General features: G+C 43.4%; 1 protein-coding gene across 4 annotated transcripts; it reads right to left on the bottom strand.

Annotated features, from left to right (window-relative positions):
• Positions 1 to 49,775: 49,775 nt before the first annotated feature.
• PCDH19 (protocadherin 19) lies at positions 49,776 to 286,311 on the bottom strand. Of its 4 annotated transcripts, none has more exons than XM_073642197.1 (5): positions 283,131 to 286,311; positions 275,931 to 276,045; positions 174,768 to 174,826; positions 136,621 to 136,793; positions 49,776 to 55,067 (listed from the first exon to the last, which is right to left on the bottom strand). In XM_073642197.1, exons 1-5 carry the CDS (start codon positions 285,281 to 285,283, stop codon positions 54,478 to 54,480), a joined length of 3,090 nt encoding a protein of 1,029 aa, XP_073498298.1. In that variant the 5' UTR covers positions 285,284 to 286,311; the 3' UTR covers positions 49,776 to 54,477. The 4 variants fall into 4 exon arrangements, with proteins under 4 accessions (XP_073498298.1, XP_073498299.1, XP_073498297.1 ...); XM_073642198.1 differs by having other exon boundaries at positions 136,621 to 136,790; XM_073642196.1 differs by having other exon boundaries at positions 136,621 to 136,790; positions 275,718 to 276,045; positions 283,131 to 286,307.
• Positions 286,312 to 288,358: the final 2,047 nt, after the last annotated feature.

Here is a 288,358-nt window from a genome sequence, read left to right as displayed (position 1 = left end):
TGACAAACAAACAAATTCTTCCCTTATCACTCCTAAACACTTTTTGCATAATAATTTGGAACGCGGTGTACATGTGCTTTTCCACAAAACACCAGTGGTTCACGTAGTGAATCTTACAGTTCTAACTTGCCAACCGTGGTCTGTATGGAGTTGTTCAATAAAGGGCCCAAAATTAAGATAACATAGATGGGAGAGGTCTCTATGAATAGGAATTCCTAAGTATTTGATACCCTGTGAGGGCCAGGCAAAGGGAAAGTTGGACTGGATGGAATCCTATATGGATTTAGGGAGGGAGACATCGAGGGCCTCAGACTTCGCTGCATTGATTTTAAAATTTGACCATGTAACAAAGAGATCTATTTCAGCCATAACAGCATGGATGGATATATGTGATTGAGTGATATATACTAGGACATCATCAGCAAATAGAGAGCACTTGTACTCGGTGCCTCCCACCTCAATCCACCTAATATTGGGGTTATGGCGAATTGATGAGAGTAGGTGCTCCGTCACTAGGATGTATAAGAGAGGGGACAGAGGACATCCCTGCCTTGTCCCATTGGTGATTATGAAAGGTGATGAAAATGTTCTGACGCACCCCCTGGGCCTTGGGACACCCGGAGCCGGACCCTTTTTGGTGGATGCTGGTGGTTGTAGTCTCCGTGGCGGCGACCCGGTTCCATGGCTCAGGGCGGTCAAACCAGTGGCGGAACTATTTATGTGGTTTTCATGTTTAAATGTCCGACTACGCCACCCGTGGATTGCGGTCAGAGTGAACCGCCGCTACAGGGCAGACCGCTGAGGCTGGTGTTGTGGGTGCAGCAGAGCGTAGCATAACTCCCCACGGGAGGAGTATAGCCTCAGGGCAGTGTATGCGGAGGATGGGGGTGATGGTGCAGGGCAGCAGCAGTAACGACACGGAGTCAGTGATGCAGTCCAGGGCCTTTACTCACAGTTCTTATTATCCAGACCACGTCTGCAGGTAACGGCTGCCCACGTCGTACTGTGCTCACCAGGTGAGGGGCTCAGACAACTCCCAGATAACTTTGGAGCGCTTCACAGGACCCCCTTTGTGTGTCCTTTGTCTGGCCTTTCTTACCAACCCTTCTGTCCGGCTGCCTCGGGCCTCCTCTTGGTAAACTTGGCGCCAGTTTCCCTGACCCTATGTGGTGCCTTCCTAGCGGGTGTAGCGAGGGGCTGCGCCACATAAAATGTCACAGCCTCCTGTTTCTAGCTGAGGGTCGTTTCCTGCCTCCACTAGTTTCGGGGACCGGTCTCCCCCTTTGGCCTGACCCCTCCACGCAGGTGGATTCGGGCGTGCGGTGGCGACTCGCCCGTCTGCACCCCTGGGATCCCTTCATTCCTCGTTCCTGGAGCCTTCTCCGCTCCTCTTCCTTCCTTCTCCCTCTTCCAGGCCTGGGCCTCTGTTACTAGGCCCGCCTCCGGAGCAGAGCTCATGCAGAGCCCCTGCTCCCTGCCACTTCTGCTCAGACTTCTCTGCACTGAACTAAGATGGTGCCCACCTTTTATACTCCCTTCTCAATGCACCCAGGAACTGCTTCCTCCCTGCTCCTGCACTACAGGGTTCCCCTTCCTCAGTGTTCCCTCCCCCCACTCCAGCCAGGGACAGGGACTGTCGTGCCCATCTCAGGGGCATATTGGTCGCCCTGCCCCACGGCAATGTGGTGTAATGCATGCAGGTGTCGGGTCCTGATCCACACTCCATCCTTACCTGAGAGTGAGATATCACACCTCTGGGTGAGGTGTAATACCTCTGTAGCAACCGAGCCCTCAGGGTGCTACAGTTCCATTTATCTTCAGCCTAGGTGACGTATTGCGATACAGGGCCGTGATTTTGGCTATAAAAGGGTCCCCTAGACCCCTACCCCAAGCTTTTTAAGAGAATCATATATGGCGTGCCAGGAGACTCTATGGAATGCTTTCTCAGCATCCAACGAGAGTATCTAATTACAAATTTTTAACTGCATCTAGCCCAGGAAATACTTTGTGCCTAGTAGCAGTGTCTGCTAGTCAGCGGATTATCCCGGCTGTTAAGCAAGCTACACCACCTGTAGTTTAGACACTTAATTTTTTCAAAGGAAATGCTTCGGGACCATGGGATACTCAGTGAAGAGCATCAGGAGGCACCCCAAGGCATAGGGGCTGGGACTGGCAGTAGGATGCCTTGCGGTGGACAGCCGAGCTCGATCCTTATAAAAGCTTTTTAACTGCAGCAGCTTTAGTGGACGCTACTGGAGCTGGAATTACGCGGCTGCTGGCATGAGACTTGCCCTCCAATAGATCCTTGTAAATGGATTTAAAGTGTATTCATTCAAATTAGAGAGACAATTTAAATTAAAAAGCTTAGAGCTGCCTCCACCACAGAGGGGCTCTCTCGACCCACCAGCGGACAGGCACCAGTATTGGGAGAGGGGGGCTGGCCGTCAGGGTTCACCGCGGCTCTGGCACAAACCCGGCGACACGGAGGTGGCACGGGCAGGAGCGGACTGGCCGTCTCGGCTTCTCACTTTTTGGATTTCAGAAGGGCATGACATGCCTATATCTGTGTCTCCCCCTCCTTTTACTCCTCCACTTCTTTTCTTTTCGCATGACTATATGTACTTGTCACTTTTCCATGTGTTAGTTGTGTCTTCTGAGCAGTTTGTCAGCTTTTGGACACCTTTGAAGGTGTTTTCTATGTGTTTCTATGTGTTTTTGTTTGCCTGCCATTGGTTTTAACGGTGTTCGAAGGTGTTCAACGAACCGAACTCGAACACTACGGGGGTGGCTCAACACTAGTTGTGATGTCAGAAGCCAAAAACCCTGAGACAAAGTGAAGAAAGGAAAAGACGAAATCACACGATGGGGAAAGGCCGAGGCCGCATGGTGCAGAGGACTGGAAGGCGGCGGTGACCGGAGAGCTGATCCATCTCTATAAAATTAATCAAAAAACTGAAGTAAAGAAAATATACAAAAATGAAGATATTTTATGATATAAATGAATGTCATAGATGGTAAAGAGGGGGTTAAAAGAGAGGATTGGTTCATTCATCTCCATTAGATACAGAAACAATATCTCTCCTTGTGTGGCCAAAGCAAACTGTCATATTATTAATTATTTTTAACCCATGAAAATAGAACGCGATTAGATGATAATATATTTACTGTGAGGTTTTGTGAATTCCTAACGTCCCTGCTCGACACATTATCATATCAGCTGCAGAAAATTTCCATATCATAATTGTATCTATAATCAAATGTAATACTGTCATCCTGATATCAGATTAAGGTGTAAATTAGTCTTTTATTTTTAAGTTATGCAACTTTATAAATTGCTCATATGGATGAGAAACACGCACAGACATAGATGTTTTGTCAGAAAGCAACGACGCGGATACGAAGGGGATTGTTTGTGATTGCAGGAAGCTGAAAAGAGAGAAAAAAATAATTTACAAACTTAAACTAATCTATTAATAAATTGGCATTCTTTAGTATTAGTTAGTTTAGTAGTATTCTTTAGAGGAATCATACATCTTATATAATCAAATGAAAATATTCTGCCTATAAAGAAAAATCAAATTAGTATAATACTGCACCTATGTACAAGAATATAACTACTATAATACTGCACCTATGTACAAGAATATAACTACTATAATACTGCCCCCTATGTACATGAATATAACTACTATAATACTGCCCCTATGTACAAGAATATAACTACTATAATACTGCCCCCTATGTACAAGAAAATAACTACTATAATACTGCTGCTATGTACAAGAATATAACTACTATAATACTGCTGCTATGTACAAGAATATAACTACTATAATACTGCCGCCTATGTACAAGAATATAACCACTATAATACTGCTCCTATGTACAAGAATATAACTACTATAATACTGCCCCTATATACAAGAATATAACTACTATAATACTGCTCCTATGTACAAGAATATCACTACTATAATACTGCCCCCTATATACAAGAATATAACTACTATAATACTGCCCCCTATGTACAAGAATATAACTACTATAATACTTCTCCCTATATACAAGAATATCACTACTATAATACTGCCCCCTATGTACAAGAATATAACTGCTGTAATACTGCCCCCTTATGTACAAGAATATAACTACTATAATACTGCTTCCTATGTACAAGAATATAACTACTATAATACTGCTTCTATGTACAATAATATATCTACTATAATTCTGCTCCCTATGTACAAGAATATAACTCCTAGAATACTAACCCTATGTACAAGAATATAACTACTATAATACTGCTCCTATGTACAAGAATATAACCACTATAATACTGCTCCTATGTACAAGAATATAACTACTATAATACTGCTCCTATGTACAAGAATATAACTACTATAATACTGCTCCCTATGTACAAGAATATAACTACTATAATACTGCTCCCTATGTACAAGAATATAACTACTAAAATACTGCTCCTATGTACAAGAATATAACTACTATAATACTGCTACTATATACAAGAATATAACTACTATAATACTGCTCCTATGTACAAGAATATAACTACTATAATACTGCCCCTATGTATAAGAATATAACTACTATAATACTGCCCCTATGTACAAAAATATAACTACTATAATACTGCTCCTATGTACAAGAATATAACTGCTATAATACTGCTCCTATGTACAAGAATATAACTACTATAATACTGCTCCTATGTACAAGAATATAACTACTATAATACTGCTCTTATCTACAAGAATATAACTACTATAATACTGCTCCTATGTACAAGAATATAAGTACTATAATACTGCTCCCTATGTACAAGAATATAACTACTATAATACTGCTCCCTATGTACAAGAATATAACTACTATAATACTGCTCCTATGTACAAGAATATAACTACTATAATACTGCTCCTATGTACAAGAATATAACTAATATAATACTGCTACTATATACAAGAATATAACTACTATAATACTGCTCCTATGTACAAGAATATAACTACTATAATACTGCCCCTATCTATAAGAATATAACTACTATAATACTGCCCCTATGTACAAAAATATAACTACTATAATACTGCTCCTATGTACAAGAATAAAACTACTATAATACTGCTCCCTATGTACAAGAATATAACTACTATAATACTGCTCCTATGTACAAGAATATAACTACTATAATACTGCTCCTATGTACAAGAATATAACTACTATAATATTGCCCCTATGTATAAGAATATAACTACTATAATGCTCCCCCTATGTACAAAAATATAACTACTATAATACTGCTCCTATGTACAAGAATATAACTACTATAATACTGCTCCCTATGTACAAGAATATAACTACTATAATACTGCTCCTATGTACAAAAATATAACTACTATAATACTGCTCCTATGTACAAGAATATAACTACTATAATACTGCTCCTATGTACAAGAATATAACTACTATAATCCTGCCCCCTATGTACAAGAATATAACTACTATAATACTGCCCCTATATACAAGAATATAACTACTATAATACTGTCCACTATGTACAAGAATATAACTACTATAATACTGCCCCTATATACAAGAATATAACTACTATAATACTGCTCCTATGTACAAGAATATAACGACTATAATACTGCTCCCTATGTACAAGAATATAACTACTATAATACTGCTCCTATGTACAAGAATATAACTACTATAATACTGCTACTATATGCAAGAATATAACTACTATAATACTGCTCCTATGTACAAGAATATAACTACTATAATACTGCTACTATATGCAAGAATATAACTACTATAATACTGCTCCTATGTACAAGAATATAACTACTATAATACTGCTCCTATGTACAAGAATATAACTTCTATAATACTGCCCCTATCTATAAGAATATAACTACTATAATACTGCCCCTATGTACAAAAATATAACTACTATAATACTGCTCCTATGTACAAGAATGTAACTACTATAATACTGCTCCTATGTACAAGAATATAACTACTATAATACTGCCCCTATGTACAAAAATATAACTACTATAATACTGCTCCTATGTACAAGAATATAACTACTATAATACTGCTCCTATGTACAAGAATATAACTACTATAATACTGCCCCCTATGTATAAGAATATAACTACTATAATACTGCTCCTATGTACAAGAATATAACTACTATAATACTGCCCCCTATGTACAAGAATATAACTACTATAATACCGCACCTATGTACAAGAATATAACTACTATAATACTGCCCCCTATGTACAAGAATATAACTAATATAATACTGCCCCTATGTACAAGAATATAACTACTATAATACTGCCCCCTACGTACAAGAATATAACTACTATAATACTGCTCCTATGTACAAGAATATAACTACTATAATACTGCTCCTATGTACAAGAATATAACTACTATAATACTGCTCCTATGTACAAGAATATAACTACAATAATACTGCTCCTATGTACAACAATATAACTATTATAATACTGTCCCTATGTACAAGAATGTAACTATTATAATACTGTCCCTATGTACAAGAATGTAACTATTATAATACTGCCCCCTATGTACAAGAATATAACTACTATAATACTGCCCCTATGTACAAGAATATAACTACTATAATACTGCCCCCTAAATACAAGAATATAACTACTATAATACTGCTCCTATGTACAAGAATATAACTACTATAATACAGCTCCTATGTACAGGAATATAACTACAATAATACTGCTCCTATGTACAAGAATATAACTATTATAATACTGTCCCTGTGTACAAGAATGTAACTATTATAATACTGCCCCTATGTACAAGAATATAACTACTATAATACTGCCCCTATGTATAAGAATATAACTACTATAATACTGCCCCTATGTACAAAAATATAACTACTATAATACTGCTCCTATGTACAAGAATATAACTGCTATAATACTGCTCCTATGTACAAGAATATAACTACTATAATACTGCTCCTATGTACAAGAATATAACTACTATAATACTGCTCTTATCTACAAGAATATAACTACTATAATACTGCTCCTATGTACAAGAATATAAGTACTATAATACTGCTCCCTATGTACAAGAATATAACTACTATAATACTGCTCCTATGTACAAGAATATAACTACTATAATACTGCTCCTATGTACAAGAATATAACTAATATAATACTGCTACTATATACAAGAATATAACTACTATAATACTGCTCCTATGTACAAGAATATAACTACTATAATACTGCCCCTATGTATAAGAATATAACTACTATAATACTGCCCCTATGTACAAAAATATAACTACTATAATACTGCTCCTATGTACAAGAATAAAACTACTATAATACTGCTCCCTATGTACAAGAATATAACTACTATAATACTGCTCCTATGTACAAGAATATAACTACTATAATACTGCTCCTATGTACAAGAATATAACTACTATAATACTGCCCCTATGTATAAGAATATAACTACTATAATGCTGCCCCTATGTACAAAAATATAACTACTATAATACTGCTCCTATGTACAAGAATATAACTACTATAATACTGCTCCCTATGTACAAGAATATAACTACTATAATACTGCTCCTATGTACAAAAATATAACTACTATAATACTGCTCCTATGTACAAGAATATAACTACTATAATACTGCTCCTATGTACAAGAATATAACTACTATAATCCTGCCCCCTATGTACAAGAATATAACTACTATAATACTGCCCCTATATACAAGAATATAACTACTATAATACTGTCCACTATGTACAAGAATATAACTACTATAATACTGCCCCTATATACAAGAATATAACTACTATAATACTGCTCCTATGTACAAGAATATAACGACTATAATACTGCTCCCTATGTACAAGAATATAACTACTATAATACTGCTCCTATGTACAAGAATATAACTACTATAATACTGCTACTATATGCAAGAATATAACTACTATAATACTGCTCCTATGTACAAGAATATAACTACTATAATACTGCTACTATATGCAAGAATATAACTACTATAATACTGCTCCTATGTACAAGAATATAACTACTATAATACTGCTCCTATGTACAAGAATATAACTTCTATAATACTGCCCCTATCTATAAGAATATAACTACTATAATACTGCCCCTATGTACAAAAATATAACTACTATAATACTGCTCCTATGTACAAGAATGTAACTACTATAATACTGCTCCTATGTACAAGAATATAACTACTATAATACTGCCCCTATGTACAAAAATATAACTACTATAATACTGCTCCTATGTACAAGAATATGACTACTATAATACTGCTCCTATGTACAAGAATATAACTACTATAATACTGTCCCCTATGTATAAGAATATAACTACTATAATACTGCTCCTATGTACAAGAATATAACTACTATAATACTGCCCCCTATGTACAAGAATATAACTACTATAATACTGCCCCCTATGTACAAGAATATAACTACTATAATACTGCCCCCTATGTACAAGAATATAACTACTATAATACCGCACCTATGTACAAGAATATAACTACTATAATACTGCCCCCTATGTACAAGAATATAACTAATATAATACTGCCCCTATGTACAAGAATATAACTACTATAATACTGCCCCCTACGTACAAGAATATAACTACTATAATACTGCTCCTATGTACAAGAATATAACTACTATAATACTGCTCCTATGTACAAGAATATAACTACTATAATACTGCTCCTATGTACAAGAATATAACTACAATAATACTGCTCCTATGTACAACAATATAACTATTATAATACTGTCCCTATGTACAAGAATGTAACTATTATAATACTGTCCCTATGTACAAGAATGTAACTATTATAATACTGCCCCATATGTACAAGAATATAACTACTATAATACTGCCCCTATGTACAAGAATATAACTACTATAATACTGCCCCCTAAATACAAGAATATAACTACTATAATACTGCTCCTATGTACAAGAATATAACTACTATAATACTGCTCCTATGTACAAGAATATAACCACTATAATACTGCTCCTATGTACAAGAATATAACTACTATAATACAGCTCCTATGTACAGGAATATAACTACAATAATACTGCTCCTATGTACAAGAATATAACTATTATAATACTGTCCCTGTGTACAAGAATGTGTGACACCCCAGGGGTCTGGTTGCCACAGTGATAGAGATATTACGTCTGAGAGCAGGTGGGAGGTCCTTTGGTCAGGGATCCTGTGCATGCCACACCTCCTGCCCAGTCTTGGGAGGGGAAGGACTTCCCCTATATAAACCCGGGGCTGAGGCAGGGTTAGTGAGAAAGAAGACAGAACAAGAGTAGAGAAGAGAAGCAGCATAGCAAGAAACATCAGGAGCTCTGTGGGGAGCAGTGTTACAACGAGTCAGGGGCTGGCAGCTGCAGAGCTCGCCCTGACTGAGAAGATTTCTAACCGGACCCGGAGTCCGAGGCTGTGGGGACTAACTCCTACCCAGCAGCAGAAACCGTCCGGCAGAGGATTTCAGGTCCTCTGGCCCAGAAGCCCGAAGGCACGGTCACACGCGTGGGACCAGCACCGCCATCGTGGAGCGGAAGCCATTAGAAGGCCCCGAGTCACCGGCCATACGGGTGAGCACCACACGGTACACTCAGGGACGTGGGCTACTTATTCCCGCCTCTAGCAAGGTAGCCAGAAGAGTACAGTTAGTTGGGAAGGCCTACAACTCCGCCTGGCCAGGGGAAATCCCATCTGCTCAAGGACTGACCAGGCCCCTATCACTAGCCAGTACTCCGGGAGGGTCTTTCTTTGTCACCAGTAAAGACCCTGAACTACACCGCACCGTCTCTGAGTGGTTCCTGCTACCCCCATCATCCACGTCGGCTGCCCTGAGGCCATACCCCTCCCGTTGGGGGTTATACCATCCACGCTGCACCATCCTTCCACCGGCCTCAGCGGTCTGCCCTGCAGCGGCAGCTCCATAGCTGCATTCAACGGGTGGCGTAGTCACCAACCATCTACTGCTAGTACATCGCCGCTCAGTTTGACTCCCTGGGCACGGACCGGGTCGCCGCCACGAGACTACAACCCTCAAGAGATCCGGCTCCGGGTAAGCTCCCGCATGCGCATCGCAGCGTGACACAGGCCCAGGGGCGCGTCAACTTTGGCGTAGTCGGCAGGATTTCGTGCCCGCAACCACCGGGTACTGCGTGCCTGAAAAGCAAAGACTGTTCAAACTTACCAGTGGTGAAGATTCCCGCTATCCGTGGAGGTTTCCCGCCATCCGGCGCCATCTTCTACCTTCTTCCCGCCATCCGCGAAGTTTTCCCGCCATCCGGCGCCATCTTCGACCTTCTTCCCGCCATCCGTGGAGTTTTCCCGCCATTGGACGCCATCTTGAGGACGCCGCGCGGGAAGAAGAGGGGCGTGGACTCCGAAAGCGCGCGAGAACTGAAGCCCCGCCTCACGTCCGGACGTTGCGTAAGGTCCTGGAAGGAGCCCAGCAGACGCCGACGTCACCGGAGCGCGACGGAAGGTCCTCAACCCTGACGATCCACTGCGGAGCCGCGGCCTACGGAACAGGATCATCGCAAGGTAGGCCACGGTCCACTAGGGGGGAGGAAGATGTCGGATACGGAGGAGAGCTTCACTGCCTCAACCCCCGCCAGCGCCACCGCTGCTGCAGTTATGCCCTTCACCATGCCCTATATCCCGGGAGCAGCTTGGCTACCCCAGTACTCAGGGGAGTCACATACCCTGCATGACTTTAGAGAAAAGCTGGATAGCCTCTTCCAGGTGTACCCCCTCACAGAAGAGCAAAAAGTGAGCATCCTGGTGGCCCAACTAACTGGGGCAGCCAAAAGGGAAGTAAAATCCTGGCCACCTGGGAGGAAGACTGTCGCAGGGATACTAACCCGGCTGAAGGACACCTTTGATACCCGCACCTCAGCTGAGATTAAGCTTAGATTCTACGGGTGCAAGCAGCGAGCGCATGAGAGTATAAGGGACTATGCACTAAACCTACAAGAGGCCCTGAGGGCCATAAAGCAGACCGACCCTGATGGGGTGGGAAACGAGGACAGGCTGTTGACTGAACAATTTATAGAGGGTTTATATTGCAATGTCCACCGAACCCAGTTGCGGGCAATGGCCTTACAGGATCCCCATCTGGACTTTGCACAGTTCAAGGACAGAGCCATCCGGGTGCTCCGAGAACCGGCACCGGGTGGCGTTGTGACCCACAGGCGCCCAGCTATCACTTACCACCAGGAGGCGGCGCCCTTGTCGGCAGGGCCTGTGGGAGCTGATGCGCAGGCTTTGGACAATGACCCGGCTCCAGACCTACGCCATCAGGTCCAAGAGCTAGCTAAGAGCGTTGCTGCGCTAACCCGAACTGTGCAGTCTTTACAGGTTTCCACCCCAGGGAAGATCCAGCTGGCATCCGGACCAGAGGACATCCCGTGGCGTCGACCAAGGAGGACCCCACCGGCCAGAGGAAGACCCAGTGACCGATACAGCGAGGACGGACGACCCATCTGCCGCCGCTGCAATCAACCCGGACATATGGAAAGGTACTGTTCTTTAAACGGGCACAACCTGGGGTAGAGGGCCAACCCCCAGGAAAAAGATCACCAGGCCCATCGAACTGGCGCGACAGATATGTGGGAGGACGTCCAGTCTTGCCTGTGGTACTGGATGGCATTCCCATGAGTGCCCTACTGGACACCGGGTCACAGGTCACCACCATCCCGTACGTGCTCTTTAAGCAGTACTGGAATGACTCGGATATTACCCGCTACCCTGACGACGACTTGAGTATCATCGCCAGCAATGGCCAGCCCGTGCCACAGATCGGATTTAAAGAGGTGACCATCAAAATCGGTAGAGTCGAACTGGCAGCACAGGGACTGATCATTGTAGATATTGACAAACATGAGAGTCACCCAAAAATAACTCTAGGAACTAATGTAATTGAAAATTGTCTTGCAGAGGTGATTTTCCTTTTACAGCAGGTTGCCAAGAACGCCAGCTCCGGCGAGCAGCGGGTGCTCCAGAAAGAGATCCGGGCACTGATGCGACGGCAACAGGTGGAACTCTCCGGCGGTGAGATTGGTAGCGTAAGAATGTGTGACCCTTTTCCTATTGCCATGCCCCCAAAAAGTGAAATGATGATTTGGTGCCGGGCAGCTATTGGTCTGAGAGGTAGAGATTACCAGGCAATGGTAGAACCAGTTTACTCAGACAGTAGGCCCACCATTTTGACAGCACGGGGGGTGGTCAATGTACGCCATGGGAGGGTGCCCGTTCGCATAATCAATATCGGGGAGAGGGAAGTGTACCTGCCACGCTAGCCAAATTATATACCATTAACCAAAATGCTATACAATCTGTGGAACCCTTGCCTCCATCTCACCCGGAGGAAGGTAACGGCTCTAAGAAAACAAAGGAGGACTGGTGTCAGCAACTACATTTGGGTACTGACTCCACTCCCTCACATCAGAAACAGGGAGTCTATCGGGTGGTTCAAGAGTACGAGAGAGTGTTTAGTAAACACCCGTTAGACTTCGGGCGAGTCAAGGGGGTAGAACACCACATGCCCACGGGAGACCATCCTCCCATAAAAGAGAGGTATCGACCCGTACCCCCTGCACACTACCAACACGCCAAGGGGATGCTTAGAGACATGAAGGAGGCTGGGGTGATCAGGGATAGCTGTAGCCCCTGGGCAGCTCCACTAGTCTTAGTCCGAAAGAAAGACAACACCATGAGGATGTGTGTAGATTACCGGAAAATCAATCGTATCACACACAAGGATGCGTACCCCTTACCAAGGATAGAGGAGTCATTGGCTGCTTTAAGATCTGCTAACTTCTTCTCTACCTTGGATCTCACTAGCGGGTACTGGCAGGTTCCTGTAGCAGAGGCGGACCGGGAGAAGACCGCATTCACCACCCCGATGGGACTTAGCGAGTTCACCTGCATGCCGTTCGGACTCTGCAACGCACCGGGAACCTTCCAACGACTAATGGAGTGTTGTCTGGGCCACAGAAACTTCGAGACGGTCCTGTTGTACCTGGACGATGTCATCGTATATTCCAAGACGTATGAGGACCACCTGAAACACCTGGCGGAAGTGTTCGAAGCTCTGGCAAGTTACGGCCTAAAAGTGAAACCCTCCAAGTGTCACCTCCTGAAACCAAAGGTGCAGTACCTGGGACACGTGGTGAGCGCTGACGGAGTGGCTCCCGACCCTGATAAGATCACCGCAATTAAGGAATGGCCAAGCCCCTCCAGCGTAAAAGAAGTGCGGCAGTTCCTCGGGTTGGTAGGCTACTACCGAAGGTTTATTCCCGGTTTCACCAAAAAGGCAGCACCTATGCAGGACCTCCTGATAGGCCAGTCCCGGAAGGCCAAGAACCAGAAGCCGCCCTTCAAATGGGAGGAGCTGGAAGAAGAGTCCTTCCGCCAGCTGAAGATGGCCCTCACGGGGGACGAAATCCTGGCGTACCCGGATTATAGCCAGCCCTTTATCCTCTACACCGACGCCAGTAACATCGGGCTAGGAGCCGTACTGTCCCAGATCCAGCAGGGGAAGGAACGAGTAATCGCCTACGCCAGCCGAAAACTGCGACCCACCGAAAGGAACCCCGAGAATTACAGCTCATTTAAGTTAGAGTTCCTGGCCGTAGTATGGGCAGTCACCGAGCGCTTTAAGCATTACCTCGCTTCTTCCCGGTTCACCGTGTACACGGATAACAACCCGTTGACACACCTGGACACGGCAAGACTCGGTGCCCTGGAGCAGAGGTGGATGGCCCGTCTGTCCAACTACGAGTTCACAATCAAATACCGGGCAGGACGCTCCAATACCAACGCGGACGCCCTGTCCAGGATGCCCAACCTGCCGGACGGAGGAGAAGATCCGGAGGGACTGGAAGAAGTTGAACTCCCTGCGTTCCACCGTCATGGGACTATCCAGTATTCCCACCGGTAAGGAGTAAGCAGGCTGCTACGTTGAACCCCTTACCCCACTACAACTGGGCGGAAACGCAAGACAGCGACCCTGCCGTCCGACTGGTGAAGGAGATGCTGACTCGGCCGGAGGCTCGCCTTGAACCAGACGCTCCGGAGGAAGCCAAACAACTATGGGCAGAGAAGAGTCGACTGTTCCTTTACAAAGGGAAGTTGTGCCGCAGAATGGTTAACTCCCGGACGCATGAATTACTCTGGCAAGTAGTGGTGCCACGAAGAGACGCAGCCATGGTGATGGAGGCATACCACGACGGAGCTGGACACTACGGGTGGAAGAAGCTGGAGTTCCTGCTGCGCGAGCGGTTCCACTGGGTAGGCATGAGGGGAACCATCGAGAAGTGGTGCAGAGACTGTGGCCCGTGCAACCTGAGAAGGAAGGACCGTGCCAGCCAGAAGACTCCCCTGCAGTCCATCGTCACCCGGCAACCGTTGGAACTGGTAGCCTTGGATCATGTAAAACTGACCCCAAGCAGAAGTGGCTACGTCTACGCGTTAACCATCGTGGATCATTACTCCCGGTTTCTGGTTGTCGTCCCCGTCAAGGACTTAACGGCTCAAACAGCAGCTAGAGCCTTCCAGCAGCACTTTTGCCGTCCACACGGGTACCCGGACCAAGTGCTGACGGACCAGGGACCTGCCTTTGAAGCGGAGGTCTTCCAGGAATTCTGCAATCTGTATGGCTGCCGGAAGATAAGGACGACACCCTACCATCCGCAAACTAATGGACTTTGTGAGAAAATGAACCAGGTGGTAATGGATCTTCTAAAAACGTTGCCCCTGGAAGAACGCAGTCTGTGGCCTGAGAAGTTGCCCGATCTGGTGGACCTATACAACCACATCCCGGTAGGTTCCACCAACTGTACCCCGGCTTACCTAATGAGGGCAAGACCTGGTAAGTTACCTGTTGACCTGGAAATGGGAGTCCTGACACCCGAGGACACTTCACCAGAAACAGACTGGGACACAGAGAGGCAGCAGCAGTACCGGAGAGTACAGGAGAGCGTGGAGCGAAGTCTCTGTCAGGCTAGGGAAAGACAAGAGAAAACTTACAACCAGTATGCTCCCGCTGTTCCCCTGGTACCCGGAGAGCAGGTCTTGAAGAGGAAGAGACGGCTCCACAAGTTGGACGACCAGTGGGAGAAGGACCCGTACACCGTACTGCCCTCCAGCCACGAAAACCCGAAGGTCTGTACCATCAGTAAAGACGGAGGGGAAACCACAGCCATTGTATCCCGGGACCACCTGAAGAAGTGTCCCGAACAACTGAGGAACCCTGAAGAGGAACAAGAAGACCATCGACCCGTAGAGAAAAGGGAAGATATGGTTAGTACCGTGCTCGGGGACTTCCCTCGGTCTTGGACTCAAGTCAATGGTGCAGTTGTGGTACCCGTACTCACCTTCCTCCAACCATCATCCCAAGAACCTACGGAGCAACCGGTAGAGCTGGAAGAACAGCCGGTCCAGGAGGCAGAAGACTCTACACAAGCAGACCCGGAAAATCAACCCTCTGCTTATAGTGAGCCTGCCATACCCCTAGTGAGCCAGAGGGCCCATAGACAGCTGCCCAGTTTACCCTTGACAGCTCCTACACCCTGTAGTTCAGGGCCAGACAGTCAGCTCCGTAGGTCCACTAGGGCCACTAGAGGCCAGCTACCCGCACGTTGGAGGATCTAAATGTTTAAGCTATCTTATAATGTTTACTTGTTTATAGTTGCTTGTGTATAATTTTGTGTTTCTAGTTCTTTTTAGGAGTCCTTGGTGGATTCACCGGGAATCCTTGTACATAGTGGGAGCGTAACCCAGGATGGACTAAAGACTGTTAAGGACTCGGGGCAGGACAGGCCCCTACCTGGTTACGTCTCACTGTTTTGGTGAAATGGACACCTTGCTTTTCAAAACTGCACCCGGTTGCGGACACGCCGTAACCATCTTATGTGTTTTTCTTATTGTATTGTTATTGTTATACCTTGTTATGTTTTTCTAAAAAAAAAAAAAAAAAAATATATGTTTAGTCCCGGAGTACTAAATTTCACTAGGGGGGAATGTGACACCCCAGGGGTCTGGTTGCCACAGTGATAGAGATATTACGTCTGAGAGCAGGTGGGAGGTCCTTTGGTCAGGGATCCTGTGCATGCCACACCTCCTGCCCAGTCTTGGGAGGGGAAGGACTTCCCCTATATAAACCCGGGGCTGAGGCAGGGTTAGTGAGAAAGAAGACAGAACAAGAGTAGAGAAGAGAAGCAGCATAGCAAGAAACATCAGGAGCTCTGTGGGGAGCAGTGTTACAACGAGTCAGGGGCTGGCAGCTGCAGAGCTCGCCCTGACTGAGAAGATTTCTAACCGGACCCGGAGTCCGAGGCTGTGGGGACTAACTCCTACCCAGCAGCAGAAACCGTCCGGCAGAGGATTTCAGGTCCTCTGGCCCAGAAGCCCGAAGGCACGGTCACACGCGTGGGACCAGCACCGCCATCATGGAGCGGAAGCCATTAGAAGGCCCCGAGTCACCGGCCATACGGGTGAGCACCACACGGTACACTCAGGGACGTGGGCTACTTATTCCCGCCTCTAGCAAGGTAGCCAGAAGAGTACAGTTAGTTGGGAAGGCCTACAACTCCGCCTGGCCAGGGGAAATCCCATCTGCTCAAGGACTGACCAGGCCCCTATCACTAGCCAGTACTCCGGGAGGGTCTTTCTTTGTCACCAGTAAAGACCCTGAACTACACCGCACCGTCTCTGAGTGGTTCCTGCTACCCCCATCATCCACGTCGGCTGCCCTGAGGCCATACCCCTCCCGTTGGGGGTTATACCATCCACGCTGCACCATCCTTCCACCGGCCTCAGCGGTCTGCCCTGCAGCGGCAGCTCCATAGCTGCATTCAACGGGTGGCGTAGTCACCAACCATCTACTGCTAGTACATCGCCGCTCAGTTTGACTCCCTGGGCACGGACCGGGTCGCCGCCACGAGACTACAACCCTCAAGAGATCCGGCTCCGGGTAAGCTCCCGCATGCGCATCGCAGCGCGACACAGGCCCAGGGGCGCGTCAAATGTAACTATTATAATACTGCCCCTATGTACAAGAATATAACTACTATAATACTGCCCCCTACGTACAAGAATATAACTACTATAATACTGCTCCTATGTACAAGAATATAACTACTATAATACTGCTCCTATGTACAAGAATATAACTACTATAATACTGCTCCTATGTACAAGAATATAACTACTATAATACTGCCTCCTATGTACAAGAATATAACTATTATAATACTGTCCCTATGTACAAGAATGTAACTACTATAATACTGTCCCCTATATACAACAATATAACTACTATAATACTGCCTCCTATGTACAAGAATATAACTATTATAATACTGCCTCCTATGTACAAGAATATAACTACAATAATACTGCCCCCTATGTACAAGAATATAACTACTATAATACTGCTCCTATATACAAGAATATAACTACTATAATACTTCTCCTATATACAAGAATATAACTACTATAATACTGCTCCTATGTAAAGGAATATAACTACTATAATACTGCCTCCTATGTACAAGAATATAACTATTATAATACTGCCCCCTATGTACAAGAATATAACTACTATAATACTGCTCCCTATGTACAAGAACATAATTACTATAATACTGCTCCCTATGTACAAGAATATAACTACTATAATACTGCTCCTATGTACAAGAATATAACTACTATAATACTGCTCCTATATACAAGAATATAACTACTATAATACTGCTCCTATATTCAAGAATATAACTACTATAATACTGCTCCTATGTAAAGGAATATAACTACTATAATACTGCCTCCTATGTACAAGAATATAACTATTATAATACTGCCCCCTATGTACAAGAAAATAACTACTATAATACTGCTCCTATATACAAGAATATAACTACTATAATACTGCCCCCATGTACAAGAACATAATTACTATAATACTGCTCCCTATGTACAAAAATATAACTACTATAATACTGCTCCTATGTACAAGAATATAACTACTATAATACTGCCCCTATGTACAAGAATATAACTACTATAATACTGCTCCTATGTACAAGAATATAACTACTATGATACTGCCCCTATGTACAAGAATATAACTACTATAATACTGCTCCTATGTACAAGAATATAATTATTATAATACTGTTCCTATGTACAAGAATATAACTACTATAATAAAGACCCCTATGTACAAGAATATAACTACTATAATACTGCCCCCATGTACAAGAACATAATTACTATAATACTGCTCCTATATACAAGAATATAACTACTATAATACTGCCCCTATGTACAAGTATATAACTACTATAATACTGTACCCTATGTACAAGAACATACTTACTATAATACTGCTCCTATGTACAAGAATATAACTACTATAATACTGCTCCTATGTACAAGAATATAACTACTATAATACTGCTCCCATGTAAAAGAATATAACTACTATGATACTGCCCCTATGTACAAGAATATAACTACTATAATACTGTCCACTGAGTACAAGAATATAACTACTATAATACTGCTCCTATGTACAAGAATATAACTACTATAATACTGACCCCTATGTACAAGAATATAACTACTATAATACTGCCCCTATGTACAAGAATATAACTGCTATAATACTGCCCCCTATGTACCAGAATATAATTATTATAATACTGCTCCTATGTACAAGAATATAATTATTATAATACTGTTCCTATGTACAAGAATATAACTACTATAATACTGTCCCTATGTACAAGAGTATAACTACTATAATACTGCCCCCTATGTACAAGAATATAACTACTATAATACTGCTCCCTATGTACAAGAACATAATTACTATAATACTGCTCCCTATGTACAAGAATATAACTACTATAATACTGCTCCTATGTACAAGAATATAACTACTATAATACTGCCCCTATGTACAAGAATATAACTACTATAATACTGCACCCTATGTACAAGAACATACTTACTATAATACTGCTCCTATGTACAAGAATATAACTACTATAATACTGCTCCTATGTACAAGAATATAACTACTATGATACTGCCCCTATGTACAAGAATATAACTACTATAATACTGCTCCTATGTACAAGAATATAATTATTATAATACTGTTCCTATGTACAAGAATATAACTACTATAATAAAGACCCCTATGTACAAGAATATAACTACTATAATACTGCCCCCATGTACAAGAACATAATTACTATAATACTGCTCCTATATACAAGAATATAACTACTATAATAGTGCCCCTATGTACAAGAATATAACTACTATAATACTGCACCCTATGTACAAGAACATACTTACTATAATACTGCTCCTATGTACAAGAATATAACTACTATAATACTGCTCCTATGTACAAGAATATAACTACTATAATACTGCTCCCATGTAAAAGAATATAACTACTATGATACTGCCCCTATGTACAAGAATATAACTACTATAATACTGTCCACTGAGTACAAGAATATAACTACTATAATACTGCTCCTATGTACAAGAATATAACTACTATGATACTGCTCCTATGTACAAGAATATAACTACTATAATACTGACCCCTATGTACAAGAATATAACTACTATAATACTGCCCCTATGTACAAGAATATAACTGCTATAATACTGCCCCCTATGTACCAGAATATAATTATTATAATACTGCTCCTATGTACAAGAATATAATTATTATAATACTGTTCCTATGTACAAGAATATAACTACTATAATACTGTCCCTATGTACAAGAGTATAACTACTATAATACTGACCCCTATGTACAAGAATATAACTACTATAATACTGCTCCTATGTACAAGAATGTAATTAATATAATACTGCTCCTATGAACAAGAATATAACTACTATAATACTGCTCCTATGTACAAGAATATAACTACTATAATACTGCTCCTATGTACAAGAATATAACTACTATAATACTGTTCCTATGTACAAGAATATAACTACTATAATACTGACCCCTATGTACAAGAATATAACTACTATAATACTGCCCCCTATGTAGTAGAATATAACTACTATAATACTGCTCCTATGTACAAGAATATAACTACTATAATACTGCTCCTATGTACAAGAATATAACTACTATAATACTGCCCCCTATGTACAAGAATATAACTACTATAATACTGCTCCTATGTACAAGAATATAACTACTATAATACTGCTCCTATGTAAAAGAATAAAACTACAATAATACTGCCCCCTATGTACAAGAATATAACTACTATAATACTGCCCCCTATGTACAAGAATATAACTACTATAATACTGCCCCCTATGTAGTAGAATATAACTACTATAATACTGCTCCTATGTACAAGAACATAATTACTATAATACTGCTCCCTATGTACAAGAATATAACTACTATAATACTGCTCCCTATGTAGTAGAATATAACTACTATAATACTGCTCCTATGTACAAGAATATAACTACTATAATACTGCTCCTATGTACAAGAATATAACTACTATAATACTGCTCCTATGTACAAGAATATAACTACTATAATACTGCCCCCTATATACAAGAATATAACTACTATAATACTCCTCCTATGTACAAGAATATAACTACTATAATACTGCCCCCATGTACAAGAATATAACTACTATAATACTGTTCCTATGTACAAGAATATAACTACTATAATACTGACCCCTATGTTCAAGAATATAACTACTATAATACTGCCCCCTATGTACAAGAATATAATTATTATAATACTGCTCCTATGTACAAGAATATAACTACTATAATACTGCTCCTATGTACAAGAATATAACTACTATAATACTGCCCCCTATGTACAAGAATATAACTACTATAATACTGCTCCTATGTACAAGAATATAACTACTATAATGCTGCTCCTATGTAAAAGAATAAAACTACAATAATACTGCCCCCTATGTACAAGAATATAACTACTATAATACTGCTCCCTATGTACAAGAACATAATTACTATAATACTGCTCCCTATGTACAAGAATATAACTACTATAATACTGCTCCCTATGTAGTAGTATATAACTACTATAATACTGTTCCTATGTACAACAATATAACTACTATAATACTGCCCCCATGTACAAGAACATAATTACTATAATACTGCTCCCTATGTACAAGAATATAACTACTATAATACTGCACCCTATGTACAAGAACATAATTACTATAATACTGCTCCCTATGTACAAGAATATAGCTACTATAATACTGCTCCCTATGTACAAGAATATAACTACTATAATACTGCCCCCTATGTACAAGAATAAAACTACTATAATACTGCTCCTATGTACAAGAATATAACCGCTATAATACTGCCCCCATGTACAAGAACATAATTACTATAATACTGCTCCCTATGTACTAGAATATAACTACTATAATACTGCACCCTATGTACAAGAATATAACTACTATAATACTGCCCCTATGCACAAGAATATAACTACTATAATACTGCCCCCTATGTACAAGAATATAACTACTATAATGCTGCTCCTATGTACAAGAATATAACTACTATAATACTGCTCCTATGTACAAGAATATAACTACTATAATACTGATCCTATGTACAAGAATATAACTACTATAATACTGCTCCTATGTACAAGAATATTACTACTATAATACTGATCCTGTGAACAAGAATATAACTACTATAATACTGCTCCTATATAGAAGAAAATAACTACTATAATACTGCCCCCTATGTACAAGAATATAACTACTATAATACTGCTCCTATGTACAAGAATATAACTACTATAATACTGATCCTATGTACAAGAATATAACTACTATAATACTGATCCTGTGTACAAGAATATAACTACTATAATACTGCCCCCTATGTCCAAGAATATAACTACTATAATACTACTCCTATGTACAAGAATATAACTCCTATAATACTGCCCCCTATGTACAAGAATATAACTATTATAATACTGCTCCTATGTACAAGAATATAACTACTATAATACTGCCCCCTATGTACAAGAATATAACTACTATAATACTGCTCCCTATGTACAAGAACATAATTACTATAACACTGCTCCCTATGTACAAGAATATAACTACTATAATACTGCTCCCTATGTACAAGAATATAACTACTATAATACTGCCCCCTATGTACAAGAATATAACTACTATAATACTGCTCCTATGTACAAGAATATAACTACTATAATACTGCCCCCATGTACAAGAACATAATTACTATGATACTGCTCCCTATGTACAAGAATATAACTACTATAATACTGCACCCTATGTACAAGAACATACTTACTATAATACTGCTCCTATGTACAAGAATATAACTACTATAATACTGCTCCTATGTACAAGAATATAACTACTATAATACTGCTTCTATGTACAAGAATATAACTACTATGATACTGCCCCTATCTACAAGAATATAACTACTATAATACTGTCCACTGAGTACAAGAATATAACTACTATAATACTGCTCCTATGTACAAGAATATAATTATTATAATACTGTTCCTATGTACAAGAATATAACTACTATAATACTGACCCCTATGTACAAGACTATAACTACAATAATACTGCCCCCATGTACAAGAACATAATTACTATAATACTGCTCCCTATGTACAAGAATATAACTACTATAATACTGCTCCTATGTACAAGAATATAACTACTATAATACTGCTCCTATGTACAAAAATATAACTACTATGACACTGCCCCTATGTACAAGAATATAACTACTATAATACTGTCCACTGAGTACAAGAATATAACTACTATAATACTGCTCCTATGTACAAGAATATAACTACTATAATACTGCTCCTATTTACAAGAATATAACTACTATAATACTGACCTCTATGTGCAAAAATATAACTACTATAATACTGCTCCTATGTACAAGAATATAATTATTATAATACTGTTCATATGTACAAGAATATAACTACTATAATTCTGTCCCTATGTACAAGAATATAACTACTATAATACTGACCCCTATGTACAAGAATATAACTACTATGATACAGCCCCTATGTACAAGAATATAACTACTATAATACTGTCCACTGAGTACAAGAATATAACTACTATAATACTGCACCCTATGTACAAGAACATACTTACTATAATACTGCTCCTATGTACAAGAATATAACTACTATAATACTGCTCCTATGTACAAGAATATAACTACTATAATACTGCTCCTATGTACAAGAATATAACTACTATGATACTGCCCCTATGTACAAGAATATAACTACTATAATACTGTCCACTGAGTACAAGAATATAACTACTATAATACTGCTCCTATGTACAAGAATATAATTATTATAATACTGTTCCTATGTACAAGAATATAACTACTATAATACTGACCCCTATGTACAAGAATATAACTACTATTTTACTGCCCCCATGTACAAGAACATAGTTACTATAATACTGCTCCCTATGTACAAGAATATAACTACTATAATACTGACCCCTATGTACAAGAATATAACTACTATTTTACTGCCCCCATGTACAAGAACATAGTTACTATAATACTGCTCCTATGTACAAGAATATAACTACTATAATACTGCTCCTATGTACAAGAATATAACTACTATAATACTGCTCCTATGTACAAGAATATAACTACTATGATACTGCCCCTATGTACAAGAATATAGCTACTCTAATACTGTCCACTGAGTACAAGAATATAACTACTATAATACTGCTCCTATGTACAAGAATATAATTATTATAATACTGTTCCTATGTACAAGAATATAACTACTATAATACTGACCCCTATGTACAAGAATATAACTACTATTTTACTGCCCCCATGTACAAGAAAATACTTACTATAATACTGCTCCTATGTACAAGAATATAACTACTATAATACTGCTCCTATGTACAAGAATATAACTACTATAATACTGCTCCTATGTACAAGAATATAACTACTATGATACTGCCCCTATGTACAAGAATATACTATAATAATGTCCACTGAGTACAAGAATATAACTATTATAACACTGCTCCTATGTACAAGAATATAACTACTATAATACTGCTCCTATGTACAAGAATATAACTACTATAATGCTGACCCCTATGTACAAGAATATAACTACTATAATACTGCTCCTATGTACAAGAATATAATTATTATAATACTGTTGATATGTTGAAGAATATAACTACTATAATACTGTCCCTATGTACAAGAATATAACTACTATAATACTGACCCCTATGTACAAGAATATAACTACTATAATACTGCTCCTATGTACATGAATATAATTATTATAATACTGCTCCTATGTACAAGAATATAACTACTATAATACTGCTCCTATGTACAAGAATATAACTACTATAATACTGCTCCTATGTACAAGAATATAACTACTATAATACTGTTCCTATGTACAAGAATATAACTACTATAATACTGCCCCCTATGTACAAGAATATAACTTCTATAATACTGCCCCCTATGTACAAGAATATAATTATTATAATACTGTTCCTATGTACAAGAATATAACTACTATAATACTGACCCCTATGTACAAGAATATAACTACTATTTTACTGCCCCCATGTACAAGAAAATACTTACTATAATACTGCTCCTATGTACAAGAATATAACTACTATAATACTGCTCCTATGTACAAGAATATAACTACTATGATACTGCCCCTATGTACAAGAATATACTATAATAATGTCCACTGAGTACAAGAATATAACTATTATAATACTGCTCCTATGTACAAGAATATAACTACTATAATACTGCTCCTATGTACAAGAATATAACTACTATAATGCTGACCCCTATGTACAAGAATATAACTACTATAATACTGCTCCTATGTACAAGAATATAATTATTATAATACTGTTCATATGTTGAAGAATATAACTACTATAATACTGTCCCTATGTACAAGAATATAACTACTATAATACTGACCCCTATGTACAAGAATATAACTACTATAATACTGCTCCTATGTACATGAATATAATTATTATAATACTGCTCCTATGTACAAGAATATAACTACTATAATACTGCTCCTATGTACAAGAATATAACTACTATAATACTGCTCCTATGTACAAGAATATAACTACTATAATACTGTTCCTATGTACAAGAATATAACTACTATAATACTGCCCCCTATGTACAAGAATATAACTACTATAATTCTGCCCCCTATGTACAAGAATATAATTATTATAATACTGCTCCTATGTACAACAATATAACTACTATAATACTGCTCCTATGTACAAGAATATAACTACTATAATACTGCCCCCTATGTACAAGAATATAACTACTATAATACTGCCCCCTATGTACAAAAATATAACTACTATAATACTGCCCCCTATGTACAAGAATATAACTACTATAATACTGCCCCCTATGTACAAGAATATAACTACTATAATACTGCTCCTATGTACAAGAATATAACTACTATAATACTGCTCCTATGTAAAAGAATAAAACTACAATAATACTGCCCCCTGTGTACAAGAATATAACTACTATAATACTGCTCCCTATGTACAAGAGCATAATTACTATAATACTGCTCCCTATGTACAAGCATATAACTACTATAATACTGCTCCCTATGTAGTAGAATATAACTACTATAATACTGCTCCTATGTACAAGAATATAGCTACTATAATACTGATCCCTATGTACAAGAATATAACTACTATAATACTGCCCCCTATGTACAAGAATAAAACTACTATAATACTGCTCCTATGTACAAGAATATAACCACTATAATACTGCCCCCATGTACAAGAACATAATTACTATAATACTGCTCCCTATGTACTAGAATATAACTACTATAATACTGCACCCTATGTACAAGAATATAACTACTATAATAATGCCCCTATGCACAAGAATATAACTACTATAATACTGCCCCCTATGTACAAGAATATAACTACTATAATACTGCTCCTATGTACAAGAATATAACTACTATAATACTGCTCCTATGTACAAGAATATAACTACTATAATACTGATCCTATGTACAAGAATATAACTACTATAATACTGCTCCTATGTACAAGAATATAACTACTATAATACTGCTCCTATGTACAAGAATATAACTACTATAATACTGATCCTGTGTACAAGAATATAACTACTATAATACTGCTCCTATGTACAAGAATATAACTACTATAATACTGCTCCTATGTACAAGAATATAACTACTATAATACTGACCCCTATGTACAAGAATATAACTACTATAATACTACTCCTATGTACAAGAATATAACTACTATAATACTGCCCCCTATATACAGGAATATAGCTATTATAATACTGCTCCTATGTACAAGAATATAACTACTATAATACTGACCCCTATGTACAAGAATATAACTACTATAATACTACTCCTATGTACAAGAATATAACTACTATAATACTGCCCCCTATATACAGGAATATAGCTATTATAATACTGCTCCTATGTACAAGAATATAACTACTATAATACTGCTCCTATGTACAAGAATATAACTACTATAATACTGATCCTGTGTACAAGAATATAACTACTATAATACTGACCCCTATGTACAAGAATATAACTACTATAATACTACTCCTATGTACAAGAATATAACTACTATAATACTGCCCCCTATATACAAGAATATAACTATTATAATACTGTTCCTATGTACAAGAATATAACTACTATAATACTGCCCCCTATGTACAAGAATATAACTACTATAATACTGCTCCTATGTACAAGAATATAACTACTATAATACTACTCCTATGTACAAGAATATAACTACTATAATACTTCCACCTATGTACAAGAATATAACTACTATAATACTGCTCCTATATACAAGAATATAACTACTATAATACTGTCCCCTATGTACAAGAATATAACTACTATAATACTGCCCCCTATGTACAAGAATATAACTACTATAATACTACTCCTATGTACAAGAATATAACTACTATAATACTGACCCCTATGTACAAGAATATAACTACTATAATACTACTCCTATGTACAAGAATATAACTACTATAATACTGCCCCCTATTTACAAGAATATAACTATTATAATACTGCTCCTATGTACAAGAATATAACTACTATAATACTGCCCCCTATGTACAAGAATATAACTACTATAATACTGCTCCTATATACAAGAATATAACTACAATAATACTATCCCCTATGTACAAGAATATAACTACTATAATACTGCTCCTATGTACAAGAATATAACTACTATAATACTGCTCCTATGTACAAGAATATAACTACTATGATACTGCCCCTATGTACAAGAATATAACTACTATAATACTGTCCACTGAGTACAAGAATATAACTACTATAATACTGCTCCTATGTACAAGAATATAATTATTATAATACTGTTCCTATGTACAAGAATATAACTACTATAATACTGACCCCTATGTACAAGAATATAACTACTATTTTACTGCCCCCATGTACAAGAACATAGTTACTATAATACTGCTCCCTATGTACAAGAATATAACTACTATAATACTGACCCCTATGTACAAGAATATAACTACTATTTTACTGCCCCCATGTACAAGAACATAGTTACTATAATACTGCTCCTATGTACAAGAATATAACTACTATAATACTGCTCCTATGTACAAGAATATAACTACTATAATACTGCTCCTATGTACAATAATATAACTACTATGATACTGCCCCTATGTACAAGAATATAGCTACTCTAATACTGTCCACTGAGTACAAGAATATAACTACTATAATACTGCTCCTATGTACAAGAATATAATTATTATAATACTGTTCCTATGTACAAGAATATAACTACTATAATACTGACCCCTATGTACAAGAATATAACTACTATTTTACTGCCCCCATGTACAAGAAAATACTTACTATAATACTGCTCCTATGTACAAGAATATAACTACTATAATACTGCTCCTATGTACAAGAATATAACTACTATAATACTGCTCCTATGTACAAGAATATAACTACTATGACACTGCCCCTATGTACAAGAATATACTATAATAATGTCCACTGAGTACAAGAATATAACTATTATAACACTGCTCCTATGTACAAGAATATAACTACTATAATACTGCTCCTATGTACAAGAATATAACTACTATAATGCTGACCCCTATGTACAAGAATATAACTACTATAATACTGCTCCTATGTACAAGAATATAATTATTATAATACTGTTGATATGTTGAAGAATATAACTACTATAATACTGTCCCTATGTACAAGAATATAACTACTATAATACTGACCCCTATGTACAAGAATATAACTACTATAATACTGCTCCTATGTACATGAATATAATTATTATAATACTGCTCCTATGTACAAGAATATAACTACTATAATACTGCTCCTATGTACAAGAATATAACTACTATAATACTGCTCCTATGTACAAGAATATAACTACTATAATACTGTTCCTATGTACAAGAATATAACTACTATAATACTGCCCCCTATGTACAAGAATATAACTTCTATAATACTGCCCCCTATGTACAAGAATATAATTATTATAATACTGCTCCTATGTACAAGAATATAACTACTATAATACTGCTCCTATGTACAAGAATATAACTACTATAATACTGCCCCCTATGTACAAGAATATAACTACTATAATACTGCCCCCTATGTACAAAAATATAACTACTATAATACTGCCCCCTATGTACAAGAATATAACTACTATAATACTGCCCCCTATGTACAAGAATATAACTACTATAATACTGCTCCTATGTACAAGAATATAACTACTATAATACTGCTCCTATGTAAAAGAATAAAACTACAATAATACTGCCCCCTGTGTACAAGAATATAACTACTATAATACTGCTCCCTATGTACAAGAGCATAATTACTATAATACTGCTCCCTATGTACAAGCATATAACTACTATAATACTGCTCCCTATGTAGTAGAATATAACTACTATAATACTGCTCCTATGTACAAGAATATAGCTACTATAATACTGATCCCTATGTACAAGAATATAACTACTATAATACTGCCCCCTATGTACAAGAATAAAACTACTATAATACTGCTCCTATGTACAAGAATATAACCACTATAATACTGCCCCCATGTACAAGAACATAATTACTATAATACTGCTCCCTATGTACTAGAATATAACTACTATAATACTGCACCCTATGTACAAGAATATAACTACTATAATAATGCCCCTATGCACAAGAATATAACTACTATAATACTGCCCCCTATGTACAAGAATATAACTACTATAATACTGCTCCTATGTACAAGAATATAACTACTATAATACTGCTCCTATGTACAAGAATATAACTACTATAATACTGATCCTATGTACAAGAATATAACTACTATAATACTGCTCCTATGTACAAGAATATAACTACTATAATACTGCTCCTATGTACAAGAATATAACTACTATAATACTGATCCTGTGTACAAGAATATAACTACTATAATACTGCTCCTATGTACAAGAATATAACAACTATAATACTGCTCCTATGTACAAGAATATAACTTCTATAATACTGACCCCTATGTACAAGAATATAACTACTATAATACTACTCCTATGTACAAGAATATAACTACTATAATACTGCCCCCTATATACAGGAATATAGCTATTATAATACTGCTCCTATGTACAAGAATATAACTACTATAATACTGCTCCTATGTACAAGAATATAACTACTATAATACTGATCCTGTGTACAAGAATATAACTACTATAATACTGACCCCTATGTACAAGAATATAACTACTATAATACTACTCCTATGTACAAGAATATAACTACTATAATACTGCCCCCTATATACAAGAATATAACTATTATAATACTGTTCCTATGTACAAGAATATAACTACTATAATACTGCCCCCTATGTACAAGAATATAACTACTATAATACTGCTCCTATGTACAAGAATATAACTACTATAATACTACTCCTATGTACAAGAATATAACTACTATAATACTTCCACCTATGTACAAGAATATAACTACTATAATACTGCTCCTATATACAAGAATATAACTACTATAATACTGTCCCCTATGTACAAGAATATAACTACTATAATACTGCCCCCTATGTACAAGAATATAACTACTATAATACTACTCCTATGTACAAGAATATAACTACTATAATACTGACCCCTATGTACAAGAATATAACTACTATAATACTACTCCTATGTACAAGAATATAACTACTATAATACTGCCCCCTATTTACAAGAATATAACTATTATAATACTGCTCCTATGTACAAGAATATAACTACTATAATACTGCCCCCTATGTACAAGAATATAACTACTATAATACTGCTCCTATATACAAGAATATAACTACAATAATACTATCCCCTATGTACAAGAATATAACTACTATAATACTGCTCCCTATGCACAAGAACATAATTACTATAATACTGCTCCCTATGTACAAGAATATAACTACTATAATACTGCTCCCTATGTAGTAGAATATAACTACGATAATACTGCCCCCATGTACAAGAACATAATTACTATAATACTGCTCATTATGTACAAGAATATAACTACTATAATACTGCACCCTATGTACAAGATCATAATTACTATAATACTGCTCCCTATGTACAAGAATATAACTACTATAATACGGCTCCTATGTACAAGAATATAACTACTATAATACTGCCCCCTATGTACAAGAATATAACTACTATAATACTGCTCCCTATGTACAAGAACATAATTACTATAATACTGCTCCCTATGTACAAGAATATAACTACTATAATACTGCTCCCTATGTACAAGAATATAACTACTATAATACTGCCCCCTATGTACAAGAATATAACTACTATAATACTGCTCCTATGTACAAGAATATAACTACTATAATACTGCCCCCATGTACAAGAACATAATTACTATAATACTGCTCCCTATGTACAAGAATATAACTACTATAATACTGCACCCTATGTACAAGAACATACTTACTATAATACTGCTCCTATGTACAAGAATATAACTACTATAATACTGCTCCTATGTACAAGAATATAACTACTATAATACTGCTTCTATGTACAAGAATATAACTACTATGATACTGCCCCTATCTACAAGAATATAACTACTATAATACTGTCCACTGAGTACAAGAATATAACTACTATAATACTGCTCCTATGTACAAGAATATAATTATTATAATACTGTTCCTATGTACAAGAATATAACTACTATAATACTGACCCCTATGTACAAGAATATAACTACAATAATACTGCCCCCATGTACAAGAACATAATTACTATAATACTGCTCCCTATGTACAAGAATATAACTACTATAATACTGACCCCTATGTACAAGAATATAACTACAATAATACTGCCCCCATGTACAAGAACATAATTACTATAATACTGCTCCCTATGTACAAGAATATAACTACTATAATACTGCTCCTATGTACAAGAATATAACTACTATAATACTGCTCCTATGTACAAGAATATAACTACTATGACACTGCCCCTATGTACAAGAATATAACTACTATAATACTGTCCACTGAGTACAAGAATATAACTACTATAATACTGCTCCTATGTACAAGAATATAACTACTATAATACTGCTCCTATGTACAAGAATATAACTACTATAATACTGACCTCTATGTACAAGAATATAACTACTATAATACTGCTTCTATGTACAAGAATATAATTATTATAACACTGTTCATATGTACAAGAATATAACTACTATAATTCTGTCCCTATGTACAAGAATATAACTACTATAATACTGACCCCTATGTACAAGAATATAACTACTATGATACAGCCCCTATGTACAAGAATATAACTACTATAATACTGTCCACTGAGTACAAGAATATAACTACTATAATACTGCACCCTATGTACAAGAACATACTTACTATAATACTGCTCCTATGTACAAGAATATAACTACTATAATACTGCTCCTATGTACAAGAATATAACTACTATAATACTGCTCCTATGTACAAGAATATAACTACTATGATACTGCCCCTATGTACAAGAATATAACTACTATAATACTGTCCACTGAGTACAAGAATATAACTACTATAATACTGCTCCTATGTACAAGAATATAATTATTATAATACTGTTCCTATGTACAAGAATATAACTATTATAATACTGACCCCTATGTACAAGAATATAACTACTATTTTACTGCCCCCATGTACAAGAACATAGTTACTATAATACTGCTCCCTATGTACAAGAATATAACTACTATAATACTGACCCCTATGTACAAGAATATAACTACTATTTTACTGCCCCCATGTACAAGAACGTACTTACTATAATACTGCTCCTATGTACAAGAATATAACTACTATAATACTGCTCCTATGTACAAGAATATAACTACTATAATACTGCTCCTATGTACAAGAATATAACTACTATGATACTGCCCCTATGTACAAGAATATAACTACTATAATACTGTCCACTGAGTACAAGAATATAACTACTATAATACTGCTCCTCTGTACAAGAATATAATTATTATAATACTGTTCCTATGTACAAGAATATAACTACTATAATACTGACCCCTATGTACAAGAATATAACTACTATTTTACTGCCCCCATGTACAAGAAAATACTTACTATAATACTGCTCCTATGTACAAGAATATAACTACTATAATACTGCTCCTATGTACAAGAATATAACTACTATGATACTGCCCCTATGTACAAGAATATACTATAATAATGTCCACTGAGTACAAGAATATAACTATTATAATACTGCTCCTATGTACAAGAATATAACTACTATAATACTGCTCCTATGTACAAGAATATAACTACTATAATGCTGACCCCTATGTACAAGAATATAACTACTATAATACTGCTCCTATGTACAAGAATATAATTATTATAATACTGTTCATATGTTGAAGAATATAACTACTATAATACTGTCCCTATGTACAAGAATATAACTACTATAATACTGACCCCTATGTACAAGAATATAACTACTATAATACTGCTCCTATGTACATGAATATAATTATTATAATACTGCTCCTATGTACAAGAATATAACTACTATAATACTGCTCCTATGTACAAGAATATAACTACTATAATACTGCTCCTATGTACAAGAATATAACTACTATAATACTGTTCCTATGTACAAGAATATAACTACTATAATACTGCCCCCTATGTACAAGAATATAACTACTATAATTCTGCCCCCTATGTACAAGAATATAATTATTATAATACTGCTCCTATGTACAACAATATAACTACTATAATACTGCTCCTATGTACAAGAATATAACTACTATAATACTGCCCCCTATGTACAAGAATATAACTACTATAATACTGCCCCCTATGTACAAAAATATAACTACTATAATACTGCCCCCTATGTACAAGAATATAACTACTATAATACTGCCCCCTATGTACAAGAATATAACTACTATAATACTGCTCCTATGTACAAGAATATAACTACTATAATACTGCTCCTATGTAAAAGAATAAAACTACAATAATACTGCCCCCTGTGTACAAGAATATAACTACTATAATACTGCTCCCTATGTACAAGAGCATAATTACTATAATACTGCTCCCTATGTACAAGCATATAACTACTATAATACTGCTCCCTATGTAGTAGAATATAACTACTATAATACTGCTCCTATGTACAAGAATATAGCTACTATAATACTGATCCCTATGTACAAGAATATAACTACTATAATACTGCCCCCTATGTACAAGAATAAAACTACTATAATACTGCTCCTATGTACAAGAATATAACCACTATAATACTGCCCCCATGTACAAGAACATAATTACTATAATACTGCTCCCTATGTACTAGAATATAACTACTATAATACTGCTCCTATGTACAAGAATATAACTACTATAATAATGCCCCTATGCACAAGAATATAACTACTATAATACTGCCCCCTATGTACAAGAATATAACTACTATAATACTGCTCCTATGTACAAGAATATAACTACTATAATACTGCTCCTATGTACAAGAATATAACTACTATAATACTGATCCTATGTACAAGAATATAACTACTATAATACTGCTCCTATGTACAAGAATATAACTACTATAATACTGCTCCTATGTACAAGAATATAACTACTATAATACTGATCCTGTGTACAAGAATATAACTACTATAATACTGACCCCTATGTACAAGAATATAACTACTATAATACTACTCCTATGTACAAGAATATAACTACTATAATACTGCCCCCTATATACAAGAATATAACTATTATAATACTGCTCCTATGTACAAGAATATAACTACTATAATACTGCTCCTATGTACAAGAATATAACTACTATAATACTGATCCTGTGTACAAGAATATAACTACTATAATACTGACCCCTATGTACAAGAATGTAACTACTATAATACTACTCCTATGTACAAGAATATAACTACTATAATATTGCCCCCTATATACAAGAATATAACTATTATAATACTGCTCCTATGTACAAGAATATAACTACTATAATACTGCCCCCTATGTACAAGAATATAACTACTATAATACTGCTCCTATGTACAAGAATATAACTACTATAATACTACTCCCATGTACAAGAATATAACTACTATAATACTTCCACCTATGTACAAGAATATAACTACTATAATACTGCTCCTATATACAAGAATATAACTACTATAATACTGTCCCCTATGTACAAGAATATAACTACTATAATACTGCCCCCTATGTACAAGAATATAACTACTATAATACTACTCCTATGTACAAGAATATAACTACTATAATACTGACCCCTATGTACAAGAATATAACTACTATAATACTACTCCTATGTACAAGAATATAACTACTATAATACTGCCCCCTATTTACAAGAATATAACTATTATAATACTGCTCCTATGTACAAGAATATAACTACTATAATACTGCCCCCTATGTACAAGAATATAACTACTATAATACTGCTCCTATATACAAGAATATAACTACAATAATACTATCCCCTATGTACAAGAATATAACTACTATAATACTGCTCCCTATGTACAAGAACATAATTACTATAATACTGCTCCCTATGTACAAGAATATAACTACTATAATACTGCTCCCTATGTAGTAGAATATAACTACTATAATACTGCCCCCATGTACAAGAACATAATTACTATAATACTGCTCATTATGTACAAGAATATAACTACTATAATACTGCACCCTATGTACAAGATCATAATTACTATAATACTGCTCCCTATGTACAAGAATATAACTACTATAATACTGCCCCTATGTACAAGAATATAACTACTATAATACTGCTCCTATGTACAAGAATGTAACTACAATAATACTGCCCCCTATGTACAAGAATATAACTACTATAATACTGCCCCCTATGTACAAGAATATAACTACTATAATACTGCCCCCTATGTACAAGAATATAACTACTATAATACTGCTCCTATGTACAAGAATGTAACTACAATAATACTGCCCCCTATGTAGAAGAATATAACTACTATAATACTGCTCCCTATGTACAAGAATATAACTACTATAATACTGCCCCCTATGTACAAGAATATAACTACTATAATACTGCCCACTATGTACAAGAATATAACTACTATAATACTGCTCCTATGTACAAGAATATAACTACTATAATACTGCTCCCTATGTACAAGAATATAACTACTATAATACTGCCCCCTATGTACAAGAATATAACTACTATAATACTGCTCCTATGTACAAGAATATAACTACTATAATACTGCCCGCTATGTACAAGACTATAACTACTATAATACTGCCTCCTATGTACAAGAATATGAGTCTGACTTCTATACCAGGAAAGATCTTTGAACAAATTATTAAACAACATGTATGTAAGTACATGGATAAGAATGAAGTGATTAACCAGAGTCAGCATGGGTTTGTAACTAACAAGTCATGTCAGACTAACTTAATTTCCTTCTATGACAGAATCACTGACTGGGTGGATCAGGGAAATGCTGTAGATATAGTATATCTTGACTTCAGCAAAGCATTTGACAAAGTATCTCACACCATCCTTATTGAAAAAATGACCAAGTATGCAATGGACCAGGCAACTGTTAGGTGGATTCATAACTGGCTTAGTGATCGGACTCAAAGGGTGGTTGTAAATGGCTTCACATCCAGGTGGATGAATGTCTCAAGTGGGGTACCACAGGGCTCCGTCCTGGGACCTGTATTGTTCAACATCTTTATCAATGATTTAGATGAAGGAATTGAGGGTAAACTGATTAAATTTGCTGATGACACAAAGCTAGGAGGGATAGCTAATACTAGAGAAGAGAGAGAGAGGATTCAAAAAGACCTAAATAAACTGGAGCAGTGGGCAGCAACCAACAGAATGGTTTTTAACAGGGAAAAATGCAAAGTACTACATCTGGGCAATAAAAATGAAAAAAGCATATACAGAATGGGAGGAATAGAGCTAAGCAACAGTACATGTGAAAAAGACTTAGGTATACTAATAGATCATAGACTGAACATGAGTCAACAGTGTGATGCAGCAGCAAAAAAGGCAAATACAATTCTGGGATGTATTAACAGAAGCATACAGTCTAGATCACGTGAAGTCATTATCGGTCTTTACTCCTCTTTGGTCAGACCTCATCTGGAATACTGTGTACAGCTTTGGGCACCACATTTTAAAAAAGACATAGACAAACTGGAGCAAGTTCAGAGAAGAGCGACCAGAATGGTGACTGGTCTGCAAACCATGTCCTATGAGGAACGGTTACAGGATCTGGGAATGTTTAGCTTGCAAAAAAGAAGACTGAGAGGAGACTTAATAGCTGTCTACAAATATGTCAAGGGCTGTCACATTGTAGAAGGATAATCTTTATTCTCATTTGCACAAGGAAAGACTAGAAGCAATGGGATGAAACTAAATGGGAGGAGACACAGATTAGATATTAGAAAAAACTTTTTGACAGTTAGGGTGATTAATGAGTGGAACAGGCGGCCACGAGAGGTGGTGAGTTCCCCTTCAATGGACGTCTTCAAACAGAGGCTGGACAGACATCTGTCTGAGATGATCTAGTGAATCCTGCTTTGAGCAGGGGGTTGGACCAGATGACCCAGGAGGTCCCTTCCAACTCTACCATTCTATGATTCTATATAACTACTATAATACTGCTCTCTATGTACAAGAATATAACTACTATAATACTACACCCTATGTACAAGAATATAACTACTATAATACTGCCCCTATGTACAAGAATATAACTACTATAATACTGCTCCTATGTACAGGAATATAACTACTATAATACTGCACCCTATGTACAAGTATATAACTACTATAATACTGCTCCTATGTACAAGAATATAACTACTATAATACTGCCCCCTATGTACAAGAATATAACTACTATAATACTGCCCCCTATGTACAAGAATATAACTACTATAATACTGCTCCTATGTACAAGAATGTAACTACAATAATACTGCCCCCTATGTACAAGAATATAACTACTATAATACTGCTCCCTATGTACAAGAATATAACTACTATAATACTGCTCCCTATGTACAAGAATATAACTACTATAATACTGCTCCTATGTACAAGAATATAACTACTATAATACTGCTCCTATGTACAAGAATATAACTACAATACTGCACCTATGTACAAGAATATAACTACTATAATACTGCTCCCTATGTACAAGAATGTAACTACTATAATACTGCTCCTATGTACAAGAATATAACTATTATAATACTGCCCCCTATGTACAAGAATATAACTACTATAATACTGCTCCTTATGTACAAGAATTTAACTACAGTAATACTGCCGCTATGTACAAGAATATAACTACTATAATACTGCTGCTATGTACAAGAATATAACTATTATAATACTGCCCCCTATGTACAAGAATATAACTACTATAATACTGCTCCTATGTACAAGAATATAACTACTATAATAATGCTCCTATGTACAAGAATATAACTACTATAATACTGCTGCTATGTACAAGAATATAACTATTATAATACTGCCCCCTATGTACAAGAATATAACTACTATAATACTGCTCCTATGTACAAGAATATAACTACTATAATAATGCTCCTATGTACAAGAATATAACTACTATAATACTGCTCCCTATGTACAAGAATATAACTACTATAATACTGCTCCCTATGTACAAGAATTTAACTACTGTAATACTAACCACTAGGTATAGGAATTATCGTAATTATTCTAATATAATAGATTTGAACCAGTTTTTTTTGTACAGTTAAGATTATTTTTGAAAATGCATTTGTCCTTGATTTGTTTGGGTGAGAAGATTATTATTATACTAGATGGTGGCCCAATTCTAACGCATCGGGTATTCTAGAATATGTATGCGGCCGACCGGGCGCAATCAGCAGAGCGTTGTTTAAATTTGGCGGCAAAATCGCTGATTGGTCGCGGCCGGCAACCGCGACCAATCAGCAAAACGGTGTTTAAATTTGGCGGCAATATCGGTGATTGGTCGCCGGCGGCCGCGACCAATCAGCAGAGCGTATTTTAAATTTGGCGCCAATCTCGCTGATTGGTCGGGGCCGCGACCAATCAGCAGAGCGTTGTTTAAATTTGGCGCCAATCTCGCTGATTGGTCGCGGCCGGCCGGTGGGTGCGACCAATCAGCAGAGCGTTGTTTAAATTTAGCGCCAATCTCGCTGATTGGTCGCAGTCGGCCGGCGGCCGCAACCAATCAGCAGAGTGTTGTTTAAATTTGGCGCCAATCTCGCTGATTGGTCGCGGCAGTCCTTGATCTTTTTATTTCTACTATCTGCTTTGTTAATGATGAGTGATGAGTGAGCATGCTCGCTACTGCTCGGAGCTCGGCGAGTATTTCTAGGTTGCTCGGTGGGAGCTCGGGTCCCCTCCCTGCATGTTTAGTGCTCTTTATAGAGCCAATGAACATGCAGGGATTGCCTGCCACTCATTGTAATGCCGTAGCCATGTTGGTTGTGGCATTACAGTGATTGGCTGGCCGCACAGCGTCATCAGGTCTATATCAGACCTGGCGCAGCCATGCTCGTCACAGTCACTGCGGATCAGACAGTGTAGGGAGAGGTTCCGCTGCGTCAGGGAGAGATTTATTTGTGTATTAGGTAGTGTAGGGAGAAAAACCGCACATCTAATATACAGTATATAATCATCTTATCCCGTCTGTCTGTCTGTCTGTCTTTCTGTCTGTCTGTCTGTCCTGGAAATCCCGCGTCGCTCATTGGTCCGGCAGCGGCCAATCAGCGCCGCGGGATTTCTGAAAAAAGATGGCGACCGTTAGCGGCTCATCTGCGGGACGGAGCTCAGCAGCGATGCAGCCGGGAGATGAGCGGCGCGAGGCACTCATCTCCCGGCCGGTACCAGCAGAAGGACCTCGACCGCCGGACCCATCTGCGGGACGGAGATGCAGCCGGGAGATGAGCGGCGCGAGGCGCACATCTCCCGGCCGGTAGCAGCGGAAGGACCGCCGGCGTCGCTGACCTCCATGCAGAAGGGAGGACCGGGGAGCGGCGCTGCGGGTCGGGATACTTCTGCTGCGAGCGCCCGCTCACGTCCCGGGTTCTCGCAGCGGAAGTACCCGCACAGGCAGCGCCGCTCCCCGGTCCTCACCAAGACGATTCGATGATTGGTCGCGGTCTTCGGACCCGACAAATCACTGATCTTACCGCAAAAGTTAAACACCGCTGTGCTGATTGGTCGCGGACGCTGCCCGCGACCAATCACCGATTTGGGCGCAACATTTAAATATCGGCCGCGACCAATCACCGATCTTGGCTCCACATTTAAACACCGCTGTGCTGATTGGTCGCCGACGCCGGGCGCGACCAATCACCGATTTTGGCGCCACATTTAAATAGCGTCCGCGACCAATCAGCACAGCGGTGTTTAAATGTGGAGCCAAGATCGGTGATTGGTCGCGGCCGATATTTAAATGTGGCGCCCAAATCGGTGATTGGTCGCGGGCAGCGTCAGCACAGTAGTGTTTAACTTTTGCGGCAAGATCAGTGATTGGTCGCGGGCCAAGACCGCGACCAATCACCGATTTGTGTGGCACATTTAAATAGCGGCCGCGACCAATTGGATGTCAGCGCCGCTCCCCAGTCCTCCCTTCACACCCTAGGCGCATGGATGTCAGCGGCGCTGCCTGTGCTGATACTTCCGCTGCGAGAACCCGGGACATGAGCGGGCGCTCGCAGCAGAAGTATCCCGACCCGCAGCGCCGCTCCCCGGTCTTCCCTTCACACCCTAGCCGCTGATGTCCCCACAGTATCCGCATGGTGTTACAAAGGTCCGGACATTTGTGTTAAAAATCGCTGATTGGTCGCTGGCGCTGCCCGCGACCAATCACCGATTTGGCCGCCACATTTAAATATCGGCCGCGACCAATCACCGATCTTGGCGCCACATTTAAACACCGCTGTACTGATTGGTCGTGGACACTATTTAAATGTGGTGCCAAAATCAGTGATTGGTCACGGCCGATATTTAAATTTGGCACCCAAATCGGTGATTGGTCGCGGGCAGCGCCAGCGACCAATCAGCGATTTTTAACACAAATGTCTGGACCTTTGAAACACCATGCGGATACTGTGGGGACATCAGCGGCTAGCGTGTCAAGGGAGGACCGGGGAGTGGCGCTGCGGGTCGGGATACTTCTGCTGCGAGCGCCCGCTCATGTCCCGGCTTCTCGCAGCGGAAGTATCCGCACAGGCAGCGGCGCTCCCCGGTCCTCACCAATACAATTCCGCTCCCCGGTCCTCACCAATACGATTCGCTGATTGGTCGCGCTCTCTGCCCGCGACCAATCACTGATCTTGCCGCAACAGTTAAACACTACTGTGCTGATTGGTCGCGGACGCTGCCCGCGACCAATCACCGATTTGGGCGCCAAATTTAAATATCGGCCGCGACCAATCACCGAGCTTGGCTCCACATTTAAACACCGCTGTACTGATTGGTCGTGGACACTATTTAAATGTGGCGCCAAAATCAGTGATTGGTCACGGCCGATATTTAAATTTGGCGCCCAAATCGGTGATTGGTCGCGGGCAGCGCCCGCGACCAATCAGCGAATTTTAACACAAATGTCTGGACCTTTGTAACACCATGCGGATACTGTGGGGACATCAGCGGCTAGCGTGTCAAGGGAGGACCGGGGAGTGGCGCTGCGGGTCGGGATACTTCTGCTGCGAGCAGTCGCCCATGTCCCGGCTTCTCGCAGCGGAAGTATCCGCACAGGCAGCGGCGCTCCCCGGTCCTCACCAATACAATTCCGCTCCCCGGTCCTCACCAATACGATTCGCTGATTGGTCGCGCTCTCCGCCCGCGACCAATCAGTGATCTTGGCGCTAAAGTTAAACACCGCTCTGCTGATTGGTCGCGGCCGCTGCCTGCGACTAATCACCGATTTGGACGCCACATTTAAATAGCGGCCGCGGCCAATCACCGATCTTGCCGCCACATTTAAACACTGCTGTGCTGATTGGTCGCGGACGCCAGCCGCAACCAATCAGCGTGCTTGGCGCCAAATTTTAACACCGCATTGCTGATTGGTCGCGGTTGTCGGCCTCGACCAATCAGCGATTTTGGCGCCAAATGTAAACACCGCTCTGCTGCTTGCGCCCGGTCGGCCGCATACCTATTCTAGAATACCCGATGCGTTAGAATCGGGCCACCATCTAGTTACACATATCCATCTTAACAAACAGTCCTTCTGAGGACTAACTAATCCATCTGCAGAGATATCAGGCAGGCAGGGTATATAGGCAGGTGACGCGCCCCCTGGGCCGTGGTGTCCCGGTGCCGGGCCGGTAGATGCTGGGGGTTGTAGTCACAGTGGCGGTGACCCGGTCCATGACCCAGGGCGGTCAATCCAAGGGAAATTATATGTATAGGTTTTATTAAAGAGTCCGACTATGCCACCTGTGGAATGCGGCTAAAGGGGGGGGGGCGCCGCGGCGGAACAGTTCTCTGAAGCTGGTGGTATTGCAGCAAGGATGTTATGACTCCCCACAGGAAGAGTTAGCTCCAGGGCAGGGTGTAGATGTTGGTGGTTGTGCTGGGCGTTGTAGTGCAGGGAGTGTTAGCGTAGCAAGAAACAAAGAGACAAGGAAGTGCAGTCCCAGGGTCTTTACTCACGGTTATTGCAGTCCAAGTTACAGAGCTCAGTATAACTGCCCACGTCGTGCTGCATTTACTCAGTGAGGGGTTCAGTCCACCCCCAGGTAGCTCCGGAGTACATAGCCGGACCCCCTTCTGTGTCTTCTCTTTGGCTGTCTCCCTGAACCTCATACCAAGTGTCTCAGTCCGGTACCTGCAGACCTTGGCGGGTGACGTTTGTTCCATACCCTGGGTCCTATATAGCTACCTTCCTGGTGAGACTGGTATGGACTGTTGGCTACAGGACATGAAATACTGCAGCCTCCAGTTTCTAGTTAAGACGTACAGTCTTCTGCTAGTTGAGGGACCGGTTCCCTTTATGCAGCCTGACCCCTCCACCTCCCGGTAGATGCGGGCATACGGGTGGCCTTCTAAACGGTCCGTACCCATAGGGTCCCTTCCTGGAGCCATCCTGCTCCCTCTCCTCTCATCTCTCCTTCTTGGGCCTCACTGTACAGGCCCGCCTCTGGAGCAGAGCTCCTGCAAAGCCTCTGCTCCTGTCACTACTCCTCCTCTGACTGAACACACTGATCTAAGATAGTGTCTCTACTTATATCTTCCTTCTATGTGCTCCCCTTAACTACGTCCTCCACCCACACCCACTACATGGTCCCCCCCCCCCCCACTCCAGCCAGGGAAGCGGCTCAGCAATTACGTGGGAGGCATCTTGCCCCTCCAGCTGGTCTGGAGTGGTGTGTTGGATGCAGGTGTTAGGGTCCTGAGTTGTACTCCTTCCTTACCTGAGAGTGAGATACCACACCTCTGGGTGAGATGCAGTACCTCTGAGGCGATAGAACCCTCAGGGGCGCCACACAGGCAGGCATGGTATATAGGCAGGCAGGCGGTGTATATAGCACAAGAGGCTCCATTCCAGTTCTGCCTTCTGCTGCTGTTAGATATTTCTAGAAATAGGCCCAGGTCTCAGGGGCCAGTTTTAATTTTTTTTGCATCTTAATCCTCATAATTTGCTTAAAAAGCAATCCAGAGAACACCGTTTTTCGGCGCTATTTGCTTGTTGGCACTGCAGAATACAGCCAGGTCCTTTCCATATTACAGCGCTTGAAATCCAGCTATTTAAAACTGTGTTTTCTCCGTCACACGGATCACATATAAGTTCGCTCCAAACTCAGTCATTTGTAGTGAGCGTGGAAGATACTGTCCTCCATTTAAAATGGGCAAGGCACATGGCAAGGAACGGAGAACTGGACGTGATGGTGATGGTGCATGCAGAGGCCGAGGACAAGGCCATGCACAAGCCGAAATTGTGCCACAACAAACACCCACATCTTCTCGCCTGACCTTCCTGTCCCAATTCCTAGGGGACCGCAGCACACCACTATTGAACCCAGAGCAGTGTCAAAAGGTTGTTGGTTGGATAGCGGATAATGCTTCCAGTCACTTAGCCGCCACCACCACCACCACCCTGTCTTCCACACGGTCAAGTCTCAGTAGCCGTGAGTGTGGACCGCATATTCCTCACCCTGATCCTCCTTCCTCCCACCATGCCGAGTGCCCAGAGACAATTGATCCTTCACTTGGACACTCTGAAGAGCTGTTCACTTTTCCATTTATAGATTCGGGCCTCTCGCCCGGTCCACTTGAAACGGGGTAAGAGGAGATCGCGTGTAGCGATGCCCAAATATTTGAGCAGCCACGGTCACACGAAGGCGACGGTGGGAAAATGTCACAAGAGGTGGACGATGATGACACACAATTGCCAGAAAGTCAGGAGGAGGACCAGGGTGCGGAAGTGGAAGACGAGGTGGTGGATGATATAGTAACTGACCCAAGCTGGCAGGAGGACATACAGAGCGAGGACAGCAGCACACAGGGGGAAGGAGGCAGAGCATCCCAACAGGCAGGAAGAAGCAGTGTGGTGGCCGCAGACAGAAGGCAGGCAACCGTTCCCCGTAACACCAACACGAAGGAAGTTGCCAGTACAACTGTTAGGTCTTTCCGAGTCTGGTTGTTTTTTAAAGACTCTGCCAATAACCCCAAAAAGGCCATTTACACCACCTGCGAGGCCAGCATCAGCAGGGGTGACAACACGACCAGTCTGACCACCACCAGCATGATCAGGCACATGGCAGCAAAGCACCCGACTTTGTGGGCCGAACCCAATTGTCCAGATACAGTGTCTGCGGGTGGCACCATTGCTTCTTCCGCTGTTGTGCATGCAAGCCAATCCCCTGTCCATGGTGCATGCGAAGATGCCACCTGCCCTGCACCTGTCGTTGCACACTCTCAAGTAGCAGTATCAGGAAGCACGTCCATGTCCTTGTTCCATGAAAAGACATGGAAACAGAACATAACATGTCGCCAATACGGATAGTGTCCTCGTCTTTGCTGAATCCAGGTCCCAGTGTTTTCAGCTCCAGTCTCTGTAACCCACAACACTAAGCCGTTTACATTTGTGTTTTTTTTCACAAGTCTTTTTATACAGAACAATAATATCAAATCCTAGAATGGATTAGATCTGTATGTAGCTATGGGAGAATAAATGATAATAACAATAATTATTAACTGGAGATGTGTGTAGAAATAGATATTGAAATTGAAGCACAAACTGCACAATATAATTATAGGAGTACGACAACAACTTGCTGATTATTATACTTTCTGTGTCTTTATTAGCTACAGAATGTTTATTATATTTTATTACATTTTTTTATCTACTTCTAATTTTTTACATTTTTTTCATCCTGCAGAAAAATAAGGACACCTCGACACGATGTTTACTGGCTACATTGATTGGACTGTTACTTTAAAGGGAACCTGACAGCGGATTCGCGCTGCCCGACCATGATTTCAACCAGACATGTTTGACATTGAAACTTAAATGCCGCCTGGGACCAAGTTGTGCGGGAGACGATTAGGAAAAGAGATTCATTTTTATGTTAGTGTCTCCTGTTGAAATTGGGATATTTTCAGCTAAATTTCACCACTGCAAGAACCGTACTCTAATTAAGGGCTGGAGCACATCGCTGTTGTGACTTACCCTACTTCAATTTTGTGATGTTAAATTTTCTGATTTGTTTCAGGTCACAGACATCACCCTCCTTGACAAGCTTCTTCTGCTTTAGAAAAGTTAGCAAAGCAGGATGGACGGGCCGGGCCGGGACTGGAGGAAAAATAACAGAAGTTGCGGAATGTTTCCATATTTATGGATTTTGAAAACATTTTGCGAGACTGAAAATATATACTTTTTTTTTCAGAATTCTGTTGAACACTGGTATCATCTCTAATTAAGAGAGGAATTATTTATTTCCAGTCCCACCGTTTATGCCATGTTGTCATGCTGGGCTCATTTTATGAAGAGACCTGTAGCAACTTTCATCCCGTCGAAAAAGACTGATGATGCAACCCAATGGAAAGAATGAAAAGTTCTAGGGCAACCATCAGACATTTGTGGCACCTGACAATGTATAAATTATGGAGAGTGGTTAGGAGGTAGACGTCTAGCCGTCCGCGATGCTATATGGACACGGTAGTGCCCCGCTGATAGTTGTCGTCTTTATTTTTACTTTTTGGGTCAGTACCGAACCATTTCTCAAACCAAAACTTTCAGTGTCTAAATTATGTTACAATACTAATAATAATAACAAAACAATACTAAAAGCTCCTTCTGTTCGTGGGGTGGAAACGTTGTAACCTCGGAGCAGCTCCGGCAAACATCTGATTGCATTGAGATACTTTATGGTTCCTTTGAGAATATTGCAGGAAAGGTTGTCTCCAGCCGGATGAGTAATTTGATTTAATCCAAACAATCAGATTTTGTTTGCCATAAATCCATATTTATTTTTGCCGGCCCTGTAAACAAGAGCACGCGGCGGTGGAAGTAATTTACTCGCTTATTCGGTGTACTCCCTAGTGCCACTTGGAATTGACAAAATTATCTCTTGTAGATTCAGCGAGAAACAAACGCTTTAACGTTTGTTGTTAAGGAAATGTCTAGAAGGTTGTGGAAGGATGGAACGTCGTATTAATTTATGCTGGATTTGCAGTTCTGATAACAGAGTAGTTGTGGTTTGTGCATTCACGTATCGGCCGCTGTGATCCCGGAGGGTCAGGAATAGAGACAAGGAAAAAATGCCGGCGATTTCCATTAATGGAGCTCTGCGTGATTAGAAAAGAGCATCGGCTATTTCTTTCTAATTCTGACCATGAGCCTTTCTTTGAAAGCCACTGAGCTGCAATACCAGAGACATCCAGTGGATGAGGGTGGAGCTGTTTCACGCGAGAATGCATCGAAATAAAGTCTGTAATCCCAACAGTATAGAACATAACCTGGAGCCAAGGAGCTTGCTGCACAGATCGTCTGCTCCGGGGATCCAGGGCTTCACCACTAATGAAACGTCACTGAAATTGCTCAGATGGGCTTTCTGATTCCATTCTCCCCACCCAATATGGCACCATCGTGGACAGATGCAGGATATGCACTGGATGGCTCTCGTACAGGTCCTCTTAACTCCTTCCTACCTGCTAGAGGCTGGTAACAATTACCAGTGTGAGAAGGTGAAAGGGGCAGTCATGGGAGTTGTCCTCACACCAATCCTCTCCATTGTAAAGGCCCGGATAGGAGGTCCGATCCAGGTCATTTTGCACTGAGATGGTGCAGTTGCCACTGTGGTTGGGCGCAGGGGTAGGATTACCTTTGTAACCAAATTGGTAAGGTCAGAGACAGGACATCAGAGACAGGAGGTCAGAGACAGAACAATAGAGACAGGACATCAGAGACAAGACGTTAGCGAAAGGACGTCAGACACAGGACGTCAGAGACAGGACGTAGGAGACAGGACATCAGAGACAGGAGGTCAGAGACAGGATATCAGTGTCACGCAGTGTAGACAAAGTGCAACATGGAGGGATGAGGGGAATGGAGCCCAGACACTAAGGAAAAAGGGAGTGGAGACCTCCTATGCTGATCTGATATCACCCTGTCTTCCCTACCGTCCCTATATTGGGTTCTCACCAATCTCCGATGAGGAACCTAAAATCCTGTTTCTCCCTAGAGCTAGGCCCTGGCTAGGGAAGGGGGGATGAGCGCCAGTCAATCCCCACTAACAACTAAAGACAGCACGGGGAGATGGACACAGGGGAAGTAACTTAGCTTGAGCCGACTTCAGAGAGATTACACGCATGGCCTCTTAGCACCAGAGAGGAAGTAACCAGACTGCAACAGCTCCAAGCCTTCACAGGGGGTCATGTGAATATCACCGGAACCTCCCTATAGCAAACAGGAAGTATTTAAACACCCAGACCTGGGTGTCAATTAGCCGGAGAGAGGTAGCCGCTGGGTCCTAGAGTAAGACAGATTCAAGAAGGTGTCTGTAATGCAAAACAAAGAGATCTCCTGCAACCAACTGCAGGGAAACTGTCTGTCACATCTGACATACCCGTGACAATCAGAGACAGGAGGTCAGAGACAGGAGGTCAGACACAGGATATCAGAGACAGGACATCAGAGATAAGAAAACAGAGACAGGACGTCAGAGACAGGACATCAGAGACAAGTCATCAGAGACAGGAGGTCAGAGACAGAACATCAGAGACAGGACATCAGACACAGGATGGAGTAGCACATCAGATCCCAGTAGGACGACTCTCCTGAAACCTTCCTCCCCAGCGGAGTCTCACCAGTCACAGTCGGATCAGCGGCTCTGCACAGTCCCGGGATCACTGCTCCACAGTAATGAAGCACAGTACAGCCAGCGCCCTCCTAGGGGTATTTACACTGCGTTATCCAGAGTCACCCCCAATCCTCTCCTACAAGGGGGATTAAACATATGAGCGGTCAGGGGGGCAATGAAGACCCCTCCATGGTCGCATTACAGGTTCGCTGGCTCCAGCCTCTATACTCCACTAACCAGCAGCTCCGGTCACCCTCACCAATGTCATATCTGCAGATTTCTTGGTGCCAGGATTGGGGCACACGGCTGACAGATAAATGGGGCATTGTGGGGTAATGTATAGGGCACCGACTACCTGGGTCGATATTAGGACACGACAACTTACCCTAAAGCTGTAATTCCAGGTACAGACACCACAATGATGAGAATGCTGAACGATCCAGAGGACCTGGTGGTGACTGGAGCAGCACGGCCCCTTCTGTCGGCTGATCGGGGGGTCCCAAGCTTCGGAATGATTGATACGCCATCAGTTTTGTATTCCTAGACACCATTAGAGGTCTTGGTGGTGCTGGTGTCGGGTATTCTCAATTCATCCAATTCACTTTACCTTGGCAAGACCCCGGACAGCCACTATTAGGTATACAGGAGCGATGTGAACCGCGAAGGGCTCCATGGGTGAAGTGGCCCCTGTACACGGGGGGCGCGTCACACTCCCACTGATTGATGGCCTTTCCCAAGGAAACCGCCTTTAAAGGGTTGTCTCATCTTCTTGATAGGAGCAATCTGCTCTCCTGCCTTCTGGGAGGGCAGCGCTCACCTGATGATTGAGAATTTGGACCGGCAGCAGATTGGCCCAAACCGTGCAATCTCTGAAGCGGCAGCAGCAGAGGCGGCTTTACGTCTGTAGCGTCAGAGGAGCGGGATGGCAGTGGAGCCGGCTAAATCCAAAGTTCCCACCAGCTTCAGAGCAATGCATAGGAGACTGACCACCACTGACAGACGCAGAAGTGGCCGGTATCACAGGTAACATCAAAATTAATAATCCCTTTGTTCTTGAGAAGGAAGAGGATTTTTAATAACATGTAAAATGCAAATTTGCTTGTTTTTCCAAGTACTTTTCAATTTTACCAATTTAATATAATGTAAAAAAAAATAACCCTTTAAGTTTCAGGTGGACCGAAACCTATAGAAAGTAATGTTACAATAGCTACAGAAAAAAACATTTTTTAATTAATTAAAATAAAAAATATCAGTGACTGTTGTGAAATGCGCAGTAAATCAATGATGATGATTAGCCAAGGAAGCGGCATCTATTCCTGCATGGAGCGAGACGGAAATTATGGAGATGAATCTACGAATGTTTTCCATCTGACAGATACATTTTCATGAAAGCATTGAGCAATTTATTAACATTCCGATATTAGAAATGGTTTACACCATCAATCATTGCAATTTCTATGTAAACAGTCGGCGGCATGAAAGATTAGGATTGATTTCCACATAAACTGGATAAGGCTCGGGTGTTCCAGATTTAAATGATTTTCCCCATAAATTGATAGTAAAGATAAAGAACTTTGTAACATTAATTCATCTGAGAAATATGTGTCTTTCTGTCTTTCTCCAATTATCTGCTACTGATCATTTAGTGAGGGAACAGTTTCTGCTCATTATAGTCTATGGAGTGAGAGAGGGGAGTAGGAGGGATACACAGGCCGACAGACAAACAGAAATGCCGCTGCGACTTTCTTGTGTTTAATTGTCTCACTCCAGAGCTGGAATCACAACTATACTGTTCAGCACTGCTGTATAATTACCTCCATGCAGCTGCCCATTCTAGTAAGTGTTTATCTCACCCCAGTGATGAATTCACAGCTGCACTACTCAGCACTGCTACACACTGACATCTATGCGACACTCATTTCAGTGGTGAATTCACAGCTACACTGCTTAGTATTGTGTATAATGTCCTCCACATGGCTGTAGTGGTGCTGCTGTTCTCTCTCACACACATGCTGGATTCCCAGTTACACTGATTACTACTGCTGTATAATGTGCTCTATGCAGATGCTTCCTGGTATTTTATCTCATCTCAGGGCTGGATTTACATTTGCACTGCTCAGTACTGCTGTATAATGCCCTTCAGGCCGCTGCTGCTTTCTAGTGTTTTGTATCATCCCAGTTCTGGATGCACAGCTGCACTGCTCAGTACTGCTGTATAATGCCCTCCAGGCCTCTACTGCTTTCTAGAGTTTTGTCTCATCACGATGCTGGATTCATAGCTGCACTGCTCAGTACTGCTGTATAATGCCCTCCAGGCCGCTGCTGCTTTCTAGAGTTTTGTCTCATCACGATGCTGGATTCATAGCTGCACTGCTCAGTACTGCTGTATAATGTCCTCCAGGCCACTGCTGCTTTCTAGAGTTTTGTCTCATCACGATGCTGGATTCATAGCTGCACTGCTCAGTACTGCTGTATAATGTCCTCCAGGCCGCTGCTGCTTTCTAGAGTTTTGTCTCATCACGATGCTGGATGCACAGCTGCACTGCTCAGTACTGCTGTATAATGTCCTCCAGGCCGCTGCTGCTTTCTAGAGTTTTGTCTCATCACGATGCTGGATTTACAGCTGCACTGCTCAGTACTGCTGTATAATGCCCTCCAGGCCGCTGCTGCTTTCTAGTGTTTTGTATCATCCCAGTTCTGGATTCACAGCTGCACTGCTCAGTACTCCTGTATAATGCCCTTCAGGCCGCTGCTACTTTCTAGTGTTTTGTATCATCCCAGTTCTGGATGCACAGCTGCACTGCCCAGTACTGCTGTATAATGTCCTCCAGGCCACTGCTGCTTTCTAGAGTTTTGTCTCATCACGATGCTGGATTCATAGCTGCACTGCTCAGTACTGCTGTATAATGTCCTGCAGGTCGCTGCTGTTTCTAGTGTTTTGTCTCATCACGATGCTGGATTTACAGCTGCACTGCTCAGTACTGCTGTATAATGTCCTGCAGGGAGACATCAGAGCAGCTTGTCTGCACCCACTAGCTCAGAGTCAACAGAAAATGAGAGAATTGGACTGCAGAAGGGAAAACTGATGAAAATGGCATAAAAAGTGATATAGTGGCCAGAAGTAGTGTTATTCCTCATGTACACACAGGACTGATTATTCTGATCAGTCACCTGAAATGACAGGTTGACTTTAAAGTCCATTTCTGTCACCTCTCTTCCATACTGGATCTGTATAGGACTCCTGTCCATGTCAGTAAGAGCCGCGTACAGCTGTGTAAGACCTGGCAATGGAAAGACTTTTACATCCCTGCGTGTACGGAAATGGCACTGACTCGGGGATGGATGCTTGTTTCCTAGTCCATGGCTACACACCGCCCTCGCCACAGCCCGTCTTCGCTGCTAGCTGCCATATATATTTTTATGCCCTGGTATAATAAATCATTGTGCGCCCTCCTGACCTATAATGGTTCTTCTACACTATTAGAGGCACAATTAAAAGCGCTTGCTGATTTTGTCCCGTAAACAGCGCCACTCATCCTAGTGGCCATGTGTGGTATTGCAGCTCTACTAAATTGCAATAAAAAGGCAAAATGATGCAGCATTTATTCCCCACCCCATGGAAAAGAGCGGTTCTGTATCTGGAGGAAAGAAGCCATATTCTTCTAGGCTCATGAAAAAATTTTAGCGCACCAAGATTGCCTAAACTTAATCTAGTTTTTTTACTTGCTCTTGGTCGTTTTTAATACATTTTAAAGTTTTATGACAACAAACCATAAATGTAAAAGTGCTTGTACATAGTGAATGTGAATTCATTTTTAAGAAGAACAACCTATTACTTGTATGCCATGCTGGTCCAGAAGAAGGCTACCCAGTGGTGGTCAAGTGTGCACCAGGGTTGACGCGGGCATGCTTGCTTAGGGGCGACTTCCCCATCACCCACAACAGTATCCAAAAGATCAACATGGTTTAAGAAACAGAAATGTGGAGCGGATTTTGGGGCAGAGAAGCAGAAAACGAGCAACGTTTCAACATTGGGTTCAGTCTACGGAAAACCTTGCGCCAAAAAGTTACTGTTGTTATACTTTTGTGCTCCAGAATAAAGCTCTGGACGCCCACTTTGCACCTTACACCTTTGATTTTCCTCTCAATAGCTCAGCGCTCCCAGGTTCAGTTCGAGGACCCTTCTCCTCATCCAAACCCCCAGGTCAAGGTGCAGTGGCCTTTTTTGCTCGTCCCGGCATCCAGCAGCCGAGTCCATGTCCAGAACGACAACCTCGGCTAAGGAACAGACCCGGCACTGCAGATGTTTGCCCACGGCCCTAACTTGAGACTATAGAACAAAGAAAACTCAAAATGACATAAAAATAACATAAAAATAATTCTATTCTGGAAAAAAAAAACTAAATATAAAATAATCAGTGATATTTGCTACATTTCTACCAAAGACAACAAGGAAGGGTCACGTAACACTGTAGCTCCAAGCATGGCCATCACGCCATTTTTGAAATTAAAAACTTTTTAATTTTTTCATCTTATTTTTTCACTTCCTGTCAGTGAATTATAATGTTTTTTTGTTTTTTTTTTGTCGTAACATCTTGTAAGACTATTTTACAAACAGAATATCATGTAAACCCTTTCTATATTATACAATTGTCAAAAAAAAAAAAACAGATATCAGAACAGTTGAGAAATATTTCTTTCTTGGGAGCACGCTGAAAAAAATAGATGAAGAAGAGTTGACATAGAAAATATAAATTGACTTCATAATGAAAAAAAAAAAAAATAAAAGTGCGAGAATATAAAAAAAAAACAATAAAAGTGCGAGAATATAAAAAAAACAATAAAAGTGCGAGAATATAAAAAAAACAAAAACTTCTGAATTGGAGAGTATGGACTTGAATCTGGAAAATAAAAATGAGCAACAAAAAAAAGTCATTGAGAAAGTCTCCATGAATGTAAAAATGTATAGTCACAAAATCTCACATTATTTTTGATAAATAGCATTTTAAATTACGAAACTAAGTCATAAACTTACACGTGAATTATTATTTAAAAAAAAAAAAAGGTAAAAAAAAAATTGGCTTTAAAATAATTTGAAAAAAAAAAAGTTTAGCGTAAAATGTAAAAAAAAATAAAAAAAAAAATCCCAGATTTTAGTGAATAGAATATAATAAATAAATAGAGATTACAAATTACATTTTTTAATTTTCTTCCATTTTTACTTGAATGCCTTTTGCCATCACTGGACAAAAAAAAATGTTAAATATCAAATACAGTAATAGTACAGATAGCATGTAACAGCAAAAGGGCTTGTAACGCCGCAGGGGTGTCCGGGGCAACAACGCAACCGAGAGGACCATGGTTATCTGTCCCCCCATCAACGGTGGCATGGCCCATCCACAACTATGCTACAAAATTATCAGCCAGGGCAGATTTTTTGGAAATTGGTTCCTGAAAGTTGATTATTTTTTTTTTTTTCTAATTTTTTTTTTTCCATTCTGTACAAATAAGCTAATTTATATTATAATTTTGATATATATGTTTATAAAAATATATAAATTCAAAATACTTAATACATACATAATACTTTGTACATTGATGGCAATAATAACTGGTTCCGTGTTTTTTTGGGAGCAAGAAGAGAGGAGAAGAAAGAAATGAAAGGTTCGGGTCTTCCGGCTGCCTGCGTGGATGGATCACCCCTGCCACATATTGAGAGTTTGGGATTGTCACATAACGATAGCCTTTATTTATAAACAATACATTTAGGGAAGCTTTAAATACAGCAGTTTGTGAACCATTGGTAAGTAAGCCGTTAAAAACCAACTGGCATTTTTTTTTTTTTTTTTTTTTTTTGAAGTCATTCTTTTGTTGGATGGACTTTTTTTTCCCATACAGTAGGCTTGGGGCTTAGAGAACAATGTCTTTTAGTCTCTTTACAGCCATTGAGTCTTTTTCTCGACATTCTTGGAGTAAAGGGTTGATCTCATGCAATACATTTTCACTGTCTGCCCCCCGGGGCTCTGCTTCTGAAGGTCGGGAAGGACCATTGCTTACGAACTGCTCCATGTCACGGCTTCCAGTGCAATGCATGATGTTGTACGTTGCGGTGGGTTTGGCGGGCAGAGGACTCTTTAAATGCAGAGGAGAAGTGATGGGGCTGACGGCCTCACAGCCGTTCCCTGCTTCGCGGATGGCACCGTTTACCTTCGGGCTGCAGATGGGCAGCTCCACTGTCCTTTTCCCTTTCAAGGTAGAAGACCTGTCATCAGCAGTATGCTCATTTCCATCTTTGCCAAAAGTTGCAAAAGTTCTTTTAGTGTTGCAGTCCTCGAAAGCTTCAGTGTCCACGTTGGTGGCCTCTATAGACAAAGCGATTACATTTCTTCCATGCTCTGGGGACTTGGCTCGATTTGGGATGGGGACACGGGGCATCCAACATCTATCGGAGTGGCCGAGGATCCGACACTCTTCTCTGCAGTGGAAACCTTCACTCTGATCTGAACGAAAGAGAAGAAAGAAAAAAAAAGGATTAAAACAAAGAAATGGGAAATCAGTATTTGATTTGGCGCGTCGTGTAATAAGCTGTAATTACCATTAGAGAAAAGCTGCATCGTGCGCCTCATATTTACAACCATAATTACCTGCTATAATTTGTATCCTTATTATATTTGCTTAAATGTGTCTTATTAATAATATGTGCAAAGTACAACAGCTCTGTGGAGAAAATGCATCGATCCGATGTGCAGCCAGAAGACATCGCTCCCGCTCTGGTGACAGGAGTAATCAGCATGGCCACCAATCAGACAAGAGCTTAAAGCACTATCAGCGCCATCACTGTGTGAACTGCGTCCTATGAATCTGAGCAATCGGAGAACGAATAACTTGTCAATGGCTCAGAGATGGAAACGACGCACCAGCTGGATATTCATTGCGCCTCGGTGGAGCGCGGAGGAAACCAGACTCTAGGAACTAGCGTCTATCAGTCCATGGGAGCAGGGTGGGACCACCAAAGAAGATGAAATGCCCACCATCCAAATATAAACATCAAGATAGACCTTATGGGCCCTGCTGTGGGGTCCTCTTGCTCTTTAGTGGTCTGGTCTAACAATGCACAGCCGTAGTTAGCACCCACTGTGGCGGTACAGGGCTCACGGGGTAAGATGCCCCCTGCAGGTGTAGCACAATGCACAGCCGTAGTTAGCATCCACTGTGGCGGTACGGGGCTCACGGGGTAAGGTGCCCCCTGCAGGTGTAGGACAATGCACAGCCGTAGTTAGCACCCACTGTGGCGGTACGGGGCTCACGGGGTAAGGTGCCCCCTGCAGGTGTAGGACAATGCACAGCCGTAGTTAGCACCCACTGTGGCGGTACGGGGCTCACGGGGTAAGGTGCCCCCTGCAGGTGTAGGACAATGCACAGCCGTAGTTAGCACCCACTGTGGCGGTACGGGGCTCACGGGGTAAGGTGCCCCCTGCAGGTGTAGGACAATGCACAGCCGTAGTTAGCACCCACTGTGGCGGTACGGGGCTCACGGGGTAAGGTGCCCCCTGCAGGTGTAGGACAATGCACAGCCGTAGTTAGCACCCACTGTGGCGGTACGGGGCTCACGGGGTAAGGTGCCCCCTGCAGGTGTAGGACAATGCACAGCCGTAGTTAGCACCCACTGTGGCGGTACGGGGCTCAAGGGTAAGGTGCCCCCTGCAGGTGTAGGACAATGCACAGCTGTAGTTAGCACCCACTGTGGCGGTACGGGGCTCAAGGGTAAGGTGCCCCCTGCAGGTGTAGGACAATGCACAGCCGTAGTTAGCACCCACTGTGGCGGTACGGGGCTCACGGGGTAAGGTGCCCCCTGCAGGTGTAGGACAATGCACAGCCGTAGTTAGCACCCACTGTGGCGGTACGGGGCTTAAGGGGTAAGGTGCCCCCTGCAGGTGTAGGACAATGCACAGCGTAGTTAGCACCCACTGTGGCGGTACAGTGCTCACGGGGTAAGGTGCCCCCTGCAGGTGTAGGACAATGCACAGCTGTAGTTAGCACCCACTGTGGCGGTACGGGGCTCACGGGGTAAGATGCCCCCTGCAGGTGTAGGACAATGCACAGCCGTAGTTAGCACCCACTGTGGCGGTACGGGGCTCACGGGGTAAGGTGCCCCCTGCAGGTGTAGGACAATGCACAGCCGTAGTTAGCACCCACTGTGGCGGTACGGGGCTCACGGGGTAAGGTGCCCCCTGCAGGTGTAGGACAATGCACAGCCGTAGTTAGCACCCACTGTGGCGGTACGGGGCTCACGGGGTAAGGTGCCCCCTGCAGGTGTAGGACAATGCACAGCCGTAGTTAGCACCCACTGTGGCGGTACGGGGCTCACGGGGTAAGGTGCCCCCTGCAGGTGTAGGACAATGCACAGCCGTAGTTAGCACCCACTGTGGCGGTACGGGGCTCACGGGGTAAGATGCCCCCTGCGGGTGTAGGACAATGCACAGCCGCAGTTAGCACCCACTGTGGCGGTACGGGGCTCAAGGGTAAGGTGCCCCCTGCAGGTGTAGGACAATGCACAGCCGTAGTTAGCACCCACTGTGGCGGTACGGGGCTCACGGGGTAAGGTGCCCCCTGCAGGTGTAGGACAATGCACAGCTGTAGTTAGCACCCACTGTGGCGGTACGGGGCTCAAGGGTAAGATGCCCCCTGCAGGTGTAGGACAATGCACAGCTGTAGTTAGCACCCACTGTGGCGGTACGGGGCTCAAGGGTAAGGTGCCCCCTGCAGGTGTAGGACAATGCACAGCTGTAGTTAGCACCCACTGTGGCGGTACGGGGCTCACGGGGTAAGGTCAGTAATTATTTCGGCAGACAGGAGAAGAATTTGTCCTTCGTTACATTTTCCGTTACTTTTTAATCCACTTCTGCGCCAGAAACTGCAAAAACAACTTAATAAAGTGCAAAGTACTAATAAGTGTCAGTGCAGGTGATGGACAGAGATGGAGCCACAGGTCTGGTCATAACTAGAAGTCCCCAAAGAGCAGATCGTGTACAAGGGGTCAGACATACCACGGGTTTTCATTCTTCTTAGAAAATTGATATTTTATAAGGTAAAACCACTGGACATTGACGAGCTCCATGCTGAAGAATTTCACAACATTTCCCAACGTTTCCCTTGAGCTCCTTTCACCCCATTTCCTAGTAACTTCTGCTGTATTTTGCCCTCAGACCTCACTGGCTCGTTTATACGCATGACATGTGGTGCGGGGAGCCATCACTGCGCTGCGGGGAGCCATCACTGCGCTACGTCTGCTGCATATTTAATGGGATTGTCCTGGACATAGATATTGATCACGATAAGTAATCAATATCAGATTGGTGGGGGGCCGGCAGCTGGCCCCCCTGCTGATCAGCTATTTGCAGCTCTGGCAGCAATCAGACATATATAGTGTACATAGTGGAACAGCACAGCGCCCCTCACTGTGTAGTGGCCGTTCTCGGTACTGCAGCACAACACCCATTCACTTCAATAACATCTGACCGGTGATGATGCCTGGAGTCAGACCCCACAATCCTGATGATGACCCCTCCCCAGGCTCTCAGTATCAAAGTCTTATGATAAATTCCTTATTGTTCTGCGTTAATGATCTGCGGCAAAAGTTGTTAAACAGTAAGTGACATTATTATTATTATTATTATTATTATTAAGTGTTGTTTCAAATGTTTTTGTTTTCATCAATCAACAGTGCACGTGAAAATAAGAATCCTCCGCCTCTACGTCCTCCACCTCTGACTCTACGTCCTCCACCTCTGACTCTACGTCCTCCACCTCTGACTCTACGTCCTCCACCTCTGCCTCTACATCCTCCACCTCTGACTCTACATCCTCCACCTCTACGTCCTCCACCTCTGCCTCTACGTCCTCCACCTCTGACTCTACATCCTCCACCTCTACGTCCTCCACCTCTGCCTCTACGTCCTCCACCTCTGCCTCTACGTCCTCCACCTCTGCCTCTACGTCCTCCACCTCTGCCTCTACGTCCTCCACCTCTGCCTCTACGTCCTCCACCTCTGCCTCTACGTCCTCCACCTCTGCCTCTACGTCCTCCAGCTCTACGTCCTCCACCTCTACGTCCTCCACCTCTACGTCCTCCACCTCTACGTCCTCCACCTCTACGTCCTCCACCTCTGCCTCTACGTCCTCCACCTCTGACTCTACGCCCTCCACCTCTGACTCTACGCCCTCCACCTCTGACTCTACGCCCTCCACCTCTGACTCTACGCCCTCCACCTCTGACTCTACGCCCTCCAGCTCTACGTCCTCCAGCTCTACCTTTACGTTCTCCAGCTCTACCTTTACGTTCTCCAGCTCTACGTCCTTCACCTCTGACTCTACGTCCTCCAGCTCTACCTTTACGTTCTCCAGCTCTACGTCCTTCACCTCTGACTCTACGTCCTCCACCTCTGACTCTACGCCCTCCAGCTCTACGTCCTCCAGCTCTACCTTTACGTTCTCCAGCTCTACGTCCTCCACCTCTGACTCTACGTCCTCCAGCTCTACCTTTACGTTCTCCAGCTCTACGTCCTTCACCTCTGACTCTACGTCCTCCACCTCTGACTCTACGCCCTCCAGCTCAACGTCCTCCAGCTCTACCTTTACGTTCTCCAGCTCTACCTTTACGTTCTCCAGCTCTACGTCCTCCACCTCTGACTCTATGTCCTCCACCTCTGACTCTACGTCCTCCACCTCTGACTCTACGTCCTTCACCTCTGACTCTACGTCCTCCACCTCTGACTCTACGTCCTTCACCTCTGACTCTACGTCCTCCACCTCTGACTCTACGCCCTCCAGCTCTACCTTTACGTTCTCCAGCTCTACCTTTACGTTCTCCAGCTCTACGTCCTCCACCTCTGACTACGTCCTCCAGCTCTACCTTTACGTTCTCCAGCTCTACGTCCTCCACCTCTGACTCTACGTCCTCCACCTCTGACTCTACGTCCTCCACCTCTGACTCTACGTCCTCCACCTCTGCCCCTAGCTGCCTCCTCCTCCTCCCACATCTCCTCTCCATAGAATGTTACAAGCACTAACTGCCCTTTCTCAGTAATGGGATCATCTGTCTTTACTGGATACAGATTTTACGCATGAACTGACAGTGATCGATCTGTCCTGGAGCCGAAGGAAGCAGATCGCATTGATAAGATCTGCTACAAAGTTTCTTATTTTCACGTGCCCTAATGATTTATGAAATAAAAATGACTCATTAAATCCAATAAACAATATTCTGATATTGGACTTTTTGGCTTTAGAGAAATGTAAATAAGCTCGGACTGGTCGAAATTGAGGAGATATTTGCAAAAAGGCGACATAAGGCGGCGACCGGCTGTTTTGTACTTTTCTATAATCCTTCGGTAAATATAAGAAATAATACAACAGCCCCGATGGGCAGCACGGCGTCCTCAGCCTCATCCCTACACATCTACAGAAGAAATAAGGGGAACATATAGAGCGCAGACCCAACAGAGACCCCCGGGGACCAGCATGGGCGAAGGGTTAGTAATGCTTCATAATGGGGAGGTCTGAGAACAGAGAGGAGTTTACTCCACAGAAGCCGCAAATATAGAAATTACTAACAATCTCCTCTGTCAATGCCGCACTAAGAAAAGTTTCATTGTTACACTTTTATATTTATTATTTTATATAAAATATTTACAGAAAAATAAAAAATGATTAAAAAAAAAAAGTTAAATGATGAAAAAAAATAAACAAAATGTAGAAAAAGAAACTTAGTGTCGAAGCAACAGAAGAATTTAATTTACTAATTTATAATCACGGGTGTAAAAATCCGCAGCAGGTAGACGATAGCAATTACTGGACCATCACGTTCTACCTTCCATAGAAAATAACCGAGAGCAGAGAAGAAGATCCCAGGTTTAGCGGAGGCCGGACGGCGCTTCTCGCTTTACGTCTCCTAACAAGACAGATTTATACATAGCACTTCCAGCATTGATTCAGACAAGGAAGTTGAGCCATGACTTCAAACAAACAGACAGCTGCTTCAATCTTATTAAGCCTCTTGAATATGACGTACGGCTTCTTGCCGCTGTACAGTAAGACTATAAATACTCCGGAGCCAGAAAGCGGCACTTAAAGGAGATAGGAAAACATCAGCCCAGCACGTTGTTATGGGGGAGCAGGTGCAGGAAGGCTTCGTAATGGCGCCTACCTGATGGAAGAGTCTTCCCAGGACTAGATGTGGCCGGCGTACTGCTCACATCGTGCCATATTGCCCAGAACTAGTGTTGAGCGAGTATGTTCTGTCTGAGTATGCTCGGGCCGAGCTCCGAGTATTTACAGCTGCTCGGTGATGTGGTTGAATCGCTCCCGTGTGCATGATTTGCAACAGTTTGACAGTTTTATTACATGTGAGGATTGTCTATTTCTTACACATTCCTCACATGTAATAAAGCTGTCAAACAGTCACAAATCACGGGAGCGATTCAACCACATCACCGAGCAGCTGTAAATACTCGGAGCTCGGCCCGAGCATACTCGGACAGAACATACTCGCTCAACACTACCCATAACCCATAATATGCCGATGTGCTTGAGCCAAAACCATCACACATCACCATCTAGGTAGCACAATGATCAAATCACTCCACCGTGGCCGATGTCTTTTTTTTAAGTCAATTTTACTTTTTTTTTGTCCCGTTGCTGTTTTTTTACACCAAATTCTTCAAAATGGCGAGGGTGGGTGCGAACCCAAAAATTACTCTTTATTTTTGTCTTTTATTCTTTTAGAGCACAAAGTTGCATGCTCCATTAAAAAAAAAACCTCTATCAATTCTAATGTGACTGGATGGGGAGACACGGCCCTTCGCACAACACTTTTGTTGCAAACATCTGGAATGCAAAAAAAACCAAAACCAACATCAACAATGATGAACAGAGGAAAAAAAAACAGATAAAGAGGTAGGCTGCAAAATAAGCACGACTTAAAGAAAAAGAATTTGGCACAAAATAAAAATAAGCCTTAAAATAATGAAAAATTAGACAATTAATAAATGCAAAAGCAATAATGAATCGGGCCCAAAAGCTTTTGCACAACCGAATGCACAAACCACTACAGAGAAATATATTAATGGAATTTATTAGACTTTTCTTTTACCATTTTTTTTTAATCCTTTTTAGATTTAAGAACCTTTGGGATGTATTTATCACCCACTGCTGTGAAAAAGTGAAAAATGTTATTTTTTTCCTATTAATTTTGAAAAAAATTCAGTGGGGCTGCAGAAAACTGGCGTACTTCATAGATAAATCTTATGGCTGAGCGAGATTTAATTTTCTGTCGCACGGACAGCCCAAAGAGGCACCAAACGTGTTCCTCTTTATAATCTTGGTGCTCGGTACTCCAGTACTCCTTTTATACTGGCTCCATCATTACACTTTTCTATTACAGCTTTTGTTGAGCTATGATAGCGTAATATCGTCAGAAATAAATCAGCAATAGTTACAAATTAAACAGTAACAAAACGCACAGGTATAGGGGAGATTGCTAGTTTTGTCTTTATTTCTCTTTGTATCCTCTTTCCCAATGTGGGTTTTTTCTCGGAGTGATCCCACTTTCTTCCCAGCCTCGGCGTGTTTGCACAGCTTGCTGATTATACTAGAAAAACTGCTTTAGAAAAAGATTTCAGAATCAGCTTTGTGTTCGGTCTGAAAGGGGATTATAGAAAAGAAAACAAGGCAGACATAATTAGTATGTCCAAAATAAAAGGAGAGAGAAGTGGAGGAAAAAAAATAAACCTCCCCGCACCTTCTCCAGCAATTTCCTTGAAATAATATTACAATTTTTATGTTTCTTCTTCGGTTCAAAGTGGAAATCACGTTAAGAATTCATAAGCGAAGATTCCAGCCATTATTACTTGTTACTCGCTTTCCTACTCTCTGAAGTAATAGAATAATGGATAAGAAAAATCAGATTAATGAAGAAAAGGAAAATGAACACTTTCCTTCCTATCGGTCTCACATTCTTATTGTGACCGCCATCCTCTGACAACCATCAATCCCCGGCCAGGGACGTCATTCAGGTATTTCTGGCTCTAATCTTGTGGATTGTACTGAGCAATATTTTATAGTCAATATGATCCACAAAATTGGAGCCGCATTAAATTAGGAGCTTTAATAATTTGTCAGAAATACTTATCAGAGTAAATTGTATCATTCCACATTAGTACAGTCACCGATATGTGTATATCCTAAGTTATGGTCTTTAAGGGGGGGGGTGGATCTGCCATAAATGAATGTAGACCCCCAATAACTGTCACAACTGGGGTGAATAGGGATCAGGGCTCATTTGGTAAAATTGGACATTTTATTATATTGTATTAAAATAGCAAGTATCGGACACGTCGTCTTCTGCATCATTTCTGGCCGTTTGCAGCAGCTCGTATGTGACCTTACAGCCGGGATCTCAGCTGTATCCACAGGATGACCAGGAGTGAAGTTGACTTCTAAGATTCGACACAAAACCCTGAGTCACGAGGTCAACAGAAATCATGCACAGTGGCCCCCCCTGTAGGAAGAAAAGCTGAGTGACATGGCAGTCTCACCCCACAACAGGTATAATAGTCAGACAAACCTGTGCACAAGCTCCTACAGAAACAAATGCATCAAGTCTTGTAACGACTTATCTTCCCAGGGTTCTCCACTTAAGACATTCACTACTTGCTAGAATCATGCCTTGTAGAACCACAATGATCACTTGTGATCTGTGGGGAGCCCTCGGCAGTAAGTCTTTAATTTCCCTGCAGTGCCTCCGCAGGAGGGGTGAGGAATTACACCGTATTCATTCACATCAATGGACTATGTGAGTAACGCAGCAGAGGATGGATCCTCCAGAGAAGACGACGCTCTTTGTAGCTGCTCTCCACCTCCTGGGCCAAGAGATGAGGATCCTGAGCAGATCCGGCGCTCGGCTTCCTAATCCTTCACACACATATGTTTCTAATCCGACAACCTCTGTAATGTGAATATTCTACCAAGACACCGGAGAATTCCTTCTGCAATTAAACATTTAAATTCAATTTTCAATTAAGAGAACCATTTTTTTGCTTCACCCCCAGCCGGATACAGATCTTTTTGAAGCACTGCCAGCGTTCTGTTTCATCGGAGTCTTCTAAATCTATTTTTTCCTCTTTCTACCACACATGAGGCAAACTAATAAAAATTCACAGCACACCGTTCACTGCACCAAAAAAGAAAAAAATACGAGCGGCTTAAGCTTGCAGGGAATTGGTGATGTATATATAAAAAAAAGCACTTTGGACTGAAAGCCCAGATACTCATCAGCTTCAAATCTACGTCTCAAATGTCTGATCATTTGCTGTGATAAAGGAGCCGGAGCTGTGACAGATCTGGGAGACACGAGTATAAATGTCTGTGCTTGTAGAATGTGCTCTGGTCACGCCGAGGTCCGCAGATCCCCGGACTGGAGAATCTCTGCATCCTCCCAGACAGCAGGGACCGGACGCTTCTCTCACCGTCCGTCGGCTTTATATTTCATGTACAGTCCTGTAGGTTAGTCCTGACGGAGGTGGAAGCTTCTGTGCACGACACTGATGTGGGCATTATATGGGGCACGAGTTAGGTCTGATGAACCTGCCAACCTATCAACTATCTTGTGTGTATGAGCGTCACAATCTGATGTGAGGTAAGAAGGATTGGGCATGTCGAATTTGAACATGCTTGATCCTTTGTTCTCATGGTGGATAGACATTACCACAGGAGTCTGGCACCAGCTTGTCCCCTCTCTGCAGTCACAACACATGCATGCTCAGCTAAGATGTGTGTGCAGGTGAATAGTAAGATTGGGAGGAATAGAAGGAAGGTGCTTGAGCAACAGTAAAACTACATCAGCCCAATTTCTTATTTAGGGCACTTATTGGATAGCCTGGCAATGCTGGGATGGTGGGCATACTTTACCCATTGTATACTCCACCCTTGAGTGAATCCCATTCTGCTCCACACAACCCAAAAAGCAAAGGCTACCCTACGTCCAATAGTCCCAGCTCCTGGTCATGTGCCCAGTTTCACTGTCGCGGACTCCAGCCCTGAACTACCAAGCTCCTGCTGGCATCACAGGGGCATTTGGGGGCCAGTCAGTGTTACGTGCCCGCTAGCTCACTGCTATTAAGTTTAATACATTCTGATTGCTCTTGTAAACACTTAAAGGGTTGTGACGATTATGGTGCCACATCCATGAGCTGACCACTCTGCTCTACCTAGCCGGCTGCTCTTCCTGGCCGGCCGCTCTTCCTGGCCAGCTGCTCTACCTGGCCGGCCACTCTTCCTAGCCGGCCGCTCTTCCTGGCCGGCCGCTCTACCTGGTCGGCTGCCAGGCCGTGACGATTATGGTGCCACATCCATGAGCTGACCACTCTTCATAGCCAGGCGATCTTCCTGGCCAGCCAATCTTCCTAGCCGGCCGCTCTACCTTGGCCGGCCGCTCTATCTGGCCGCCCGCTCTTCTTAGCCAGCCGCTTTTCCTGGCCGACCAATCTTCCTAGCCGGCCGCTCTACCTAGCCGGCCGCTCTACCTAGCCGGCCGCTCTACCTAGCCGGCCGCTCTACCTAGCCGGCCGCTCTACCTAGCCGGCCGCTCTTCCTAGCCGGCCGCTCTTCCTAGCCGGCCGCTCTACCTAGCCGGCCGCTCTAACTAGTTGGCCGTCTACCTAGCCGGCCGCTCTACCTAGCCGGCAGCTCTTCCTAGCCGGCCGCTCTTCCTAGCCGGCCGCTCTTCCTAGCCGGCCGCTCTTCCTAGTTGGCCGCTCTACCTAGTTGGCCGTCTACCTAGCCGGCCGCCCTGCGCTGTTACCTATGGTGTCAGGAGACGAGGTGCATTTGCATGTTTTCTGTACACATGTTTTGCATCAAACTCTTTAAAAAAAAAAATACAGCTTTGAGGTCAGAGCGAGTGAAACCAGTACATTATCCCGCACAGGGCTCCCTTCATTACTGGCAGACTTGGGATATTGGAACGCCTATGCAGATACCGTTCCCTGGAGCTTGGGTGGATAAATTTCTGCAGAAAATAAGAAAAAAAAAATGCAGCAAACTCCCTTCACTTCACTGCATGGATATTAGTTTCCATTTAATGGCAGCCTGATGATTGCATATTTATGCTTTATAGGTATCATTCAGAGAGAGAGGGGAAGAGAAGCTCTCGAGATTGTCACTGTTGATTTCATGCCTTTTCCAGACATCATCCCTCAAATCTATTCTTACAATTATGTCTTTTTTTTTTTCCTTTTTCTGCTACATTTTGCATTCCAGCAAAGTCGTTAGAGATCTCAGTAAACTGTGCTGTGACTTAAACTGGGTTGGAAGGCGGAATTTATTTTGGTCTGCACAGAGGAGTATAAAGCAGCGAGGAGAAGGCTTCCTGGGCTTTGTGTTTCTCCAGTCTGGTGTGGAAATGGCATTAGGATTCTGCAGACGCACCGGACTCTTTTAGCCAAATAGGTTACTGTTCACATAATTGAGGTTAGCTTAGCTCACATTTAATCACTCCCCTCTATGGAGACCAGAAAAGTGACACGCACACCGAAAATGACACCCAGTAACCCAGTAACCCAGCGTGGGCGTCATGCCATAAGAATAGGCTAAAATGTCAGCGTTGTAGACGCTTTGTTCACAAGGACAAACTTGGTTTAGGTCAAATGAAGATCAATACCGGCTTCTTGTGTATTTTTCTACCTTGACACATTTTTTCACAATTTTTTTTTCGTTTAAGGTCAGCTCCGATAAAAAACTAACATCCGCCGCTATGCAAAACAATGGTCATGGTTGATCTCCACCGCAGACGTGATTTATTGCAGACAGTACAATAACCATTAACTAAATATGATCTTTGTACAAAAATATATATTTATTGGCGCCCATTGATTTTCTTTTCTCCCCGCTTAATCACGGGGCTATTTTTAGTGTTATAGCCTCAGGAAATAGTGAGGAATGGATTATATTATGGCTTAAAGTGAAATATCATTAGGACTCTCCAAGAGAGATTTGCCTTCTTATCATACGAAACCCCGAGGACAATTGTGGAACGAAGAGTTCAGTGGGGACAAAACACTTAGTTTCAATGTAAATCTAGGGGTAGACGACATATGTGGGCATCAGGGCAGTGCCCAAGGGGACTTAACAGAAATGGGCCCAAAGAACAATAATCAGAGGCCGCAATGCAAATGCAGGTTTCATCTTTCCGTAGAGCTGGATTCACAGTTATACTGCTCAGTATTGCGGTTTAACATCCTTAATATTGCTCTGCTCTCTGATAAGAGTTTTATCTTCACAGCTAATCTGCTCAGTACTGCTGTTTACCATTCCCAACGCAGCTACTGATTTCTAGAATTGTTTTATGTCACCCACTGCTGCGCTGCTCAGTACTTCTGTATAATATCCTCCTTCCTGCTGCTTCAAGTAACTGTTTTGTCCCACCCCAGAGCAGGATTCACAGCTACACTTCTCAGTACTGATATAAAATGTCCTCCATGCTGCTGCTGCTGCTGCTTTCTGGTGAGTGTTTTATCTCACCTGAGAGCTGAACTCACACTACTCAGTACTTCTTTATCCATTTCTGTAAAACATCCCCCTTCCTAATGCTCATAGTAAGTGTTATATCCCATTTCAAAACTGGATTCACAGCTACACTGCTCAAGACAGCTGTATAATGTCATTCAACCTGCTGCTACTTCTGAACGTGTATTACATAGACGGGAGAGCTGGAACCTCTCATGTCTCTGTGCACACATGAGGACAGTAAGATCATAATGGCTGAGCAAATTTTCAATGAGATTAGGGGAAAAAACACAGACAGGCCCATCTAAAAGCATTGAATCCTATGAAGAAAGGAAGCTTCTTTCTCCACTTATGAGCCACTTCTAATAATTCTCCACATCCTAAACTCATCATCGACTTGAAATTCCACAATTAAAATAACTCAATGAGCAATCAGATTACAGCTGCTGATTGAAATCCAGGAATCGGAGAAAGGGAGAACGAATGAGGAGCAAAGTGAGAAAAAGAGACAGGTAAACACACAAAGTGCTGCAGATTTCTAGTATGTGTTTTATCTCACCCTATTGGTGGAATCGCAGGTACACTGTTCAGTGCTGCCATATAGTGTAATATATGCTGATGCTTTCTTGTAACTGTTTATCTCAGTCCATAGCTGAATTCACAGCTATACTGCTTAGTACTCCTGTAAAATGTCTTCCATGCTGATGTTTCTAGTAAATGTTTATCTCACCACAAATCTGGATTCCCAGCAGCACTGCTCAGTACTGCTGCATAATGTCCTACATGCTGATGCTTTCTCTAAGAGTTTAATTCACAACAAAGCCTGGATTCACAGCTTCAATGTTTAATACTGCAATATAATGTCTTCCATGCTGATGTTTTCTTGTAAGTATTGTATCTCACACCAGTTCTGGATTCACAGGCACCGTGCTCAGTAATGTTACAGAACGCCCTCCATGCTACTGCTTGTGAACATACGCTACCTAGAGACCATAGAGCAGCAATCCTTCCTGTCTGTGTATGAGAGACATCACGGTAGCTATGCTAATTGATGGCAGCCAAGAATCAAAAGCTGTAAAAACTCCACAATACTCTTCTAAAAGTGGGTTTTCTAACATATTGATTGAGTCACGAAACTGCCCCCAATAATCCATCAGTTCCATTTAATCAATAAAGTCAGGCTGTTCTCCCAATCATTCACCAAGAACAGTTTCTAACAAGACAACTGAAAAAAAAGCAACAAAATCCTCCCAATTCTTTTCTAGGATTTCATTCGGCAATAAAGAAATTAAAAATATCACAGAAAATCTGAAATGTTTCAAAGTTTTATTTCCTTTCCTCATTATGACCCAAAAGAGTCTCATTCCAGACAAATTAAAAGTAAATTCATTGCCCTGGAGGAATATTGCTAAAATATCTTTGTTCTGGGCTTGAAATCTTTCCCCAAACATTAAGCGACGGAATGTGGTGGATGTGGATGTGATACATTCATCTCTTTGTAAATCAGGATTCAGAAAAAAAAAGAAGAAGGCGCCATACGAAGAAATAAAATGCAAATATGTCACCAGGGTGCAGGCCGAACATTTGTAATGGAATTTATGAATAATAAGCAGCAAACTACAAGTATCAAACATTTACTCTGAATATCCGGCTCCGCGTGACACAAAAAGACTCATCTGTGTGAACCGTGTCATTGTGTTTGATGTTCACGGCGAGATACGACATATTATCCCCCCTCCTCCGGATGAAGATAATTACTATTAGTACTGGTAGTAGTATTAATCATTTCATATAGATAAGAATAAATAACTTATTTACAATGTAAAATATACAATGCAAATCACTAATTACCAAATGGTGTATTGTATCAGATGGAAAGAAAGAATTGCTGGAAATGAGAGATAGATAGGTAATAAATAGATAGATAGATAGATAGATAGATAGATAGATGATAGATAGATAGATGATAGATAGATGATAGATAATAGATAGATAATAGATAGATGATAGATAGATGATAGATAGATGATAGATAGATGATAGATAGATGATAGATAATAGATAGATGATAGATAATAGATAGATGATAGATAGATAATAGATAGATAATAGATGATAGATAGATAGATGATAGATAATAGATAGATAATAGATAGATGATAGATAATAGATGATAGATAATAGATTATAGATAATAGATAGATAATAGATAGATAATAGATAGATAGATGATAGATAATAGATAGATAATAGATAGATGATAGATAGATAATAGATAGATAATAGATAGATGATAGATAGATAATAGATAGATAATAGATAGATGATAGATAGATAATAGATAGATGATAGATAGATAATAGATAGATAATAGATAGATGATAGATAATAGATAGATGATAGATAGATAATAGATAGATGATAGATAGATAATAGATAGATAATAGATGATAGATAATAGATAGATGATATATAGATAATAGATAATAAATAGATAATAGATAGATAATAGATAGATAATAGATGATAGATAGATGATAGATAATAGATAGATAATAGATAGATAATAGATAATAGATGATAGATAATAGATAGATGATAGATAGATAATAGATAGATGATAGATAATAGATAGATAGATAATAGATAGATAATAGATAGATAATAGATAGATAATAGATAGATGATAGATAATAGATAGATAATAGATGATAGATAATAGATAGATGATAGATAATAGATAGATAATAGATAGATAATAGATAGATAATAGATAGATGATAGATAATAGATAATAGATAGATAACAGTTAGATGAAAGACAGATAGACCAATAAACTTTTGTGACTTTCATTTTCTCTATTAATCATGAGTTCTTCTTCTGGGCCATTAATGATGAATATTTTATCCGGCAGCCTGGACTTCTGCTATTTCTTGCCGGGTCAGTCGGCGGCCGGACACGGGTGTCTCGGTTTTATGGATAATATCTGCAGTAGTGGTTTTTTGGCGTTCGGTAATGCAGTAATCATTTCTAGAGGACGGTGCCAGTAAAAGTACTGGACAGGCAGAAACTATTTGATTTATTCAGCAGGACGTCGCCAAAAAATGACATTTTCATTTCATCAATACTAGTTCTAAAAATTATTTGGATTTTTTAACATCGCAGTAAAAAAAAAAGAGGCCGCACGCACTTACCAAACCGGGAGCAACGTCCCCAGACCTTATATCTGTACACACAATATACACAGGACGCTGTATACAGTGACGATCTGCAGAATGGGCACCAGCACGGTGCACTACACGTAACAGAGCTCCTTATACAAAGCTTATCTGTCTACATCTGTAATACTGAGCAAGCACTTCCTCATGGAGGATAGGAGAGTGAGTGGAGAATAGGAGAGTGAGTGGAGGATAGTGTAAGTGGAGAATAAGAGTGTGAGTGGAGAATAGGAGAGTGAGTGGAGGATAGTGTAAGTGGAGAATAAGAGTGTGAGTGGAGAATAGGAGAGTGAGTGGAGAATAGGAGTGTGAGTGGAGGATAGGGGTGTGAGTGGAGGATAGTGTGAGTGGAGGATAGTGTGAGTGGAGAATAGGAGCGTGAGTGGAGGATAGGGGCGTGAGTGGAGGATAGGAGCGTGAGTGGAGGATAGTGTAAGTGGAGAATAAGAGTGTGAGTGGAGAATAGGAGAGTGAGTGGAGAATAGGAGCGTGAGTGGAGAATAGGAGTGTGAGTGGAGGATAGGAGTATGAGTGGAGAATAGGAGAGTGAGTGGAGAATAGGAGTGTGAGTGGAGAATAGGAGAGTGAGTGGAGGATAGGAGAGTGAGTGGACAATAGGAGAGTGAGTGGACAATAGGAGAGTGAGTGGACAATAGGAAAGTGAGTGGAGAATAGGAGTGTGAGTGGAGAATAGGAGTGTGAGTGGAGGATAGGAGTATGAGTGGAGAATAGGAGAGTGAGTGGAGAATAGGAGCGTGAGTGGAGAATAGGAGAGTGAGTGGAGAATAGGAAAGTGAGTGGAGAATAGGCGTGTGAGTGGATGAAATATGATTTACATCTGTTAACCAATTGTAGTGGGGTGTAAAAGGTTTCGTATAAAAGGAGCCTAGAGGAGAAAGCGGATATAGTGCGGCATCTGGTGCCGGAGGTGTCGGTGTGCACCCACCTCTAGCGCTAGGCCATGTAAAGCTTTTAGCTAAATTCCGATTTTGAATATTTTTGTGTTTTTTTATGTTTTATTTATAAAAGTAAATACATTGGAGAGAATGAAGTTGTGTATGTATTTTCATTTTCTAAGTGTTCCACAATTGACAGAGGGACGTGACAAGTCCGACTATGGGGTAGAAGGAACACTCTCGTTCTTCGCACAGTCCTTCCTTGTAGAAGGAATACTCTTGTTCTTCGCACAGTCCTTCCTTGTAGAAGGAATACTCTCGTTCTTCGCACAGTCCTTCCTTGTAGAAGGAACACTCTCGTTCTTCGCACAGTCCTTTCTTGTAGAAGGAACACTCTCGTTCTTCGCACAGTCCTTTCTTGTAGAAGGAACACTCTCGTTCTTCGCACAGTCCTTTCTTGTAGAAGGAACACTCTCGTTCTTCGCACAGTCCTTCCTTGTAGAAGGAACACTCTCGTTCTTCACTCAGCCCTTCCTTGTAGAAGGAATACTCTCGTTCTTCGCTCAGCCCTTCCTTGTAGAAGGAACACTCTCGTTCTTCGCACAGTCCTTCCTTGTAGAAGGAATACTCTTGTTCTTCGCACAGTCCTTCCTTGTAGAAGGAATACTCTCGTTCTTCGCACAGTCCTTCCTTGTAGAAGGAATACTCTCGTTCTTCGCACAGTCCTTCCTTGTAGAAGGAACACTCTCGTTCTTCGCACAGTCCTTTCTTGTAGAAGGAACACTCTCGTTCTTCGCACAGTCCTTCCTTGTAGAAGGAACACTCTCGTTCTTCGCTCAGCCCTTCCTTGTAGAAGGAATACTCTCGTTCTTCGCTCAGCCCTTCCTTGTAGAAGGAACACTCTCGTTCTTCGCACAGTCCTTCCTTGTAGAAGGAATACTCTTGTTCTTCGCACAGTCCTTCCTTGTAGAAGGAATACTCTCGTTCTTCGCACAGTCCTTCCTTGTAGAAGGAATACTCTCGTTCTTCGCACAGTCCTTCCTTGTAGAAGGAACACTCTCGTTCTTCGCACAGTCCTTCCTTGTAGAAGGAACACTCTCGTTCTTCGCACAGTCCTTCCTTGTAGAAGGAACACTCTCGTTCTTCGCTCAGCCCTTCCTTGTAGAAGGAATACTCTCGTTCTTCGCACAGTCCTTCCTTGTAGAAGTAACACTCTCGTTCTTCGCTCAGCCCTTCCTTGTAGAAGGAATACTCTTGTTCTTCGCACAGTCCTTCCTTGTAGAAGGAACACTCTTGTTCTTCGCACAGTCCTTCCTTGTAGAAGAGATACTCTCGTTCTTCGCACAGTCCTTCCTTGAAGAAGGAATACTCTCGTTCTTCGCACAGTCCTTCCTTGTAGGCAAAATACTCTCGTTCTTTGCTCAGCCCTTCCTTGTAGACGGAATACTGTCGTTCTTCGCTCAGCCCTTTCTTGTAGAAGGAACACTCTCGTTCTTCGCTCAGCCCTTCGTCGTAGAAGGAACACTCTCGTTCTTCGCTCAGCCCTTCCTTGTAGAAGGAACACTCTCGTTCTTTGCTCAGCCCTTCCTTGTAGAAGGAATACTCTCGTTCTTCGCTCAGCCCTTCCTTGTAGAAGGAATACTCTCGTTCTTCGCTCCGCCCTTCCTTGTAGAAGGAATACTCTGGTTCTTCGCTTAGCCCTTCCTTGTAGAAGGAACACTCTGGTTCTTCGCTCAGCCCTTCCTTGTAGAAGGAACACTCTCGTTCTTCGCACAGTCCTTCCTTGTAGAAGGAATACTCTTGTTCTTCGCTCAGCCCTTCCTTGTAGAAAGAATACTCTCGTTCTTCGCTCAGCCCTTCCTTGTAGAAGGAGCACTCTCGTTCTTCGCTCAGCCCTTTCTTGTAGAAGGAACACTCTCGTTCTTCGCTCAGCCCTTCCTTGTAGAAGGAATGCTCTCGTTCTTCGCTCAGCCCTTCCTTGTAGAAGGAGCACTCTCGTTCTTCGCTCAGCCCTTTCTTGTAGAAGGAACACTCTCGCTCTTCGCTCAGCCCTTCCTTGTAGAAGGAACACTCTCGTTCTTCGCTCAGCCCTTCCTTGTAGACGGAATACTGTCGTTCTTCGCTCAGCCCTTTCTTGTAGAAGGAACACTCTCGTTCTTCGCTCAGCCCTTCGTCGTAGAAGGAACACTCTCGTTCTTCGCTCAGCCCTTCCTTGTAGAAGGAACACTCTCGTTCTTCGCTCAGCCCTTCCTTGTAGACGGAATACTGTCGTTCTTCGCTCAGCCCTGTCTTGTAGAAGGAACACTCTCGTTCTTTGCTCAGCCCTTCCTTTACTCTCATTCTTCTCTCAGCCCTTCCTTGTAGAAGGAACACTCTCGTTCTTCGCTCAGCCCTTCCTTTACTCTCATTCTTCTCTCAGCCCTTCCTTGTAGAAGGAATACTCTCGTTCTTCGCTCAGCCCTTTCTTTACTCTCATTCTTCGCTCAACCCTTCCTTGTAGAAGGAACACTCTCGTTCTTCGCTCAGCCCTTCCTTGTAGAAGGAACACTCTCGTTCTTCGCTCAGCCCTTCCTTGTAGACGGAATACTGTCGTTCTTCGCTCAGCCCTTTCTTGTAGAAGGAACACTCTCGTTCTTCGCTCAGCCCTTCGTCGTAGAAGGAACACTCTCGTTCTTCGCTCAGCCCTTCCTTGTAGAAGGAACACTCTCGTTCTTCGCTCAGCCCTTCCTTGTAGACGGAATACTGTCGTTCTTCGCTCAGCCCTGTCTTGTAGAAGGAACACTCTCGTTCTTTGCTCAGCCCTTCCTTTACTCTCATTCTTCTCTCAGCCCTTCCTTGTAGAAGGAACACTCTCGTTCTTCGCTCAGCCCTTCCTTTACTCTCATTCTTCTCTCAGCCCTTCCTTGTAGAAGGAATACTCTCGTTCTTCGCTCAGCCCTTCCTTTACTCTCATTCTTCGCTCAACCCTTCCTTGTAGAAGGAACACTCTCGTTCTTCGCTCAGCCCTTCCTTGTAGAAGGAACACTCTCGTTCTTCGCTCAGCCCTTCCTTGTAGAAGGAACACTCTCGTTCTTCGCTCAGCCCTTCCTTGTAGAAGGAACACTCTCGTTCTTCGCTCAGCCCTTCCTTGTAGAAGGAACACTCTCGTTCTTCGCTCAGCCCTTCCTTGTAGAAGGAACACTCTCGTTCTTCGCTCAGCCCTTCCTTGTAGAAGGAACACTCTCGTTCTTCGCTCAGCCCTTCCTTGTAGAAGGAACACTCTCGTTCTTCGCTCAGCCCTTCCTTGTAGAAGGAGCACTCTCGTTCTTCGCTCAGCCCTTTCTTGTAGAAGGAACACTCTCGTTCTTCGCTCAGCCCTTCCTTGTAGAAGGAATGCTCTCGTTCTTCGCACAGTCCTTCCTTGTAGAAGGAATACTCTTGTTCTTCGCTCAGCCCTTCCTTGTAGAAGGAACACTCTCGTTCTTCGCACAGTCCTTCCTTGTAGAAGGAATACTCTTGTTCTTCGCTCAGCCCTTCCTTGTAGAAGGAATACTCTCGTTCTTCGCTCAGCCCTTCCTTGTAGAAGGAGCACTCTCGTTCTTCGCTCAGCCCTTTCTTTACTCTCATTCTTCGCTCAACCCTTCCTTGTAGAAGGAACACTCTCGTTCTTCGCTCAGCCCTTTCTTGTAGAAGGAACACTCTCGTTCTTCGCTCAGCCCTTCCTTGTAGAAGGAACACTCTCGTTCTTCGCTCAGCCCTTCCTTGTAGACGGAATACTGTCGTTCTTCGCTCAGCCCTGTCTTGTAGAAGGAACACTCTCGTTCTTTGCTCAGCCCTTCCTTTACTCTCATTCTTCTCTCAGCCCTTCCTTGTAGAAGGAACACTCTCGTTCTTCGCTCAGCCCTTCCTTTACTCTCATTCTTCTCTCAGCCCTTCCTTGTAGAAGGAATACTCTCGTTCTTCGCTCAGCCCTTCCTTTACTCTCATTCTTCGCTCAACCCTTCCTTGTAGAAGGAACACTCTCGTTCTTCGCTCAGCCCTTTCTTGTAGAAGGAACACTCTCGTTCTTCGCTCAGCCCTTCCTTGTAGAAGGAACACTCTCGTTCTTCGCTCAGCCCTTCCTTGTAGACGGAATACTGTCGTTCTTCGCTCAGCCCTTTCTTGTAGAAGGAACACTCTCGTTCTTCGCTCAGCCCTTCGTCGTAGAAGGAACACTCTCGTTCTTCGCTCAGCCCTTCCTTGTAGAAGGAACACTCTCGTTCTTCGCTCAGCCCTTCCTTGTAGACGGAATACTGTCGTTCTTCGCTCAGCCCTGTCTTGTAGAAGGAACACTCTCGTTCTTTGCTCAGCCCTTCCTTTACTCTCATTCTTCTCTCAGCCCTTCCTTGTAGAAGGAACACTCTCGTTCTTCGCTCAGCCCTTCCTTTACTCTCATTCTTCTCTCAGCCCTTCCTTGTAGAAGGAATACTCTCGTTCTTCGCTCAGCCCTTCCTTTACTCTCATTCTTCGCTCAACCCTTCCTTGTAGAAGGAACACTCTCGTTCTTCGCTCAGCCCTTCCTTGTAGAAGGAACACTCTCGTTCTTCGCTCAGCCCTTCCTTGTAGACTGAATACTGTCGTTCTTCGCTCAGCCCTTTCTTGTAGAAGGAACACTCTCGTTCTTCGCTCAGCCCTTCGTCGTAGAAGGAACACTCTCGTTCTTCGCTCAGCCCTTCCTTGTAGAAGGAACACTCTCGTTCTTCGCTCAGCCCTTCCTTGTAGACGGAATACTGTCGTTCTTCGCTCAGCCCTGTCTTGTAGAAGGAACACTCTCGTTCTTTGCTCAGCCCTTCCTTTACTCTCATTCTTCTCTCAGCCCTTCCTTGTAGAAGGAACACTCTCGTTCTTCGCTCAGCCCTTCCTTTACTCTCATTCTTCTCTCAGCCCTTCCTTGTAGAAGGAATACTCTCGTTCTTCGCTCAGCCCTTCCTTTACTCTCATTCTTCGCTCAACCCTTCCTTGTAGAAGGAACACTCTCGTTCTTCGCTCAGCCCTTCCTTGTAGAAGGAACACTCTCGTTCTTCGCTCAGCCCTTCCTTGTAGAAGGAACACTCTCGTTCTTCGCTCAGCCCTTCCTTGTAGAAGGAACACTCTCGTTCTTCGCTCAGCCCTTCCTTGTAGAAGGAACACTCTCGTTCTTCGCTCAGCCCTTCCTTGTAGAAGGAACACTCTCGTTCTTCGCTCAGCCCTTCCTTGTAGAAGGAACACTCTCGTTCTTCGCTCAGCCCTTCCTTGTAAGCACAGTTGGGAAGGGGGCCAGGACGTCAGGACGGACACTTTATCCTGGTGGGTACTAATCTCTGATGTCATTTGTAGCCAGTTTTACTAATGAGCTCTTTTCTGGCCAAAGTCTATCCACAAGAGCTGTCTATTCCGCGTCACAAGAACTTGCTTTCAGTTTGGTGGCATCGTCCCAGCTGCTTACTGATCCCAATAGCTTAAGTGCACAAAATGGCGCTTGACATGTAAGACAAATGGATCGCCATCTGCTCATTTTTCAAAATCATGTAAGAATTATGACAAAGGCGACACCTCCTTAAATTTACCTACTGACAAATGCATTTCCCGCGAGGTTCTCCTGGAAGAGCGTCTGAAGGAATTCTGATAAGTCATTTGCAGCCCGGAGGCTTATTACGGCTTGTTGTTATGTCACGGCATCATTACTTTTGGATCTGTCTATACACAATTGTCACTTGTTAACCCTTTGTGTGTGTTTCTTCCTTTTTTTTCCAAAAGGGCTGACTAATCTTTTATTGGCAATGGATGGAAGGTTCCCTTTATAGGTGAATCTACAAGATTACTGTAGTTTTCTCCATATTTCCATTTACGACATCTATTTTGCAGAAAGACCACATCCTTCCTTCTGTCCTTAGAAAACTGGTATCCACTCAGGGTAATTTTGCCAACATTGCGGTGCACTGGGTTTATGGGCATCATCACATATGTTTTTGGGGTTGAGGGGGGTGTCAGAGTAAATATTCATTGGATGGTTGACATTTTTCCAACCCATCACCATTGTTGACCCCGAAACCTTAAAGTGGCACTAAAGGTGTCCAACTGTGATCTCTACTCCAGACAAGCTACAGTGATCCCACCTGCCATGTATGTGAGGAGGTCTCTGATTTAGAGGGGCTTTCCAGTATAGAAATCTCATTTTAAACTCTCTGAAATTATGTGTTAATACAGGGAGGTCTTTGGTTTTGGATCTTCATCTCTCGTCCAGAATGGAGATCGGTTACAAAGAATGTCTCTTGTTATGGAGAACCTGTCCTGTCCTGCATTACACAGTGCTCTGTAATACTTCATCTGTCCTGTGGGGGGCGCTGCAGTGAAAAAGAATACTGATGTCCATATTTTGCAATCTAATTACTGGGGGTCCCGGAAAGAGGACAATGCGATCAGCTAATTGCAAAGTGACAGAAATTTCTTTAATGTGAAGGGCTGAAGGATTACCGAATTGTTTTATGTTGATTTGTAAAAAAAAAACCAAATAATAACAATAAATATCTATTGTTAGAACTAAGGATTACCGCTGGCAAAAAAACCCTGGAAACCTCTTTTTGGCTTTGCTTAAATATTTATCATTCTTTATTATTTTTATAAATTTTTTTTACATTGTGATAAATTCTATATTTTTGTATTTTATTTTCATTTCAGCTTTGTAGATTCTAATTGTTCTTTTGGTCTGAGATTACATAATCCCCCTTTGTAAATCATAACTGATTATGATTTTGTTAAACGGGTGCTGAGGACGGCATGAATGAACTACATGGAGTAAACAGCTGGGAGATAATGTGACCCGTGGGAATTGTTGGGAGATATGACTGGATATGATAAATGTAGTTAATTTTGGAAGACGTCTCCTGAATATGTATATCCAGGCTTTGATTACAGTGAAGGCATTAAGTGAAATTCATTAAGCGCCATTCGCCCCGTTCCCAATCCTTCCGTTAACCTTCGTGTCTGGGAGGAGATAACGAAATAAAGAAATCGTTTCTAATTGTCTATCCTATGGCAAGGTATGCCAGGTGTGGTAGATACTGACGAGCAACTATATGGCAAGGCATGCCAGGTGTGGTAGATACAGACGAGTAACTATATGGCAAGGTATGCCAGGTGTGGTAGATACTGATGAGTAACTATGTGGCAAGGTATGCCAGGTGTGGTAGATACTGATGAGTAACTATGTGGCAAGGTATGCCAGGTGTGGTAGATACTGATGAGTAACTATGTGGCAAGGTATGCCAGGTGTGGTAGATACTGATGAGTAACTATGTAGCAAGGCATGCCAGGTGTGGTAGATACTGACGAGCAACTATATGGCAAGGCATGCCAGGTGTGGTAGATACAGACGAGTAACTATATGGCAAGGTATGCCAGGTGTGGTAGATACTGATGAGTAACTATGTGGCAAGGTATGCCAGGTGTGGTAGATACTGATGAGTAACTATGTGGCAAGGTATGCCAGGTGTGGTAGATACTGATGAGTAACTATGTGGCAAGGTATGCCAGGTGTGGTAGATACTGATGAGTAACTATGTGGCAAGGCATGCCAGGTGTGGTAGATACTGACGAGCAACTATATGGCAAGGCATGCCAGGTGTGGTAGATACTGACGAGTAACTATATGGCAAGGCATGCCAGGTGTGGTAGATACTGACGAGTAACTATATGGCAAGGCATGCCAGGTGTGGTAGATACTGATGAGTAACTATATGGCAAGGCATGCCAGGTGTGGTAGATACTGACGAGTAACTATATGGCAAGGTATGCCAGGTGTGGTAGATACTGATGAGTAACTATATGGCAAGGCATGCCAGGTGTGGTAGATACTGACGAGCAACTATATGGCAAGGTATGCCAGGTGTGGTAGATACTGACGAGTAACTATATGGCAAGGTATGCCAGGTGTGGTAGATACTGACGAGTAACTATATGGCAAGGCATGCCAGGTGTGGTAGATACTGACGAGTAACTATATGGCAAGGTATGCCAGGTGTGGTAGATACTGACGAGTAACTATATGGCAAGGTATGCCAGGTGTGGTAGATACTGACGAGTAACTATATGGCAAGGCATGCCAGGTGTGGTAGATACTGACGAGTAACTATATGGCAAGGCATGTCAGGTGTGGTAGATACTGACGAGCAACTATATGGCAAGGCATGCCAGGTGTGGTAGATACTGATGAGTAACTATGTGGCAAGGTATGCCAGGTGTGGTAGATACTGATGAGTAACTATGTGGCAAGGTATGCCAGGTGTGGTAGATACTGACGAGTAACTATATGGCAAGGCATGCCAGGTGTGGTAGATACTGACGAGTAACTATATGGCAAGGCATGCCAGGTGTGGTAGATACTGACGAGCAACTATATGGCAAGGTATGCCAGGTGTGGTAGATACTGACGAGTAACTAGACAATATCTTAACTGCTGCAAAAAAATAACATTGTTTGAACCGTCCTTGCAAACAAATAGTTAAAAAATAAAATGACAGATTATTACAAAACCGTTCTGAAAGCTGGAGAGATTGTATTAAACAATGAAGGCTTAAAAACACAATCAGCTGCGGAAGCTCCGCGCTTCCCATGGAAAGAATCAAGAGTGTTTGCTGTGTAATCCATATAAACGGGAACTATTTGCAGAAATCCCGTGTTTTTAGAGTATTTAATTATCAGAAACATGACTTGCTCAGATCAGAGGGCAAATACATCCCAAACATGAGATTTAAGGCATTAATGAAGCTCGCTTCTCGCTCGCGCTGCTTTTGACCTTGTCCCAAGCGAAACTCACTGATCTCCTAGATTTCATTCAGCAAAGCTAAAATAATACAGATGAGACTGCTGCAATCATTACTCTTAGACCACGTTCACACAGTCAGTATTTTACATCAGTATTTTGTAAGTCTAAACCAGGAGGGGAACAATCAGAGAAAAAGTAGAATAGAAACATTTTAGCTTACAAATACTGATGTAAAATACTGACAGAATACTGAATGTGTGAACATGGCTTTAGATTTATTCTTGTTAATAATCAATTATTATTGCCCTTGATACCTCGTCACCTTATTTATTCTATGATTTCATCATCTGCTATACAGCATTATCTAAACAGTAGTCCCGGAATGAAAATCTGGACAACACCTCTGGAGATTAAGGGTATTTAGTGAAGATGCAAGTTATGAACTAAACTCTGGTACCTGAATACAGAACTAAGATTAATTTTTAAACCTGATTATATCCCTATACAATAAGGGAATTTAGTTCATATGCCATTTTATATTAACGACGCAACATTGGGAAAAGAACTAAACATGTATATTCTGAAACCAGCCCTGGGCATTAGGGGTATTTAGTGAACATGTGGCGATTAAATATTGTTATGGTCACTGAAAATAGAATTGTCCTGAACCTTAAAATATTATTCTACGCTGGGACTAGGACTAAGCATCTAAAATCTGACAGCACCCCAGAAGATTAAGAATAGTGAATGGTGGAGGACAGATCCAAAGAATTGTCCACACTAAACCCAAGGATACAGTCAGTATACGGAATATTACGTTTCAGTTCAGACTCCCAGGTTTTTTCAGTATACGGAATAGTGTTGTATATGATTGTGAAAGCTAACCCCATCCTTGGAGATTAAGGGTACTTGGTGAACATAGAAATGTTTTATACACCAGATTTTGAGAACAGGACTGAGCATCGTCCCCAGAAACAAGGAGCAGTTAACAGCAAACCTGGACACAGCGTCACTGTACGGCCTGCGCATCACCATTATTGGGGCAGATAATAGGCCATGATATAGCATAGGATATAGGATACAAGGACTATGCAACAAGAATGAAACTGCACACACATAGTTACATAGTTTATAAGGCCGAAAAAAGAAAAGAGTCCATCCAGTTCAGCCTATTTCTTGTGCACTGCAGCTATTCCGCAGTGTTGATCCAGGGGAAGGCAAAAAAAACCCCATGCGTTATAGGCCAATCTACATCATTGAGGAAAAATTCACTTCTCGACTCCAATCTGGCTGTCAGATTAAATTCCTGGTTAAATCACACAAACCTGCCGCCTGCCTTGTATATTAGGAGGACAGACTGAGAATCACCTAAACACTTGTCCTAAGTCATGGAGATAAGTGAAGTTGTGTGAGGTCAGTATGGAGACCGAGTCCTGAGAACGGAGCTGGTTTCTGTCCCAACAAAGCTCCTTCTCCAACCTCGTCCAGATATTGTCAGGACGGCTTCTTCCAAGAATCTCCAGGAACATAAAAGAACCACAAGTAATAGCCAAGGAGCAGAACAAGCGGGGAGAGTGCCGAGCGGAGGGCAGATCATCACAAGCCTTAAAAAATACTTGTGTTTTCTTCAGAGCAACCTAATTGCTTTATTTATCATCTCTCACAACCAGTAATGTCTGTAACCGATAAATTATCTAAAACTGATCCAGCTGTGCCGAGCCACCGCAAATTCACATCAACGAAGGGGAGACGGACGAGCGGCCGTTTAACAAAAGCTCACAATCATTTCTAAGATTTTTTTCGGCTTTGATATTATTTAGATCTTACACATTTCATGTAAACTTTATGTCTCCACAATAAAATCCGGAACCGTTCTGCAACTTACAAGATCCAAGAATTGGTGTTATGGATATTCTGCAAACGCATCTAAGCAAATGGAGGAATGACGCGAGTGAGGAAAGACAGGCGAGAGCTTGAAGGTTAGTGCGGGAGAGCAGGGGATGTCTGCAGATGATCTGGGAACCGTGGTGCAAATGAGGCATTTTGTTGAGACAGATTGCAAGTGACACTGGTAGCTCTGAGGACACATTTAAATGCTGAAGAGCAGACAGAAATATGAAAACCAAATTACATACAGTCCAGCGCTATATATATGCACTGACATTAATACGGTTACAACCAATGCGCGGCTGTGTGGATAGATTTTCTCTGGGCTATTTAGATACTTAAGCAATTTTCAGAGCTCATATCTTGGAACCTCCAAAGCTTTTACCTCCGTACAATGCCCGGCACCCTGAAGGCTTCACAATTTCTTAGTCTCTTATTTTTCTCAAGGTTTTGTTTCACAGTATACTCCGCTCACCACAAGGACATGGCAACCAAAAGAGATCCCAATAAAACATCTAATTATGTAAAACTAAGAAGGCATTACAATATTCATGTATCCATACCTTTGCTAGCCCTAAAGAAAAACTAAAACGGCTACGATCTCACTGAAGAACCAATGTAAAGGACATATTAATATTCATGCTATCCAAGTGTAAAGGACATATTGATACTCATGCTATAGCAACTCCATTTTGTCTGCTTGCTTTAAAATCATGTTATTATCACTCCTTGCATAACATACATTCTTTCCTTCTTTTCTCATGCAACTTTCCCACACTAACCTTTTCTCACAAGAACATTCTGTGAGACTCTCTGCTCCTGTTATCTAGCTGGTCTGAGCCGGGATGTGTATAAACTTGTAAATTTCCACCATGCACCGAACTTAGGATAATATGACCATATGTGTATTTCCGTAATAATTGTACTAACATTGGTTTAAGCCGGTAGTATGGCCGTAGATGATTGGCTATTGATATACTCAAAACAATATAAAATGCTAAGTAGAAATAAACGAGATTAGAGATTCTCTGAATCCTCCCATACAGAGCATTGCCTCCGTTTGGTTTTCTTTTTGGATTGCGCAATCAACATAATAATTTGACACTCACTTGGTCAACCGTGAAGGGACGTTGGTGCCCTCCCTCAACACCAATACTCAACTGAAGGCATCAAATCTTATCGAAACCTCCTCCAGACCAGGTCAAGTGACCTTCTAGTAAAGTCATTGGTGCCAGTGCTTTCGTTCCTCATCTCCATGCCCCTTTCTTTGCAGCTCAGCCATTCATTACTATGTTTGCATTACACCATCACTTAATTGTTGATATCTCAAGGGTTCTCTCTTCCATTAGAGTTGAATGAATCGATTTGCAGGACCCTGGTCTACCGGCCTTGTCAGTAGTCCATAGCTGCTGCTTGGGAGCCCTACAGACTTCCTCCGAGCTGCCGGCATCCCTCTTCAGATTGGTAGGTCTGGCACAATCTCATGCGTGGTCACACCACAATGATAAAGAAAGTCGTAATGAACCTACAAACTAGAAAAGAAGCAAAAAGGATTCCAGCAGGTAGGACGAGGTCGTGTCCAGGAGCCATGGACTACTGAGTGGCCTGGGACTCGATTCACTCATCTCTATTTTCAAGATCTCCCCATGCAGTCAGTCCTTCTCTACGGCCCCTGCTCATGGTGGCACGTCTTACCTCTGAGCCTGAGGAAGGACATTGAGCCTGAATCACTAACGCCTGGTGCATGTTCCATACTGATGTCACAGCTCCGTGTTGTTTGCCATCATGAAGCCCCCTACAAACACTTTATTCCTGTTTTTACATTTCTTATTACATTCAGAATTATTTTTACAGAAATTACGCAATGTCGTTTTACTACAGATAAGAGAAGAAAAGAACGTGGTGCATCTGGTACCAATAGAGCAATACGTCCGGCTAACCACCACCGTGGAACATTGGGCTTTCCATCATCTAGATCGCACGTCAAATGGAGAATTTTAGGCACAAAAATTTACATAAAATGACTTTTCTTAGAAGCCACAAAGCAGAAAAGTGAATGTTCAGGTGACTGCGAACTAATGAAGGTCCGTCGCCCCTACAGAGGCCTGTTACTTTACATTAGAGGTCTCGGTCCTAAGCCTCCCGAGGTTGAGCACAGCTAGGACGCCACGCTTGCCCTGAAGGTCATGGTCGTTCATTATTATTGCGGTTTACATGCTGTGACTACAAGCAGGAGATTCTTATACATGTCAGGCCCTGATGAGACTGGACCTGGTCATTGGCACCATTCTGGGTCTGAAGCATCGTCACCGCTGGGTGTACGCTCCACAGAAGGTGATGTTCTGTACAATTGCTGATCCTGTTTTTCTCAGAAAGTTCTGAAGATACAGGTTGTCCTTGAGTTGAAATTCTGACTAAATAACTTTTCTATGCGAACTCGTATTCTGTAACCTTTGAATTAATGATGGTAATAACTGGCTCCTCCGCTGGTTTATGACAGCTGTCAGTTGGATGAGGTGCAGGATATTGCCGGGCTGCACACCGCTATTCTGTCTCTAGCTGCAAAACATTATTAACTTTCAAGTACCATTATAAAGATACATCCAGCTGCCACCGTGCTCGACTTGTGGATATATTATTTACAGGACATGTTTTTATTTTCTACCAGAGAGGTGAACGACTTTGTGAAGAATGTGAAGAGACATCATCCTCACCATCAATGAAATAAACAGCATTTAAAGCAGGAACATAAAGACTCTTTCAATGGAAATCCATTTTCAACATCGGTCAGCCATGTTCATCTCATTGGGGTCCAACATGTGATAATTAAAATGAAGCACTAATATAATTGGGGGGAGCGTCGACATCCTGAAACCCTATGAGATGCTGCAGTCCACAGAGCTTGGGTGGCCATGACAATCTAGAACATGGTCTACTCTGGTCAAACCCAGGGAGCAGTAGGCACAGAATCCTTGCTCCTCCGAGGGTCCAAGTTTCTGCACCCAATGGTGGCATCAATTCCTAAATAACATCCTAGATGTCCAGTACTGGCCCGATGGAAATCACAGCTGGATGGATTGAACGTTAACGGCAAATTTGGGTTAGAAATGAAACCTCTGCTCCTGTCCCGGGTCCTCCTGAGCGCCCCACATCCAGTGTTACAGAATGCTCTCTACAAATGTAACCATTTTTTTTTATACATTCTGAAACAGGTCTTCGTCCAAGCCAGACGTCAGGCTCCACTATCTTATATTATTTCTGTTTCCACCGAAAAGTGGAAAAGACAAATACAACGACTATTAGGAATGAAAGCGAAAAATATCTGCGCTGATACAATTCCATTCTCCACTTTTCAGTCCATTCATCAGGGGACCCTCGAGGGGTCATCACTAGGGAAAGTTATGTGCAGATTGGAGGTCTTCTGTAAGTGTCCAGCACTAGGACATCTCTAGGGGGGGGGGGGGGGGAGACATCCATGATATATTTTTAACTTGTATTGTTTCATTTTCCATTGTAAGGCATTTGTGAGTACACAGCCGGAAACCATGAGAACAGTGGTCATCGTATTACTGTACAAACTGATAGATAAGATTGGAATGGCACTGCGGAGGACAAGACGGATGAATCATACCTTAGGGGTGTACGCTGCGAAGGAACATTAATCACATGTGGCCTGAATAGCTGAGACTTAACTGAGATTCTATTAGGCAGAGAGAAGTCTCCAGAAAGGCCCGAATTGATTGATGCCAATTACCAGTAGAAAGTTGTAATTGAACAAAAGAAAATCAAGAGGTCATGGACGAAAAGAAGAGAAGAACAGGAACTTCACCGGGATCTAAAATAACAATGTCTGGGCAAGAAACAAAAGGATTCAGGTCGCTGGAGATTGCCATTACACAACAGAGAAATGAAAATTCAACAGTTCAGGAGTCGAGAATGGCAAAAAAAAAAAATATATCGACTGCTAAGAAATCCCAGCTTCAAAGTCTTCATCACTGAATACAGTGTAAAGGCAGAATCCAAAAAATACAACGAGAAGCGGCGCTCAAATAGGATCATGATGAGTTGGAGATCTGAACACCGGAGATGGGAGAAAACTTTGAAATTCTAATTCGCAAACTTTGGTGTATTTTTCCCCCAAAATTTTATTTGTTTTGAATCGATTCAGTGTGAATCACAGGCATCCAGAAAACATATGTGTAACACTCTGGGGCCTCCTAGGACTGTATCCAACTACCTTTAGGCTATGTGCCCACGTTGCATTTATGAAGCAGAAAATTTCTGCTGCATAAATGCAAGTTCTCTCCCGGAAAAACGCATGCGGAATTCCGCACGCGTTTATCGCGCATTTTTCGCGCGTTTATCACGCATTTTCCACATGCGGAATTGCCTTGCGCTTTTTATGCATTGGACAAAGGCAATTCCGCTTGCGGAAACACAAAATTAAATGACATGCTGCGGATTTTTGAACGCGGCATAAACGCTGCGGAAAAATCCGCAGCATGTGCATAGAACTTGCGGAATCCCATTGGGGACCATGGGGTGCGGATATACATGCGTTTTTCAAGCGTTTACGCTGCGGAAATTCCGCAGCATATACGCTTGAAAAATGCTACGTGGGCACACAGCCTTAATGCAATGACAACCTTAGTGATGTCCAAGTGACCTCATTACATAAGGATAGGAGCTGTTTATCATTGTGGTGCTGTCACACACTATTTGTAATGTTTCTTCAGTATTCTATGACTGTCTCTTCTGGCTCAAATTTGCAGAATCCAACAAATTCTGAACATAATGGACATAAATTGAATTCACATTGAATCGATTGGTTCATATCTACCCAATACCATCCATAGGGGCCTTGTTCACCTTATTTAGGTATATAAAGCTGGAGGCACAATACTTCTCTGGATGCGCTTAGTATTGAGAAGCAGCAGTTCATCAGCAGGAGAAGCCCCGGACTCCGCACCGACAAACTCCACATCCAAAGAATGGCAAAAAGAAAATATTAGAGAATAGCACCGAGGGCCTCCTGTGAGATATTGACTTCTATTGGACGGCGCGTGTCCGGAGCAAACGTTCATTCCAGAAAAGCCTAATCCAGTAAATATGCATCACGGAGCAACCTCGGAACGTTTCTCTTCAACTTTGTGTTTTGCCATTTTTTGGATCTGGATCTATAAGAGTCATTTACATGTAGTCTGAGGCCACATGATGTAAAATCTTGTTGACGCCGCATCATTTTCCAAAGTTGTAACAAAAATGTTGCTTTTTGAGTCGATTCTATAAAACTCTCAGCAAAACGACAGCGGTTTTGCTACAATTCCACAACATGTAGAAGTGTTAAAGTAGCAGCAAAGTGGATGAGATTTTGCTACTAATTGACACAAGGTTGAAATATGAAATCTGCGGCTCGTCAATTGTTTTAGTGCATTCGTCACTTTGCAGTGATGAAATTCATAGCAAATCAGCAACAAAATCTGCAGGTAAAACAGCAGGATCATGCAGGGATTCACATGAGGGAGAATCTGCGCTGATTATTTCCATCCACATAAGTACATGTGAGTGCAGCGGACCGGGCAGGAGAGCCGAGGATGAAGACGGCAGGAGAGCGGAGGGTGAAGAGGTCAGGAGAGGCAAGGGTGAAGAGGGCAGGAGAGTCGAGGATGAAGAGGGCAGGAGAGTCAAGGGTGAAGAGGGCAGGAGAGCCGAGGATGAAGAGGAGAGCTGAGGATGAGGACGGCAGGGGGGCGGAGGGTGAAGAGGGCAGGAGAGCCGAGGGTGATGAGGGAAGGAGAATTGAGGATGAAGAGGGCAGGAGAGTCGAGGATGAAGAGGGGAGGAGAGTCGAGGATGAAGAGGGCAGGAGAGCCGAGGATGAAGAGGGAAGGAGAGCCGAGGATGAAGAGGGAAGGAGAGCCGAGGATGAAGAGGGAAGGAGAGCCGAGGATGAAAAGGACAGGAGAGCCGAGGATGAAGAGGGCAGGAGAGCCGAGGGTGAAGAGGACAGGAGAGCCGAGGATGAAGAGGACAGGAGAGCATAGGATGAAGAGGGCAAGAGAGCGGAGGATGAAGAGGGCAGGAGAGCCGAGGATGAAGAGGGCATGAGAGTCGAGGATGAAGAGGGCAGGAGAGGCGAGGATGAAGAGGGCAGGAGAGGCGAGGATGAAGAGGGCAGGAGAGGCGAGGATGAAGAGGGCAGGAGAGGCGAGGATGAAGAGGGCAGGATAGGCGAGGATAAAGAGGGCAGGAGAGGCGAGGATGAAGAGGGCAGGAGAGGCGAGGATGAAGAGGGCAGGAGAGGCGAGGATGAAGAGGGCAGGAGAGGCGAGGATGAAGAGGGAAGGAGAGCCGAGGATGAAGAGGGAAGGAGAGCCGAGGGTGAAAAGGGCAAGAGAGCCGAGGGTGAAAAGGGCAGGGGAACCGAGGATGAAGAGGGCTGGAGAGCCGAGGATGAAGAGGACAGGAGAGCCGAGGATGAAGAGGACAGGAGAGCCGTGGATGAAGAGGGCAGGAGAGCCGAGGATGAAGAGGACAGGAGAGCCGTGGATGAAGAGGGCAGGAGAGCCGAGGATGAAGAGGGCAGGAGAGCCGAGGATGAAGAGGGAAGGAGCGCCGAGGATGAAGAGGGAAGGAGCGCCGAGGATGAAGAGGGCAGGAGAGGCGAAGATGAAGAGGGCAGGAGAGGCGAGGATGAAGAGGGCAGGAGAGGTGAGGATGAAGAGGGAAGGAGAGCCGAGGATGAAGAGGGAAGGAGAGCCGAGGATGAAGAGGGCAAGAGAGCCGAGGGTGAAAAGGGCAGGGGAACCGAGGATGAAGAGGGCTGGAGAGCCGAGGATGAAGAGGGCAGGAGAGCCGAGGATGAAGAGGACAGGAGAGCCGTGGATGAAGAGGGCAGGAGAGCCGAGGATGAAGAGGGCAGGAGAGCCGAGGATGAAGAGGGCAGGAGAGCCGAGGATGAAGAGGACAGGAGAGCCGTGGATGAAGAGGGCAGGAGAGCCGAGGATGAAGAGGGAAGGAGCGCCGAGGATGAAGAGGGCAGGAGAGCAGAGGGTGAAGAGGGCATGAGAGCCGAGGATGAAGAGGGCAGGAGAGCTGAGGATGAAGAGGGCAGGAGAGCTGAGGATGAAGAGGGAAGGAGCGCCGAGGATGAGGCGACGTGTTGGTATCTGGCATCTGTCTGACCGGCTGGCTCCATTCAGGGCGCCTTCATATTAAAGGGTTTGTTCACTCCTCGATAACTCCAGCACAATCCTATCATGACCCCACAGAAAGTAAAAACATTATATACTCATCTCCCACCGCGGCGCCGATCCAACGATATAGGCGCTGTTATTCCCGGTAGGTCACTTGACATTGCTGTGTCATGTGACCGCTGCACACATTCAATGGCCGCTGATCGGCTGCAGCTCATTAATGTTACATCAGAGTGGATGAAATACTAAAGGCTGCAGCGATCACATGTCACAACACTATCACGTCATCCGCCGGGAATAGCAGAGCTGACATTGCTGGGACAGCACCGCTGTGTTTTCTGTGGGGTTGTTCAGAAGTGGACAAACCCTTTAACCCCTTGATATAAAGAGCGTCTCTTGCTCTGGAGGATCCAGCACATCTGCGCTTTACGCAGACAGCCCATTGATGGATATATGGTGTAATGCACCATTTGCCCAGAGGTGGCGCTGCAGGAAAACTAAACAGTTGCTGTAAATGAATCCACAAGACCCAGCTTATTGCAGAGATAATTTATGGTCAAGGGATGTTCACGTTGGAGGACCCTTTAAGGAGAGTTTTGGCATGGTCCTGGCTATGGAGCCCATGTTTTCTCACTTATCACCTCTGATAAGGGGCTTCGGAGCGGCCACCATGACATAATGTCATCCCTCTTGTGTAACGCATGGAATAATCCTGATTATAAACCTTTGGCTTGTCCTCCGCCATCCTGCTGCCAATCCGGGGGTCTCCCATTCTTGCTGCCTGGGGTCCGGTCTCCCCAATGTGACACTGTCTGTACAGTATGAGCCTCGGCGCTCGCTCCCGCTGTTCCCGGCCACTTTCCTACTGTATTATTCTCAGCAGCAGATCCCGAGCGCTGTGAAAATCTCACTATGTCACTGAATCTGTTAATTCTGTCGCCGGCTCCGGCTATAAATAGACAATGAGATAAGTAGAGAAATGGATAATGCCTTATCAGGACACAGGCACCACTACAAATATGCAGGCCTCGCTCAGCCTCTCGCTGACGCTGAGGCAACAGGTTGCCTCTGGAGAATCCCATCCACGGGGAATAAAGCAAGAATCGGAAACATTTATTTCCGAAATTGATAGATAAATATTTTCCAGCTCTGACGATGCCGCCGCCGCCCCATCCATCCTCAGCCCTTAAGTAAGACGAATTCTGATGCAAAACGCGTTAGTTCTCCATTTGCCTCAGGAATTAATAGTCGCGGCTTTTAAAGAATTCACCCTTGAAATCCTCCCACCATCACTCGCAGATCTGAGACATTGTTGTCGTTCTATAGTGACTCACAAAGTAGTAACTACACTGACCGGGGCAAGGAAGGACGGCGAATCACGGGGCAAGTGCAGCACCCGGAATATGGCTCACAGTCATTATTCTTCTACAATGAGTCACTTACTGCAGACGATCAACTGAGCATCGAACAGAGGGAACATCCAGCTCATAAGTGCATCATGGGCAGCCGAGCAGCCGACCACAGGCAGCCAATCACAGGCAGCCGACCAAGGACAGCAGAGCACAGGCAGCCGACCACAGGCAGCCAACCACAGGCAACAGACCACAGGCAGCCGACCACAGGCAGCCGACCACAGGCAGCCGACCACGGGCAGCCAACCACGGGCAGCCGACCACGGGCAGCCAACCACGGGCAGCCAACCACAGTCAGCCGACCACAGTCAGCCGACCACAGTCAGCTGACCACGGGCAGTAGAGCACAGGCAGCCGACCACAGGCAGCCGACCACGGGCAGCCGACCACAGGCAGCCGACCACAGGCAGCCGACCACGGGCAACAGACCATAGGCAGCCAACCACAGGCAGCCGATCACGGGCAACAGACCATGGGCAGCCAACCACGGGCAACAGACCATGGGCAGCCGACCACGGGCAACAGACCATGGGCAGCCAACCATGGGCAGCAAACCACAGGCAGCCAACCACAGGCAGCCAACCACAGGCAGCTGACCACGGGAAGCCGACCAAGGGCAGCCGACCAAGGGCAGCAGAGCAGGGGCAGCAGAGCAGAGGCAGCCAACCACAGGCAGCTGACCACAGGCAGCCGACCAAGGGCAGCAGAGCAAGGGCAGCCAACCACAGGCAGCTGACCACAGGCAGCCAACCACAGGCAGCCAACCACAAGCAGCCGGTCACAGACAGTCAACCACAGGCAGCCAACCACAGGCAGCCAACCACAAGCAGCCGACCACGGGCAGCCGGTCACAGACAGTCAACCACAGGCAGCCAAGCACAATAGAGATATGTGCTGGGAAACGTCACAGCAGCACCGGCTCTGCCAGTAAAGCGAACCGGCTCCGCATCCCCTCACTGCACAACGCCTGTCTAGAGACCGAATGCCAACATGGCCTAACAAAGGTGCTCCAGCCAAACCAATCACATCCCATCCACTCAACCAAACCCAACTAATCCAGAGTCTACAGTTGGCCGTCAGCTAAAGAAGCCATGACGCTCCCCATTCACCAGTGCACATAACGGGGCCCAGAGGTAGAGACAGACGCTCTCACCTTCCTACGTAACATAAATGCTGATTATTTTTTCTGCTGCATTTAACAGTTCAAGCGCAGTGGATGTGACTTCCTGTAAACTCTGGTCACTGTGCGCTCAATTATGCATTTCTGGTGCATTTTTTTGGGGTACACTCCTTCCCTATAGACTTCTATGGGAAGCCTAAAAAAATGCATGAGAGAGTTGGTGCAGATGGACAATATGGCAGTATGAAGGGTCCAGCGAGGACCTGAGCACACGTGGTACGACTCCCACTCTGCCGGCTGAGAGTTATCCTCCCAGGGTGCAGTGCCGCTCAGTCCCCAGGTGGGGGTGCAGGCGGGGGGCAGGGCGCGTCCAAGAGTCCGAGATTTCTGCACGACAAATCCCTGTCAGCCTCAGATCACACGAGACGCACGGACAATGCCGACGTTTTGGAGGCATTTCTTACTAATTATCGTCACTTTTGAGGCCGGTGGATAAAATTAGAATTTTTCTCCTCATTTTGTTCTTGTTCGCACAGAAAGTGACTTTCTGCTACAATTAAGAAAAATGAAAGCTCGTCCTGGAGACTGGAGATTTCCTGACGCTGTACAATGAAGGTCTTTGGTTCTGAGCCTCGGGGTCTTATTCTCCCCATCAGGGCAAAGTACAAGACGACAGTCCTGACAACAGACATGAACCCTGCGCCGCTGGCAGTGCGGGTGGCGGCGGCGGAGAGGAGATCACAGGGGACATTTAGTGCAAAAAGTGATCTGCTGCTCGGCCTTGAAGAACATCGCGTCCTCTGCAAAAGAAAGGGATCGTCGGGATTTAGCTCCGGACGATCAGAGGGAAAAAGTATTAATAGAGCTGGACGCCGACCAAGGAATTAACTACGACAGATAAATGGCAGCACTTGTAAAATCAATTTGAGGATTGATAGTTATTAACCCTGCAGCACTAATGCCAGAGTCAGAAATGGAAGACGGATCAAGAGAAAGCGCAGAATGCAGACTGGAAATGGAGGAAACTTTCAGAAAGTTTCTTAAAAAGTTATTTTGTGACCCTCCCGGGTGTGCAATGAATGGTATTGGCTTCCCACAGTAATCGGTACAGCAGTCCATCTAACTGAGCTGCGTGTAAACTAATATTCATCCAGAGCAATCTGCTTCATGCATAGAATCCTAGAAGACCAACAAATACTGACAACAGGACAGAATGAGCAGGAGGAATAGACGGCTGACCGGTAGATCCGGGGAGATCCTCTATGCAGAAAATGCCTAATTACAGGGATCCCCAACCTGTGGCTCGAGGGCCCCTGATGTGTGACCCGTGGACCCCTGATGTGTGGCTCGAGGACCCCTGATGTGTGGCTCGAGGGCCCATGATGTGTGGCTCGAGGGCCCATGATGTGTGGCTCGAGGGCCCATGATGTGTGGCTCGAGGGCCCATGATGTGTGGCTCGAGGGCCCATGATGTGTGGCTCGCGGATGCCTAATGTGAGGTTCGCGGACCCCTGATGTGTGGCTCGAGGGCCCATGATGTGTGGCTCGCGGACCCCTGATGTGCGGCTCGCGGATGCCTAATGTGAGGTTCCAGGACCCCTGATGTGTGGCTCGAGGGCCCATGATGTGTGGCTCGAGGGCCCATGATGTGCGGCTCGAGGGCCCATGATGTGTGGCTCGAGGGCCCATGATGTGTGGTTCGCGGACCCCTGATGTGTGGCTCGAGGGCCCATGATGTGCGGCTGGCGGACCCATGATGTGCGGCTGGCGGACCCATGATGTGCGGCTCGAGGGCCCATGATGTGTGGCTCGAGGGCCCATGATGTGTGGCTCGAGGGCCCATGATGTGCGGCTTGCGGACCCCTAATGTGTGGTTCGCGGACCCCTGATGTGTGGCTCGAAGGCCCATGATGTGTGGCTTGAGGGCCCATGATGTGTGGCTCGAGGGCCCATGATGTGTGGCTCGAGGGCCCATGATGTGTGGCTCGAGGGCCCATGATGTGTGGCTCGATGGCACATCATGTGTGGCTCGATGGCACATGATGTGTGGCTCGATGGCCCATGATGTGTGGCTCGAGGGCCCATGATGTGTGGCTCGAGGGCCCCTGATGTGCGGTTCGCGGACCCCTGATGTGCGGCTCGCGGATGCCTAATGTGAGGTTCGAGGGACCATGATGTGTGGCTCGATGGCACATGATGTGTAGCTCGAGGGCCCATGATGTGTGGCTCGAGGGCCCATGATGTGTGGCTCGAGGGCCCATGATGTGTGGCTCGAGGGCCCATGATGTGTGAAGACCAGGTCTCCAGGTGGGGACGTTTGTGAGCGGTCGTCACAGAACAGCAGATCTGGATGTGCAGATATCGGCCCCGGGGCTGGAGAGATAAATGAGCGCCAAGATGGAGATATGATGACACCGCCAGATAGAGGGTGCGTGAGGCTGGATGTGACAGCGTGGGGGAGTGCCTGATGCAGGAATACCCAGTGGGGGGACGGTGCGGACCCCTGGCTGTACTTATACTGCCGCAGTGTTATTTCCGTGGGGACGCTTTGGCTGTCATTATACCAACAGTGGCGGCTCATAGGAGGCTGTGGAAATCATAAAGGATGGGAGACACCATGAAAAAGAAGAGGAGCTTACAGTCTGAAGATACCGAGATAAAGGAATAATGAATGGATATAATGTATAGGTAAAAAAAACACCAAAAATGAAAACATGCGGCCACCAAATGTATTGTTTCGACTGATCTCATGGGTATTAAAAAGTGTCAATATAAAGAGTTAAAAGAATCCTAAAATGCACAAAACGTGGGAGCAGAAGGCGTCTCGGTGGCGGCAGGTACGCGCCGATGTGCCAAGTGCAACGTTCCTGGGTAAATGGAGATGATACGAGCAGGTTCTGCTGGGACGTTGCCGGCATCCGCTCTAATTGCAGATGATTGCATCCTTTGTGCTATGTTAAGCCTGTGGTCTGCGGATGATGATGCTGCTGTTGCTGTTTTTATACTGTTACTTTTTTGCTCTGCTCATTTGCGGTTCTTCTTCCCACAAATCGCAGAGCGCAGACGTCACCAGCGTCCGTTCTGTATCACTTATAGTCACATCTTATAGCCTCCAGCAGTGAAGTATAAAGTCCTCATTGATTAATGCAGGATCTACCGTCTCAGAGTCTTCCTCACTGACCTATTGTATCAGCCGGTCCTAAATCTCTTCTTGCTGCCCCTCTTCATCACATATCGGCTCATTGGCACTGTTATGTCCTGTATCCCCTGCACTAATCACTATCCACCGACTTATTCATTTCCTATTTGGATCTTCAAGTCGATGTCAATTCCTTTGACCTTTTCATACGTTATAAATACAAGGAGACAAAAGTTCCGAATCACTGAGAAAATAGTTTTGCAGACCATTACTCTAATGAGGAAATCCACTGCCGGCCCCACGTTCTCCGAGCCTCCATGGTAATGAGTTCTGCGCGGTGTCGGCTTTTCACAAAATATTTCCTTCTAGTTTTATCATAATGGATAAAGCACAAGTCGCAACAAGTTCTGTCCCTGGGGGGGTTGTAATTGCCGGAAGTGACGGTCTCTGCTGGTGCAATCTAAAGACAAACCCTCTGTGCTAAAGTTTAAAGCTTGGAACAAAATTGAATCCATCCAGTTCCTGGATTGTTACATATTATCCGAGCCATAGAATCAAGGAGACTATTGGGGCCCTCGAGGAGATGGGGCCCTGGACTGACCTGTTTAGAGGATAGTTTTACAGAGCAAAGGAGGGGGATTGGCATGAAGGTGATGGAAAGCGGCTGGGGGCAATTAACTCCAAGCTCTTCTGCCTTTGGTGGCGAAACCCAGTACCATGCTAGGGGGACAATTTGACTATTTGCCCCTTTCACTCCATGCACACCTCGGCTTTTAGGAAGAACATGCAATTAAAGAACTTTCCTCCTTGGTTTTCACATATAACATTTTTGTGCTGGATACAAGTGCTGGATTATAAAACGCTCAGATGTAATAACTATAAGAATATCATTCTAATGAGCTATATGAAGATCGGGTCCATCCAGAATATTACGCTCCGTTGTTGTTGATGATCTGACGACGTCCGATTCTCCTCCCAAAACTCAGAAAACATTTTAGTTTCTCAGCTTCTCTCTTCCGCATTACAATTGACTTGTTGGAGTCGCAATGCAACAGTTCTGTCTCCAACATTAAATCTTGCTTTAGAATTCCAAATTTAGTCCAGAGAAGGAAGCAGAAAAGGTTAATAGAATAGGGCAGGCTGAAATGTGAGTTTTCTGGTGCCAGGACCAGGCATTCAGACTCATTAGCTACCTAGATTGATTAGTCCTGCGATGAGGAGATGCTCGCTGCGGTGTAAGCAGAGGTTTGGGGATTTTTCTTATCACCTGATAACTGTAAGATAAATGACTTCTCCCATTCTCTATGGAAGTGGCTGCAGACTTCTGAATAAATAATTGAGATTTTTGATATTTCTTTGGCCTCTGCTTTTCCTACATAGATCGTGTCTTGCTGACTCTAAAAGGCTTTGAGTTCTAATTACCACTTCAGGCATAATGATGTCATAGGACCCAAGAGTGTAAGATAATTTCACAAACATACAGGGTTGTACAATTTATAGATTCAGCCGTGACAAAATTCCATAACACGCAACAAGAACAACCACAGTAGCAAAAACAGGAACAATAATATCAGCAACAACAGCAAAAATGCATATGCAACAACAGTGACAATAACAGGAACAACAACCACAAAACCAGCAAAAACATCAGCGACAACAGCAACAGCACATGAGCAGTAACAGCGATAACAGCAATCACAGGAGCAACAATAGGAACAATAATATCAGCAACAATGACAACAGTAAAAACCACATGACATGAGCAACAACGGAAACAACCACCACCAGAGGAACAGTAATATCTACAGTGACAGCAGCAACAGAAACTTCAGCAACAACAACTGCATGAGGAACAACGGAGACACTAAAAGGAAAAACAACAAAAACAGAAGCAACAACCACTAGAGCAACAACAACAGCAACAAAAACAGAAACAACAACCACCAGAGGAACAGTAATATCTGCAGTTACAGCAGCAACATAAACTTGAGAAACAACAACTGCATGAGGAACAACTGTGACAATAAAAGGAATAACAGCAAAAACAGGAGCAACAACAGCAGCAGCAACCACCACTAGAACATCAGTAATATTAACAGCAACAGACACATGAGCAACAGCAATCACTGCATGAGCAGCAACAGCAACAATAAAAGAACAATATCAATTACCATAGGAGCAACAAATTCAGCAGCAACAACAGCAATAGATATATGAGCAATAACAGTAACAGCAACAACCAGTAACAATAAGCAACAATAACAGGATCAACAACTACCAGAGCAACAGTAATATCAGCAGTGACAGCAGCAACAGACATAAGCAACAAAAACAGCAACAACAGTGACAATAATAGGCACCAAAACCACCAGAGCAACAGTATCAGTAGCGACAGCAGCAAACAACTACATAAGGAACAGCAGTGACACTACATGTAATAACAACAAACACAGAACAGAAACAACAACAGCAGCAAAAACCACCAGAGCAACAGTAATATTAGCAGCAACAAACACGTGAAGAACAACTTCAACTACTGCATAAGCAACAACAGTGACAATAAAAATAACAATATGAATAGCCACTGGAGCAACATCAACAACAGCAATAGAAATATGTTCAGTAACAGTGATAACAGCAACAACCAGTGACAATAAGCATCAACAGCAACAATAAAAGGATCAACAACAACCAGAGCAACAGACACATGAGCAACAAAAACAGCAACAGCAGTGATAATAACAGGAACAAAAACCACTAGAGCAACAGAATCATCAGCAAAAGAAATATGAGCAACAAACACAGAAAAAACAGCAACAATAACAGGAATAGCAACCACCAGAGCAACAGTAACATCAGTAGCAACAGACACATTCACAACAACTACATAAGGAATAACAGTGACACGAAGCACAATAACAACAAACAGTAGCAACAACCACCACCAGAACAACAGTATTATCAGTGCAACAGACACATGAGCAACAAAAACTACATAAGGAACAACAGAGACACTAAAAGGAATAACAACAAACACAGGAGCAACAACAAAAGCAGCAACAACCACTAAAGCAACACTAGTATAAGCAGCAACAGACAAGAGCAAAAACAACAGCAACCACTACATGAGCAACAACAGCGACAATAAAAACAAAATATCAATAACCACAAGAGCAACAACACCAGCAGCAACAGCAACATTAAAAGGATCAGCAACTACCAGAGCAACAGCAACATTAGCAGCGAGAGCAGCAACATATGAGCAACAACAACTACATAAAAAACAACAGTGACACTAAAAGGAACAACAACAAACAGGACAGGAACAACAACAGCAGCAACAACCACCACCAGAGAAACAGTCATATTAGCAGCAACAGCCACATGAGCAAAAACAACTGCAAACACTGCATGAGCAACAATAGTGACAAAAAAAGAACAATATCAATAACCACAGGAGCAACAACAGCAATAAAAACATGAACAATACCACTGACAACAGCAACAACCAGTGACAATAAGCAACAGCAACAATAAAAGGATAAACAACCACCAGAGCAACAAGAGAAACAATGATATCAGGAACAATGACTAAAGCAAAATTTGTGTGAGCAGCATCAGCAGTGACAACAGAAATAGGCACATGAGCAAGAACAACAAAAACAGGAACAACTACAAAAGCAAGAACATCAACAGCAGCAACATTAAAAAAATCAATAATATCCACAGGAGCAACAACATCAGCAGTGACAACAGTTATAAACACATGAGTTAAAACAGTAGCAACCACTACGTGAGCAACAACAGCGACAATAAAAAGAGCTATACCAATAACCACAGGAGCAACAACATCAACAACAAGAACATGAGCAATAATAGTGAAAAAAGCAACAACCAAATGAGCAACAACAGCAACAATAACAGGATTAACAACCAACAGAGCAACAATAGAAACAATAATATCAGCAGCAATGACAACAGCAAAAACTGTATAAGCAACATAAGCATCAACAACATAAACAGACACATGAGCAATAACAGCGACGTCAGCAACCACTACATGAGCAATAACAACGACAATAACAAAAAGAACAACAACATTAGCAAATTCAGCAGCAGCAATGACAACAAAAGAAACAAGAACAAGAGCAACTGCACCAACAGCAATAAAAGCCAATACAACAACAGCATCAACAATAAATACAACGAGAAAAAAACAGCAACCAGAGGAAGAGTTATGATGGAAACAACGTTAGCAACAAAAACAGCACAAGAACAGAAAAAACTGGAATAACAATAGAAAATATAACGGCAACAACATCACATCAGCATAAACAAAAAAATATTTCCTTGGAGCAGCTGTAGAGGAGTCAAAAGAGATGGCTGAATATTTAAGAAAATAATGCAAGTCAAGGAGATGAGCTGCATCTGGTATTCAAACAAATAGGTCTGATCTGCAATACCTCACAGAACCATGTGCAGAAGGGGGTGCTGTTTCTGGAACCTAGCAGCCATATTATTTCCATCTCAGTTCACATTTTAAAGAATTTTTGAAATAATAACACTGAAACAGATAAGCGATCAGAAGTCCAACCAGATACATCGGCATTCGCCATTGTAGCCCAAGAGTATGAGCTCCTAATGCTTTAGTATGAAAGGTGGACAGATACCGAGAGGCTGCACTGATACCGGGGGCCCATGAGGCTGTGCCAAACAGAGGATGATGAAATGAATGAAACTGAAATAACAATAAGCGCAATAGGGTTTTATCTGAGTAACAGTGGGGAGACAATGGCAGCGGTGCTCACCTGGAATGGTGATGCCACCACAACCACTAATAGGCTTAGGCTGCTGCAGACCCACAAATCGATATCAAGAAAAAATGGGAAAAAAAAAAGAGTTAATTTGTCACCGCCAGAGGATCAAAGATGAGAGGTAACAGGTACCAGAAAAGCGGTTAATTTGTCAGCGTGTTTCAAAGTTCAAAGGTTCTTCATCAGGACACAATGCAGTTTATCCTGATGAAGACGTGCTGAACTTTAAAACGCTTCGGCAAATCAACCGCATTTCTGGTACCTGTTAACTCTCATCTTCGATCTTCTGGCGGTGAAAAATTAACTCTTTTTTTCCCATTTTTTTTTTGTTTAAATGGAGGATGAGGCAGACGATGGTCCAATGTTAGTGGGTCACCAATGTTAGTGGGTCACCAATGGATGTGTCGCGAGACCAAGAGGTCGATCTGATCACTTTTTTACAGTTCCATTTGTGCTTCCTATAGAAGAATCTCCGGCACATAAATGATATTCATATACTCTACACGAGGTTATTACATAAAGAACTGCTCTGAATGGTGTAACAATGGCTCCTGTGATGAAGACGACGTCGAGGCTTGGAGAGAACAGCGCGGCGTCAAATAAATGTGTCACAGAACGGAGAGCCGGCACCATTTTCTCGCCCTCCCGGCAGGACGTCGTATATCTGAAGCCGTTCACGCCGAGTCCTCCTTTATTGGTTACAACAATTTAAACTATATAGTAAATCCGTGTAGCTGTCCATATATTTCATCTCCATGGCAACTAGAGCTGTCACCGCCATTAACAACTGACAAACACAGAACTCCTATTTTCCCAAAGACGGACGACACTCACCAGAATACGGCAGAGCGAGCGCCGCGTCCGAAAAATCTACGGGTACAAGACCGCGCTTTACACTGATTGACGTCACGGTTATTTCACGCCGTTCAACACCGGAAGGAAAATAATTTTTTTTTTTTTTTCTGGCAGAATCTTAATAAATATTCAGTAACCTGATAAATTACAAAATTATTATGTGAATTATCAACGAGTCAGAGATGGAACCTAACAGTTATTAACACCCGGCACACAATCCCCGCACGTGACACGAGCCCACTCCCCAGCCTGACAATGGGGTCTACAGGAGCAATTATACCGAAATCAGTTATAAAATGCATTCTCTCACCGCCCGGAATATATATATATAAATGTATAATGCTACAATACTACGTCCTATATACAAAGATACGACTACTATAATACTGCTATATAACTAATACTGTATACTACTATATTACTATACCACTATATACTATTATAATACTACTATAATACTGCCCTCTAGGTACAAGAATATAACTACTATAATACTGCCCCCTATGTACAAGAATATAACTACTATAATACTGCCCCCTATGTACAAGAATATAACTACTATAATACTGCCCCCTATATACAAGAATATAACTACTATAATACTGCCCCTATGTACAAGAATATAACTACTATAATACTGCTCCTATGTACAAGAATATAACTACTATAATACTGCCCCCTATATACAAGAATATAACTACTATAATACTGCCCCTATATACAAGAATATAACTACTATAATACTGCTCCTATGTACAAGAATATAACTACTATAATACTGCTCCTATGTACAAGAATATAACTACTATAATACTGCTCCTATGTACAAGAATATAACTACTATAATACTGCCCCTATGTACAAGAATATAACTACTATAATACTGCTCCTATGTACAAGAATATAACTACTGTAACACTGCTCTTATGTACAAGAATGTAACTACTATAATACTGCTCCTATATAAAAGAATATAACTACTATAATACTGCTCCTATGTACAAGAATATAACTACTATAATACTGCCCCCTATGTACAAGAATATAACTACTATAATACTGCCCCTATGTACAAGAATATAACTACTATAATACTGCCCCCTATGTACAATATAACTACTATAATACTGCTCCTATGTACAAGAATATAACTACTATAATACTGCACCTATGTACAAGAATATAACTACTATAATACTGCCCCCTATGTACAAGAATATAACTACTATAATACTGATCCTATGTACAAGAATGTAACTACTATAATACTGCCCCCTATGTACAAGAATATAACTACTATAATAGTGCTCCTATGTACAAGAATATAACTACGATAATACTGTCCCCTATGTACAAAAATATAACTACTGTAACACTGCTCTTATGTACAAGAATGTAACTACTATAATACTGCTCCTATATAAAAGAATATAACTACTATAATACTGCTCCTATGTACAAGAATATAACTACTATAATACTGCCCCCTATGTACAAGAATATAACTACTATAATACTGCCCCCTATGTACAAGAATATAACTACTATAATACTGCTCCTATGTACAAGAATATAACTACTATAATACTGCCCCTATGTACAAGAATATAACTACTATAATACTGCCCCTATATACAAGAATATAACTACTATAATACTGCTCCTATGTACAAGAATATAACTACTATAATACTGCCCCTATGTACAAGAATATAACTACTATAATACTGCCCCTATATACAAGAATATAACTACTATAATACTGCTCCTATGTACAAGAATATAACTACTATAATACTGCTCCTATGTACAAGAATATAACTACTATAATACTGCTCCTATGTACAAGAATATAACTACTATAATACTGCCCCTATGTACAAGAATATAACTACTATAATACTGCTCCTATGTACAAGAATATAACTACTGTAACACTGCTCTTATGTACAAGAATGTAACTACTATAATACTGCTCCTATATAAAAGAATATAACTACTATAATACTGCTCCTATGTACAAGAATATAACTACTATAATACTGCCCCCTATGTACAAGAATATAACTACTATAATACTGCCCCTATGTACAAGAATATAACTACTATAATACTGCCCCCTATGTACAATATAACTACTATAATACTGCTCCTATGTACAAGAATATAACTACTATAATACTGCACCTATGTACAAGAATATAACTACTATAATACTGCCCCCTATGTACAAGAATATAACTACTATAATACTGATCCTATGTACAAGAATGTAACTACTATAATACTGCCCCCTATGTACAAGAATATAACTACTATAATAGTGCTCCTATGTACAAGAATATAACTACGATAATACTGTCCCCTATGTACAAAAATATAACTACTGTAACACTGCTCTTATGTACAAGAATGTAACTACTATAATACTGCTCCTATATAAAAGAATATAACTACTATAATACTGCTCCTATGTACAAGAATATAACTACTATAATACTGCCCCCTATGTACAAGAATATAACTACTATAATACTGCCCCCTATGTACAAGAATATAACTACTATAATACTGCCCCTATGTACAAGAATATAACTACTATAATACTGCCCCCTATGTACAATATAACTACTATAATACTGCTCCTATGTACAAGAATATAACTACTATAATACTGCACCTATGTACAAGAATATAACTACTATAATACTGCTCCTATGTACAAGAATATAAGTACTATAATACTGTCCCGTATGTACAAGAATATAACTACTATAATACTGCCCCCTATGTACTATAATACTGCCCCCTATGTACAAGAATATAACTACTATAATACTGCTCCTATCTACAAGAATATAACTACTATAATACTGCCCCTATGTACAAGAATATAACTACTATAATATTGCTCCTATGTACAAGAATGTAACTACTATAATACTGCTCCTATATAAAAGAATATAACTACTATAATAGTGCTCCTATGTACAAGAATATAAGTACTATAATACTGTCCCGTATGTACAAGAATATAACTACTATAATACTGCTCCTATGTACAAGAATATAAGTACTATAATACTGTCCCGTATGTACAAGAATATAACTACTATAATACTGACCCCTGTGTACAAGAATATAAGTACTATAATACTGTCCCGTATGTACAAGAATATAACTACTATAATACTGCTCCTATGTACAAGAATATAACTACTATAATACTGCTCCTATGTACAAGAATATAAGTACTATAATACTGTCCCGTATGTACAAGAATATAACTACTATAATACTGCCCCCTATGTACAAGAATATAACTACTATAATACTGCTCCTATCTACAAGAATATAACTACTATAATACTGCTCCTATCTACAAGAATATAACTACTATAATACTGCCCCCTATGTACAAGAATATAACTACTATAATACTGCTCCTATCTACAAGAATATAACTACTATAATACTGCTCCTATGTACAAGAATATAACTACTATAATACTGCCCCCTATGTACAAGAATATAACTACTATAATACTGCCCCCTACGTACAAGAATATAACTACTATAATACTGCTCCTATGTACAAGAATATAGCTACTATAATACTGCTCCCTATGTACAAGAATATAACTACTATAATACTGCCCCCTATGTACAAGAATATAACCACTATAATACTGCCACCTATGCACAAGAATATAACTACTATAATACTGCCCCCTATGTACAAGAATATAACTACTATAATACTGCCCCCTATGTACAAGAATATAACTACTATAATACTGCCCCTATGTACAAGAATATAACTACTATAATACTGCCCCCTATGTACAAGAATATAACTACTATAATACTGCCCCCTACGTACAAGAATATAGCAACTATAATACTGCCCCCTACGTACAAGAATATAACTACTATAATACTGCTCCTATGTACAAGAATATAACTACTATAATACTGACACCTATGTACAAGAATATAACTGCTATAATACTGCTCCTATGTACAAGAATATAACTACTATAATACTGCCCCCTATGTACAAGAGTATAACTACTATAATACTGCTCCTATGTACAAGAATATAACTACTATAATACTGCTCCTATGTACAAGAATATAACTACTATAATACTGCCCCCTATGTACAAGAGTATAACTACTATAATACTGCCCCCTATGTACAAGAATATAACTACTATAATACTGCTCCTATGTACAAGAATATAAGTACTATAATACTGTCCCGTATGTACAAGAATATAACTACTATAATACTGCCCCCTATGTACAAGAATATAACTACTATAATACTGCTCCTATCTACAAGAATATAACTACTATAATACTGCTCCTATGTACAAGAATATAACTACTATAATACTGCCCCCTATGTACAAGAATATAACGACTATAATACTGCCCCCTACGTACAAGAATATAACTACTATAATACTGCTCCTATGTACAAAAATATAACTACTATAATACTGCTCCTATGTACAGGAATATAACTACTATAATGCTGCCCCCTATGTACAAGAATATAACTACTATAACACTGCTCCTATGTACAAGAATATAACTACTATAATACTGCTCCTATGTACAGGAATATAACTACTATAATGCTGCCTCCTATGTACAAGAATATAACTACTATAATACTGCTCCTATCTACAAGAATATAACTACTATAATACTGCTCCTATGTACAAGAATATAACTACTATAATACTGCCCCTATGTACAAGAATATAACTACTATAATACTGCTCCTATGTACAAGAATATAACTACTATAATACTGCCCCTATGTACAAGAATATAACTACTATAATACTGCTCCTATGTACAAGAATATAACTACTATAATACTGCCCCTATGTACAAGAATATAACTACTATAATACTGCTCCTATGTACAAGAATATAACTACTATAATACTGCTCCTATGTACAAGAATATAACTACCATAATACTGCCCCTATGTACAAGAATATAACTACTATAATACTGTCCCCTATGTACAAGAAAATAACTGCTATAATACTGCCCCCTATGTACAAGAATATAACTACTATAATACTGCTCCTATGTACAAGAATATAACTACTATAATACTGCTCCTATGTACAAGAATATAACTACCATAATACTGCCCCTATGTACAAGAATATAACTACTATAATACTGTCCCTATGTACAAGAAAATAACTGCTATAATACTGCCCCCTATGTACAAGAATATAACTACCATAATACTGCCCCTATGTACAAAATATAACTACTATAATACTGCTCCTATGTACAAGAATGTAACTACTATAATACTGCCCCCTATGTACAAGAATATAACTACTATAATACTGTCCCTATGTACAAGAAAATAACTGCTATAATACTGCCCCCTATGTACAAGAATATAACTACCATAATACTGCCCCTATGTACAAAAATATAACTACTATAATACTGCTCCTATGTACAAGAATATAACTACTATAATACTGCCCCCTATGTACAAGAATATAACTACTATAATACTGCCCCTATGTACAAGAATATAACTACTATAATACTGCCCCTATATACAGTGGGTATGGAAAGCATTCAGACCCCTTTACATTTTTCACTCTTTGTTTCATTGCAGCCATTTGGTAAATTCTAAAAAGTTCATTTTTTTTCTCATTAAAGTCCACTCTGCTCCCCATCTTGACTGAAAAAAAAACAGAAATGTAGAAATTTTTGCAAATTTCTTAAAAAAGAAAAACTGAAATATCACATGGTCATAAGTATTCAGACCCTTTGCTCATATTTAAGTCACATGCTGTCCATTTCCTTGTGATCCTCCTTGAGATGGTTCTACTCTTTCATTGGAGTCCAGCTGTGTGTAATTAAACTGATAGGACTTGATTTGGAAAGGCGCACACCTGTCTATATAAGACCTCACAGCTCACAGTGCATGTCAGACCCTTTGCTCAGTATTGAGGAGAAGCCCCCTTTTGATCTAGTGCACCCATGAGTCTTCTTGGGAATGATGCAACAAGTTTTTTACACCTGGATTTGGGGATCCTCTGCCATTCTTCCTTGCAGATCCTCTCCAGTTCTGTCAGGTTGGATGGTGAACGTTGGTGGACAGCCATTTTCAGGTCTCTCCAGAGATGTTCAATTGAGTTTAGGTCAGGGCTCTGGCTGGGCCAGTCAAGAATGGTCACAGAGTTGTTCTGAAGCCACTCCTTTGTTATTTTAACTGTGTGCTTAGGGTCATTGTCTTGTTGGAAGGTGAACCTTCGGCCAAGTCTGAGGTCCGGAGCACTCTGGAAGAGGTTTTCATCCAGGATATTTCTGTACTTGGCCACATTCATGTTTCCTTCAATTGCAACCAGTCGTCCTGTCCCTGCAGCTGAAAAACACCCCCATAGCATGATGCTGCCACCACCATGTTTCACTGTTGGGATTGTATTGTGCAGTGATGCGCAGTGCCTGGTTTTCTCCACACATACCGCTTAGAACTTTTTGGTGATAATTCTATCTTCGTCTCATCAGACCAGAGAATCTTATTTCTCATAGACTGGGAGTCCTTCATGTGTTTTTGAGCAAACTCTATGCGGGCTTTCATATATCTTGCACTGAGGAGAGGCTTCCGTCGGGCCACTCTGCCATAAAGGCCCGACTGGTGGAGGGCTGCAGTGATAGTTGTCTTTGTGGAACTTTCTCCCATCTCCTTACTGCATCTCTGGAGCTCAGCCACAGTGATCTTGGGGTTCTTCTTTACCTCTCTCACCAAGGCTCTTCTCCCATGATTGCTCAGTTTGGCTGGACGGCCAGATCTAGGAAGACTTCTGGTGGTCCCAAACTTCTTCCATTTAAGGATTATGGAGGCCACTGTGCTCTTAGGAACCTTGAGTAATGCAGAAATTCTTTTGTAACCTTGACCAGATCTGTGCCTTGCCACAATTCTGTCTCTGAGCTCCTTGGGCAGTTCCTTTGAGCTGATGATTCTCATTTGGTCGGACATGCACTGTGAGCTGTGAGGTCTTATATAGACAGGTGTGCGCCTTTCCAAATCAAGTCCTATCAGTTTAATTAAACACAGCTGGACTCCAATGAAGGAGTAGAACCATCTCAAGGAGGATCACAAGGAAATGGACAGCATGTGACTTAAATATGAGCAAAGGGTCTGAATACTTATGATCATGTGATATTTCAGTTTTTCTTTTTTAATAAATTTGCAAAAATTTCTACATTTCTGTTTTTTTCAGTCCAGATGGGGCAGAGTGGACTTTAATGAGAAAAAAATGAACTTTTTAGAATTTACCAAATGGCTGCAATGAAACAGAGTGAAAAATTTAATGGGGTCTGATTACTTTCCATACCCACTGTAATACTGCTCCTACGCACAAGGAGGCCAGCGGAGGTCCGGCCGGGGAGCTGTGGCCCCAGGACAGGGGAGAAGAAGGAAGTGAGCCAGCGGAGGTCCAGCCAGGGAGCTGTGGCCCCAGGACAGGGGAGAAGAAGGAAGTGAGCCAGCGGAGGTCCACCGGGGAGCTGTGGCCCCAGGACAGGGAAGAAGAAGGAAGTGAGCCAGCAGAGGTCTGGCCGGGGAGCTGTGGCCCCAGGATAGGGGAGAAGAAGGAAGTGAACCATCAGAGGTCCACCGGGGAGCTGTGGCCCCAGGACAGGGAAGAAGAAGGAAGTGAGCCAGCAGAGGTCTGGCCGGGGAGCTGTGGCCCCAGGATAGGGGAGAATAAGGAAGTGAGCCATCGGAGGTCCGGCCGGGGCGCTGTGGCCCCAGGACAGGGAAGAAGAAGGAAGTGAGCCAGCGGAGGTCCGGCTGGGGAGCTGTGGCCCCAGGACAGGGAAGAAGAAGGAAGTGAGCCAGCGGAGGTCCGGCTGGGGAGCTGTGGCCCCAGGACAGGGGAGAAGAAGGAAGTGAGCCGTCGGAGGTCCGGCTGGGGAGCTGTGGTCCCAGTATAGGGGAGAGGACACTTTTTGATTTTTACCCCTCTGTTTATTATTACACTCTGGGATGTGGAGTGATCTCAGAGAAGAATAAATGGCTTTTACCAACAATTCTCACATTTTAAAAAATTTACGAGCAACTTTTAAAACTAGGATCCACTGACACCTGAGCTTCCATTCTGCCTGCAATACCAGGGGGGATCTATAGGGGTCTTGGGAGTAGGTACGCCTGGAAAGGGGCCAACAAGCCGCTCTGGGTTGTCCATGTCCGCAGTGTTTGGGCAGATGATCCCCCCGGATGATGGAAATCCCAGCTACGACCCAGAATCGTGACTCTTCAGACTGTTTCACCAAGAATGATCTTCTTGCCTCACGTTCAGGATTCCTGGTGCTGACCTTTAATGGTCGCTGAGGACAAGATCTCCTAAGTTTTCATTGGTTTGCACAAGTCTCACTTTTCTCATCATCAATGTTCTGGATTGATAACTATGGGAACGTCATCATTTTTCCCACCCTGGTTTCCATGTTTGCTCCAAACTGGCGGATCGACCTTCTTCATGGCCGACATCATTTTCTATGAGTGTCTGGAACGTTGACTATTTGCCATCTTCTTCCCCTCCCCCAGAGTTTGGTCCTGGGCTCCATGTATTATTTTCATGTTTTCTACAAGTTCTTCACTTTTCTAGTGTTTGTCAATTGTTCTCTGCTTGTTACATTTCGGAATATTCCATAGAGAGCGTCCATTTTACCTGTGACTTTCGTGCGGGGCTCCGGCTGGTTCAGATTAATATAAAGCGTAAGGAGGATCCATCAACACGTGGAGAAGATACATGACCTGAGAAGATGGCCGGACCGGCAGTACTAATGCCTCCTCGCCATTGGTAAATAATCGGCAAGCAGACGTTATTGCTCATTAGGGTGATGGACCATTAAGGATCAATACGGAGAGGGAATTTCTTACATACTCAAGTAAATTAAACATGTCGAGAGGAAAACGACTGGAGTAAAAAAAAAAATATCTTCCTGAATTATTCTTAGCATCGCCTTCGTAGGTTACCAGGAAATTATGCAAATTTGCAGCCAAGTCTGCGGCGTTCGGGTGGATCTCCATAAATAATGACGATCCTGCGTGCTTTTAAAGTCAGCAGTGCTGTTGTTATGGAAATAAGGACGCAATAATTATCCGCAGACTTTCCCCCACTCCTCGCATATTGATTATTATGTCCTCCATGCGAAAAGATCTGGCGCGGTAAAGCCTATCACCTCCGTCTCACCGAGCCGGGTCCTAAGCTCCACAGGCGGATCCCTGTCCTCCTCTCTGCCGGATAGTAGATAAGGCTGGTAAATATTATAATGTGGAGAAGAATGAGCGGCCGCCTTATCTGGAAGGTTGTGCGGCCCCTCGGCTGCCAGCGCCCTCAAGCATCGAGCAGTGGGGGCTGCCTTCAGTGTAGCACCAGCGCTGCATATAAATGGCTTCATGTGTCAATCTGCGCGGAATGTCAACAAACTGCACAAATGTGCCAGAGAACACGGCACGTCCGCCGCCAGGGAATGCCGAAGGTGCGCCATATCTATCATGCATTGTGCTATATGCCTCCACATATCATAAACTACAATAAAGGGACAAGACGATGTAATGTGGCGAATCTCTGGAGCATTGCAAGAAAATGTGCGAGCCAGACGTGCAACAAAATCACTCCGGATCAAGATGCAAAAATGCACAAAAATGTACAAGACAGACGTGCAACAATATCACCCCGGATCAAGATGCAAAAATGCACAATAAATGTACAAGCCAGACGTCGATGTGCAACAATATCACCGCGGATCAAGATGCAAAAATGCACAATAAATGTACAAGCCAGACGTCGACGTGCAACAATATCACTCTGGATCAAGATGCAAAAATGCACAATAAATGTACAAGCCAGACGTCGATGTGCAACAATATCACCCCAGATCAAGATGCAAAAATGCACAATAAATGTACAAGCCAGACGTCGATGTGCAACAATATCACTCTGGATCAAGATGCAAAAATGCACAATAAATGTACAAGCCAGACGTGCAACAATATCACCCCAGATCAAGATGCAAAAATGCACAATAAATGTACAAGCCAGACGTCGATGTGCAACAATATCACCCCGGATCAAGATGCAAAAATGCACAATAAATGTACAAGCCAGACGTGCAACAATATCACCCCAGATCAAGATGCAAAAAAGCACAATAAATGTACAAGCCAGACGTCGACGTGCAACAATATCACTCTGGATCAAGATGCAAAAATGCACAATAAATGTACAAGCCAGACGTCGATGTGCAACAATATCACCCCAGATCAAGATGCAAAAATGCACAATAAATGTACAAGCCAGACGTCGATGTGCAACAATATCACTCTGGATCAAGATGCAAAAATGCACAATAAATGTACAAGCCAGACGTGCAACAATATCACCCCAGATCAAGATGCAAAAATGCACAATAAATGTACAAGCCAGATGTCGATGTGCAACAATATCACCCCGGATCAAGATGCAAAAATGCACAATAAATGTACAAGCCAGACGTGCAACAATATCACCCCAGATCAAGATGCAAAAAAGCACAATAAATGTACAAGCCAGACGTCGATGTGCAACAATATCACCGCGGATCAAGATGCAAAAATGCACAATAAATGTACAAGCCAGACGTCGATGTGCAACAATATCACCGCGGATCAAGATGCAAAAATGCACAATAAATGTACAAGCCAGACGTCGACGTGCAACAATATCACCCCGGATCAAGATGCAAAAATGCACAATAAATGTACAAGCCAGACGTCGACGTGCAACAATATCACTCTGGATCAAGATGCAAAAATGCACAAAAAATGTACAAAAAAATGACAAATTTTGCAGATACCTGACCCTTAATGGTAGCACAGGAGCCTTTCCAATGGACAGAACTGTAACCCAAGTCCAACTCCAGACAATGTACTATTTTATTAAAGGCGCAGTAACCTGAGAACTTGCTTTAACCATAAAGTGAAGCTGTTTTGCGTTCTATGACTTGGGGTGATGGTGACTGTAAATTAATTGTATTTAAATGGAGCAGATTACCACCTTCAGTGGTGGTGGGGGGTTATAACTTGCAATTTGCCTTATTTTAATTTGCAGCGTACTGAGGGTACACGGATTGTGGGATAATTTTTCTATAGTTGCATAAAGGGGAAAACCACAATTTTAAAAAATTGCAAAAAAAGGAAAAACATAAAAAAGTCCAAAAGTAACGCAATATGTTCAGCTCAAAAAAAAAAGCCCAAGAAGCATTTCCCAATTAATAATGATAATCATCATCGCATTTTTTTTTGTGTTTTTATTTTTTTTTTGTTTTTCCTTTTATTACTAGTAGTAGTGATAGTAGCTCCAGGTCAAAAGTCATTATCCCGGAAGGAAACATTGACTTCTGCATTCAGTCAGTTTACAAGAAAAGTAAAGTACAAAAAAAACGTCTCAGCATCACAGTAAAACCTAGGGAGATATGGCTCCATGAATTGCAAAGTAGACGTCTGACCTCAAACATGCTAATTCACCTCCCGGGGGACTTAATCAGCCTCTTTGTGGAAGTACAGATAAAACTTTTTGACAGCAAATGCTGTTCTAATAAAATGGAATTTTCAATTACTCGGAGAACATCTGCTCTGATTCGCCATTAGTGGCACATTCTCCGGCGAGGAGACGCCGTGCACAAGTCCCCGCACCGCAGGTCCACACCTTCATCTTTCTCACACGCTATTTTTTATTTGGTGTAATTTTTTTTTTATAAGTTTATTATATCATGAAAAAAAAAAAAAAAATTAAAAAGTTAAGATACGAAAAATCTATAGTCATGGTGACAACACTAAAAAAACAACAGTTATCCCTAAGAATGTGTCAGGCATTATTATAGTACACCATTATATATTTCCCATCATTAGTAGAGCTTAAAGGGCATGTAAACTTTTGCAACTATTTTTTTTTTTTTTTTAAATTTGCTCCCATGCTTTTAACAGGAAGAAAAAAAAAAAAAAATGAAGCAAGTTGGATTTGAAATCTCCCACCGTTTTATGTACACAGCTCCATGTGTCTCCATGGTTACCCTGTGTAGTCTTGTTCTGCGGTCATACTTGTTTCTACTTAGTAATATGTGTGTGTGGGGGGGGGGGGGAACGTGAGCGCAGGAGCAGACTACAGGGCATTTGTTTGAGTCTGTAACCATTGGACACACATAATTCTGCATGCAAGCTGTGAACACAAAACGGTAGAAGTTGAGAGTGAGTGAAAAAAAGTCTACATATCCATAGTGAAATGCCATATAAGAGTAGGAGGTACCTAGGTGGTAGGGAGCGCGGGGGGTCTGGTTGTCTCCTCCACCGCCATACATAAGATGCTCTGGTGCTATACCGCCACCGCACGGCGGCTGCTTGTAATCTGGCTTCCTATTGGCTGCTTTACCCCAATATTTCGGGAAGTGCTGTGAATTAGAACCCTGCCTATAATGATGGACACAGGAGCCGGCCGGGCACAAAGCCTTCTCCTTCTATCGGTAGAATTGATGAAGCGAATGTTTCCTTGGAGCATTAAGTATGCGGCGTGCGCAGAACAGATAAGAACTGCCGCGAAAACCTTTCTTTCCATTTGACTCATTTACGAAAATCACAACAAAAAGGATTTAATGATGTTTTTTTGGGTGAATTGCATTAAACAGCCGCGGACCCGTCGCCGTAATCACAGAATTGTGTTTTCACGTCCTTAAGTCTTGGAGCAGCGCGGCTTCCAGCGGAGACGCGGCTCGAGCTTATCTGAAGACAGATCCGAGCCCCCCGAGGCTTCAATGAGCTCCGGCGCCGGGCTGAACGCAGACTTCTTAATTGAAAAAGACAAGATGTTTGCATTGGACGTTTGCATCAGGAAGACATGAAAAAAAACAAAACACAAGCGATGGCGGCGAAACCCCGGAAGCCACGCGCCACCGAAAACCGCAGCAAACGTGGCCTTTATCGGCCCGGAATTAGAAACCCGACGATGGCATCCATAATAAATCCGCGCCCAACGCCGCCTCAATATATCGTCTCCGATGAAGCGCCAAGTCCTCTCCTTATTTCTTTTTTTATGTTCCTTTAAGAAGGGTTTATATAACTAATTCTCCTTAATACCGAGGCCACAACTCATGCACAGAATCCGGCAGCGACTGCCGCTCAGCCGCACAGTCCTCTCCTTAAAGGCACGGTGGCATCAGAAAATCACCTCTTGGTACAATCAGCCTTTTGTGCTACGTGCATTTTTTTGGGCATTTTTTTTTTCTTTTAATATCATGATTTTATAAAAAAAAAAATATATAGTAATCTTGCAATTTTCACATTCGCCACATGCACTAATGTAGACTCAAGAGTCCAGTCCTTTAAGAAAGGGTTTTCAGCAGGCTCATTATAATCAGAGGCAGGATCACCTTTATATACAGCTGATAAACAGGATCCACCATTCACAATAGGAGAAGTCACAGCTCACCTCCTCCTCCTCCTGTACAATGACTGATAACACCTTTATATACAGCTGATAACACAGGATCCACCATTCACAATAGGAGAAGTCACAGCTCACCTCCTCCTTCTGTACAATGACTGATAATACCTCTATATACAGTAGATAACACAGGATCCACCATTCATAATAGGTGATGTCACAGCTCACCTCCTCCTTCTGTACAATGACTGATAACACCTCTATATACAGTAGATAACACAGGATCCACCATTCACAATAGGCGATGTCACAGCTCACCTCCTCCTCCTGTACAACGACTGATAACACATCTATATACAATAGATAATACAGGATCCACCATTCACAATAGGTGATGTCACAGCTCACCTAACCCGCATCCTGTACAATGACATTCGCACACGCTCATTAGATGCTATAATGTTACGATATTGGAGTAGTACTGCTGGAAACCAGTAGCTGAAGGAGAACAAGCAGGAACAGCAAGCAATAGTAGAAGTTCTTGAAGTTACCAAGGAGTTGTAGAAAATAGTCCATAAATGACTTAGAAGAGTCTGGGTAAGAATGTTCAGGAGCTGGAGACTGAAACTAGGCTAATAGCTAGACACAATACTCAAGCAATGAGTGAGAGTTCCATGTGGCTTTAAGTAGGCCCAAACAGGAAACAAGATGGATTCCACGGTACAGAATCTGGCATCTTGGTAAAGGGCAATTTCAGAACACAACAGCAGCCTCCAGTAGTAAGGAGTGAAACTGCAGCACAATTATTAAAATGAACAATAGCAGCCACTAGTGGTCAAACTGTAGAAGGGCAACAGAAATCCTGACATATAATCATGGGGTCAGATTCTGCACATTGCGGCTAATGTATATGTGAATTTCCTAAAAGCACAGGACGTTAGGGTCTAAAACAGCCCTAGTGGCCGGTGTGAGAATGCAGATTGTGATATGGAAAAAACATTACAATAGATTTTATAAGAATATATGCAACACAAAACCTGGAATTAAACAGATGGACAGACTCCGTGTAAACACTCTGTGCTGCTCGGGACACGCTGCCTCCGGAACATGGAGCCCGGTCTTCAGCAACGCCATCATGACCAGACAGGTTATTTCCACCCCAGGAGATCAGCGCCATCTGCTGAACGTCTGTGAGGTCGGCCACCGCTCTGCTGAAATCCTCTGTGCTGCTGTGCATACAATGCCATTGGCTCCACACAGCACATGGCGCAGAGCCGCCTGGCGATAATCTGCCGTACTTCACAGGATATATACGTCTCTTGTACCATGGGGCAGGCGCTGCTGCTTCACTAAAGCCTGCTCCATATGTCCGCTGACCAGAGCTTTAATGTTTCGGTAACTCTCCGTTCGCTGAATGATGGGGAAGGATCGATAGGATTAGTCTGAAATAAGGCGAAGAGCCGCCATCGATCATCAGGTGCACGCGGCGACTTCACCTCGACAATACGAGAAAGTCCAAAACACAAGGTCTGCTAAAATACAGGAGAGGGCGGCAGTGCGTGTGTGCAACAGTATGTGTGTGCGGCAGAGTGTGTGCGTGACAGTGTGTGTGCGTGACAGTGTGTGCGGCAGAGTGTGTGCGTGACAGTGTGTGTGCGGCAGAGTGTGTGCAACAGTGTGTGTGCGTGACAGTGTGTGCGTGCAGAGTGTGTGCGTGACAGTGTGTGTGCGTGACAGTGTGTGCGCGCAGAGTGTGTGCGTGACAGTGTGTGTGCGTGACAGTGTGTGCGCGCAGAGTGTGTGCGTGACAGTGTGTGTGCATGACAGCGTGTGCGTGACAGTGTGTGCGGCAGAGTGTGTGCAACAGTGTGTGTGCGTGACAGTGTGTGCGTGCAGAGTGTGTGCAACAGTGTGTGTGCGTGACAGTGTGTGCGTGCAGAGTGTGTGCGTGACAGTGTGTGTGCGTGACAGTGTGTGCGCGCAGAGTGTATGCGTGACAGTGTGTGTGCATGACAGCGTGTGCGTGACAGTGTGTGCGGCAGAGTGTGTGCGGCAGAGTGTGTGCAACAGTGTGTGTGCGTGACAGTGTGTGCGTGCAGAGTGTGTGCGTGACAGTGTGTGTGCATGACAGTGTGTGCGCGCAGAGTGTGTGCGTGACAGTGTGTGTGCGTGACAGTGTGTGCGCACAGAGTGTGTGCGTGACAGTGTGTGCGCGCAGAGTGTGTGCGTGACAGTGTGTGTGCGTGACAGTGTGTGCGTGACAGTGTGTGTGCGTGACAGTGTGTGCGGCAGAGTGTGTGCGTGACAGTGTGTGTGCGGCAGAGTGTGTGCGTGACAGTGTGTGCGGCAGAGTGTGTGCGTGACAGTGTGTGCGGCAGAGTGTGTGCGTGACAGTGTGTGCGGCAGAGTGTGTGCGTGACAGTGTGTGCGGCAGAGTGTGTGCGTGACAGTGTGCGGCAGAGTGTGTGCGTGACAGTGTGTGCGGCAGAGTGTGTGCGTGACAGTGTGTGCGGCAGAGTGTGTGCGTGACAGTGTGTGCGGCAGAGTGTGTGCGTGACAGTGTGTGCGCGCAGAGTGTGTGCAACAGTATGTGTGTGCGGCAGTGTGTGTGCGTGACAGTGTGTGCGGCAGTGTGTGCGTGACAGTGTGTGCGGCAGTGTGTGCGTGACAGTGTGTGTGCGGCAGAGTGTGTGCGTGACAGTGTGTGTGCGTGACAGTGTGTGCGCGACAGTGTGTGCGCGCAGAGTGTGTGCGTGACAGTGTGTGTGACAGTGTGTGTGCGTGACAGTGTGTGTGCGTGACAGTGTGTGTGCGTGACAGTGTGTGTGCGTGACAGTGTGTGCGGCAGTGTGTGTGCGTGACAGTGTGTGTGCGGCAGAGTGTGTGCAACAGTGTGTGTGCGTGACAGTGTGTGCGCGCAGAGTGTGTGCGTGACAGTGTGTGTGCGTGACAGTGTGTGCGCGCAGAGTGTGTGCGTGACAGTGTGTGCGGCAGAGTGTGTGCGTGACAGTGTGTGTGCGTGACAGTGTGTGCGGCAGAGTGTGTGCGTGACAGTGTGTGTGCGGCAGAGTGTGTGCGTGACTGTGTGCGGCAGAGTGTGTGCAACAGTGTGTGTGCGTGACTGTGTGTGCGCGCAGAGTGTGTGCGTGACAGTGTGTGTGCGTGACAGTGTGTGCGGCAGAGTGTGTGCGTGACAGTGTGTGTGCGTGACAGTGTGTGCGGCAGAATGTGTGCGTGACAGTGTGTGTGCGGCAGAGTGTGTGCAACAGTGTGTGCGGCAGTGTGTGTGCGTGACAGTGTGCGGCAGAGTGTGTGCGTGACAGTGTGTGCGGCAGAGTGTGTGCGTAACAGTGTGTGCGGCAGAGTGTGTGCGTGACAGTGTGTGCGGCAGAGTGTGTGCGTGACAGTGTGTGTGCGTGACAGTGTGTGCGCGCAGAGTGTGTGCAACACTATGTGTGTGCGGCAGTGTGTGTGCGTGACAGTGTGTGCGGCAGTGTGTGCGTGACAGTGTGTGCGGCAGTGTGTGCGTGACAGTGTGTGCGTGACAGTGTGTGTGCGGCAGAGTGTGTGCGTGACAGTGTGTGTGCGTGACAGTGTGTGCGCGCAGAGTGTGTGCGTGACAGTGTGTGCGCGCAGAGTGTGTGCGTGACAGTGTGTGTGACAGTGTGTGTGCGTGACAGTGTGTGTGCGTGACAGTGTGTGTGCGTGACAGTGTGTGCGGCAGTGTGTGTGCGTGACAGTGTGTGTGCGGCAGAGTGTGTGCAACAGTGTGTGTGCGTGACAGTGTGTGCGCGCAGAGTGTGTGCGTGACAGTGTGTGTGCGTGACAGTGTGTGCGCGCAGAGTGTGTGCGCAGAGTGTGTGCGTGACAGTGTGTGCGGCAGAGTGTGTGCGTGACAGTGTGTGTGCGTGACAGTGTGTGCGGCAGAGTGTGTGCGTGACAGTGTGTGCGCGCAGAGTGTGTGCGTGACAGTGTGTGCGCGCAGAGTGTGTGCGTGACAGTGTGTGTGACAGTGTGTGTGCGTGACAGTGTGTGTGCGTGACAGTGTGTGTGCGTGACAGTGTGTGCGGCAGTGTGTGTGCGTGACAGTGTGTGTGCGGCAGAGTGTGTGCAACAGTGTGTGTGCGTGACAGTGTGTGCGCGCAGAGTGTGTGCGTGACAGTGTGTGTGCGTGACAGTGTGTGCGCGCAGAGTGTGTGCGCAGAGTGTGTGCGTGACAGTGTGTGTGCGTGACAGTGTGTGCGGCAGAGTGTGTGCGTGACTGTGTGCGGCAGAGTGTGTGCAACAGTGTGTGTGCGTGACTGTGTGTGCGCGCAGAGTGTGTGCGTGACAGTGTGTGTGCGTGACAGTGTGTGCGGCAGAGTGTGTGCGTGACAGTGTGTGTGCGGCAGAGTGTGTGCGTGACAGTGTGTGCGGCAGAGTGTGTGCGTGATAGTGTGTGTGCGTGACAGTGTGTGCGCGTAGAGTGTGTGCGTGACAGTGTGTGTGCGTGACAGTGTGTGCGGCAGAGTGTGTGCGTGACAGTGTGTGTGCGTGACAGTGTGTGCGGCAGAGTGTGTGCGTGACAGTGTGTGTGCGTGACAGTGTGTGTGCGTGACAGTGTGTGTGCGTGACAGTGTGTGTGCGGCAGAGTGTGTGCGTGACAGTGTGTGCGGCAGAGTGTGTGCAACAGTATGTGTGTGGCAGTGTGTGTGTGCAACAGTGTGTGCGGCAGTGTGTGTGCGTGACAGTGTGTGCGACAGTGTGTGTGCGTGGGGCAGTGTGTGCGGCAGAGTGTGTAAGGCAGTGTGTGTGCGTGACAATGTGTGCGGCAGTGTGTGTGTGCAACAGTATGTGTGTGTGTGCAACAGTGTGTGCGGCAGTGTGTGTGTGCAACAGTATGTGTGTGTGGCAGTGTGTGTGTGCAACAGTGTGTGCGGCAGTGTGTGTGCGCGACAGTATGTGTGTGTGGCAGTGTGTGTGTGCAACAGTGTGTGCGGCAGTGTGTGAGCGCGACAGTGTGTGCGGCAGTGTGTGTGCGTGGGGCAGTGTGTGTGGCAGAGTGTGTGGCACTGTGTGTGTGCAGCAGTGTGTGTGCAGCAGTGTGTGTGCGGCAGTGTGTGTGTGCACGGCAGAGTATGCGGCAGTGTGTGTTTCCAGGGCAGCAGTGTGTGCACGCAGCAGAGTAAGCAGAAGTGTGTGTGCAGGGCAGTGTGTGTGTGGCAGTGTGTGTGTGTGTGCGCGGGGCAGTGTGTGTGTGTGTGTGTGCGGGGCAGTGTGTGTGTGTGCGGGGCAGTGTGTGTGTGCGGGCCAGTGTGTGTGCAGGGCAGTGTGTGTGTGTGTGCGGGACAGTGTGTGTGTGCAGCAGTGTGTGCGGGGGGCAATGTGTGTTCAGCAGTGTGTGTGCGGCAGAGTGTTTGTGTGGGGGGCAATGTGTGTGGCAGTGTGTGTGTGCAGCAGTGTGTGTGTGCGGCAGAGTGTGTGGGGGGGCAATGTGTGTATGTGTGCCAGTGTGTGTGTGCAGGGCAATGTGTGTGTGCAGCAGTGTGTGTGGGGGGGCAATGTGTGTTCAGCAGTGAGTGTGCGGCAGAGTGTTTGTGTAGGGGGCAATGTGTGTGGCAGTGTGTGTGTGCAGCAGTGTGTGTGTGCGGCAGAGTGTGGGGGGGGCAATGTGTGTGGCAGTGTGTGTGTGCGGCAATGTGTGTGTGCGGGGCAGTGTGTGTGTGGGGCAGTGTGTGTGCGCGGAGCAGTGTGTGTGTGCACAGCAGAGTGTGCAGCAGTGTGTTAGCAGAAGTGTGTGTGTGTGGGGCAGTGTGTGCGGCAGAGTGTGTGTGTGGGGGGCAATGTGTGTGTGCAGCTGTGTGTGTGTGCGGCAGAGTGTGTGTGCAGCAGTGTGTGTGCGGCAGAGTGTGTGTGCAGCAGTGTGTGTGCGGCAGAGTGTGTGTGGGGGGGGCAATGTGTGTGGCAGTGTGTGTGCGAGGCAGTGTGTGTGTGCAGGGCAGTGTGTGTGTGTGCGGGGCAGTGTGTGTGCGGGGCAGTGTGTGTGTGTGCAGGGCAGTGTGTGTGTGGCAGTGTGTGTGTGCGGGGCAGTGTGTGTGTGCAGCAGTGTGTGTGTGCAGGGCAGTGTGTGTGTGTGCAGCAGTGTGTGTGCGTGGCTGTGTGTGTGTGCACGGGGCAGTGTGTGTGTGCAGCAGTGTGTGTGGAGGACAATGTGTGTTCAGCAGTGTGTGTGAGGCAGAGTGTTTGTGTGGGGGACAATGCGTGTGGCAGTGTGTGTGTGCAGCTGTGTGTGTGGGGGGGGCAATGTGTGTGTACAGCAGTGTGTGTGCGGCAGAGTGTGTGTGGGGGGGCAATGTGTGTGTGCAGCAGTGTGTGTGCGGCAGAGTGTGTGTGGGGCAGTGTGTGTGTGTGGGGCAGGGTGTGTGTGTGCGGCAGAGTGTGTGTGTGGGGGGCAATGTGTGTGGCAGTGTGTGTGTGCAGCAGTGTGTGTGTGCGGCAGAGTGTGTGGGGGGGCAATGTGTGTGCGGGGGGCAATGTGTGTTCAGCAGTGTGTGTGCGGCAGAGTGTTTGTGTGGGGGGCAATGTGTGTGACAGTGTGTGTGTGCAGCAGTGTGTGTGTGCGTCAGAGTGTGTGGGGGGGCAATGTGTGTGTGTGTGCCAGTGTGTGTGTGCAGGGCAGTGTGTGTGTGCAGCAGTGTGTGTGGGGGGCAATGTGTGTTCAGCAGTGAGTGTGCGGCAGGGTGTTTGTGTGGGGGGCAATGTGTGTGGCAGTGTGTGTGTACAGCAGTGTGTGTGTGCGGCAGAGTGTGCGGGGGGGCAATGTGTGTGGCAGTGTGTGTGTGCGGCAATGTGTGTGTGCGGGGCAGTGTGTGTGTGTGTGTGTGCGGTAGTTTGTGTGTGCGCGGGGCAGTGTGTGTGCGCGGAGCAGTGTGTGTGTGCACAGCAGAGTGTGCAGCAGTGTGTTAGCAGAAGTGTGTGTGTGTGGGGCAGTGTGTGTGTGCGGCAGAGTGTGTGTGTGGGGGGCAATGTGTGTGTGCAGCTGTGTGTGTGTGCGGCAGAGTGTGTGTGCAGCAGTGTGTGTGCGGCAGAGTGTGTGTGGGGGGGGCAATGTGTGTGGCAGTGTGTGTGCTGGGCAGTGTGTGTGTGCAGGGCAGTGTGTGTGTGTGTGCGGGGCAGTGTGTGTGTGTGCAGGGCAGTGTGTGTGTGCGGGGCAGTGTGTGTGTGCAGCAGTGTGTGTGCAGGGCAGTGTGTGTGTGTGCAGCAGTGTGTGTGCGTGGCTGTGTGTGTGTGCAGCAGTGTGTGTGTGCAGGGCAGTGTGTGTGTGTGGCAGTGTGTGTGTGCAGCAGTGTGTGTGGAGGACAATGTGTGTTCAGCAGTGTGTATGCGGCAGAGTGTTTGTGTGGGGGACAATGCGTGTGGCAGTGTGTGTGTGCAGCTGTGTGTGTGTGTGGGGGGCAATGTGTGTGCGCAGCAGTGTGTGTGCGGCAGTGTGTGTGCGGCAGAGTGTGTGTGGGGGGGCAATGTGTGTGTGCAGCAGTGTGTGTGCGGCAGAGTGTGTGTGGGGCAGTGTGTGTGTGTGGGGCAGGGTGTGTGTGTGGGGCAGGGTGTGTGTGTGGGGCAGAGTGTGTGTGTGGGGGGCAATGTGTGTGGCAGTGTGTGTGTGCAGCAGTGTGTGTGTGCGGCAGGGTGTGTGGGGGGGCAATGTGTGTGCGGGGGGCAATGTGTGTTCAGCAGTGTGTGTGCGGCAGAGTGTTTGTGTGGGGGGCAATGTGTGTGACAGTGTGTGTGTGCAGCAGTGTGTGTGTGCGGCAGAGTGTGTGGGGGGGCAATGTGTGTGTGTGTGCCAGTGTGTGTGTGCAGGGCAGTGTGTGTGTGCAGCAGTGTGTGTGGGGGGCAATGTGTGTTCAGCAGTGAGTGTGCGGCAGGGTGTTTGTGTGGGGGGCAATGTGTGTGGCAGTGTGTGTGTACAGCAGTGTGTGTGTGCGGCAGAGTGTGCAGGGGGGCAATGTGTGTGGCAGTGTGTGTGTGCGGCAATGTGTGTGTGCGGGGCAGTGTGTGTGTGCGGTAGTTTGTGTGTGCGCGGGGCAGTGTGTGTGCGCGGAGCAGTGTGTGTGTGCACAGCATAGTGTGCAGCAGTGTGTTAGCAGAAGTGTGTGTGTGGGGGGCAGTGTGTGTGTGCGGCAGAGTGTGTGTGTAGGGGGCAATGTGTGTGTGCAGCTGTGTGTGTGTGCGGCAGAGTGTGTGTGCAGCAGTGCGTGTGCGGCAGAGTGTGTGTGCAGCAGTGTGTGTGCGGCAGAGTGTGTGTGGGGGGGACAATGTGTGTGGCAGTGTGTGTGCGGGGCAGTGTGTGTGTGCAGGGCAGTGTATGTGTGTGTGCGGGGCAGTGTGTGTGTGTGCAGTGCAGTGTGTGTGTGCGGGGTAGTGTGTGTGTGCAGCAGTGTGTGTGTGTGTGTGCAGCAGTGTGTGTGCGTGGCTGTGTGTGTGTGCACGGGGCAGTGAGTGTGTGCAGCAGTGTGTGTGGAGGACAATGTGTGTTCAGCAGTGTGTGTGAGGCAGAGTGTTTGTGTGGGGGACAACGCGTGTCGCAGTGTGTGTGTGCAGCTGTGTGTGTGTGGGGGGGGCAATGTGTGTGTGCAGCAGTGTGTGTGCGGCAGTGTGTGTGCGGCAGAGTGTGTGTGGGGGGGCAATGTGTGTGTGCAGCAGTGTGTGTGCGGCAGAGTGTGTGTGGGGCAGTGTGTGTGTGTGGGGCAGGGTGTGTGTGTGCGGCAGAGTGTGTGTGTGTGCGGCAGAGTGTGTGTGCAGCAGTGTGTGTGTGGGGGCAATGTGTGGGGCAGGGTGTGTGTGTGCGGCAGAGTGTGTGTGTGTGGGGCAGTGTGTGTGTGCAGCAGTGTGTGCGTGGGGGGCAGTGTGTGTGCGGCAGAGTGTGTGTGGGGCAGTGTGTGTGTGTGCAGCAGTGTGTGTGTGTGCAGCAGTGTGTGTGGGGCAGTGTGTGTGTGTGGGGCAGTGTGTGTGTGTGGGGCAGTGTGTGTGTGCAGTGTGTGTGTGTGCAGCAGTGTGTGTGTGGGGGGCAGTGTGTGTGCAGCAGAGTGTGTGTGGGGGGGGCAGTGTGTGTGTGCAGCAGTGTGTGTGTGCAGCAGTGTGTGTGTGTGTGGCAGTGTGTGTGTGCAGCAGTGTGTGTGTGTGTGTGTGGCAGTGTGTGTGTGCGGCAGTGTGTGTGCGGCAGTGTGTGTGTGGGGGGGGCAGTGTGTGTGTGCGGGGGGGCAGTGTGTGTGTGCAGCAGTGTGTGTGTGCAGCAGTGTGTGTGTGGGGGGGGCAGTGTGTGTGAGCAGCAGTGTATGTGTGCAGCAGTGTGTGTGCGGCAGTGTGTGTGTGCAGCAGTGTGTGTGTGCGGCAGAGTGTGTGTGCAGCAGTGTGTGTGTGTGGCAGTGTGTGTGTGAGCAGCAGTGTGTGTGTGCGGCAGTGTGTGTGTGCAGCAGTGTGTGTGTGTGTGTGTATGAGCAGCAGTGTGTGTGAGCAGCAGTGTGTGTGTGCGGCAGTGTGTGTGTGCGGCAGTGAGTGTGTGCATCAGTGTGTGTGTGTGTGTGAGCAGCAGTGTGTGTGAGCAGCAGTGTGTGTGTGCGGCAGTGTGTGTGTGCAGCAGTGTGTGTGTGTGTGTGTGTGAGCAGCAGTGTGTGTGAGCAGCAGTGTGTGTGTGCAGCAGTGTGTGTGTGTGTGTGTGTGTGAGCAGCAGTGTGTGTGTGCAGCAGTGTGTGTGGGGCAGTGTGTGTGTGTGCAGGGCAGTGTGTGTGTGCGGGGCAGTGTGTGTGTGCAGCAGTGTGTGTGTGCAGGGCAGTGTGTGTGTGTGCAGCAGTGTGTGTGCGTGGCTGTGTGTGTGTGCACGGGGCAGTGTGTGTGTGCAGCAGTGTGTGTGGAGGACAATGTGTGTTCAGCAGTGTGTGTGAGGCAGAGTGTTTGTGTGGGGGACAATGCGTGTGGGCAGTGTGTGTGTGCAGCTGTGTGTGTGTGGGGGGGCAATGTGTGTGTGCAGCAGTGTGTGTGCGGCAGTGTGTGTGCGGCAGAGTGTGTGTGGGGGGGCAATGTGTGTGTGCAGCAGTGTGTGTGCGGCAGAGTGTGTGTGGGGCAGTGTGTGTGTGTGGGGCAGGGTGTGTGTGTGCGGCAGAGTGTGTGTGTGCGGCAGAGTGTGTGTGGGGGGGCAATGTGTGGGGCAGGGTGTGTGTGTGCGGCAGAGTGTGTGTGTGTGGGGCAGTGTGTGTGTGCAGCAGTGTGTGTGCGGCATAGTATGTGTGTGGGGGGCAGTGTGTGTGCGGCAGAGTGTGTGTGGGGCAGTGTGTGTGTGTGCAGCAGTGTGTGTGTGTGGGGCAGTGTGTGTGTGCAGCAGTGTGTGTGTGGGGCAGTGTGTGTGTGTGGGGCAGTGTGTGTGTGCAGTGTGTGTGTGTGCAGCAGTGTGTGTGTGTGCAGCAGTGTGTGTGTGTGTGTGCAGCAGTGTGTGTGTGTGTAGCAGTGTGTGCGGCAGAGTGTGTGTGGGGGGGCAGTGTGTGTGTGCAGCAGTGTGTGTGTGTGTGTGGCAGTGTGTGTGTGCAGCAGTGTGTGTGTGTGGCAGTGTGTGTGTGCAGCAGTGTGTGTGCAGCAGTGTGTGTGTGTGGGGGGGCAGTGTGTGGGGGGGGCAGTGTGTGTGTGCAGCAGTGTGTGTGCGGCAGTGTGTGTGTGGGGGGGGCAGTGTGTGTGTGCAGCAGTGTGTGTGTGTGCAGCAGTGTGTGTGCGGCAGTGTGTGTGTGGGGGGGGCAGTGTGTGTGTGCAGCAGTGTGTGTGTGCGGGCAGAGTGTGTGTGCAGCAGTGTGTGTGTGTGGCAGTGTGTGTGTGAGCAGCAGTGTGTGTGTGCGGCAGTGTGTGTGTGCGGCAGTGTGTGTGTGCAGCAGTGTGTGTGTGTGTGTGTGTGTGTGTGAGCAGCAGTGTGTGTGAGTAGCAGTGTGTGTGTGCGGCAGTGTGTGTGTGCAGCAGTGTGTGTGAGCAGCAGTGTGTGTGTGCGGCAGTGTGTGTGTGCAGCAGTGTGTGTGTGTGTGTGTGTGTGTGTGTGAGCAGCAGTGTGTGTGTGCGGCAGTGTGTGTGTGCGGCAGTGTGTGTGTGTGAGCAGCAGTGTGTGTGAGCAGCAGTGTGTGTGTGCGGCAGTGTGTGTGTGCAGCAGTGTGTGTGTGTGTGCGGGGCAGTGTGTGTGTGTGCAGGGCAGTGTGTGTGTGCGGGGCAGTGTGTGTGTGTGCAGCAGTGTGTGTGTGCAGGGCAGTGTGTGTGTGTGCAGCAGTGTGTGTGCGTGGCTGTGTGTGTGTGCACGGGGCAGTGTGTGTGTGCAGCAGTGTGTGTGGAGGACAATGTGTGTTCAGCAGTGTGTGTGAGGCAGTGTGTGTGAGGCAGAGTGTTTGTATGGGGGACAACGCGTGTCGCAGTGTGTGTGTGCAGCTGTGTGTGTGTGGGGGGGGCAATGTGTGTGTGCAGCAGTGTGTGTGCGGCAGTGTGTGTGTGGCAGAGTGTGTGTGGGGGGGCAATGTGTGTGTGCAGCAGTGTGTGTGCGGCAGAGTGTGTGTGGGGCAGTGTGTGTGTGTGGGGCAGGGTGTGTGTGTGCGGCAGAGTGTGTGTGTGTGCGGCAGAGTGTGTGTGCAGCAGTGTGTGTGCGGCAGAGTGTGTGTGGGGGGGCAATGTGTGGGGCAGGGTGTGTGTGTGCGGCATAGTGTGTGTGTGGGGGGCAGTGTGTGTGCGGCAGAGTGTGTGTGGGGCAGTGTGTGTGTGTGCAGCAGTGTGTGTGTGTGCAGCAGTGTGTGTGTGTGGGACAGTGTGTGTGTGCAGCAGTGTGTGTGTGTGCAGCAGTGTGTGTGTGCAGCAGTGTGTGTGTGTGTGGCAGTGTGTGTGTGTGGGGCAGTGTGTGTGTGCAGTGTGTGTGTGTGCAGCAGTGTGTGTGTGTGGGGCAGTGTGTGTGTGCAGCAGTGTGTGTGCGTGCAGCAGTGTGTGTGTGCAGCAGTGTGTGTGCGGCAGTGTGTGTGTGCGGCAGAGTGTGTGTGTGGGGGGCAGTGTGTGTGTGCAGCAGTGTGTGTGTGCAGCAGTGTGTGTGTGTGGCAGTGTGTGTGTGTGCGTGTGGCAGTGTGTGTGTGCAGCAGTGTGTGTGCGGCAGTGTGTGTGGGGGGGGGGCAGTGTGTGTGTGGGGGGGCAGTGTGTGTGTGAAGCAGTGTGTGTGTGCAGCAGTGTGTGTGTGCAGCAGTGTGTGTACGGCAGTGTGTGTGTGTGTGCGGGGCAGTGTGTGTGTGTGCAGGGCAGTGTGTGTGTGCGGGGCAGTGTGTGTGTGCAGCAGTGTGTGTGTGCAGGGCAGTGTGTGTGTGTGCAGCAGTGTGTGTGCGTGGCTGTGTGTGTGTGCACGGGGCAGTGTGTGTGTGCAGCAGTGTGTGTGGAGGACAATGTGTGTTCAGCAGTGTGTGTTCAGCAGTGTGTGTGAGGCAGAGTGTTTGTATGGGGGACAATGCGTGTGGCAGTGTGTGTGTGCAGCTGTGTGTGTGGGGGGGGCAATGTGTGTGTGCAGCAGTGTGTGTGCGGCAGTGTGTGTGTGGCAGAGTGTGTGTGGGGGGGCAATGTGTGTGTGCAGCAGTGTGTGTGCGGCAGAGTGTGTGTGGGGCAGTGTGTGTGTGTGGGGCAGGGTGTGTGTGTGCGGCAGAGTGTGTGTGTGTGCGGCAGAGTGTGTGTGCAGCAGTGTGTGTGCGGCAGAGTGTGTGTGGGGGGGCAATGTGTGGGGCAGGGTGTGTGTGTGCGGCATAGTGTGTGTGTGGGGGGCAGTGTGTGTGCGGCAGAGTGTGTGTGGGGCAGTGTGTGTGTGTGCAGCAGTGTGTGTGTGTGCAGCAGTGTGTGTGTGTGGGACAGTGTGTGTGTGCAGCAGTGTGTGTGTGTGCAGCAGTGTGTGTGTGCAGCAGTGTGTGTGTGTGGGGCAGTGTGTGTGTGTGGGGCAGTGTGTGTGTGCAGTGTGTGTGTGTGCAGCAGTGTGTGGGGCAGTGTGTGTGTGCAGCAGTGTGTGTGCGTGCAGCAGTGTGTGTGTGCAGCAGTGTGTGTGCGGCAGTGTGTGTGTGCGGCAGAGTGTGTGTGGGGGGGGCAGTGTGTGTGTGCAGCAGTGTGTGTGTGTGGCAGTGTGTGTGTGTGTGCGTGTGGCAGTGTGTGTGCAGCAGTGTGTGTGCGGCAGTGTGTGTGGGGGGGCAGTGTGTGTGTGAAGCAGTGTGTGTGTGCAGCAGTGTGTGTGTGCAGCAGTGTGTGTACGGCAGTGTGTGTGTGGGGGGGGCAGTGTGTGTGTGCAGCAGTGTGTGTGTGCAGCAGTGTGTGTGCGGCAGTGTGTGTGTGCAGCAGTGTGTGTGTGCAGCAGTGTGTGTGCGGCAGTGTGTGTGTGGGGGGGCAGTGTGTGTGTGCAGCAGTGTGTGTGTGCGGCAGAGTGTGTGTGCAGCAGTGTGTGTGTGAGCAGCAGTGTGTGTGTGCGGCAGTGTGTGTGTGCAGCAGTGTGTGTGTGCAGCAGTGTGTGTGTGTGTGTGTGAGCAGCAGTGTGTGTGAGCAGCAGTGTGTGTGTGCGGCAGTGTGTGTGTGCAGCAGTGTGTGAGCAGCAGTGTGTGTGAGCAGCAGTGTGTGTGAGCAGCAGTGTGTGTGTGCGGCAGTGTGTGTGAGCAGCAGTGTGTGTGAGCAGCAGTGTGTGTGAGCAGCAGTGTGTGTGTGCGGCAGTGTGTGTGTGCAGCAGTGTGTGTGTGTGTGTGTGTGAGCAGCAGTGTGTGTGAGCAGCAGTGTGTGTGTGCGGCAGTGTGTGTGCGGCAGTGTGTGTGTGCGGCAGTGTGTGTGTGCGGCAGTGTGTGTGGGGGGGGCAGTGTGTGTGTGCAGCAGTGTGTGTGTGCGGCAGAGTGTGTGTGCAGCAGTGTGTGTGTGTGAGCAGCAGTGTGTGTGTGCGGCAGTGTGTGTGTGCAGCAGTGTGTGTGTGCAGCAGTGTGCGTGTGTGTGTGTGAGCAGCAGTGTGTGTGAGCAGCAGTGTGTGTGTGCGGCAGTGTGTGTGTGCAGCAGTGTGTGTGTGCAGCAGTGTGTGTGTGCAGCAGTGTGTGTGTGTGTGTGAGCAGCAGTGTGTGTGAGCAGCAGTGTGTGTGTGCGGCAGTGTGTGTGTGCAGCAGTGTGTGTGTGTGTGTGTGAGAGCAGCAGTGTGTGTGAGCAGCAGTGTGTGTGTGCAGCAGTGTGTGTGTATGTGTGTGTGTGTGTGAGCGAGCAGCAGTGTGTGTGCAGCAGTGTGTGTGTGTGAGCAGCAGTGTGTGTGTGCGGCAGTGTGTGTGCAGCAGTGTGTATGCGGCAGTGTGTGTGTGCGGCAGTGTGTGTGTGCGGCAGTGTGTGTGTGCGGCAGTGTGTGTGAGCGGCAGTGTGTGTGTGCGGCAGTGTGTGTGAGCAGCAGTGTGTGTGAGCAGCAGTGTGTGTGTGCGGCAGTGTGTGTGCGGCAGTGTGTGTGAGCAGCAGTGTGTGTGCGGCAGTGTGTGTGTGCGGCAGTGTGTGTGTGCGGCAGTGTGTGTGAGCAGCAGTGTGTGTGCGGCAGTGTGTGTGTGCGGCAGTGTGTGTGTGCAGCAGTGTGTGTGTGGCAGTGTGTGATTGTGGGGGGGCAGTGTGTGTGTGCGGCAGTGTGTGTGTGCAGCAGTGTGTGTGTGCAGCAGTGTGTGTGTGCGGCAGTGTGTGTGTGTGGGGGGGCAGTGTGTGTGTGGCAGTGTGTGTGAGCAGCAGTGTGTGTGTGCAGCAGTGTGTGTGTGTGGGGGGGGGCAGTGTGTGTGTGCAGCAGTGTGTGTGTGGGGGGGGGCAGTGTGTGTGTGCGGCAGTGTGTGTGTGCAGCAGTGTGTGTGTGCAGCAGTGTGTGTGTGCGGCAGTGTGTGTGTGCAGCAGTGTGTGTGCAGCAGTGTGTGTGGCAGTGTGTGTGTGTGTGGCAGTGTGTGTGTGGCAGTGTGTGTGAGCAGCAGTGTGTGTGTGGGGGGGGGCAGTGTGTGTGTGCAGCAGTGTGTGTGTGTGTGTGGGGGGGCAGTGTGTGTGTGTGCAGCAGTGTGTGTGTGCGGCAGTGTGTGTGTGCGGCAGTGTGTGTGAGCAGCAGTGTGTGTGTGCGGCAGTGTGTGTGAGCAGCAGTGTGTGTGAGCAGCAGTGTGTGTGTGTGCAGCAGTGTGTGTGTGCGGCAGTGTGTGTGAGCAGCAGTGTGTGTGTGCGGCAGTGTGTGTGTGCAGCAGTGTGTGTGCGGCAGTGTGTGTGAGCAGCAGTGTGTGTGAGCAGCAGTGTGTGTGTGTGCAGCAGTGTGTGTGTGCGGCAGTGTGTGTGAGCGGCAGTGTGTGTGCGGCAGTGTGTGTGTGCGGCAGTGTGTGTGTGCGGCAGTGTGTGTGAGCAGCAGTGTGTGTGTGCGGCAGTGTGTGTGAGCAGCAGTGTGTGTGTGCGGCAGTGTGTGTGTGCGGCAGTGTGTGTGCGGCAGTGTGTGTGTGCGGCAGTGTGTGTGTGCGGCAGTGTGTGTGAGCAGCAGTGTGTGTGTGCGGCAGTGTGTGTGAGCGGCAGTGTGTGTGCGGCAGTGTGTGTGTGCGGCAGTGTGTGTGTGCGGCAGTGTGTGTGAGCAGCAGTGTGTGTGTGCGGCAGTGTGTGTGAGCAGCAGTGTGTGTGTGCGGCAGTGTGTGTGTGCGGCAGTGTGTGTGAGCAGCAGTGTGTGTGAGCAGCAGTGTGTGTGCGGCAGTGTGTGTGTGCGGCAGTGTGTGTGTGCGGCAGTGTGTGTGCGGCAGTGTGTGTGTGCGGCAGTGTGTGTGCGGCAGTGTGTGTGTGCGGCAGTGTGTGTGCGGCAGTGTGTGTGTGCGGCAGTGTGTGTGCGGCAGTGTGTGTGTGCGGCAGTGTGTGTGTGCAGCAGTGTGTGTGCGGCAGTGTGTGTGTGCGTCAATAATAGGAGCGCGGTGTTGGCGGATGGATAGCTGAGGATTTCCTGCTCTCAGCACTGGGCAGCCGCCATTGATTTCGCACCAGCACATTTTTATCAGCGAAACAAGCGAGAGGCTTCATACATTGCAGAACGGAGCAGAAGTTTCCGTGCAGTCACCGGACCGCTCCCGGCACGAGGGCAGTTATTTCCCTGTAATGACCCCGCGGTCTCAGCAGCCGGTTATTTGTCTCCGCTGTCATCTGGGTTCTCTTCACCCGGTGAATTGGTGCTGACCGGATCTAGATCGGACCGGCCCTCCCCGGAGAACATGTCCCATAGACCAGTGGGCTCCTCATTATGGGGCCACATTTCATGACTATTGGGTCATTTCTTGCCCCACAATGCGATCCCCCTGGAGTCCTGCACAGGTTCTCATGGCACAGGGACCACCGGGGAGGGCCCCTCTGTTCAAGGGCCCCAGAGGATGATATGCGCATTCATGTTCCCGGTCGTGGACCAGCTGAGATTCCCTGCAGAGCCGCAAAGCAGCGGGAATCGCAAGGCACCGGTCTGAACGTGGCTCTAGGTTTTAGTTATCACAGGTACATATTAAGCAGCTGAACACCCTAATAGGGCACATGAGGAAGACGCCCGACCCGCCGCCCTCCATCTACAGAGCCGAACCGATAAGACTGATCATCCGATGTCTGCAAAACACGGTCTGGCCATGGAAGTCTTCAGGGCAGCGTTCACATGGGACGTATTTGCTGCACAATGTCTCCATGCAGATTCTGCAGCAAATATCTGCACTACACTGCTTGGCTGATGTAGAGGACATACTGCAGCAACCTTTACACTGCAGTTCTGCTGAGCCGCTGCGGTACAATCTGCAGAGCCATTTATTCTGCCGTACAATCTGCAGAGCAGTTTACGCTGCAGTACAGTCTGCAGAACCGCGGCGGTACTATCTGCAGAGCCGCTTACTCTGCAGTACAATCTGCAGAGCCGCGGCGGTACAATCTGAAGAGCCATTTATTCTGCCGTACAATCTGCAGAGCCATTTATTCTGCCGTACAATCTGCAGAGCCATTTATTCTGCCGTACAATCTGCAGAGCCATTTATTCTGCCGTACAATCTGCAGAGCCATTTATTCTGCCGTACAATCTGCAGAGCAGTTTACGCTGCGGTGCAGTCGGCAGAACCGCGGCGGTACTATCTGCAGAGCCGCAGCAGTACAATCTGCAGAGTCGCGGCGGTACAATCTGCAGAGCCGCAGCAGTACAATCTGCAGAGCCGCAGCGGTTTCCTCTGCATAGTGGGGCTGAGACGTCATAAAATCAGATCCAGACGCTGAGATTGTAGAACGGAAGATTCTGAATCCGGAAAATCTAGACAGAAAATCTGTTGGTATCTGACCTGCAGGAACGTCCCCATTAAACTCGCTCTGGTAACCGTAAAAACTCCAAAATACAACTCTGGAACCTGACGATGGGTACAAATCAGATTCACCCCAATTAATGTAACATGCGCTTGCTCCGGCTCCGTTCACATGGGATCCGCGGTGTCTTGAATGTCACAGAGCGATTGTCCGGTTCTCGGAGCCGCGAGAGCTCAGGACACAGATGACCGATGCTCAGGACACAGGAGACCGATGCTCAGGACACAGGAGACCGATGCTCAGGACATAGGAGACCGATGCTCAGGAGACCGATGCTCAGGACACAGGTGGCCGATGCTCAGGACACAGGTGGCCGAAGCTCAGGACACAGGTGGCCGACGCTCAGGACACAGGTGGCCGACGCTCAGGACACAGGAGACCGACGCTCAGGACACAGGAGACCGACGCTCAGGACACAGGAGACCGATGCTCAGGACATAGGAGACCGATGCTCAGGAGACCGATGCTCAGGACACAGGTGGCCGATGCTCAGGACACAGGTGGCCGAAGCTCAGGACACAGGTGGCCGACGCTCAGGACACAGGTGGCCGACGCTCAGGACACAGGTGGCCGACGCTCAGGACACAGGTGGCCGACGCTCAGGACACAGGAGACCGACGCTCAGGACACAGGAGACCGACGCTCAGGACACAGGAGACCGATGCTCAGGACATAGGAGACCGATGCTCAGGAGACCGATGCTCAGGACACAGGTGGCCGATGCTCAGGACACAGGTGGCCGAAGCTCAGGACACAGGTGGCCGACGCTCAGGACACAGGTGGCCGACGCTCAGGACACAGGTGGCCGACGCTCAGGACACAGGTGGCTGACGCTCAGGACACAGGAGGCCGACGCTCAGGACACAGGAGGCCGACGCTCAGGACACAGGAGGCCGACGCTCAGGACACAGGAGGCCAACGCTCAGGACACAGGTGGCCGACGCTCAGGAGACACAGGAGACCGACGCTCAGGACACAGGAGACCGACGCTCAGGACACAGGAGACCGACGCTCAGGACACAGGAGACCGACGCTCAGGACACAGGAGACCGACGCTCAGGACACAGGAGACCGATGCTCAGGACAAAGGAGACCGATGCTCAGGACACCGATGACTGATGCTCGGCGCGGCCGCTCCAGTCCCTGTGGCTTCCTTTACTCAATATCATGTAACGTTAGGTACAAGGGAGTATATATATATATATCTGCTCCTTATGGTAAATGACCGTGTAGAAGGCGTTCGGATGGGAAGTCCTGCTCCTGGGGCGCACACAGATCAATCCCAGTATATGGTTACCAGTGTCCATCTGTCCAGCGCCGGATACATTGCAACTTACAGCCGGGAAATGGTGCAAGTTTATGGAGCCTTTCCCTAAAGAATCAATAGCTGACCCTTTAATTCATGAGCTGGATTAATGGCCCCATTATCTTCAGATGTATCGACAGGCAAATCCTCCATCCAGTTTACATTGTATCAATGCAGATTTAGATGTAACCCCTCCTATGAGCTGCGGCATAGAGTAGACCCCAATACAATGGAGCTTCAATATCAACCACCGTCACCAAATGAGAAGCTTCACTGCCCATGGGTGTAACGTAGAGGATGAGGAGCCCCAGAAATGGGTCATCCAACCACCCCCCCCCAAAAAAAAAGTTATTATTAGGGGACAACTTTTAGTGGGGGATCACTCCTTTAGCTCAGAGCCTGACCCCTATGTGTCTTGGGCCGTAGAGAGCACAGATCAGCCGCCTGTATGATGTATAAGCCCATTGAATCCAACATCCATTGCACCGGGTAAATTAATATTAAGACTCCACACCGCAGGGAGACTGGAAATCTGCTGGAATGGCGAATACCTGGCTGATACATTACAGATCCTATGTTCCTTTACATATAATTGCCCCTTTTTTCTTTGTAACATACTTCCCCGGCTTCCAGCTGTAATATTTTGCAAGGAGCCATTAAAATGTTGTATAACAAGCATCAGGGCCACATCGGATCTTAATAAATGGATTTAATTCATTGCGTCTTCTCTGCCGTCCTCCAGGCAAAGTGTTACCAATTCAATAAGGAGAGAAAGAAAAAGCTGAAACCGCGGAAATGTCAACAATAAATTCTAATCATTTACAATGAGCAAAAAAAACACAGGAAAAATCCCGAAATGTTATAGTGGAAATCTCCAGAGCGCCTGTATATACCGAGCAAAATGACTAAATCTCCCCCCGAAACCGCTACAAATCCCAACAAAAGGAGGTGACGACAATCTGTGATCCCACAAACACCGGGAGAAGAGGGATCAATGCAAAGTGTTACTGAAAACCCCCGATACACTGAGAAGGATCCATAAAAGTAACGAAACGACGCAAGACAAATCCAGAAGAAAGAGCAAATACAGTCACATGTAGGTTATAATAGAAGGAGTATTATAGCAGTTATATTCATGTACATAGGGGGCAGTATTATAGCAGTTATATTCATGTACATAGGGGGCAGTATTATAGCAGTTATATTCATGTACATAGGGGGCAGTATTATAGGAGTTATATTCTTGTACATAGGGGCAGTATTATAGTAGTTATATTCTTGAACATAGGGGGCAGTATTATAGTAGTTATATTCTTGTACATAGGGGGCAGTATTATAGTAGTTATATTCTTGAACATAGGGGCAGTATTATAGTAGTTATATTCTTGTACATAGGGGGCAGTATTATAGCAGTTATATTCATGTACATAGGGGGCAGTATTATAGGAGTTATATTCTTATACATAGGGGCAGTATTATAGTAGTTATGTTCTTGTACATAGGGGGCAGTATTATAGTAGTTATATTCTTGTACATAGGGGCAGTATTATAGTAGTTATATTCTTGTACATAGGGGGCAGTATTATAGCAGTTATATTCATGTACATAGGGGGCAGTATTATAGGAGTTATATTCTTGTACATAGGGGCAGTATTATAGTAGTTATATTCTTGAACATAGGGGGCAGTATTATAGTAGTTATATTCTTGTACATAGGGGGCAGTATTACAGTAGTTATATTCTTGTATATAGGGGGCAGTATTATAGTAGTTATATTCTTGTACATAGGGGGCAGTATTATGGCAGTTATATTCATGTACATAGGGGGCAGTATTATAGGAGTTATATTCTTGTACATAGGGGCAGTATTATAGTAGTTATATTCTTGAACATAGGGGGCAGTATTATAGTAGTTATATTCTTGTACATAGGGGGCAGTATTATAGTAGTTATATTCTTGTACATAGGGGGCAGTATTATAGTAGTTATATTCTTGTATATAGGGGGCAGTATTATAGTAGTTATATTCTTGTATATAGGGGGCAGTATTATAGTAGTTATATTCTTGAACATAGGGGCAGTATTATAGTAGTTATATTCTTGTACATAGGGGGCAGTATTATAGTAGTTATATTCTTGTACATAGGGGCAGTATTATAGTAGTTATATTCTTATACATAGGGGCAGTATTATAGTAGTTATGTTCTTGTACATAGGGGGCAGGATTACAGTAGTTATATTCTTGTACATAGGGGGCAGGATTATAGTAGTTATATTCTTGTATATAGGGGGCAGTATTATAGTAGTTATATTCTTGTACATAGGGGTAGTATTATAGTAGTTATATTCTTGAACATAGAGCCAGTATTATAGGAGTTATATTCTTGTACATAGGGGGCAGTATTATAGTAGTTATATTCTTGTACATAGGGGCAGTATTATAGTAGTTATATTCTTATACATAGGGGCAGTATTATAGTAGTTATGTTCTTGTACATAGGGGGCAGGATTATAGTAGTTATATTCTTGTACATAGGGGGCAGGATTATAGTAGTTATATTCTTGTACATAGGGGGCAGTATTATAGTAGTTATATTCTTGTACATAGGAGCAGTATTATAGTAGTTATATTCTTGTACATAGGGGGCAGTATTATAGTAGTTATATTCTTGTACATAGGAGCAGTATTATAGTAGTTATATTCTTGTACATGGGGCAGGATTATAGTAGTTATATTCTTGTATATAGGGGCAGGATTATAGTAGTTATATTCTTGTACATAGGGAGCAGTATTATAGTAGTTATATTCTTGTACATAGGGGGCAGTATTATAGTAGTTATATTCTTGTACATAGGGGGCAGTATTATAGTAGTTATATTCTTGTACAAAGGGGCAGTATTATAGTGATTATATTCTTGTACATAGGAGCAGTATTATAGTAGTTATATTCTTGTACATAGGAGCAGTATTATAGTAGTTATATTCTTGTACATAGGAGCAGTATTATAGTAGTTATATTCTTGTACATAGGGGGCAGTATTATAGTAGTTATATTCTTGCACATAGGGAGCAGTATTATAGCAGTTATATTCTTGTACATAGGAGCAGTATTATAGTAGTTATATTCTTGTATATAGGAGCAGTATTATAGTAGTTATATTCTTGTACATAAGAGCAGTATTATAGTAGATATATTCTTGTACATAGGGGCCAGTATTATAGTAGTTATATTCTTGTACATAGGGGCAGTATTATAGCAGTTTTATTCTTGTACATAGGGGCAGTATTATAGTGGTTATATTCTTGTACATAGGAGCAGTATTATAGTAGTTATATTCTTGTACATAGGAGGCAGTATTATAGTAGTTATATTCTTGTACATAGGGAGCAGTATTATAGTAGTTATATTCTTGTACATAGGAGCAGTATTATAGTAGATATATTCTTGTACATAGGGGCCAGTATTATAGTAGTTATATTCTTGTACATAAGAGCAGTATTATAGTAGATATATTCTTGTACATAGGGGCCAGTATTATAGTAGTTATATTCTTGTACATAGGAGCAGTATTATAGTAATTATATTCTTGTACATAGGGGCAGTATTATAGTAGTTATATTCTTGTACATAGGGGCAGTATTATAGTAGTTATATTCTTGTACATAGGGGGCAGTATTATAGTAGTTATATTCTTGTATATAGGAGCAGTATTATAATAGTTTTATTCTTTTATAGTTGCATTATTATAATGTTTATACTCAATTACATAAAGGGCAGCATTATGGTAGTTGGAATATAATCCATTGTCACGTATCGGTTTGAGCTTCATTTCTTAGTGAGGGGTAAGAGAATTTTTTATAAAGTATATTGTAACAACGGAACTATTTTTTGTGATTTGTTCACCATGTAATTCAGGACTAGTTATTGCCTCATTAGATTTTCTAGCTGATGTGACCGGATTTGCTCTTCATATCTGGGCTTCGTCCTTGCAGATTGCAGATAGTCAGTTACTTTGGAGATGTTGGACAGTAGCAGGAATCCTCCTTCTAGTGTCCCCGCCATATTGTGCACGGTACCTTGTTCTATCGGCTGAGTCCCCACTGAATTGGCACTGGTGTTGAGGACGTCGTTGACAGCAGTGTCACAGTACAAGCCTCGCTGGACGTCATGTTCGCTGTCAGTCTGGTCACTCTCCTCGTGGCCGCTGTCCTTGAGGCTGTTTCCCTCTAAGTCCTTGAAGGTTGAACTGCTGGGATGAAGAAAAAACAATAATTTAGTGTCAGCTCCTCTCGAGCAGACTCCAGTCTGTAGCAGGTAATAGTCCATCCCTGAAGTCACGGCGCAAACGGAGGGGTCGTCACCCGGTATGTGACGAGACTGACGTTCCAGTAAGGGCCACGACGCTCCACAGGGGCCACAACACTCCACAGGGGCCACAACGCTCCACAGGGGCCACGACGCTCCACAGGGGCCACGATGCTCCACAGGGACCAAGACGCTCCACAGGGACCAAGACGCTCCACAGGGGCCACGACGCTCCACAGGGGCCACGACCCTCCACAGGGACCACGACGCTCCACAGGGACCAAGACGCTCCACAGGGGCCACGATGCTCCACAGGGGCCACGACGCTCCACAGGGGTCACGACGCTTCACAGGGGCCACGACGCTCCACAGGGGTCACGACGCTCCACAGGGGCCACGACGCTCCACAGGGACCAAGACGCTCCACAGGGGCCACGGCGCTCCACAGGGGCCATGACACTACACAGGGGCCATGACACTACACAGGGGCCACGAAGCTACACAGGGGCCTCAACACTCTACAGGGGCCTCAACACTCTACAGGGGCCACGACGCTACACAGGGGCCATGACATTCAACAGGGGCCACGACGCTTCACAGGGGTCACGATGCTCCACAGGAGCCACGGCGCTCCACAGGGGCCATGACACTCCACAGGGACCAAGACGCTCCACAGGGGCCACGGCGCTCCACAGGGGCCACGACACTCCACAGGGGCCACGACACTCCACAGGGGCCATGACACTCCACAGGGGCCACGAAGCTACACAGGGGCCATGACATTCTACAGGGGTCTCAACGCTCTACAGGGGCAACGACGCTCCACAGGGGCCACGACGCTCCACAGGGGCCACGACGCTCCACAGGGGCCACCAGAAACATTTACACATTTAATTTAAGTCTATTTCTTACTAAATCAGTTGTCAAATATTCCAGAGAAATGTAGCAGAGGCGAGCGTGTTGTGCTGTACCGTGCTCCGTCATCACAAAGCCACAGATGAGATCAGAAGGAGGAATACACATGCCACGGCGAATTTCCTCGAACACTATCCTGCCCGTATAGGAAACATTGTGCCTTGATGTCAGTGGCATTTATAGCATCAATTGCATGACAGAGCTGATGGCAGTGCCCACATTATAGTGCCAGCATTAAACTACTCAGAGACCCCATAACAATGACAAACACGGAGCCTTATAACAGGAAAAAGGGAAGTGCTCCTGTAACAATGGGGCAAGAGTGTGTCCATAACAGTGTCAGCAACACCAGCTATAGTGTCTGATAACAGTGCCAGCAACACCAGCTATAGTGTCTGATAACAGTGCCAGGACCACCAGCTATAGTGTCTGATAACAGTGTCAGCAACACCAGCTATAGTGTCCAATAACATTGCCGGCAACACCAGCTATACTTCCTGATAACAGCGCCAGCAACACCATCTATAGTGTCTGATAACAGTGCCAGCAACACCAGCTATAGTGTCTAATAACAGTGCCAGCAACACCACTTATGGTGTCTGATAACAGTGCCAGCAACACCAGCTATAGTGTCTAATAACAGTGCCAGCAACACCACTTATGGTGTCTGATAACAGTGCCAACAACACCAGCTATAGTGTCTGATAACAGTGCCAGCAACACCAGCTATAGTGTCTGATAACAGTGACAGCAACACCAGCTATAGTGTCTGATAACAGTGCCAGCAACACCAGCTATAGTGTCTGATAACAGTGCCAGCAACACCAGCTATAGTGTCTGATAACAGTGCCAGCAACACCAGCTATAGTGTCTGATAACAGTGCCAGCAACACCAGCTATAGTGTCTGATAACAGTGCCAGCAACACCAGCTATAGTGTCTGATAACAGTGCCAGCAACACCAGCTATAGTGTCTGATAACAGTGCCAGCAACACCAGCTATAGTGTCTGATAACAGTGCCAGCAACACCAGCTATAGTGTCTGATAACAGTGCCAGCAACACCAGCTATAGTGTCTGATAACAGTGCCAGCAACACCAGCTATAGTGTCTGATAACAGTGCCAGCAACACCAGCTATAGTGTCTGATAACAGTGCCAGCAACACCAGCTATAGTGTCTGATAACAGTGCCAGCAACACCAGCTATAGTGTCTGATAACAGTGCCAGCAACACCAGCTATAGTGTCTGATAACAGTGCCAGCAACACCAGCTATAGTGTCTGATAACAGTGCCAGCAACACCAGCTATAGTGTCTGATAACAGTGCCAGCAACACCAGCTATAGTGTCTGATAACAGTGCCAGCAACACCAGCTATAGTGTCTGATAACAGTGCCAGCAACACCAGCTATAGTGTCTGATAACAGTGCCAGCAACACCAGCTATAGTGTCTGATAACAGTGCCAACAATGCCACCTATGGTGTATGATAACAGTGCCAGCAAGGCCACCTATAGTGTCAGATAACAGTGCCAGGAACACCAGCTATAGTGTCGGATAACAGTGCCAGGAACACCAGCTATAGTGTCTGAAAACAGTGCCAGGATCACCACCTATAGTATCTGATAACAGTGCCAGAAATCCAGCTATAGTGTCTCATAACAGTGCCAGGAACACCATCTATAGTGTCTTACAACAGTGCCAGGAACACCAGCTATAGTGTCTGAAAACAGTGCCAGCAACACCAGCTATAGTGTCTGAAAACAGTGCCAGCAACACCAGCTATAGTGTCTGAAAACAGTGCCAGCAACACCAGCTATAGTGTCTGATAACAGTGCCAGCAACACCAGCTCTAGTGTCTGATAACAGTGCCAGCAACACCAGCTCTAGTGTCTGATAACAGTGCCAGCAACACCAGCTCTAGTGTCTGATAACAGTGCCAGCAACACCAGCTCTAGTGTCTGATAACAGTGCCAGCAACACCAGCTCTAGTGTCTGATAACAGTGCCAGCAACACCAGCTCTAGTGTCTAATAACAGTGCCAGCAACACCAGCTCTAGTGTCTGATAACAGTGCCAGCAACACCAGCTCTAGTGTCTGATAACAGTGCCAGCAACACCAGCTCTAGTGTCTGATAACAGTGCCAGCAACACCAGCTCTAGTGTCTGATAACAGTGCCAGCAACACCAGCTATAGTGTCTGATAACAGTGCCAGCAACACCAGCTATAGTGTCTGATAACAGTGCCAGCAACACCAGCTATAGTGTCTGATAACAGTGCCAGCAACACCAGCTATAGTGTCTGATAACAGTGCCAGCAACACCAGCTATAGTGTCTGATAATAGTGCCAGCAACACCAGCTATAGTGTTTGATAACAGTGCCAGCAACACCAGCTATAGTGTCTGATAACAGTGCCAGCAACAGCAGCTATAGTGTCTGATAACAGTGCCAGCAACAGCAGCTATAGAGTATGATAACAGTGCCAGGAACACCAGCTATAGAGTATGATAACAGTGCCAGGAACACCAGCTATAGAGTATGATAACAGTGCCAGCAATGCCACCTATAGTGTATGATAACAGTGCCAGCAAGGCCACCTATAGTGTCAGATAACAGTGCCAGGAACACCAGCTATAGCGTCTGATAACAGTGCCAGGAACACCAGCTATAGAGTATGATAACAGTGCCAACAATGCCACCTATGGTGTATGATAACAGTGCCAGCAAGGCCACCTATAGTGTCAGATAACAGTGCCAGGAACACCAGCTATAGTGTCGGATAACAGTGCCAGCAACACAACCTATAGTGTCCATAACAATGCCCGGAACACCAGCTATAGTGTCTGATAACAGTGCCAGGAACACCAGCTATACTGTTTGATAACAGTGCCAGAAATCCAGCTATAGTGTCTGATAACAGTGCCAGGAACACCATCTATAGTGTCTTATAACAGTGCCAGGAACACCAGCTATAGTGTCTGATAACAGTGCCAGGAACACAGCTATAGTGTCTGATAACAGTGCCAGCAACACAACCTATAGTGTCCATAACAGTGCCCGGAACACCAGCTCTAGTGTCTGATAACAGTGCCAGCAACACCAGCTCTAGTGTCTGATAACAGTGCCAGCAACACCAGCTATAGTGTCTGATAACAGTGCCAGCAACACCAGCTATAGTGTCTGATAACAGTGCCAGCAACACCAGCTATAGTGTCTGATAACAGTGCCAGCAACACCAGCTATAGTGTCTGATAACAGTGCCAGCAACACCAGCTATAGTGTCTGATAACAGTGCCAGCAACACCAGCTATAGTGTCTGATAACAGTGCCAGCAACACCAGCTATAGTGTCTGATAACAGTGCCAGCAACACCAGCTATAGTGTCTGATAACAGTGCCAGCAACACCAGCTATAGTGTCTGATAACAGTGCCAGCAACACCAGCTATAGTGTCTGATAACAGTGCCAGCAACACCAGCTATAGTGTCTGATAACAGTGCCAGCAACACCAGCTATAGTGTCTGATAACAGTGCCAGCAACACCAGCTATAGTGTCTGATAACAGTGCCAGCAACACCAGCTATAGTGTCTGATAACAGTGCCAGCAACACCAGCTATAGTGTCTGATAACAGTGCCAGCAACACCAGCTATAGTGTCTGATAACAGTGCCAGCAACACCAGCTATAGTGTCTGATAACAGTGCCAGCAACACCAGCTATAGTGTCTGATAACAGTGCCTGCAACACCAGCTATAGTGTCTGATAACAGTGCCTGCAACACCAGCTATAGTGTCTGATAACAGTGCCAGCAACACAAGCTATAGTGTCTGATAACAGTGCCAGCAACACCAGCTATAGTGTCTGATAACAGTGCCAGCAACACCAGCTATAGTGTCTGATAACAGTGCCAGCAACACCAGCTATAGTGTCTGATAACAGTGCCAACAATGCCACCTATGGTGTATGATAACAGTGCCAGCAAGGCCACCTATAGTGTCAGATAACAGTGCCAGGAACACCAGCTATAGTGTCGGATAACAGTGCCAGGAACACCAGCTATAGTGTCTGAAAACAGTGCCAGGATCACCACCTATAGTATCTGATAACAGTGCCAGAAATCCAGCTATAGTGTCTGATAACAGTGCCAGGAACACCATCTATAGTGTCTTACAACAGTGCCAGGAACACCAGCTATAGTGTCTGATAACAGTGCCAACAATGCCACCTATGGTGTATGATAACAGTGCCAGCAAGGCCACCTATAGTGTCAGATAACAGTGCCAGGAACACCAGCTATAGTGTCGGATAACAGTGCCAGCAACACAACCTATAGTGTCCATAACAATGCCCGGAACACCAGCTATAGTGTCTGATAACAGTGCCAGGAACACCATCTATAGTGTCTTATAACAGTGCCAGGAACACCAGCTATAGTGTCTGAAAACAGTGCCAGCAACACCAGCTGTAGTGTCTGATAACAGTGCCAGCAACACCAGCTCTAGTGTCTGATAACAGTGCCAGCAACACCAGCTATAGTGTCTGATAACAGTGCCAGCAACACCAGCTCTAGTGTCTGATAACAGTGCCAGCAACACCAGCTTTAGTGTCTGATAACAGTGCCAGCAACACCAGCTATAGTGTCTGATAACAGTGCCAGCAACACCAGCTATAGTGTCTGATAACAGTGCCAGCAACACCAGCTATAGTGTCTGATAACAGTGCCAGCAACACCAGCTATAGTGTCTGATAACAGTGCCAGCAACAGCAGCTATAGAGTATGATAACAGTGCCAGCAACAGCAGCTATAGAGTATGATAACAGTGCCAGCAACAGCAGCTATAGAGTATGATAACAGTGCCAGGAACACCAGCTATAGAGTATGATAACAGTGCCAGGAACACCAGCTATAGAGTATGATAACAGTGCCAGCAATGCCACCTATAGTGTATGATAACAGTGCCAGCAAGGCCACCTATAGTGTCAGATAACAGTGCCAGGAACACCAGCTATAGCGTCTGATAACAGTGCCAGGAACACCAGCTATAGAGTATGATAACAGTGCCAACAATGCCACCTATGGTGTATGATAACAGTGCCAGCAAGGCCACCTATAGTGTCAGATAACAGTGCCAGGAACACCAGCTATAGTGTCGGATAACAGTGCCAGCAACACAACCTATAGTGTCCATAACAATGCCCGGAACACCAGCTATAGTGTCTGATAACAGTGCCAGGAACACCAGCTATAGTGTCTGATAACACTGCCAGAAATCCAGCTATAGTGTCTGATAACAGTGCCAGGAACACCATCTATAGTGTCTGATAACAGTGCCAGGAACACCATCTATAGTGTCTTATAACAGTGCCAGGAACACCAGCTATAGTGTCTGATAACAGTGCCAGGAACACAGCTATAGTGTCTGATAACAGTGCCAGCAACACAACCTATAGTGTCCATAACAGTGCCCGGAACACCAGCTCTAGTGTCTGATAACAGTGCCAGGAACATCAGTTATAGTGTCTGATAACAGTGCCAGGAACACCAGCTATAGTGTCTGATAACAGTGCCAGGAACATCAGTTATAGTGTCTGATAACAGTGCCAGCAACAGCAGCTATAGTGTCTGATAACAGTTCCAGCAACGCCAGCTATAGTGTCTGATAACAGTGCCAGGAACACCAGCTATAGTGTCTGATAACAGTGCCAGCAACACCAGCTATAGTGTCTGATAACAGTGCCAGCAACACCAGCTATAGTGTCTGATAACAGTGCCAGCAACACCAGCTCTAGTGTCTGAAAACAGTGCTAGGAACAACAGCTATAGTGTCTGAAAACAGTGCCAGCAACACCAGCTATAGTGTCTGATAACAGTGCCAGCAACACCAGCTATAGTGTCTGATAACAGTGCCAGCAACACCAGCTATAGTGTCTGATAACAGTGCCAGCAACACAAGCTATAGTGTCTGTCAAAGATCACAGCGTGATTGACGGTCGATTAACGGAGGAGGCCACAGGCAGTTTCGAAACTAACAGTGAGTGTATGGTATATACACCTCTGAGTCCAACGCATGATAAATGTGTATATACCCCCGTTACGGTCATTGCTAACTACACGATAACCCAAGACTACTCGTGCCACCACTAGTCATTTATACCGGCTGACTGGATGCCTGATTTCTGGTAGCGTATGGCTTCGGACTGTGGTTTACAGAACAAAAGGAACAGAACTATTACATTTCAGATTTAATCCCGAACGATAGGCAGCGTTTTTAAAAAATATACAAAAGATTTTACAAAGGGGACAAACAATACAGCGTATGCAATTACATAAAATAAAACAGGATTAACAAATAAAATTTACTACACCGATCTCAGAGATGACCCAGCTTAGCAAAGGAGAGCACTTCGATTGGAGACGTTCAGTCAACTGGATTCATGCATACATCGATGTGTATCTCTCTACCGGAACACAGATCATAATTTGCCTTAACCCTTTTTCAGCATCTAAGTTAAACCCACACAACTTCCCCCTGATGTTCTCATGTGGGCCCGATTGTGGGACTCTCTCAGCCCTTCAGGAGGTTATGAAATTCCCAACTTATGAGATATCTTCACTCCTGACAATGGCAGAAGTTCGAGATCACCGCCATATTTTTTATCAGGATTTTACCTTTCCATAGCTTTTAAACATCGCATGGCATGACAGTTATTTGGCCACTATTGATTTGGGGCTTATAGGCAGGTCTTACAGTTATGAGAAAACATACATATTTTTCCCCGATGAGCCCTGAAGCTGAAAATGTATGTCCTATCAATATTGGATCTATACCAACTCCAATATTCATAACTCTCCATCAATGCCCTAGTGGCTACCAAAGATGTTTTGATGACAGGAAGATCATCTTGGAGCAACAATAGCTATCTCTAAAAGGTGTTAGATATTAGCTTTGCTTCCGTTAAACATTTAAGAGGTCTTTCCTGTCCAATTTATAAATCTCAGTTTTTCACAATAAACATCCTGTTTGGCACAGCACAGGTCCACTGCTTCAAAGGGAGCTTCCTGCAGTTTAATTAGGATTCCTCACTGCACCATATGTTAACTGTATGGTACTATTATCAAAAGAGGTTTGTAGATTATAAACGCGTTCTCCTACTGCAATTCTGTGTGAGAGGAGGAGGGGGGGGATACCCCCTTCCTGGAGAGGCCTATGAATCTTAATATTTTTATGACAGTGTCTGATAACAGAGAAACCAATAGTGTCTCATAACAGTGCCAGAAACACCAGCAATAGTTTTCGCTAACAGTGCTAGCAACATCAGTGCTATAGTGTCTGATAACAGTGTCAGCAACACCAGCTATAGTGTCCAATAACAGTGCCGGCAACACCAGCTATACTTCCTGATAACAGCGCCAGCAACACCATCTATAGTGTCTGATAACAGTGCCAGCAACACCAGCTATAGTGTCTGATAACAGTGCCAGCAACACCACTTATGGTGTCTGATAACAGTGCCAGCAACACCAGCTATAGTGTCTGATAACAGAGCCAGCAACACCAGCTATAGTGTCTGATAACAGAGCCAGCAACACCAGCTATAGTGTCTGATAACAGTGCCAGCAACACCAGCTATAGTGTCTGATAACAGTGCCAGGAACACCAGCTATAGTGTCTGATAACAGTGCCAGGAACACCAGCTATAGTGTCTGATAACAGTGCCAGGAACACCAGCTATAGTGTCTGATAACAGTGCCAGCAACACCAGCTATAGTGTATGATAACAGTGCCAGCAACACCAGCTATATTGTCTGATAACAGTGCCAGGAACACCAGCTATAGTGTCTGATAACAGTGCAAGGAACAGCAGCTATAGTGTCTGATAACAGTGCCAGTAACACCAGCTATAGTGTCTGATAACAGTGCCAGCAACACCAGCTATAGTGTCTGATAACAGTGCCAGCAACACCAGCTATAGTGTCTGACAACAGTGCCAGCAACACCAGCTATAGTGTCTGATAACAGTGCCAGCAACACCAGCTATAGTGTCTGATAACCGTGCCAGCAACACCAGCTTTAGTGTCTGATAACAGTGCCAGCAACACCAGCTATAGTGTCTGATAACAGTGCCAGGAACACCAGCTATAGTGTCTGATAACAGTGCTAGCAACATCACCTATAGTGTCTGATAACAGTGTGAAATTGCCTCTGCAAAGGTAAAGAGGACTTGAACTCTGGTGCACCCTGCTGAACGTAGCCATCTGTCAGAGAGATATTAAGAAAATATGAACCATTTCTCCCAAACCCCTCTTCACCCCTCCCTTATCCACCATTTGTCACAAGAGGAGAGCTGACAATTTAAAGAGCGATCTCTCTGCAAATTATCACCTACAGCAGAAGTGATGTGTAAAGCTATAACCTAATTAAAATACGAGGGTCTTTCTCCCTGGCAGAGGCAGGGAAGAATTAAATACAGACCTGCGAAATAGACACCTCCAGCAGAGGGGAAGAGAGTGAAGGAAAGAGGAAATAGCTCGTTAGGCTTCAAACACCCTCGCAAATAATCTGAACAATTCCCAGTCACAACTTCCAAGGACATCCAGCACCAATTCGAAATATGGAATAGCTCAAGCTCCATAATTCTGATAATAATGGGACCCACATTTTTAGTGACAGGGTTAGCTAAGGAACAGTATGAATATTTTCCTGTCGCTGCAAGCCCCTCTAGGGGGCTGTGGCTCAAAAGCACCAAAATAGCAGATCGCAACTACGCCACGTGTGGTCTCTAAATGAAGGTAAAATCATAATGGAAAATATGGTATCACTTTTGGGTTTCTCACCTATGCTGAGTCATCCCTGCGTACTGTGTAGAGTAAGTTTCTTCTTTAATACTTTTGTGCAACTGCCTATGTATTGTATTGTCCCCTCTTGTAAAATCTTATATATTTTTCATAACACTGCCTCCCTTTTGGAATAAATATACAATTTAATAGTTCTGTTTCTTTTATCCTGTAATCGTTCCCTCTCCCGAAGCCATATACGCTACCAGAACGCAGGCGTCCGACCAGGCCTGTATTATATTTCAAATCTGGATGGTGGTGGCAGCGAATAATAATAATTGGGCTAGCGTGAAGCTGACAGTAACGGTATGGGGCGTATACACATATTCCATGCGTTGGAATCCAGAGGTGTGATGCCATACGCTCACTGAACGCTTGCCGATACCTACGTAGTGAGCAGTCAGGTTCGTGTGCTCGCATCACTGACAAAATCCTTGACAGAGTGACGGCAACGGCGAGATATTGCGTGATCTCCCCGGTGTCGTCACTGAGAGTCCCTGACACCATCTAAAAAGTCAATATCGACCCTTTAACGAGTCTTATCTCAGACATGTGTTTCGGGGTGTTTGTCCCTCCTCAGTGCATAATAACAGCGACATCCACAGTGCCCCATAATAACAGCGATATCCACAGTGCCCCCATAATAACAGCGACATCCACAGTGCCCCCATAATTACAGCGACATCCACAGTGCCCCCATAATAAAAGTGACATCCAGAGTGCCCTCATAATAACAGTGACATCCACAGTGCCCCCATAATAACAGTGATATCCACAGTGCCCCCATAATAACAGTGATATCCACAGTGCTCCCATAATAACAGTGAAATCCACAGTGCCCCCCATAATAACAGTGATATCCACAGTGCCCCCAAAATAACACAGTACGGTGCACATATACTTAGGGGCCCGGGCCGTATGCTGATCTGTACGGTGCACATATACTCAGGGGCCCGGGCCGTATACTGCTCTGTATGGTGCACATATACTCAGGGGCCCAGGCCGTATACTGCTCTGTACGGTGCACATATACTCAGGGGCCTGGGCCGTATACTGCTCTGTACGGTGCACATATACTCAGGGGCCCGGGCTGTATACTGCTCTGTACGGTGCACATACACACAGGGCCCTGGGCCATATACTGCTCTGTATGGTGCACATATACTCAGGGGCCCGGGCCGTATACTGCTCTGTACGGTCCACATATACTCAGGGTCCCGGGCCGTATACTGCTCTGTACGGTGCACATATACTCAGGGGCCCGGGCGGTATACTGCTCTGTACGGTGCACATATACTCAGGGGCCCAGGCCGTATACTGCTCTGTACGGTGCACATACACACAGGCCCCGGGCCATATACTGCTCTGTACGGTGCACATATACTCAGGGGCCCAGGCTGTATACTGCTCTGTACGGTGCACATATACTCAGGGGCCCGGGCCATATACTGCTCTGTACGGTGCACATATACTCAGGGGCCCAGGCCGTATACTGCTCTGTACGGTGCACATATACTCAGGGGCCCAGGCTGTATACTGCTCTGTACGGTGCACATACACACAGGGCCCCGGGCCGTATACTGCTCTGTACGGTGCACATATACTGCTCTGTACGGTGCACATATACTCAGGGGCCTGGGCCGTATACTGCTCTGTACGGTGCACATATACTCAGGGGCCCGGGCTGTATACTGCTCTGTATGGTGCACACATACTCAGGGGCCCGGGCGGTATACTGCTCTGTACGGTGCACATATACTCAGGGGCCCAGGCCGTATACTGCTCTGTACGGTGCACATATACTCAGGGGCCCAGGCTGTATACTGCTCTGTACGGTGCACATACACACAGGCCCCGGGCCATATACTGCTCTGTACGGTGCACATATACTCAGGGGCCCGGGCCATATACTGCTCTGTACGGTGCACATATACTCAGGGGCCTGGGCTGTATACTGCTCTGTACGGTGCACATATACTCAGGGGCCCAGGCCATATACTGCTCTGTACGGTGCACATACACACAGGGCCCCGGGCCGTATACTGCTCTGTACGGTCCACATATACTCAGGGGCCTGGGCTGTATACTGCTCTGTACGGTGCACATATACTCAGGGGCCCAGGCCATATACTGCTCTGTACGGTGCACATACACACAGGGCCCCGGGCCGTATACTGCTCTGTACGGTCCACATATACTCAGGGGCCTGGGCCGTATACTGCTCTGTACGGTCCACATATACTCAGGGGCCTGGGCCGTATACTGCTCTGTATGGTCCACATATACTCAGGGGCCCAGGCTGTATACTGCTCTGTACGGTGCACATACACACAGGCCCCGGGCCGTATACTGCTCTGTACGGTACACATATACTCAGGGCCTCGGGCTGTATACTGCTCTGTACGGTGCACATACACACAGGGCCCCGGGCCGTATACTGCTCTGTACGGTGCACATATACTCAGGGGCCTGGGCCGTATACTGCTCTGTACGGTGCACATATACTCAGGGGCCTGGGCCGTATACTGCTCTGTACGGTCCACATATACTCAGGGGCCTGGGCCGTATACTGCTCTGTACGGTACACATATACTCAGGGCCTCGGGCCGTATACTGCTCTGTACGGTGCACATACACACAGGGCCCCGGGCCGTATACTGCTCTGTACGGTGCACATATACTCAGGGGCCTGGGCCGTATACTGCTCTGTACGGTCCACATATACTCAGGGGCCTGGGCCGTATACTGCTCTGTACGGCAAGGTGATGTGCGGAGCGCTCGCTGATTCCTGCATTATGGATTTGTCACTTTGCCGCCTGATTTCCATTTGAATAATAGAGAAGAAGCAGCGAGAGAGCGACCACTCCACACACCGAGTGCACGATGAGGGCGGGTAGATCGGCTCACCTGGCTGCACATAGAGGTACACAGGAACACTGTCTCTTTAAATCTTCTGTGGTTTATAAAGAGCACTGGATAAACTACAGCAATGTTAGCAAAAACAAACTCGGCATTCCTGGCCTAAAAGGAAAACACAACATAATGTATGGCACAGTCCTGGTTGCTATGGGTAACCGCTCGCTTCAGGAACAAACAATCCCAGGTTTGTCTTTCCTTCCTATGACAAAACAGCTCAGAGCTTTCACCTCCAGGCCCTCCCCACACCAAATGCTCTGCAAGGCTGGGAATGTATCCTGTGACCTCCTCCCTCTCCACAGGTGTTCAGTCATCCCAGCACCAAAGATGGCTGATTAACCCACTCGTGTGCTGGAACTTTTTTCCTACGTACAGTTACTGCAGCGATTAATCACAGTGCTACATATCTCCCCTCCTGTACTTGGCCAGTGAGTTTGTCACAAGGGTTATACTTCAGGGCGAAGGCTCAGAACATATCTCGTAATAGTGCCACACATGATAAGCTTAGATACCCACATCCTAGACTTAGGTACACTGTGCAAAAGACAGTATCATGTCATAGATTTAGATACACGGCTTAGCAGATGGTATCACATAGGAAAGGATTAGATACACGGCTCAGCAGACAGTATCACGCAGGATAGGATTAGATACACGAGTCAGCAGTCAGTGTCACGCAGGATAGGATTAGATACACGAGTCAGCAGTCAGTGTCACGCAGGATAGGATTAGATACACGGTTCAGCACACAGTATCACAGAGGATAGGATTAGATACACGGCTCAGCAGACAGTATCACACAGGATAGGATTAGATACACGGCTCAGCAGACCGTATCACACAGGATAGGATTAGATACACGGCTCAGCAGACAGTATCACACAGGAGAGGATTGGATACACAGCTCAGCAGACAGTATCACACAGGATAGGATTAGATACACAGCTCAGCAGACAGTATCACGCAGGAGAGGATTAGATACACGGCTCAGCAGACAGTATCACACAGGATAGGATTAGATACACAGCTCAGCAGTCAGTATCACACAGGAGAGGATTAGATACACGGCTCAGCAGACAGTATCACACAGGAGAGGATTAGATGCACAGCTCAGCAGACAGTATCACACAGGAGAGGATTAGATACACGGCTCAGCAGACAGTATCACACAGGAGAGGATTAGATACACGGCTCAGCAGTCAGTATCACACAGGAGAGGATTAGATATACGGCTCAGCAGACAGTATCACACAGGATGGGATTAGATACACGGCTCAGCAGACAGTATCACACAGGATAGGATTAGATACACGGCTCAGCAGACAGTATCACACAGGATAGGATTAGATACACAGCTCAGCAGACAGTATCACTCATGGTAGGATTAGATACACAGCTCAGCAGACAGTATCACTCATGGTAGGATTAGATACACGGCTCAGCACACAGTATCACACAGGAGAGGATTAGATACATGGCTCAGCAGACAGTATCACACAGGAGAGGATTAGATACACAGCTCAGCAGACAGTATCACACACTATAGGATTAGATACACGGCTCAGCAGACAGTATCACACAGGATAGGATTAGATACACAGCTCGGCAGACAGTATCACACACTATAGGATTAGATACACGGCTCAGCAGACAGTATCACACAGGGGAGGATTAGATACACAGCTCAGCAGACAGTATCACAGGATATGATTAGATACACGGCTCAGCAGACAGTATCACACAGGATAGGATTAGAAACACGGCTCAGCAGACAGTATCACACAGGGGAGGATTAGATACACAGCTCAGCAGACAGTATCACACAGGAGAGGATTAGATACACGGCTCAGCAGACGGTATCACACAGGATAGGATTAGATACACGGCTCAGCAGACAGTATCACACAGGAGAGGATTAGATACACGGCTCAGCAGACAGTATCACAGGATATGATTAGATACACGGCTCAGCAGACAGTATCACAGGAGAGGATTAGATATCACGGCTCAGCAGACAGTGTCACACAGGATAGGATTAGATACACGGCTCAGCAGACAGTATCACACAGGATAGGATTAGATACACGGCTCAGCAGACAGTATCACACAGGATAGGATTAGATACACGGCTCAGCAGACGGTATCACACAGGAGAGGATTAGATACACAGCTCAGCAGAGGGTAGCACACAGGAGAGGATTAGATACACGGCCCAGCAGACAGTATCACACAGGATAGGATTAGATACACGGCTAAGCAGACAGTATCACACAGGATAGGATTAGATACACGGCTCAGCAGACAGTATCACAAAGGATAGGATTAGATACACGGCTCAGCAGACAGTATCACACACTATAGGATTAGATACACAGCTCGGCAGTCAGTATCACAAAGGATAGGATTAGATACACGGCTCAGCAGACAGTATCACACACTATAGGATTAGATACACGGCTGAGCAGACAGTATCACACAGGAGAGGATTAGATACACGGCTCAGCAGACAGTATCACGTAAAATAGGATTAGATACACAGCTCAGCAGACAGTATCACACAGGATAGGATTAGATACACAGCTCAGCAGTCAGTATCACGCAGGATAGGATTAGATACACAGCTCAGCAGACAGTATCACACAGGAGAGGATTAGATACAGCTCAGCAGACAGTATCACTCATGGTAGGATTAGATACACGGCTCAGCACACAGTATCACACAGGAGAGGATTAGATACACAGCTCAGCAGACAGTATCACACACTATAGGATTAGATACACGGCTCAGCAGACAGTATCACACAGGGGAGAATTAGATACACAGCTCAGCAGACAGTATCACACAGGATAGGATTAGATACACGGCTCAGCAGACAGTATCACACACTATAGGATTAGATACACAGCTAAGCAGACAGTATCACACAGGATAGGACTAGATACACAGCTCGGCAGACAGTATCACACACTATAGGATTAGATACACGGCTCAGCAGACAGTATCACACAGGGGAGGATTAGATACACAGCTCAGCAGACAGTATCACACAGGAGAGGATTAGATACACTGCTCAGCAGACAGTATCACACAGGAGAGGATTAGATACACAGCTCAGCAGACAGTATCACAGGATAGGATTAGATACACGGCTCAGCAGACAGTATCACACAGGAGAAGATTAGATACACTGCTCAGCAGACAGTATCACACAGGAGAGGATTAGATACACGGCTCAGCAGACAGTATCACACAGGAGAGGATTAGATACACAGCTCAGCAGACAGTATCACACAGGAGAGGATTAGATACACTGCTCAGCAGACAGTATCACACAGGAGAGGATTAGATACACGGCTCAGCAGACAGTATCACAGGATAGGATTAGATACACGGCTCAGCAGACAGTATCACACAGGAGAGGATTAGATACACGGCTCAGCAGACAGTATCACAGGATAGGATTAGATACACGGCTCAGCAGACAGTATCACACAGGAGAAGATTAGATACACTGCTCAGCAGACAGTATCACACAGGAGAGGATTAGATACACGGCTCAGCAGACAGTATCACACAGGATAGGATTAGATACACAGCTCAGCAGACAGTATCACACAGGAGAGGATTAGATACACTGCTCAGCAGACAGTATCACACAGGAGAGGATTAGATACACAGCTCAGCAGACAGTATCACACAGGAGAGGATTAGATACACCGCTCAGCAGACAGTATCACACAGGATAGGATTAGATACACAGCTCAGCAGACAGTATCACACAGGATAGGATTAGATACACAGCTCAGCAGACAGTATCACACAGGAGAGGATTAGATACACTGCTCAGCAGACAGTATCACACAGGAGAGGATTAGATACACAGCTCAGCAGACAGTATCACACAGGATAGGATTAGATACACAGTTCAGCAGACAGTATCACACAGGAGAGGATTAGATACACCGCTCAGCAGACAGTATCACACAGGATAGGATTAGATACACGGCTCAGCAGACAGTATCACACAGGATAGGATTAGATACACAGCTCAGCATTCAGTATCACACAGGAGAGGATTAGATACACGGCTCAGCAGACAGTATCACACAGGAGAGGATTAGATACACGGCTCAGCAGACAGTATCACACAGGAGAGGATTAGATACACAGCTCAGCAGACAGTATCACACAGGATAGGATTAGATACACAGCTCAGCAGACAGTATCACACAGGATAGGATTAGATACACAGCTCAGCAGACAGTATCACACAGGAGAGGATTAGATACACAGCTCAGCAGACAGTATCACACAGGAGAGGATTAGATACACGGCTCAGCAGACAGTATCACACAGGAGAGGATTAGATACACGGCTCAGCAGACGGTATCACACAGGAGAGGATTAGATACACGGCTCAGCAGACGGTATCACACAGGATAGGATTAGATACACCGCTCAGCAGACAGTATCACACAGGATAGGATTAGATACACAGCTTGGCAGACAGTATCACACACTATAGGATTAGATACACGGCTCAGCAGACAGTATCACATAGGAGAGGATTAGATACACGGCTCAGCAGAAAGTATCACACGGGAGAGGATTAGATACACGGCTCAGCAGAAAGTATCACACGGGAGAGGATTAGATACACAGCTTGGCAGACAGTATCACACAGGATAGGATTAGATACACGGTTCAGCAGACAGTATCACACAGGAGAGGATTAGATACACGGCTCAGCAGTCAGTATCACATAGGAGAGGATTAGATACACAGCTCAGCAGACAGTATCACACAGGAGAGGATTAGATACACGGCTCAGCAGACAGTATCACACAGGAGAGGATTAGATACACAGCTCAGCAGACAGTATCACACAGGAGAGGATTAGATACACGGCTCAGCAGACGGTATCACACAGGAGAGGATTAGATACACGGCTCAGCAGACAGTATCACACAGGATAGGATTAGATACACAGCTCAGCAGACAGTATCACACAGAAGAGGATTAGATACACGGCTCAGCAGACAGTATCACACAGAAGAGGATTAGATACACAGCTCAGCAGACAGTATCACACAGGAGAGGATTAGATACACAGCTCAGCAGACAGTATCACACACTATAGGATTAGATACACAGCTCAGCAGACAGTATCACACACTATAGGATTAGATACACAGCTCAGCAGACGGTATCACACAGGAGAGCATTAGATACACGGCTCAGCAGACAGTATCGCACGGGAGAGGATTAGATACACGGCTCAGCAGACGGTATCACACAGGATAGGATTAGATACACGGCTCAGCAGACAGTATCACACAGGATAGGATTAGATACACGGCTCAGCAGACGGTATCACACAGGATAGGATTAGATACACGGCTCAGCAGACAGTATCACACAGGAGAGGATTAGATACACAGCTCAGCAGACAATATCACACAGGATAGGATTAGATACACGGCTCAGCAGACAGTATCACACAGGAGAGTATTAGATACACAGCTCAGCAGACAATATCACACACTATAGGATTAGATACATGGCTCAGCAGACAGTATCACACAGGATAGGATTAGATACACGGCTCAGCAGACAGTATCGCACGGGAGAGGATTAGGTACAGGCTCAGCAGACAGTATCACACAGGAGAGGATTAGATACACGGCTCAGCAGACAGTATCACACAGGAGGGGATTAGATACACAGCTCAGCAGACAGTATCACACAGGATAGGATTAGATACACAGCTCAGCAGACAGTATCACACAGGATAGGATTAGATACACAGCTCAGCAGACAGTATCACACAGGATAGGATTAGATACACGGCTCAGCAGACTGTATCACACAGGAGAGGATTAGATACACGGCTCAGCAGACTGTATCACACAGGAGAGGATTAGATACACAGCTCAGCAGACAGTATCACACAGGAGAGGATTAGATACACGGCTCAGCAGACTGTATCACACAGGAGAGGATTAGATACACGGCTCAGCAGACTGTATCACACAGGAGAGGATTAGATACACGGCTCAGCAGACTGTATCACACAGGAGAGGATTAGATACACAGCTCAGCAGACAGTATCACACAGGAGAGGATTAGATACACAGCTCAGCAGACAGTATCACACAGGAGAGGATTAGATACACAGCTCAGCAGACTGTATCACACAGGAGAGGATTAGATACACAGCTCAGCAGACAGTATCACACAGGAGAGGATTAGATACACTGCTCTGCAGATAGTATCACACAGGAGGGGATTAGATACACAGCTCAGCAGACAGTATCACACAGGATAGGATTAGATACACAGCTCAGCAGACAGTATCACACAGGATAGGATTAGATACACGGCTCAGCAGACAGTATCACACAAGATAGGATTAGATACACGGCTCAGCAGTCAGTATCACACAGGAGAGGATTAGATACACGGCTCAGCAGACAGTATCACACATGATAGGATTAGATACACGACTCAGCAGATAGTATCACACAGGATAGGATTAGATACATAGCTCAGCACACAGTATCACACAGGATAGGATTAGATACACGGCTCAGCAGACAGTATCACACAGGATAGGATTAGATACATAGCTCAGCACACAGTATCACACAGGATAGGATTAGATACACGGCTCAGCAGATAGTATCACACAGGATAGGATTAGATACATAGCTCAGCACACAGTATCACACAGGATAGGATTAGATACACGGCTCAGCAGACAGTATCACACAGGATAGGATTAGATACACGGCTCAGCAGACAGTATCACACAGGATAGGATTAGATACACGGCTCAGCAGACAGTATCACACAGGATAGGATTAGATACACGGCTCAGCAGACAGTATCACAAAGGATAGGATTAGATACACGGCTCAGCAGACAGTATCACACAGGAGAGGATTAGATACACAGCTCAGCAGACAGTATCACACAGGAGAGGATTAGATACACGGCTCAGCAGTCAGTATCACACAGGAGAGGATTAGATACACAGCTCAGCAGACAGTATCACACAGGAGAGGATTAGATACACGGCTCAGCAGACAGTATCACACAGGATAGGATTAGATACACGGCTCAGCAGACAATATCACACAGGAGAGGATTAGATACACAGCTCAGCAGACAGTATCACACAGGAGAGGATTAGATACACAGCTCAGCAGACAGTATCACACAGGATAGGATTAGATACACGGCTCAGCAGACTGTATCACACAGGAGAGGATTAGATACACAGCTCAGCAGACAGTATCACACAGGATAGGATTAGATACACGGCTCAGCAGACAGTATCACACAGGAGAGGATTAGATACACGGCTCAGCAGACAGTATCACACAGGATAGGATTAGATACACAGCTCAGCAGACAGTATCACACAGGAGAGGATTAGATACACGGCTCAGCAGACAGTATCACACAGGAGAGGATTAGATACACGGCTCAGCAGACAGTATCACACAGGATAGGATTAGATACACGGCTCAGCAGACTGTATCACACAGGAGAGGATTAGATACAAAGCTCAGCAGACAGTATCACAAAGGATAGGATTAGATACACAGCTCAGCAGACAGTATCACACAGGATAGGATTAGATACACGGCTCAGCAGACAGTATCACACAGGAGAGGATTAGATACACAGCTCAGCAGACAGTATCACACAGGAGAGGATTAGATACACAGCTCAGCAGACAGTATCACACAGGAGAGGATTAGATACACGGCTCAGCAGATAGTATCACACAGGAGAGGATTAGATACACAGCTCAGCAGACAGTATCACACAGGAGAGGATTAGATACACAGCTCAGCAGACAGTATCACACAGGAGAGGATTAGATACACGGCTCAGCAGACAGTATCACACAGGAGAGGATTAGATACACAGCTCAGCAGACAGTATCACACAGGATAGGATTAGATACACAGCTTGGTTGAAGACCTATTTTACAGCTGGAACAGTGGCCCTCAGACGTCGTGCACTCGGGAGCCTTTGGCGCGGTGCTGATCACAGAGACTTTTCTTCTTTTTCTCTGTATCCATAGAAACCGGAGCGACCACCTACCATTCACCCCAGCTCTGATGAATGGGCCGAGACTACTACACCCAAGAGCTCAGACACTTCATAGAGAAGAAGAAACTAAAGGAAGAAAAAGCTCTGATTTCCAAAGATCGAAAAAAAAACCCTAAAAGAAAAATCCACGAAAGAAAGAGAGAAAGAGACGTCCGGAGAAATCTGCAGCGACGATCAGAGAGAGACAGAGGAAAATCCCGAAAAATCAGAGGGAGGGAAAATGATGCCAAAATACAGTCACATCCGCAAATCAGCTGTCATCATCATCATCATCACTACAACCATCATCATCATCATCATCATCACTACAACCATCACCATCATCACTACAACCATCATCATCATCACTACAACCATCATCACCATCATCACTACAACCATCATCATCATCATCACTACAACCATCATTACCATCACTACAACCATCATCACCATCACTACAACCATCACCATCATCACTACAACCATCATCACCATCACTACAACCATCATCATCATCATCATCACTACAACCATCACCATCATCACTACAACCATCATTATCATCATCATCACTACAACCATCACCATCATCACTACAACCATCATCATCATCATCATCACTACAACCATCACCATCATCACTACAACCATCATCATCATCACTACATCATCATCATCATCATCATCACTACAATCATCACCATCATCACTACAACCATCATCATCATTACTACAACCATCATCACTACAACCATCATCATCATCACTACAACCATCATCATCATCACTACAACCATCACCATCATCATCACTACAAGCATCATCACCATCACTACAACCATCATCACCATCACTACAACCATCATTACCATCACTACAACCATCATTACCATCACTACAAGCATCATCATCAATCATCACTACAAACAACATCACCATCACTACAACCATCATTACCATCACTACAACCATCATCACCATCACTACAACCATCATTACCATCACTACAACCATCATCACCATCACTACAACCATCATCATCATCATCACTACAACCATCACCATCATCACTACAACCATCATCATCATTACTACAACCATCATCACCATCATCACTACAACCATCATCATCATCATCACTACAACCATCATCATGATCACTACAACCATCATCATCATCACTACAACCATCACCATCATCATCACTACAACCATCAACACCATCACTACAACCATCATCACCATCACTACAACCATCATTACCATCACTACAACCATCATTACCATCACTACAAGCATCATCATCATCACTACAAGCATCATCATCATCACTACAACCATCATCATCATCACTACAACCATCACCATCATCATCACTACAACCATCACCATCATCACTACAACCATCATCATCATCACTACAACCATCACCATCATCATCACTACAACCATCACCATCATCATCACTACAACCATCATCATCATCACTACAACCATCATCATCATCACTACAACCATCATCATCATCACTACAACCATCATCACCATCACTACAAACATCATCACCATCACTACAACCATCATCACCATCACTACAACCATCATTACCATCACTACAAGCATCATCATCATCACTACAACCATCATCATCATCACTACAAGCATCATCACCATCATCCCTACAACCATCATCATCATCACTACAACCATCATTATCATCACTACAACCATCATCATCATCACTACAACCATCATCATCATCACTACAACCATCATTACCATCACTACAAGCATCATCATCATCACTACAACCATCATCATCATCACTACAACCATCATCATCATCATCATCATCACTACAACCATCACCATCATCACTACAACCATCATCATCAATACTACAACCATCATCACCATCATCACTACAACCATCATCATCATCACTACAACCATCATCATCATCACTACAACCATCACCATCATCATCACTACAACCATCATCATCATCACTACAACCATTATCATCATCACTACAACCATCATTACCATCACTACAATCATCATCACTACAACCATCATCATCATCACTACAAGCATCATCACCATCATCCCTACAACCATCATCATCATCACTACAACCATCATCATCATCACTACAACCATCATCATCATCACTACAACCATCATCATCATCACTACAACCATCACCATCATCATCACTACAACCATCATCACCATCACTACAACCATCATCACCATCACTACAACCATCATTACCATCACTACAAGCATCATCATCATCACTACAGCCATCATCATCATCACTACAACCATCACCATCATCATCACTACAACCATCATCATCATCATCATCACTACAACCATCACCATCATCACTACAACCATCATCATCATTACTACAACCATCATCACCATCATTACTACAACCATCATCATCATCACGACAACCATCATCATCATCACTACAACCATCATCATCATCACTACAACCATCACCATCATCATCACTACAACCATCATCACCATCACTACAACCATCATTACCATCACTACAAGCATCATCATCATCACTACAACCATCATCATCATCACTACAACCATCACCGTCATCATCACTACAACCATCACCATCATCACTACAACCATCATCATCATCACTACAACCATCACCATCATCATCACTACAACCATCACCATCATCATCACAACCATCATCATCATCACTACAACCATCATCATCATCACTACAACCATCACCATCATCATCACTACAACCATCATCATCATCACTACAACCATCATCACCATCACTACAAACATCATCACCATCACTACAACCATCATCACCATCACTACAACCATCATTACCATCACTACAAGCATCATCATCATCACTACAACCATCATCATCATCACTACAACCATCACCATCATCATCACTACAACCATCATCATCATCATCACTACAACCATCACCATCATCACTACAACCATCATCATCATTACTACAACCATCATCACCATCATCACTACAACCATCATCATCATCACTACAACCATCATCATCATCACTACAACCATCATCATCATCACTACAACCATCACCATCATCATCACTACAACCATCATTATCATCACTACAACCATCATCATCATCACTACAACCATCATTACCATCACTACAAGCATCATCATCATCACTACAACCATCATCATCATCACTACAAGCATCATCACCATCATCCCTACAACCATCATCATCATCACTACAACCATCATCATCATCACTACAACCATCATCACCATCACTACAGCCATCATTACCATCACTACAAGCATCATCATCATCACTACAACCATCATCATCATCACAACAACCATCACCATCATCATCACTACAACCATCATCATCACTACAACCATCACCATCATCACTACAACCATCATCATCATTACTACAACCATCATCACCATCATTACTACAACCATCATCATCATCACTACAACCATCATCATCATCACTACAACCATCATCATCGTCACTACAACCATCACCATCATCATCACTACAACCATAATCACCATCACTACAACCATCATTACCATCACTACAAGCATCATCATCATCACTACAACCATCATCATCATCACTACAACCATCATCATCATCACTACAACCATCACCATCATCATCACTACAACCATCACCATCATCATCACTACAACCATCATCATCATCACTACAACCATCATCATCATCACTACAACCATCACCATCATCATCACTACAACCATCATCATCATCACTACAACCATCATCACCATCACTACAAACATCATCACCATCACTACAACCATCATCACCATCACTACAACCATCATTACCATCACTACAAGCATCATCATCATCACTACAACCATCATCATCATCACTACAAGCATCATCACCATCATCCCGACAACCATCATCATCATCACTACAACAATCATCATCATTACTACAACCATCATCACCATCATCACTACAACCATCATCATCATCACTACAACCATCATCATCATCACTACAACCATCATCATCATCACTACAACCATCACCATCATCATCACTACAACCATCATTATCATCACTACAACCATCATCATCATCACTACAACCATCATTACCATCACTACAAGCATCATCATCATCACTACAACCATCATCATCATCACTACAAGCATCATCACCATCATCCCTACAACCATCATCATCATCACTACAACCATCATCATCATCACTACAACCATCATCACCATCACTACAGCCATCATTACCATCACTACAAGCATCATCATCATCACTACAACCATCATCATCATCACAACAACCATCACCATCATCATCACTACAACCATCATCATCACTACAACCATCACCATCATCACTACAACCATCATCATCATTACTACAACCATCATCACCATCATTACTACAACCATCATCATCATCACTACAACCATCATCATCATCACTACAACCATCATCATCGTCACTACAACCATCACCATCATCATCACTACAACCATAATCACCATCACTACAACCATCATTACCATCACTACAAGCATCATCATCATCACTACAACCATCATCATCATCACTACAACCATCATCATCATCACTACAACCATCACCATCATCATCACTACAACCATCACCATCATCATCACTACAACCATCATCATCATCACTACAACCATCATCATCATCACTACAACCATCACCATCATCATCACTACAACCATCATCATCATCACTACAACCATCATCACCATCACTACAAACATCATCACCATCACTACAACCATCATCACCATCACTACAACCATCATTACCATCACTACAAGCATCATCATCATCACTACAACCATCATCATCATCACTACAAGCATCATCACCATCATCCCGACAACCATCATCATCATCACTACAACAATCATCATCATCACTACAACCATCATCATCATCACTACAACCATCACCATCATCATCACTACAACCATCACCACCATCACTACAACCATCATCACCATCACTACAACCATCATCACCATCACTACAACCATCATTACCATCACTACAAGCATCATTATCATCACTACAACCATCACCATCATCATCACTACAACCATCATCATCATCACTACAACCATCATCATCATCACTACAACCATCACCATCATCATCACTACAACCATCACCATCATCATCACTACAACCATCATCATCATCACTACAACCATCACCATCATCATCACTACAACCATCATCATCATCACTACAACCATCATCACCATCACTACAAACATCATCACCATCACTACAACCATCATCACCATCACTACAACCATCATTACCATCACTACAAGCATCATCATCATCACTACAACCATCATCATCATCACTACAAGCATCATCACCATCATCCCTACAACCATCATCAGCATCACTACAACCATCATCATCATCATCACTACAACCATCATCATCATCACTACAACCATCATCATCATCACTACAACCATCATCACCATTACTACAACCATCATCATCATCATCGCTACAACCATCATCATCATCACTACAACCATCATCATCATCACTACAACCATCATCATCATCACTACAACCATCACCATCATCATCACTACAACCATCATCATCATCATCATCACTACAACCATCATCATCATCACTACAACCATCATCACCATCATCACTACAACCATCATCATCATCACTACAACCATCATCATCATCACTACAACCATCACCATCATCATCACTACAACCATCATCATCATCACTACAACCATCATCATCATCACTACAACCATCATCATCATCACTACAACCATTATCATCATCACTACAACCATCACCATCATCATCACTACAACCATCACCATCATCACTACAACCATCATCATCATTACTACAACCATCATCACCATCATCACTACAACCATCATCATCATCACTACAACCATCATCATCATCACTACAACCATCACCATCATCATCACTACAACCATCATCATCATCACTACAACCATCATCATCATCACTACAACCATCACCATCATCATCACTACAACCATCATCACCATCACTGCAACCATCATCACCATCACTACAACCATCATTACCATCACTACAACCATCATCATCATCACTACAACCATCACCATCATCATCACTACAACCATCATCACCATCACTACAACCATCATTACCATCACTACAACCATCATCACCATCACTACAAGCATCATCATCATCACTACAACCATCATCATCATCACTACAACCATCACCATCATCATCACTACAACCATCATCATCATCATCACTACAACCATCACCATCATCACTACAACCATCATCATCATTACTACAACCATCATCACCATCATTTCTACAACCATCATCATCATCACCATCACTACAAGCATCATCATCACTACAACCATCATCATCATCACTACAAGCATCATCACCATCATCCCTACAACCATCATCATCTTCACTACAACCATCATCATCATCACTACAACCATCATCATCATCATTACAACCATCACCATCATCATCACTACAACCATCATCACCATCACTACAACCATCATTACCATCACTACAAGCATCATCATCATCACTACAACCATCATCATCATCACTACAACCATCACCATCATCATCACTACAACCATCATCATCATCATCACTACAACCATCACCATCATCACTACAACCATCATCATCATTACTACAACCATCATCACCATCATTACTACAACCATCATCATCATCACTACAACCATCATCATCATCACTACAACCATCATCATCATCACTACAACCATCACCATCATCATCACTACAACCATCATCACCATCACTACAACCATCATTACCATCACTACAAGCATCATCATCATCACTACAACCATCATCATCATCACTACAACCATCATCATCATTACTACAACCATCATCACCATCATTTCTACAACCATCATCATCATCACCATCACTACAAGCATCATCATCACTACAACCATCATCATCATCACTACAAGCATCATCACCATCATCCCTACAACCATCATCATCTTCACTACAACCATCATCATCATCACTACAACCATCATCATCATCATTACAACCATCACCATCATCATCACTACAACCATCATCACCATCACTACAACCATCATTACCATCACTACAAGCATCATCATCATCACTACAACCATCATCATCATCACTACAACCATCACCATCATCATCACTACAACCATCATCATCATCATCACTACAACCATCACCATCATCACTACAACCATCATCATCATTACTACAACCATCATCACCATCATTACTACAACCATCATCATCATCACTACAACCATCATCATCATCACTACAACCATCATCATCATCACTACAACCATCACCATCATCATCACTACAACCATCATCACCATCACTACAACCATCATTACCATCACTACAAGCATCATCATCATCACTACAACCATCATCATCATCACTACAACCATCACCGTCATCATCACTACAACCATCATCACCATCACTACAACCATCATCACCATCACTACAACCATCATTACCATCACTACAAGCATCATCACTACAACCATCATCATCATCACTACAACCATCACCATCATCATCACTACAACCATCATCATCATCATCACTACAACCATCACCATCATCACTACAACCATCATCATCATTACTACAACCATCATCACCATCATTACTACAACCATCACCATCATCACTACAACCATCATCATCATCACTACAACCATCACCATCATCATCACTACAACCATCACCATCATCATCACTACAACCATCATCATCATCACTACAACCATCATCATCATCACTACAACCATCACCATCATCATCACTACAACCATCATCATCATCACTACAACCATCATCACCATCACTACAAACATCATCACCATCACTACAACCATCATCACCATCACTACAACCATCATTACCATCACTACAAGCATCATCATCATCACTACAAGCATCATCACCATCATCCCTACAACCATCATCATCATCACTACAACCATCATCATCATCACTACAACCATCATCATCATCACTACAACCATCACCATCATCATCACTACAACCATCACCACCATCACTACAACCATCATCACCATCACTACAACCATCATCACCATCACTACAACCATCATTACCATCACTACAAGCATCATCATCATCACTACAACCATCACCATCATCATCACTACAACCATCATCATCATCACTACAACCATCACCATCATCACTACAACCATCACCATCATCATCACTACAACCATCATCATCATCACTACAACCATCACCATCATCATCACTACAACCATCATCATCATCATCACTACAACCATCATCACCATCACTACAAACATCATCACCATCACTACAACCATCATCACCATCACTACAACCATCATTACCATCACTACAAGCATCATCATCATCACTCCAACCATCATCATCATCACTACAAGCATCATCACCATCATCCCTACAACCATCATCATCATCACTACAACCATCATCATCATCACTACAACCATCATCATCATCACTACAACCATCATCACTATCACTACAACCATCATCATCATCATCATCGCTAAAACCATCATCATCATCACTACAACCATCATCATCACTACAACCATCATCATCATCACTACAACCATCACCATCATCATCACTACAACCATCATCATCATCATCATCACTACAACCATCATCATCATCATCACTACAACCATCATCATTATCATCACTACAACCATCATCACCATCATCACTACAACCATCATCACTACAACCATCATCATCATCATCACTACAACCATCATCACCATCATCACTACAACCATCATCATCATCACTACAACCATCATCACTACAACCATCATCATTATCATCACTACAACCATCATCACCATCATCACTACAACCATCATCACCATCATCACTACAACCATCATCACTACAACCATCATCATCATCATCGCTACAACCATCATCACTACAACCATCATCACTACAACCATCATCATCATAATCACTACAACCATCATCACTACAACCATCATCATCATCACTACAACCATCATCATCATCACTACAACCATCATCACTACAACCATCATCATCATCACTACAACCATCATCACCATCATCACTACAACCATCATCACTACAACCATCATCACTACAACCATCATCACCATCATCACTACAACCATCATCACTAAAACCATCATCACCATCATCACTACAACCATCATCATCATCATCATCACTACAACCATCATCATCATCACTACAACCATCATCATCATCATCACTACAACCATCATCATCATCACTACAACCATCATCATCATCACTACAACCATCACCATCATCATCACTACAACCATCATCATCATCACTACAACCATCATCATCATCATCACTGCAACCATCATCATCATCATCACTACAACCATGCTGCAGAGTAAGAAGCTTCAGACAGCATTGTTAATAGTGGCTGAAGGAAAGCAAAATCTAAGTCTCATCCCAAATATTGATAGTGGAGACGACGGGCGGTCACCAGATACTGATGATGGAGGCAACGGGCAGTCACCAGATACTGATGATGGAGGCGACTGGCGGTCACCAAATACTGATGATGGAGACGACTGACAGTCACCAGATACTGATGATAGAGGTGACGGACGGTCACCAGATACTGATGATGGAGACGACTGACAGTCACCAGATACTGATGATGGAGGTGACGGGCGGTCACCAGATAATGATGATGGAGGCAACAGGCAGTCACCATATACTGATGATGGAGGTGACAGGCGGTCACCAGATACTGATGATGGAGGAGACGGGCGGTCACCAGATACTGATGATGGAGACGACTGGCAGTCACCAGTTACTGATGATGGAGGTGACGGGCGGTCACCAGATAATGATGATGGAGGCAACAGGCAGTCACCAGATACTGATGATGGAGGTGACAGGCGATCACCAGGTACTGATGATGGAGACGACTGGCGGTCACCAGATACTGATGATGGAGACGACTGACGGTCACCAGATACTGATGATGGAGGTGAGGGGCGGTCACCAGATACTGATGATGGAGGTGAGGGGCGGTCACCAGATACTGATGTTGGATATCAACTATAATTCAAAAAAGGAAAGAAGGTGGAGCCAGGAAACTATAGGTCTGTGAGTCTTACTTCTATACCAGGAAAGATATTTGAACAAATTATTAACAGCTTGTATGTAAGTATTTGGATAAGGATACAGAAATTAACCAGAGCCAGCATAGGTTTGCAGCAAACAACTCATGCCAGACTAATCTAATTTCCTTCTATGATGGAATCACTGACTGGGTGGATCAGAGAAATGCAGTAGACATAGCATATCTTGACTTCAGCAAAGCATTTGATAAAGTATGGGATTAACAAGGCTACTGTTAGGTGGATTCATAACTGGGTCAATGATCGGACTCAAAGAGTGGTCATAAATGGTTGCACATCCAAGTGGAGGAATGTCTCAAGGCTCTGTCCTGGCCCCAGTGTTGTTCAACATTTTTATAAATGATCTAGATAAAGGAACTGAAGGTAAACTAATCCAATTTACAGACAATGCAAAGCTAGGAGGGATAGCTAAAGGCCCCGTCACACATAACGAGATCGCTAGCGAGATTGTTAGTACGTCACGGTTTTGGGATCGCTGGAGAGTCGTTTCGTGATCGCTGCGGGAGCTGTCAAACATGCAGAACTTCCCAACGATTTCGGCAGCCCCAGCGATCTAACTAACGATCTCGGCGGTCGTTGGGACGCTTTCACACAGCAGCTATTTCAACGATCCACACCTTGATAGGGACTATACTGTGTCACAAAGGCGTGCATAAAATTACGCAAAATCAGGACTCAGTCGAATGAACGGATATCAACAGCCCGGAGAATTCTGCTAGGATCTGCAATCCAGCACGAGGTCAGAAACAAAGGATGGAATCGCTATTCTGTTGCCTTTATGCGCGGCGGAAAATGAGAACGCTGTAGCGACCACCAATCGGGGACGAGGGGCGCGGAAAAGTCCAATTTATGCACGCCTACGTGTCTCAGTTCTGAATCGCTAACGAGGTCGTTGATAAGGTGTCAAATACAGCGATGCACACTGCCCAGTGGGAGAGCAAAAACCCAGGAATGGTCCAGGAGCTTTGTAACGATCAGTGATCTCACAGCAGGGGCCTGATCATTGCTACCTGTCAGACATAACGAGATCGCTAGCAAGATCGCTATTGCGTCACAAAAACCGTGACGTATCAACGATCTCGCTAGCGATCTCGTTATGTGTGACGGGGCCTTAATACTAGAGAAGACTGAGAAGGGATTCAGAAGGATCTAGATAAGTTTGAACAATGGGCAGCGACTAATATAATGGTATTTAACAGGGAGAAATGCAAGATTCTACATCTGAGCAAGAAAAACAAAAATTACATCTACAGAATGGGAGGAATAGAACTAAGCAACAGCACGTGTGAAAAAGACTTAGGTATACTAATAGATCATAGACTGCACATGAGTCAACAGTGTGATGCAGCAGCAAAAAAGGCAAATACAATTCTGGGATGTATTAACAGAAGCATACAGTCTAGATCACGTGAAGTCATTATCCCTCTCTATTCCTCCTTGGTCAGACCTCATCTGGATACTGCGTCCAGTTCTGGGCGCCACATTGGAAAAAAAGCATGGAAAAACTGGAGCAAGTTCAGAGAAGAGCGACCAGAATGGTGACCGGTCTGCAAACCATGTCCTATGAGGAACGGTTACAGGATTCTACATCTGGGACGTGAACAGACATGCGCAGTTGCAAGTTTCTGGCGTCGATGTCGGTGCTTTATGTATGCAATGTTTCTTATAACTATAGATGGGTGAGTCATACCTCTAATCAAACAAAACTCATGAGACCAATTATATATTATTAATGCACAAGGCTCTTTATGTATCTTTTTACTGGACAAATTATAAACATTAATATCTTGTAACATGGTATATGCACTATGTATTGAATCACCAATAATTGATACTGGATTATACACCGATGTTTTATATGTATTTTTTCACTAATGAACTTGTAAATTGGATATGATAAAATGTATATATCTCATGCTTGTAGCTATTCATTGCTTGTCAAAGGTTGGTCACAACTGAAACGTTGCCACACCGTATGGGCTAATAAAGTCCACTTTTTTCACAATTTTTTGGAGTGCTGCCTGTCCTGTTACTGCTATTACTATGAATTATTGTAGTAATTATTACTATTAGAAACAGATATTTATTTGGGCCTTGCACCCATGACTACTTTATACAGTGCTGTTCCAATTTTTTGCTAGATAGATGATAATAGATAATAGATAGATTATAGATAATACATAGATAATAGATAATAGATAGATAAGATGATAATAGATAATAGATAGATGATAGATAATAGATAGATGATAGATAGATAGATAGATAGATGATAGATAGATAATAGATAGATAATAGATAATAGATAGATAAGATGATAATAGATAATAGATAGATGATAGATAATAGATAGATGATAGATAGATAGATGATAGATAGATAATAGATAGATAATAGATAATAGATGATAGATAATAGATAGATAATAGATAGATAATAGATGATAATAGATAATAGATAGATAATAGATAGATGATAGATAATAGATAGATGATAGATAGATGATAGATAGATGATAGATAGATAATAGATAGATGATAGATAATAGATAGATAATAGATAGAAACATGTCAGTCACATATACACTGTGTTCCAAATTATTATGCAAATAATATTTTCTCAGATTTTCCCAAATTTCCTATATGAATTGCAGTCATTGTAATTTTCCAGTCAAATAACTATTCGAGCACAATTGAAAGGTTTTTGTACAATCTGCCTATGATAACAGGATATTATTAAAAAAATAAAAAACTCAAACTGCACTCACAATGCATGTTCCAAATTATTCTGCACAGCAGAGTTTTCAACCTTTTCATTTTAATAAAGAACAAAAAAAAATGGTCATTTGTGAAATTCTAAGCATTAGCAGGTTATTACACACTGAAATCAAACAGTTTTCAACTCAAAACTTTATTCTAGGTGATGTTACATTTGCACATAGGACCGCTTGTTGGAAAGGAGCTTCTGAACTCTCTCGTCCATTGAATTTGTCAGGTTTTGGATGGTTTCTGCTTCAATTGTTTTGCATGAGGACAGAATACCCTCCCAGAGCTGTTGCTTAGATGTGAACTGCCTCCCGCCATCATAGACACTCCTTTTGATGATGCTCCAGAGGTTCTCAATGGGGTTGAGGTCAGGGGAGCATGGGGGCCACACCATAAGTTTGTCCCCTTTTATGCCCATATCAGCCAGAGATGCAGATGTGTTATGTGCAGCATGAGACGGGGCATTATCATGCATGAAAATGATCTTGCTGCGGAATACACGGTTCTTCTTCTTGAACCATGGAAGGAAGTGCTGTTTGAGAAACTCAACATACATTATGGAGTTCATCTTTACCCCTTCAGGGATCCTAAAAGGGCCGACAATCTCTCTCCCCATGATTCCAGCCCAAAACATTACTCCACCTCCTCCTTGTTAGCGCCGTAGCCGTGTTTGCATGGGGTGTCCATCAACCAGCCATCCTCCACTCCATCCATCTGGACCATCAAGATCATTTCATGCATGATAATGCACCGTCTCATGCTGCACATAACACATCTGCATCTCTGGCTGCTATGGGCATAAAAGGGGACAAACTTATGGTGTGGCCCCCATGCTCCCCTGACCTCAACCCCATTGAGAACCTCTGGAGCATCATCAAAAGGAGTGTCTATGATGGCGGGAGGCAGTTCACATCTAAGCAACAGCTCTGGGAGGGTATTCTGTCCTCATGCAAAACAATTGAAGCAGAAACCATCCAAAACCTGACAAATTCAATGGACGAGAGAGTTCAGAAGCTCCTTTCCAACAAGGGGTCCTATGTGCAAATGTGACATCACCTAGAATAAAGTTTTGAGTTGAAAACTGTTTGATTTCAGTGTGTAATAACCTGCTAATGCTTAGAATTTCACAAATGACCATTTTTTTGTTCTTTATTAAAATGAAAAGGTTGAAAACTCTGCTGTGCAGAATAATTTGGAACATGCATTTTGAGTGCAGTTTGAGTGTTTTATTTCTTTAAAAATATCCTGTTATCATCGGCAGATTATACAAAAACCTTTCAATTGTACTCGAATAGTTATTTGACTGGAAAATTACAATGACTGCAATTCATATAGGGAATCTGGGGAAATCTGAGAAAATATTATTTGCATAATAATTTGGAACACAGTGTATATATATATATATATACAGTGAAGGAAATAAGTATTTGACCCCTTGCTGTTTTTGTAAGTTTGCCCACGGACAAAGACGTGAGCAGTCTATAATTTTAAGGTTAGGTTCATTTTAACATTGAGAGATAGAATATCCCAAAAAAATCAAGAAAATCACATTGTATAAATTAGATCATTTATTTGCATTTTGCGGTGAGAAATAAGTATTTGACCCCCTACAAACCATTATGAGTTCTGGCTCCTAATCCACTTGTTACCTGCATTACAGACCGCTCGCTGTCTTACATAGTCACCTGTATAAAAGACTCTCGGTGATCCCAATTTGTGTTTGACCCATCCCCCTATATTCATGGTATCATAGGTACAACTCGCCCGATAATAGGAGCTGTAGGACCCTCAAATCACCATGACCCCCCGACAGAAGTGGTGATGATGACGGCCTGATACTTTCCTACTAGCACTAAGCTATATACAGCAGTGATTTCCGTCATTTTCTTGATACACGCTCCCACACCCGCTATCAGTAGCTACTTACATCTGCTTCATGTTCGTCACCCATCATCGTGGGACCCTCTGATGCCCGGCACCTCGCACTTTATATCTCCCATCCTGTGATGTGATTTTTGTATACGCTGTTATGTAATCTTTATTGAATATAATAATGTTTTCTATGTCGCTATACTCATCTTTTCTCCTTTCTCAACTTATTTCCTTCACTGTAGATGATAGATAATAGATAGACAGATGACAAACCCTATGAAGGCATTGATCCTGGATGCAGCAGAGCTGAGTTTGTCATCTGTCTGGCTGCATTGTTGGTGCTTTGTTAGTTCCGATAATGTCGCTTTTTCCTGACAATCTCGCCTCTGCTGCATCCTCCCAGCAGTACTGAGCAGCTGGCGCTCCCTTTTTTGGACAGGTTTGCGTGCAAGAAGCCATAAAAGCCTCAGCACATGGATCCCAGACCTGGAATTAGTTGCGGGGTAGACACTCTTTGAAGATCATTTAGTCCTTTCTTGCAGCATTAATCCTCCTGACAATGCGCTTCCTGCGCTGCGCTGGGCGCTGTTTGCTCTCACATTCCTGGCTTGTGTTTGCTCGGCCGGTGCTGACAATGGCGCTGCGTCTGCAGAGCAGGTGTGCTGTCTGTGCACATCCTCCGCTCACAATGCACCTGCGGGCTTCTCATCAGAGCGTGTCCTCTGCCATTCACACAGAACGCAGGAGATGCGGGGTCACCTGTCTGCTGCCCCTCACTGTCTGCGTTGTTACATGTCACCCGAGCATTCTGGGAGTTGTAGTTCCACAATAACAGGTAATAAGGGTTGCAGCGAGGAGGAGTGCTCTCCTGGCATATGAAGGGTTTTAAGAAGAAACATTGTGTCTTGTGCTCAGCGAGGAGCTGCTACAAAGTGACAAGATACAGAAATACAAAGTAAGAAACCATCAGTCAAGAATGAATGAGAACCGTCGCTGTGACCGAAAAAATAGAAGATTCTTCCATCCCATCAACAAGAGTCAGCAGCTGTCATAGAGGAAAGGTGATAAAAGATAGACTAGTCTGATCACTGAGACCCCAACAATTGCCAGAATGGGGGGCTTCATTTGATAGGAGCCGCAGTGCTCATGCTCCTCCGCCGCTCTGTCCATCCTCTGTGGGACTACAGAGTTCAGCAATGAAAGGACTGGTGCTCAGCATGCGCACTGCCGCACCGGTCAAGCAGTCGGACCGCCGCCAATCTAACACTTATCATTATGACATGGATTTGCCAGTTGGGAATATCCCTTTAATTACTGGCTGATGGTTTGTTACTTTGTATTACAATGTATCTTTTAGTTTGCAGCTGCTCCTCCCTAAGCCCCCATAATTGGCAAACTGGGGGAGTCCTAATAAAAATCCCAGCAGATCCCACCAGAGGTGAATATATAAGGACAGAATATATAAGGGGAGGATGAGGAGTCTGGAGGGGCCCAAAAGGTCCGGCTGCCACATAAAGAAGACACGTTCTATGTGGACATGTGATAGTTGGGGCCCTGTTATTAACTTTTCATTGGGCCCCTGAAGATTCGAGTTACACCTCTGGGATCACATGATTATTGTTACCACACTGATTGGCTGAGGATCATGTGGTACTGTAGTGAAGCACCTCAGCCCATCAGCAGCAGCGGCTCCATCATTACAGGATCGCTGGGTGCACTTACTTGGTATTTGTAGCCTTCCTCATGTTTAGGCCTTGCTCTCATATTTGCTGGATTGTGGCGGGCGAGGTCTGCGGCCTCTACTGATAACAATTGTCAAACATTCATGGTTTGGGGGTTTATGGGATAATTTGGGGTTCATTTATTTATTGTCTTTTAAAACATCATAAAGTCCATTATAAATGCAATGAACCACTTTGCAACACGAACACCTCGGAATCTCAACTCCATTATTCGTTTATGAGTTTACAAAAAAATCCCTAATGGAGCAACAACAATATGTTAGCATCGAGGAAAGTCATTGTGAGACGCGGCGACGGCAGCCGGAGAAGGAATCGATTTTCAGAAGCAATGAAAGGAGAGCCGTACCTTTTAATCAGATGAGCTCGGCTGTTCACATAGTTTGTATCGAATGAATAGTTCTCAGTCTGAAAGAGAAGAAAAGAGGAAAAGTTAGATCCTGACATAGCAAGAGAGAAGAGGAAAATAGAGAGAAGAGAAAGGGAGGGAAGAGAAAGAGAGAAGAGAGAGAGAGAAGATAGCAAGAAAGAGGAGAGAAAGAAGAGAGAAGAGGATAAATAGAGAGATGATAAAGGGAGGGAAGAGAACTAGGAGAGAGAAGAGAAAGAAAGAGAAGAGGATACATAGAAAAAAGAGAGAGAAGATGAAAAATAGAGAGAAGAGAGAGAGGATAGCAAGAAAGAGAGAAGATAAATAGGGAAATGATAAAAAGAGAAGAAAAAGTAGACTGCAAAAAAAGAGAGTGAAGAAGATACATAGAAAAGAGAAAATAGGTAAAGTAGAGAAAAAAGAGAGTTGAAAAATAGAGAGAAGAGAAAGAGAGAGAAGATAGCAAGAAAGAGACAGGAGAGAAAGAAGAGAGGAGAGGAGAAATAGAGAGAAGAGAAAGAGACAGAAGAGAAGAGAGAAGAGGATAGTGGACAGAGAGAAAAGAAGAGCGAGAAGACAGCAAGAAAGAGAGAAGAGGATCAATAGAGAAAAGAGAGAGAAGAAACAAAGAGAGGAGAGAAGACAGCAAGAAAAAGAAACAAGGAAGAGAGAGAAGAAAGAAAAGAAACAAGGAAGAGAGGAGAAAGAAATTAAATAGAGAGAAGAGAGCAAAAGAAAAGGAGAGAAGAGTGAAGAGGATGAATAGAGGGAATAGGATAAATAATGAGATATAGAGATACAAGAAAGAAAGAGAGAAAAGGAGAGGAAGGGTTAGATCCTGAAAGAGCAAAAAAGAGATGAGTAGATATAGAGAGAAGAGTAGAAATAGAAAGAGAGAGGAGAGATAAATATAAAGAAAAGACAAGATGAGAGGAAGTGTTAGATCCTGACATTGCAAGAGAGAAGAAGAGGAGAGGACAAAGAAAGCAAAAGGTAGGGAGAGAAAGAAAAGAAAAGAAGACATGTTAAATCTTAAAAGAACAAGAAGAAAATACATAGAAGGGAGAGAGCGAGAAAGATGAGAAAGAAAGTGGAGGGGTAGAAGAGAACAAAAGCGAGAAGAATGGAGAGGCATGGAATGAGAAAGAAAAGGCAAAAAAAGGAGATAGAACACAGAAGAAAGCAGGGAAAAGTGAGAGACAAAGAGGAAGTAAAGAAAGGGAATGAAATGATGCAAAGAGAGAGAAGTAGAGGGAAACAGAGAAAAATAGAGAGCGAGAGGGGGTGTAACTGAAGATAAATACAAGATACAAGACACAAGTAAAGAAAAGGCAAAAAGTGAAAAAAGGAAAGTTAATCAGTTCATCATATACAGCAATTTAAAAAATTACAAAAACTTGTAAAATCTTTTCAATGTAGATTTTGAATGTATTTTTGTTTTTACGTAAATCTTATATTTTCCCATTTTCTGGTTGTTTCTGATTCCGTGGACAGAACACCTTCCTGTTAGTAGCTGGATCTTGCTGTGACGGCTCCTGACAGACGTGAAGTGTGAATATGACACTGATAATCACAGGTAGGCTGCAGGAAATACCAGGGATGACCTGAATTAACCCTGTCAGCGCCCTGTGCAGAAACTAAAAGTGTTACTTTGCCAGCAACTCACAAGCAATCAGTAACTTGTGTCAGGGGGTTCAAAGGCGGCTGCAGCGCTTACTGCCAGTCATGGCTGCTAAGAAAACGCCGTCCGCCGCCATGGGGGCTCAGTGCACCGCGCCGTGTCACTCCGATCCTGTGCATGGGGCCAATCACAGACATTATTCACTGGAGTTCTGAAGGGTCATTCCAGGGGTCCCGTAGACACCAGGGACGGCGGCAGCGCTGCTTACCGCTGCCAGTCACCAGAGCAGCATTAGTTACCGGCCAGCAAATCATTTCTGTTGGGTTTTTATTTAGATCTCAGCACAATTTCATAAATTGTCAATATATGACCAAATCTTGTTCATCCTGCTCTTCCTGGTACACGAATAGAATGTGTCCAGTGATTGGGATTTTTCCTAAGACCCCTGAACCCCCCAGCTCCTTCACTAGATCTGCTCCATTCATGATAAGCAATAGACACAATAAATGTAGAGCAAAGAAATTCACAATGTTTCAATAAAGTATTAAATATTGTTTTATGTTATTTAAAAAAAAAAGACAAAATTGTTTGTTTTTTTTAAATTCCATCTTAAACTGGACCTGACACAACAATGGGGTCTTCACGCCGGTTTTAAGGCTTCTCATCACTCAGGAAAATGATTTCCGTCCCTTTGCTCTTGTTGGATATTTCAGTAAATCTCCGATACAACAATTCTTGTAAGAACCGAAAACCTTTCTTTGACAACTCCCAAAAGTTACAATACTCCTATCATTTACTGCAGTTTTAGAAGTAATGTAGACCCCATAAATAATTACCACCACGACTTCCAGACCCGCTACTAACTATAGCTCCGCCTACTGGACTATTAAGACCCATGATTAACAATGGCGGCCCCCTCCACGCATCGTTTTATTGAATCCTTGATCCCATTTATTGGAGAGGTGAATCTTTAATCAGGTTCTGAGGGAAGGGAAATCGATGCCTAATGCGTCTACGGTGATCTGAGCAGCAGATCAGCGCCATCAGTTATGCATTAACCCTTTAGGCATACAACCTTGTTGAGCAACCATCGTAACTTCTGTCGGCCTGAATGACACAATGCAAACGAGCTGTCTGTCAAACAGCACAGGGGTCCTGCAGGTCAGAGCTGGCTACAGTCATTTCATACCACCATGGGAGTTATTGGTGCAAACTTGTAGGCGTCCATGGAAGTTCATCCTATTAGAACTTGTCCCTCAGTGGTTCGGGCTTATGTCACATGTACAGGCTCATTTTATAGATCTGCTTATTCCATAGCTGTCAGATGGACACATGGAAATCACTGCCTAACACTTTACGTATGTACATAGGCGTCACCTATAGGAGCCTTATATATAGGAAGTCTGATACATTAATGATCTCACTGCTCCGGGCAATGAGCTAACAACATATGAAGATGATATACCATCCCACAGCACACATAGAAACAACACACTAAACACCGCTCATATTCTTCAGTTTCAAAATTATAAATTCTTAAAACTAATATAGTAATTTTAAAAAAGCAACAGCAATTTTATCACGGTTCTGAAGACTATTTTACAGTAATATTATAGATTAATTGTTGCTAATTAAATAAGATGCTTTTCATGTTCGTGTCACTTTTTTTTTTTTTCCAAAGTTACTGAATTTCCAAGATTAGTTTATTTTAAATAAGGGATTAGGGCTGGGGGCGCTGTTGCATTGGTGTGTATAGAAAATATGCACTAACATCTGTGGTGAAAAAGTAGTACTGCAGGTCACACATGGACAATAAGGTTTAAAAAAAAAAAAAAACCTCCAGAAACATTAAGATTCTCCAAATAATCAACACCAAAATAGAACAAAGCAGTTTTTTTTTTTATAAATATTGAATTACATTGATTCCACTTGAATATGAGACATTATCACCTGGAGTTAATACCGCTCCTATCACGCCCAGATATGTCGCAATGGTCTTGAATGGGTTCGCCGAGCAGAGGGAGGCAAACTGAATCGTCCCGAAACTTCCTTCCAAATATTGGTCAAATTAAAAAAAAATATATATATATATATAAACGATTCTTGCAAAAGCGACATTAACATATAAATTACAAAAAAACAGAAAAGTGGACGTTTTTAGCAGGATTTTCTTCCCTCCTCATCATTACAGCGCAAGGAGGGAACCAATCGCAAATGGATCACAAGAGACCGCAAAGGACGGTCAATGTGACCACAATCTGTTTCCAAACTAATTGCTTCAAATTCCCCAATGAGTCTAATTGTGAATGTGGCAATGCGGCTCGGAGTTCAGAGGTAACGCGCCATTAGCATACAATTAACATTTCCGGATTGGGGAGAACTCGTCGCATCACATAAATATTGAACATTTCGCATTTTTTTGTTCCCGGATACAAAAAAGATTGAGTTGTGATATATTAAATTATGAGAATGCAGGAATCGCATATATTCAGATTAAATAATGCACATGATTGATGAGCCGCGCGCCAAATATATATATTCACATTACTTACGCAACTTGGGTGAAAAATTATATTTTTTACCATCCTAGATGACTCTAATATTCTCCTATTTTTTACATTCATCTTCATTTGCCTCTGATCTGCAGATTTGGCCAAAAATAGTTTCATTCTGTAGAATTTTCTACCTATATAATGAGGGAAAGTGACATTTTGTCATTCTCCGATGAATAATTACCGCCCTGGTTTTGGTAACTGCTGAACGCGGCTGATACAAATATTGGATCTGTAGCTCTCGGAGATAATGACTCTTTTCCAAATAACTTTTGAATGACGCTTCCTCCAATAAGTTGGAAGAAAGGCAATATCCGCACTTAAAGGTGGAGGCAAAGTGATGCGGAGCTGCGAGCCGGGGACGCTTCAGCTCATGGCGCTGGATTTCATCTTACTGCGCTGAGATACGATCTGTGAGCGGCTGTGAAGCCGGATTTACACTGCGCGATTATCCGGATTATTCCTATGACCATTCGCTCCCCGATAATCATGGGAAGAAAACAGCCTGCCAATCACCCGATGGACAAGGAAAATGCTGAACGACTGGGTGTTATCATTTGTAAGCTGCCTTAGAAATCATTGTGCTCGGCAGCACGTGTGTAACCAGCATGTGCTCTCTACAGGAAGTGGGGGCGGGTCTTATCTCTCTACAGGAAGTGGGGGCGAGTCTTATCTCTCTACAGGAAGTGGGGGCGGGTCTTATCTCTCTACAGGAAGTAGGGGCGGGTCTTTGCCTCTTTACAGGAAGTGGGGGTGGGTCTTTGCCTCTCTACACGAAGTGGGGGTGGGTCTTTGCCTCTCTAGAGGAAGTGGAGGCAGGTCTTTGCCTCTCTACAGGAAGTGGGGGTGGGTCTTTATCTCTCCACAGGAAGTGGGGGCGGGTCTTTATCTCTCCACAGGAAGTCGGTGCAGCTCATTGTCTCTGTACAGGAGGTGGGGGTGGGTATTTGTCTCTATACAGGAAGTGGGGGAGGGTCTTATCTCTCTACAGGAAGTGGGGGCAGGTCTTATCTCTCTACAGGAAGTAGGGGAGGGTCTTATCTCTCTACAGGAAGTGGGGGTGAGTCTTTGTGTCTCAACAGGAAGTAGGGGCGGGTCTTTGCCTCTCTTCTAGAAGAGGGCTTGCTTCTTGGTCTTTCCGCCTTTGCTTAACTGCCTATGAAGCTGCATGTAAACATAACAGAAATATGAGCTTTTAGTTTAGAGTGGGATAATGGCAGCATCCATGAATCCTGGGAAGTGAGTGGAAAGAAGTCCCTGCACCTATAGTGCTGGCAGAATGCTGGTGATTAGGAAACACCCACTAAAAAGATCACAAGAATCAGGATTGTTCCTGGAATTATTAATGGTATTTTTTTGGGTGATGGGGGCAGCAGGGCCAATACTTTTGTGTATGTTTAGTGTGAAAGGTCAGGTGCTCAGATAGCAATATAATATAGATTTATTCCTACAGAGGTGGAGGGAGAAGGTGTCTGGGTGTCCAATCCTGCTGAAGTCCTTTATGTGAATCACCAGGACTCTCATGTCTACGACCACTTATATTTCTCAATCCTGCAATAACTTTATGATGAGAGATTAAAAAAGTAAAAAATAAAAGTGCTTCCTGTCGATTTACAAGCCTGAGACAATATTTCGGCACCGATACTATAACTCAGAACTTCCCAGCGATATGATCTACTTTCAACAGAGCAGTATAGGTTGATGCAACCAAAACGATTTTTACCATCTGCATAAAAACAAGTTATTTATTTCTGAAGTCATTTTATTCCCAGCAGCCGAGATTCTGAGGAAATGGAAAAAAAAAATGCTGCAAAATATTTCAAAATGCAGGCAAGCTGCCAGAGAAAACATGCAATCTCCATCCAGAAAGCCATCCGTCATTTACACAAGCGTCTCCTTCTCTCTCCTCATCAGAACGGGATATAATTCATTTATCAAATTAATATCTCATTTGGAAAAATAAATAAAAGCCTGAAATAAAAAATATTGCAGCTGCTTCCACTTATAAAAAATAAAATAAAAATGATTATCCATCCACGGCCGGTTAATAAATTCAGTAAATGCATCAACAAGTCTGGAGCTGAGATAATCAGACACTGGAGGGTGGAAGGAGACTACAGAGCCGCGGATATGGGCTGATTAATCTAAAAATCAAAGTGTGACCAACGCTGGGGAGGAGGCTGCTGAGCCGAGATAATAAAGCAGAGCAAACGCTGCTTAAGACTGACCTTTCCTCAAATACAATATCTCATTTACCAAGCAGCAGCATCTTCCTAGTCAGGAGCATGTTATCCTGTTAAATCCCCGGGAGTAGGGATCACCCTGCGACGCGCGTTTATTACTTTCCCCGGTAATTAGTGCATACAGTGTTGTGCAGGAATTCATCTCTGCAAAGAGAAGACTCCTTGGAGTAACGTTTGTATCTGCACATCACAAGAAACAGCTCTCAACACAAAGACGCCCATTGTCGCCTGCGGGGGGACACATAAGGGGCTGCTGCTAGCATAGTATGAATATACGGTGCGCCCCCCCCCCATTTCTGCTCCATTTCTCCATCTCTTATGATACTTACAATATTCTTAGGATGTATCATAATAAATAGATGTGAAATAATAAAGGTTTGTGTTAACGGCCACGCGTTTCGGTCTCTTCATCGTGGTTATAAGCCAATGCCAGAGTGAGTATCAGTTATGTATCACAGTAAATGGTTACATTGGATCTGACCTGACGAAGTGACTGTGCCGGCCTGAAACGCGCAGTTTGGGAACATTTCACAAAACAATGTTCCATTTCTTTTGCCTTGGTTTCTATGTCGACTATATCAGCAATTCCACCTACATGACATAGTTTTACAATACAGACTCCGAAGAGAAGACGGCGGCAGAAAGAGCGAGCAGGGTTGTGGTTTGGTGGATGCCGTCTTGCTCACCGATCTGCCGCACTCTAGAGCGCCGTCTTTTCTTTACCGCTTCCCGATGACTACGGTTCTATATATAGTATTTCATATTGTCCATTATGGATGATACAATATCTGCGCTTCAGTCACATCAGCGAGGCCTGGAGGCCGGAGGAAGCACAAGTTGCTCCACATCCGAAGAGTTCGTTAAAGGACGGCTTCCCTCAGGAGACGGAAATAATCACATCAGCCCCCGAACGTGGCGATTTGTCCACCACTGGGGCCAATTGAAAAATGTCAGTCATGACTCGGCCGCGAGTCGAGACTTATGAGAACAAATCTGTTGACCTGGAAGTGAAGACAGTCAGTATTGGAGGGAATGTAATGAACTAATGAAAAGTCTTCAAGCAGAAGTGATAAATCCAGATGTAATACAGCCGCGCCGAGTGCAAGATGACAGAACCGCGCTGCCCGGCTTTTAATAACCATTCTGCATTAGTGTATTAATAAGTCTGGATCCATGAATTACCACTAATGAGGGCTGATATGATGACTTCATGCTGCGTAGGATCTACATCCACCATAATAACAGAGGATTTGTATAATCTGGATCGATGACATCATCATGCAATTATAATACATGAGTGAGTGTCACCCACCTGTCTAAGGTGCGATTATCCGGGGGGACTCCTTATGGATAAAGTCTCAGCTGATTGACACATTCAAAACCCCTATTATTACATGACAGAACCAGGGGATAATCACGAGACTGGCGCCCGTTTTGATGATTGCACCTTTTAATAAATTTGGAATTTATTCCCAAAAACTATAGCTGAAGAAAGTGTCTCCCTGATCAATGTAAGGTGCAAAGAACATGGAAGAGCCCCAGGCGTCTGCACCATGAGGATGCTTCTTCTGGTCCAGCTCAATTGACCCCAGGGCCCTTCTACTATGGAAGCACCACAATGGATGAAGAAAAAGGGAACTGGATCTGTGGGTTACTTGTCACAATTTTGCTAAAGGGAGGAAATAGGAGTGGGGCCTCAATCTGCACTGGGTTCATTCTCTCCCTTGAATCATAAGGACTAATGGAGCCCAGCCCTAAAATGGCCAAGGATCCGATCTCGATCCAAGGGCTCTCAACTGAGGGAAGGGTGAAATGGCTTCATTGTCTCCATACTTAATCAATGGGATAAGCGTTTATTTTTCAGATATAGGGACTTCTTTCCTCAATGTACAGCCCAGGGTGTAACAGTGCACTTTTTGGCACTAGTTGGGTGACCCACGTTCTATTGATGTGTGTGTCATGTCCGCCGGAGGCCGTTCCTGGGATCCACCAATCGTGATGTGAAGAGTTTACTGTTACGTAAGTAACTGATGACGTATCTGTATCATTATTACCAAAACTGAGATTCAGAAGATTCTAGAAAAGATAAAGTGCCACCAACAGAACGTGGCGCTGGAGTCACCGTGGAGCCGTCACCGGCCGCGTCTCCAGATACAATGGTCTGAATATTCCTCCAACAGAGGCAGCTGTTCAGAGCTGAGGACCAGTGTCTCCACCGGGGGGTCCTGGCGTCGTCAGCTCATGACCCACCCCCTTCACTATCAGCCCCATACATCAGAGCCATTAGCATAACTGTAGAAATTGGGCGGATTCATTACTCGTCTTCTGCTGGGAATGTTAATTAAGCCATAATCTAGTGATGTATCGAGGTCGGTGCTGGACTCGTGCGATCAGACACATCAGTGACGATGCCCGGCTGTGAGAAAGCGCAAACCTCGGGGAGAGGCCGCCTCCTATGTAAAGGTTCATAACCAAGACGACGTTATCTGGGAAATGTACATCATAAAGTGACGTATGCAAGGAACACACGCTGCTACTAAACATGAGACTAGAAGAAGATAAGCCATGACTTAGACAAAGCGTCAGATCATAAAAGAATTCCACTTTTATTCTGAAAATATGACCACTAGGTGGTGCTGTTACTAGTAGAAGATATGTGATTCATTATACAACAATTCAGTCTTCATCATGAATTTATCACCACTAGATGGCGATGTATGATACTAAAAGAAGACAATCTATGAAGTTATAAAGTGTGAGATTATATAATGATTCCACTAAGTGGTTCTATGACACTAGAAGAAGATGAACAACTATGTCGACGAAGTGTCAGGTCATATAATCATCTTACTTTTATCATGGATTTATCACCAGTAGGTGGTGCTGTTATTACCCATATATCCCCAGTAGGTGGTGCTGTAATTACCCATATATCACCAGTAGATGGTGCTGTTATTACCCATATATCCCCAGTAGGTGGTGCTGTCATTTACCCAGGATCCTGCACTTGACTCTTAGGTGAAGGATACTTTGTATCTTGCGTTGTGTGACGTCCATTGCTACATACTGCCTCTATCTTATAATTTAAGTTGTTCAGCTTCAGTCAACTTCACCTGATCTTCGAGGTTAACAGAAATAGTGTAACATTATGCTGAATTCTAGTGATTTCTATGGAATGGGAATTGGGTTGGGTCCGGCCCAGAATGCTGTCCCCGTGTCATCTGTGGATTATCATAGGACGGCTGCATTACTGAAGTGCAATAAGTTCTTACAATGGACAAAGCAAACAGTAATGACAAAGTCAGCTCTGCTACATCTGTGCATGAATCATAAATCTAGGTATTTTTCTTGGCTTGTCCGGTTGTCCTTGCTTCCTGTGTATGCCACCAGCCCCTAACCATCATCTTCATGTCGCTATTTTCACTATGCGGCTCCAGAAGGTAAATGTATAGAAGGGTATAAGAGTGATAGTCTCAGCCAGTCCAGTGTGAAATTAGCCGGTGGTGTCAGCCCACCTCCCCACGGAGTGATGTATACCTGCAGAGCGCTCCCATGTCGCCTCTCTGTCCATGGTTGAAATTGGTGACCAACAGCGTAACGAAGAGATAAAAAAGAAATATCACTTCACCAGTAATGATATATGATACATAGCTGTAACGAGTGCGAAATATACAGTGCGGCCCGAAGAGGCAGGTACGGAAAATAAAGGCATTATCAACCTGGGAGATACAGAGAGATACAGAGATACAGAGAGATACAGAGAGATACAGAGATACAGAGATACAGAGAGATACAGAGAGATACAGAGAGATACAGAGATACAGAGAGATACAGAGAGATACAGAGAGATACAGAGATACAGAGAGATACAGAGAGATACAGAGAGATACAGAGAGATACAGAGAGATACAGAGAGATACAGAGATACAGAGAGATACAGGGAGATACAGAGAGATACAGAGAGATACAGAGAGATACAGAGATACAGAGATACAGAGAGATACAGAGAGATACAGAGAGATACAGAGATACAGGGAGATACAGAGAGATACAGAGAGATACAGAGATACAGAGAGATACAGAGAGATACAGAGAGATACAGGGAGATACAGAGAGATACAGAGAGATACAGAGAGATACAGAGAGATACAGAGATACAGAGAGATACAGGGAGATACAGAGAGATACAGAGAGATACAGAGAGATACAGAGATACAGGGAGATACAGAGAGATACAGAGAGATACAGAGATACAGGGAGATACAGAGAGATACAGAGATACAGAGAGATACAGAGAGATACAGAGAGATACAGAGATACAGAGAGATACAGAGAGATACAGAGATACAGAGAGATACAGAGAGATACAGGGAGATACAGAGAGATACAGAGAGATACAGAGAGATACAGAGATACAGGGAGATACAGAGAGATACAGAGATACAGAGAGATACAGGGAGATACAGGGAGATACAGAGAGATACAGAGAGATACAGAGAGATACAGAGATACAGAGAGATACAGAGAGATACAGAGATACAGAGATACAGAGAGATACAGAGAGATACAGAGAGATACAGAGATACAGGGAGATACAGAGAGATACAGAGATACAGGGAGATACAGAGAGATACAGAGATACAGAGAGATACAGAGAGATACAGAGAGATACAGAGATACAGAGAGATACAGAGAGATACAGAGAGATACAGGTGGCACTCTCTCTATTGTTGGTCAACCTGATGACCTTCTAACCTCTAGGTGGCGCTCTCTATTGCTGTTCAACCTATTCAACCTGATGACCTTCTAACCTTTAGGTGGCGCTCTCTGTTGCTGTTCAACCTGATGACCTTTTAACCTCTAGGTGGCCCTCTCTGTTGCTGTTCAACCTGATGACCTTCTAACCTCTTGGTGGCGCTCTCTGTTGCTATTCCACCTGATGACTTCTTACCTCAGGGTGACATTCTCTCTACTGTGTCTCAATCAGATGATTTTCTCACCACTAGGTGGCGCTCTCTCTCTTGTTGCTCAACCCGATGACTTTGAGGGCTGTTTATGGAAGTCGGCAGATTGTGCAGTAACCAGAGAAGTCTGTTATATTTTATAACTAGAGACATTGTATCATCTGTTGCTGGATCGGCTGACGCACATGTGACGGTTATATACAGACATCCCTGTTTCTGGGCTGTTCATCCTGGGGGTTCATTAATATTTGGATGTTTTACTACCTTTATTATATACAATAATAAATACTTATTCTATCACTTTTACTATTATTATTACTTGTATTATTTATTATTGTGCACTTTCCATGGACTTTACATTCTTGAATTATTGACAGCATTTCCCGCTTTCCTTTTCCTCCTCCTCCTCCTCCTCCCTGCAGTAAAGGCTGTAGAAATCTCTGGGGGTCACTGTATCCTCTCTGAGATGGCGCCATCTCCCCGGTTTAGGAAGTAATTGCAGCTTGTGGTGAACCACAGATAAGTGGTCACTTCTGACCTTCATGATGGAGTAAGAGCCGAGTTACAGAGAACCTGACATAGAGCAAGTCCTCATCATTGCGTCTGACGGTGCCGCATTGTATCACCCACCAGAGACAATCTGTCATTTCATTCCACCATTTTTTGTATCTGTTTGCCAGGAATGGTTATTGAGTATCGGTGCCCTGAGCCGAGCGTGCTCAGTGGTCATCACCACAACAAGCATGGTGACATCACCAGATTGTGAGTGGATCTCAGCCAATTGGCTCTGAAGAATCGAATGATCCCAGGATCCCAAATGCAGCATTGGATCCAGCAATGGGGGGAGAGAGACCCCCGGGACGGGCTGCACCAACATCAGACTCTGGGCAATGCTGGGAAATTCAGCACTATTGCACATAAACTGGAAGGTAAACCTGTAGTCGCTCACCTATGTGTAATGAGCCCTATGTAGCTCTGCAGGCTGCGCTCGTTTTAACTCTTTTCTCTCCAGAGTGCACAGCGATTACATGTTGGGAGTTCTGTGTTTTCGGCACATAAGTTATTACGGTGCTGCCAGAAGAACTATGCAGCTTTATCTGTGACCGGAGTATAATGTAACGCAAGATCAGCGCAGGTTACGTAAACTCACTGCTATGTAGATTAAAGTACAAGCCATTGGCCTCCAATCTGTGGCTTACCAACTGCTGTGAAACTACAGCTCCCAGCCTACGCTGACTATGGTTGCTGAGAGTTGTAGTTCCTCACATCACACGTCGGATACGTCTAGTCTTATAGCTGTCAGCATACGTCACCTGGGTCTCGGCTCATATACTGCATATTATACGCCTGGCCCTTTAAATGTTACTGCGCAGAGGTGCGATCCGTGTCCCCATCGTCTCCGACATTCACAGCACATATCTTCATGGCTTTCAAGCAGCAATGCATCATAAAGAAAATGAATATAAAAAAAAATCGCCCCAGGCGTCGTGTGATTTCATTGCAATGGGAATGACATTGTGCGATTGTAGCAACGCAGAGACGCTTAAAGGAGCCGGCGCCATGATTGTACCGTGCTGGGCTGCAGTATAGCCGGTGTCACGCCCTGAGCCGCCATGTGTTGTGCGGAGGGGTCACTAACGGCGCAGGAGCTCGCACTCCTCCGGCTGCCAATCAGGACTGCGCTCTCGCCTGTAGGATGCGAACCAATTACCCAAAAAGGAAATGGACCCGACTTAAGGGATAATGTAATTGATACATTCTAACAAATAAAGATACAATAACTCCGGTGTTATTGCTGAGCAGTGTTTCTTTGGGACTCCTCTATGGGATATCCCTCTCCTAAAGCTGATATATCTCCTCCCCAGATTAATGGCTGCAGTCCACCAGCTCGGATAGCTTTTCTGAGGACAATTATAGAGGATTAGAACTTATTAAAATTCACTCATAGCTTCTCAGACATGTTTCGCCATGACTGGCTTCATCAGGGGACTGAGGCTAAACTGAGTTAAAAAAACAGAGTGCGCGGTCTTTTAAGGCTTCTGTTGTGACATCATCATATTACGTCACCTGGTCACATGGTGATCACAGGCCAATCGCCTAGCCAGGATTGCGATGATGTCACAGTCACACGCTAAGGTCCTGTAAACAGAGACCACATTCAGTCCCATTGTATCATTACTGTGCAGGTCCTATTATAGCTCCTACTGCAGATATCATTGGACTCTAATCAATTTGCTCATATTGTTACTGTGCAGATCAGGGATCTTAATAAACTTTCATCTAATCACCAATAAAACTAATAAACCCACAATAATCGTAACAGATCTGCTCTCTCCTAAAGTAGTAGCTCTGTTTTACGGGACCTTAGCATGTGACTGTGACATCATCACAATCCTGGTTTGGCGATTGGCCTGTGATCACCATGTGACCAAGTGATGTCATTTGTTGATGTCACAACAGAAGCCTTAAAAGACGGCGCACTCAGTTTTTTCACTCAGTCCAGCCTCAGCCCCCTGATGAAGCCACTTAGTCTCTCGTGTGCGACTAATGAAATGGCGCCACCTTAGGCCTCATTCACACAGCAGTGTTTTTACGTCTGGATACTAAATGACAAATCTCCTGTACATTAATGGTGGACAGCGCACGGACCGTCCTGGTGTCATCCGTGTGCCGCCCATAGACCCAGACACTAGTATTGGACTTTATATCTGAGCTGCCGGAACAGCGGCATAGATTATAGTGGGAGCGAGTTGTGTGAGTGAAACACGGACGTCTGAATGAGGCCTTATAATGAGGATAAACCACTGCACAGGACGGGGGTCCCAGCTCTCAATCTGTGCCCCGCGTAATGCTACCAGTTTAGGTTGCTGTGCCTTTAAGAGGGCCTCCTCGCCCCACTCCTAGCAGTGTAGTGGGTAACCGTGGATTTATCAGTGGCATCTCATGGAGTTAATGCGGCTCTTGCTGCGCCGCTCCTCCTGTGCCGTTATTCGTTATCGGATCTCTCCTTCATGTAAATACTGAGCACTGAAATAAAAGGGCGAATTAAGAAAACCGTAGGAGCCCTGGCGAGTAACGAGCGCCGCTCTCAGGTGTCGCTGAAGTCACTGCAGCAGTTTACAGCCACTCGCTAATTACAAGGTGCCATAAAACCTGCACAAAATGTGATATGTTCCCACAAAGGATGGAGACGGTCATATCTCACTCTGTAATTATCATGGGGCAGAAGGGGGCTTCACCTGGTGGGCCATCCTCATACAGACGGGGGCTTCACCTGGTGGGCCGTCCTCATTCAGAAAGGGAGTCATCTGGTGTACTGTCCTCATTCAGAAGGGGGCCTCACCTGGTGGGCCGTCCTCATACAGAAAGAGGTGTCACCCGGTTGGACTGTCCTCATACAGAAGGGGGTTTCAACTGGTGGGCCGCCCTCATACAGAAAGAGGTGTCACCTGGTGGACTGTCCTCATACAGAAGGGGGTCCCACCTGGTGGACTGTTCTCATATAGAAGGGGTGTCACCTGGTGGGCCATCCTCATACAGAAGAGGTCTCACCTGGTGGGCCATCCTCATACAGTAGGGGGTCTCACCAGGTGGGCTGTCCTCATACAGAAGGAGTCTCACCTGGTGGGCCATCCTACAGAAGGGGGTCTCACCTGGTGGGCCATCCTCATAGATAAGGGGGTCTCACCTGGTGGGCCATCCTTATACAGAAGTGGGTCTCACCTGGTGGGCTGTCCTCATACAGAAGGGGTCTCACCTGGTGGGCCATCCTCATACAGAAGGGGTCTCACCTGATGGGCTGTCCTCATACAGAAGGGGTCTCACCTAGTGGGACATCCTCATACAGAAGGGGGTCTCACCTGGTGGGCCATCCTCAAACAGAAGGGGTCTCACCTGGTGGGCCGTCCTCATACAGAAGGCGTCTCACCTGGTGGGCCGTCCTCATACAGAAGGGGGTGTCACCTGGTGGGCCGTCCTCATACAGAAAGGGGAGTCATCTGGTGTACTGCCCTCATTCAGAAGGGGGTCTCACCTGATGGGCCGTCCTCATACAGAAAGAGGTGTCACCCGGTTGGACTGTCCTCATACAGACGAGGGTTTCACCTGGTGAGCCGTCCTCATACAGAAAGGGGTCTCACCTGGTGGACTGTCCTCATACAGAAGGGGGGTCTCACCTGGTGGACTGTTCTCATATAGAAGGGGTGTCACCTGGTGGGCCATCCTCATACAGAAGAGGTCTCACCTGGTGGGCCATCCTCAATACAGAAGGGGTGTCACCTGGTGAGCCATCCTCATACAGAAGTCTCACCTGGTGGGCCGTCCTCAATACAGAAGGGGTCTCACCTGGTAGGCTGTCCTTAATACAGAAAGGGTCTCACCTGGTGGGCTATCCTCATACAGAAGGGGGTCTCACCTGGTTGGCCATCCCCATAAGGAAGGGGATCTTACCTGGTGGGCCATCCTCAATACAGAAAGGGGTGTCACCTGGTGGGCCATCCTCATACCGAAGTGGTCTCACCTGGTGGGCTGTCCTCAATACAGAAGGGGTCTCACCTGGTGGGCCATCCTCATACAGAAGGGGGTCTCACCTGGTGGGCAATACTCATACAGAAGAGGTCTCACCTGGTGGGCCATCCTCATACAGAAGGGGTCTCACATGGTGGGCCATCCTCATACAGAAGGGGGTCTCACCTGGTGGGCCATCCTCCTACAGAAGGGGGTCTCACCTGGTGGGCCATCCTCCTACAGAAGGGGGTCTCACCTGGTGGGCCATCCTCCTACAGAAGGGGGTCTCAACTGGTGGGCCATCCTCATACAGAAGGGGGTCTCACCTGGTGGGCCATCCTCATACAGTAGGGGGTCTCACCTGGTGGGCTGTCCTCATACAGAAGGAGTCTCACCTGGTGGGCCATCCTCCTACAGAAGGGGGTGTCACCTGATGGGCCGTCCTCATACAGAAGGGGTCTCATCTAGTGGGCCATCCTCATACAGAAGGGGGTCTCACCTGATGGGCCATCCTCATAGAGAAGGGGTCTCATCTAGTGGGCCATCCTCATACAGAAGGGGGTCTCACCTGATGGGCCATCCTCATACAGAAGGGGTCTCATCTAGTGGGCCATCCTCATACAGAAGGGGGTCTCACCTGGTGGGCCATCCTCATACAGAAGAGGTCTCATCTAGTGGGCCATCCTCATACAGAAGGGGGTCTCACCTGATGGGCCATCCTCATACAGAAGGGGTCTCACCTGGTGGGCTGTCCTCATAGAGAAGGGGGTCTCACCTGGTGGACCATCCTCATGCAGTAGGGGGTCTCATGGAAAGAATTCACATTAGTCACCCAGTTATAGACGATGCCTTAAAATTAAGGGAAACTCCACGGAAAAGACTTTCAAAAAGTTTTAGAAGACAGAGATAAAACATGTCCCATTTAACCAGTTCCGGCCCGGGCCGCTCAGACAATTCATCTTCATCTTGGACCTGACAGCGAATGTCCAGAAGCGGCTGACAAATTGCTCCCCTAATTGCTGGAGAAGAACGAGCGCCGATCTGGTTGTGAGAGAGTAAGAAGAACGGAACAAAAGAAATCTTAATGCGATGATTGCCATTGTGTCAGAGAAGAAGCGCGATCCGAGAGCGGCGGCTAATAATAATAACTGCAAAAAATGGAATTAAAATACATCAGTTCTGAAATGTGAGCGAGCGGGAACAATGGGGTCTATTAATACGCCCAGAAGAGGGGGCTTGTTCTGTAGGGATGAGCCAGGCCGTACATGATACGAAAGTGTAGGGAAACTTCTATTATAGACTGGAATTAGAAAATGTCAGAACGGCGCAAAACTTCAAGGACTTACATATTGATGAGCTATTCGTAAGTAATCGCATCGTTATCAGTCGTAACAGGCACCGATCAGGGATTACCAAGTCCTGCAGTCGCCAGACGCCCATAATGTACAGGACAGCACAGCGCCATACACTGCACTGGTCGTCCCTGGTACTGCAGCGAAGCTCCTATAGAAGTAAATGTGATCTTAGCTGCAGTTCTGAGACTGGCCACAGCGCAGTGTTTGGCGCTATGCTGGATTCGTGAAATGTGAACATCTGGTCATAGCCCAATCATCTGATCGTGGGGGGCCGGGTGTTAGAAGCCCACCTATATGATATTGATGGCTTATCCTAAGGACAGGGCCCCCATGGGTCCAGGACTAGGCAAACCAGGGAAGATGCATGGGCCCTCTGGGTTTTGGGGCCATTGTCTACACGTCTGGATCTGGACCTCATCCTGCAAAGACCCAGTGTCTTTATATGAAGTATAATATGGAGCTCCATTACTTTACATTTGCATTTTCAGACCTCGGCTGACTGTCAGTGAATGGGAAGCTGATCCATGATGAAGGTTTCTCACAGAGGAGAGTTTGCTGCAGTTGTGGCCACCATAGAAAACGCTCTGTGAGCCAAACAGGCTGATACAATGTATCAATGCAAGTCCAATGTATCAAACCATCAAGATGGCAGAGGTTTGTGCTGCTGATGTATGCAGCTCATAGAACATTGGGCAGACTGGTTACAACTGTAACAACCCCTCAGCTGTGAGAAGTCTGGGGTCTGTGCAGAGGTTTCCAGTCTTCAGGACTGTAGGAAAGCTGGGTAAGAGCTGTGATATTTGCTTCTCTCTGTTCTTTCCCACTTACAGATTTACCTCGAAAACATCCTAATAGCTTTTCTTGTAACAACCTGACGACTCGAGAACTTGTATTTTAAGGGAAAATGTTCTTTAATGGAAAACATAATAGACGGAGCGCGGTGGGTGGTGGCGCACGCTTTTATTCCACAGCGTCCTGCGACTAGAAAATGCCCGAGACCTGGGAGAAAGTGCAGCGCGGCTGCCTGGAATTAACACTGCAGATGGGTCCATTGTCAGCGGAGACAGAAGGAGCCGCAGCAAAGAATTCTGCTTCTGGGTCTTGTCTGAATCCGGCACAGACACCGCAGCTCTGCGCGCCGCCACCACCATTGTGAGCGGTGTATGGGGAGATTATCTGCGGTAACTCCCCGCGAGGCCGCCGCGCACTCTACAAATAACGTCTCCACCATCCGTCTCACTGTCCGGATTTCTATAGGTTCTGCAGCAGCTGAGAACAAAGACGTTTTACTGCAGCGCGGACGAAAGCTTCAGCCACAATTGGGAACATTCCTGGAATAAAGATGCAAGGGGCCGGTGTATCAATGGGGATTCTCCTCGCACAATGGGCTCCGGCTCTGCAGCATATTGCAGCATGTCATCGGCCCCTGTGTAAGCGCGATAATGGGGCCAGGCTGCCGCACCACCACTATTCTGGGGGGCTTTATCCCACCCCTTTAATCTCCCATTTCCCCAGCATGTCGATAGCTATTCGGCCACCATATTTTCTGCACATGTACGCCATTATCTCATGCAGTGATTAATACATGAGCTTAAAGCCCCATACAACGTCAGCCAACACCTATTCCTCCCAGCTGTCCCAATACACAGCACTCCGGGCTCGGCTGAGCGTGCACGTGTTCTCACTGGAGAAGGGAAAGTGAGCTGCTGCCAAACACCTCTGCTGATGACTCTCAGGAAAAAAGGATTGGGCATGTTGTCATTCAAGATGCCCGATCATTATGTCCCCATCATCTGCTTTCAGTGGATCATTACATACACATTAGATGACGGGTCTGTACGGCAGAAATGTAGCCGCCACCAATGAGTATGATCGCCCTAAATAGTGCACAATTATTATGTGAGAGCTATGAGAACCGATTGGCTGCCAGGAAGAGCTGACGGAGGACGTAGAGGGTGAAGAATTACAGAGAGATCTTTTCTCCAGCTCCATATTTAGCCACCTAAAGGAAAATCTAGATCTGGCTCCACGAGAGCCAACATGACGAAAAATTCCACGAGGACTGACGCGTTTCAATCTTTGGCTGGAGGACAATATTTCGGCTCGTCCCTCTGAAAGCCACGATGGCTGCGAGTGAACGATATCACGATGCAGAGATACAATTCCGCTGCAGTAATCCTGCGCCTTGGCCGAAGCTCCAGGACACTGGGTTCAGGTCCAGCTTGATGGAACAGATGAGCGTCCAAACTAGACAAACCTCGTCCATTCGGCTTCTGCCAGGGATCTTCTGAGCCAGTAAAACCTGATATCAGGCAGAAGATGCCAGCGGGATTTGCTATGATCCAGTGGATTACCGTGTTCTACAGACATTGGGGTCATTTTCCTGCTGAACATTGTATGACATTTTTGAGACTCCATGTTTCCAGAATTATCCCAAAATCATATTTTCCTATGGCCATAATCCAACTGATTAAACCAGAAGGAATTATTTGTAGAGATGATGGAGTCTTTACCATCCCTGACAAAGTTTCCAAAAATGTAATTGGCAGCGAATCGCAAGTAATGCAATTGCCCTAAAAGACGTGCGTAACGCTCTGGGGTCTCCTAGGATTGTATTAGACTCTTTCAAGATCTTTAACACAAACCCAGCCTTAGTAATGTCTCACCATATATCGTTCCTCACTGCGGTGCTGTCACACTCTATCCGTATTGTTTCATCAGTGCTTTATGGATTTTTCTTCCTGTCTCTATTATCATCTCACTATCCAGATTCACCATACAATGGCTGCTGCATTCCCTGCCTTTGGCTTTTATACAGGCTGTGATAGTCCTTCCTGATTAGTTGTGTTATACCATGTGATGAGCTAGCTGCAAGGCATTATGGGAAAGCCTACACATCCACTCCTGATGTCACGTCAGCCTTCTGTGACTGATACAATCTTCTGCAATGTGGATATTTTTGATGAATCGTACAAATCAATTAGCAAATTGTTGGGTTCAGCAGATTCCTACAAAGCTGGATTTGCATTAAATTGATTCGCTTATCTGTAAGTTTTATAACAAATTAATCTTCATCAGGTCATGAGGTCACTGAAATCCCAATGTGGTCACTGGTAGCCATCTTTAGATGACGCAAGCGACATTGACAGTGACCATAATCCCAATGAGTATGTAAGGTCATTGATATTTCCTTGTGGTCCTCAGTGGTCACGTTCCAGAACCACGTCCCCCCCACAGTGTTATATGAGGGAAGTGGTGTACACTGTGTAAGGTGGGGGTACGACGGCCCCAGACCGCCTGTAAACTATGAAGTCCAGGTCATGGAGGCTAAAAACCATCAAAGTATCACATGGAAACTATTCTAAAGGCACACCAGGAAAGTGATGTGAAGCTCGATGGCGTCTTTGTAGCGCTATATCCTTCTACTTTTTATATTTTTCCCTTGTTACCAGATATTCATTACAAGGAACCGGAGTAATATTGATTGAGCGAGGTGGCCTATTAGATAAGAAGCCTTAGGTGTTCTTCTTCTTCTTCTCTGATTACAATGGGGAAGATGCGTGCAATAAACGCTGGGATAAAGACGCGGGTCACTTCTCTAGTCTTGGTGCTGGCATCAGAGGAGCATCATCAATCTTACTTGACTCTCCTTGGAATACAAAGATTCCTTTGTGATACACCGGCTTCTACTGACCTGTCAGGAATACAAATCACCATCTTCACGGGTTTGATGAAGACAATAGGCGTAGACTCCCATGTAAAGTGCAGACCCTTGCACCTGGTCAAGCCTTTGAGTTTACAGCTCGGGTCAACAACTGGAGACATTGAACCTCTGCTCTACGCTTGTCTCCTGTGGAGAAGGTATGATAATCAACTCCACGCCCCACACTGAAGCCTCCACTTAGCCTAACCGAGCTGAAAATTGGCCCTTCATGCTCGCAGGGCCAAGCACCCAAACTATTCTTGCAGCTGGTCAACTTCTGTCCACAGAGGGCTGTTTGCTTGTCCTCAATTGGGACTCGACTTCATTCAGAAAGTTACAGAACTTATCTCACCGTTCACAATTATACAGAGGTTTCAAGGACCGTGCAGCTGCCTGGAGCTTTCCAGAAGCCAGTATTAAATTTTAACATATCCTATGACACATTTAGGAAGATAACGCTCGTTACTCCCTGAAACATCGCTGACAAAAAGTGTCTTCTTTTTATTAGGCAGGATGTCATTGAGTAAGGTTCAGGAACAGATCTTTGGTTATTTTGTATCTTTTTACTCGTCTGGATAAGGACAAACAAGAAAACGATATGGCTTTTTCCTGAAATTAGGACTTTTCCAGGAGACCTAGTATATTGCACATTGGTGTCTCTTACGGATGAGTAAATCGATTAAATGCAAATTTTTAGGAGATTGCAGAACCAATCAAATTAGGAGAATATGAGATTCACCTAAAATGATCGACACAACATTTTACAGATTGTAGAAGATTGCATCAGCCGGAGACGGCTCACGTGATCTCAGGCACGGTTGCGCAGGCTTCCCCATAATCACTGGCAATGGTCAAGTCAGATATTTGGGGGTGAATGTAGATAATGAGAGGACATCACAACTCAGCTACAGAGAAAGAGAAGGAAAGCCGTAAAACACTAAAAAGACTCAAAAAACTGGACAGAGAGTGTGAAGAAAAGAGAAAAGTGTCAGACGCGTTCTAGGATAATTGGAGAGTTTGGAGCAATTTAAATTCACAGCGAAACAAATGTCCTCCGAAAATTCAGTGAATCCAGAAATTAAAATTGAAAAGAAAAGATTTTCTCATCTTTATCTATTATCTATCTATTATCTATCTATTATTTATCTATTTATTATCTATTATTTATCTATCATCTATCTATCTATCATCTATCTATTATCTATCTATTATTTATCTATCATCTATCTATCTATCATCTATCTATTATCTATCTATTATCTATCTATTATCTATCTATCTATCTATTATCTATCTATCTATCTATCTATTATCTATCATCTATCTATCATCTATCTATCATCTATCTATTACCTATCTATCATCTATCTATTATCTATCTATTATCTATTATCTATCTATTATCTATCTATTATCTATTATATATCTATTATCCATCATCTATCTATTATCTATCTATTATCTATATATTATCTATTTATTATCTATTATTTATCTATCATCTATCTATTATCTATCTATTATCTATCATCTATCTATCATCTATCTATCATCTATCTATTACCTATCTATCATCTATCTATTATCTATCTATCTATTATCTATCTATTATCTATCTATCTATTTATGTATTATCTATCTATTATCTATCTATTACCTATCTATTATCTATCTATTATCTATCATCTATATATCTATCTATCATCTATTATATATCTATTATCTATCATCTATCTATTATCTATCTATTATCTATCATCTATCTATCATCTATCTATTATCTATCTATTATCTATCTATTTATCTATCTATTATCTATCATCTATCTATTATCTATCATCCATCTATTATCTATCTATTATCTATCTATTATCGATCATCTATCTATTATCTATTATCTATCTATTATCTATCTATTATCTATCATCTATCTATCATCTATCTATTATCTATCTATTATTTATCTATTATTTATCTATTATCTATCTATTATCTATCTATTATCTATTATCTATCATCTATCTATTATCTATCATCTATCTATTATCTATTATCTATCTATTATTTATCTATTATTTATCTATTATCTATCTATTATCTATCTATCTATTATTTATCTATTATCTATTATCTATCTATCTATCATCTCTGTCTGATATTGATCCTGACCCTGGCTGTGGCACCTCTGGGAAGGCCGTCTCCGTATTCAGACCATATTCCCATTTGCACCATATATTTTACATACTGACCATCTTCTATGAGAAGACCACCTCACTAGTAGGCCACTTTTCGATGCAATTATCAATCGTCTCTAAGAGATTTCACTCTATAAATATGGAGAATATCTCCCTGTAATACCCATAACCACAGAATACCATCCTCACCGTGCATCATTGTATTGTAGGGGGAGTCATCAATTCTAGAGAACCCCCAAAACCAACTATTATATAGAAGAAATGCACAGAGAACATTGGTCAGCGCTGGTTCTTGTCGCCCCAACGGTCAGTACCTGCCATAGAGGAAGCTCTCCACCACCCTTAGTAAAGCCCCTGCCAGGGTCGGGTGGTCTTGTCACTGGGGTCTGGTACACTATGATATAGATATAACATGTATATACAAGGTGAAAGGGGAAGGCATATGGCCCCGAGAAATACAAGCACCACTGGATGCTGCCACCACTCCCAGCTCCGAGCCTCGCGTTCACCTTCTTTGCCATCTTTACCAATCGGTGGAACCACAAGCCGAGCACGTTAGCGAGCGACGAGATGTCAGATATAAGACGGCGTTTGTAATAATCCACCAAGACAAAGCCTAATGCGCGCGAGCTCTGTGCTCGGAATATTCCACAATCACAAATAATTGATTCTTCTTCTCGACGACAAATAATGGAATTTCTTCACTGAGTCTGAAACAATTGTTGGAGTTTCCGTGTAAAAATGTAACTAATCTAAGAGGCAATTAGTTTACGTCTTGTAACAAAGGATATTGTGAGACAGAATTTGCAGACTATGATATTGGTGGGAAATAAGGAGCTGAGATGTTTATAGAGTGGGAGAATTGGGGCTCGGCTTCTCGCTCTTTCTTTCTTCGCTGGTTGAGTTCATCGTGGCCTTGAGTAGAGTTCAGATAGGGACAAGGCGAACATCAGCCCCACTTAACCTTCCATCATTCAGTATGGCTGACTCGGGTCACCCTCCGAGGGGGCGACATTCAATTACTTTCCTTTGTGAAATGCGACATTAAAGAAATGAACTTCTTTTATAGACTTCTCATAGACCGGAGCCGTTCATCCATGGAACAAGATCTTTTCTGATGAACTCCACCGATTAGAAGTCTTTCAGAAAACTGAAAATGAGACTCCATAGAATCACACAGAGGAGGTCCACATTCTCCAGAGAAACTTACAATGTTTCAAAAAGTTTCAAAGGATTTCCCGACTCCTTCCATCGGCTTGGAGACCACAGTCCCAATTATTTGCCTTCCATGGTGGCCATTCTCCTTGTCTAACGGCTGGGAATATACAGTATGAGATATGTGGTGAAATTTAAATACAGATGTAGCAGAGCTGAGATTGTCGTTTGTCACAATTATTCAATAATATAGGATTATTGGTAGTTTTACAGTGGACTGTGGTAAACCTAACGCATCATCATCATGCACTGTCCATGACAATGACACCACTGCTACTTCCTTATAGATGTTAACCACTTCCATATATCCATCTATATCAGTGATGATTGTGATATACAAATGTTTCTTATCCTATTCCTGGGAGGAGGCATCTCTTATATTAGGGCTGAACATGCATTGTGTTACAAATCATTCCCCACTATAGCCTGGCTTAGTGGGTCAGGGCAGCAAACACATGACTGGCAGCTCCCGGGCCCCTCTAAATATGGGCCCAAGACCCAACCACTGACTATATCCAATGTTACTGGCTCACGACCCAACCAACAACTACTGACTATATCCAGTGTTACTGGCCCAGGACCCAACCACTGACTATATCCAGTTTTACTGGCCCAGAACCCAATTACTAACTATATCCGATGTTACAGGTCCAATCCCCAATAACCACTGACTATATCCAATGTTACTGGCCCAGGACCCAACCACTTACTATATTCACTGCTATTGGACCTATACCAAACCACCAACTATATCCAATGCTACTGGCCCAGGACCCAACCACTGACTATATCCAGTGTTACTGGCCCAGGACCCAACCATTGACTATATCCAGTGTTACTGGCCCAGGACCCAACCACTGACTATATCCAGTGTTACTGGCCCAGGACCCAACCATTGACTATATCCAGTGTTAATGGCCCAGGACCCAACCATTGACTATATCCAGTGTTACTGGCCCAGGACCCAACCACTGACTATATCCAGTGTTACTGGCCCAGGACCCAACCATTGACTATATCCAGTGTTACTGGCCCAGGACCCAACCATTGACTATATCCAATGTTACTGGCCCAGGACCCAACCATTGACTATATCCAGTGTTACTGGCCCAGGACCCAACCATTGACTATATCCAGTGTTACTGGCCCAGGATCCAGTGACTGGCTACATCCAATTCTATTGGCCCAGGACCCAACCACTGACTATATTCAATGTTACTGGTCCAGGACCCAACCACTGACTGTATGCAATACTATTAGCCCAGGACCAAACTACTGATTATATCCAATTCTATTGGCCGATGACCCAAACACTGACTATATCCAATTCTATTAGGCCAGAACCCAACAACTGACTATATCCAATTCTATTGGGCCAGGACCCAACCACTGATTATATCCAATGTTACTGGTCCAGGACCCAACTACTGATTTTATCCAATGTTACTGGCCCAGGACCCAACCACTGACTGTATCCAATGTTACTGGCCCAAGACCCAAGCACCGACTATATCCAATGTTACTGGCCCAGGTCCCAACCAATGACTATATCCTGTGCTATTGTCCCAATATCCAACCACTGACTATATCCAGTGTTACTTGCCCAGGTCCCAACCAATGACTATATCCAGTGCTATTGGCCCAGTACTCAACCACTGGCTATATCCAGTGTTACTGGTCCAGGGCTCAACTACTGACTATATCCAATTCTATTGGCCCAGGACCAAACTACTGACTATATCCAATGTTACTGGCCCAGGTCCCAACCACCGACTATATCCAATGTTACTGGCCCAGGTCCCAACCAATTACTATATCCAATGTTACTGGCCCTGGACCCAACCACTGACTATATCCAGTGTTACTGGCCCAGGTCCCAACCAATGACTATATCCAATGTTACTGGCCCAGGACCCAACCACAGACTATATCCAGTGTTACTGCCCCAGGACCCAACCAATGACTATATCCAGTGTTACTGGCCCAGGACCCAACCACTGACTGTATCCAGTGTTACTGGCCCAGGTCTCAACCACTGACTATATCCAGTGTTACTGGCCCAGGTCTCAACCACTGACTATATCCAGTGTCACTGGCCCAGGTCCCAAGCACTGACTATATCCAGTGTTACTGGCCCAGGACCCAACCATTGACTATATCCAGTGTTACTGGCCCAGGACCCAACCATTGACTATATCCAGTGTTACTGGCCCAGGACCCAACCACTGACTATATCCAGTGTTACTGGCCCAGGTCCCAAGCACTGACTATATCCAGTGTTACTGGCCCAGGACCCAACCACTGACTATATCCAGTGTTACTGGCCCAGGTCCCAAGCACTGACTATATCCAGTGTTACTGGCCCAGGACCCAACCACTGACTGTATCCAGTGTTACTGGCCCAGGTCTCAACCACTGACTATATCCAGTGTTACTGGCCCAGGTCTCAACCACTGACTATATCCAGTGTCACTGGCCCAGGTCCCAAGCACTGACTATATCCAGTGTTACTGGCCCAGGACCCAACCATTGACTATATCCAGTGTTACTGGCCCAGGACCCAGCCACTGACTATATCCAGTGTTACTGGCCCAGGTCCCAAGCACTGACTATATCCAGTGTCACTGGCCCAGGACCCAACCATTGACTATATCCAGTGTTACTGGCCCAGGACCCAACCACTGACTATATCCAATTCTATTGGCTCAGGACCAAACCACTGACTATATCCAGTGTTACTGGCCCAGGTCCCAAGCACTGACTATATCCAGTGTCACTGGCCCAGGACCCAACCATTGACTATATCCAGTGTTACTGGCCCAGGACCCAACCACTGACTATATCCAATTCTATTGGCTCAGGACCAAACCACTGACTATATCCAGTGTTACTGGCCCGGGACCCAACTATTCACTCTCTCCAGTTCTAATGGCCCAGGGCCTAATCTCCATTTACTAATGATAGCCTATTCCACCGTATAAGGAGATCCCATTGTACAGGATCCATACACATTATATACATAAAGTATCAATTTATATAGGAGACAGAGTAACCCTCGTAGAGTCATTGCACCTCCACAATGACCATCCATATTGCCCCTGTCCCCCTGTATTTCCAAGGGTTCCCAATTTACAAGACCCTATTTGCAACGACGACCTCCCAATTAGTAACCAATAGTTTGGAAGCAGCACCACAACAGCAGCGAGCGAGCTCTGATTTAGAAGACTGGTCTCCATGTTTGACGGCTTTATATGAAACTATCACAGCAGAAGAACAGAGAGCCGAGAATCAATGTTACAATAAGCAGCGGCCACAATGTATCCATGTCTATATTAAGAGACAATCATGTTTTATGAAGAATATCGCAGCACCGAGCAGCTTCTTAGCCACTTTCTTGCTGAAAGCAAGCCAGGGGGCTGCAGACAGCTCGCGGACCTCGTGAGATTACTCCGCAGCCTCTAGGCCGACTCCAGCACTAAATTATCCATATCAAAGTTGACTTACTTTTTTTCCCAGCTTTCCAGCCCTGTAAAGTAGGCCAGCTAGCCTAACATATGTGACTGAGATTAAGTAAACTTCATTTAAGCCCCAAGTGGGTTTGTAATGTCATCTGTAGAGCGGCTCCACGCTCAGGTCTCTCCTTCTATTGAATACATTGTTGCCAGGAAGAGGAAAATAAAGAAGGAAGAGTCACCGATTTAAGAGACTTCATCAAATTTAGTGATGCACAAGACTCAGCGTGCCTTTTCTAAGTGGGTCAGACAGTACATAAAATTCTATGAGGTTGTATATCATACGGAAAAAGGGAGCAGACGGTTGGGGAAACAGCCTGTTGGAGGAGCAATGAAGGCTCGATGTTGCTTTTTTTTCATAATTAGACCTAATAAAATGGAAGAGGTTGCAGCGTCTGATGAGCTGGATCCCGTCCCTGATTTTTTTTTTTTTTCCTCCTGCTTAACAAAGCCGCATCTGAAAGCAGAATGGGGTCTACGGTGGGGGGGAAGGAGCACATCTGCAGCCAGTGTCCTCTATCTTCATGTCAGGGAGAAGTTGTACAAACAGAATATTTATGGCTGACCTTTCTCAAGTACTAATTTCAGATTTAATGAGGCTCAGTGATCGCCTCTCGCTGCTGCTAACATAAACCTCCTTGTAATAATTACACAGAAACCAGGATAATACAAGGAGGAAGAAAAAAAAAAAAAGCGCCCACCGCCGGGCTAAGTCCGACTCCATTTTTCTAATAGAGTAAAAGGCTCCCTGCAAATACGACGGCGCAGCTTAAATCCGACGTAACTCGTCTCTCTATAATGAACAGAAACATAGACAAGATTAAACGTCTGACTAATCCCCGTTAAATTGTGACTTTCCCTCTCAAATTAATAATTTTCCTCATTTGATATATGGGAGAAAAAAAAAAAAAAAAAAAACGGAGGCATAAAAAGAAATATAATTCTGTATATCAACGCAGATTAGATTAAAAAGCATAAAGCAGAATTAGGAAACGCTCGTCTGCGAGATTCTCATACAAATGAGATTAACTCCTGCACTGCCAAGGAGCACAGAAGTATCAGAAGAGGGTCAGGAGGGAGGAGGGCGAGCGAGGATCAGCAAGGCTGACGGACTCTGACCGGGATAGACGTCTATGTCGCCATTACATGATATTATTGTAAGCCCCTTTATTACAGACAAATGATAACCAGAAATCCATCAGCATTCCAAAAGATTCGCAGGAAATGTTACAGTATTTCAGGTCAACACCCAGAAGGATAAAATGCTGGAGCATCGGGTCCATGGCCACAAGCCAATATTCTGCGTGGAGTCTGAGGCAGACACTGTAAGACAGTAGGGCTGAGACCTGGGCGAATAGATCAAGTGGATCTGTCAGGTCTCTGTCTAAGAGCAGAATTTTACAGTAGGGGAAGAACTGAGCTTGGGGAATATACAGAATTCTTTGGTTTTCTTCATGATTTTCACATTAAAGCTGTAAAACTGCTGTCAAAACTGAAAGCCTGTGAGTCCTGCTTCCTCGCCCACTCATAGAGAAAGCCTGTGAGTCCTGCTCCCCCACCCACTCATAGAAAAAGCCTGTGAGTCCTGCTCCCCCACCCACTCATAGTGAAAGCCTGTGAGTCCTGCTCCCCCACCCACTCATAGTGAAAGCCTGTGAGTCCAGCTTCACCCCCCACTCATAGAGAAAGCCTGTGAGTCCTTCTTCCCCCTCCCACTCATAGAGAATGCCTGTGAGTCCTATGGGTGTAGACACCATAAATGATCAATGTCCATCCCCATATTAACAGCCGGTGAGTGTTGGATATGGGGAACTCCATAGATAAATTCATTAAGGCTGTCGGTCTGTATAATATCGCCCCAAACACACGAACCTCTAAGTACATGACGACTTTAAGAAATGTCCTGAGAGAGGCAGACGCAGCCATGAAGTCTCCAGGACGCCATAATTCAGGGGGACTGTTAAATACAAGCGTTCTTGAAAAGATATTTCACAGGAGATATTAGATGCCCATTGATTTCCCTTCTGAATTGGTCATAAAGGCTTCCGGGTGCCGCAGAGTATATACGTTTAGGGTTGTATTGTGCTGCTATGGAGGCCGACCAGCGCCTGTAATGAGACCGCCGCGGCCACGCTGCTGAATTATAGCTCTGCCAATGTCTTATCACAGCGCCACAATCAATATCGGCAAAGGTGACATATACAATGTATTTATTTTTCTTACCAAAGGAGATTAGCGGCGCCCCAACGAAAAAACAAAGCCGATTTCAAAAGATTGTAGATTCCTCCTTGATAGAGAAGCTGCCAAGCAGAATGGACGCCGGCCGCCCGGGATTTCCAAGCTTCTGCTTGACAAATGGGAATAGTTTTATAACCACCGAGCGAGAAAAACATTAAACTTTAGCCTGACCTTGACCTCTTGTCCCATATTCTAAGAGTTTTATAGGGTGAAAAAGTATTTGGATAAAGTGTAAGTAAATCCAAAAAAATAAATAAATAAAAAAAAAACAGAAAAAAATGAAAAATATTTTAAGAAATATTAAAAAAATGAAAAATAAAAAAGAATTGATTAATTTGTCTCAGGATTAAACGGCCAAGAGTTGTTTTTTTTGCCATATATTCACTTTTTTCACATGGCAAATTTATTCTAAAATACTGGTAACAATAGAAAATACATTAAAATAAGATGACAATATATATCTATACAATATTATATATATATATATATATATATATATATGGCCTTCTAGGGCACGGCATTTTCACTTAATAAGTTACTGATAAAGATGTTTCTCCAACTGAAAATGAATTGCTCTCATGTGAATTTACTTATTCTGGTAGGAACCGAAAGGATTTCTCCCGTATTCAGATGAATGTAACATTTGCAAAAAAAAATCTTGTAATAAGACTTGTAATAATCTCTAAGGATATGTTCACACAGAATTTTTTTATCTGGATTTTCTGTCTGAAAAAAAATACACTTCTAAAATCCGCTTCTGAAAGACTTTTTTTGGAGAAGATATGATTAGTATTTTTTTTTATTATAATAGACTGTTTTTAGTGTGCATCTACTACAAAATATTTGTCCAAAAACATGCAAAAAAAAAAACATGGCAAAACTTACAAGCGGAAAAGATGCCAAATAATTGACACTTTTTGTTAAATATTAGCATTTTCTCATTCAAATGAATTGAAATCTTGTTACAAGCTGATTTTGATATTTTTTTTTTAAATGTGGATTTTGAATCCGAATCTGCGCCACAAACTATGTCAGAAATTTCCATGTGAACATACTCTAACTTCCAAAATAGTAATGGCACAAGGCGTCCCTGGTGCTTCTGGCAGGTATCTACTCAAAGGTCTCCTGGATATAAAAGCAGCAGCTGCATGAGAAACATATTAATTTCAAAGGTTTTCTCGGCGGTGGAGGCAGAATACTGCGCCGTTCTGCTCAGCCATCTCCAGATTCCCCGCTCCCATAGGCTTTCTCTCCATGTAGCTCCTGTAGAAGAATGTCACAGGTGCGAACACGGCCTACAAGCTCTAAATAACTAATTATTCTGTTCAGAACATTGCCCTTACACTTTACAAATAACTTTTTACATCCTAGCTGCTAGCGGCTGATATTCCAAGCCTGCTGGAAAAGAAAAGTATACAATGAAAAAATAGAATGTCCGATATCTCTGCAGTAAATGGAATATAATCATCAGCTACAACGTAGGATAAAGAATAACAAAAATAGATACACAAATATATAGATAAAAAATGATACAATAAATATAACAACATAAAAGATAATATAAGATGGAAGCCTCAGCATTGACTTCTCCTTAGCTGCGACGTAATCTAAAGAAACATCCAGTGGATGAGACCTGGTGTCCCCAGAAGAAGAGACTTTGTGTCCCCAGAAGAGGAGACCTGGTGTCCCAAGAAGAGGAGACCTGGTGTCCCCAGAAGAGGAGAACTGGTGTCTCCAGAAGAGGAGACCTGGTGTCTCCAGAAGAGGAGAACTGGTGTCTCCAGAAGAGGAGACCTGGTGTCCCCAGAAGAGGAGAACTGGTGTCTCCAGAAGAGGAGACCTGGTGTCCCCAGAAGAGGAGACCTGGTGTCCCCAGAAGAGGAGACTTGGTGTCCCCAGAAGAAGAGACCTGGTGTCCCCGGAAGAAGAGACCTGGTGTCCCTAGAAGAGGAGACTTGGTGTCCCCAGAAGAGGAGACCTGGTGTCCCCAGAAGAGGAGACCAGGTGTCCGCAGAAGAGGAGACCTGGTGTCCCCAGAAGAGGAGAACTGGTGTCTCCAGAAGAGGAGACTTGGTGTCCCCAGAAGAGGAGACCTGGTGTCCCCAGAAGAGGAGACCTGGTGTCCCCAGAAGAAGAGACCTGGTGTCCCCGGAAGAAGAGACCTGGTGTCCCTAGAAGAGGAGACTTGGTGTCCCCAGAAGAGGAGACCTGGTGTCCCCAGAAGAGGAGACCAGGTGTCCGCAGAAGAGGAGACCTGGTGTCCCCAGAAGAGGAGATCTGGTGTCTCCAGAAGAGGAGACCTGCTGTCCCCAGAAGAGGAGACCTGGCGTCCCCAGAAGAGAAGACCTGGCGTCCCCAGAAGAGGAGACCTGCTGTCCCCAGAAGAGGAGACCTGGCGTCCCCAGAAGAGGAGACCTGGCGTCCCCAGAAGAGGAGACCTGGCGTCTCCAGAAGAGGAGACCTGGTGTCCCCAGAAGAGGAGACCTGGTTTCCCTAGAAGAGGAGACCTGGCGTCTCCAGAAGAGGAGACCTGGTGTCCCCAGAAGAGGAGACCTTGTGTCCCCAGAAGAGGAGACCTGGTGTCCCCAGAAGAGTAGACCTGGTGTCCCCAGAAGAGGAGACCTGGTGTCCCCAAAAGAGGAGACCTGGTGTCTCCAGAAGAGACCTGGTGTCCCCAGAAGAGACGACCTGGTGTCCCCAGAAGAGGAGACCTGGTGTCTCCAGAAGAGGAGACCTGGCGTCCCCAGAAGAGGAGACCTGGCGTCCCCAGAAGAGGAGACCTGGCATCCCCAGAAGAGGAGACCTGGCATCCCCAGAAGAGGAGACACTTTCCAGCCTCGCCGTTTAATGTAGCATTGCAGAATATGAATTGCTAGTTAACGTGGGCTAAAAATAACCATCAGAAATGTCTCAGAAGGAGCTTGTAAGGAGCTGAAGTACAAGTCGCAACTTCGCAAGCCATTAGCCCCGGGATTGCTGAATTCTAGCAGATACTTCTTCATTAAAAATCCCTTCAGCTCATCAAACTTTATGGTAACTCCTTCCTGACCGAAGCTGCTAAAACCGGTCCAGAGATGTAGATATGCTGCTCACGGGATATGTTCAGAGTTCACCTTATTGTCATTTTTTAGGTCCAGCGTTTTCATAATCAGAGATACATTATAGTTTATTTATTTGTTAAATCCCTTGGAAAGAGTTACAAGATCCTGCCGTCTCCACAAGGGTGCGCTGTCTGAATTACCAATGTTCAATAAACAGGTGTGGCATTTATCAGGTAAATCTGAATGACGCTGTGTGGGAATGTGCTTGTGTTTAGTATTTCTGTATCTCTTTGCAGGAAAAACACAGCGACAAAAATGTGTGTTTGTTATGCATTTTTGACACATTTTTTACCTGCGTTTTAGGGGCAGATTTTTCCCCACTGATTAGAATGGGTGAAATCTGCAGCAAAAACGCTGAAAGAATTGACGCAATGTAGATTTAAATCTGCAGCAAATCCACGAGTCACAAATAAGTAACGTGTGCGCGAAACTTCAGGATTCTCATTCACTTTGCTGCATCTAGAAAACCCATTAGGTTTTGTGTGAAAACTGTGCAGAATAAACATGACAAAACTGTGACCAAAACGCACCATGTGCACACAGCCTTATTCCCATAACTAACATTGCATTGGAGCGGGTGCATTTAGCAAACTGCACAGCGTAGCGCGGTGCAGAACAAACCTGACGTTACAAACATTGCATCTGCTGCATCTGTATCAGCCACAATATGACGTGTAACAACCAATATGCAAGAGATCTGGAGCCATCAGTCAAAAAAATGAAGCTCGCACCCCTATAAAAGGCATATTATGGAATTACTATAGGATATTCTGGTCTCAGGTATTCAGGTCTGCGAATGGACACAATGCAGCGTCAGAACTTTTCCAGGTTGTCTCATGTTCCTCGCCGGCAGCTGATGTCAATGAGAACATAATGGATGAACATGAAGGTAATTTGTTTGGGGTCAGATCTTTTAGGGCTATAACCAACCAAACAATGGATAATGACAACTGAAGAGTATCTAAATCCCAGGGCTGAAGGCTTTATTACATCCCAGGCTGTCAGTATGGCTGGGGCTGACAGGCACATGAATAGAATAATGAACGCCATGATAATGGGCTCATCAGACATGTGGGAAACCTGCAGAGGCGTCCGGCACACCTGATCTACAAGGGGCAATGGTCCTGACTACCCCCAGTATCACCGCTCAGGATACAGACCCCAGGTCAGAGGTGGAGGGTCCGCTGATGGTGGAGGGTCCGGTGATGTATTGTGCACACTTTTACATCTGGTCGCCCCGGAGCGATGCCGACATCTTTACAAATTTTACATTGGCCTCATGGTATCAAATACCCTAAATTGGAAAAAATATTGATGTACTGTATATGAATGATTAACACTATATCTAATTAAAGACTGTGAATATATTTTCCATTAGTTTTAGTGTCTATTTTATTTCTGTTTCTTAGAATTTTACACTGTAGTTTGTTATAATTACATTTTTATTCCTATTTAGTCTATTCTTTTTTATTGTGCTTTCCTTTTACTGTTTGTGAATTGATTCTATACTGTTTTGTATTTATTTGTTGCATTTATAGTCCTGTATCTATTCTGCGATTGTTTCTCCTTTGTTCTGCTTTTCATTTACTTTGTACTTATTTATTTGATTAGAGATGTTTCCTTCTCCATCCGATACGTGACAAGGTTCCTTCATGTTCCATATAGTTCTTAGGATCTATTTATTATTGTCCAGGCTGAGGATATTCAATTTATGAGCAGATAAATTGAAGCTGGAAATAGTCGGCTACTTTTGGATTCAGTAAGTGGGACAATTTGAGGATCAAAGCCTTGAAATCTTCACAGAGAATGTATCAGGCACGAGCTCGGCCGAGGCCTCGAATCAGCAGCAGCAAAATGCTTTGGAAACATATGTGATGAATTTAGAGGGGGGCCGTGATAGTGGGGGCAATATGAGCACAGGTGGGACATGTACTATTGGAGTCAGGATCAGTTGTATTAATGAATTCTTTCCAATGTATTTTTAACCTACAGGAGATCAATCACTGCAATGAAAAGACATCTGGGTCTGACTCATTCTGGATTGTGAAACAATTTGTGCGGTGACGTAGCAGAGCTCTAAATGCTGGTTTGTGGCAAAAATATTGACTTCCAGTCTGTGAGAAACAACTGACACCATAAATCAAATGAAGTAGAGAAAAGGGAAAAGAGATGCTGATACATATGTATCACATGGTGGAGCGGTCACGGCTCTCGCTTAGAAAGGGATTGATTGGGGTAATGTCACGCAAGGTGAGGGAAAGACTAAGTGCAACACGAAGGGAAGAGAGGAAAGAAGCCCAAACACTAGGGAAAGGGGGGTGGAGACCCCTAGGCATATCTAATATCACCCTGCCTACCCTACCATCCCTATATAAGTTCTGCACCTATCGCCGAGCAGGAAACCTAATCCCTGAATGTCCCTAGAGCAATGCCCTAGGTAGGGAGGGGACGGGGTGAGCACTAGCCAGGCCCCACTAAAAACTAAAGACAACAAGGTAGACAAACAAAGGGGATACACTTAGCTTGAGCAGACACCAGAGAGATAACAACAACTGTTCTCCAAGGGCACCAAAGATGAGACTAGCCGACTGCTAGTGCTCCAAGCCTACACAGAGGTACATAGAACTATCACCGGCGACTCTCTGAGTTTTTAACTACCAAGCAAGGGTGTGTCAATCAGCAGCAGAAGGTGGAGGTAGCTGCTGGGTCCTAAAGGAAGAAGGATACAACAATACCATAGAGATGAGAGGATCAAGAAGGCGTCTGCAAGGCCAAGCACAGTGACCTTCTGCAGCCGGCTCCAGAGCGACTGTCTGTCACACCTGACACACCCGTGACAGATAATGCGAGTATATTACAGAATATACAATCTACATCCAAAGGTCTCCAAGAGGGGTCAACACTACAACTCCCAGTATGCACAGATGGTTTGTTAATCAAATTGAGGACTGACTCAATGTTACCAAAGTTCAGCAAATTCTTACCCTAGAAATGCAATCTGTGCATGAATGTACGACCCCCATATGGTGAAAGACTCTGTGACTTTCCAAAAAGAAAATGATCCCGCCCAAAATGGTGTCCATTACACCAATACCACATCACACCCACCTTCAGCCATCGCTTCACGTCTATGAACGCTTTGTGGAAGCCAACAACGTGTCAACCACAAAGATCTATCTGACCAATTATCGGTCTTACAGCCAATGATCCAAATCATGGCAAAATCAGCCGGGCAAAGGTGGTGATTTCATGAAAAGTTGGACGGGACACATCATTATAACATACACAGACGTCTGTCCTCAATCCTCCCAACATCATTGCTGCGCTACGGCCCAGCTCTCCTCCCAGGTGATAATATAAGGAGCAGCAGACAAGACTTGCCATTTCCTGGGGTTACATCACAATAACTTTTTTAGTAAAGATGTTGCAATAAGTTTACAAAACTCTTGAACTGGACCAAATGGCCACCAAGCTTTGCTAAAAGTTTGATAGTGGAAAACTTTGGGAAACTCTTCCCTGCTCTTGCCATGGACTCTGTGCATTGACGACCACCTTAATTTCCAATGTGTCAGTAATTGTTCATGATCATCAGAGATTTTACTCCTCTGTTCTTTCCATTCCAGAAGCTATGGGTTGTAGCAAAGCCAGGTAGGACTGGGTTAAATCCTAGCACTGCAGGTCTTGATTACAGGCACCTGACTTGCTTTATCTAAGAATCAGGGCCTGTATTCTCTAAGCATGTCAGTCTGATGAATGGAGCAGAGTCGAGTGTGATGCTGGTGAGTGACCAGCCAAAATGTGAGCTGTAGCTGAGAGAGACTACACGGGTCAGCTAGGAAAGCCGAGCAGTCTGTGAGTTGGAGCTGCAGTGGAACGTGTGGAAGTTGCAGCCTGTTCAGTGTGAACTGTGCCCAGAGTTGAACACTTCTGTTTGGCGCTGGATCTGCTGGAGCTCGGGGTGAAGGTGATACTGAGACTGGTGGGATCGGCCTCTTCTGTGTATGAAGTTTGCTCCAGGAGAAAGGACGGTAATCTATTGGGCTGAACGAACCATATATGTGCTGCTGAATGAACTGGTTATTTGCTGTGACAGCTTTGAGCCCAGAAGAGGCTGTTTTTGGTTTTCAATCCCTTCGAGTTTTATGAAAGCAATAAAACTGCACCTGTTCGGACCAAACCGCATTGCCTGTGTGAACGCAGCCTAATAACTACCTGAGAGTGTGAATCGCTACAGGGTCTTGTAGGCTAAACACTTCAAACTTTTTCTACTTTCAGAGATAAATTGAACGAAGCTATAAAGCTGCCCCAGAGGTAACGGCACGACTTTTATGTCACCGCAGAACATCTGTACGGAAAGAGCTGGAAATGTTCTGGCACAGAAAAGCACTGGATGAAGCGGCAGAAGAAAAAAAAAAAGTCCATTACTTGTCGCCCGACTATAAATCTTAGAAAATAGGAGAATAGAGCACTAGAAAGGAAGGTAATTTTATAATTACATTAGCGGAATAGCCGGATTCACAGGACAGATAAATTATTTGACTGGAGAAGGAGAATTCTTGGCAGAAGTTATTTTGTCCCTGGCTGGCAGAGCGGTTTTTCTACCGATTGTCTTTTTGAAGCCTTGCCCGAGCATGTCTAAGTAGGTCCATCTGACAAAAGTACCAAAAACAATTGTTAATTACCCTAAACAACTCCATTCATGAGGCCAGTTTGTCTGGCTGTCACTGAGAGCCTTCAGGACGAGGCCAGGAGCGGATTCTCTGTCTTTCCGGAGGCAAACAGTCCTCGCAAATTAGCATATTGGTATTTGTAGAAGTCAAATAACCTAAACAAGGCGATCCACAACGAATAAACTCATGGCTGATAATTAGTAATAAAAGAAGTAATGGACGTGGTCAGACATAAGATGCCTGACACATGGGAGATTAATAGATGAAGCTACTGATCCAATGCAGGAGAACAAGGAGAAATGCAGAAATATGGAGTAATGACAGGTAAAGAATTACACCCATTACATGGCCTTCCAAAGCAATTTCTATTGGGGCCCCATCAGGGACTTAAAAAGGGGCCACCTCAGACCCCGTCCGTCTCTTGTAAGAGAAATGGTCAGGGGCTGAGCCAACGTCTCTGCATTTGATCACTTTTGCATCTCAGATTGTGATTCCCGATCCCTTGATAATTGGGAACTTGATGGGTAACTGTTTCCAATTTATCGCCCCTATGCTCATATATATTTTGGAAGCTAAAGCAATATTCCTGAAGATATAGATGGATATGAAAGAAGTCGTAAGGTTTATTAATGGTTTAGACATTTACAAACACGTCCGAGCAGCGTGATGTCATTTCTTCAGTTCGGTGATGTCATCTTTCCTAAGATTTGTATTGGACACAATTTCATAGCAATGATGATGGGTGACAATAATGACACAACCTTCATTTTGCACATGCTGAGCCGGCCATGAAGGTCTCCGGATCTAGAACGTTCTCCATGTAACCATTAATCCACCAAGAGTCACCAGGTCCTTATATTTAACCCTATGAATATCACGGAGGGTGGAAACATGCCGCTGCCATGGATGTAACAACCACTTGGGGTAAAAATTAAAATATCCTAATTATTAATAATTCATTCTCAATTTGGCTAATTAGAGTCGTTAAGGTAAGTTGCCATGCTGGATCTATTGCTCAATGGATCACCACACTCAGATTCCATTCATCTATAAAAGGATTTGTTGGGTTTAATCAATTTAGCTGCAAAAATCGCACTGACAGAACGGCTAATGGAGACTCTGAACGGAGCAATGTGAACGTAGCCTTAGATGCAGCATTGCATTGGGTCCAAGCAGGGGTTATGGAGGGTTATATTGGGTCAGAACATTCACAGCTACATTAATTTGTAACATTTACATTTTTCATTTCTCTTCCGAATTAAATTGTACATAAGAACCGTGGCCAATTTACCAAAGTTCTCATGCCATTCGCCAGCAGTGAGATGTCCTAACATGGACTCTGTCTGCACATTTTTACTAGAATTTGGGCCAATTTCTGATAAAAATTCTGATAAATGATTTGGTCCCTGGAGGCCCCCGCACACCTCCCTCCAAACCCACCAACCTCTACTGTGGTGGGGGAAAGACAAATTAGTGCAAATGTGACTTGTGAGAAACTGTGCAACTTTTATACACCATAAAGGCCTTGATATATTCCATCCACTAATCTTGTGACAATACCTTGAATGTGACCCAATAAGTCTCCTCCATAATAAGCGTTGTATCCAGTTATTTGTATCCAGTGGATTCCTGCTGGAATTTAGGGTGAGAGATGATCATGTAAACCAGCGTTTAGATAACAAATATCCGACTATAAATATTTACAAAGTAACTGAACGCAATCACAAAATGTAACAAATTAGTAAATAAATAAAGGTAGGAAGTGAGAATAATAAGGAGCGGCGCTGTAATGTAGTAAAGCGGTGCGAGATGGCAGCATTCACACAGACCTGACGACAAATGAGGAAAAACACACAACAGTTCTTAATTATCGTAATTAACCCGCTCTATAAAGCAGATTTGTGATGCTGTCATGACAACATGGATGGCTAACTTGCTAACGCTTCCCTTTCACCGTCCATTCCGATAAATCTCTGTTAATTATCACTATCGCGCTCCTGACTTGTGTTATAATAATTAGTGTTACCGCTCAGAAGGTCACACTAAACACTTTATGACTGATAGGACGAGGAGTTGGTTTTTTTTTTTTCTTCTTTCCTTACTGATGATTCATTCCCAATGACCAAGGAGATACTTTGTATCTGCCTGGAGGAAGGACAAGATGGAAGATTTGTGTAGACTACTCTGTGATTCTGGCGTTAAAGAGGGAGAGGAGAAGGAGATGATTCCCATGAAATGAGTTTCACAATGGTCCAATTAAAACCAAGAAGCGTGACAGCTGTTCAGAAATGTTCAAAGAGCCAGGGTTAGGGGTGGGAGAGGGATCCGCACATAAAGACGAGGCCCTGTCAAGTATTTATGAAATGGCTCCGGCAAAAAATGAAGAAAATCAAGCTAAGGTAAAGAAAGAAAAAAAAGCCGGAGACGAGGCTTTGATTATCTGATATGACTTCAGTGGAATTAAGAGAAAGTTTCAAATTCCAATCAATAATTTATTCTTCTACTGCAAAAAAATTGGCTGCGGAAAGCGTTCATGAAATAGAATAAAATAAGACAAAAAAGTGATTTTCATGATGGCAAATTACAGTTTCTGTAGCAAAAAAAAAAGATGGTGACAGATTCAAGGGAATTCAGGCTTCAGTCCTTAGGATGCATCAGCCAAATGTATGACTGCATGTACCTACTGCATGACCTCCTCTACCCCCACCTACTGTATCCTCACCCATCCCCTGTAGACTGTGAGCCCTCGCGAGCAGGATCCTCGCTCCACCATACCGCTGTATGACCAGCTCTACCCTCACCTACTGTATCCTCACCCATCCCCTGTAGATTGTGAGCCCTCGCGGGCAGGGTACTCGCTCCACCATACCGCTGCACGACCAGCTCTACCCTCATCTACTGTATCCTCACCCATCCCCTGTAGACTGTGAGCCCTCGCGGGCAGGGTACTCGCTCCACCATACCGCTGCACAACCAGCTCTACCCTCACCTACTGTATCCTCACCCATCCCCTGTAGACTGTGAGCCCTCGCAAGCAGGGTCCTCGCTCCACCATACCGCTGTATGACCAGCTCTACCCTCACCCACTGTATCCTCACCCATCCCTTGTAGACTGTGAGCCCTCGCGGGCAGGGTCCTCGCTCCACCATACCGCTGTATGACCAGCTCTACCCTCACCTACTGTATCCTCACCCATCCCCTGTAGACTGTGAGCCCTCGCGGGCAGGGTACTCGCTCCACCATACCGCTGCACAACCAGCTCTACCCTCACCTACTGTATCCTCACCCATCCCTTGTAGACTGTGAGCCCTCGCGGGCAGGGTCCTCGCTCCACCATACCGCTGCACGACCAGCTCTACCCTCACCTACTGTATCCTCACCCATCCCCTGTAGACTGTGAGCCCTCGCGGGCAGGGTACTCGCTCCACCATACCGCTGCACAACCAGCTCTACCCTCACCTACTGTATCCTCACCCATCCCCTGTAGACTGTGAGCCCTCGCAAGCAGGGTCCTCGCTCCACCATACCGCTGTATGACCAGCTCTACCCTCACCCACTGTATCCTCACCCATCCCTTGTAGACTGTGAGCCCTCGCGGGCCGGGTCCTCTCTCCACCATACCGCTGCACGACCAGCTCTACCCTCACCTACTGTATCCTCACCCATCCCTTGTAGATTGTGAGCCCTCACGGGCAGGGTTCTCGCTCCACCATACCGCTGCACGGCCAGCTCTACCCTCACCCACTGTATCCTCACCCATCCCTTGTAGATTGTGAGCCCTCGCGGGCAGGGTCCTCGCTCCACCATACCGCTGCATGACCAGCTCTACCCTCACCTACTGTATCCTCACCCATCCCTTGTAGATTGTGAGCCCTCGCGGGCAGGGTTCTCGCTCCACCATACCGCTGCACGACCAGCTCTACCCTCACCTACTGTATCCTCACCCATCCCTTGTAGATTGTGAGCCCTCGCGGGCAGGGTCCTCGCTCCACCATACCGCTGCACGACCAGCTCTACCCTCACCTACTGTATCCTCACCCATCCCTTGTAGATTGTGAGCCCTCGCGGGCAGGGTCCTCACTCCACCATACCGCTGCACGACCAGCTCTACCCTCACCTACTGTATCCTCACCCATCCCTTGTAGATTGTGAGCCCTCGCGGGCAGGGTTCTCGCTCCACCATACCGCTGCACGACCAGCTCTACCCTCACCTACTGTATCCTCACCCATCCCTTGTAGATTGTGAGCCCTCGCGGGCAGGGTCCTCGCTCCACCATACCGCTGCACGACCAGCTCTACCCTCACCTACTGTATCCTCACCCATCCCTTGTAGATTGTGAGCCCTCGCGGGCAGGGTCCTCACTCCACCATACCGCTGCACGACCAGCTCTACCCTCACCTACTGTATCCTCACCCATCCCTTGTAGACTGTGAGCCCTCGCGGGCAGGGTCCTCTCTCCACCATACCGCTGCATGACCAGCTCTACCCTCACCTACTGTATCCTCACCCATCCCCTGTAGATTGTGAGCCCTCGCGGGCAGGGTCCTCGCTCCACCATACCGCTGCACGACCAGCTCTACCCTCACCTACTCTATCCTCACCCATCCCCTGTAGACTGTGAGCCCTCGCGGGCAGGGTCCTCGCTCCATCATACCGCTGCACGACCAGCTCTACCCTCACCTACTGTATCCTCACCCATCCCCTGTAGACTGTGAGCCCTCGCGGGAAGGGTCCTCGCTCCACCATACCGCTGCACGACCAGCTCTACCCTCACCTACTGTATCCTCACCCATCCCCTGTAGACTGTGAGCCCTCGCGGGCAGGGTCCTCGCTCCACCATACCGCTGCACGACCAGCTCTACCCTCACCTACTGTATCCTCACCCATCCCTTGTAGACTGTGATCCCTCGCGGGCAGGGTCCTCGCTCCACCATACCGCTGCACGACCAGCTCTACCCTCACCTACTGTATCCTCACCCATCCCTTGTAGACTGTGAGCCCTTGAGGGCAGGGTCCTCGCTCCACCATACCGCTGCACGACCAGCTCTACCCTCACCTACTGTATCCTCACCCATCCCTTGTAGACTGTGAGCCCTCGCGGGCAGGGTCCTCTCCCCACCATACCGCTGCACGACCAGCTCTACCCTCACCTACTGTATCCTCACTCATCCCTTGTAGATTGTAAGCCCTCGTGGGCAGGGTCCTCGCTCCACCATACCGCTGCACGACCAGCTCTACCCTCACCTACTGTATCCTCACCCATCCCCTGTAGACTGTGAGCCCTCGCGGGCAGGGTCCTCGCTCCACCATACCGCTGTATGACCAGCTCTACCCTCACCTACTGTATCCTCACCCATCCCCTGTAGACTGTGAGCCCTCGCGGGCAGGGTCCTCTCCCCGCCATACCGCTGCACGACCAGCTCTACCCTCACCTACTGTATCCTCACCCATCCCTTGTAGACTGTGAGCCCTCGCGGGCAGGGTCCTCGCTCCATCATACCGCTGTATGACCAGCTCTACCCTCACCTACTGTATCCTCACCCATCCCCTGTAGACTGTGAGCCCTCGAGGGCAGGGTCCTCGCTCCACCATACCGCTGTATGACCAGCTCTACCGTCACCTACTGTATCCTCACCCATCCCCTGTAGATTGTGAGCCCTCGCGAGCAGGGTCCTCGCTCCACCATACCGCTGCACGACCAGCTCTACCCTCACCCACTGTATCCTCACCCATCCCCTGTAGATTGTGAGCCCTCGCGGGCAGGGTCCTCGCTCCACCATACCGCTGCATGACCTCCTCTACCCTCACCTACTGTATCCTCACCCATCCCTTGTAGATTGTGAGCCCTCGCTGGCAGGGTCCTCGCTCCACCATACCGCTGCACGACCAGCTCTACCCTCACCTACTGTATCCTCACCCATCCCTTGTAGACTGTGAGCCCTCGCGGGCAGGGTCCTCGCTCCACCATACCGCTGCACGACCAGCTCTACCCTCACCTACTGTATCCTCACCCATCCCCTGTAGACTGTGAGCCCTCGCGGGCAGGGTCCTCGCTCCACCATACCGCTGTATGACCAGCTCTACCGTCACCTACTGTATCCTCACCCATCCCCTGTAGATTGTGAGCCCTCGCGAGCAGGGTCCTCGCTCCACCATACCGCTGCACGACCAGCTCTACCCTCACCTACTGTATCCTCACCCATCCCTTGTAGATTGTGAGCCCTCGCGGGCAGGGTCCTCGCTCCACCATACCGCTGCACGACCAGCTCTACCCTCACCTACTGTATCCTCACCCATCCCCTGTAGATTGTGAGCCCTCGCGGGCAGGGTCCTCGCTCCACCATACCGCTGCACGACCAGCTCTACCCTCACCTATTGTATCCTCACCCATCCCCTGTAGACTGTGAGCCCTCGCGGGCAGGGTCCTCGCTCCTCCGGGACCAGTCGCTGACTCGTTTTGTTAAGATTATGTAAATGTTTTTGCTATGTATATGCCTATCACATGTAAAGCGCCATGGAATAAATGGCGCTATAATAATAAATAATAATAATAATGTATTGGCTAAAGGGAAAATGTCATGACATTGAAAATACAACGCATTGTGCAGGCATCAAGCTATGGAGGAGCTGAACAGATATATAGAAATGTATATAGAACTTTATAGGAAAATATTCATTATAACACGTAATATGATAAACGTAGGAGTCCAGTAGGCGGTCCTAATTAGTGATTGACAGCCAATCCTGCACATTAATAAAGGAAAAGCTGTGAACTACAGATAGGAGCGTGCTGTGGACTCCGAAGCCCCAGAATACGCTGAGATTTGGATCAGCCAATAAGTTACGCTGAATCTTTTTCTACAAAACTACTGTGTAGATGAATAATCTCCGCTCCATAATACGCAGCTCGGACTGCAGGTATATTGTGACAGCCTTCCTTTATTGCTAAACCCAATATCACGGAGAATGCAGGGTGCTTCAGTTATCAGGTTGTTGTCCACAGTTCAAGCCTTCTTCTGCAGGACACTGAGACTTGGCAGAAGAAGACAGGGGATAGTGGTCATCCATGAGCTTGGACAACAAACACCATGAAGAAAGGATCCCAAACTGAGCCAGTCATTGCCATTTACAGTCCAAAACTGGACATCTCCAACCCTGAGAGGACCCAGACAACTCCATGGTGGTCTGACATGAATGCTCAATTCATGAAAACTTTGGGAAACCACTTCAAAGATCTTCAGTATCTGAGAGTTCAAGTTAAAAACACTTCAAGCAGCAACAAATGGCTTTCAATGAATACCAAGAATGGCGGTCATAGCTGAGGCTTTGCCTTCATCGCCTCTGGAAGGGTCCAGTTTGCCGCTCCAGCCCTGCATCTGCCATGTTGGTGTCCTCTCTGGTACATGTTCTGGTTGCCCTCTCTCCTGATAATTCTCTACAATCGGTAAGAGCCCTGATTTATGGATGTGGAAAGCCGGCGGACTTAGTAGGTGTTTTTGCTTTGGGCACAAATCTGTATTTTCCCGTCCTCATCTCCAAAGTCTAAAGTATGTATTTAATGAGCAAAGAAAAGAAAGAAAAGTAAAAGGGACTTATCTACAAACCAACAGAACTCCCAGGACAATGGGACCCTGTGTCCGCTCCATTACCCTCCTATCCACATAAGTGAACTCATTAATTATACAATTTCTCCTTTCTTTTTAGGAATCAGGCTTTTAGTAACATACAGCACCGGGGCGTCCAGTCACCAACAAATGTATGTAATTTAAGTCTACAGAAAACCCCATTCACTCACTCAGGTCTGGAAGTAAAAGGAAAATGCAATGAGTTCTCACAGGACAAATGTAACAAGTAACCTAATACGTTGTGATGTGATTACATGACTATTAAATTTCTTCCTGAAAGGAAACTCAATACTGTGCAGGTATAAAAGGGTGAAGTTAACGTCTTACAGCTCGCTCCGCAGACCGGGAAATGGACGGGGCTCCAGTGCTAAGAGATTAATTCTGCTCTGAATGGGCTGATAACGAACAGTCTCTGCTCTCTGCGGTAATATAATATGTTTGGATACAAAATAAGAATCAAATAGAATGAACTCGGGGACTCTCTAATTACATTTACTAGATTATGCAATGAGCGTTAATGAAAAAAGGGGACAAAACCTGACAGATGAAAATTAAATGGTTAATAAATTGTTCAGGAGGTTCATTTACTTCTAATTAAAATGATAAAATGTGTTTTAGTGAAAAGACTTCAGATTATCTTCACGTATCACACATGACAGAAGGCCATCAGTGTATTTATCTGAGTTTATACAGGGGTGTAGCTGGGGAGGGATGATGGGGTGTCTGCGCTCAGGGATGATGGGGTCAGGGAGGCAAAACTAAGCCCGACTGTACTCGGGCCAGGGTAGGAAGATAGAGAGCAAGAGCAGGATGAGAGGATACAGAGCGAGAGCAGGGTGAGAAGATACAGAGCGAGAGCAGGATGAGAGGATACAGAGCGAGAGCAGGATGAGAGGATACAGAGCGAGAGCAGGATGAGAGGATACAGAGAGAGCAGGGTAAGAGGATACAGAGCGAGAGCAGGGTGAGAGGATACAGAGCGAGAGCAGGATGAGAGGATACAGAGCGAGAAAAGGGTGAGAGGATACACAGTGAGAGCAGGGTGAGAGGATAAAGAGCGAGAGCAGGGTGAGAGGATACAGAGTGAGAGCAGGGTGAGAGGATATAGAGCGAGAGCAGGGTAAGAGGATACAGAGCGAGAGCAGGATGAGAGGATACAGAGCGAGAGCAGGGTAAGAAGATACAGAGCGAGAGCAGGGTGAGAAGATACAGAGCGAGAGCAGGGTGAGAGGATATAGAGCGAGAGCAGGATGAGAGGATACAGAGCGAGAGCAGGATGAGAGGATACAGAGAGAGCAGGGTAAGAAAATACAGAGCGAGAGCAGGGTGAGAGGATACAGAGCGAGAGCAGGATGAGAGGATACAGAGCGAGAAAAGGGTGAGAGGATACACAGTGAGAGCAGGGTGAGAGGATACAGAGCGAGAGCAGGGTGAGAGGATACAGAGTGAGAGCAGGGTGAGAGGATATAGAGCGAGAGCAGGGTAAGAGGATACAGAGCGAGAGCAGGATAAGAGGATACAGAGCGAGAGCAGGATGAGAGGATACAGAGCGAGAGCAGGATGAGAGGATACAGAGAGAGCAGGGTAAGAGGATACAGAGCGAGAGCAGGGTGAGAGGATACAGAGCGAGAGCAGGATGAGAGGATACAGAGCGAGAAAAGGGTGAGAGGATACACAGTGAGAGCAGGGTGAGAGGATACAGAGCGAGAGCAGGGTGAGAGGATACAGAGTGAGAGCAGGGTGAGAGGATATAGAGCGAGAGCAGGGTAAGAGGATACAGAGCGAGAGCAGGATGAGAGGATACAGAGCGAGAGCAGGGTAAGAAGATACAGAGCGAGAGCAGGGTGAGAAGATACAGAGCGAGAGCAGGGTGAGAGGATATAGAGCGAGAGCAGGATGAGAGGATACAGAGCGAGAGCAGGATGAGAGGATACAGAGAGAGCAGGGTAAGAAAATACAGAGCGAGAGCAGGGTGAGAGGATACAGAGCGAGAGCAGGATGAGAGGATACAGAGCGAGAAAAGGGTGAGAGGATACACAGTGAGAGCAGGGTGAGAGGATACAGAGCGAGAGCAGGGTGAGAGGATACAGAGTGAGAGCAGGGTGAGAGGATATAGAGCGAGAGCAGGGTAAGAGGATACAGAGCGAGAGCAGGATGAGAGGATACAGAGCGAGAGCAGGATGAGAGGATACAGAGCGAGAGCAGGATGAGAGGATACAGAGCGAGAGCAGGGTAAGAAGATACAGAGCGAGAGCAGGGTGAGAAGATACAGAGCGAGAGCAGGGTGAGAGGATATAGAGCGAGAGCAGGATGAGAGGATACAGAGAGAGCAGGGTAAGAAAATACAGAGCGAGAGCAGGGTGAGAGGATACAGAGTGAGAGCAGGATGAGAGGATACAGAGCGAGAAAAGGGTGAGAGGATACACAGTGAGAGCAGGGTGAGAGGATACAGAGCGAGAGCAGGGTGAGAGGATACAGAGTGAGAGCAGGGTGAGAGGATATAGAGCGAGAGCAGGGTAAGAGGATACAGAGCGAGAGCAGGATGAGAGGATACAGAGCGAGAGCAGGATGAGAGGATACAGAGCGAGAGCAGGATGAGAGGATACAGAGAGAGCAGGGTAAGAGGATACAGAGCGAGAGCAGGGTGAGAGGATACAGAGCGAGAGCAGGATGAGAGGATACAGAGCGAGAAAAGGGTGAGAGGATACACCGTGAGAGCAGGGTGAGAGGATACAGAGCGAGAGCAGGATGAGAGGATACAGAGCGAGAGCAGGATGAGAGGATACAGAGAGAGCAGGGTAAGAGGATACAGAGCGAGAGCAGGGTGAGAGGATACAGAGCGAGAGCAGGATGAGAGGATACAGAGCGAGAAAAGGGTGAGAGGATACACAGTGAGAGCAGGGTGAGAGGATACAGAGCGAGAGCAGGGTGAGAGGATACAGAGTGAGAGCAGGGTGAGAGGATATAGAGCGAGAGCAGGGTAAGAGGATACAGAGCGAGAGCAGGATGAGAGGATACAGAGCGAGAGCAGGGTAAGAAGATACAGAGCGAGAGCAGGGTGAGAAGATACAGAGCGAGAGCAGGGTGAGAGGATATAGAGCGAGAGCAGGATGAGAGGATACAGAGCGAGAGCAGGATGAGAGGATACAGAGAGAGCAGGGTAAGAAAATACAGAGCGAGAGCAGGGTGAGAGGATACAGAGCGAGAGCAGGGTGAGAGGATATAGAGCGAGAGCAGGATGAGAGGATACAGAGCGAGAGCAGGATGAGAGGATACAGAGAGAGCAGGGTAAGAAAATACAGAGCGAGAGCAGGGTGAGAGGATACAGAGCGAGAGCAGGATGAGAGGATACAGAGCGAGAAAAGGGTGAGAGGATACACAGTGAGAGCAGGGTGAGAGGATACAGAGCGAGAGCAGGGTGAGAGGATACAGAGTGAGTCAGGGTGAGAGGATATAGAGCGAGAGCAGGGTAAGAGGATACAGAGCGAGAGCAGGATGAGAGGATACAGAGCGAGAGCAGGATGAGAGGATACAGAGCGAGAGCAGGATGAGAGGATACAGAGCGAGAGCAGGATGAGCGGATACAGAGAGAGCAGGGTAAGAAAATACAGAGCGAGAGCAGGGTGAGAGGATACAGAGCGAGAGCAGGATGAGAGGATACAGAGCGAGAAAAGGGTGAGAGGATACACAGTGAGAGCAGGGTGAGAGGATACAGAGCGAGAGCAGGGTGAGAGGATACAGAGTGAGAGCAGGGTGAGAGGATATAGAGCGAGAGAAGGGTAAGAGGATACAGAGCGAGAGCAGGATGAGAGGATACAGAGCGAGAGCAGGGTAAGAAGATACAGAGCGAGAGCAGGGTGAGAAGATACAGAGCGAGAGCAGGGTGAGAGGATATAGAGCGAGAGCAGGGTGAGAAGATACAGAGCGAGAGCACGGTGAGAGGATATAGAGCGAGAGCACGGTGAGAGGATACAGAGCGAGAGAAGGGTGAGAGGATACAGAGCGAGAGCAGGGTGAGAGGATACAGAGCGAGAGCAGGGTGAGAGGATATAGAGCGAGAGCAGGGTGAGAGGATATAGAGCGAGAGCACGGTGAGAGGATACAGAGCGAGAGCACGGTGAGAGGATACAGAGCGAGAGAAGGGTGAGAGGATACAGAGCGAGAGCAGGGTGAGAGGATACAGAGCGAGAGCAGGGTGAGAGGATATAGAGCGAGAGCAGGGTGAGAGGATATAGAGCGAGAGCACGGTGAGAGGATACAGAGCGAGAGCACGGTGAGAGGATACAGAGCGAGAGAAGGGTGAGAGGATATAGAGCGAGAGCACGGTGAGAGGATACAGAGCGAGAGAAGGGTGAGAGGATACATGTCAATCAGCTGATATTGGAGGGGATTATTTAGGTGGTCTCTCATCTATAGCCCGATATTACACAAAATCCAGTCAATCTGAATGTGCGACTAGTAATACAGGCACCGGCAGCAGCCACAGGTCGCTACATAGATTTATAGAGGGGGTGTACTTAGTTTGCTTCCCCAATACTGAATAATATGAATATGTTATAATAAGATAAACGATCTTTTCATAGAAATATCCATAAAAGATAAAAGTAAAGTAACCCATCCGCTGCCTCTTGTGTTGTGTTCACACTGTCACCAGCCGCCCGAGTCCGCAGGATCCGCCGTCTCAGAACTGACAGTTTGTAACAATCACTTTGTTGTTAAAGGATGAAAGTCGCTGAAAATGAAGATGTCATCGAGGAAGCAGATCCCATGTAAAGTCCATATAGTCCCATAATTGTCAGCCGCCATTGTCTCCTGCACAGAAGCAGTGAAATCATCCCATGACTCCGTGAATGAGCGGCTTGTGCTCTTGGGAACTTTGATGTGGTTTTAACTCCACAAAAGCCAGAATTATTCAAAGGGACAATATTAATAATTAACAGCCGTCAGCAGGATGATCGGTCCCATGAGAAACGTCCCTGCTGTAACTCACACACCAAACATGCCTTCATCACACGCTTCCATTAAGAAGGGGGGCTTTCTTCTGCAAAGTCTTCAGGATCAGTTCTCATGGGACGAGCGCTTCATTATCGTTAGCAGAGCACAACGTCCCTTTAATTCAGTCATAAATACATGGAGTAAATTGGCTTCTTATATCCTCATGTAAAGGAGGCAACACTGAATCCTCCAGGACTGAAAGTGCAGTCACCGGGTCCGACTCCTGGAAACACCAAAGTACAGGGGCTAAACTCCAATGTACAGGCCCAACCTCAGTGTATAAAGAGCTAATGACTGTCTGCAGGGACCAAACACCATCAGATGGACTGATGTCTGCAACCATCAAAATAGTCCCTAGGGGTGAGAAGAAAAGGAATCTAACTGCAAACATGAATATAGGACAGGACAAAAGAACCAGGACTGACCAAATCATCCCCCTGTCGAAATCTGTAGCTGGGCTTTACTTCACCAAGGGCATATGTTCATTTTATTGCATGCATCCTGAGTTACATCCTGTATTATACTCCAGAGCTGCACTCACTATTCTGCTGGTGCAGTCACTGTGTACATACATTACATTACTGATCCTGAGTTACATCCTGTATTATACTCCAGAGCTGCACTCAATATTCTGCTGGTGCAGTCACTGTGTACATACATTACATTACTGATCCTGAGTTACATCCTGTATTATACTCCAGAGCTGCACTCACTATTCTGCTGGTGCAATCACTGTGTACATAGATTATATTACCGATCCTGAATTACATCCTTTTACTTCAGAGCAGCACTCACTATTCTGCTAGTGCAGACCGTATATATTAACTCAACAGTTCCGGGATTGCAAATATCCAGAAATAAAATGACTTTTTTAGACATTGCTCAAAGAGGATATGGTATTTTATTTAATCTCTAAAGACTGCAGAATTGTGAATGCAGCTCTGGAGTATAATATAGGCTGTACCTCAGTTATAAAAGGTATATACAACATGATTAATCTGTTTATAAACAATGACATTGTAACAAATTTGGAGTCTTGCAGGAATGTAGCGAGTTCTACTCTAGCTCTTCCTATTGAAGCATCTCAGGAGCAGATTACACACATCACAGAGGACCAGAACACGGTTTCCTTCCCGTAAACTTTTTTTTAATCAATCTTATTTGACCCGTTTTAATCTGTTCAGCCGTTTCAGAGCCCATTACCCACCGCGCTGCATTATAGGTCAATACGCGGGGAGAGATGAATGTTGTTATTTTTTGTAAACCTTCATCACACTAGTAGATAGGACAGTGAGTGTCTGCGCGGAGCCCGCGGATGTCTGACTGCGCGGAGACAGCGCCAGGAGGTGTGTGCACTTAATAGCATTGTACATACCTGACTCAGGGCTGGGTTAATGCAATTCTAAAACACTGGGATTTCTAAAACCTTCCCTCTGGCAAACACCTGCCACTACAAAAGATGGCCTAATCCGACAGGCTCAATCCTACGCTTTCTTTAAAGTCTCCCTCCTATATCTGCAGTAGCCGTAATGAAATGTATTGTTCGCTTCACAGAGAAGCAGATTGGATTTTACCTTTAAAGGCAACAAAACCATTTTCATATTAGAAAACCTCACAGGCTATGGGCAGGAACCTGAAGATAATATGATTAAGAGAGAAGCTCCCGAAATCCTCCAGAGCTTCATTGATGTGATTAACAATTACAAATGATTGCAAGGTTATAAAGCGAGGACAGCAACGTTACACCGAAGGGTTAATGAAAAATTGTAAGATTACAGCAATCTCAATACGGAACAAAAAGATGAAAACAATCATATCACCAGTGCCAAAAAAAAATCCACTGAAAAACACCCGAGGTCCCACAGGGGTCACTACTTTATTACAACTCATGGGAAAATGGTGTCACCATAAAGCCCAAAAAAACCATTGTGCAGAAAGAGGGGGAAGGAAGCTGAAAACGAAGAGAAACGAAAAGCTTTCCATCATATTCCTTCATCCATGTCCACTGGGGCAGCATTATACTAGATATATTCATATACATGGCGGTAATATTATAAGCATAATATTCTTCTACGAAGGAGCAGTATTATAGTAGTTATATTCTTGTACATAGGAGCAGTATTATAGTAGTTATATTCTTGTACATAGGGGGCAGTATTATAGTAGTTATATTCTTGTACATAGGAGCATTATTATAGTAGTTATATTCGTGTACATAGGGGCAGTATTATAGTAGTTATATTCTTGCACATAGGAGCAGTATTATACTAGTTATATTCTTGCACATAGGAGCAGTATTATACTAGTTATATTCTTGTACATAGGGGCAGTATTATAGTAGTTATATTCTTGTACATAGGAGCAGGATTATAGTAGTTATATTCTTGTACATAGGAGCAGTATTATAGTAGTTATATTCTTGCACATAGGAGCAGTATTATACTAGTTATATTCTTGTACATAGGGGCAGTATTATAGTAGTTATATTCTTGTACATAGGAGCAGTATTATAGTAGTTATATTCTTGTACATAGGAGCAGTATTATAGTAGTTATATTCTTGTACATAGGGGGCAGTATTAAAGTAGTTATATTCTTGTACATAGGAGCAGTATTATAGTAGTTATATTCTTGTACATAGGAGCAGTATAATAGTAGTTATATTCTTGTACATAGGGGCAGTATTATAGTAGTTATATTCTTGTACATAGGGAGCAGTATTATAGTAGTTATATTCTTGTACATAGGGGCAGTATTATAGTAGTTATATTCTTGTACATAGGAGCAGTATTATAGTAGTTATATTCTTGTACATAGGAGCAGTATTATAGTAGTTATATTCTTGTACATAGGGGGCAGTATTAAAGTAGTTATATTCTTGTACATAGGGGGCAGTATTATAGTAGTTATATTCTTGTACATAGGGGGCAGTATTATAGTAGTTATATTCTTGTACATAGGAGCAGTATTATAGTAGTTATATTCTTGTACATAGGGGGCAGTATTATAGTAGTTATATTCCTGTACATAGGAGCATTATTATAGTAGTTATATTCTTGTACATAGGGGGCAGTATTATAGTAGTTATATTCTTGTACATAGGAGCATTATTATAGTAGTTATATTCTTGTACATAGGGGGCAGTATTATAGTAGTTATATTCTTGTACATAGGAGCATTATTATAGTAGTTATATTCTTGTACATAGGGGCAGTATTATAGTAGTTATATTCTTGTACATAGGAGCAGTATTATAGTAGTTATATTCTTGTACATAGGGGGCAGTATTATAGTAGTTATATTCTTGTACATAGGGGCAGTATTATAGTAGTTATATGCTAGTACATAGGTGGCAGTATTATAGTAGTTATATTCTTGTACATAGGAGCAGTATTATAGTAGTTATATTCTTGTACATAGGAGCAGTATAATAGTAGTTATATTCTTGTACATAGGAGCAGTATTATAGTAGTTATATTCTTGTACATAGGGGTAGTATTATAGTAGTTATATTCTTGCACATAGGAGCAGTATTATACTAGTTATATTCTTGTACATAGGGGCATTATTATAGTAGTTATATTCTTGTACATAGGAGCAGTATTATAGTAGTTATGTTCTTGTACATAGGGGGCAGTATTATAGTAGTTATGTTCTTGTACATAGGGGCAGTATTATAGTAGTTATATTCTTGTACATAGGAGCAGTATTATAGTAGTTATATTCTTGTACATAGGAGCAGTATTATAGTAGTTATATTCTTGTACATAGGGGGCAGTATTATAGTAGTTATATTCTTGTACATAGGGGCAGTATTATAGTAGTTATATGCTAGTACATAGGTGGCAGTATTATAGTAGTTATATTCTTGTACATAGGAGCAGTATTATAGTAGTTATATTCTTGTACATAGGAGCAGTATTATAGTAGCTATATTCTTGTACATAGGAGCAGTATTATAGTAGTTATATTCTTGTACATAGGGGTAGTATTATAGTAGTTATATTCTTGCACATAGGAGCAGTATTATACTAGTTATATTCTTGTACATAGGGGCATTATTATAGTAGTTATATTCTTGTACATAGGAGCAGTATTATAGTAGTTATGTTCTTGTACATAGGGGGCAGTATTATAGTAGTTATGTTCTTGTACATAGGGGCAGTATTATAGTAGTTATATTCTTGTACATAGGAGCAGTATTATAGTAGTTACATTCTTGTACATAGGAGCAGTATTATAGTAGTTATATTCTTGTACATAGGGGGCAGTATTATAGTAGTTATATTCTTGTACATAGGGGGCAGTATTATAGTAGTTATATTCTTGTACATAGGAGCAGTATTATAGTAGTTATATTCTTGTACATAGGGGCAGTATTATAGTAGTTATATTCTTGTACATAGGAGCAGTATTATAGTAGTTATATTCTTATACATAGGAGCAGTATTATAGTAGTTATATTCATGTACATAGGGGGCAGTATTATAGTAGTTATATTCTTGTACATAGGAGCAGTATTATAGTAGTTATATTCTTGTACATAGGAGCAGGATTATAGTAGTTATATTCTTATACATAGGAGCAGTATTATAGTAGTTATATTCATGTACATAGGGGGCAGTATTAAAGTAGTTATATTCTTGTACATAGGGGGCAGTATTATAGTAGTTATATTCTTGTACATAGGGGGCAGTATTATAGTAGTTATATTCTTGTACATAGGAGCAGTATTATAGTAGTTATATTCTTGTACATAGGAGCAGTATTATAGTAGTTATATTCTTGTACATAGGGGCAGTATTATAGTAGTTATATTCTTGTACATAGGAGCAGTATTATAGTAGTTATATTCTTATACATAGGAGCAGTATTATAGTAGTTATATTCATGTACATAGGGATCAGTATTATAGTAGTTATATTCTTGTACATAGGAGCAGTATTATAGTAGTTATATTCTTGTATATAGGGGGCAGTAATATAGTAGTTATATTCTTGTACATAGGGGCAGTATTATAGTAGTTATATTCTTGTATATACGGGCAGTATTATAGTAGTTATATTCTTGTACATAGGAGCAGTATTATAGTAGTTATATTCTTGTACATAGGAGCAGTATTATAGTAGTTATATTCTTGTACATAGGGGGCAGTATTATAGTAGTTATATTCTTGTACATAGGAGCAGTATTATAGTAGTTATATTCTTGTACATAGGAGCAGTATTATAGTAGTTATATTCTTGTACATAGGGGGCAGTATTAAAGTAGTTATATTCTTGTACATAGGGGGCAGTATTATAGTAGTTATATTCTTGTACATAGGGGGCAGTATTATAGTAGTTATATTCTTGTACATAGGAGCAGTATTATAGTAGTTATATTCTTGTACATAGGGGGCAGTATTATAGTAGTTATATTCCTGTACATAGGAGCATTATTATAGTAGTTATATTCTTGTACATAGGGGGCAGTATTATAGTAGTTATATTCTTGTACATAGGAGCATTATTATAGTAGTTATATTCTTGTACATAGGGGGCAGTATTATAGTAGTTATATTCTTGTACATAGGAGCATTATTATAGTAGTTATATTCTTGTACATAGGGGCAGTATTATAGTAGTTATATTCTTGTACATAGGAGCAGTATTATAGTAGTTATATTCTTGTACATAGGGGGCAGTATTATAGTAGTTATATTCTTGTACATAGGGGCAGTATTATAGTAGTTATATGCTAGTACATAGGTGGCAGTATTATAGTAGTTATATTCTTGTACATAGGAGCAGTATTATAGTAGTTATATTCTTGTACATAGGAGCAGTATAATAGTAGTTATATTCTTGTACATAGGAGCAGTATTATAGTAGTTATATTCTTGTACATAGGGGTAGTATTATAGTAGTTATATTCTTGCACATAGGAGCAGTATTATACTAGTTATATTCTTGTACATAGGGGCATTATTATAGTAGTTATATTCTTGTACATAGGAGCAGTATTATAGTAGTTATGTTCTTGTACATAGGGGGCAGTATTATAGTAGTTATGTTCTTGTACATAGGGGCAGTATTATAGTAGTTATATTCTTGTACATAGGAGCAGTATTATAGTAGTTATATTCTTGTACATAGGAGCAGTATTATAGTAGTTATATTCTTGTACATAGGGGGCAGTATTATAGTAGTTATATTCTTGTACATAGGGGCAGTATTATAGTAGTTATATGCTAGTACATAGGTGGCAGTATTATAGTAGTTATATTCTTGTACATAGGAGCAGTATTATAGTAGTTATATTCTTGTACATAGGAGCAGTATTATAGTAGCTATATTCTTGTACATAGGAGCAGTATTATAGTAGTTATATTCTTGTACATAGGGGTAGTATTATAGTAGTTATATTCTTGCACATAGGAGCAGTATTATACTAGTTATATTCTTGTACATAGGGGCATTATTATAGTAGTTATATTCTTGTACATAGGAGCAGTATTATAGTAGTTATGTTCTTGTACATAGGGGGCAGTATTATAGTAGTTATGTTCTTGTACATAGGGGCAGTATTATAGTAGTTATATTCTTGTACATAGGAGCAGTATTATAGTAGTTACATTCTTGTACATAGGAGCAGTATTATAGTAGTTATATTCTTGTACATAGGGGGCAGTATTATAGTAGTTATATTCTTGTACATAGGGGGCAGTATTATAGTAGTTATATTCTTGTACATAGGAGCAGTATTATAGTAGTTATATTCTTGTACATAGGGGCAGTATTATAGTAGTTATATTCTTGTACATAGGAGCAGTATTATAGTAGTTATATTCTTATACATAGGAGCAGTATTATAGTAGTTATATTCATGTACATAGGGGGCAGTATTATAGTAGTTATATTCTTGTACATAGGAGCAGTATTATAGTAGTTATATTCTTGTACATAGGAGCAGGATTATAGTAGTTATATTCTTATACATAGGAGCAGTATTATAGTAGTTATATTCATGTACATAGGGGGCAGTATTAAAGTAGTTATATTCTTGTACATAGGGGGCAGTATTATAGTAGTTATATTCTTGTACATAGGGGGCAGTATTATAGTAGTTATATTCTTGTACATAGGAGCAGTATTATAGTAGTTATATTCTTGTACATAGGAGCAGTATTATAGTAGTTATATTCTTGTACATAGGGGCAGTATTATAGTAGTTATATTCTTGTACATAGGAGCAGTATTATAGTAGTTATATTCTTATACATAGGAGCAGTATTATAGTAGTTATATTCATGTACATAGGGATCAGTATTATAGTAGTTATATTCTTGTACATAGGAGCAGTATTATAGTAGTTATATTCTTGTATATAGGGGGCAGTAATATAGTAGTTATATTCTTGTACATAGGGGCAGTATTATAGTAGTTATATTCTTGTATATACGGGCAGTATTATAGTAGTTATATTCTTGTACATAGGAGCAGTATTATAGTAGTTATATTCTTGTACATAGGAGCAGTATTATAGTAGTTATATTCTTGTACATAGGGGGCAGTATTATAGTAGTTATATTCTTGTACATAGGAGCAGTATTATAGTAGTTATATTCTTGTACATAGGGGGCAGTATTATAGTAGTTATATTCTTGTACATAGGGGCAGTATTATAGTAGTTATATTCTTGTATATAGGGGCAGTATTATAGTAGTTATATTCTTGTATATAGGGGCAGTATTATAGTAGTTATATTCTTGTACATAGGGGGCAGTATTATAGTAGTTATATTCTTGTACATAGGAGCATTATTATAGTAGTTATATTCTTGTACATAGGGGCAGTATTATAGTAGTTATATTCTTGTACATAGGGGCAGTATTATAGTAGTTATATTCTTGTACATAGGAGCAGGATTATAGTAGTTATATTCTTGCACATAGGAGCAGTATTATAGTAGTTATATTCTTGCACATAGGAGCAGTATTATACTAGTTATATTCTTGTACATACGGGCAGTATTATAGTAGTTATATTCTTGTACATAGGAGCAGGATTATAGTAGTTATATTCTTGTACATAGGAGCAGTATTATAGTAGTTATATTCTTGCACATAGGAGCAGTATTATACTAGTTATATTCTTGTACATAGGGGCAGTATTATAGTAGTTATATTCTTGTACATAGGAGCAGTATTATAGTAGTTATATTCTTGTACATAGGAGCAGTATTATAGTAGTTATATTCTTGTACATAGGGGGCAGTATTAAAGTAGTTATATTCTTGTACATAGGGGGCAGTATTATAGTAGTTATATTCTTGTACATAGGGGGCAGTATTATAGTAGTTATATTCTTGTACATAGGAGCAGTATTATAGTAGTTATATTCTTGTACATAGGGGGCAGTATTATAGTAGTTATATTCTTGTACATAGGAGCATTATTATAGTAGTTATATTCTTGTACATAGGGGGCAGTATTATAGTAGTTATATTCTTGTACATAGGAGCATTATTATAGTAGTTATATTCTTGTACATAGGGGGCAGTATTATAGTAGTTATATTCTTGTACATAGGAGCATTATTATAGTAGTTATATTCTTGTACATAGGGGCAGTATTATAGTAGTTATATTCTTGTACATAGGAGCAGTATTATAGTAGTTATATTCTTGTACATAGGGGGCAGTATTATAGTAGTTATATTCTTGTACATAGGGGCAGTATTATAGTAGTTAAATGCTAGTACATAGGTGGCAGTATTATAGTAGTTATATTCTTGTACATAGGAGCAGTATTATAGTCGTTATATTCTTGTACATAGGAGCAGTATTATAGTAGTTATATTCTTGTACATAGGGGTAGTATTATAGTAGTTATATTCTTGCACATAGGAGCAGTATTATACTAGTTATATTCTTGTACATAGGGGCATTATTATAGTAGTTATATTCTTGTACATAGGAGCAGTATTATAGTAGTTATGTTCTTGTACATAGGGGGCAGTATTATAGTAGTTATGCTCTTATACATAGGGGCAGTATTATAGTAGTTATATTCTTGTACATAGGAGCAGTATTATAGTAGTTATATTCTTGTACATAGGAGCAGTATTATAGTAGTTATATTCTTGTACATAGGGGGCAGTATTAAAGTAGTTATATTCTTGTACATAGGGGGCAGTATTATAGTAGTTATATTCTTGTACATAGGAGCAGTATTATAGTAGTTATATTCTTGTACATAGGGGGCAGTATTATAGTAGTTATATTCTTGTACATAGGGGCAGTATTATAGTAGTTATATTCTTGTATATAGGAGCAGTATTATAGTAGTTATATTCTTATACATAGGAGCAGTATTATAGTAGTTATATTCATGTACATAGGGAGCAGTATTATAGTAGTTATATTCTTATACATAGTGGGCAGTATTATAATAGCTATATTCTTGTACATAGGAGCAGTATTATAGTAGTTATATTCTTGTATATAGGGGGCAGTAATATAGCAGTTATATTCTTGTACATAGGGGCAGCATTATAGTAGTTATATTCTTGTATATACGGGCAATATTATAGTAGTTATATTCTTGTACATAGGAGCAGTATTATAGTAGTTATATTCTTGTACATAGGAGCAGTATTATAGTAGTTATATTCATGTACATAGGGAGCAGTATTATAGTAGTTATATTCTTGTACATAGGAGCAGTATTATAGTAGTTATATTCTTGTACATAGGGGGCAGTATTATAGTAGTTATGTTCTTGTACATAGGGTGCAGTATTATAGTAGTTATATTCTTGTACATAGGAGCAGTATTATAGCAGTTATTTTCTTGTACATAGGAGCAGTATTATACTAGTTATATTCTTGTACATAGGAGCAGTATTATAGTAGTTATATTCTTGTACATAAGGGGCAGTATTATAGTAATTATATTCTTGTACATAGGAGCAGTATTATGCTAGTTGTATTCTTGTACATAGGAGCAGTATTATAGTAGTTATATTCTTGTACATAGGGGCAGTATTATAGTAGTTATATTCTTGTACATAGGAACAGTATTATAGTAGTTATATTCTTGTACATAGGGGGCAGTATTATAGTAGTTATATTCTTGTACATAGGGGCAGTATTATAGTAGTTATATGCTAGTACACAGGTGGCAGTATTATAGTAGTTATATTCTTGTACATATGAGCAGTATTATAGTAGTTATATTCTTGTACATAGGGGCAGTATTATAGTAGTTATATTCTTGTACATAGGAGCAGTAATATAGTAGTTATATTCTTGTACATAGGGGCAGTATTATAGTAGTTATATTCTTGTACATAGGAGCAGTATTATAGTAGTTATATTCTTGTACATAGGGGCAGTAATATAGTAGTTATATTCTTGTACAAAGGGGGCAGTATTATAGTAGTTATATTCTTGTACATAGGGGCAGTATTATAGTAGTTATATTCTTGTACATAGGAGCAGTATTATAGTAGTTATATTCTTGTACATAGGGGGCAGTATTATAGTAGTTATATTCTTGTACATAGGAGCAGTATTATAGTAGTTATATTCTTGTACATAGGAGCAGTATTATAGTAGTTATATTCTTGTACATAGGGGGCAGTATTATAGTAGTTATATTCTTGTACATAGGGGGCAGTATTATAGTAGTTATATTCTTGTACATAGGGGGCAGTATTATAGTAGTTATATTCTTGTACATAGGAGCAGTATTATAGTAGTTATATTCTTGTACATAGGAGCAGTATTATAGTAGTTATATTCTTGTACATAGGGGGCAGTATTATAGTAGTTATATTCTTGTACATAGGGGCAGTATTATAGTAGTTATATTGTTGTACATAGGAGCAGTATTATAGTAGTTATATTCTTATACATAGGAGCAGTATTATAGTAGTTATATTCATGTACATAGGGAGCAGTATTATAGTAGTTATATTCTTATACATAGTGGGCAGTATTATAATAGTTATATTCTTGTACATAGGAGCAGTATTATAGTAGTTATATTCTTGTATATAGGGGGCAGTAATATAGTAGTTATATTCTTGTACATAGGGGCAGTATTATAGTAGTTATATTCTTGTACATAGGAGCAGTATTATAGTAGTTATATTCTTGTATATAGGGGGCAGTAATATAGTAGTTATATTCTTGTACATAGGAGCAGTATTATAGCAGTTATTTTCTTGTACATAGGAGCAGTATTATAGTAGTTATATTCTTGTACATAGGAGCAGTATTATAGTAGTTATATTCTTGTACATAGGGGGCAGTATTATAGTAGTTATATTCTTGTACATAGGAGCATTATTATAGTAGTTATATTCGTGTACATAGGGGCAGTATTATAGTAGTTATATTCTTGCACATAGGAGCAGTATTATACTAGTTATATTCTTGCACATAGGAGCAGTATTATACTAGTTATATTCTTGTACATAGGGGCAGTATTATAGTAGTTATATTCTTGTACATAGGAGCAGGATTATAGTAGTTATATTCTTGTACATAGGAGCAGTATTATAGTAGTTATATTCTTGCACATAGGAGCAGTATTATACTAGTTATATTCTTGTACATAGGGGCAGTATTATAGTAGTTATATTCTTGTACATAGGAGCAGTATTATAGTAGTTATATTCTTGTACATAGGAGCAGTATTATAGTAGTTATATTCTTGTACATAGGGGGCAGTATTAAAGTAGTTATATTCTTGTACATAGGAGCAGTATTATAGTAGTTATATTCTTGTACATAGGAGCAGTATAATAGTAGTTATATTCTTGTACATAGGGGCAGTATTATAGTAGTTATATTCTTGTACATAGGGAGCAGTATTATAGTAGTTATATTCTTGTACATAGGGGCAGTATTATAGTAGTTATATTCTTGTACATAGGAGCAGTATTATAGTAGTTATATTCTTGTACATAGGAGCAGTATTATAGTAGTTATATTCTTGTACATAGGGGGCAGTATTAAAGTAGTTATATTCTTGTACATAGGGGGCAGTATTATAGTAGTTATATTCTTGTACATAGGGGGCAGTATTATAGTAGTTATATTCTTGTACATAGGAGCAGTATTATAGTAGTTATATTCTTGTACATAGGGGGCAGTATTATAGTAGTTATATTCCTGTACATAGGAGCATTATTATAGTAGTTATATTCTTGTACATAGGGGGCAGTATTATAGTAGTTATATTCTTGTACATAGGAGCATTATTATAGTAGTTATATTCTTGTACATAGGGGGCAGTATTATAGTAGTTATATTCTTGTACATAGGAGCATTATTATAGTAGTTATATTCTTGTACATAGGGGCAGTATTATAGTAGTTATATTCTTGTACATAGGAGCAGTATTATAGTAGTTATATTCTTGTACATAGGGGGCAGTATTATAGTAGTTATATTCTTGTACATAGGGGCAGTATTATAGTAGTTATATGCTAGTACATAGGTGGCAGTATTATAGTAGTTATATTCTTGTACATAGGAGCAGTATTATAGTAGTTATATTCTTGTACATAGGAGCAGTATAATAGTAGTTATATTCTTGTACATAGGAGCAGTATTATAGTAGTTATATTCTTGTACATAGGGGTAGTATTATAGTAGTTATATTCTTGCACATAGGAGCAGTATTATACTAGTTATATTCTTGTACATAGGGGCATTATTATAGTAGTTATATTCTTGTACATAGGAGCAGTATTATAGTAGTTATGTTCTTGTACATAGGGGGCAGTATTATAGTAGTTATGTTCTTGTACATAGGGGCAGTATTATAGTAGTTATATTCTTGTACATAGGAGCAGTATTATAGTAGTTATATTCTTGTACATAGGAGCAGTATTATAGTAGTTATATTCTTGTACATAGGGGGCAGTATTATAGTAGTTATATTCTTGTACATAGGGGCAGTATTATAGTAGTTATATGCTAGTACATAGGTGGCAGTATTATAGTAGTTATATTCTTGTACATAGGAGCAGTATTATAGTAGTTATATTCTTGTACATAGGAGCAGTATTATAGTAGCTATATTCTTGTACATAGGAGCAGTATTATAGTAGTTATATTCTTGTACATAGGGGTAGTATTATAGTAGTTATATTCTTGCACATAGGAGCAGTATTATACTAGTTATATTCTTGTACATAGGGGCATTATTATAGTAGTTATATTCTTGTACATAGGAGCAGTATTATAGTAGTTATGTTCTTGTACATAGGGGGCAGTATTATAGTAGTTATGTTCTTGTACATAGGGGCAGTATTATAGTAGTTATATTCTTGTACATAGGAGCAGTATTATAGTAGTTACATTCTTGTACATAGGAGCAGTATTATAGTAGTTATATTCTTGTACATAGGGGGCAGTATTATAGTAGTTATATTCTTGTACATAGGGGGCAGTATTATAGTAGTTATATTCTTGTACATAGGAGCAGTATTATAGTAGTTATATTCTTGTACATAGGGGCAGTATTATAGTAGTTATATTCTTGTACATAGGAGCAGTATTATAGTAGTTATATTCTTATACATAGGAGCAGTATTATAGTAGTTATATTCATGTACATAGGGGGCAGTATTATAGTAGTTATATTCTTGTACATAGGAGCAGTATTATAGTAGTTATATTCTTGTACATAGGAGCAGGATTATAGTAGTTATATTCTTATACATAGGAGCAGTATTATAGTAGTTATATTCATGTACATAGGGGGCAGTATTAAAGTAGTTATATTCTTGTACATAGGGGGCAGTATTATAGTAGTTATATTCTTGTACATAGGGGGCAGTATTATAGTAGTTATATTCTTGTACATAGGAGCAGTATTATAGTAGTTATATTCTTGTACATAGGAGCAGTATTATAGTAGTTATATTCTTGTACATAGGGGCAGTATTATAGTAGTTATATTCTTGTACATAGGAGCAGTATTATAGTAGTTATATTCTTATACATAGGAGCAGTATTATAGTAGTTATATTCATGTACATAGGGATCAGTATTATAGTAGTTATATTCTTGTACATAGGAGCAGTATTATAGTAGTTATATTCTTGTATATAGGGGGCAGTAATATAGTAGTTATATTCTTGTACATAGGGGCAGTATTATAGTAGTTATATTCTTGTATATACGGGCAGTATTATAGTAGTTATATTCTTGTACATAGGAGCAGTATTATAGTAGTTATATTCTTGTACATAGGAGCAGTATTATAGTAGTTATATTCTTGTACATAGGGGGCAGTATTATAGTAGTTATATTCTTGTACATAGGAGCAGTATTATAGTAGTTATATTCTTGTACATAGGGGGCAGTATTATAGTAGTTATATTCTTGTACATAGGGGCAGTATTATAGTAGTTATATTCTTGTATATAGGGGCAGTATTATAGTAGTTATATTCTTGTATATAGGGGCAGTATTATAGTAGTTATATTCTTGTACATAGGGGGCAGTATTATAGTAGTTATATTCTTGTACATAGGAGCATTATTATAGTAGTTATATTCTTGTACATAGGGGCAGTATTATAGTAGTTATATTCTTGTACATAGGGGCAGTATTATAGTAGTTATATTCTTGTACATAGGAGCAGGATTATAGTAGTTATATTCTTGCACATAGGAGCAGTATTATAGTAGTTATATTCTTGCACATAGGAGCAGTATTATACTAGTTATATTCTTGTACATACGGGCAGTATTATAGTAGTTATATTCTTGTACATAGGAGCAGGATTATAGTAGTTATATTCTTGTACATAGGAGCAGTATTATAGTAGTTATATTCTTGCACATAGGAGCAGTATTATACTAGTTATATTCTTGTACATAGGGGCAGTATTATAGTAGTTATATTCTTGTACATAGGAGCAGTATTATAGTAGTTATATTCTTGTACATAGGAGCAGTATTATAGTAGTTATATTCTTGTACATAGGGGGCAGTATTAAAGTAGTTATATTCTTGTACATAGGGGGCAGTATTATAGTAGTTATATTCTTGTACATAGGGGGCAGTATTATAGTAGTTATATTCTTGTACATAGGAGCAGTATTATAGTAGTTATATTCTTGTACATAGGGGGCAGTATTATAGTAGTTATATTCTTGTACATAGGAGCATTATTATAGTAGTTATATTCTTGTACATAGGGGGCAGTATTATAGTAGTTATATTCTTGTACATAGGAGCATTATTATAGTAGTTATATTCTTGTACATAGGGGGCAGTATTATAGTAGTTATATTCTTGTACATAGGAGCATTATTATAGTAGTTATATTCTTGTACATAGGGGCAGTATTATAGTAGTTATATTCTTGTACATAGGAGCAGTATTATAGTAGTTATATTCTTGTACATAGGGGGCAGTATTATAGTAGTTATATTCTTGTACATAGGGGCAGTATTATAGTAGTTAAATGCTAGTACATAGGTGGCAGTATTATAGTAGTTATATTCTTGTACATAGGAGCAGTATTATAGTCGTTATATTCTTGTACATAGGAGCAGTATTATAGTAGTTATATTCTTGTACATAGGGGTAGTATTATAGTAGTTATATTCTTGCACATAGGAGCAGTATTATACTAGTTATATTCTTGTACATAGGGGCATTATTATAGTAGTTATATTCTTGTACATAGGAGCAGTATTATAGTAGTTATGTTCTTGTACATAGGGGGCAGTATTATAGTAGTTATGCTCTTATACATAGGGGCAGTATTATAGTAGTTATATTCTTGTACATAGGAGCAGTATTATAGTAGTTATATTCTTGTACATAGGAGCAGTATTATAGTAGTTATATTCTTGTACATAGGGGGCAGTATTAAAGTAGTTATATTCTTGTACATAGGGGGCAGTATTATAGTAGTTATATTCTTGTACATAGGAGCAGTATTATAGTAGTTATATTCTTGTACATAGGGGGCAGTATTATAGTAGTTATATTCTTGTACATAGGGGCAGTATTATAGTAGTTATATTCTTGTATATAGGAGCAGTATTATAGTAGTTATATTCTTATACATAGGAGCAGTATTATAGTAGTTATATTCATGTACATAGGGAGCAGTATTATAGTAGTTATATTCTTATACATAGTGGGCAGTATTATAATAGCTATATTCTTGTACATAGGAGCAGTATTATAGTAGTTATATTCTTGTATATAGGGGGCAGTAATATAGCAGTTATATTCTTGTACATAGGGGCAGCATTATAGTAGTTATATTCTTGTATATACGGGCAATATTATAGTAGTTATATTCTTGTACATAGGAGCAGTATTATAGTAGTTATATTCTTGTACATAGGAGCAGTATTATAGTAGTTATATTCATGTACATAGGGAGCAGTATTATAGTAGTTATATTCTTGTACATAGGAGCAGTATTATAGTAGTTATATTCTTGTACATAGGGGGCAGTATTATAGTAGTTATGTTCTTGTACATAGGGTGCAGTATTATAGTAGTTATATTCTTGTACATAGGAGCAGTATTATAGCAGTTATTTTCTTGTACATAGGAGCAGTATTATACTAGTTATATTCTTGTACATAGGAGCAGTATTATAGTAGTTATATTCTTGTACATAAGGGGCAGTATTATAGTAATTATATTCTTGTACATAGGAGCAGTATTATGCTAGTTGTATTCTTGTACATAGGAGCAGTATTATAGTAGTTATATTCTTGTACATAGGGGCAGTATTATAGTAGTTATATTCTTGTACATAGGAACAGTATTATAGTAGTTATATTCTTGTACATAGGGGGCAGTATTATAGTAGTTATATTCTTGTACATAGGGGCAGTATTATAGTAGTTATATGCTAGTACACAGGTGGCAGTATTATAGTAGTTATATTCTTGTACATATGAGCAGTATTATAGTAGTTATATTCTTGTACATAGGGGCAGTATTATAGTAGTTATATTCTTGTACATAGGAGCAGTAATATAGTAGTTATATTCTTGTACATAGGGGCAGTATTATAGTAGTTATATTCTTGTACATAGGAGCAGTATTATAGTAGTTATATTCTTGTACATAGGGGCAGTAATATAGTAGTTATATTCTTGTACAAAGGGGGCAGTATTATAGTAGTTATATTCTTGTACATAGGGGCAGTATTATAGTAGTTATATTCTTGTACATAGGAGCAGTATTATAGTAGTTATATTCTTGTACATAGGGGGCAGTATTATAGTAGTTATATTCTTGTACATAGGAGCAGTATTATAGTAGTTATATTCTTGTACATAGGAGCAGTATTATAGTAGTTATATTCTTGTACATAGGGGGCAGTATTATAGTAGTTATATTCTTGTACATAGGGGGCAGTATTATAGTAGTTATATTCTTGTACATAGGGGGCAGTATTATAGTAGTTATATTCTTGTACATAGGAGCAGTATTATAGTAGTTATATTCTTGTACATAGGAGCAGTATTATAGTAGTTATATTCTTGTACATAGGGGGCAGTATTATAGTAGTTATATTCTTGTACATAGGGGCAGTATTATAGTAGTTATATTGTTGTACATAGGAGCAGTATTATAGTAGTTATATTCTTATACATAGGAGCAGTATTATAGTAGTTATATTCATGTACATAGGGAGCAGTATTATAGTAGTTATATTCTTATACATAGTGGGCAGTATTATAATAGTTATATTCTTGTACATAGGAGCAGTATTATAGTAGTTATATTCTTGTATATAGGGGGCAGTAATATAGTAGTTATATTCTTGTACATAGGGGCAGTATTATAGTAGTTATATTCTTGTACATAGGAGCAGTATTATAGTAGTTATATTCTTGTATATAGGGGGCAGTAATATAGTAGTTATATTCTTGTACATAGGAGCAGTATTATAGCAGTTATTTTCTTGTACATAGGAGCAGTATTATAGTAGTTATATTCTTGTACATAGGAGCAGTATTATAGTAGTTATATTCTTGTACATAAGGGGCAGTATTATAGTAGTTATATTCTTGTACATAGGAGCAGTATTATAGTAGTTATATTCTTGTACATAGGGGCAGTATTATAGTAGTTATATTCTTGTACATAGGAGCAGTATTATAGTAGTTATATTCTTGTACATAGGAGCAGTATTATGCTAGTTATATTCTTGTACATAGGAGCAGTATTATAGTAGTTATATTCTTGTACATAGGGGCAGTATTATAGTAGTTATATTCTTGTACATAGGAGCAGTATTATAGTAGTTATATTCTTGTACATAGGGGCAGTATTATAGTAGTTATATTCTTGTACATAGGAGCAGTATTATAGTAGTTATATTCTTGTACATAGGGGCAGTATTATAGTAGTTATATTCTTGTACATAGGGGCAGTATTATAGTAGTTATATGCTAGTACATAGGTGGCAGTATTATAGTAGTTATATTCTTGTACCTATGAGCAGTATTATAGTAGTTATATTCTTGTACATAGGGGACAGTATTATAGTAGTTATATTCTTGTACATAGGAGCAGTATTATAGTAGTTATATTCTTGTACATAGGGGGCAGTATTATAGTAGTTATATTCTTGTACATAGGGGCAGTATTATAGTAGTAATATGCTAGTACATAGGTGGCAGTATTATAGTAGTTATATTCTTGTACATATGAGCAGTATTATAGTAGTTATATTCTTGTACATAGGAGCAGTATTATAGTAGTTATATTCTTGTACATAGGAGCAGTATTATAGTAGTTATATTCTTGTACATAGGAGCAGTATTATAGTAGTTATATTCTTGTATATAGGAGCAATATTATAGTAGTTATATACTTGTACATAGAGGGCAGTATTATAGTAGTTATATTCTTGTACATAGGAGCAGTATTATAGTAGTTATATTCTTGTACATAGGGAGCAGTATTATAGTAGTTATATTCTTGTTCATAGGGGCAGTATTATAGTAGTTATATTCTTGTACATAGGGAGCAGTATTATAGTAGTTATATTCTTGTACATAGGGGCAGTATTATAGTAGTTATAATCTTCTACATAGGGGGCAGTATTATAGTAGTTATATTCTTGTACATAGGAGCATTATTATAGTAGTTATATTCTTGTACATAGGAGCATTATTATAGTAGTTATATTCTTGTACATAGGAGCAGTATTATAGTAGTTATATTCTTGTACATATGAGCAGTATTATAGTAGTTATATTCTTGTACATAGAGGGCAGTATTATAGTAGTTATATTCTTGTACATAGGGTGCAGTATTATAGTAGTTATATTCTTGTATATAGGAGCAGTATTATAGTAGTTATATTCTTGTATATAGGAGCAGTATTATAGTAGTTATATTCTTGTACATTGGAGCAGTATTATAGTAGTTATATTCTTGTACATAGAGGGCAGTATTATAGTATTTATATTCTTGTACATAGGGGCAGTATTATAGTAGTTATATTCTTGTACATAGGAGCAGTATTATAGTAGTTATATTCTTGTACATAGGAGCAGTATTATAGTAGTTATATTCTTGTACATAGGAGCAGTATTATAGTAGTTATATTCTTGTACATAGAGGGCAGTATTATAGTAGTTATATTCTTGTACATAGGAGCAGTATTATAGTAGTTATATTCTTGTACATAGGGGCAGTATTATAGTAGTTATATTCTTGTACATAGTAGCAGTATTATAGTAGTTATATTCTTGTACATAGGGGCAGTATTATAGTAGTTATATGCTAGTACATAGGTGGCAGTATTATAGTAGTTATATTCTTGTACATATGAGCAGTATTATAGTAGTTATATTCTTGTACATAGGGGCAGTATTATAGTAGTTATATTCTTGTACATAGGAGCAGTATTATAGTAGTTATATTCTTGTACATAGGAGCAGTATTATAGTAGTTATATTCTTGTACATAGGAGCAGTATTATAGTAGTTATATTCTTGTACATAGGAGCAGTATTATAGTAGTTATATTCTTGTACATAGAGGGCAGTATTATAGTAGTTATATTCTTGTACATAGGGTGCAGTATTATAGTAGTTATATTCTTGTATATAGGAGCAGTATTATAGTAGTTATATTCTTGTATATAGGAGCAGTATTATAGTTGTTATATTCTTGTACATTGGAGCAGTATAATAGTAGTTATATTCTTGTACATAGAGGGCAGTATTATAGTAGTTATATTCTTGTACATAGGGGCAGTATTATAGTAGTTATATTCCTGTACATAGGAGCAATATTATAGTAGTTATATTATTGTACATAGGAGCAGTATTATAGTAGTTATATTCTTGTACATAGGGGCAGTATTATAGTAGTAATATGCTAGTACATAGGTGGCAGTATTATAGTAGTTGTATTCTTGTACATATGAGCAGTATTATAGTAGTTATATTCTTGTACATAGGAGCAGTATTATATTAGTTATATTCTTGTACATAGGAGCAGTATTATAGTAGTTATATTCTTGTACATAGGAGCAGTATTATAGTAGTTATATTCTTGTACATAGGAGCAGTATTGTAGTAGTTATATTCTTGTACATAGGAGCAGTATTATAGTAGTTATATTCTAGTACATAGGGGGCAGTATTATAGTAGTTATATTCTTGTACATAGGAGAAGTATTATAGTAGTTATATTCTTGTACATAGGGGGCAGTATTATACTAGTTATATTCTTGTACATAGGAGCAGTATTATAGTAGTTATATTCTTGTAAATAGGAGTAGTATTATAATAGTTATATTCTTGTACATAGGGGCAGTATTATAGTAGTTATATTCTTGTACATAGGGAGCAGTATTATAGTACTTATATTTTTGTACATAGGGGCAGTATTATAGTACTTATATTCTTGTACATAGGGAGCAGTATTATAATAGCTATATTCTTGTACATAGGAGCAGTATTATAGTAGCTATATTCTTGTACATAGGAGCAGTATTATAGTACTTATATTCTTGTACATAGGGGGCAGTATTATAGTAATTATATTCTTGTACATAGGAGCAGTATTATACTAGTTATATTCTTGTACATAGGAGCAGTATTATAGTACTTATATTCTTGTACGTAGGAGCAGTAATATAGTAGTTATATTCTTGTACATAGGAGCAGTATTATAGTAGTTATATTCTTGTACATAGGGGGCAGTATTATAGTAGTTATATTCTTGTACATAGGGGCAGTATTATAGTAGTTATATTCTTGTACATAGGGGCAGTATTATAGTAGTTATATTCTTGTACATAGGGGCATTATTATAGTAGTTATATTCTTGTACATAGGAGCAGTATTATAGTAGTTATGTTCTTGTACATAGGGGGCAGTATTATAGTAGTTATGTTCTTGTACATAGTGGCAGTATTAAAGTAGTTATATTCTTGTACATAGGGGCAGTATTATAGTAGTTATATTCTTGTACATAGGACAGTATTATAGTAGTTATATTCTTGTACATAGGAGCAGTATTATAGTAGTTATGTTCTTATACATAGGGGCAGTATTATAGTAGTTATATTCTTGTACTTAGGGGCAGTATTATAGTAGTTATATTCTTGTACATAGGGGCAGTATTATAGTAGTTATGTTCTTGTACATAGGGGCAGTATTATAGTAGTTATATTCTTGTATATAGGAGCAGTATTATAGTAGTTATGTTCTTGTACATAGGGGCAGTATTATAGTAGTTATATTCTTGTACATAAGAGCAGTATTATAGTAGTTATATTCTTGTACATAGGGGCAGTATTATAGTAGTTATATTCTTGTACATAGGGGCAGTATTATAGTAGTTATGTTCTTGTACATAGGGGGCAGTATTATAGTAGTTATATTCTTGTACATAGGGGCAGTATTATAGTAGTTATATTCCTGTACATAGGAGCAGTATTAAAGTAGTTATATTCTTGTATATAGGGGCAGTATTATAGTAGTTATATTCTTGTACATAGGGGCAGTATTATAGTAGTTATATTCTTGTACATAGGGGCATTATTATAGTAGTTATATTCTTGTACATAGGAGCAGTATTATAGTAGTTATGTTCTTGTACATAGGAGCAGTATTATAGTAGTTATGTTCTTATACATAGGGGCAGTATTATAGTACTTATATTCTTGTACATAGGGGGTAGTATTATAATAGTTATGTTCTTGTACATAGGGGCAGTATTATAGTAGTTATATTCTTGTGCATAGGACAGTATTATAGTAGTTATATTCTTGTACATAGGGGGCAGTATTATAGTAGTTATATTCTTGTACATAGGAGCAGTATTATAGTAGTTATATTCTTGTACATAGGGGGCAGTATTATAGTAGTTATATTCTTGTACATAGGGGGCAGTATTATAGTAGTTATATTCTTGTACATAGGAGCAGTATTATAGTAGTTATATTCTTGTACATAGGGGGCAGTATTATAGTAGTTATATTCTTGTACATAGGGGGCAGTATTATAGTAGTTATATTCTTGTACATAGGGGCAGTATTATAGTAGTTATATTCTTGTATATAGGGGCAGTATTATAGTAGTTATATTCTTGTACATAGGGGCAGTATTATACTAGTTATATTCTTGTATATAGGAGCAGTATTATAGTAGTTATATTCTTGTATATAGGAGCAGTATTATAGTAGTTATATTCTTGTACATAGGGGCAGTATTATACTAGTTATATTCTTGTATATAGGAGCAGTATTATAGTAGTTATATTCTTGTACATAGGAGCAGTATTATAGTAGTTATATTCTTGTATATAGGAGCAGTATTATAGTAGTTATATTCTTGTATATAGGAGCAGTATTATAGTAGTTATATTCTTGTACATAGGAGCAGTATTATAGTAGTTATATTCTTGTACATAGGAGCAGTATTATAGTAGTTATGTTCTTGTACATAGGGGCCAGTATTATAGTAGTTATATTCTTGTATATAGGAGCAGTATTATACTAGTTATATTCTTGTATATAGGAGCAGTATTATAGTAGTTATATTCTTGTACATAGGAGCAGTATTATAGTAGTTATATTCTTGTACATAGGAGCAGTATTATACTAGTTATATTCTTGTATATAGGAGCAGTATTATAGTAGTTATATTCTTGTATATAGGAGCAGTATTATAGTAGTTATGTTCTTGTACATAGGGGCAGTATTATAGTAGTTATATTCTTGTACATAGGAGCTGTATTATACTAGTTATATTCTTGTATATAGGAGCAGTATTATAGTAGTTATATTCTTGTATATAGGAGCAGTATTATAGTAGTTATGTTCTTGTACATAGGGGCAGTATTATAGTAGTTATATTCTTGTACATAGGAGCTGTATTATACTAGTTATATTCTTGTATATAGGAGCAGTATTATAGTAGTTATATTCTTGTACATAGGAGCTGTATTATACTAGTTATATTCTTGTATATAGGAGCAGTATTATAGTAGTTATGTTCTTGTACATAGGGGCAGTATTATAGTAGTTATATTCTTGTATATAGGAGCAGTATTATACTAGTTATATTCTTGTATATAGGAGCAGTATTATAGTAGTTATATTCTTGTACATAGGAGCAGTATTATAGTAGTTATATTCTTGTACATAGGAGCAGTATTATACTAGTTATATTCTTGTATATAGGAGCAGTATTATAGTAGTTATATTCTTGTATATAGGAGCAGTATTATAGTAGTTATGTTCTTGTACATAGGGGCAGTATTATAGTAGTTATATTCTTGTACATAGGAGCAGTATTATACTAGTTATATTCTTGTACATAGGAGCAGTATTATAGTAGTTATATTCTTGTATATAGGAGCAGTATTATAGTAGTTATGTTCTTGTACATAGGGGCAGTATTATAGTAGTTATATTCTTGTATATAGGAGCAGTATTATAGTAGTTATATTCTTGTACATAGGAGCAGTATTATAGTAGTTATGTTCTTGTACATAGGGGCAGTATTATAGTAGTTATATTCTTGTACATAGGAGCAGTATTATAGTAGTTATATTCTTGTACATAGGAGCAGTATTATAGTAGTTATGTTCTTGTACATAGGGGCAGTATTATAGTAGTTATATTCTTGTACATAGGAGCAGTATTATACTAGTTATATTCTTGTATATAGGAGCAGTATTATAGTAGTTATATTCTTGTACATAGGAGCAGTATTATAGTAGTTATATTCTTGTATATAGGAGCAGTATTATAGTAGTTATGTTCTTGTACATAGGGGCAGTATTATAGTAGTTATGTTCTTGTACATAGGGGCAGTATTATAGTAGTTATGTTCTTGTACATAGGAGCAGTATTATAGTAGTTATATTCTTGTACATAGGGGCAGTATTATAGTAGTTATGTTCTTGTACATAGGGGGCAGTATTATAGTAGTTATATTCTTGTACATAGGGGGCAGTACAATACTATGTATTAAAGTAATAAGAAAACTTTTTGCCGTATACATTTCACTTCTCTCAGCATTTTTTAGGTCAGAGATAATTTGTTTGGATTATTTGCATAGTCAAAGAGGATTATATGTGAATTATGATTTGACTATATGTAAAGCACGTTCATTTTCTGCGATGTAAATAATAACACAAATCTCATTGCGGATGTCGATGTTGAGAAATATTTTAATAGATTTAAATAATCCGATCTCGGTTTATAATCAGAGAAGGAGACAGATTCTGTGAAACGTGATATTATGCCATTGTTGGTGCAGATACGCAGGCGGGGACGGGCCGTGATATACAGGATGATCATTACTATTTATCCTCACAGCTCCTCGACAGGAGCACTTTACTTTCTTCTATTTAGTGTTATCTATACATTTGAATCTGTTCATTTGTTATTGGTTATTTCGTTCCTTCCATTATTGGTAATATTTACAGACTCTGCTTCTATTTCTATAGATTTGATACATTGATGCTGTGGATGGAAGCTGAAGGGAACAGTGGCACATTGTGCAGATGTGGCTCCTGGTCAGACGTGACCCCCGTGGTCGGGCGGCTGAACAAGGGGGGGGGTGACCTGCTTTTCACATGTGTGGAGATAGACAGAACGGTCGCTCAGCCATTGCTATATTAGTCTTCCCCCTGATTTCCATCACATCAGTTACTGACTGAGATATTGTGTGAGTTCATATGCATGAAAAGATGTTCTAAAAATGCTTCTTGACAGAGTAATGATTGGAAACAATGTAGCAAGTGGAGAATAATATATACAGAACCTCCCACTGATACAACTAAGAGCAGAGGAGCGGCGGCACAATGTCCTGGTTATGTACAAAAATACATCATAAATCATTCTCCGTTATGTGAAGCCAGAAACGAGGCTCAATACTGAAAAATATAAAGAAATGATCCAGCCATGAAGTAATCCAAAAACATATGTTCCCTGACCCTAAAACACAAAATGTTTTATTGGCTGCCCCAATGAGCCCCAAGCACAGTCTCCTATAGTCCTACTGTACTAAGGACTTACAAAAAAAACGCTTCCAGCTGGTCTTGTGGGTAAAGATGCACAAAATTATCTTCAGAGAAGACAGATCTAGGCCAGGACATTATCTTGGTGGCTTTCTGGGTGGTGGAACAACCCTAAAAGGTCAGGGAGCAGCATAGTTTCAATCTCTTTGTTTTGCAAGTCTTGCATCACTTAAATGGGTCGTCTCATCTCCTTAAATGGGTAAAATTGCAAAGTGTTCGTAAAATCAAGGAACTTTACAATATACATCTTATTAAAAACCTCTTCATTCTCTAGAATAGAGGGATTATTAGTGTACTGCTAAGCGCTTTCCTAGACACGGAGCAGAGCGATCACAAGCTCTTCGCTATAGAGCATGCAAGCGCTGCTCTGATCACTGGATTTTGCTGGTTTCAGTTTCCCTGTGCTCATTAGATTCTGCAAATGCAAAACTGTCTCATACAGCAATATCCATGAGCGCCCACTTCAGACCAACTGTGTCACATTGCCAATGGAAGGTCGATCAGTCATCAGGAATGGTCAGCAAGAAGCTGGAAGGTTCGGGAGCAACGTGCACGATGAGACAAAACATGGCACAAATCTTTAAAGCTCCTGCAAAATGTTATAAAACTAAAATAACACAATTTTTTTTGGAATGGTTCGAGAACTTTTTTAATAGTTCAATGGAGGGATATGGCAGCAGGAGCCACATCAAAGACCGGCTAATCCTATCTAGACCTTTATCTAAGTAAGACACCACAACATTAAAGTATCAATCGAAAAGTTTTTGAAACATCTAAGAACTTTTGAGTAGTTCGGTGAAAAGCTACGATACTTTGAAATGGAAGGATGTGATAGCTTTAACCAAAGGACAGAAGGGTTCGCTCTACTTAGTCGTTTATTAAGGTGAGTCCCTGCAAGAACACTATAGAACTTAAAGGGTGAGTAAAGTATTGGGAATATTTTAATATGGTTTAGCACTTTTAATTCAGAGCAAATTGGTGGGGTCGGCTCAGGAGACAGGAGCATGTGCACACAGCGAAGTACACATTTGGTAAAAAGCCTGTAATTGTCTACTATTTCTGTACTTCGCTCTGTGCTCTCAGGCAGGATCTCTGCGCTTCCCCCATTCTTGATCTGTGATCGTCTAGGAGGGCTTCTGGGCAGTTGGTGGGATTCCAGGATCTGTCCTACCCAGAATTAAAGGGTTAGGGTCTAAAACATATTTAACAAATTCCCCAAAGTTTACGTACTCTTGAAATATCAATCAAAATGTTTTAAAATAATCAAAAAATGTGCCGAATAATACAATGGAAAGATTGAGGAGCTTGAAATGGGTGGATACAAAAGATGGAATCACTAGAAAGAAATGAGCGCAAGACACCATAAAACTACAAGATCATTTAAGAACTTTTTGAAATGTTTTTTGTAAACTTTTACGTCAATCCCAACATTCTCGATTAGCAAAAGCAATCAAGGATCTAAATAACCCTGACAAAATCCAGTCTAATTTATGAGACAAGTAAGAATCCCTCATCTATATGAAGAGGTGACTTGATTTTCATACAAGTTAATGTTAAAAATCAGAAATTAATTCCATTCGCTCAGCACAACAAAAACACGACTCCCTCTCAGACACAATGACGCTCTGATTGACGGCCGCTTGGTATTCAGAACATACATCCCCCCCTCTCTCTTTATCTGGATGTCTTGAATTTTCCTGTCCTGATTAGAGAAGTTTTTGTAGAACTTCAGCACAAAGCCCCTTTCAAAGTGTTAATTTGACATTCTGAAATCTTAGGAAATGTAAAAGATTTACTGTCATTTCTAGAATATTTCTTCAATGTGTGTGATGATCAGCCGTGTCACGCTGCATTCTCAATCCGCTCCATCAAATGTAAGAGGGCAAAAAAATAACGTTATGTAAAATATGTATTTCTGCTCAAGAAACAGGAACATTCTAATCCCCAAGTCCATAGCTCGGAGTGATCCCAGCGCGGTTCATCATTACAATAAGCTGACCTTCAACAAAATCCTCATCATCATAATGTTGGCCTGAACCGACCAAAAAGGTCGACGGGTCGGTGTTGATTTGGTGAAGTTCGTTTTATTAAATCTTCATTGGGGCTTCGTTGGCGGCTAATGCGACCGGATGATTCATTATCCAACTGTCCAAAGAAGATTAATCAATGTATCAGGAGCAAAGAAATCACCTCGTAAATCACCGAGAACCAGAGCTCAGAAATCAGGAAAAACTGCAGGAAAACTTCCCTCAGAGTCTTACTGTGATCAAAGGAAGAACGTAAGATGCAAGAAAAGTAACAAAAAGCAAAAAAACATATTTGGCAATCAGCGAAGGGAAAAGGCAGAAACGGGAAAGTCGCCTCGGATTATTCCTAAGGTTCAAGGGGTTAAAAATAATCAAAGAGGAAAAATAATCCAGTAGATTCAATGTATTTATATAATAAAGCAAAGGGAAGTTTACCATAGGGCGGTGTATTAGTATATTATCTAACTATATCTATCCATTATCTATCTATCATCTATATATCATCTATCTATTATCTATCTATTATCTATCTATCTATTATCTATCTATTATCTATCATCTATCTATTATCTATCTATTATCTATCATCTATCTATCATCTATCTATTATCTATTATCTATCTATCTATTATCTATCTATTATCTATCTATTATCTATTATCTATCTATTATCTATCATCTATCTATTATCTATCTATTATCTATCTATTATCTATCATCTATCTATTATCTATCTATTATCTATCATCTATCTATTATCTATCTATTATCTATCTAATATCTATCATCTATCTATCATCTATCTATTATCTATCTATCATCTATCTATTATCTATCTATTATCTATCATCTATCTATTATCTATCTATATCTATCTATTATCTATCTATTATCTATCATCTATCTATTATCTATCTATTATCTATCATCTATCTATCATCTATCTATCATCTATCTATTATCTATCTATCATCTATTATCTATCATCTATCTATTATCTATCATCTATCTATTATCTATCTATTATCTATTATCTATCTATTGTCTATCATCTATCTATCATCTATCTATCATCTATCTATTATCTATCTATCATCTATCTATTATCTATTATCTATCTATCATCTATCATCTATCTATCTATTATCTATCTATCATCTATTATCTATCATCTATCTATCATCTATCTATTATCTATCATCTATCTATTATCTATCTATTATCTATCATCTATCTATTATCTATTATCTATCATCTATCTATCATCTATCTATTATCTATTATCTATCATCTATCTATCATCTATCTATTATCTATTATCTATCTAATATCTATCATCTATCTATCATCTATCTATCATCTATCTATTATCTATCTATTATCTATCATCTATCTATTATCTATTATCTATCTATTATCTATCTATCATCTATCTATTATCTATTATCTATCATCTATCTATTATCTATCTATTATCTATCATCTATCTATTATCTATCTATTATCTATCTATTATCTATTATCTATCTATTATCTATCTATCATCTATTATCTATCATCTATCTATCATCTATCTATCTATTATCTATCATCTATCTATTATCTATCTATTATCTATCATCTATCTATTATCTATCATCTATCTATTATCTATCTATTATCTATCATCTATCTATTATCTATCTATTATCTATCATCTATCTATCATCTATCTATCTATTATCTATTATCTATCTATTATCTATCATCTATCTATCATCTATCTATTATCTATCATCTATCTATTATCTATCTATTATCTATCATCTATCTATTATCTATCATCTATCTATTATCTATCTATTATCTATCATCTATCTATTATCTATCATCTATCTATTATCTATCTATTATCTATCATCTATCTATCATCTATCTATCTATTATCTATTATCTATCTATTATCTATTATCTATCTATCATCTATCTATTATCTATCTATCATCTATTATCTATTATCTATCTATCATCTATCTATTATCTATCTATCTATTATCTATTATCTATCTATCATCTATTATCTATTATCTATCATCTATCTATTATCTATCATCTATCTATCATCTATTATCTATCTATCATCTATCTATTATCTATCTATTATCTATTATCTATCTATTATCTATCTATCTATTATCTATCATCTATCTATTATCTATCTATCATCTATCTATTATCTATCTATTATCTATTATCTATTATCTATCTATTATCTATCTATCTATCTATCTATCTTACCTTTCTACCTTGTATTGTCGGCTTTATATTTTATTTTCTTCCTTTATTATGTGGGACAGAAGAGACGGATGATGGAGGCTTTGCTCCGATGCGGAGGACTGCAGGTGGGATAACTGCGCCCCGTCCCCTCCTCCGCGCCCCTCGCCATCTCTTTTATACCCTTTCCCGTGTTTATCCAGTGGATTTCCATGAGAATCCCTCCTTGGGTCTCGGGGACGTTGCGTCCTCCTTCAGTGTTTGTTGCGGGGTAATTACACTGGGGACGGGGGCCAGTGATGGAAGCAGTGATAACCGGACTAGTGCCGCACTGTACGGCCATTTACATGCCAATTGTCCCTGGTTGTGGCCCTTTTCATTCCCGCCTGGATTATTGACTCAGCTGACTGTTTTGTCCCGCACAATGGCCGCCTGATGAATGAGTGTTCCCACATTAGCAGGTGCAGGAGCCGCTGGTCAGCGACAGCAAGAACGGAGCAGAAAGATCCCAGGAAAGACGAGTCAGACACTAAGAAAGTGATAAGGAAGGCCCGAGTCACCGCTGCCACGATCATATCCGAGTCACCGCTGCCACGATCAGATCATTAGTGCCGGAGCTTGGGGGACGCTCCCTTCTCTTGTGCCTATACAGACACGACAAATAATGTGTAATAAAATTGTATGATGTACTACTGTAAGCTTATACCTATAGAAGTCTATGGGATTATACTGTACTGATAGAAGTCTATGGTCTATACTGCACCTATAGAAGCCTATGGTCTATACTGCACCTATAGAAGTCTATGGTCTATACTGTACCTATAGAAGTCTATGGTCTATACTGCACCTATAGAAGTTTATAGTCTATACTGCACTTATAGAAGTCTATGGGATTATACTGTACTGATAGAAGTCTATGGTCTATACTGCACCTATAGAAGTCTATGGGATTATACTGTACTGATAGACGGCTACAAGTCTATACTGCACCTATAGAAGCCTATGGTCTATACTGCACCTATAGAAGTCTATGGTCTATACTGCACCTATAGAAGCATATGGTCTATACTGCACCTATAGAAGTCTATGGTCTATACTGTACCTATAGAAGTCTATGGTCTATACTGCACCTATAGAAGTTTATGGTCTATACTGCACCTATAGAAGTCTATGGTCTCTACTGTGCTTATAGAAGCCTATGGTCTATACTGCACCTATAGAAGTCTATGGTCTATACTGTACCTATAGAAGTCTATGGTCTATACTGTACCTATAGAAGTCTATGGTCTATACTGCACCTATAGAAGTTTATGGTCTATACTGTACCTATAGAAGTCTATGGTCTCTACTGTGCCTATAGAAGCCTATGGTCTATACTGCACCTATAGAAGCCTATGGTCTATACTGCACCTATAGAAGTCTGTGGTCTCTACTGCACCTAGAGAAGCCTATGGTCTCTACTGCACCTATAGAAGTCTATGGGATTATACTGTACTGATAGACAGCTACAAGTCTATACTGCACCTATAGAAGTCTATGGTCTATACTGCACCTATAGAAGTCTATGGTCTATACTGCGCCTATAGAAGTCTATGGTCTATACTGCAACTATAGAAGTCTATGGTCTATACTGCACCTATAGAAGTCTATGGTCTATACTGCGCCTATAGAAGTCTATGGTCTATACTGTACCTATAGAAGTCTATGGTCTATACTGCACCTATAGAAGCCTATGGTCTATACTGCACCTATAGAAGTCTATGGTCTATACTGCACCTATAGAAGTCTATGGTCTATACTGCACCTATAGAAGTCTATGGCCTATACTGCACCTAAAGAAGCCTATGGTCTATACTACACCTATAGAAGTCTATGGTCTATACTGCGCCTATAGAAGTCTATGGTCTATACTGTACCTATAGAAGTGTATGGTCTATACTGTACCTATAGAAGTCTATACTGCACCTATAGAAGCCTATGGTCTATACTGCACCTATAGAAGTCTATGGGATTATACTGTACTGATAGACGGCTACAAGTCTATACTGTACCTATAGAAGCCTATGGTCTATACTGCACCCATAGAAGCCTATGGTCTATACTGCACCTATAGAAGTCTATGGTCTATACTGTAACTATAGAAGTCTATGGTCTATACTGCACCTATAGAAGTCTATGGTCTATACTGCACCTATAGAAGTCTATGGTCTCTACTGCGCCTATAGAAGTCTATGGTCTATACTGCACGTATAGAAGCCTATGGTCTATACTGCACCTATAGAAGTCTATGGTCTATACTGCACCTATAGAAGCCTATGGTCTATACTACACCTATAGAAGTCTATGGTCTATACTGCGCCTATAGAAGTCTATGGTCTATACTGTACCTATAGAAGTCTATGGTCTATACTGTACCTATAGAAGTCTATACTGCACCTATAGAAGCCTATGGTCTATACTGCACCTATAGAAGTCTATGGGATTATACTGTACTGATAGACGGCTACAAGTCTATACTGCACCTATAGAAGCCTATGGTCTATACTGCACCCATAGAAGTCTATGGTCTGTACTGCACCAATAGAAGTTTATGGTCTATACTGCACCTATAGAAGTCTATGGTCTATACTGCACCTATAGAAGTCTATGGTCTATACTGCACCCATATAAGTCTATGGTCTATACTGCACCCATAGAAGTCTATGGTCTGTACTGCACCCATAGAAGTTTATGGTCTATACTGCACCTATAGAAGTCTATGGTCTATACTGCACCTATAGAAGTCTATGGTCTATACTGCACCTATAGAAGTTTATGGTCTATACTGCACCTATAGAAGTCTATGGGATTATACTGTACTGATAGAAGTCTATGGTCTATACTGCACCTATAGAAGTCTATGGGATTATACTGTACTGATAGACGGCTACAAGTCTATACTGCACCTATAGAAGCCTATTGTCTATACTGCACCTATAGAAGTCTATGGTCTATACTGCACCTATAGAAGCCTATGGTCTATACTGTACCTATAGAAGTCTATGGTCTATACTGTACCTATAGAAGTCTATGGTCTATACTGCACCTATAGAAGTTTATGGTCTATACTGCACCTATAGAAGTCTATGGTCTCTACTGTGCTTATAGAAGCCTATGGTCTATACTGCACCTATAGAAGTCTATGGTCTATACTGCACCTATAGAAGTCTATGGTCTATACTGTACCTATAGAAGTCTATGGTCTATACTGTACCTATAGAAGTCTATGGTCTATACTGCACCTATAGAAGTTTATGGTCTATACTGCACCTATAGAAGTCTATGGTCTCTACTGTGCTTATAGAAGCCTATGGTCTATACTGCACCTATAGAAGTCTATGGTCTATACTGTACCTATAGAAGTCTATGGTCTATACTGTACCTATAGAAGTCTATGGTCTATACTGCACCTATAGAAGTTTATGGTCTATACTGTACCTATAGAAGTCTATGGTCTCTACTGTGCCTATAGAAGCCTATGGTCTATACTGCACCTATAGAAGCCTATGGTCTATACTGCACCTATAGAAGTCTGTGGTCTCTACTGCACCTATAGAAGCCTATGGTCTCTACTGCACCTATAGAAGTCTATGGGATTATACTGTACTGATAGACGGCTACAAGTCTATACTGCACCTATAGAAGTCTATGGTCTATACTGCACCTATAGAAGTCTATGGTCTATACTGCGCCTATAGAAGTCTATGGTCTATACTGCACCTATAGAAGTCTATGGTCTATACTGCACCTATAGAAGTCTATGGTCTATACTGCGCCTATAGAAGTCTATGGTCTATACTGTACCTATAGAAGTCTATGGTCTATACTGCACCTATAGAAGCCTATGGTCTATACTGCGCCTATAGAAGCCTATGGTCTATACTGCACCTATAGAAGTCTATGGTCTATACTGCGCCTATAGAAGCCTATGGGCTATACTGCGCCTATAGAAGTCTATGGTCTATACTGCACCTATAGAAGTCTATGGTCTATACTGTACCTATAGAAGTCTATGGTCTATACTGCACCTATAGAAGTCTATGGTCTCTTCTGCGCCTATAGAAGTCTATGGTCTATACTGTACCTATAGAAGCCTATGGTCTATACTGCACCCATAGAAGCCTATGGTCTATACTGCACCTATAGAAGCCTATGGTCTATACTGCACCTATAGAAGTCTATGGGATTATACTGTACTGATAGACGGCTACAAGTCTATACTGCACCTATAGAAGCCTATTGTCTATACTGCACCTATAGAAGTCTATGGTTTATACTGCACCTATAGAAGCCTATGGTCTATACTGCACCTATAGAAGTCTATGGTCTATACTGTACCTATAGAAGCCTATGGTCTATACTGCACCTATAGAAGTTTATGGTCTATACTGCACCTATAGAAGTCTATGGGATTATACTGTACTGATAGAAGTCTATGGTCTATACTGCACCTATAGAAGTCTATGGGATTATACTGTACTGATAGACGGCTACAAGTCTATACTGCACCTATAGAAGCCTATTGTCTATACTGCACCTATAGAAGTCTATGGTCTATACTGCACCTATAGAAGCCTATGGTCTATACTGTACCTATAGAAGTCTATGGTCTATACTGTACCTATAGAAGTCTATGGTCTATATTGCACCTATAGAAGTTTATTGTCTATACTGCACCTATAGAAGTCTATGGTCTCTACTGTGCTTATAGAAGCCTATGGTCTATACTGCACCTATAGAAGTCTATGGTCTATACTGCACCTATAGAAGTCTATGGTCTATACTGTACCTATAGAAGTCTATGGTCTATACTGGACCTATAGAAGTCTATGGTCTATACGGCACCTATAGAAGTTTATGGTCTATACTGTACCTATAGAAGTCTATGGTCTCTACTGTGCCTATAGAAGCCTATGGTCTATACTGCACCTATAGAAGCCTATTGTCTATACTGCACCTATAGAAGTCTATGGTCTATACTGCACCTATAGAAGTCTATGGTCTATACTGTACCTATAGAAGTCTATGGTCTATACTGCACCTATAGAAGCCTATGGTCTATACTGCACCTATAGAAGTCTATGGGATTATACTGTACTGATAGACGGCTACAAGTCTATACTGCACCTATAGAAGCCTACGGTCTATACTGCACCTATAGAAGTCTATGGTCTATACTGCACCTATAGAAGCCTATGGTCTATACTGCACCTATAGAAGTCTATGGTCTATACTGTACCTATAGAAGTCTATGGTCTATACACCACCTATAGAAGTCTATGGTCTATACTGTACCTATAGAAGTCTATGGTCTATACTGCACCTATAGAAGTTTATGGTCTATACTGCACCTATAGAAGTCTATGGGATTATACTGTACTGATAGAAGTCTATGGTCTATACTGCACCTATAGAAGTCTATGGGATTATACTGTACTGATAGACGGCTACAAGTCTATACTGCACCTATAGAAGCCTATGGTCTATACTGCACCTATAGAAGTCTATGGTCTATACTGCACCTATAGAAGCCTATGGTCTATACTGCACCTATAGAAGTCTATGGTCTATACTGTACCTATAGAAGTCTATGGTCTATACTGTACCTATAGAAGTCTATGGTCTATACTGCACCTATAGAAGTTTATGGTCTATACTGCACCTATAGAAGTCTATGGTCTCTACTGTGCTTATAGAAGCCTATGGTCTATACTGCACCTATAGAAGTCTATGGTCTATACTGCACCTATAGAAGTCTATGGTCTATACTGTACCTATAGAAGTCTATGGTCTCTACTGTGCCTATAGAAGCCTATGGTCTATACTGCACCTATAGAAGCCTATGGTCTATACTGCACCTATAGAAGTCTATGGTCTATACTGCACCTATAGAAGCCTATGGTCTCTACTGCACCTATAGAAGTCTATGGGATTATACTGTACTGATAGACGGCTACAAGTCTATACTGCACCTATAGAAGTCTATGGTCTATACTGCACCTATAGAAGTCTATGGTCTATACTGCGCCTATAGAAGTCTATGGTCTATACTGCACCTATAGAAGTCTATGGTCTATACTGCACCTATAGAAGTCTATGGTCTATACTGCACCTATAGAAGTCTATGGTCTATACTGCACCTATAGAAGTCTATGGTCTATACTGTACCTATAGAAGTCTATGGTCTATACTGCACCTATAGAAGCCTATGGTCTATACTGCGCCTATAGAAGCCTATGGTCTCTACTGCACCTATAGAAGTCTATGGTCTCTACTGCACCTATAGAAGCCTATGGTCTATACTGCGCCTATAGAAGCCTATGGGCTATACTGCGCCTATAGAAGCCTATGGGCTATACTGCACCTATAGAAGTCTATGGTCTATACTGCACCTATAGAAGCCTATGGTCTATACTGCACCTATAGAAGTCTATGGTCTATACTGTACCTATAGAAGTCTATGGTCTATACTGCACCTATAGAAGTCTATGGTCTCTACTGCGCCTATAGAAGTCTATGGCCTATACTGTACCTATAGAAGCCTATGGTCTATACTGCACCCATAGAAGCCTATGGTCTATACTGCACCTATAGAAGCCTATGGTCTATACTGCACCTATAGAAGTCTATGGTCTATACTGTACCTATAGAAGTTTATGGTCTATACTGCACCTATAGAAGTCTATGGTATATACTGTACCTATAGAAATCTATGGTCTATACTGCACCTATAGAAGTTTATGGTCTATACTGCACCTATAGAAGTCTATGGGATTATACTGTACTGATAGAAGTCTATGGTCTATACTGCACCTATAGAAGTCTATGGGATTATACTGTACTGATAGACGGCTACAAGTCTATACTGCACCTATAGAAGCCTATTGTCTATACTGCACCTATAGAAGTCTATGGTCTATACTGCACCTATAGAAGCCTATGGTCTATACTGCACCTATAGAAGTCTATGGTCTATACTGTACCTATAGAAGCCTATGGTCTATACTGCACCTATAGAAGTTTATGGTCTATACTGCACCTATAGAAGTCTATGGGATTATACTGTACTGATAGAAGTCTATGGTCTATACTGCACCTATAGAAGTCTATGGAATTATACTGTACTGATAGACGGCTACAAGTCTATACTGCACCTATAGAAGCCTATTGTCTATACTGCACCTATAGAAGTCTATGGTCTATACTGCACCTATAGAAGCCTATGGTCTATACTGTACCTATAGAAGTCTATGGTCTATACTGTACCTATAGAAGTCTATGGTCTACACTGCACCTATAGAAGTTTATGGTCTATACTGCACCTATAGAAGTCTATGGTCTCTACTGTGCTTATAGAAGCCTATGGTCTATACTGCACCTATAGAAGTCTATGGTCTATACTGCACCTATAGAAGTCTATGGTCTATACTGTACCTATAGAAGTCTATGGTCTATACTGTACCTATAGAAGTCTATGGTCTATACTGCACCTATAGAAGTCTATGGTCTATACTGTACCTATAGAAGTCTATGGTCTATACTGCACCTATAGAAGCCTATGGTCTATACTGCACCTATAGAAGTCTATGGGATTATACTGTACTGATAGACGGCTACAAGTCTATACTGCACCTATAGAAGTCTATGGTCTATACTGCGCCTATAGAAGTCTATGGTCTATACTGCACCTATAGAAGTCTATGGTCTATACTGCACCTATAGAAGTCTATGGTCTATACTGCGCTTATAGAAGTCTATGGTCTATACTGTACCTATAGAAGTCTATGGTCTATACTGCACCTATAGAAACCTATGGTCTATACTGCGCCTATAGAAGCCTATGGTCTATACTGCACCTATAGAAGTCTATGGTCTCTACTGCACCTATAGAAGTCTATGGTCTATACTGCGCCTATAGAAGCCTATGGGCTATACTGCGCCTATAGAAGCCTATGGTCTATACTGCACCTATAGAAGTCTATGGTCTATACTGCACCTATAGAAGCCTATGGTCTATACTGCACCTATAGAAGTCTATGGTCTATACTGTACCTATAGAAGTCTATGGTCTATACTGCACCTATAGAAGTCTATGGTCTCTACTGCGCCTATAGAAGTCTATGGTCTATACTGTACCTATAGAAGCCTATGGTCTATACTGCACCCATAGAAGCCTATGGTCTATACTGCACCTATAGAAGTCTATGGTCTATACTGTAACTATAGAAGTCTATGGTCTATACTGCACCTATAGAAGTCTATGGTCTATACTGCACCTATAGAAGTCTATGGTCTCTACTGCGCCTATAGAAGTCTATGGTCTATACTGCACATATAGAAGCCTATGGTCTATACTGCACCTATAGAAGTCTATGGTCTATACTGCACCTATAGAAGCCTATGGTCTATACTACACCTATAGAAGTCTATGGTCTATACTGCGCCTATAGAAGTCTATGGTCTATACTGTACCTATAGAAGTCTATGGTCTATACTGTACCTATAGAAGTCTATACTGCACCTATAGAAGCCTATGGTCTATACTGCACCTATAGAAGTCTATGGGATTATACTGTACTGATAGACGGCTACAAGTCTATACTGCACCTATAGAAGTCTATGGTCTATACTGCACCTATAGAAGTCTATGGTCTATACTGCACCCATATAAGTCTATGGTCTATACTGCACCCATAGAAGTCTATGGTCTGTACTGCACCCATAGAAGTTTATGGTCTATACTGCACCTATAGAAGTCTATGGTCTATACTGCACCTATAGAAGTCTATGGTCTATACTGCGCCTGTAGAAGTTTATGGTCTATACTGCACCCACAGAAGCCTATGGTCTATACTGCACCTATAGAAGCCTATGGTCTATACTGCACCTATAGAAGTCTATGGTCTATACTGCATCCATAGAAGCCTATGGTCTATACTGCACCCATAGAAGTCTATGGTCTATACTGCACCTATAGAAGTCTATGGTCTGTACTGCACCTATAGAAGTCTATGGTCTATACTGCACCTATAGAAGTCTATGGTCTATACTGCACCTATAGAAGTCTATGGTCTATACTGCACCTATAGAAGTCTATGGTCTGTACTGCACCTATAGAAGCCTATGGTCTATACTGCACCTATAGAAGCCTATGCCTCTGATCATATGAAACCCAACAGAAAAGAACCTGTGCCACGTTCCATCCGATGTAATATGGAGGCAGCACATGGGGGAGCACAGAATCAGAAAAGAAGCGCAGCTCTACCGGAAAAGGTGCTCGAGAAGGATCCAAAACCAAACTTGTGTGAGAAAAACCTCGGCACTCAATGTATCTACTCTGGAACAAAACTTTTAATGCAGTCCAGGACAACAACAAACGTTTCGGCCAACATGGCCTTCATCAGTGCAATCCGGCCGCTGGGGAGATCATGAGTGGAGGGGGAAGAGGGACGCTGTGTCAGGCACATGAACAAGTGGTGGACACTGCGTTCCAGCATCACATCCTCTTCCTTTGGGTGACGCAGCGTTCCTCTTCCCCCTCCACTCCTGATCTCCCCAGCGGCCGGATTGCACTGATGAAGGCCATGTTGGCCGAAACGTTTGTTGTTTTCCTGGACTGCATTAAAAGTTTTGTTCCATAGTATCTACATTGAGTGCCGAGGTGGTGGTGCACAGAGCGCCCACTGCTCCATGGTGCAGAGCTATAGGGACCTTGCCGAGGGGTTTCTCAGGACTGAGATATTGATGACTATGTTCTTGTGCTCATCTGAAAATATGGATAACACCACAAAGGAGCAGAAATGGAGAACGTTGGACTGTGTCTCATTGCGCTGAATGGCTCCATCAGGGGCACACACATCTGAACTCTATTTTTCAGGGATTTTACTCGAGCCCTGGACGGAAGCCATCAAAGCCCTGCTGAGTGCAGGCAGTGTTTCCCCATTGGGGCCGACTATGTACCTTCTAGAATTTTGTTAGTTTGAAACTGACATATCTATAGGGAAAACCAGTGTTTTCCCCGACGCCCGAGCCACGCTGGGCAGGGAATAATCCGACGGGTGATGTCTCCCTGCATTGCATTAACCCCCACGGCAGGGATGGGTGCAGGTATGGGGGCAGAGACGGGGGCAGGCAGTGCCGGGCGTGCGCCTCTAGATGCAAAACATCCAGGACAGAGATTGATCATTCAGGACCTTGAATTTGCATGAAATCTTATTTTTAGGGCTTGTAAGTAAACACTCAGGGCAGATGAGGAGGAGGAAGGATTACACAGCACTAAGCCTTCATCAGCATATGCAACTCTGCTGCATCTAGTACACAGCCTGAGATTAACGAAGGTACAGGTGACATCAGAGCTCACAGGAAAAGGAGGGTCTGTCCAGGGTCTTCCTAGGGTCTGCCCATGCTCTGCTGAGGGTCTGTCCAGAGTCTGCTGAGGGTCTGTCCATGATCTGTCCAGAGTCTGCTGAGGGTCCGTCCAGGGTCTGTCCAGAGCCTGCTGAGGGTCTGTCCAGGGTCTTACCTAGGGTCTGCCCAGGGTCTATCCAGGGTCTGTCCAGAGTCTGTCTTAGGGTCTGCCTCAGATCTGCCAAGAGTCTCACCAGGTTCTGTTGAGGGTCTGCTGGTGGTCTGCTTGGGGGATCTGCTGAGGGGCTGCCAAGGGTCTTAAGAGAGTCTGCCGAGGGTCTGTCTAGAGTCTGTCGAAGAAGTGCCCAGGGTCTGCCGAGGATCTGCAAAGGATCAGTCCAGGGTCTGCCAAATGACTGCCAGGGCCTTCCAAGGGTCTGCCCAGGGTTTGTCCCTGGTCTGCTGACTTTCTACCCAGAGTCTTTCCATGCTCTGTCCAGGGTCTTCTGAGGGTCTTCCCAGGGTTTGCCCAGTGTCTTCTGAGGGACTTCCCAGGGTTTGTCCAGGGTCTGCTGAGAGTCTGCTGAGGGTCTGCCCAGGGTTTGTCCAGGGTCTGCTGAGGGTCTACCCAGGGTCTGCTGAGGGTCTGCCCAGGGTTTGCCCAGTGTCTTCTGAGGGACTTCCCAGTGTTTGTCCAGGGTCTGCCCAGGGTTTCTCCAGGGTCTGCTGGGGGTCTACCCAGGGTCTGCTGAGGGTCTACCCAGGGTCTGCTGAGGGTCTGTCGCTAAAGAAGTACCGCTGGTGAGTAAACCTGTGCTGTCAAGAGTCTTGTCTTCCTATGGCCATATGGGATTTTCCTTATGCACTGAAGGCCCCCACATTCATGCCGAGGGTCTTCAAGCCCTGTAGGATCTTTCTTTTTCCCGCAGTTGAATACTTTTCTCCATTATCACAGAACAGCAGGAACCTATGAGACTACAGCAAATACATCTCACCACCTGGACTCCATTAACAGGGGGCTGCAGGGGGCTGCAGTCATTTACAGAGGACGTCGTCACCAGATTTTGCTCCCCTGAGTTTTCCACTTTTTTGGTTGCAGAGATTTGGGCCTTTTCCTTTTTCCTGTGATCTTTACAAGTGGGCGTGTTTTCAGCTGCTCTGAATAATTACCCTGTGAGCCACGCCCACTTGGAAAGATCATACAAATCAGCACTAAATCAAATAACCCTTATCTCTGGAACCATATGGCGGATTAAAAAAGGCAGAAAACTCAGGCGAGCGGTAATAAAACAAGAGCGAGAACCGGAGACTTCACCGGGCGACCGATCATCTCTGAAGGAGACGTTCACATCTTACAAGCTCGGAGCGTCATTAGGGAATATGCGGAGAAGACGGGGACAAGATTCACTCATTCACGCATCTTTCTGACGGACAGAGGACAAATATACGATTGCAGTAGCGGCCATTCAAGCTTCGCTTCACTTTCCAAATCAGCATTCACTAAGCGGTTCCTTACAGGACATGAAGGGTCCCAGCAATGAGACCTCCGGCTTTTACAGGTTTGGGGACTTAAAGGGGCTGCGCAGAGTACTACATCATTTTACTTGGTTGCTTCTGCAGCTCTCATTGAGTTGCATGGGGCAGAGCTGCACATGAGCCATTGTTGCTCATACAGACTTTCTCGTGTGATTAAATGGGAATGACAAAGTCCTAGCTGAGGCATCCAATGGGGGGCCCAAGTGGATAAACCTCCCCCAAACTCACATATATCACCTAGCCAGTAGATAGTGCTATTCACCGGTGGAATTTTCCATTATCTGAGCCATCGGTCAACAGAACAACCAGCTACAATTAGAGATAGCGCTTTATTTACATCGGATCCATTAAAGGCGGATTTATCTCCTGCACGATCATTCGGAGGCTCGGTGACATCCGCGTGTAATCACCGAGCCAATATGAAGACTTCACACACAAAGTGAAAAGCCTCGGTGCGCATCAGATCGCCTCGCCGGCTTCTCGGTGGCTTTTGCTTTTTGCTCAGATCTCCTTCAATCATAAGAGACTGCGCGGAGGATAAACAGGCAGATGCTGGAAGGCGATAAATAAACAGCGCACATCGGATGGATCCAAACGCCGCATTCTCTCCGGCATTATCTTGTTTAAGTAAATCACAAAAAAAAAAAAAAAAAAGCCCCGGAAGACAAAATCAATTTCAAGCAATAAGGTTTGTGTAGGAAGCGCCAAGCCCTGTGATGTGAACAACAAGGATCCCCTTGGAAGTTCCTTTACGCCTTCAATAGGGGATTCTGAGCACGTGTCAAGCCGGGGCCACGAGGAGGGAAAGACAAAGATCCGGCTTTTGCAGATGTTACATTTTCTTCCTTGGAACTGATACAAAGCGGAACGAGATGAGAGCAGATGCCGCCAAAGAAAACATTGCAAATGGAAGCAAATACTCGGCAGAGACTCTCGCATTGTGGTTAATGACTTCTTAACTCCATCCGTCTGCTTATGGCTGATTCTACTCAGCATTGTGGCCAATGGGACCAGTGATCATTTTTGACATAAAGGGCTGCCCTGTGTAGATGGGCGTCAGTGATGAGGTCGCCCAGTATAGTGGTCACCAAGACAATTCAATAGCCATGATATAGGGTCACATTTTCACGTGGCTTCTCCCATCCACTGGGGATTTGAGAGGCTTTATTTATGGCTGTTAGAGAATTGTTAGGAATATTTTACTCTAAGTCTTTGTGCACATGAGATTCTGCCTGCACCCCACCTGAAAGAGCGCAAAAAAATGCCCATAAGAGTGCATACATGCACAACAATGTAGAATCAACTCGCTGTTCACATGTTCAGTTTTATGTCATTTCATGTAGGATGACAAGCGGATAAAGGAAGTGACCCGACCCTTCTGGTGGCGTCCATAAAGCACGTAAGAGAAGATGTCATCATAGACGCATCAGGAAAAACACCACAAGTACGCCGGCGTGTAAAAGACATTGTGTGCACAGCTCCTTAGAGTCAGTTATTGTCACCACAAGGGTTTTCTGTTATCAGATTATTTTAGGTTTCATAAAAGGTTTTTAAGAATTCCCTGCACCCTTCCTGAATTCTTATGAACCATGATGGAAAGATAAATCTTGGCAAATACTAATCTCTGCCATTACATAGTCTATGGTGTCCTTACATCCGCTACACAACAGTCAACAATCTATCCAACCAAGCAATGAACCAAACTAATACTCAACCAATTACACACAATCTAACTATATAACAAAGCATGCACACTACTCCTAACCAACCAACTCATAAACCAACCATATTACTACCCAACCAAGCAACCAACTCATAAACCAACCATATTACTACCCAACCAACCAAACAACTCATAAACCATCCATAGTACTACCCAACCAACCAAACAACTCATAACCATCCATAGTACTACCCAACCAACCATATTACTACCCAACCAACTAATAAACCAACCATATTACTACCCAGCCAACCCACAAACCAACCATATTACTACCCAACCAACCAAACAACTCATAAACCATCCATAGTACTACCCAACCAACCATATTACTACACAACCAACCAAACAACTCATAAACCATCCATATTACTACCCAACCAACCATATTACTACCCAACCAACCCACAAACCAACCACATTACTACCCAACCAACTAAAAAACAACCATATTACTACCCATGAATCAACCAACTCATACACCAACCATATTAATACCCAACCAAGCAACCAACTCATAAACTAAGCATATTACTACCCAACCAACCAAACAACTCATAAACCATCCATAGTACTACCCAATCAACCATATTACTACCCAACCAACCAAACAACTCATAAACCATCCATAGTACTACCCAACCAACCATATTACTACCCAACCAACCCACAAACCAACCACATTACTACCCAACCAACTAAAAAAACAACCATATTACTACCCATGAATCAACCAACTCATACACCAACCATATTAATACCCAACCAAGCAACCAACTCATAAACTAACCATATTACTACCCAACCAACCCATAAACCACCCATATTACTACCCAACAAACCAACCAACTAATAAGCAAATTACTACCCAACCAACTCATACACCAACCATATCAATACCCAACCAAGCAACCAACTCATAAACCAACCATATTACTACCCAACCAACTTATAAACCACCCATATTAATACCCAACCAACCCATAAACCACCATATTACTAACCAACCCATAAACCAACCATATCACTACCCATTAATAAACCAACTCATAAACCAATCATATTACTACCCAGCCAAGCAACCAACCCATAAACCAACCAGCTCATCAGCCAATCATATTACTACCCGACCAACTAAAACAACTCATAAATCAACCATATTACTACCCAACCAACTCATAAAACAACCATTTTACTACCCAATCAACCAACCAACCAACTCATACACCAACCATATTACTAACAAACCAACCCATAAATCAACCATACTACTACCCAACCAACTAAATAATAAACCAGCCAGCTAAACATACTAGTGTCCATCCAACCAACGACCCAACCCATAAACTATCTAAACCCTAAAAAAAACCCTATTACTATCCAACCAACCACCAAATAGAACACAATGTAACAAGCTAAGTATCAAGCTCAATGGCTGAAGTTACAGCATCCGCGGTCGGTGTCATCTTCAATACATGTACCTCTCTCTCAACCTTCTAAAGTTTAGAAACCGCTGGCATTTTCTCCATGAGCCTGAGAGCTCAGGATGAACAGAGAATGGAATAACAGGTCCAGAAAATTAATAAATAATGTTTTATCTCTCCATAGAGTTGCATTGCAACCATCGCTCTAAAACAAATATATTTTTTAATGACGTTTTATTTTTCGGATGCAATAAAATATGAATTTTACGCTATAATAAAAAAACAATAAAGTAAACGCTGGTTTGTAAATATGAGGAAAAAGAAAACAAACTCCTTCCAGTCTTCCATGGAATATTTCTTCAGGAGAACATCTCCTCTCTGGGGATCTCTTCTTCAAGAATCACAACTGTTAAACTAAAAGCTTCTCTCATTAAAGAGCAGCCACATATCACAACAAGCGCGGCGGCGTTCCCTGACAGACAGGTGGTCATTTTGGAGAGTTCCCTTGCAGCATTGTGCTGGAGCGGCGGCACACTCCAGCGATAAGCAGATGCGATTACATTATGTGCCGCCTGCTCGGATTTCTGCTGCAAGTAAAAATAATGAGCTGCGAACTGCAACAGAAGAAAGGGATCCAGCCCCTAATAGCGGCGGAGCGCCTCCACTCAGCCCCCAATTCACTTTCATTTGTGTTTATCAGACCCAGGCCTTTTAGAAATAAACAGAATGAGGCGTTTAATCCTAAGGGAGCAGATCGGGCCGGCAGAAAAATGCACAAAACCTAAAATATGCAGCCGAGATAGCAGCCATTGTGAGGGGCTCCGCAGAGAATCGCTCACACTGGGGAGATAACTTGTATCCATTCTCTGAAGACTGGAGAAGGAAATGTTTGTCTGATGCCTCTGGTATTGCTACCCAGAGAGCAAAGAAAGCTGAAGATGAATGTATCAGTTTAGAATAAAGTAGCTCTTTTTTTGCACTTTGTATCCAGGTGCAAGAGCAGGAGCCCAACCCCATCCATTCCCCATCCTTCTTTTGGCATTGGCAGCACAATCCCTTTACCAAAATGTATCTCTTTATAGACCTAGCCAAATCAGTTCTCATACTTTGCACTGACGAGGGCCAACAGCCCGAAACACCGTGTCTGCAAACTGAGATTCTGATCCTAAGTCATACTGCACGACTCGTTAAAGGGGAGATTGTGACTTGTAGGATTGCTGCTTCCAATAGGTGGCGCTATAGAGTGCAAGTCCTCTTTTTCTCTGAAGAGGCAATTTGCATATAGACCACCAGAAATGTTCAGAGGGGTCCGGAAGTAGAAATTCAGGAAACTCTATATTGGTTTCTATCCCCACAACAAAGAGTTAAATGGAACCCGTCAGAATGATCCAGACCCCAAACTACTGATATGGTGATGTTCTCTGAATGATAATGCCAGCCATGCTTATATTTATGCACTCTGTTGCTGAGTGTAAAATCGCTGTTTTACTTAATAAGTGAATGAAGCTTAAGTGCTCTGGGCATGCCAAAGCACTTACAAAAGATTTAACCTCCCCAGCGCTATTCCCTGTCCAGCCCCCCCCCCGGCTGTAAGACGCACATAGTACAAGGAGCCGGGAAGCACTGCTCTGTACACTGTGTAGCAGCCATTTTTGGATAACATGAAGTGAATGTGATCTGAGCTGCAGTACTGAGAACAGCCACTACAGAGCTGTGGCGCTGCTGCTCTGTACATTGTGTACTTCGGCAGTGTAGGACACTGATAACAGCGGACCTGTGGGGGTGCCAGGTGTCCGACCCCCACCAATCTGATACTGATGACTTATCCTGAGGACGGGGCATCGATTTCCTGGACATCCCCTATGTAAATTAATATCTGCCTATGTAGTTACATGTACTCATCATCGAATCAGAAGAAATCTGGAATCTATGGTAAGATGGCGAAACATGGTCATAGAAGATACATTTGTGTATTGAGGGGACATTATTGCCCCCTGTGGTCATTTTTCAAAAGGAAAAAAAAGAATCTAACTTTCAATCAAATAACTAACCAAGCAACCTGGAAAACTAAGGCTGGATTCACACAATGCAGATGCAGAGCAAATAATATGCGCCCAGGAGGTCGCTGCAGGGCGTCAACTGCAGCTAATAGAAGTCAATAGAAAAACCGCTGACGATGCAGCTCGGGCACAGCGTGTCCGTAACTTGTGAACTCAGAAAAATACTAAAAGGGGTCAACGTCAAAGGATAAATGGTAAAAATTGTAAAATGCTTGTAAAAGTAAAATTCACTTGGCATTAAACATCTTCTCAGTCCTCCAGAACGGAGGGATTATAAATTGCACAGTTTGCTGCTCGTTGCTAAGGCTACCGGCCACCAATGCAGCCTATCAGAGTTGGTCGGTCTCTTACGCAAGGAGTGCAGCACATACAAGCTCTTTGTTATAGAGCATGCAAGTGCTGTTCTGAAGCTGGCCGGCTGCTGTAAATAAGCGACTGATCATCTCTGCAACTAGATAAACAATAATTAATCTACCACCCAACCATCAAACTATCCAAACTGTTACCGACCAAGAAACCAAACAAACAAAGCATCTAACAATCCCGGTATCCATCTCAGCAATTAAACCATCCTCCTATTGGCTACAATTTATCTCCCATATGCCTTCAGTAATAGGAAGAATTAATTGTAAAGCCTTCGCTTGCACATATTAAATCCTGCACCAAACTTCATACCCTTTATTTCATCATGAAAGCGATGCGAGTGCCGAGAGGAGGGAGACGTCCTTTTACTCTAATATCTTTGATTGAAATTTAAAAAGTCCGCAGATAATTAATTTCTCCACATCACATCGACTCATCTCTTCTGCCAATTTGGCTGTTGTTGTTTTAATTTTGTAACAAGCTAATAATGAGATCTAAACTTCACAACCGAGTCCCGATGTGGCCAATTTGAACAATTAAGAAAACAATACTCCGCAAAGAAGGATGACCGGATTCTAAAATAAGAAGGTTTCTCAGATACAAATGTATCAATATTGGAAAGAATTCCACAGCAGGAGATGAATAGGACACATTGTATCACCCCGGAACATTATAAGTCTGAGCTCACCCCGGAACATTATAAGTCTGAGCTCACCCCGCTACATTATAAGTCTGAGCTCACCCCGCTACGTTATAAGTCTGAGCTCACCCCGGTACATTATAAGTCTGAGCTCACCCCGGTACATTATAAGTCTGAGCTCACCCCGGTACATTATAAGTCTGAGCTCAGCCCGGTACATTATAAGTCTGAGCTCACCCCGGTACATTATAAGTCTGAGCTCACCCCGGTACATTATGAGTCTGAGCTCACCCCGGTACATTATAAGTCTGAGCTCACCCCGGTACATTATAAGTCTGAGCTCACCCCGGTACATTATAAGTCTGAGCTCACCCCGGTACATTATAAGTCTGAGCTCACCCCGGTACATTATAAGTCTGAGCTCACCCCAGTACATTATAAGTCTGAGCTCACCCCGGTACATTATAAGTCTGAGCTCACCCCGGTACATTATAAGTCTGAGCTCACCCCGGTACATTATAAGTCTGAGCTCACCCGGGTACATTATAAGTCTGAGCTCACCCCGGTACATTATAAGTCTGAGCTCACCCCGCTACATTATAAGTCTGAGCTCACCCCGGAACATTATAAGTCTGAGCTCACTCCGGTACATTATAAGTCTGAGCTCACCCCGGTACATTATAAGTCTGAGCTCACCCGGTACATTATAAGTCTGAGCTCACCCCGGTACATTATAAGTCTGAGCTCACCCCGGTACATTATAAGTCTGAGCTCACCCCGGTACATTATAAGTCTGAGCTCACCCCGGTACATTATAAGTCTGAGCTCACCCGGTACATTATAAGTCTGAGCTCACCCCGGTACATTATAAGTCTGAGCTCACCCCGGTACATTATAAGTCTGAGCTCACCCGGGTACATTATAAGTCTGAGCTCACCCCGGTACATTATAAGTCTGAGCTCACCCCGGTACATTATAAGTCTGAGCTCACCCGGGTACATTATAAGTCTGAGCTCACCCCGGTACATTATAAGTCTGAGCTCACCCCGGTACATTATAAGTCTGAGCTCACCCGGGTACATTATAAGTCTGAGCTCACCCCGGTACATTATAAGTCTGAGCTCACCCCGGTACATCATAAGTCTGAGCTCACCCCGGTACATTATAAGTCTGAGCTCACCCCGGTACATTATAAGTCTGAGCTCACCCCGGTACATCATAAGTCTGAGCTCACCCCGGTACATCATAAGTCTGAGCTCACCCCGGTACATTATAAGTCTGAGCTCACCCGGGTACATTATAAGTCTGAGCTCACCCCGGTACATTATAAGTCTGAGCTCACCCCGGTACATTATAAGTCTGAGCTCACCCGGGTACATTATAAGTCTGAGCTCACCCGGGTACATTATAAGTCTGAGCTCACCCCGGTACATTATAAGTCTGAGCTCACCCGGGTACATTATAAGTCTGAGCTCACCCTGGTACATTATAAGTCTGAGCTCACCCCGGTACATTATAAGTCTGAGCTCACCCCGGTACATTATAAGTCTGAGCTCACCCGGGTACATTATGGCGGAGCGGAGACAATGGTGGGGCCGCCGCTCTGTCTTTTACGCATTTCTAGGCCACAGATTAAAATAATGATGGACGAGAGACTATTTCTGGTAGAAAACAGAGACCACGTAAGAACTTTCTGCAGACGCCTAGAAATCATCACCTTCCAAAAATTTGGTCTTTTTGAAAAACCTTAAAGACTTTGCTCAGGTTTAGAAAAACATGGCGGCCTTCTTCCAAAAGCTTCGCCAGCCCTGTCTACAGGTGGATCCAGTGAAGTGAATGGTGCATGGAGCCAACCCAAGGAGCAATAAGAGCCGCTGCCGCCCAAAGCTTCAGGACCGAGCAGTTATAGAAATTGCAACATTTTGACTCAATGTAAAAATATCTTCAGTTTCTTAACAAAGGTTTCACTTTCCCCCGAACCCTCACGACAGGGGTGAATATGAGGGTTTAGGATGGAGAGTAGAGAACTGTGTCCCTCCACTAGAGAAATAAACCATGGACAATTCCTGCAATCGTTCTACCATGTCAACCATCACTAATGTAGACAACGTGTCCAATGGCCCCCGAACACAAGGATCATGGAGGGCACAGGAACAACAACCATTTCACATTCACCCATTGATTGTGGGCTTCTCCATGAGATATGAGCATTACAAGGAACATACTGATAAGTAACATCTCGAGATTCCTAAGAAACAAATTCTACTTTCATGGTCATTCTGAAAAAAGTCACCAAAAAGAAACATCGATCAAGTCAAGGAGGTAAAAGAACAACAATGGAAAAGCAAATAGACAAAGATACAAGTTCAATGACTGGAGACTATGTGTGACCCATAACGCATCTCAGCTGCCATGCTGGGCATGCTACCGACCCCACGAGGCTAGCGGAAGAGAAGGTGGTTGCTCTGTACTCACCTCCGGAAGGGGCATCCCGTTGATGATGAGGTCGGGCTGAGGAGGGCTCTGGTTGGTGAAGGTGTGTTGGTAGACATGATTAGACCCGGCGTTCCTTGTGTTTTGGTTCTCCACATTGAGGAAGGTGCTGTCTGATCGCCTGCAGCCAAGTGGAAGGGTCTGCTGGTGGTAGTCAAAGTAGTTTAGTGATGAAGTAAGGGAGGAACAGCTCACCACGTTCATTTTATCCGTCTCCTCCACATCTCGAGGCACCAGTCGGATGTCGTTCTTGCTGATTTTCTTCTTCTTGTTGGATTTCTTCTGGTGTCCATAGGAATATTCAGCTATTCTGCAAGACAACATTAATAAGGTGCAAACACATGCAAGTTTTATTATGGCTCTGTGCAATACACGGCAACCCAACATTAATGAACGCAGAAGCAAATTCCATCAATTCTAGACAAACCATCTGGACCCCTCTATCCCTCTCCGGCTTTATCTCCATCTTTCCAGAGGTTGATGCTCTGATGATTTACAAGTGTCTCCTACTTCATCCTCTAATTACGCTCATGTAAGGAGACGTGACCCTATGATTTCCAGCTTATTAATTGGAAGTTCTAGGGGTTAATTGGGCTTCTGCTGGCCGAGCCGAGAAACGCTGCATCCTGCTAGAAACCTTGCAAGTTGCATTGGCTTCAGCCATCGTTGGGCCTCTCTATACGGGAAGAGACTAATTGTCTCATTCTTATCTTCACGTTGGAGAGTCTATTTGATATTTTATGGCCTCCTAATTAGTATGTAGTTTATAGATTTACAGAATAAGCTCTAATTAGCTGAGACTTCTAGGCTTAGACTCTACGGTGGATGGGAAACAATACAGAGTGTGAATCCAGCCGTGGACTGGAGAGAGGGCACCGTCTGTGGGGTGGAACTACAACTCCGAGAATGCCCTGGCCCCCGCTCCTCACTGCAGTCATTGCACTATATCCAGTATATCCAAGCGCCACACCTGCTCATGAAAAAGAAAGAAAAGAATGGTGCTAGATGTAGCAGAGCTGACGGCAGGCTGGAGATGTAGCAGAGCTGACGGCAGGCTGGAGATGTAGCAGAGCTGACGGCAGGCTGGAGATGTAGCAGAGCTGACGGCAGGCTGGAGATGTAGCAGAGCTGACGGCAGGCTGGAGATGTAGCAGAGCTGACGGCAGGCTGGAGATGTAGCAGAGCTGACGGCAGGCTGGAGATGTAGCAGAGCTGACGGCTCGCTGCCGGGATCAGTTGGGTTTTTCACTACTATTATCCTCTCGGGGACAATGTTACCAATCTCTACAGGCCGAGGCTCCTCTCGTATCATATGATGGCGCCTATTCCCAGCACAGCTGGCGGAGCGTCACTGCACATCGCTGGCAATAGCTTTACCTATGTAAAACCCCCTGATATCACCAGAAGCCCCCAGCTCTGCTACATCTGCATGATCAGAGCGATGGTGTGTGGCGTCTGCTGTGAGGTGAGGATGTGTGTGATGATTACCTGTCCTGCCTGGGAGGTTTGCTGATTGGGAACTACAGTGCAGGAATCTTTATCCGCAGTGACTGAGCAGTCACATCTCACCTAAGGCTCCTCTATTCTTCCAAGCATTGGAGCGTGAGGAGCTTAGCAGCCCCCAATGACCGAGGGATGGAAATGCTGCTAAGTAAGTGCCGAAAACAAGGCTGCAGCCCAGTGCAGGCGCCGCCATGAGAAGCATTGGATACTGGGCGGCCGCCGCTCCAGCCAGTGCCCAGAGACTCGCGCCGGTGCCCTGAGACTCGCGCCGGTGCCCAGAGACTCACGCCGGTGCCCAGAGACTCACGCCGGTGCCCAGAGACTCACGCCGGTGCCCAGAGATTCACGCCGGTGCCCTGAGACTCGCGCCGGTGCCCAGAGATTCACGTCGGTGCCTAGAGACTCGCATCGGTGCCCAGAGACTCACGCCGGTGCCCAGAGACTCAGGCCGGTGCCTAGAGACTCGCGCCGCTGCCCAGAGACTCACGCCGGTGCCCAGAGACTCACGCCAGTGCTCAGAGACTCGCGCCGGTGCCCAGAGACTCACGCCGGTGCCCACCAGAGACTCACGCTGGTGCCCAGAGACTTGCGCCGGTGCCCAGAGACTCGCACCGGTGCTCAGAGACTCGCGCCGGTGCCCAAAGACTCGCGCCGGTGCTCAGAGACTCGCGCTGGTGCCCAGAGACTCACGCCGGTGCCCAGAGATTCACGTCGGTGCCTAGAGACTCGCACCGGTGCCCAGAGACTCACGCCAGTGCCCAGAGACTCAGGCCGGTGCCTAGAGACTCACGCTGGTGCCCAGAGACTCACGCCGGTGCACAGAGACTCACGCCAGTGCTCAGAGACTTGCGCCGGTGCCCAGAGACTCACGCCGGTGCCCACCAGAGACTCACGCCGGTGCCCAGAGACTTGCGCCGGTGCCCAGAGACTCGCACCGGTGCTCAGAGACTCGCGCCGGTGCCCAGAGACTTGCGCCGGTGCCCAAAGACTCGCGCCGGTGCTCAGAGACTCGCGCTGGTGCCCAGAGACTCACGCCGGTGTCCACCAGAGACTCACGCCGGTGCCCAGAGACTCAAGCCGGTGCCCACCAGAGACTCACGCCGGTGCCCAGAGACTCGCGCCGGTGCCCAGAGACTTGCGCCGGTGCCCAGAGACTTGCGCCGGTGCCCACCAGAGACTCATGCCGGTGCCCAGAGACTCGCGCCGGTGCCCAGAGACTTGCGCCAGGGCAGATTCCTCTCATTTCTATGGGGTTGGTGCCTCTTCTGTTCCTGGGATTTCCCTCATTATTAATGTGACAGTGATTGGGGCAGATAACGACACATTGAGTTCACTCAGAAGGTGTATAGCTGGGGGGCAACAGGGGTCCCTATAGGTTTTGATGCCACGGGGTCCGTCCTGAATTCCGCGATGACTTATATTAATGGCATTTTATTAGCTACCTGGATATTTGCTGCTATTTCAGGGCCGTGATCAGGGCGTCTTTTTGCACTGGGAAGGTCAAAGAGGTGCAGGCAATGAGGGGTTAATCTCAGAGTCACTTTTTTTATCCCGAAAGAATCCCAGCGACCTAAGTGACGATAATGAATGGGGACCACGATCTGCAATTGGAAATGTCACATAAAACTAAAAAATATGACATGGATTTATTGTTCAGTGCCGATGACATTTCCATCATGACGGAAATAAAAGCAGAGAATTAAAGAGCCGGGCACCGGAGCCGCAGAACGCCGCCCGGCAGCAGGTGAAATACTCATGAAGGCGGGCCGGGAGAGGGGATTTTAATCTTCTCCTGCCCATCATTTTCTCATTTTGACTGAATTTCACAGAATTGTGTTTTTTTATGGAAAAATGGGAGGGGGGATTGTAAAATTGCATTATCCTCTATAGGCACTGGAGGGACCCCCGTCCTGCAGAAATCAGACTATACACACAGTAGTCAGGGGGCCGAGGCTCTGCAGATAGCCGGCACAGGCTCAGGCGCAGCGTGCATCATCTGTGCCCCCGACATCAACGCTCACTCATTCTACAGGCAATGTATATATACACACAGCCCACCTACCCACAGCACTGTGCACCTCTCTCATGGGCGCAGGGGGCTCTGGGGTTCAGCCAAAATAAACCTGATTTACTACAAAGGCAAGAATCCAGCTGTGCAAGAAGAGGCAGCAACCAACCAGCTGCTGTGGAACTACAAATCACAGCATGACCTTCCATCAGGCCAGGATGGAACATGTAGTTCCACAACATTCTATCAATATTCTATCATATCTATATGTCTATTATCTATCTATCATCTATCTATCTATTATCTATCTATTATCTATCTATTATCTATATATCTATTATCTATCATCTATCTATCTATTATCTATCTATTATCTATCTATTATCTATCATCTATCTATTATCTATTATCTATCTATTATCTATCATCTATCTATTATCTATCTATTATCTATCATCTATCTATTATCTATCTATTATCTATCATCTATCTATTATCTATCTATCATCTATCTATTATCTATCTATTATCTATCTATTCTCTATCATCTATCTATTATCTATCTATTATCTATCATCTATCTATTATCTATCTATTATCTATCATCTATCTATCATCTATCTATTATCTATCCATTATCTATTATCTATCTATCATCTATCTATTATCTATTATCTATCTATCATCTATCTATTATCTATCATCTATCTATTATCTATCTATGATCTATTATCTATCTATTATCTATCATTTATCTATTATCTATCTATCATCTATCTATTATCTATTATCTATCTATCATCTATCTATTATCTATCATCTATCTATTATCTATCTATTATCTATCATCTATCTATTATCTATCTATTATCTATCATCTATCTATTATCTATCTATCATCTATCTATTATCTATCTATTATCTATCTATTCTCTATCATCTATCTATTATCTATCATCTATCTATTATCTATCTATTATCTATCATCTATCTATCATCTATCTATTATCTATCCATTATCTATTATCTATCTATCATCTATCTATTATCTATTATCTATCTATCATCTATCTATTATCTATCATCTATCTATTATCTATCTATTATCTATCATCTATCTATTATCTACCTATTATCTATTATCTATCTATCATCTATCTATTATCTATCATCTATCTATTATCTATCTATGATCTATTATCTATCTATTATCTATCATTTATCTATCATCTATCTATTATCTATCATTTATCTATTATCTATATATCTATTATCTATCATCTATCTATTATCTATCTATCATCTATCTATCATCTATTATCTATCATCTATCTATTATCTATCTATTATCTATCTATTATCTATCATCTATCTATTATCTATCTATCATCTATTATCTATCTATTATCTATCTATTATCTATTATCTATCTATTATCTATCATTTATCTATCTATTATCTATCATCTATCTATCTATTATCTATCATCTATCTATTATCTATCATTTATCTATTATCTATATATCTATTATCTATCATCTATCTATTATCTATCTATCATCTATCTATCATCTATTATCTATCATCTATCTATTATATATCTATTATCTATCATCTATCTATCTATCATCTATCTATTATCTATCTATCATCTATCTATTATCTATCTATCTATCATTTATCTATTATCTATCTATTATCTATTATCTATCTATTATCTATTATCTATCTATCATCTATTATCTCTCTATCTATTATCTATTATCTATCTATCTATCATTTATCTATTATCTATCTATTATCTATTATCTATCTATTATCTATCTATTATCTATCATGTATCTTTCTCTCTCTCTATATTCAGTGACATTCATACCTGGATATTGGGTACATTACTACAATGCCTACTAATCTGCGGCTCGCCCATGGCTCCCATTCCCCGGCGCGGCTGGCCCATGGCTCCCATTCCCCGGCGCGGCTGGCCCATGGCTCCCATTCCCCGGCGCGGCTGGCCCATGGCTCCCATTCCCCGGAGCGGCTGGCCCATGGCTCCCATTCCCCGGAGCGGCTGGCCCATGGCTCCCATTCCCCGGAGCGGCTGGCCCATGGCTCCCATTCCCCGGCACGGCTGGCCCATGGCTCCCATTCCCTGGCGCGGCTGGCCCATGGCTCCCATTCCCCGGCGCGGCTGGCCCATGGCTCCCATTCCCCGGAGCTGCTGGCCCATGGCTCCCATTCCCCGGAGCGGCTGGCCCATGGCTCCCATTCCCCGGAGCGGCTGGCCCATGGCTCCCATTCCCCGGCACGGCTGGCCCATGGCTCCCATTCCCTGGCGCGGCTGGCCCATGGCTCCCATTCCCTGGCGCGGCTGGCCCATGGCTCCCATTCCCTGGCGCGGCTGGCCCATGGCTCCCATTCCCCGGCGCGGCTGGCCCATGGCTCCCATTCCCCGGAGCGGCTGGCCCATGGCTCCCATTCCCCGGAGCGGCTGGCCCATGGCTCCCATTCCCCGGAGCGGCTGGCCCATGGCTCCCATTCCCCGGAGCGGCTGGCCCATGGCTCCCATTCCCCGGAGCGGCTGGCCCATGGCTCCCATTCCCCGGCGCGGCTGGCCCATGGCTCCCATTCCCCGGAGCGGCTGGCCCATGGCTCCCATTCCCCGGCGCGGCTCGCCCATGGCTCCCATTCCCCGGCGCGGCTCGCCCATGGCTCCCATTCCCCGGCGCGGCTGGCCCATGGCTCCCATTCCCCGGAGCGGCTGGCCCATGGCTCCCATTCCCCGGCGCGGCTGGCCCATGGCGTGTGATGTGATAATGGATATCTGGGCGCCTTTCCCTCCTCCTGTAACCAGATTAGCAGAATATTCGGCAGCAGCTGCCCCACATGGGAGCTGATTGATATTCATGTGGGGTTAGCGTTTGTCTACCAAACTTTTTTTGTTCTGCTGACAATAGACTAAATGAAGGAAATGTTGTATGACGGCTTCATAGGACCGCCACACTCCATTATAGCATGCATCAGCATCATCAGCAGCAGCCCCCCAGCCCCTATACAGGGGACTCCCACCGCATTCTGGAGGGGGGCTGATGGTGATTTCCCCAGCAGAGCTGTTGCTTTTGCAATCTGTGTGATAGAAGTAAGTGCTTAAAAATCTGACATAAGCTGATAAGAACTGAATCAATAATTAATCTGCCTCTAACTGCTGCTTATTTTTCAGTATTTTCTGATTTCATTAAGTATTTTTTTTTTTGCCATTATTATGGGGAGGGGGCTGTGATAAGAAGGGGGCTTGGATTGAATGTGATCCCCTCCGAAGGCACGCAGTGAAATGTAAAAATCATTATGTTTTCATTTCATTCTGTTTTCTTTCAAATTCCAACTGTGATTCACAATCCAGGAGCAGGACTGCGCATTCCTCGAGCTCACAGCGCCACCTCATGGTGACAAGAGGGAAGTGCAGCGTGTTCCTACAACCTGCTTCATTGACAGCAGCAGTGCCACTAAGGCTAGTGACTGGCTATGTGCAGACACCTGCAACAGTTACTCACTGATATTCCTAAAATATATAGAGTAGCACAACCCTCACCCCCATCGTTAGGTGCATCCCTATGCTGAGCATTCAAACGTCTATAGCTATCCTTAACTCTTTCATTGCCAGAGACCTGTGATACAACGTCCCTAATTCAATGTATTGAAGTCCGCAGAGCTAAAAAGAAACAACTAACAGAGAGCAGCACAGGCGTCAATAGACAGAAGAGAGGGAAAGATACATTATAGCAGAGAGAGCGCTGGAGAAAAGATACAAAGCCTGTGCTGCGGCTCTAGCAGAGTAGGACCCTGGTCACACTGCACATTACTCCAAGGATGATAGGTGGGCTCCTTACCTGCAGTTGTAGGTCCTTATCTCCTTGTTGTCCCTCTTACATTTCACAGCCACAAAGATCATGGTGACAAAGAGGATGGCAGCGATAGATCCCAGGGCAATGATGAAAATCAGGGACAGGTTGACAGATCCGATGGACTCCTGGGCATCCAGGGCAGGGGACAGGTAAATTAAAATCAAGGCAGAAGCAGAGAGTGAAGGTTTCCCATGGTCCTGAGCTGCTACAATCAATTCATAGGTGGTCTTTGAGTTCTCACCGAATGTCCTGGTGGTCCTGATTTCCCCATTGATTTGATCAATTTCAAAAAAGCCCCTGTCCCCTTCAGTGATGTCATAGGACAGCCTGCCATTCTCGCCCTCATCATAGTCATCAGCCTTCACCACCGTCACCAGGTAGCCCATGCCGGCATTCCGGGGGATGTAGACCTCCGAGGTGCCATTGACCAGTGGGGGGGCAGCGATCACTGGGGTGTTGTCATTCACATCCACCACGATGACTCTAACTGTCACATTGCTCTGCAGAGGTGGGCTTCCTCCATCCTTGGCGGAGATCTTAAATTCAAAAGCCTTGGTCTGCTCGTGATTGAAGGACCTGAGGGCATAGATGTCCCCGGTGGTCGGGTTGATCGAGACGTAGGTGAAGACGGGCATGTCTCTGACCTGGGAGGGCACCAGCTGGTAGGACACGCTGCCATTTAATCCTAGGTCGGGGTCTCTGGCCGACACCGACAGCAGGTAGGCCCCTGGGGTGTTGTTCTCGGAGACGATCACCTGGTAGAAGGTCTTGGAGAAGTGAGGGTGGTTGTCGTTCTCGTCGGTGATCCTCACCGTGAAGGACTTGGTGGACTGCAGGGAGGGGTTGCCCCCATCCTTGGCCTGGATGGTGAGGTTGTAGTGGTCCCTCTGCTCCCTGTCCAGCCGGCCGTCCACCAGGATGGTGGAGAAGCTCTCATACTCCTGCAGCCTGAAGGGGACGCTGCCCAGCAGTTTGCACAGGACCCTTCCATTCACGCCCGAGTCCCTGTCGGAGACCCTGACCAGGGCGATGACATAGCCAGGGGGGGCGCTCTCGCTCACCTCCACCACCTCGCTGTTGACTGACAGCAGGTTGATGACCGGCACGTTGTCGTTACCGTCCAGCACGTTGACCGTCACCTTGCAGTGGGCCGGGATGGAGTTGGGTCCCAGGTCCTTGGCTTGCACGTCGATCTCGTACACATGACCCTCCTCGTAGTCGATGGCGCCACTCACGGTGATGACTCCGGTCTTGGGGTCGATCTTGAAGAGCTCCCGGGTCTTGTCGGACACGTAGCTGTTGAAGGAGTAGACGATCTCCCCGTTGGTGCCCTCATCGGGGTCGGTGGCGTTCAGGTCGATGACGGTGGAGCTGAGGGGGGCATTCTCGGGCACGGTCACCGTGTATGCCGCCTCCTCAAACACCGGGTTGTTGTCATTGGAGTCTATCACCTTAATGTTCAGCTCCACGGTGCCGAAATTGGAGGGGTCGCCCCCGTCCAGGGCGGTGATGATGTACTTGTAGTGAGACTGGGTCTCTCGGTCCAGGGTCTTCTCCACCACCAGTTCTGCGAACCTGGAGCCATCCCCCCTGGTCTTAATCTCCAAGCCGAACAGGTCGTTGGGGGTGATCTCGTAGGACTGCACCCCAAAGTTGCCCGAGTCGGGGTCATAGGCGCTCTCCAGGGGGATCCTGGTGCCGGGGCTGGCGGTCTCTGAGATCTCCAGGTCGATCTGGTCGGTGGGGAAGCTGGGGGCATTGTCGTTCAGGTCTTTGATCTCGATCTTGATGACACAGATCTCCATGGAGTTGGACATGACCTCCAGGGAGATGACACACTTGGGCATCTGCCGGCAGAGAAGGTCCCTGTCGATCTTCTGCTTGGTCACCAGCACCCCGGAGGCGTTGATGTCCACCAGGTGGGGGGCAGAGTTGGAGACCACTCTGAAGGCAGGCTGCCGGGGGTCCAGCACGAAGCCGGCATCCTTGGCGTCCTTAGCGACGTTGGCGATCTGGGTGCCGGCTCTCTGCTCCTCCTCCACCGAGTACTTCAGGTTAATCAGCGCCCGGCTCCGGGTCCAGGACACCGCCAGCAGCAGCAGGACGGGCAGCAGGTCCATCTCCTTCCACAGCCACATAGTCCGCACCGAGGAGCGGATGCACCGGCTGAGATGCAGGAGGGCTGCACCGAGGCTCCAACAGGCGCCGCTTCTTCTCGCCTGCTGCGGTGCAGTCTCAGCTCCTGTGGAGCCCAATGTAAGAGAGCAGCTGAGCCCGAGGACCGGCGGCTCAGGAGAAGCCGACCGCTCAGGAGAAGCCGACAACTGAGCCCGAGGACCGGCGGCTCAGGAGAAGCCGACCGCTCAGCCCGAGGACCGGCGGCTCAGGAGAAGCCGACCGCTCAGGAGAAGCCGACCGCTCAGGAGAAGCCGGCGGCTCAGGCAGAAGCCGGCATCAGGGCGCTCTGGATGGACACTTTAACCGCGTCCTCATGACTCGCAGTCATTCATCAGTGAGCGCACAGCTGCCTGGATGAGGCGTCTGCTACCATGTCAGGGAGCCTCAGACCTGCCGCAGCCGCATCTGCTCCATAGCCGCACACATGCGATAGTGAGGACGAGTGTCAGCAGCGCTCATTCATCTGCGCAGACCTCGGTGCCCACCGGCATCTGCAATTGTGGAGCTGCCAAGAAAAGCCAAGTCCCACCTCTGCCTGTGATCTCCAGAAAGTGCGGGTGATGGGAGGCGAGCAGGTGGGCGCACACAGCCCCCCGCCCTGATTTTTTTTGCAGCAGATAAATCCAGTATAATCGCAGCAGGACAGTCGGTAATCTCCCGGTGATGTCCTGCGGAGCCCGAGCCCTCCAGACGCCTCCTCTCCGCTAGAAACCTTCTTGTCAGTGCAACAAAATCCCAATCAAAGTAGTTTACAATCCAAGTGTTAGGCTGGTGTCAATCCATCCTCTGCCCCCGCTGGCAGCCAGGCTCCCTCTGCAGCCCCCAGTGCTTTGCTTCCTCTGGTGCCCCTCTGTACTTCATAGACATAGGCACCTAGCTGGCTCTCTGGCTTTGCTGCTGCTAACTACTGCCAGTGCAGTCTGTAAAGAGAGAGACAGAGGAGAGGAGCAGGGAGGGGGCGCAGAGGCTCCAGGCTGCAGCCTATCCCGGCTGCTGGGGGAGGAGGGGGTGTGGGACTCTCTCATTGGAGCTGGGGAGCTTCAAATTTCGAGCAGGGGAGTAAAACTTCAGCAGTCAGCAGCAGTGGGGCTGCAGAGAGGAGCTGTCCAGGGTGCTGCTGCTGCTGCTGCTGCTGCTGCTGCTGCTGCTGCTGCTGCTGCTGCTGCTGCTGCTGATGCTGGATCTCTGCTCCTGCCTCGGTCCCTTCACATCTCTGAGCTCTCGTCCCACTCCTCAGATGCAGTGATTCCCGCAGCTCCACAATCAGCTGCTTTTTGCTGCTAGATCTGAGGATCTGCGGTGTCCTTGAGCTTTAGCAGTAAGGTTGCAGCCTGGAGAGAGCTCTGCTGCCGGCACCGTCCTGTGTGCAGGAGTCAGGAGCTGCTCTGGGAATGCAGGGCACAGGCCAGTGATGACAGTCCTCATCTCCCGAGCATGCAGCCATGCATCAGTGCAGGCAGGCCGGCCGGCCGGCGGTGCATGTGCAGGAGGAGGCTGCTCCTTGTGCTCCTGCAGGCAGCAGAGCACTGAGCGGCTCATTACACCCGGCATGCACCATGCATTAACCCCTTCCACAGGGCAGCGCAGCCTGTCTCTGCTGACATCTCCAGACCAGCAATAAAGCCGCATCCTGCACCTGCTGCGATAACGCTGCGCCCAGGGCTGTAGGTGCTAATAGCGCCGGAGGGAGCCGCCATCAGTCACACAGCGCAGGCTACAGATCGCCATTCTGCCCTGATTTATTTAATGTGTTTTTAATCAGATCCATTGATTCCAGCTGCTTAAATATCCAGATTAGAGGAGATCTTGTCACATTATTTAGAGGTGGATCACTGGAATCGGAAATCAATGGCGATGGTTAATGGTGAGATGTTCATCTAGTGTTACAGGGGGCAAGGTGGGGGGCTCAGGAGGAGCAGAGGAGGCACTGACAGCAAGGGAGGGATGGATAGAGAGATAGATAATGGTAGATAATAGGTGATAGGTATAAAATTGATTGATAGATACACAGCTAATATATAGATAGATAGATACTAGATAGATAGTAGAATACTATTAGTATCTATAGAAGGGGACTGTCAGGATGGAAAGAAGGAAGGGTGGATGGATAATAGATAGCAAACAGCTCTCTAAAGGGATGTATAGAGGGGCTGTCAAGATAGATAGATACCAGCCAACTATAGGTATCATATTATAGGGAGCTGGACTGTCAGCTGTGAGAATAGACTGCTAGCTTAATATTATATAGATAAATATTTACCAATTTATAAAGATAAATATTAGATAGATGTGGAATAAATAAATACAGAGCAACAGTTAAAACTATATATATGTATCTATCTATTATCTATCTATCATCTATCTATTATGTATCTATCATCTATCTGTCTCTCTATATATCTACATCTGTCTATCCATCTATTTATCTATCTATTATGTATTATCTGTCTATTATCTATCTATTATCTATTATCTATCTATTATCTATCATCTATCTATTATCTATCATCTATCTATTATCTATCTATCATCTATCTATTATGTATTATCTGTCTATTATCTATCTATTATCTATCAATTCTGATAGTCCCCTCTCTGTGATCCTTGCAGTAAGCTGGTTTCTATCTAAATATCTTATATCTGTTTAGATTTGAAGTATACAGATAGAGAGATAGGATATAGATAATTGATAAACAGATCTTTATTACAATGGATTATCTGCAGCATTTAGTGCCAAAGGGTTAACTGTTCTGTTTCAATGTTGACCAGCGCAGAAAGGGTTAAGCTAATCAGAGTGCATGTCAAAAGTAAGAGCCATGAAGCGATCACATTATGGAAAGCTGAGACTTGGGCAGGGAATATGAAGATATATGTATACAAGGCTGGATACAAATATGTATTGACAAGAGGCAGGAGGCAGTGTAATGTTATCTCCTCTGATGGTGCAGATGTCAGGAGCCTGCAATGTCCATACCCTGGGAGGAGGTGATGAGACCTACAGGGTTGGGGTGCTGGAGTAATGGAATGGGGGTGCT

This window comes from Phyllobates terribilis, unplaced genomic scaffold (assembly GCF_046119375.1).
Source record: "Phyllobates terribilis strain yellow unplaced genomic scaffold, ASM4611937v1 Scaffold_7__3_contigs__length_470593459, whole genome shotgun sequence".
NCBI classification, from domain to species: domain Eukaryota; kingdom Metazoa; phylum Chordata; class Amphibia; order Anura; family Dendrobatidae; genus Phyllobates; species Phyllobates terribilis.
The sequence above is the reverse complement of the archived record's forward strand: the minus strand, read 5'-3'. Positions and strand labels throughout refer to the sequence as shown.

Coding starts and splice junctions, on each gene's coding strand:
- PCDH19 (XM_073642195.1), bottom strand. CDS start 285,283: ATGTGGCTGTGGAAGGAGATGGACCTGCTGCCCGTCCTGCTGCTGCTG. Junction 174,827..275,717: donor ACGGGATGCCCCTTCCGGAG/GTGAGTACAGAG, acceptor CTTCTCTTTCAG/ACTGAGAACTATTCATTCGA. Junction 55,068..136,620: donor GACTCAGCCGATAGAACAAG/GTACCGTGCACA, acceptor TCTTTCGTTCAG/ATCAGAGTGAAGGTTTCCAC.